The sequence below is a fragment of the Zalophus californianus genome, chromosome 11, assembly GCF_009762305.2.
Source record: "Zalophus californianus isolate mZalCal1 chromosome 11, mZalCal1.pri.v2, whole genome shotgun sequence".
In the NCBI taxonomy this organism is placed as follows: Eukaryota; Metazoa; Chordata; class Mammalia; order Carnivora; family Otariidae; genus Zalophus; species Zalophus californianus.
In genome coordinates, this window is record NC_045605.1 from 29,855,261 (window position 1) to 30,143,618 (window position 288,358).

General features: G+C 44.8%; 3 protein-coding genes and 1 long non-coding RNA gene across 8 annotated transcripts; 3 read left to right on the forward strand and 1 right to left on the reverse strand.

Moving 5' to 3' along the window:
* The first annotated feature begins 17,367 nt into the window (after positions 1 to 17,367).
* Positions 17,368 to 70,834, forward strand: LOC113914711 (beta-galactosidase-1-like protein 3). Of its 3 annotated transcripts, none has more exons than XM_027580167.2 (20): positions 17,368 to 17,561; positions 18,327 to 18,458; positions 18,599 to 18,814; positions 24,208 to 24,276; positions 24,829 to 24,924; positions 26,120 to 26,228; positions 29,924 to 30,016; positions 31,449 to 31,542; positions 32,493 to 32,557; positions 57,966 to 58,050; positions 59,584 to 59,721; positions 60,320 to 60,400; positions 61,054 to 61,160; positions 62,005 to 62,145; positions 62,467 to 62,538; positions 63,088 to 63,166; positions 63,603 to 63,690; positions 63,996 to 64,107; positions 70,224 to 70,340; positions 70,480 to 70,834. In XM_027580167.2, exons 1-20 carry the CDS (start codon positions 17,539 to 17,541, stop codon positions 70,543 to 70,545), a joined length of 1,983 nt encoding a protein of 660 aa, XP_027435968.1. In that variant the 5' UTR covers positions 17,368 to 17,538; the 3' UTR covers positions 70,546 to 70,834. The 3 variants fall into 3 exon arrangements, with proteins under 3 accessions (XP_027435968.1, XP_027435969.1, XP_027435970.1); XM_027580168.2 differs by having other exon boundaries at positions 61,057 to 61,160; XM_027580169.2 differs by having other exon boundaries at positions 31,461 to 31,542.
* A 19,926-nt stretch (positions 70,835 to 90,760) lies between these two features.
* Positions 90,761 to 145,825, forward strand: LOC113914557 (beta-galactosidase-1-like protein 2). 2 transcript variants are annotated; one of them, XM_027579893.2, is made up of 19 exons: positions 90,761 to 90,888; positions 104,157 to 104,354; positions 105,784 to 105,852; positions 106,404 to 106,499; positions 108,200 to 108,308; positions 119,750 to 119,842; positions 122,609 to 122,690; positions 128,269 to 128,339; positions 131,422 to 131,506; positions 133,070 to 133,207; positions 133,789 to 133,869; positions 134,286 to 134,392; positions 135,062 to 135,202; positions 138,551 to 138,622; positions 138,907 to 138,985; positions 141,174 to 141,261; positions 141,567 to 141,678; positions 142,108 to 142,224; positions 142,502 to 145,825. In XM_027579893.2, exons 1-19 carry the CDS (start codon positions 90,803 to 90,805, stop codon positions 142,586 to 142,588), a joined length of 1,911 nt encoding a protein of 636 aa, XP_027435694.1. In that variant the 5' UTR covers positions 90,761 to 90,802; the 3' UTR covers positions 142,589 to 145,825. The 2 variants fall into 2 exon arrangements, with proteins under 2 accessions (XP_027435694.1, XP_027435693.1); XM_027579892.2 differs by having other exon boundaries at positions 142,108 to 145,825.
* A 155-nt stretch (positions 145,826 to 145,980) lies between these two features.
* Positions 145,981 to 176,945, reverse strand: B3GAT1 (beta-1,3-glucuronyltransferase 1). Of its 2 annotated transcripts, none has more exons than XM_027579894.2 (7): positions 176,476 to 176,945; positions 155,436 to 155,531; positions 155,124 to 155,270; positions 151,303 to 151,811; positions 150,330 to 150,626; positions 149,471 to 149,571; positions 145,981 to 148,164 (listed from the first exon to the last, which is right to left on the reverse strand). In XM_027579894.2, the coding sequence occupies exons 2-6, from the start codon at positions 155,503 to 155,505 to the stop codon at positions 149,485 to 149,487; spliced, it is 1,110 nt and encodes a 369-aa protein (XP_027435695.1). In that variant the 5' UTR covers positions 155,506 to 155,531; positions 176,476 to 176,945; the 3' UTR covers positions 145,981 to 148,164; positions 149,471 to 149,484. The 2 variants fall into 2 exon arrangements, with proteins under 2 accessions (XP_027435695.1, XP_027435696.1); XM_027579895.2 differs by having other exon boundaries at positions 155,419 to 155,531; positions 176,476 to 176,617.
* LOC113914560 lies at positions 176,945 to 190,386 on the forward strand. The gene is made up of 3 exons (XR_003517481.2): positions 176,945 to 177,293; positions 186,230 to 186,372; positions 190,269 to 190,386. It is a non-coding gene; the product is annotated as an uncharacterized LOC113914560 (long non-coding RNA).
* The last annotated feature ends 97,972 nt before the right edge of the window (positions 190,387 to 288,358 follow it).

A 288,358-nucleotide genomic window follows, 5' to 3' on the forward strand; every position in this document is an offset into this window, starting at 1 on the left:
CTAAAATCCTAGCATAGACTGAACACTCTGCTTCTGTAACCTCAGCTGCTGAGCCCATCACTTTTGGGTTCTGCTTTAGGAATTCCAAGGAGTTGTATTTCACTATTTCTGGAAAATTCCTTGTAATTTCTTGGCATTCTGTTTTTACACATTTTGTTATAGCCTAAAACTCCTTCCACATTTATACATCTGAAGAATTTCTCACTTTTCAAAAGCCTGTTCAAGTGAACAAATCCTTTCCTGACTGAATGAATCCCTTTCTCCTCATAATGCCTTGTGTAGGGCTCTCTCCACTGTGGTGCTTAATACTGTCCAGAGACTTGAACTTTTCTTTATATGATTATCACCTCATCAAGGCTCAAACAACATGAGGGTAGGTAACATATCATTGGTCTTTGAGTCTAGCACAGTATCATCCAGGAGATACACACACGTATTTTTGAACAAATAAAAAATTTGATTATGTTGCACATACTTCTCTAATTCTAAATTTCAGGAAGTAAGGTGATTTCTTTGAAACATTATCTGTGTCCTCTGGTAAAAGGTAATCTTGTGGAGGACCTGTGCCAGATCTCATTTGTTACAGCTTCCTCACTGTCTTGTACAGTACCTAACACAACAACTAACAGTGGAAACGTAGCAAATAGGACTAAATTTAACCATGAGGAGAAGCATCTCAGAGAACTAAGTAAATTATCTGAAGTTGTGCATTTAGCCAGTTGAGGACCTGAGGTTAGAATTCTGGTTTTCACATTCTGGGGATGTACTTTTTCTTGTCTTTGCAAATATCCTTTCTTCAGTTCCTAGCTCTGTGCTGACCAGTTGATGTGCTTCTGCTCTGTCACCTAGAGGTATTCAGTTCTTTACGTATCCTCACAATAGCTTTTAGCATCAAAAGAGACTTTGTTTCTCTCTTTCTAGTCAACATAATTTCTCTCAGATCAAGTTGCTTGCTGGGGTTTATTTTTTGTAGTAGTCACATCAAAGAGGTTTGGTAACATCTCTGTACTTGCTCAGTATTTAGAAAAAGAAGCCACGGGGCGCCTGGGTAGCTCAGTTGTCAAGCGTCTGCCTTCGGCTCAGGTCATGATCTCAGGGTCCTGGGATCAAGCCTCACATCGGGCTCCCCGCTCGGCGGGAAGCCTGCTTCTCCCTCTCCCATTCCCCCTGCTTGTCTTCCCTCTCTCGCTGCCTCTCTCTCTGTCAAATAAATAAATAAAATCTTTAAGAAAAAGAAAAAGCAGCCACAACAAACTTGCAACACAATCTAGAGTCTTATATTGGATTTATTCTCACCATGGAGTCTGACTTCCACATGGTCGGGGCTGCTCTGCAGGTTCCCAGATTGCCTATGAAGAAAACAGTAGGGGATATAAATCTCCTTTGGTTTGTCTTTCCTTGTTTTCTCTGGATTTATTTAAACTAGGAGGTGGGGGAGTTAAGGGATGGGCAAGGGAGGGTCCCCTCCATCTTCACTTTCTGCCTTTCTTCAAGCCGGGAACCTTGTGCTTGGGCTCTCTTTGTCACAATCCCCAGGGCATTTTTTATTCTCTCCCACTCGAGTTTACCACCCACACACTTCCAGCGTCCCTTTGACTTGTTTTTTTTTTATTTTGTTATGTTATGTTAATCACCATACAGTACATCATTAGTTTTTGATGTAGTGTTCCATGATTCATTGTTTGCATATAACACCCAGTGCTCCATGCTTTGACTTGTCTCCCTCATCTGGCCCCACCTTACCTCACTGAAAACTGAGATCAGTTTTACTTGTATATATCCTCACCCTCTGATTTATTCTGCCTCTTGGCTGTAACATATGTCACTTTTTAAAAATATTTTTTTTATTTATTTGAGAGAGAGAGCGAGCATGAGCAAAGGGAGAGGCAGAAGGAGAATCTCAAGCAGACTCCCTGCTGAGGGCAGACCCAAATGCAGGGCTCAAACTCATGACCCTGAGATCATGATCTGGCCAAAACCAACAGTCGGATGCTTGACTGACTGAGTCACCCAGGCGGCCCTCACTCCTTTTTTTTTTTAAAACCAAAGAGAAATTTCTAGACCCCAATCCTACAGCTGTTCCACTTGAAAGTCCCCACTTGAAGGTGGAAAATCAAACTACTTTTTTTCATTTATCAGTCTTTTTAGGGTCTATAATTCAAGCCTTTCCTTAGACTGGAGTGATTTGTCTCTAGCTAAAATAGTTTTCCAATCTACCATAGGTTAAGACTCTTTCTTAGAGTGACTGAACAGGAAACTGCTCCATTGAGGACAGCCATCGGATATTTTCTTAACTTTGGGTGTCTCTTTCTTATATTATTGGGAAGCCAGTTTATAGGTCATTCTTAAAAAATACACACTCAGCTCTTCAGTGACAGCATCTGGTCCTGAAACCAGTTCTCATCTGGCCACAAACTCTTTTATGGGTTTCCCTGGGTTACACTTCCCACTCCTGATAATATGGATGCCAGTCCCATTTGTGGGGAGAGCTGCAGGTGTGTACTGGCTCCCACTGGGTTAAGTTTGGATTTTAAAGTGCACTAACTTCAGGTCACAGAAGTAGTTATGGAGACATGTGAACTCATGGTTCTTTGTTTTATAGATATTTTTATTAATTTCACCCTCCCTAGTAAAATTAAAGTGCACATTCATTTCAGTGTAGAGAGACTATTAGAAAACCCAAGACAACTTTGACAACTCAGTTCTAATGGTATTCCTATTAAGTCATGCATGTTTTTTCCTAGTGGAAGCATAGTTAGCTAGTTTCACAAAGACCAATGACTTGTCTTTTTATCTCAAAGGATGGCCAGTCCTGTGCTCTTGCTTCTTTCTTCCAAAACTCATTCCCAAGACTCCAGAGGCTTCCCTCCTTCTGAGCCTGTACTTCACACCTCGGGCTGGCATTTCTTTCATATTAGGAGGATCCAGCCCTTCTCCTGCAGTTGTCTAAATCATTTATCAGTCTTACACAATTCACAGCACTCACCATTTTACATACCCTCCCCAATGTGCATTACCCAACCACCTTGGAGTGGAGATTTAACACTAAAATGAGGAAGATTTGGCCACTGACATGAGAAGGTCATTTTCAGGACAAGGAGAGGAGCTGTGTGTGAGCTCCGAGAGCTGGTATAAATGGGATGAGGTCTTGGGGTCCTATCTCTGGTAAGGTATGCAGGGCCTTGCTTGTTCACAGGCTAGAATCATGTCAGTGACCTTTATTAGTGTCAGCCCAGGTCTCTGTGGAGACAGCTAGTGCATTTGTTGGTGGGGCCATTTTTATATGTCCTACTTCATGAACCATGATAGGGGGTGTTAAAAGGTAAACTGAGTCATATTAAAAAGTTTTTAAGTTTATTTGAGCAAATCTTCGAATTGGGCAGCATCTAGTCTTGCAGAGAGAAAGAAGCTCTGGGGGTTTAAGGAAATTATACTGCCAAAAGAGTGGGCTGCTTTATGCAAAGTTACTTTCCTCTAGGGGATGACAGGGGTGTATTAGCAGATTACCTCACTAGTGCTGATCAGGTGATTGACTACTTTAAAGTTCCATTCCTGGGAAAGCTGAAAGTATAATTCTCAGTTTGGTGACACGAGGCTTCACTTAGGTGACTCCATTGGGCCTGTTGTCTTGATATCTTTTAGTTTCAAAGAACAGGCAAATTTGCATTTTTCTTCCATTTCCTTATCAATTTGGGGTTATTTCCAAGAGGATTAGGGGAAACCACAGCCTTTGCTCTACCATTTAAACAATGGAAATTCTCCTTATTTTATTTCTTAATCCAATCTTTGCAATTGTTCTTTTCTTTTAGTATTTAGATCGACTTAAGTATTTGGTAAATTCTTGAGAAAGACAATGAGAAACATCTTTCTAAACAATTTCATTCATAAAAACGAGCATCTTTTTAGTGTTACCAGATAGGAGCATTTGGATATCAAAATTCACTGTTTACTGCATTAAGTTTTATTTTGAGTGACTACTTCGTTTAAGGAACTCAGATTCTAGAAGGGGACAGGATAAAAGGCAGATTTAGAACATGATTTCTGCCTTCAAAAGGCTTATGATTTAATAGGGAAATTATAAGACATTCAGCTACAATGTTAGTTCATGATTCATCCATGTTAGCGGGAGAAAGCATTTCAAACTGGAGGGATTTGAAAAGAAAGGACTCATGAGGGGGGCATAGATTCAAGATAAGTCTACAAATAGGTAGAATGTCTGAAGTGAATGGGGAAAGTGGATCCCAGCTGGAACAGGGGTGGGAAGAGAGTTGCAGCATGTGTTTGAGGAGGCTGCTTATTTTTCAGCTTATGGTGGTCTGGGGAGAGTATGGGTAGGAAAGTCCAATAAAGTTGGAAAGGTACATTGAGCTTGAATTTAGAGAGTCATACATGCCAAGTTAAGAAGTTTGAATTTTACTTGATCAGCAAAATACACAAGATGTTTTTAATCAAGAGAAATGTTGAGGGTGATGCATTTGAAGGAGAGTTTGAAGAATGGCTATGGGGAGGGACAGTAGACTAACCCAATCAGGAGGTGATGGTCATAATCAAATGCATAGTAATTTGAGTCTCAACATGACTGCAGGTGAGAATGGGCAGATGTGCGGGACAAGGGGGCTGGTGCTGAAAATGTCCAGCAATGTGACTGCCTTTGGGAGGTTCATAAGCTAAGAGGTCTTACACAGATCTAAGGGACTCACTGGATGTTATATTTTCTCTTTCATGGTTTCGCTCTTCTTTAAGGACATTTGGTGAAATTGTAGCATGATTAAATCGACATTTCTCACAAACACTCTTAATTTTGTTTTCTGAAAAAGTTCCCAAATGGGGTCTATAGTTAGCAAGGATGTGATGCTTACTGCAGAACACCAGAAAGCTCTGAGCTATTGTCTGGCATTTTCCAGTTACACACAGAAACAAAAAATAAAATGCTGGTCAATAACCTTTGATTGAAGAACATCTTCTGTGTGACTGGAGCCATACTAAGTGCTGGGGGCATACAGAAGACTAGAAGACAAACTTTACCCTCTGAGGGGCTCATTGTTCTAGGAGGGTGGACAGACACACCTGAGTATAACTATAATAGCTATTTAACATCCTTTTCTGCTAGTTCCTTCACATGTGATAATGTTTCCACTGATTAAATTTTCTCCTGGTTCTGCATCATACTTTCCCTGGTAATTTTTTAAAAGATTTATTTATTTATTTATTTGAGAGAGAGAGGGAGAGAGAGAGAGCATGAGCAGGGAGAGGGATGGAGAGAATCCTCAAGCCGACTCCCCACTGAGCCAGAGCCTGATGCAGGTGTTGATCCCAGGACCCTGAGATCATGACCTGAGCCGAAATCAAGAGTTGGCCACTCAATTGACTTAGCTAGCCTGGTGCCCCTCCCTGGTAATTTTTGATTGTATGATGGACATTGTAAATTTTATGTTGTTTGCTGGATTTGCTATAATTCTTTATGTATTTCATCCCAGAACGGGATGTCACTATGTCACTTGGAATTAATTTGATCATTTGAAGGATTGTTTATAAGCTTTGTTAGAAGGAATATATATTGCAATATCCTTATTAGGACTCTACTGGGTTCTCCACGCATGAGGAGATCGTCTTCCCACTCTGGCTGGTGAAATGTGAAACTTTCCTAAACCTGGGAAAGCCCTGAGGATTATTTTTCTGCTTATTCTTTTTTAGTAATTCTTTCCCTGGTCTTGGTAGTTTTCTCACATGCATGCCCAGTTCAGAACTCAGACAAAGATGCGTGGGAACCTCTCTGCAGATCTCTGGAGCTACCTGTGCAGATTTCTCTTGGGTACTTTGTTCTACAAAGTAGCTGTCTTTTTTTTTTAATTTTTTATTGTTATGTTAATCACCATATATTACATAATTTGTTTTGGTGTAGTGTTCCATGATTCATTGTTTGTTCATAACACCCAGTGCTCCATGCAGAATGTGCCCTCTTTAATACCCATCACCAGGCTAACCCATCCCCCTACCCTCCTCCCCTCTAGAAACCTCAGTTTGTTTTTCAGAGTCCATCATCTCTCCTAGTTCATCTCCCCCACTGATTTACTCCCCTTCCTTCTTCCTCTTCTGCTATCTTCTTCTTTTTATTTTTCTTAAGATATGTTGCGTTATTTGTTTCAGATCTGTGATTCAACAGTCTTACACAATTCACAGCGTTCACCGTAGCACATATCTTCCCCAATGTCTATACCCAGCCACCCCCTCCCTCCCACCCCCGACCACTCCAGCAACCCTCAGTTTGTTCCTGAGATTAAGAATTCCTCATATCAGTGAGGTCATATGATACATGTCTTCCTCTGTTTGACTTATTTCACTCAGCATAACACCCTCCAGTTCCATCCACGTCGTTGCAAATGGCAAGATCTCATTCATTTTGATGGCTGCATAATATTCCATTGTGTATATATATATATATATATATATACCACATCTTCTTTATCCATTCATCTGTCGATGGACATCTTGGCTCTTTCCACAGTTTGGCTATCGTGGACATTGCTGCTATAAACATTGGGGTGCACGTACCCCTTCGGGTCCCTACATTTGTATCTTTGTGGTAAATACCCAGTAGTGCAATTGCTGGATCGAATGGTAGCTCTAATTTCAACTGTTTGAGGAACCTCCATACTGTTTTCCAGAGGGGTTGCACCAGCGTGCATTCCCACCAACAGTGTAGGAGGGTTCCCTTTCTCCACATCCCCGCCAACATCTGTCGTTCCCTGACTTGTTAATTTTAGCCATTCTAACGGGTGTGAGGTGGTATCTCATTGAGGTTTTGATTTGGATTTCCCTGATGCCGAGCGATGTTGAGCAATTTTCATGTGCCTGTTGGCCATTTGGATGTCTTCTTTGGAAAAATGTCTGTTCATGTCTTCTGCCCATTTCTTGATTGGATTATTTGTTCTTTGGGTGTTGAGTTTGATAAGTTCTTTATAGATTTAGGATACTAGCCCTTTATCTGATATGTCATTTGCAAATATTTTCTCCAATTCTGTCGGTTGTCTTTTGGTTTTGTGAACTGTTTCTTTTGCTGTGCAAAAGCTTTTTATCTTGATGAAATCCCAATAGTTCATTTTTGCCCTGGCTTCCTGTGCATTTGGTAATGTTTCTAGGAAGAAGTTGCTGTGGCTGAGGTCAAAGAGGTTGCTACCTGTGTTCTCCTTTAGGATTTGGATAGACTCCTGTCTCACGTTTAGGTCTTTCAACCATTTGGAGTCTATTTTTGTGTGTGGTGTAAGGAAATGGTCCAGTTTCATTCTTCTGCATGTGGCTGTCCAATTTTCCCAACACCATTTGTTGAAGAGACTGTCTTTTTTCCATTGGACATTCTTTCCTGCTTTGTCAAAGATAAGTTGACCATAGAGTTGAGGGTCCATTTCTGGGCTCTCGATTCTGTTCCATTCATCTATGTGTCTGTTTTTGTGCCAGTACCATACTGTCTTGATGATGACAGCTTTGTAATAGAGCTGGAAGTCCGGAATTGTGATGCCGCCAGCTTTGCTTTTCTTTTTCAAGATTCCTCTGGCTATTCGGGGTCTCTTCTGGTTCCATACAAATTTTAGGATTATTTGTTCCATTTCTTTGAAAAAAGTGGATGGTATTTTGATGGGGATTGCATTGAATGTGTAGATTGCTCTAGGTAGCATTGACATCTTCACAATGTTGGTTCTCCCAATCCATGAGCATGGAATGTTTTTCCATTTCTTTGTGTCTTCTTCAATTTCTTTCCTGAGTATTTTATAGTTTTCTGAGTACAGATCCTTTGCCTCTTTGGTTAAATTTATTCCTAGGTATCTTATGGTTTTGGGTGCAATTGTGAATGGGATCGACTCCTTGATTTGTCCCTCTTCTGTCTTGTTGTTGGTGTATAGGAATGCCACTGATTTCTGTGCGTTGATTTTATAGCCTGCTACTTTACTGAATTCCTGTATGAGTTCTAGCAGTTTTGGGGTGGAGTCTTTTGGGTTTTCCACATAAAGTATCATATCATCTGCAAAGAGTGAGAGTTTGACTTCCTCTTTGCCGATTTGGATGCCTTTCATTTCTTTTTGTTGTCTGATTGCTGTGGCTAGGACTTCTAATAATATGTTGAATAGCAGTGGTGAGAGTGGACATCCCTGCTGCGTTCCTGACCTTAGGGGAAAAGCTCTCAGCTTTTCCCCATTGAGAATGATATTCACTGTAGGTTTTTTGTAGATGGCTTTTATGATATTGAGGTTTGTACCCTCTATCCCTATACTCTGAAGAGTTTTGATCAAGAAAGGATGCTGTACTTTGTCAAATGCTTTTTCTGCATCTATTGAGAGGATCATATGATTCTTGTTCTTTCTTTTGTTAATGTATTGTATCACGTTGATTGATTTGCGGATGTTGAACCAGCCTTGCAGCCCAGGGATAAATCCCACTTGGTCGTGGTGAATAATCCTTTTAATGTACTGTTGGATCCTATTGGCTAGTATTTTGGTGAGAATTTTTGCATCCATGTTCATCAAGGATATTGGTCTGTAATTCTCCTTTTTGATGGGATCTTTGTCTGGTTTTGGGATCAAGGTAATGCTGGCCTCATAAAATGAATTTGGAAGTTTTCCTTCCATTTCTATTTTTTGGAACAGTTTCAGGAGAATAGGTATAAATTCTTCTTTAAATGCCTGATAGAATTCCCCTGGGAAGCCATCTGGCCCTGGGCTTTTGTTTCTTGGGAGATTTTTGATGACTGCTTCAATTTCCTTAGTGGTTATAGGTCTGTTCAGGTTTTCTATTTCTTCCTGGTTCAGTTTTGGTAGTTGATACATCTCTAGGCATGTATTTCTTGCAGGTTATCTAATTTGCTGGCATAGAGCTGCTCGTAATATGTTCTTATAATTGTTTGTATTTCTTTGGTGTTGGTTGTGATCTCTCCTCTTTCATTCATGATTTTGTTGATTTGGGTCATTTCTCTTTTCTTTTGGATCAGTCTGGCCAGGGGTTCATCAATCTTGTTAATTCTTTCAAAGAACCAGCTCCTAGTTTTGTTGATCTGTTCCACTGTTCTTTTGGTTTCTATTTCATTGATTTCTGCTCTGATCTTTATTATTTCTCTTCTCCTCCTGGGTTTAGGCTTTATTTGCTCTTCTTTCTCCAGCTCCTTTAGGTGTAGGGTTAGATTTTGTATTTGAGACCTTTCTTGTTTCTTGAGAAAGGCTTGTATTGCTATATCCTTTCCTCTCAGGACTGCCTTTGCTGTATCCCAAAGATTTTGGACAGTTGTGTTTTCATTTTCATTGGTTTCCATGAATTTTTCAAATTCTTCTTTAATTTCCTGGTTGACCCATTCATTCTTTAGTAGGATGCTCTTTAGCCTCCATGTATTTGAGTTCCTTCCGACTTTCCTCTTGTGATTGAGTTCTAATTTCAAGGCATTGTGGTCTGAAAATATGCAGGGAATGATCCCAATCTTTTGGTACTGGTTGAGACCTGATTTGTGACCTAGGATGTCATCAATTCTGGAGAATGTTCCATGGGCACTAGAAAAGAATGTGTATTCCGTTTCTTTGGGATGGAATGTTCTGAATATGTCTGTGAGGTCCATTTGGTCCAGTGTGTCATTTAAAGTCTTTATTTCCTTGTTGATCTTTTGCTTAGATGATCTGTCCATTTCAGTCAGGGGGGTGTTAAAGTCCCCCACTATTATTGTATTGCTGTCAATGTGTTTCTTCGCTTTTGTTATTAATTGCCTTATATAATTGGCTGCTCCCATGTTCGGGGCATAGATATTTACAATTGTTAGATCTTCTTGTTGGATAGACCCTTTAAGTAGGATATAGTGTCCTTCCTCATCTCTTATTACAGTCTTTGTTTTAAAATCTAGTTTGTCTGATATAAGGATTGCCACCTCATCTTTCTTTTGGTGTCCATTAGCATGGTAAATGGTTTTCCACCCCCTCACTTTCAATCTGGGGGTGTCTTTGGGTCTAAAATGAGTCTCCTGCAAACAGCATATGGATGGGTCTTGTTTTTTAATCCAATCTGATAGCCTGTGTCTTTTGATTGGAGCATTGAGCCCATTTACATTCAGGGTTACTATTGAAATGTATGAATTTGGTGCCATTGTATTGCCTGTAAGGTGACTGTTATTGTATGTTGTCTGTGTTCCTTTCTGATCTTTGCTGCTTTTAGGCTCTCTCTTTGCTTAGAGGACCCCTTTCAATATTTCTTGGAGGGCTGGTTTCGTGTTTGCAAATTCCTTTAGTTTTTGTTTGTCCTGGAAGCTTTTTATCTCTCCTTCTATTTTCAATGACAGCCTAGCTGGATATAGTATTCTTGGCTGCATATTTTTCTCGTTTAGTGCTCTGAAGATATCTTGCCAGTCCTTTCTGGCCTGCCAGGTCTCTGTGGATAGGTCTGTTGCCAATCTAATATTTTTACCATTGTAGGTTACATATCTCTTCTCCCGAGCTGCTTTCAGGATTTTCTCTTTGTCTCTGAGACTCGTAAGTTTTACTATTAGATGTCGGGGTGTTGACCTATTTTTGATTTTGAGAGGGTTTCTCTGTGCCTCCTGGATTTTGATGCTTGTTTCCTTCCTCACATTAGGGAAGTTCTCTGCCATTATTTGCTCCAATATACCTTCTGCCCCTCTGTCTTTCTTCTTCTGGGATCCCAATTATTCTAATGTTGTTTCGTCTTATCGAATCACTTATCTCTCGAATTCTGCCCTCGTGATCCTGTAGTTGTTTCTCCCTCTTTTTCTCAGCCTCTTTATTTTCCATCATTTGGTCTTCTATATCACTGATTCTCTCTTCTGCCTCATTTATCCTAGCAGTTAGTGCCCCATTTTTGATTGCACCTAATCAATAACCTTTTTGATTTCGACTTGGTTAGATTTTAGTTCTTTTATTTCTCCAGAAAGGGTTTCTCTAATAACTTCCACGCTTTTTTCAAGCCCAGCTAGTATCTTTAAAGTCATGATTCTGAACTCTAGGTCCGACATCGTACTAATGTCCGTATTGAGTAGGTCCCTGGCTGACGGTACTATCTCTTGTTCTTTTTGCTGAGGTGATTTTTTTCGTCTTGTCATTTTGTCCAGAGGAGAATAGATGAATGAGAGAACAAAATGCTACAACGTCCCCAGCAAATATACTGTATACAAATCAGAAACGACCTGAAACCAGGGGAAAAGAAAGGGAAAGAAAGAAAAAAGAAAGAGAAAAAAAAAGAAAAAAGAAAAAAGATAAAAACAAAAACAGAACAATACAAAAAAAGCAGAATGTGATGAAATATGATCAGGCTAATGCATAGATCAGTGCCACACACTAGATTTTGGGCGTATTTTGGTCTGTTAGAAAAAAGTGCCTCCTAAAATTTTAAAGGAAGAAAGACATATATGTACAAAATAAGGGTCGATACAATGAAGGGATAGAAGATGCCTGTAAAGGTGAAAATTATAAAAGATTTTATAAAAGGACTTGATAAGATAAGAAGTTGTTTGAAAAAAGAAAGAAGATTAAAAAAAAAAAAGAAAAAAAGGGAGATAATGTGATCAGGCAGGAGACTAGAACAGAACCATACACTAGTGATTTAGGGTATATTTTGATCTGTTAGAAGAAACTGTATCTCAAAATTTTACAGAGAGAACAACTTATATATATATATATGCCAAAAATAAGGGTAACTACTATGAAGGGATAAAATATGACTCTAAAAATGAAAAATAAAAAATGTTTTTGTTTTTGTTTCTTAAAAAAGATTGATAAGATGTTGGTTGAAAAAGGGAAAAAGAAAAAGAAAATAAAACAGTTAACAAAAATTAACTTTGATGAACTAATGAATCATGGTAAAAAAAAGCCATGAATTCTATGTGCAGTATTCCCCTAGCGCTGGAGTTCTCCCGTTCTCCTTGATCGGTAAACTTGGTCTTGGCTTGCTGGCTGTTCGTGCTGATCTTCTGGGGGAGGGGCCTGTTGCTGTGGTTTCCAAATGTCTTTGCCGGAGGCTGAATTGCCCCGCCCTTGTTGGTCCGGGCTAAGCAAGCTGCTCGGGTTTGATCTCAGGAGCTTTTGTTTCCTGCAAGCTCTCCGTACAGCCTTGGAGGACCAGGGCAAAAATGGTGGCCTCCCAATCTCCACCCGGAGGAGCTAAGAAATCGGGGCCCCGCTCCTCAGTGCGCCCACAGAGAAAAGCAGTCACTCCCTTGTCCCTGGTCTCCGGCCGCTCTCCGTGCTCACCCAGCTTGTGACCGAGTGTTTGTATCTCTGGCACCCGACCCCGTGTGGAGTCTCCAAACCCAGCAGATCCCTGCGGTGTGTTCCCGCGCCGCTCCTCCCCGGGAAGGAAGGGGAGTCTCCCCGGATCTGCCACCTGTTGGGTCCCTGCTGCAGGAGCAGTGGCCCGACTGTGCCGTGGATCACAGTTTATGGCAACCCCGAGCTGAGAGCCCACGCCTCAGCTCCGTCTCTGCAGCTGGCTTCCCCGATCCGATACCTGGGAGCTCTGGCGCACTCAGGCTCCCCCGGTCTTTCTGTGACCCCAAGGGTCCTGAGACCACACTGTCCCGCGAGGGTTCCACCCCCGCTTAGCCACTGGAGCGACGTCCTTCAGCGGAGCCGACTTCTAAAAGGTCCGGTTTTGTGCTCCGTGGCTCTAGCACTTGCCAGAAGCGGCCGGCGGAGGCCCCTCCCCCGCCGTCTATCCTCCCGAATATTGCCTCGGATTCACTTCTCCGCACGTCCTACCTTCCAGTAAGTGGTCGCTTCTCTGTTCAGAGAGTTGTTGCTACTCTCCTCTTTGATCTCCTGTTGAGTTCGTAGGTGTTCAGAATGGTTTGATCCCTATTCAGCTGAATTCCTGAGACCAGACGAAATCTAGGTCTCCTACTCCTCCGCCATCTTGCTCCGCCCCTACAAAGTAGCTGTCTTGATACAATTTAGCTGACTTGGTCCTCCTGCATTTGGACCTCTATTTGGATGCCTCTCACTGGTGCTGTACCTCTGGAAGCTGCTTGCAAGTGCTAAGCTCATGCAGTCATAGGGCTTATCTTGTTGGCATCCCTTATCTCAAGAATCCCAGTCCTGTGCTGCCTTCTGTCCAATGTCTGAATAACATTGTTTTAAATATTTTTGTCTGGTCTGGTTTTCTAGCTGTTTAAGGAAAGACAGTAAATCTGTTGCATATTTTAAATGTTATATGTTACACCTTGGTTGGATCAAGTTCTCTAACTAGATTTTAAGATTATGGAAACTGCTCTAATTTTCATCTTATTTAAATGCCTAAATTTAATGAATGATAAATATGAGAAACTGAATAATATATAGTTTCCTATAGTAAGGATAATTAATTAAGAATGTTGGGTTAATTTATAAGAAATTTTCAGAAGTTGGAAAAAATATATAAATATGAGAACCAAGCAAGAAGCCTGAAGTTTTTTAGAATATTGAGTAATAACTGTTAAGTAAGGGTTGTATGATCAACATAATCAATATAGCATATATAATGTACTATACTATAATTTCTTAGCTATGATTTTGATGCTTTCACATAGCAATGTATTTTTACCCACAAAAACAAATACCATGATCCTTTATTATATTTAATTTTTTTCCTTGAAGGTATTAGAAGCAAGAGAGAGAACTATGTCCTAGATTCATTATGGTTATTTTGTCCTAATATTTTCCCACTAATACAAAGGCATTTGGCACATTTTCTATTACAGATTATTTTCATTTCTTATTTCTTAAGATCATTATAGCATTTTCTTCCTTCCATCTGACAACTTTCCTCCTGAATACAATCCAAATAAGGTAAAAATCTACTTTCTTTTCTACAACCAAATACATGAATTTCAATTTGGAGACATTACCAGATGATATGACCTGTTCTAACAGTTATGGCTTTAAATATTTTTATTATCCTTGTTTATATCTTAGTGTAAGTAGTTTTCAATTTCTATGTATAGGACAGTTCTTCCAAAATTGAAAGTGTGACAGATTGTGTACACATTTCTTTTAGGCTTAGGTTTTTGTATTAATACTCCAAATAAAATACCAAGTTGTCAGTTAGAATAGGGACTCCCTTTCCGTATCCAGTGACACCAAGGCAGGCACAATAGGAAGAGCTTCCAGCAACAGCAGGGGCCACTTTGGGGAGTCTCTCTCTTTTTGCAGTCCTGAGACACTCCTGTGTCCAAAGACATCAGGGTAGGCAGGGACATAATCACAGCAGGGGATAGAGGGAAAGATCCAAGAATTCCCAATTTGAACAACAGAGAGCAAATAGGCCAAATAATAATAATAATAATGATAATAATAATAATAATAATAAATCAGAAACTCAGGGACCTGTGGGAAAGTAACAAATAATAAAACACATCTAACATTTACATCATTGGAATCTGATAAGAAGAGGAGAAAGAAAGTTGGGTTGAAAGAATTTTTGAAGCAATAATGGTTATCCACTCCAAGGAACATACCCCACAGATTAAGGACTCAATCTCACATGACCATCCACTGCCTACCCCATTTGATGCTGGTCCCAGGATGTCACTTGTATTTCTGATTGGTTACAAATCAGTTTTTCAAAACTCTCTCCTCATGTTTGATATTTGCTAGAACTGCTCACAGAACTCTGGGAACACTTAGGTTTACCAGTTTATTATAATATTATTATACCAGTTATAATTTTGATGCAACTCAAAAGCAGCCAGGTGGAAGAGATGCATAGGGCCAGATATGAGAAAGGAGCATGGAGCTTCCACACCTTCTCTGGGCTTACCACCCTCCCAGCACCTCATCACGTGTCCATCAACATGGAAGCTCTCTGAACCGTTTCAGTTAGAGTTTTCATGGGGACTTCATTATATGGGCATGATTGATTAAATCACTGGCCATTGGTAATTAACTCAGTCTTTGGCCCCTCTCCCCTCCCCAGAGGTCAAAGCTGGGGTTGGGAGGGGAGCAGAAGCTGAAAGTTCCAACTCTCTAATCACATGATTATGTCCCCTGGTAACCAGTTCCTCATCTTGAGGGGCTTTCCAAAAGTTACCTCATTAACATAAATTCAGACATGCTTGAAAAAGGCTTGTTAGGAATAACAAAAAATGCTCTTCTGTTCTCTTTCACTCTGAAAATTCCAAATATTTTGGGAGCTGTGTAGCAGGAACTGGAAATGAAGACCAAATATATATTTCTCATTATATCACATAATATCACACACCTGCAAATTCTATATCTGGCAAAAGTATGTTTCAGGAAGAAAATTAGGATGGTAATGTTATAAAAAATGAAGACAGGATCCAAGTATTTGACAAAATTCAACACCATTCATAATAAAAACTCTCAGCAAATTAGGAATAGAGAAAACTACTTCAATGTGATAAACAATATATACACAAGCCCCACATCTAACATCATACTTAATGCTGAAAGACTGAATATTTTTTCTCTAAGTCTAGGAACAAAGTAAGGATGTCAGCTCTTACCACCTATTCAACATAGTACTAGAAATTCTAGCTGCCACAATTAGATAAGAAAAAGAAATAAAATACATACAGAAAGAAATAAAACTGTCTGTATTTGTAGATGACATGATTGCCTCTGTAGAAGATCCCAAAGAATTGGATTTTTAATTCCTAAAACAACCACCTAGAATGAATAAGTGAGTTTACCACGGTCACAGAATCCAACATCAATACAAGAAACCTAATGGCATTTCTAGATGCTAAGACTGAACATGCTGAAACTGAACTTAAAAATATAACACCATTTAAAATCACTCAAAAGAAATTGCAACACCGAGGTATAAACCTGACAAAACATGCATAGGATCTGTGTAAAAAAAAAAAAAATCACAAAATTCTGATTTAAAAAAGTGGAAGAAAACCAAAAGAAATGGAGACACATAGCATGTTCATGGATTTGAAGACTCAACATAGTAAAGATGTCAAATCTCCAGAATTGGATCAAAGGGCGATAGCAATTCCTATCCAAATTTTAGCATGGCTTTTTGTAGAAAGAGACAAGCTTATTCTACATTTTATATGGAAAGGCACAAGCCCTAGAATAGTTTTTAAAATCTTGGCAAAGAATAAATGTTTGTAGCTCTTAAAACCAAATTTACAAAACAGGGTATATTCAAAGAAGATAAATATCATTCTTCTGTGTAAGATGTGGAAAGACCCAAAAATCCATTGCTTCCAAGCTAAGACTGAGAAAAAAGATGGATAATCTACAGAGTTGCTGAAAAAAGTATACGTATAATAAGTGAGACAACAGGAGAAAACCCATCATATTTCCTGAAAACTGTAGTCCTAATTGCAACCTGATACCACAGGCTTTGTTCTTTCAAATGGGAGAGAAAAAGCAAAGACTTCGAAGAGAAAAATCAGAAGGCTTCTCTTCATTACAGGGACTTCAAATCCAGCAGGTTCCAAGCTGGGTACATCACTGTTCTCTGTTTAGTCAAACCTCTGCCACTTCCTGTGTTTCTCATCTCAGAAAATGTCACGACCATCTACCCCAGTCACTTAGGCTGAGACACGGTGTCATCCCAGACTCCTCTGTCTGTATCATCTGCCTCATCCAATCACTTAATCAAAAGCTACCAGTTCTACCTCCCCAAATTTTCTTAAATCAACTCCATCCTCTTGCTTAATATTACCACCATGAGAACAATTCCATCCCTTATCCTGGGATCACCACATATATTGGGATGACCTGTCTGTTTTCCATCCAGCCTACACCTTGCAGTCTCTCCTGATCTCCAGAAAATTACTATCTGACTTAGTTTCTGCTTGAAATCTCTGGAAAGAGGCGGACTGAAGCAGTTCATTGTCTCCACTGCCCTCCCTGGCCTGCCTCCTCCTGATCTGATCTCTCCAGCCCCATCTCCTGCTAGTTTGAAACCAAAGAATTCCACGCTGTACTTCTTGCATAACCTATGTAGATACTTCCAAACTGTTCCACTGATAGGAACAGCACTCCCTTCTCTGCTCTGATAACTCTCTTATTTTACAGACTCGGTTTGGTTAAACTATACTCCTCCAGGGTAGCCTGTGTCCCTCACCTGCACCTCTATCGCACCCTGTAGAACCTTTATTTTGGCATTTACCCATCGTTTTGGAACTATTCGTCTGTGTGCACACTGTATCCATTGGTTTGGACGCGCTGTCTTCAGCAGAGGGGCACTCACCACAGTCGCTGAGCCCGCGGAACACGCGTAGGCAAAGTTTTCCTTTTTTCCTCCCACTTATCGCTGCCTTTCCCTCCCAGTTGGCTGGTGACACACAGTATAGGAAAACCAAGGTCATGGCCATAGCTCAAGACCCTCCCACATTACTCGCACCAGCTGAAAGGCATCTGCGCACACAGGCAGTTCGGACACGCTGGGTCGGGTGTGGTGCCCGGCCTTCCCTGCCCCCCCAGAGCCCGAGACCTCCTTGGCACTGCTTGGCAGGCTCCCCCGCTCCGGTGCGCGGCGTCGGGGTCCGCGGAGAGGCGGCGGGGAGCAGCGCGGGACCTCGGCTCCCCCCGGCGGTGCGTGATGGGCACCCCGCGGCGCTTCAGGTGACCTTGCCCCGGCAGCGCAGCTCGCAGTTCCAGGCGCAGCGGTCCTTGCGCCCAGCCGGGCTGCTGGGTAGCCCCGAACGCGCTAATCCGGGGACCCTGCTAGAGCTCCCTCCCGGTTCTGTTAGTCAGCCGGCCATCTACAGGAGTTTATTTCGCTGGGCCCCGGGTCATTATGTGGAGCAAGGGCCCCTTTGGACTGGGACGTCGCCCTGGGTCCTCCTATCTGCCTGAGCTTCTCCTCATCGACTCGCCTTTCAAGCTTTCGGTCCTCATGCTCTTCTGTCCACACCTTAGATCCGCCCGAGCCCTGCTGAGAGTCTGTTCCATTATCCCAGAGAGAATAAAATCAGCGTGTGGATGGTGACAAAATGCCCCAGGGATCGGACACTGCAGCCTTTCTGAGAGCTCCCACCTCTCATTGAGCCCCTTAGCCCTCCTCCACCTTTTCCTAGGATCGCCTCTCCCCAGTTCCCACGGTTGCCCTGTCCTGTTCCTGGCTGTGGGCTTCGAGGACTGTCTATCTTCATCTTTCTGTCGGGACTGAGGTGGGCTGTGGGACAGCCGGGGTGGTGCAGGGGACCTCAGTGGATGCAGGTAAACCCGCAGTCTCCCTGCGCATTAGGCTAGCCTAGAAGACCTACCTTGATGTGAGTCTCCTCTGTGGCTCTTGCAACTAACCTGCCGCTAGAGCAGCATTTTAATCCTTACAGTTTGATGAGCCCAGTGCCTTCCCCTGGTCATTGCCCTTTTTTCTCTTTTCAGCCGGTGTCTCTCCTGGAAAAGAATCCTGTGCATCTGTTTCGTGCCACTTATCTTATCAGGTTTTGCTCCCCGAGTGAAAGATAAAGTGGGTCTTATATATGCAAATGCACAGCTACAGCCAGCCCCGTACAGGTTTGCCTGAGTGGGGGAGGGGGGTTCTCCTTTCTTGGAGAAGATAATAGCAGCAGGATGCTCAGAGAGTGTCCTGCCCAAGAACGTCCCTTTCCGCTAAGGCTATGGCGGCCTGGCCGATCTCTCTCTCTCTCTCTCAGCATGTTTAATTGGTCTCACCTGACCCCCCTCACACTGAAGGACCGATCTGTGGGACTTGAGACTGAAAGCAGAGTCGGAAGTAAGCCATACTTCACCCTGGGGGGTCACAAGTTCCTGATTTTCGGGGGCTCCATCCATTATTTTCGGGTGCCCAGGGAGTACTGGAGGGACCGCTTGCTGAAGCTGAAGGCCTGTGGCTTCAACACCCTTACCACGTGAGTGCTGGCCCTCTAGCCCTCTGTGACCTTCCTACCCTATTCCTAACCCCTGCATCCAGGCTCAGAGCCTCTGGACTTGGGACCCCCGCCTGAGGGTTTACCTTCTGAATAGTCATCTCTAGCATGTGCCTTATATGCTTCAGTGTCACACTTCACACTTAGTTTGCTGTGGTCAAAATCTTGGGTAGGGATTAATGAGAGAAAGACAGAAGGAGTAAGTGATTGCCACAAGAATCTCTCTAATGGGAGAGTCACTGGGTCCCTTAGGAGCTCTCAGTTTAATGACAAAGGCTCCAAGTATACTTAGAGATAAATAAATACATGGTGTTTTTTTTTAAAGATTTTATTTATTTGAGAGTGTGTGTGTGTGCGTGTGTGCACGCGGGCACACACAAGCTGTGGGTAGGAGCAGAGGGAGAAGCAGACTCCCTGCTGAACAGGGAGCCCGATTAGGGGCTCCATCTAATCCCAGGACCCTGGAATCAAGACACCCGGGAGCCTCAATACATGGTGTTTTAAAAACAATTTTTATTTATGTATATGGAGATGAGCTTGTAAAGGAATAATAGTATCAAAAGAAATGAATACGTCAAAGGAAATCCCAGTATCACTAAAGTGAAGTTTAATGGCATTAAGGGAATGAATACTGTAGCTTAATGATTAAGAGCATAGGGATGCAGGGTCAGACAGACCTGTCTTCAGTCCCAGCTCTGCCTCCAAGCATCATATCCTAGGGCCCTGGTGTCCTCGTCCATAAATGGGCAAAATAAAAATTGCTTCATAAATTTGTATTGATGATTAAATGAGATAAAACCTTTACCTTATTTATGTGAAAAGTGCCTATCACAATGCCTGGCACGTATATGTACTAAATTCTAATGGCAAAAAAAAGAAATGCAAACTTACTTTAGTCAATCATAAGAATTTAAATATAAATGTAACATGATTAAATATACATTTAACACGATAAATTTAGCGTGATCTTTAACATGATTAGGTGTATAGTGACAAAAGGTAACGTGTATTTAGGGTCTACTGATGGCTGGGCATTTTGTAATTATCTTCACAAAATCACTTAATCTTCACAACTAGCTGTCCTGTGAGATGGATAGTGTAATTCTCACTGTGCAGGGGGGTAAATGACAGAAGCATAGAGGGCTTAACTAGCTTGCTCAGGGTGAGTCTCCTCCCACCTTCTTCTCAGGGTGTGACCCTCCAGCTGTGAGTGAGGATGCTGCCCAGCTCACACACGGGCATAGGCTCCTGCCTGTGCACAGATGGCCAGTCAAATGAAAACCAGCCCAAAGCAAAAATCACATTTGAGTTAGGAGCAGTGGCGATTCCTTCATAACAAACCTATTTCCAAAAATGCCTTGAAGTTCAAAAAGGGAGTCGATAAAAGTAGGTTATAGGGTAAGCCTCAAGAAACCATTCCAAGGAAGGCAGCCCTGTAACAGGTGCACGTGAAAGAACATGAGGTTAACTTCATGGGAACGGTGTTTTTGGAATCGGAGAAAAAGGCTGGGGTGCCTGGGTGGCTCAGTCGTTCAGCATCTGCCTTCGGCTTGGGTCATGATCCCAGAGTCCTGGGATCAAGCCCTGGGTCCAGCTCCCTGCTCCACGGGAAGCTTGCTTCTCCCTCTCCCACTGCCCCTGCTTGTGTTCCCTCTCTAGTTGTCTCTCTCTGTGTGTCAAATAAATAAATAAATAAATAAATCTTACAAAAAAAAAAAAAAGGAGAAAAGGCAGGGGAGCCCACCCTTCATATAACAATGCTGCCATTGACAGAACACTGAGATCCCCATCTACATATATCAACACTATAAAGTATGACAACCAGTTTTAGTTATTCAGCGAACATGTATGTAGTATTTACACTTAGCCAGGCATGTTCTAAACCCTAGAAAATATTAATTCACATTGTCCATATATCAATACTAGATGGTGAGTAGGGTAATCACTATCTTATATAGGTGAGAAAACTCAGGCACTTGCTCCAAGACTCATAGCTAGTAGAGCTATGCTTTGAATTCAGACACCTGGTTCCAGCAGCTAAGCAACTCAACCGCCTTTCATAACTGTGGACTTCGAGACTGAGGATGACATTCAGAGCACTTTGCAACCCTGCTTGTAAAGTCTTGTAAAGTTAAGTCCCCTCTGCAGGGCATTTTATCATTTTATGAGACAGAACTCATTTTTCTGTTTCTTGGTGAGATGTTTATCACCAGCAATTAGAAGGATATGTTGTCTTCATGGTCAAGCTGTGGGATTTTATTAGTAACATCAGGAAAAAGTAAAGGCAGCCCCGAGAGGCTTAAACTTACAATATAGAAGGGGAAAGAGCAGAAAAAAATGTTAGCAAAACTCTATGGGGCATTTAAAGTAATGTAATGTTTTACATCTGTAACGATATTAATTATGTCAATTGAAAAAATAGTTGAGTTCCCTTGCCTTTCTGGGCAATTCTACATTGGTTGTTATGGATTATACTTACAATGCATTGATTATTTAAAAAACAAAGAACCACCAGATGTCCTGACCCACCTACACCACTGATAAGACCTAGCAGGACCATAGAAATGCAAAACCTGCACTGCAATCAGAAGAGACGCCCCTTTTCTCCAGAATGTCTCTCCACCGTCCTCTTGTGGCAAAGATAAGCACAGTACTCACTACAAAGGACAAACTGCTTCAAGGTCAGGCTGCATCCATTACTGCAGAGCCGATACTAAAGGTTGCATCCGAAGCTGGGAGGCAGTAAATTGATAATTGGCTCATCTAATATACAAAGAATTTAATCAAAATAATCATTGAGTTTTATTGAGAGCTTTTCTACATCTAATGAAAAAATTATATGGTTTTTCTTCACTCCTTTATTAAAGTAGTAAATTATAGTGACAATTTTTCTGATATTCAACCAATCCACAGCTCTGGGATAAATTCTATGTGGTTACGAGACATGCACATGTGAATATGCAAACACACATACACACATACAGATTGCTAGACTTGATTTATTAGTGTTTTATTTCAGATATATATATTTATGATTATAACTGAAATTGATTTAAAATTGTATTTCTGTCAGTATCTTGTCCAGTTTTGATCAGTCTTATAATAAACTTATCAAGTGACTATATATTTTTTCTCTTCTCTGAAACTATCTTGCAAAAGAATTCTCTTTACTCTGAATGTTTCTTAAAATTCACCTGTAAAATCTGTGACTACTATCTTTTGTGGTTGTGAGGTGAAGATTCAACTTTCTTGAATGGTTATTGTTTTTTCTTCTAGAGTATATACTATTTTTATTCTGTAGATCTTTTTTCCTTTTCTTTCTTCTTTTAGATCGACTAGGACTTTTAAAGATTCTCCTTTCTTTCTTGGAAGTTGTACATCATATTGTGTATTTAGGCCTTTTTCTTTTCTTGTCTAAATATTTAGTCTTTTCAAAGAACTAGCTTGTAGCTTTATTAATATTCTCTATATCTTTTTGTTTTCTAGTTGATAATTTCTGAGTGATGCATAATTTCCTCTCTTCTACCTTATTTGATTTAGTACCTTCTCCCTCTCCTCTCCTCTTCCCCTACTTGCTCCTCCCCCTCCTCCTCTACCTTCTCCTCCCCCTCCTCCCTATCCTCTACCTTCTCCTCCCCCTCCTCCCCCTCCTCCTCTACTTTCTCCTCCCCCTCCTCCTCTACCTTCTCCTCCCCCCTCCTCCTCTACCTTCTTCTTCCCCTCTCCTGCCCCTCCTCCTCTACCTTTCCCTCCCCCTCTCCTCCCCCTCCTCCTCCTCCTCCACTTCCTTCTTTTCTCCTTTTCTCCTGAGTTGAATATTTAGCTCATTTTCTTTCCAGGATTTTGCATTTTCTAATATATTTATTCAGGGATATGAGTTTACCTCTAATTATTGCTTTGGTTACATATCCCATAAATTTTGCTGTGTAATACTTTGTCATCCGGTCTCAAACATTTCAGCTATTTGGGAATATGCTTTCTGTTTTATTTATTTATTTTACTTTTCATATTTTTAAAGCATAATTTTCTAATGTAGTTGCCTTTATCTTGGGGTCATGGACTATGTGATGTAAGTTTTTGAGATCTGTTGAGATTTATTTTGTATTTTATGACTGTTGCATATGTTTTTAAGAGTATATGTGCTCTACGTTTGGCTACTGAGTTCTCTATGTATTTCTTAGATTCAGCCTTTCATTTGTGTTATTCAAACTTACATCCTTACAAGTTTTTGCTGTTATTTTCTTTGTTTCTTAGGGAAGTATTTTAACTCTTCCCACTATGACTATGGATTTATCCCTTTCTCTGGTTCAGTAAATTCCTCCTTGACTTGAAGTTATGGTTACAGAGCACATGAAGTCGTGATTACTGTATCTTCTTGATGGATCATTTCCTTTCTTCTTATTTGATGCCTTTCGACATCTATTTGTGAGGGATTTTTTTTTTTTTGCTTTAAATTCCATTTTACCTGCAATTTAAGATTGCTAGAATAATTTTGCCTCATCTATATCATTTTCCATCTTTTTGTTTTCAACTTTTCCCAGCAATATCCTTTAAAGTAAGTCACTTGTGAGCATCATTTAGCAATTTTTTTCATTCTGTTCTCTTAGTGCATAGCTATAAACTTTATCATGCATTTTTAAGTCTTGAGCAAACCAACTTTTCATTCCTCCTCACAACGAAAGATCTTTAAAAAAGTCGGTTCTACCACAATGCAACATATGGATTCTAAAAATCTACATTGTGCACAATTGTGTAATAAGAAGCTAACGAGGTATAATACAGAGCTAATGATAAAAATGAGGTTAGATGCACAACCCTCAAGAACTTTGTTGGTGACAAATACAAAAAAGATAGTCATCTAATAAAAATATCACCTAATAAAAATTTTACACATATCCCTTTGTCCCTATAGGCTCAGCCCTGTGGGGGGAGGTGCCTAGCATGGTCCTTCTTGCTAAATCTAAAACTGGCACTTTTCTTCATTGCATCTCCATTATCCTTGTAGGAAGTCCTCCTCTATTCTTATTTTGGTTAATTCTTAGCAAAAATTTCTTGGCATACGTAGGCATTTGAGGGTTTTATCCTTTTCGTTATAGGTTTAATGGGTATTACGTAGAATGGGGTGGTGAGTGGGATAATTTATGTATAAATTCAAGGAATCTAGAATCATAGGATTATTGGCAGCTTGGACCACAACTGGGGTAATATTGACAATAATCAATGTTCACATAATACATATTTAATTGCCATTAGAAACTCCAACTTATTCCAAAATAGAGCTATCCCAGGTGTTGGCATGGATTTGGGGCTCACCTAGGAATTTAGAGGAAAGAAATCTGAAGATGTTTATTGTACTTCCCCCTTCCCTATTACAGCTATGTTCCGTGGAACCTCCATGAGCCAGAAAGAGGCAAATTTGACTTCTCTGGGAACCTGGACCTGGAGTAAGTGCTCTTGCTGCTTCTATAGCCTGGCCTGGGGTGGGGAGGCAGAGAGGTGGCCCCTTGGGGTTGATCAGGAACCATGGGACCATCTCGGTTCTGCTTTGAGAACCAGAGAGAGGCGGGTCAGGAGCCTTGTTCTCAGGACCCACATGCTCTCCATGAACCTGTTACTCCTGGGGGTCTGGGTCTGCCTCCTCTGAGCCCAGACCTCTTCACTGCAGCCCAGAGATGCCTAATCCCCAGTGTCTGCCCTGCTTTGCAGTGTGGGCCAGCTGCCTGTGCTGGGACTGCGGTTGCCCCTCTATGGTCTCAAGGCTGTTGGGGTCAGGTTCACTGTTAGGACCCCCCCGTACCCTGTTTGATGCCCTTCCTCCTTATGCCCCCAGTGGGGCTGTGCAGAAGGTCCTGGGCTGGGAGCAGGTGAGAACCCAGCTCCCAGGGCCTGTGAAGGGAGGGAGGAGAGGAGCTGGGCAGCTCCACCACCTTGTGATGCTGGGCTTGTCCCCATCCTCCCCTCTGTGTCTTGAGAGCTGCTGACACTGACCTCCCTAGGGCCTTTGTGCTGATGGCTGAGGAGATCGGGTTGTGGGTGATTCTGCGTCCAGGCCCCTACATCTGCAGTGAGATTGACCTTGGAGGCTTGCCCAGGTGAGTGGGGCTGTGAGTCCAGAGTTGTGGTTGTAGTAAAGTTCATTTGTTGGCTTTACTAAACATAAAACTTCAGTCTAATAACAAATGAGCATATCCTCTGTGTCTTGCGCTGTTATTTGCCTTACATACATCGTCTCAGGCAGTGGTTGCAGTAATATGGTGAGGTGTAGGTGCTCTTGTAATCCCTATTTTATAGATGACACATCGTCCCGGTGCTCTGGGTGTGTGGCCAAGAGTGTGCAGGGGGAGAGGAAGCATCAGGATGATCATAGTCTTTTTTCCGCACTGAAGGGAGCTATGCCCAACTCTGGCCTGTGGTGAGAAGAATGGGAGGAAGCCTTAGACACTGAAGAATGGGCTTGTTCTAACCATGTCTGATTTTTCTCTTATTTTGTCAGTGGAAGACCAAATTCTCTGTACTAAGAACCTTCAGTCCCCCTCCTTTCCCTCTCATTTTTCTTTGCCTGATCTCTCATCTGTGATGCTTGCCCTCAATGCAAACAACTAAGGTTCAGGGTGAGAATTCAAGAATGCTCTTCTGGTACTGTCAGAAGCTGACAGGACTGCCCATTTAGTCCATGGCTCTGCTCCAGGCGAGCACTTTTACTTTCCTTTGTCAGGTAAAAGCATTACTTTTCTCCAAGATGAGCTTGTTCTCCCATCCCAGCTCAGGAGCAGAAAATACCTGACCTTGAAGAAGAGGGTGCCTTAGAGGAGAAGCAGTTCATGGTGCAGGTTAGCTGGATCCCTGCCCAGTATTTTACAGGTGATCTGGAGGTGTGCTTACTGGCTTATAAGCTCTTACTCTGTGCTGGAAGTCTCAGCTCTTACAGGAAATGCAACCTCTGCCCAAGGTGTATACACTGTGCTCAAGAAAAATGTTTTTAATGACCTGAACAAGAATAGAGGAGAGTATTCAACGAAAGGTTAAACTACCTCTCATTAAGATGTGGGAATACAAGTCTTGATAGTAAGTTGTAAAGTGTCATGTCGATGGAGTTGGTATCTTTTCTTCTAAATCTGTGAGAATGGTCCAAAAACCTGACATGGACACATCCCTTCAGGACCCCTGAGTGCTCCAGGACCATGGACATGAGCTCAAAGGATGTAAAACTGCAAAAGCCCCACCCCCGCTTACCCTCACCTCTACCCTCCCACCTCCGACACTGAGCTTGTCCCCTTTGGCCCCCAGCTGGTTGCTGCAAGACCCCAAGATGATATTGAGAACAACCTACAAGGGCTTTGTTGAAGCAGTTGATAAGTATTTTGACCACCTGATTTCCAGAGTTGTTCCTCTCCAGGTAAAGCAAATTTCCTGTTCCTTCTTTTATTTTTTTTTTAATATTTTATTTATTTATTTGAGAGAGAGACAGAGAGAGCACAAGCAGGGGGAGGGGCAGAGGGAGAGGGAGAAGCAGGCTCCCCACTGAGCAGGGAGCCCAATGTGGGACTCAATCCCAGGACCCTGGGATCATGACCTGAGCCAAAGGCAGATGCTTAACCAACTGAGCCACCCAGGCACCCCTCCGGTTCCTTCTTTCTTATCTTTGCTTTAGGAAATTGTTTTTCTGGCTTGTTCACAGAATAGGCCATGCCCAGTCTCTAAGAGAATTGAAGCCGACATTCTTGCAATTTTCAATTCTAGACCCTCGTCTTAAGTACAGCCTTTACCCCAAGGTTTCTGGAGAGACACACATCGTACAAGGGACTGACAAAGGGTGTTCATTTGTGGTTGTTCTGAATGTACTCGATATTCATTAAGCTCACTGACCTTCATACTGCTTATTTTTACTCTTAAATTATCTTTGTTGTTTTAAATAGTTAATACAGGCCCTTGGTGATAAACCTCAAAAGAATATAAAAGAGTTAATGGTGAAATAATTCTCCCCTCTTACCCTGAGCCAAAGCCATTCAATTTCCTTTTCAGAAGATAATCAATTTTGCCAGATTTTTGTGTGTCTTTCCAGAGATTTCCTACACATATAGAAGCAAGTTATTTATACATACACTTACACATGTGTATGTGTATTTATGCATACTTTTTAATTAAAAAATACACAATTCCCACTGACCTTTTTTTCACTTAAAAATATATTTTTGAAACCCATTCTTTTTAATGTCTGCATAGTATCCCACAATTTGTATATATTGTGATTCATTTAACTAGTACCTCATCACGGACATTTGATTTTTCCAGTTTATGCTATAATGCATAACTTGGCTCATATGTCATTTAGTACCTGTGTGAGGATATTTGCTATTGCTTACATTCCAGTTTGTTTTAGTTTCATAAATGCACAGAGCACAGACCCCATGCATTTTCCTGTCTTCATGGAGTCTCCAGATCTTATGCAAGGTACCCACAGCAACACAGACCAGTCTGTGATAAAAAAGAACGTATACCCTGCAGTCTACAAGGCAGCAATTATTTGGTCATTATGTTTGATTTTTAAAATACAACTCTTTTCCAAAGAAGAGGAGGCACATGGCTATTATTTAAATAAAAATAAATCTTATTTTGAGAGCATATATCTTGATAAAACTTGAGAGGGGATAAAAACCAATTATTAGGTAGTAGACCAATAGCTTATTATCGTAGACTCTTTTTTGGGGGGGAAATATGATGCAGATCTAGCCCTTTGTAACTAATTCTCAATTGTGAATTATGAGTTACTCTTAGAATAATTTTAAAGAAAAGAAACTGCGGATTAGGAATGGAAATAAAGGGAAAGACAGATTAGGAATTATGTCTCTGCAGTACAGCTTTAGGAGAGATGACCAATGCTGCGGGGAAGAAGACATCGTTGTTAGGATTAAACTCTGGGTCTCTTAGGCGGAATTGAGGTACATCTTTCATTAGAAGGGCTAAAAACCATATGTTTCTGGCTGCATTTCTGCCATATAGGGGGGACCAGATGCAGGAGCAAAAATCTCTGAGCCTTAAAACTAGAAAGACTTTGGATGTTTGGCTGGAAGTTCAGGCACAAGTACAAATGCCACATACCATTAGTACAGATGCTGCAAGCAAAGCAAATTTACAAACACCCCACTGAAATTATGAGGTAGGAAATCCTAGGAAACTTTTAAAAAGCAAGGAATTTTAAGTGCAAATGAAATTTAGAGGGCTTATCATTACTAAATTGTTAGTATTTTAAGGTTTTCTATTTGGTTATCTTGTTTTAATTATTACATTTAAGTAATTTTTATTTATTTATTTAAAGATTTTGTTTATTTTTATTTTATTTGAGAGAGAAAAATGAGAGATAGAGAGCACTAGAGGGAAGAGGGTCAGAGGGAGAAGCAGACTCCCTGCTGAGCAGGGAGCCCAATGCGGGGCTCGATCCCAGGACTCCAGGATCATGACCTGAGCCGAAGGCAGTCACTTAACCAATTGAGCCACCCAGGCGCCCCTACATTTAAGTAATTTTTAGAGTGTCTTCACTATTTCACATGGGACTTTCATCCTTCTAACCCTGTTTGTTTTGTAAGGTCAACTGTGAATTTATGACGCAGTTTTTAGAAATCTCACCCTCCAGGTTGGGGAGAAGATATGGTTCAATAATACAAAAATTTTTCTTAATTCATCAGTGTGGAATACTTATGTTCACTCAATGGGTAATTACTGAGCACCTGCTATGTGCCAGGTGCTGTGTAGGAGCTAAGCTTCCAATGGTGAGAAGGACAGACATGGTTCCTGCCCCATGGAGACAAATGACCACTTACAACATGAGGGATAGTTGCTGCAGTGGAAGAAGTGCGGGACAGCCCTCACAGGGTAGCATCAAGGGAGGAAGGGAGGCTCAGGGCATGGCTTTCCAGAAAAAGTAACTTAAACAGTGACCTGAGGCATGGGCAGGCATTAGCAATGGTCAGGAGGATCCAACATGGGTAAGGATCAGAGAGCAAGAGACAGAATGAGGAGTTTGAAGAGCTGGAAGTAGAAAGTAAGGTGGGAAAGAGGCAAAAGATGAGGCTGTAGAGGAAAACCCACCCCACATGCTCACTCTCTTCTGTTCCAACACAGGGGCATGCTCATTCTCTTCTGTCCCATTGTCCGAAAGGGAATACCTCTCTCTAAAATTGGCATTTACTCTATAGGCCATAGGAACCATGTGGGGGGTGGAGTGGTCAGGCTGTCAAGAGCTCACTCTGCCTTCAGTATGGAGAGGCTTCTGCACTACAGTGTGGAAGGACATTGAAAGATTAAGTTAAACAGTGAAAACTTATAATGTCAGTATAATTTCAACTAGGTTACTGTTGATGACAGGTGGCATGATGGCATTGGAAGAATTACCGTGGTGGTTTGAGGGGTGGAGTCGAAGTGAGAAAGCAAAGCAAAAAAACCAAACCAAACCAACCAAAGTGAGAAAGCAGAGAGAACTGAGTGTAGACAAGCAGTAACTCTTTTAAGAAACAGGGCTCTTAAAAAGGGAAGAGCAAGAGAACTGTGGGTGGGCTAATAGTCCTGGGTGCTCTCCCTCTCCGATGTGAGGGTTCCGAATACGTTTCCATGATGCTGGAGGTCAGTTGATTTGGAAGGAGAGGTTGAAAGTACAGAAGGTAGACGGAACAGGGCAGAGAGTAGGAAGCAGGGAGACTCCACGCACAAGTGGTGGCATTATCCTAAGGCAGGAGGGGGAAGGAACACCTCTTTCATTTGCTGGGGAAAGGGGCTAGAGTGGGCAATGAAGCTGGGGAGTTTGTAGGTTTGAGATTCATATTTAAGCAGATAATTAGTATGAGAAATAGAGGGAAAACTGTGGGAGTTGCTTATCTCCAAAGACTAGGGAAGGCAGGACTCTGTGCAACAGCTGAAGTGCCTGGAGGTGATTGACTCCAGGACCTGGGGGAAGAGAGGGAGCACCAAAGGAATATGAGGTAACTACTTGGATCAAAGCTTACCGCACCAGGTGTGTGATCTTAGCAGCAAACTCAGAGAATCCAGCCTTCTCCCACCCGTAGCTTCACATTTCCCCTTGATTTGCTTGTTTCTCAGTACCACAGGGGAGGCCCCGTCATTGCAGTGCAGGTGGAGAATGAATATGGTTCATTTGCCAAGGATAAAGATTACATGCCTTATGTTCAAAAGGTAAGAGACACTTGGTGTGTCCTCGTATTTACATGCTTCCTTCCTCACTCTGTCATTTTTACAGGCATGCATTTTCGAGGCCCTGCTGCATGGGTGACCCTGTGGTAGGTGCTGTGGGGGATGAGACTATGTGAGATCAAGTTCAGTGTCTCTGCGAATCTGCAGTGTTGTCAAGATGTACTCAGATAACTTTATTAAGAGATAAAACATGATGTGGAAAGATTATACCTTTCTCTTGCTATCTCTATGACCCATAATTCTCCTTAAACCTGGGGGCTGGTAAAGTTACATCCATAGTAAATAATGCTTCATGAACTTAATGACAACAGCTCTCGTCCTGTGGCTTTCTGACCTGTAGTGTCAACATTCTTTCTTCTGTTGCCTTTACTCCTCCATGGGGGGCGGGGCATGTCTCAGGCCAGGGAATAACTGCAGTCTTGCCTGGTTGCCTTTCTGATGGCTCAGGACTCTTCCCGTCCCTGATTTCCCACAGTGAAGAAGCTGATGAGTTTCGAGTGTAAACTGGACCTCCTCCCCAGGTTGCTAAGCAGAATGCAGGGTCACATGTTAGCTGTGCCCACACATAGACCCCTGGAAGGGACGACCCATAAGGCAGTGGGGAAGAGCTGCCTCCTGGGCAAGGAAGAGTGAGCCGGTGACAAGAGGGGGAGGAGGGCAGTGCTGGGCTCCCCGGACATCCTGGCTCCTGCCACACAGCTCTGGCCTCTGGGGCTGGACAGGCTCTGTGAGGGACTCCCCCCTCTAACTTTTCTCAGGGGCATCACATTAGACCCCCTCAAATCAGTCTCATTCAGCTAGCGTTGTTTTTCCTTGACTTTCAAAATTTACTACTTGCCTACCCCGCCAGGCCTGGACATGGCTTAGTGAATAGGTAAGACACACAGCTGGGGTCCTCTTGCCCTCTGGTCATCTGTCTGCTCCTCAGCCCTTAGTAAATGCAATCTGCAAATTAGATTCCTCCTCCTTCCCTGAAGCCATGACAGACTTTCTTGCTTCCTTTGAGTGTCCAGGTAGGACCCAAGTTTTATGAAGTTTATCTGTGATCCCCACAGCCTTGGCTTCTTCCCTTCAAGCACAAAGTGCTTCAAAACCTCTCTTTCTCTTGGATTTAGAGCCTCCCTCAAGTGCTTCCTCATAAAAGTCAGCCTTGGGGTTTTCCCCTTGAGACTGTGACCATGGATGTCAGAGCTCCTAACTCAGCTGCTCTTGTGGTTATCCCTGGGAACAACACAGGCTGGGACAGAGACCAAGTTTCCCCTAATTTACTGAATTGCAGATGGTCAGACTCTAAATTCAAACCTTTCTCTCTGGCTCACACATTGCCCAAGTGAGCCCAAGCTATATTTTTCCCTAATTTCCTTATATGTCCTTCTTCTCATGGGAGCAAGGGAAGTAGGTTCATTTTGTCCAGTTTTCTCAACAGGCCCTGCTGGAAAGAGGGATTGTGGAACTGCTCATGACCTCGGATGATACAGAAAATGTGCTAAAAGGCCACATAAAAGGAGGTACAAATTTAGACTTATTTTAAGGAAGAACTGAGCCTCTTCACCAGCCAATTTGAATCTTGAACCAAGTATATCTCAGATGTCTACATTGGAGTGGACTCCAGAAACTTGATACTGATGAGGACTCAAGGTCCAAGTGAAGAGCTCACACACCAACCCCATCTCTTTCCCTCAGTCATGTTGTCTTTAAACAGAGCTATAACTGAGATCTTCTGGTCTCAGTACACTTTTCCATCTTTCATAATTTTTCCGTGGGCTAAGAATCTGGATTGGTGCTGGGCATGGCTTAGAATCCCGGTCTTCTGCACCAATGTGGAGAGACACATGGAGAAACAGAAGATAGATGTGTGTCAGGAAGATGGCCTAGGCCAAGTTCTAGTCCTGGGATCTTATAGCCGGAAACTCACTGTGGACTCTGAGTAGAGTTCATCCTAGAGAGTGAAGTAACAGAACAGTTCAGACCAGAATCATAAGGTGATGATAGTGAGGGAAATGACCGTGGTATTATCAGCAGCCATTTGGGTCCAAGGGAGTATCTGTCAGGTAGTCCTTAGTTCAAGACCAGTTACTTCCATATATTGCTGTTTTCCCCTCCTTTTTGGTGGCTCTTCCCCTCACTATTATGGTACAGTGAGAAGTGTGCTGAACTTGGGTGAAGAGACTTGTATTCAGTTCCTAGGTCTAATCAAGTTGTATGATCTTGGCTTGTTCTACTTCTCTACACAAAATGTAGTTAATTTCAATTGCCCTTCTTATCTTGCATTGTCCTTGCAAGTGTCCAGTGATGTGAAGACTTATATGGCAGCCCTTTGTACTTTGCAAAGTGGAATATAAGTAGTGTCTCATTATCCTTACTAATTAGCACACTTTCCTTCTGTGTGCCGGGGCCTCCAACTATCCCCTGGTGGCACTGGCACAGTACCTCATGCAGCACCTGTCTCTTTCTATAGTTCTGGCCACCATCAATATGAACACATTTGAGAAGAGTGCTTTCAAGCAGCTTTCCCTCCTGCAGGTAAGGATGTCTTAGAGATGAAGAGTCTTTGCTCCTTTGCCTGCCCAATCCTCCCTAGCCTGTGCAGCTGGTGTTCAATGAGAACAGGCCTGGCAAGGTAACTCCTGCTTCCCTCCACCCCCCAGGGCCTCAACTAGGTTCCAAAGCAATTTGGGGAGTTTATGCCTTTTGTAATGGGGAATGAAGACGAAGTCCTGCTTCCATCACCACTGTTAGTGAAGCACCTCATGGAGATGACTAGAGGGAAGGTGAGGGGATTATGTGGGGTAAATCAAAGGGAGATGATGTTCTTTTTCCTCTGCAAGGACAGAGCTCAGAAGTTGTCTATATACATTGCTGAGAGAGGACTCATACCTAGCTTTGCTGGATTCAGCCTATTTTAGCCAGACTGCAAATTATGGAAGTGAATAACTGTTGTACATGAATTCATTAACAACCATGGATGGAGTAGTTCCTATTTCCTCAGTGGGTTGTCCCTTGTGATAGTTTCAAAGATGGACAAATTATGGTCCATGCCTTTGGGGATTATATCCTTTCTTCACAGAACAGCTAGACAGACTGAGCTCTTAAAGACCAAACTGATTATGGTTTCCTCTGCTTAACATACTTTCCTGGGTTTCCTTTGTGCCCAGGATATATCCAAAGCTGGTGCCATGGCTGGCGAGGCCTGGTAGGACCTGATGCAGTCTTCCATTCCAGGCTCAGCCCTCACTGCTCTTCTCCCTTAGGCGGGAAAGCCTTCTTCAGTACTGCAAAGTAAGAGGCGCACTGCTCACGTGGCCAGAGTGTCCCGCGGTGCTTCCTCTGCCTTACACCCTCCTACACAAGTTTTAATTAAAGAACAAATTAATCTTATTTCCTCTTCTCACTAATTTCTACACATCTTCTGACCTAGTAAATGGAAGGGACTCTGCCAGGGCTGGCTCCATGGCTTTCTATTTTTTTTTTTTTTTTTTTTTACCAACAGATTCCAAAAAGTTAACTTTGAGCAAAATCAAATGGTATTTGTCTTTATCTGACTTATTTCACTTAGCATAATACCCTCTAGGTCCATCCATTTGTTGCAAAGGGCAAGATTTCATTTATTCTTTTTATGGTTGAGTAATATTCCATTTTATATATATATATATAATATATATATAAATAATCCCTTCTTCCTTATCCATTCATTTATCATTGGACATTTGGGTTGCTTTCACATCTTAGCTATTATAAATAATGCGGCAATAAACATAGGAGTGCATGTATCTTTTCAAATTAGTGTTTTCATTTTCTTTAGGTAAATACCCAGTAGTGGAATCACTGAATCATATGGTACTCCTATTTTTAATTTTTTGGGGGAAACACCATACTGTTTTCCACAGTGGTTGCCCCAATTTACATTCTCCCTGACAGTGTACAGGGTTCCTTTTTTTCCATATCCTCATCAACACTTGTTATTTCTTGTCTTTTTTTTCTTTAAATTTTTTATTGTTATGTTAATCACCATACATTACATCATTAGTTTGTGATGTAGTGTTCCATGATTCATTGTTTGTGCATAACACCCAGTGCTCCACACAGAACGTGCCCTCTTTAATACCAATCACCAGGCTAACCCATCCCTAACCCCCCTCCCCTCTAGAACCCTCAGTTTGTTTTTCAGAGTCCATCGTCTCTCATGTTCGTCTCCCCCTCCGATTTACCCCCCTTCCATTCTTCCCTTTCTGCTATCTTCTTCTTCTTTTTTTTTCTTCACATATATTGCATTATTTGTTTCAGAGGTACAGATCTGTGATTCAACAGTCTTGCACAATTCACAGCACTCACCATAGCACATACCCTCCCCAATGTCTATCACCCAGCCACCCCATCCCTCCCACTGACCCCCACTCCAGCAACCCTCAGTTTGTTCCTGAGATTAAGAATTCCTCATATCAGTGAGGTCATGTGATACATGTCTTTCTCTGATTGACTTATTTCACTCAGCATAACACCCTCCAGTTCCATCCATGTCGTTGCAAATGGCAAGATCTCATTCCTTTTGATGGCTGCATAATATTCCATTGTGTATATATACCACATCTTCTTTATCCATTCATCTGTCGATAGACATCTTGGCTCTTTCCATAGTTTGGCTATTGTGGACATTGCTGCTATAAACATTGGGGTGCACGTACCCCTTTGGATCCCTACATTTGTATCTCTGGGGTAAATACCCAGTAGTGCAATTGCTGGGTCATACGGTAGCTCTATTTTCAACTTTTTGAGGAACTTCCATGCTGTTTTCCAGAGTGGCTGCCCCGGCTTGCATTCCCACCAACAGTGTGGGAGGGTTCCCCTTTCTCCACATCCCCGCCAACATCTGTCATTTCCTGACTCATTAATTTTAGCCATTCTGACTGGTGTGAGGTGGTATCTCATTGAGGTTTTGATTTGGATTTCCCTGATGCCGAGCAATGTTGAGCACTTTTTCATGTGTCTGTTGGCCATTTGGATGTCTTCTTTGGCAAAATGTCTGTTCATGTCGTCTGCCCATTTCTTGATTGGATTATTTGTTCTTTGGGTGTTGAGTTTGATAAGTTCTTTATAGATTTTGGATACTAGCCCTTTATCTGATATGTCATTTGCAAATATCTTCTCCCATTCTGTCAGTTGTCTTTTGGTTTTGTGGACTGTTGCTTTTGCTGTGCAAAAGCTTTTTATCTTGATGAAATCCCAATAGTTCATTTTTGCCCTTGCTTCCCTTGCGTCTAGGAAGAAGTTGCTGTGGCTGAGGTCAAAGAGGTTGCTGCCTGTGTTCTCCTTTAGGATTTTGATGGACTCCTGTTTCACATTGAGGTCTTTCACCCATTTTGAGTCCTTTTTTGTGTGTGGTGTAAGGAAATGGTCCAGTTTCATTCTTCTGCATGTGGCTGTCCAATTTTCCCAACACCATTTGTTGAAGAGACTTTTTTCCATTGGACATTCTTTCCTGCTTTGTTGAAGATTAGTTGACCATAGAGTTGAGGGTCCATTTCTGGGCTCTCTATTCTGTTCCATTGATCTATGTGTCTGTTTTTGTGCCAGTACCATACTGTCTTGATGATGACAGCTTTGTAATAGAGCTGGAAGTCTGGAATTGTGATGTTGCCAGCTTTGCTTTTCTTTTTCAACATTCCTCTGGCTATTCGGGGTCTTTTCTGGTTCCATACAAATTTTAGGATTATTTGTTCCATTTCTTTGAAAAAAGTGGATGGTATTTTGATGGGGATTGCATTGAATGTTTAGATTCCTCTAGGTAGCATTGACATCTTCACAGTATTTGTTCTTCCAATCCATGAGCATGGAACGTTTTTCCATTTCTTTGTGTCTTCCTCAATTTCTTTCATGAGTATTTTATAGTTTTCTGAGTACAGATCCTTTGCCTCTTTGGTTAGATTTATTCCTAGGTATCTTATGGTTTTGGGTGCAATTGTGAATGGGATCATCTCCTTAATTTCTCTCTCTTCTGTCTTGTTGTTGGTGTATAGGAATGCCACTGATTTCTGTGCATTGATTTCATATCCTGCCACTTTACTGAATTCCTGTATGAGTTCTAACAGTTTTGGGGTGGAGTCTTTTGGGTTTTTCACATAAAGTATCATATCATCTGCAAACAGTGAGAGTTTGACTTCTTCCTTGCCGATTTGGATGCCTTTGATTTCTTTTTGTTGTCTGATTGCTGTGGCTAGGACTTCTAATACTATGTTGAATAGCAGTGGTGATAGTGGACATCCCTGCCGCATTCCTGACCTTAGGGGGAAAGCTCTCAGTTTCTCCCCATTCAAAATGATATTCACTGTAGGTTTTTCCTAGATGGCTTTTATGATATTGAGGTATGTACCCTCTATCCCTATACTCTGAAGACTTTTGATCAAGAAAGGATGCTGTACTTTGTCAAATGCTTTTTCTGCATCTATGGAGAGGATCTTATGATTCTTGTTCTTTCTTTTGTTAATGTATTGTATCACGTTGATTGATTTGTGGATATTGAACCAACGTTGCAGCCCAGGGATAAATCCCACTTGATCGTGGTGAATAATCCTTTTAATGTACTGTTGGATCCTATTGGCTAGTAATTTGGTGAGAATTTTTGCATCCATGTTCATCAAGGATATTGGTCTGTAATTCTCCTTTTTGATGGGGTCTTTGGTTTGGGGATCAAGGTAATGGTGGCTTCATAAAATGAGTTTGGAAGTTTTCCTTCCATTTCTATTTTTTGGAACAGTTTCAGGAGAATAGGTATTCATTCTTCTTTAAAAGTTTGGTAGAATTTCCCTGTGAAGCCATCTGGCCCTGGGCTTTTGTTTGTTGGGAGATTTTGGATGACTGCTTCAATTTCCTTAGTGGTTATACATCTGTTCAGGTTTTCTATTTCTTCCTGGTTCAGTTTTGGTAGTTGATACATCTCTAGGAATGCATCCATTTCTTCCAGATTATCTAATTTGCTCATAGAGTTGCTCATAATCTGTTCTTATAATTGTTTGTATTTCCCTGGTGTTGGTTGTTATCTCTCCTCTTTCATTCATGATTTTGTTGATTTGGGTCATTCCTCTTTTCTTTTTGATAAGTCTGGCCAGGGGTTTATCAATCTTGTTAATTCTTTCAAAGAACCAGCTCCTAGTTTTGTTAGTCTGTTCTACTGTTCTTTTGGTTTCTATTTCATTGATTTCTGCTCTGATCTTTATGATTTCTCTTCTCCTGCTGGGTTTAAGCTTTATTTGCTGTTTTTTCTCTAGCTCCTTTAGGTGTAGGGTTAGGTTGTGTATTTGAGACCTTTCTTTTTTCTTGAGAAAGGCTTGTATTGCTATCTACTTTCCTCTTAGGACTGCCTTTGCTGTATCCCAAAGATTTTGAACAGTTGTGTTTTCATTTTCATTGGTTTCCATGAATTTTTTTAATTCTTCTTTAATTTCCTGGTTGACCCATTCATTCTTTAGTAGGATGCTCTTTAACCTCCATGTATTTGAGTTCTTTCTGACTTTCCTCTTGTGATTGAGTTCTAGTTTTAAAGCACTGTGGTCTGAACATATGCAGGGAATGATCCCAATCTTTTGGTACCGGTTGAGACCTGATTTGTGACCTAGGATGTGATCTGTTCTGAAGAATGTTCCATGGGCAGTAGAGAAGAATGTGTATTCCGTTGCTTTGGGATGGAATGTTCTGAATATGTCTGTGAAGTCCATTTGGTCCAGTGTGTCATTTAAAGACTTTATTTCCTTGTCATGGGTATCTATTTTTTAATGGCTGTAGTAAGTCTTTTTTGTTGTTGTTGTTGTTAGTTCTTTTTCTCTTGTCACTTTTAAAAAATTTTTAAATTATTATTATTTTTTTAATTTAAATTCACTTAGCCAACATATAGTACATCATTAGTTTCAGATGTAGTGTTCAATGATTCATTAGTTGCATATAACACCCAGTGCTCATCACATCACATGCCCTCCTTAATGCCCATCAGCCTGTTACGCCATCCCCCCACTCACCTGTCCTTCCACACCCTGAGGAAGTTTGTTTCCCAGAGTCAAGAGTCATGGTTTTTCTCCCTCTCTGATTTCTTCAGTTTCCCCCCTTCCCTTATGATCCTCTGCACTGTTTCTTATGTTCCACATATGAGTGAAACCATATGATAACTGTCTTTCTCTGATTGTCACTTTTTTAAAAAGCAGCTTTGTTGAAATATAATTTATACACCATTAAATTCACCCATTGTCAGTATACAATCCAAGATGTAGAGTTTTACAACCACTGCCATAATCTAAAGAGTTTCCCCACACTCATTTGTGGTAAATCCCCTGCCCCGTCTCCAGCCCTAGGCAAACACTGATCTGCTTTTCATCTCTATAAACTTGCTTTTTCTAGACATTTCATATAAATGGAATCATGCACTATCTTGTCTTTTGTATCTGGTTTCTTTCAGGCAGCTTGATGTTTTTGAGGTTCCTCTGTACTACAGCATGAATCAGCAGTTCATTCCTTTTGATAGCCGAGTAGATAATGTTCTTGTATCCTATGTCTAAAGTCATAGCCAAAGCCAAAGATCATGCAGTTTTTCTCTTATGTCCTTCTTTCGTACACTAATATGGTTAAACATGGGTTTTGAAAGTTGATCCAGGCTTGTATTCCTGGTATTAATTCTACTCGTTTGTGATGCATTATTGTTTTATATTCTGCTGGATTCAATTTCTTCATGTCTTATTGAGGAGTTTTACTTCCATGTTCATGAGGGATATTGGTCTTTGGTTTTCTTTTCTTATAATGTCTTTATTTTAGAATCAGGGTAACACTGGCCTCATAAAATGAGTTTGGAGGTATTTCCTCCTTTTCTATTTTCTGGAAGAGGTTGTATAGAATCCATAGCATTTCTTACTTAATGTTTGGTAAAATTCACCAATGAAACCATCTGGACCTGAAGTTTTCTTTTTAAAAAGACTTTTAACTAGAAGTTAATGTCTCTAATAGATGTAGCATAATTTAGATTATTTCTTGTTGAGCAAGTTTTGGTAGTTTGTGTCTTTTAAGGATTTATTCTATTCTATTTCATCTAAGTTTATGAATTCATGGGCACAGAGTTGTTTGTAATATTCTGTTGATATCCTTGTAATGTCTTTATTGTCAGTGGTGGTGGCCCTTCTTTCATTCCGATATTGGTAAGTTTGTGTCTTCTCTCTTTTTATCTCAGTCATTGTGACTAGAAGTTTAACAGTTTTATTGATCTTTTCAGAGAATTAGCTTTTGGCTTTTTTTTGCTTTATTTTCTTCCTGTTCTCTATTTCATTGATTTCTTCTCTGATCTTTAGCATTTTGTATTTTGCTTCCTTTGGACTGAATCGGCTCTACTTTTTCTAGGTTGTTTGTTTGTTTGGTGGAAGCTTAGATTACTGACTTGAGAATTTTTTCTTTTCTAATATGAGCATTTATGGCTACAAAATTTCCCTGAATGCACTGTTTGATATGCTGTATTTTCATTTTCAAAAATGTTTCAAAAAATGTTCAAAACATTTTAAAATTTCCCTTGAGAATTCATCTTTATTCTATGTATCAGAAGTATGTTGCTTAATTTTGGAATCCTTGGGGATTTTCCAGGTATTATTCTGTTGTTGATTTCTAGTTTAATACCATTAAAGTCCAAGAATATACTTTGCATGATTTCTCTTCTTTTACATTTGTTAAGTTTTGTTTTATGACTCATAAGATGGTCAGTTTGGTGAATGTTCCATGTACACTTGAGAAGATGTGTATTTTGTATTTGTTTTTAAATTTCCGTTAGCTTAAGTTGATTGTTGGTACTGTTCAGGTAATCTCTATTCTTACTGATTTTCTACTTACTTATTCTATCAATTATTAAGAGAAGAGTGTTGATATCTCTAAATATAATTGTGGATTTATTTATTTGTCCTTTCAGATCTATCCGCTTTTGTCTTTGTGTATTTTGAACCACTGTTTTTAGGTATGTGCACATTTAGAATTGTTGTATTTTCTTGGAGAATTCACCCCTTTATCATTATGTAATGAGCATCTTCCTTGTTTTGAAGTCTACTTTGACTGATATAAATAGAGCTATTCCAGCTTTCTTTTGGTTAGTGGTTTGCATGATGTATTTTTCTTTATCCTTTTACTTTTTACCTTTCTTTTTTTTAAGATTTTATTTATTTATTTGAGAGAGAGAGCATGAGCAGGGCAGAGGGGCAGAGGAAGAGGGAGAAGCAGGTTTCCCCCTGAGCAGGGAGCCAGACTCAGGGCTTGATCCCAGGACCCTAGGATCCTAACCTGAGCTGTTAACTGACTGAGCCACCGAGGTGCCCCAATTTTTACCTTTCTTTAAGTATTCATATTTAAAGTGGATTTCTTGTAGACCGCATATAATTATGTATTACTTTTTAAAATATTTAATCTGACAGTTTTTGTCTTTTAGCTGATGTAGTTAGATAATTCACATTTAAAGTGATTATTGATATAGTTGGATTAAAATCTAGCATCTTGCTAATTCTTTTCTATTTTTCCACTTGTTATGTTTCTTTTCTCTTCTTTTTTTCCCTTCTCTTGAATTAATTGAGCATTTTTTATGATTATATTTTATCTCCTCTATGGACTAATAACTTTTCTCAGGGTTTAAAGTTTTAGGTGTTGCCCAAGGATTTAAAATGTACATGTTAAATTAATCTGAAAGTACTTTCAAATACTGAACTGCTTCACATGTAGTATCTTATGCATATCTTATATGCGCTATCTTATAATAGTATATTCTTAAATTCTCATTTTAAAGATGCTATTCTATTGTGTTGGGTTATTTTGTTGTTTTGTTTTGTTTTGGTTTTCATGGTTTCTGATGATAAGTCTATATTAATTCTTGCCTGTGGCTTTTGTAGGTGATTTGTCTTTTTTTCTCTGACTGCCTTTAGAATTTTCTCATTGTCTTTGGTTTTCAGAAGCTTAAGTATAATATACTTGGGTGTGGTTTGTTTCTTAGAGTTTATCCTGCTTGATGTTCCACAGATTAGATCTATGGTTTGGTGTCTGTAATTAATTTTAGAAAATTCTCAGCCATTACTTATTCAAGAATTTCCTCTCTTCTCTCTCTCTTCTTCTGCAGGTCCAATTACATGTACATAAGATCATTTGATATTGTCTCACACTGCTTGGATGGTGGTTTTTTTTTTTTTTCCTACTCTTTTTCTCTTTATTTTTTAGTTTGGCTCATTTTTATTGACTTCTCTTTAAGTACACTGATTTAGTCCTCTCCTCCATTGAGTCTACTGGTGAGCTCAGTGAAAGACTTCTTTATTTCTATTACTGTGTTCTTGATTTCTAGTTTTTCATTCACTTCCTATAGCTTCCATCTGTCAACTAAAGTTATCCATCTGATTTTGCATGGTGTCCACCTCTTCTATTGCAACCTTTATCATATTAATCATAGTTATTTTAAATTCCATATTTAATTACAACATCTGTCTTATCTGAGACTGTTCTTGATTATTGCTTTATCTCTTTGAAATGTGTTTTTTTCCTTGCCATTTTGTAGGGCTCATAGTTTTGTTTTGTTTTTAAATGAAAACTGAACATCTTGTGTGGGACATAGATACTATCTTGGAGGTAAGCATGCCTTTCTTTCTGCTAGCCTTTTAATGGGGGGTTTGTGTCAACCTAGTCAGGAGTTGGGCTGAATTTGAGGTTTCTTGTTGCTAAAGTTATCCTCCTTGAACCACAGCCTTCAAATTCCTCTAGAATATCTCATGTCTAGTGTGAGGTCTAGTTTTTCAGAGGTATTTTCTCTATGTCTGGACTCCTCTTGGCTTCTGTTCTTCCTGCTTTGCACTGCACCCCAAGAGAGTCTGTCTTTCCCAGCTCTCCCATCTATATTATATGTCATTTATACTCTATACTGGTTAGCCTCATGGTGAGGGAGGAAATGCATTCCCTGATGTTATAATTAAGCCTCAGTCTTAGGCAAGCACTGTGTGCCTGGGTCTGAGGGGTAGGCCTTTCAAGGCTCCTGTTTCTTCGCTAGCTGTATTTCCAGGCCCAGCACAGGTTCTTGCTCCTCTCCCAATGGTAGTGTTTTGTTTTGTTGGTTTTTCCCTGCTCTGTTTCTCAGAAGCAGTAGGTTTCTATGAGCATCCTAAGGTGACAGCTTTTGTTGTTCCTGTCTCTGCAGATTAAGTCTTTTGTTCCCTAGAAGAGAGGAGTATGGGAGATTTGGCAGAGGCTGCCGCTTCCCTTCCCCAGCCAGTATTGGGAAGGAAGCCAAAGTACCTCAGGCCTGTTGGCTTAAACAGTATTTATCTTCTCACAGTTCTGGAGGCTAGAATCCGAGATTAAGGTGTCAAAAGGGTTTGTTTCTTCTGAGGCTTCTCTCCTCAGCTGACTTCTCTGGGCATCTTCACAAGGTTCTCCTTGTGTGTGTGTCTGTATCCTAATCTCTTCTTAAAAGGGTACTAGTGATATTGGATTAGGGTCCACCCTGATAATCTCATTTAAACTTAATTAACTGTTTAAATATCCTTTTCCCGAATATAGTCATATTCTGAGATACTGGGGCTTAGGACTTCCAGTATAAATGTGGGGAGGCCCCACAATTCAGCCCATAACTTTCCACCTTCACCCAAATTTAGGTCCTTCTTGCATGCAAAATATATTAACCCCAGGCCTGCAACCTCAAAGTCCAACTTTTTTTTTTTTTTATTCCAGCATCAACTCTGAGTCCAAAGTCTCATCTCATACAGGTAGAGATGAGACTCCGGGTATGATTCATCCTAGGCAAAATGCTTCTTTAGGTATGAACCTGTGAAACCAGGCAACAAGTTATCTGCTTCCAAAATACAATGTAGGATAGGCACAGGATAGACAATCTCATTCAAAAAGGGAGAAATTGGAAAGCAGAAAGGGGTCGTGGGTGGCAAGCAAGTCCAAAACCTTGTAGGGCAAATTCCATTAGATTTGAGGCCTCAGAATAATAATTAAACTTTATGGCTTAATAATAATTCCCTGTTCTCTATGTTTACCAGGGTGGGCTTCCCTTTCAGGCCCACCAGGTGACAGCTCCATAACCTCAGCCCTGGGCATTGGCTGTGACTCCTCTGGGACCTAGAAAAAGATGACACAGCCCCATCTGCTGGGCTTTTGTGTCTACAGTAGTAGTGGTAGCCTGCTGACTTCTCAATCACCTTCAGCGTCATTCCTCTTTTTTCTTGAAGGATAATGTATATTTGCAGCCTGATAGCTCTATTGGCCCATCCTGTAGAATCCCAGAAGTCCTACAGCTTTCCTTCATTTTGCCTCAGCTCTGTCCCCTTCTGTCCAAGTCAATAGCATTTCGGCTAGTATAAAATTTTTAAAAACCTACTGGCCTCCCGTACAATTCATGGGAACCCACGCCATTAGACGTGGGAACTTTCCTAGATAGCCCCACCTCTATTCCCGGCCTCTGTTGAGTTGGCTAAATGGATCCATAAGTCACCAACAACCTCTGTAGCAAATGATTGTCCACCCACATCTTTGATGTTCTCTAATTGCACCTTTTCAATTTTTACAATATAGGTAGGCTGAGAATTTTACAAATCTTCAAGTTCGGGTTCCTTTTTGCTTAACAATTCCTTCTTCAGTTTATCTCTTTCCTCTTATATTTCACTATAAGGAACAAGGAGAAACCAGACCATGACATCAACATTTTCTTAGGAATCTCCTCATCTAAATATTGAGGTTCATCAATTGCAAGTTCTGCTTTCCAAAATACTAGAACTCAATTCATCCAAGTTCTTTGCCATTTTATAACAAGGATTAACTTCCCCTTCCAGTTTCCGATAACATTTACTGATTTCCACCTGAGATCTCATCAGAAGCATCTTTAACATTCATATTTCTAACAGCAATCTGTTTATGATGACATTTATATTCTCTAAGATGATACAAGTTCTCTCTCCAGCTCTCCTATTCTTTTTCCAAGCTCTCACTAGAATTGCCTTTAATCCCATATTTCTATTAACAGTCCCTTCAAGGAAAGCTAGGCTTATTTTTAGCAAGCACTTCAAGGTTCATCCAGCCTTTCCCCATTACCCAGTTCCAAAGCTGCTTCCTTATCTTTAGGCATTTGTTAATTAATAAACAATCACCCCAGTACCCCCCCAAAATCTATATTAATTTCCTTGGGCTGCCGTAACAGAACACCACGGGCTGGGTACTTAAACAACAGTCATTTATCTTCTCACAATTTTAGAGGCTTAGACATCCAAGATTGAGGTGCCAGCAGGGTTGTTTTGATCTGAGATTCTTTTCTTGGCCTGTAGATGGCCTTCTTCCCCTCCTTATGTCTTCACATGGTCTATGCTTGTCTATATTCAAATTTCCTCTTTTTATAAGGACACCACTCATTTTGGAGGCCCTGTCGCCAAATACAGTCACATTCTGAGGTCCTGGGAATTAGGACCTCAATATATGATTTTTTTTTGGTTGGGGGGCACCCAGTTCACCTGTAATAGAAAGTTACTGAGGATTCTCCCTAGTCTTCCCACAGAACATGTGGTGGGATTTGTGGAGGTAAAATCTGCATAAAGGTGTAAGACCCAACCACAATCAGGCCCCTGGAGGATTCACATTTTCATGCTAGCCCAATATGTTTTCCTATGTTCTTTTTTTTTCTTCAAGATTTTATTTATTTATTTGACAGAGACAGAGATAGTGAGAGCAGGAACACAAGCAGCGGGACTGGGAGAGGGAGAAGCAGGCTTCCCCCCAAGAAGGGAGCCCAATGCGGGGCTCGATCCCAGGACCCTGGGGTCATGACCTGAGCCGAAGGCAGACGCCAACGATGAGCCACCCAGGCGCCCTTCCTATGTGTTCTTTCCCATATCTTTAAAAAGACAATGAGAAATAAATGAAGATAAGAGAATAACCCACTCTCATTATAAAACTATCATTTGTATCTGTTTAGGAGTCACTCATTTGGGGTGTTCAGTAGGTTCTTCTCCCTTCTTATTTTTCTAAGGTTTTTTTTTTTCTTAATTGAGGTACAATTGACGTATAGCATTATATTAGTTTTAGGTATATAACAGAATGATTTGATATTTTTATATATTGTCAAGTAATCACCACAATAAGCCTAGTAAACATCCATCACCATACTTAATAATATTTTTTCTTGTGATGAGAACTTTTAAGATCTACTCCCAGCAATGCTCAAATATGAACACAGTATTATTAACTATAGTCATGTTGTTGTGCATTACATCCCCATGACTTATTTGTTTTATAACTAGAAGTTTGTACCTTTGACTCCCTTCACCCATTTCACCCAACCCCCCATCTTCCCTTCTTCCCTCCATCGGGCAACCAGCAGTCTGTTCTGTTTCTCCAAGCTTTGGTTTTTGTTGTTGGTTTTTAACTTTTTTTTTTTTATGATTCAACATATAAGTGATATATTTGTCTTTCTCTGTCTGATTTATTTCACTTTTCATAATGTCCTCAGGTCCACCCATGTTGTCACAAATGGCAAGATTTCATTCTTCTTTATGGCTGAAATAGTTAGTTTCTCATATATATCACATCTTCTTTATCCATTTATCCATCAATGGACACTTGGTTTGTTTTTATACATTGGCTATTGTATAATGCTCTAATGAACATGGGGATGTGTATATCGTTTTGAGTTAGTGCTTTAATTTTTTTCAGATAAATACCCAGATGTGGAATTGCTGGATCATATTGTATTTCTATTATTAATGTTTTGAGGAACCTCTACTGTTTTCCGTAGTGGTTCCACAAATTTACATTCCCACCAACAGTGGATTCCTTTTTCTCTACATCTTCACCAACACTTGTTATTTCTTGTCTTTTTGATGAGTCATTCTTACAGTGAGATGATATATCACTGTGGTTTTGATACACATTTCCCTGAATTATTAGTGATGTTGAGCATCTTTTCATGTACTTGTTGGCTATCTATATTTCTTCTTTGAAAAATGTCTATTCAGATCTTCTGCCCATTTTTACATCAAGTTATTTGTTTTTTTGCTATTGAGCTATATGAGTTCTTTATGGATTTTAGATATTAACTCATTATCAGATATATTATTTTCAAATATTTTCTCACATTCAGTAGGTTGCCATTTCATTTTGTTGATGGTTTCCTTTGCTGAAGAGGAACTTTTTAGTTTGATGTAGTCTCAATTGTTTATTTTTGTGTTTGTTGCCTTTGCTTTTGATGTCAGATCCAAAAATCATTGCCAAGACCAACATCAAGGAGCTTACTGCCTATGTTTTCTTTTAGGAACTCTATGGTTTCAGGTCTTACATTCAAGTATTTAATTTATTTTGAATTAATCTTTATGTAAGGTATAAGATAGGTGTTCCACTTTCATTGTTTCACATTTGGCTGTCCCTGTTTTCCTAACACCATTTATTGAAGAGACTAAAGTTTCCCCATTTTATATTCTTTGGCTGTCCCTGTTTTCCTAACACCATTTATTGAAGAGACTAAAGTTTCCCCATTTTATATTCTTGGCTCCTTTGTTGTAAATTAATTGACCATATGTGTGTGAGTTTATTTCTGGGCTCTCAGTTCTGTTCTACATTGTTTGATCTGTGGATGTTAAACCATTCTTGCATTGCAGGGATAAATCCCACTTGTTGATGGTGAATGATTCTTTTAATGTATTGTTGAACTCAGTTTGCTAATATTTTATTGAAGATTTTTGCATATATGTTCATCAAGTGTATTGGCTTGATATTTTCTATTCTTGCAGTATGCTTGGTCTGGTTTTGGTATCAGGGTAATTCTGGCTTTGGAAAATGAGGTTAGAAATACTCCCTCCTTCTATTTTTTGGAAGAGTTTGGAAAGGATTAGCATTAGTTCTTCTTTAAATGTTTGGCAGAATTCACCAGTTAATCCATTTGGTCCTGGACCTTCACTTACTGGGATGTTTTTGATTCTCTAAAGTTTCATGATTCAGTCTTGGCAGGTTGTATGTTTCTAGAAATCTAAGTATTTCATCTTGGTTGTCCAATTTTTTAGCATATTCATTGCCTGTTCATTGCAGTCTCTTATTTTCCTTATATTAATGTGTATCAATTGTAATATGTCTTCTTTCATTTCTGATTTTATTTATGTGAATCCTCTATCTTTTTCTTGGTAAGTTTAGCCAACGGTTTGTTTATTTTGTTTATCTTCTCAAAAAACCAGCTCTTAGTTTCATTGATGTTTTCTATTGTGTTTTTAGTCCCTCATTTTTTTCTACTCTGATCTTTATTATTTCCTTTCTTCTATAAACTTTGGGCTTAATTTGTTCTTTTTTTAGTTCCTTGAGATATAAAGGTAGGTTGTTTATTTGAGATCTTTCTTGCTTTTTAATGTAGGCATTTATCACATGAACTTACCTTTTAGAACAGCTTTTGCTGCATCCTTTAGGTTTTGGTATGTAGTTCTATTTTCATTTGCCTCAAGATTTCTTGATTTCTCTTTTGATTTCCTTTTTGACCTATTGATTGTTCAGTAGCATGTTTAATCTTTTATATACTTCTGAATTTTCCAGTTTTCTTCTTGTAATTTATTTCTAGTTTTATACTATTATGTTTGGAAAAGAGCTTGATATGATTTAAATATTCTTATATTTGTTAAGACTTATTAAATAAATATTTACAAATGTTATATCCTCTTGTTGGATTGACCTCTTTACATTGCTCCCCTATATAATGACCTTCTTTATCCCTTATTACAGTGTTTGTCTTAAAGTCTATTTTGTGTGATATGAGTATAGCTTTTTCCCAGTTTTCTTTTGGTTTCCATTTACATGGAATATCTTTTCCATCTCTTGCTTTCAATCTATGTATGTCCTTACATGTGCAGTAAGTCTTTTGTAGGCAGCATATAGATGGGTCTTATTTTTTTTACCCATTCCACTATTCTATGTCTTTTGATTGGAGAATTTAGTTCATTTACTTTTATTTATTTTATTTATTTTTAATTTTTATTTATTTATTTATTTGAGAGAGAGAAAGGGAGGGAAAGAGAGAGCACAAGCAGGGGGAGCGGCAGGCAGAGGGAGAAGCAGGCTCCCCACTAAGCAAGGAGCCTGATGCGGGACTTGATCCCAGGACCCTGGTATCATGACCTAAGCCAAAGGCAGATGCTTAACTGACTGAGCCACTCAGGCAACCCTATTTTATTTTATTTTTTAAAGATTTTATGTATTTACTTGAGAGATTGAGAGAGAGCAAGAGCAGGGGGGAGGGGAGAGGGAGAGGGAGAAGCAGACTTCCCGCTGAGCGGGGAGCCTGATGGGGCACTCCATCCCAGGACCCTGGGATCATGACCTGAGCTGAAGGCAGATGCTTAACTGACTGAGCCATCTACATGCTCTTCCATTTACTTTTAAAGTAGTTATTGATAGTAATGCACTTATTGCCATTTTGTTCATTGTTTTCTGGCTGTTTTATAATTCCTTTGTTTCTTTCTTCTTTTCCTGCTCCCTTCTTTTGTGATTTGATGATTTTCTCTAAAGGTATGCTCAGATTCCCTTCTTTTTATCCTTCATATATCTACCATATGTTTGCTTTTTGATTACCATGAGGCTTGCATAGAACAACGTAAACTTATAACAGTCTATTTTAAGTTGATAACAACTTAGTTCAAACACATTCTAAAATTACATTTTTATTACCCTTCCCCATGTTTTGTGTTTTTGATGTCGGAATTTATTCCTTTTTATCTTCTGTAGCATTACTTTTTATATTAAGGCAAGTTTCAACTGTCGTTGATATTGCCATACCCGATTTCTTTGTTTAATCTATAAATAGTATATCATTTTTGTGTCATCATTTTACTTTTAATTTTACTGTAACTTTTTAAAATTTAATTTATTTAAATTCAATTAGCTAACATGTAGTACATCATTAGTTTCAGACGTAGTGTTCAATAATTCATCAGTTGCATATAAATATAACACCCAGTGCTTATCATATCACATGCCCTCCTTGATGACCACCACCCAGTTCCCCCATACCCCCACCCACCATCCCTCTAGCAACCCTCAGTTTTTTTCCTATAGTTAAGAGTCTCCCATGGTTTTTCTCCCTCTCTGATGACTTCCCATTCAGTTTTCCCTCCCTTCCCCTATGATCCTCTCTGCTGTTTCTTATATTCTACATACGAGTGAAACCATATGATAATTGTCTTTCTCTGATTGACTTATTTCACTTAGCATAACACCCTCCAGTTCCATCCATGCTGATGTAAATTATAAGTATTCATCCTTTCTGATGGCTCAGTAATATTCCATTGTATATATATATATATACACCACATCTTCTTTATCCATTCTTCTGTCAATGGACAATATTTATCATATTTTGCTATTTATTTCTTATATCCCAGATATTCTATTTAGGATTATTTTTCTTCAGATTGAAGTATATCCTTTAGAAATTTCTTTAGGGGCACCTGGGTGGCTCAGTTGGTTAAGCATCTCACTTTGGCTCAGGTCATGATCTCAGGGTCCTTGGATCAAGTCCTGCGTTGGGCTCCCCACTCAGTGGGGAGTCTGCTTCTCCCTCTCCTTCTGCCTCTCCCCGACTCATGCTCTCTCTCTCTCTCTCAAATAAATAAATAAAATCTTTTAATAAAATGGAAATTTTCTTTGTGATATCTGCCTATGGCATAGTCTATTTTTTTCCATTTCTTTTTTTTAATTTATTTTTTTATTAGCATATAATGTATTATTTGTTTCAGAGGTACAGGTCTGTGATTCATCAGTCTTACACAATTCACAGAGCTCACCATAGCACATAGCCTCCCCAGTGTCTATCACCCAGCCACCCCATCCTTCCCAACCCCCTCCACTCCAGCAACCCTCAGCTTGTTTCCTGAGATTAAGTCTCTTATGGTTTTTCTCCCTTTCTGGTTTCGTCTTGTTTCATTTTTCCCTCCCTTCCCCTATGATCCTCTGCCTTGTTTCTCAAATTCCACATATCAGTGAGTTCATATGATAATTGTCTCTCTATGATTGACTTATTTCACTTAGTGTAATACCCTCTAGTTGCATCCACGTTGTTGCAAATGGCAAGATTTCATTTTTCTGATGGCTGCATAATATTCCATTGTATACATATACCACATCTTTATTCATTCATCTGTTGTTGGACATCTAGGCTCTTTCCATAGTTTGGCTATTGTGGACATTGCTGCTATAAATATTGGGGTGCACGTGCCCCTTCAGATCACTACATTTGTATCTTTGTGGTAAATGCCCAGCAGTGCAACTGCTGGGTCTAGGGTAGTTCTATTTTCAACTTTCTGAGGAACCTCCATACTGTTTTCCAGAGTGGCTGCACCAGCTTGCATTCCCACCAACAGTGTAGGAGCCTCATCCTTGCCAACAACTGTCATTTCCTGACTTGTTAATTTTAGCCATTCTGACTGGTGTGAGGTGGTATCTCATTGAGGTGTTGATTTGGATTTCCCTGATGCCAAGTGATGTTGAACACTTTTTCATGTGTCTCTTGGCCATTTGGATGTCTTCTTTGCAGAAATGTCTGTTCACGTCTTCTGCCCATTTCTTGATTGGATTATTTATTCTTTGTGTGTTGAGTTACATAAGTTCTTAATAGATTTTGGATACTAGTCCTTTATCTGATATGTTATTTGCAAATATCTTCTCCCATTCTGTCGGTTGTCTTTTGGTTTTGTTGACTGTTTCCTTTGCTGTGCAAAAGCTTTTTATCTTGATGAAGTCCCAATAGTTCATTTTTGCCCTTGCTTCCCTTGCCTTTCACAATGTTTCTAGGAAAAAAATGCTGTGGCTGAGGTCGAAGAAGTTGCTGCCTGTCTTCTCCTCTAGGATTTTGATGAATTCCTGTCTCACATTTAGGTCTTTCATCCATTTTGAGTCTATTTTTGTGTGTGATGTAAGGAAATGGTCTATTTTTTTTAATACCTCAGTCTCTCTCTCTTTTTTTAAATTATTTTTATTTATTTATTTGACAGAGAGACCGCAAGAGAGGGAACACAAGCAGGGGGAGTGGGAGAGGGAGAAGCAGGCTTCCTGCTGAACAGAGAGCCTGACAGGGGGCTCGATCCCAGGACCCTGGGACCATGACCTGAACCGAAGGCAGACACTTAACCACTGAACCACCCAGGCGCTCCAATACTTCAGTCTTTCATTGGCTCTGGAATTCTCACTTGGTAGTTGCTTTCTTTCAGCACATAATCTGCTGAATTTATTGTTGCATTTAAAAAGTCCCTGTCAGGCTAACTCCTCTGAAGGTAATTTTTACTCTGTTGTCTGCTATAAAGAATTTTGTCTTTTGGGCACCTGGGTGGCTCAGTTGGTTGAGCCTCCAACTCTTGATTTTGGGTCAGGTCATAATCTCAGTGTTCTGGGATCAAGCCCCATGAGGTTGGGCTCTGTGTTCAGCAGGGAATCTGTGTGCCGATTTCTCTTCCTCTACCTTGGCCCCTCCCCCCATTTGCACACACATGCTCTTTCTCTCTAAAATAAATAAATAAATCTTAAAAAGAATTTTGTCCTTGTCTTTGGTGTTTTTTTCACTTAGACTGTAACTTGTTTATGTGTGAATATATTTATTTATTATTTTTTCCAATTTGTTGAAATTCTTGGACATGTGTATTCTCAGATAGTATCTCTTCAACTATTGCTCCTGCCCTATTGTCTCACTCCTTTCATTCTGAAATTCCAACTACAGTTATGGTAGACCTCATGTGTGCTTTATATCTGTTTTAGTTTGTGTATTTTTTCTTCTTATGTTTCCTTTTGGATACTTTCTTCTGATCTATCACATTCTAATATGTACTAATTCTCTTTTGAGCTATATTTAAGATCATCTGTTTTATCCAACATCTTTTTTTGTCCTGAATGAGAAGGTGGGTTCAAATAACATAGATCATCATTACTGAGATTGAAAGTTTTCTATTATATCTTTAGTATGTTTCTTGACTTGCTATTTGGTTTATTCTGTTCAGGGACACAAGTTTTGTATAGTGTAAAATTTTTCATCTGTCTTTCACGTGTCCTTTGTCCATTTTTCTCTAATCCTTCTACTTAAGTTCATGTCCATTTAATTTTGTTTACTTTTCACTACTTTTTTGTCCCTCGCAGTGTTTATTTACCTTTTAGCTTCTTCCAGTTTTGACTTAGTATTTTCTATTTTATCTCCTTTTTTGTTTTGTTTTGTTTTGTTTTACTCCACTGGTTATATTTTAGCTCCTTATGTTTTCTTATCCTGTCCTTTTTGAGTACTTTTAGTTTTGTCTAATGCCTCAATTTATAGAGGTAATTGTTTCATTGAGATTTTTAACTTCACACCAATATTTTTGGGCCACAATTTTGACCTACTCCATTGCAAGTTTTTGGTGTTTCTCCTCTCTAATTTTGTTTTTTCATTTCTCTTTTTTTAAATGGTAAATTTAAAATTAGTTTCTGTTCTTATTCCTTTTTTTTATTAATACTCTGTTTTGATTAGATGAGTTCTTATTGGCTCAAGTACTTAAGAGAAGTTCCTGTAAGTCTTTGAGTATAGGACTCCATTTCAGGGTAACAATATATCTTAATGGCCCATTGTATTCAGGGATGAATTCTTTTCTTTACCTACCTCCTTTTTCCCATTCCTGGCTCTCTCAGGGAGGCAGTTGAAATTGTAAGACTGATGTCAGATACCTCACAAGCAGACTTCTTTCTACTACATTTTTTATCTGTGATTCTACAATAGTTATTTTCTTTCAAGCTTCTGATATATTGTATTATGCAAAATGTACTCCTTTTACCAACTTGTGAACCTCATTCTGTAATTACAAATAAGACATTGTTGATGTACTATAGGGTATGCTTTCTACTTGGAAGAAATTTGTGCTGGTACTCTTTCCTAAAATCTTCAACAAAAAGCATTTTCTTTCTACATTTGTCCAACACTTGATAGAACTTCAGGGCTTTGGCACTCTTTCATTTTAATTTATGTTTTGAAGTTTCAGATGTCAATTAGATTCATGGAAGATGTTTGTGTTTCCATTTCTCATTCTTCATTATGATTTTGAGGATTTCCAAGAGAATGTCAAGTGCACCAATAGCACAGTGCTACTTTAATACCAGAAATCAATCTTCCCTCTTTAATACAAATGCTATTTATTTAATAAAAGTTTCCAGTGAAAAATAATAACTGCCAAAAAAGAAGAAAATGGAAGCCAGGGAATATATACTTAATTCAGGAAACAAATATCAAAAATGCTTATTAATATGCATAAAGATATGAATAAAATTATTTATGCATGAGATAAGAGTAAGATATTAAGAAAAATGGATATTCAGAGAACCAAAAGAAATCTTTGACATGAAAATCTAATATTTAAATTAAAAGTTAAATATGAGTTAGAGGTAAAGTTGAGGAAATTTCCTAGAAATACAGCAAGTCAACAGGATATAAAATATGAGACAACATAAATGTCTCATAAGATCAATTCAGAAGGCCCAACACCTCACTAATAGTTATGAAAAGAGGACAAAGAACACAGAGAAAAGGAAATCACAAAAAACTAATGTAAGAAAACTTCCTTTAACTGAAGGATATGTATCTCCAAATTGAAAATGCCCTTCAAATGGTCAACACAATAAATGATTTTTAAAAGGGGGGCACCTGGGTAGCTCAGTTGTTAAGTATCTGTCTTTGGCTCAGGTCATGATCCCAGGGTCCTGGGATCGAGCCCCACATCAGGCCCCCTGCTCAGTGGAGAGCCTGCTTCTCCCTCTCCCACTCCCCCTGCTTGTGTTCCCTCTCTCGCCATATCTCTCTCTGTCAAATAAATAAATAAAATCTTAAAAAAAAGACCCACATTGTAAAACTAATGTGGAATGAGGAAAACTGTAGGCTTACTATATACCAAGCAATGAGAATCAGGCTTTTAAAATATTGACATTGGATGACACAAAGCAATGAAATATATGTTTAAAATTCTGAGGATAAATGAATTTCAACTTAGAATTTTATACCAAGTCTAAATATGAAGAAACTGTACTGCAGAATAAAGATATTTAAGGGCTTAGGTTACTTATTTTCTATTCACCCTTTTTATGGAAATGTTTGGAGGGTGCGGAAATAAGGGATTAATTAAGATAGAAGAACACATAGGATCTAGAAAACATAGTATTCAACTCCAGGGATCAGCTAAGAAAAGGCCCTGGAGGACAGGTCTTCAGGCTTACAGTATGATCATTTTTGATCATGGCAGGATGCTGGAGGACTCCAGGAGTAAAACTGAGAATGCACAATATGAATGCCTGATATATTCCCCAAGAGAAGCCCACCATAATTTTCCATTGTAATATACATGGGACAGTAATTTCCCCTCCTGCTGTGGAGATGTCAACTTTTTAAAAAAGAACCTGCATTTTTCAGTAGCATTGAAAATGTCAGGCTAGAAGTGGAATGCAGGTATCAGACTGAAAGCCTATGGCATCTGACACCAATAATATGAATTTTAAAAGAGATGCCTATATTTTTAGGCAAGAGTTAGTTCAGAAGTTTTGAGAAATGGAATTGCTTTGATATGTTCTCCTCTAGTTTTAGGTAATAAGTCATTTACATTCCAGATGCAATATGGTGTAATGGTTAAGAGTGTGGAGTCTGGAGGGACACCTGGGTGGCTCAGTCAGTTAAGCGGTTGCTTTCAGCTCAGGTCATGATCCCAGGGTCCTGGGATTGAGTCCCGCATCTAGGTCCTTGCTCAGCAGGGAGCCTGCAGCTCCCCCTGCTTGTACTCTCGCTCACTCTCTCTCGCCTATGCTCTCTCTCTCTCTAGCAAATAAATAAATAAAATCTTTAAAAAAAAAAAGAGTGTGAAGTCTGGAGGTAGCCTGGCTGAGTTCAAATCCCAGTTCTAGCACTTCCTAGCTGAATGAACTTGGATGGGTTATCTGACCTCATTTTCTTTATTTGTAGAATAAAGACTCGTAATATCTACCTTACAATTTGTTACACAGAACAAAGTAAGTGAAGTACTTCAAACAGTACTCAGCACATGGTAAAAGTTTGATAATCATTAGTCATTTTAATATGATAATAATTGCTTTATATAAATAAAAGGTACAATCCATAAAGACATAACATTTATGAATTGTTACATATCAAATTGTTTATTAACAAATACAAAGTAAGAATTGTTAGAAATAAAAATAAATAAATAAAATAATTACAATGGATCAACACAGATAAGGTAGAATAAAATTTAAATAAAGATATGGAGAAAATGAATGAAATACTTAATAGGTAGTATAACTTAGTAGCTGATAGTTTGTCTTAGACCTGGATTTGAGTTGTAGCTCTGCCTTTACCAGCAGCGTGACCTCTGAGCCTCAGTTTTTTTCTTTTTTCAAATTTTTATTTAAATTCTAGTTAGTTAATATATAATGTAATATTGGTTTCAGGAGTAGAATTTAGTGATTCATCACTTACACATAATACCCAATGCTCATCGTAACAGGTGCCCTCCTTAATATCCATCACTTGTTTAGCCCATCCCCTACTCACTTTCCTTCCATCAACCCTCAGTTTGTTCTCTAACATTAAGAGTCTCTTATGATTTGATTCCCTCTCTCTCTCTTTTTCCCCTTCCCATATGTTCATCTGTTTTGTTTCTTAAATTCCATATATGACTGAAATCATATGGTATTTGTCTTTCTCTGACTTACTTATTTCGCTTAGCATAATACACTCTAGCTCCATCCACACTGTTGCAAATGGCAAGATTTCATTCTTTTTGATGGCTGAGTAGTATTCCATTGTATATATATCCCACACTTTCTTTATCCATTCATCAGTTGATGTACATTTGGGCTCTTTCCATAATTTGACTATAGTTGATCATTCTGCTAGAAATATCAGGGTGCATGTACCTCTTCAAACCTGTATTTTTTATCCTTTGGGTAAATACCTAGTAAAGCAATTGCTGGATCATAGGGTAATTCTATTTTTAACTTTTTGTGGAACCTCCTCCATACTGTTTTCCAGAGTGGCTGCACCAGTTTGCATTCCCACCAATAATGTAAGAGGTTCCCCTTTCTCCACATCTTCACCAACATTTGTTGTTTCCTGACTTGTTCATTTTAGCCATTCTGACAGGTGTGAGGTGATATCTCATTGTGGTTTTGATTTGTATTTCCCTGATGACAAGTGATGTGGGGCATTTTTTCATGTGTCTGTTGGCCATCTGGATGTCTTCTTTGGCAAAATGCCTATTCATGTCTCTGCCCATTTCTTAACTGGATTATTTGCTTTTTGGGTGTTGAGTTTGATAAGTTCTTTATAGATTTTGGATACTAACCCTTTATCAGATATTTGAAAATATCTTCTCCCATCCCGTAGGCTGCCTTTTAGTTTTGTTGGTTGTCTCCTTTTCTATGCAGAAGTTTTTATCTTGATGAAGTCCCAATAGTTCGTTTTTGCTTTTGTTTCCCTTGCCTCTGGCAACATGTCTAGTAAGAAGTTGCTACAGCCAAGGTCAAAGAGGTTGCTGCCTGTGTTCTCTAGGATTTTGATGGATTCCTGTCTCACATTTAGGTCTTTCAACTATTTTGAATTTATTTTTGTGTATGGTGTAAGACAGTGGTCTACTTTCATTCTTCTGCATGTCACTGTCCAGTTTTCCCAACACCATCTGTTGAAGGGACTGTCTTTTTTCCATTGGATATCCTTTCCTACTTTGTTGAAGATTAGTTGACCATACAGTTGTGGGTCCATTTCTGGGTTTTCACTTCTGTCCCCTTGATCTATGTGTCTGTTTTTATGCCAGCACCATACTGTCTTGATGACTACAGCTTTGTAATATAGCTTGAAGTCTGGAATGGTGATGCCTCCTGCTTTACTTTTCTTTTTCAGGATTGCTTTGGCTATTCAGGGTCATTTGTTGTTCCAAAAAATCTTAGGATTGTTTGTTCTAGCTCTGTGAAAATTGCTGATGGTATTTTGATAGGGATTGCATTGAATATATAGATTGTTTTGGGTAGTATAGATATTTTAACAATGTTTGTTCTTCCACTCCATGAGCATGGAATGTTTTTCCATTTCTTTGTGTTTTTTTCATTTTCTTTCATATGTGTTCTGTAGTTTTTAGAGTAGAAATCTTTTACCTCTTTGGTTAGGTTTATTCCTAGTTATCTTGTTGTTTTTGGTGCAATTATAAATGGGATTGATTCTTTAATATTTCTTTCTGCTGCTTCATTATTAGCAAATAGAAATGCAACAGATTTCTGTATGTTGATTACACCTTGTGATTTTGCTAAATTCATGTGTTAGTTCTAACAACTTTTTGGTGAAATCTTTTGGGTTTTCTGTGTAGATACCATGTCATCTGCAAATAGTGAAATTTCAACTTCTTCCTTGCTGATTTGGATGCCTTTTATTTCTTTTTGTTGTCTGATTGCTGAGGCTAGGACTTCCAGTACTATGTTAAATAGTAATAGTGAGAGTGGACATCCCTGTCTTATTCCTGATCATAGAGGAAAAGCTCTGTTTTTCCCCGTTGAGGATGATATTAGCTGTTGGTCTTTGGTATACGTGAACCTCAATATCTGTGTCAAGAATTGTAGTCAGGTCCTTGTTTATCCAAAGCCAATTGTTTTAAAACCAGCCTCACATATGACAAGGTTAGAATCATAGATGATGATATCCAGGTACAGCAGTGAGGCACATAAAGTATAAGGAGTATGGACAGCATGAATGTTTAGGAGAGGTGGAGGAACCAAAGCTATGGGTGATAGTAAAGGTATGATGGGTGATGGGAAAGGAGGGAGAACGAAGCACTGAATTTTGAAAAAGTGAACAGCATGAGTTTCTTAAATTCTCATCTGTTGTGTTTAGCTTTTCTGGTTTTCTTTTTACATTTTGTCAGACTTGGTATTTGATTTGGTTTCTTTCTAGAGCAATAAGCCCATTATGATCATGGAATTCTGGGTTGGCTGGTTTGACACATGGGGAGGTGAACATATGGTTGGTAATCCTGAGGGTAAGTGTTTTGCAGTGTTGAACCCTGAGTAGAGGTGGTCCTGAGTCATGGATCATTCACACATTTCTTTTCTAATTAATTAGCTCATTCAGCCATAACTATTCATTCAATACCTATATGTACAAGGACTTGGCTAGGTTTGAGTGTATACTGATGAATAAAAATGACCTGGTTTCTACCCCTAGGGAGCTTGTTATTTAGTAGAGTTGACAGAAAATTAAGAAGTAAATCAAGGGTTCCACATCTAACAAGTGCTTTGAAGCAAACAAACAGGTGCAGTGATAGAAAAGACAGGGATAGGCCTGCAGAGGTAAGGCAAGGTGGTCATGGAAAGGGTCTTGGAAAGGCAACATCTCTGAAGAAGGGGATGCATTTGCTAAAAGTCTTAATAATCTCTGGCAAATGCACAGGCCACTGCTCTGGTGTTGTCAACTAAGTGGTAGTCATTGTCAGGAAACAACATGCAATGATGGTTTAAAGCATGGATCCTGCAGCCAAAGAGGTCAGGATTTCAATCTCAGCTCTACTAGTCTGCATGACTAGCTGCATGATCCAAGACAGCTTTCCTTGTCTGCTAAGTCTCAGTGTCCTCATTGAAAACAGGAAGTATCATGTAACCTACCTCATAGGGTTGTTGTGAGGATTAAATGCAGGAAACAACTCAGAATAGTGCCTGGCAGATGTTGACTTAATAAAAGTATTTTGCTAGTAAATATATTCTGCTGTCAATATTATGAAAATAAGCTCACTTGTACCAGAAGTAAAGCAAACCAATGAAAAATACCAGGTAACTTAGGGAGAGCCTGCTTGGGCTGAAACAAAACAAAACCCACCACCAACAAACAAGTTTTTTGATCGCTTTTGTGTCAGGCACTATGGTATGTTTCTTACCTATATTCTTTAATCAGTCCTATGAGGTCGTAGGAATTAGGACTTTTCATTTAACAGATAAAGAAGCAGAGGCTCTGAGAGAAAAATAGACTGTCCAAGTTAATGCAGGTAGTAAAGAGCACAGCCAGAATTGAATCCCATATCTGACTACCTTTTAACAAACTCCCTATGATGGCCAGTGGAAAGTTGATCATACCTGTTAAAATCATGGTAAAAAAATAAGAGTTTCTCTGGCTGAAGATTGGGAACAGCTACTTGTGGACTGTTGCAGTGGTTTTATATTACCCTAGAAGGGAGTAATGAGATTATACTAATTAATTCTATAATTTCAAAAAATTTAATGAACATTAGATATTTAAGTAACATAAGGGTTCTTAGGCTATTATTTAATAGATATAACATGGAGCCAAATTATGTCCATACTCTGGGGAAAATAATTTCAAAATGGCTCTTGGTATTGATAATACTTGGTTTCCTGGGATAGTTTGGCCAATTCCACCTATTTTCTGGTTAGAATCTCAGTGGAGGTTGAAACACAAAACTGTTAAGTTGATCATGGGGTGGGGTTGAGAATAAGATTTCAGCAGAGACTTCTGTCTTAATTTTTAATTTTCCCTGTGTTCTTGTCTTCCTCCTTTACAGATGTTGCGGAAACTGTGTCCAAATTTATCACATCTGAGATCTCCTTCAATGTATATATGTTTCATGGTGGAACCAACTTTGGTTTCATGAATGGGGCCACATATTTTGGGATACACAGAGCTGTTGTCACTAGCTATGGCAAGTGCTTGCTGGTATGGTCACCTCCCAGCATAAGGCGTACTGGAGCTTTACAGAGGAGGCTCCAAAAGCATGTTCTGAGCATCACTGAATTCTTGACTTATAACCTATGCTGAGCATTCAGGATATTCCTATCTATTTTCCTTTCTTCTGTGATGTTCATAATGCCCCCAACAAACTGTCATTGCAGTAGATGGGGTGCCTCAGACCTAGAGCCCTGCTTCACTCATCATATATACTGACCCCTTGACTTGAACCTTCTAAGACACACAGAATACAAATGGTGGCTGCTGGCACTGATAGACATACCTAGGCAATCCAGATTGAGGGATGAAAAGGGTGTACATTAGAAAGTAAAACAGAAGGATGAGTCCAGTGCTTGGCAGCCTCAGATCCCCAGGACGGTTGTGGGGAGTGTTCCCAGAGTGGCATAACACTCCCCCCCACACACACAGCTGGGATGCACTGGTCCAGGGGTGGGGAAGATGTATCTTCTATCTCCCTCTGGTAGCCTTGGCCCATCTCATGCCAGCAGTGCTGAAACAGGGTCTGCTGTGGATGATTGCCTGGTCAGTGACAACACTCTTGTGTCTTGCAGACTATGATGCTGTGCTGACAGAGGCTGGGGATTACACAGAAAAATATTTCAAGCTTCGAAGACTCTTTAGATCTGTCTTAGGTACTCAGCAATCATTTTAATTTGAGGGATGGCTCTCCTCATGAAGTGGAAAGGTGGGGGGAGGGAAAGTTCCCCCATGGGCAAAAGCTTGGAGTCTTAAGGCCAAGTGCAACCTTAAGTTCAAATCCCAGTTTTCCTACTTAAAAGATGAGTGGCTTTGCTTGAGTGTTTCAAGCCTCTGAAGCATATTTCTTCACTGAAATATGAAGACAATGATATTCATCTCCTATAATGACTGTGAAGATTAAGTATGTTACTGTTTGTAGAGCTCTTAGTATGATGGCATGGTACCCTCACATACAATAGCAAAAGCCATCCTACTTAGTTTTATTTATTTAAATAAAATTAATAATATACTATGTGCTAGAAAGTGAACATTGTCAGAAGGCACAAGGCAGAGTTCTTGCTCCCTGAGAGCCCTCGGTCCATACGACCAACATTACTTTATAGCTATCCATGCATACAAAACGTGTTCCAATTTAGTTATTTACAGTTTCTTATCGCTCTTGGAGAAGTATACACATATGCCAGGATAGGACCCATTTCTCTTGTTGGCTCTGGGATATGAGAGTTCATGGGTAGGGATGGGGAAATTTAGAGAAGGCAGTAGTTATTTCAGGCACTTTTTGCCCCATGGCTTATTTTCATTTCAGCAGTGCCTCTGCCCCCTTTACCCAAGCTCACTCCCAAGGCTGAGTATCCTTCTGTGAAACCATCACTTTACTTGCCACTGTGGGATGTCCTACAGTACTTAAATGAGGTGAGTACTATCTGGCACTGAAATGGGGGCTTGGCTATTGGGGGCCATGGGGGAGAAGGCTTTAGGCCACAGAGTAGAGATTCCTTCAAGTACTTTTTATTGTGAAGGGTGAAAATAAATCTTTTAGATTTTGTCCAAATTTAGAACTATTGGGTAAGAACCACAAACTTTTTCTCTGGGTAGACTGTAAAGGGGTTTGAACTTGAAGAATGAGTAGGGGTGGGGGAAAGCAGGATATTAGAGGATCCTCTTTCCCTGCTCAGATGAACCATCTGGTAGATGCTCTTAGGTGGGACTGCATGATCCATATGGGAAAGACTGAGAGCCAGGAACCCATAAAACTGAGTTTCTGACTCTTCTTCACCATCAAATAGGCCAAATCACTGAACTTTTATATGTCCATATTCTCCCTTTAAAATTAGACTACCTGTTATATTTTGAAGAAAAGGTGAAATTGTTTGAAAAATGTTGACTTTTGAATTCATATTAACTTCACCTCTGCTATCACTGGGTTTTAGATAAATATAGTTATTGGCACATTGTAGATGCTAACTAAATGTTTGCTTTAGTGCATAATTCTTATTTGACTTCAGTTATGTTAAAATACAATTTATTCACTTCATTAATTCTCATGATTACAACAATTGTTCCCTCTACGATGCTCCTATTATCCCCTGAGTTTCCTGGTCAGTGGAGATGATGCAAATTATCATATAGCACTTGTTTTAGTATTTCTTATCCAAAAAACTGTTGGGGACCATTAGGAGGTACAACAAAAAATGACAAGGGCCTAAGGAAGAAGGATCCCAACTTCTCATCACCCTGGCTTATGTCTCTCTCATAGCCAGTTATATCTAATACACCAGTCAACATGGAGAACCTCCCTATAAACAGTGGGAATGGCCAGTCCTATGGATTCGTGCTTTATGAGACTTCCATCTGCTCTGGAGGTTCTCTCCATGCTAATGTTCAAGATACAGCACAGGTAGGTGTCAACAGGCTATCTATGAAGGTAAGCAGAACCTGACTGTGTTATTGGGGAGAGTAGTCACTGGTCAACTTTACTATTAGGTGATATTTTCAAGCACCTACTATTTGTGAGGCTTTGGGAATATAAAGTCAAACCAAAGAGACTTGTTTTTGGCTTTATCACAACTTAAGCCTATGAGGTCCTCCTGTTCAGCTTCTAGCCATCTGTGATCACCAAGGCTAGTCTCTTCCTTCAAAATGCTCTGCTTCCTAAACCAGAGCCTCTCTTCTTTCTTCAGGTGGGCCTGTAAGTCTGATGCTGGCTCTTCTTTTGCAGGTGTTTTTGAATGAGATAAGTATAGGACTTCTGGATGATCATACTAAGAAGCTGAATATTCCTAAAATCAAGGTACGTGATTCAAGAGTCTGGGTGCTTCCCTAGACCTCTGACTCAAATGCAAGCATAGCCTGGTCCTGAGGTAGACTACCTCCTTTCTCTGTCACTGCCCTTTGGTATTACTTCTCACTTGGGGTTCCATCAACAAGTACTTAGGGCTATAAGTGTAACTGCATCTCCCAGGGCCAGGTGTAGTAGAGTTGCAAAATACATGCTTCAGTGTAAATGGAACTTTAGGACCCATTAGGCCCTGAGTCAAACATCAGCCCCTGGTTGGGTTTCTGATCAAAGGCACATAGCTGAGTCTCTCTGCCTTTACTAAGGCAGACCAGCAAATGAAAGGGAAGATTGAGTTTGGAACAGGAACACAAATGGTCCTTATGAGAGAGGAGGACTGCTGCACTCTGGAGCCCCCTTTGCTCCCATTTGCTTGTCTTTCCTCTGGGACTCAGAGAAAGAATGGCTTCTAGTGTAAAAACTCTGCGAGGCCATGTAGTCTCTGTGAGCTGGTCTATCCCAAGCAGGAATGCCAACTTCCTTCTTTTTTCTTTTTTTTTTAAGAAATGTCAACTTCTAAGGATCCTGGTAGAGAATCAAGGACGAGTCAATTTTTCATGGAAAATTCAAGATCAGCGGAAAGGTAGGAAATAAGCTGTAATCTCTCTTTGTGGTTACTTGCATCCTAAGATTGGGGCAATGTGCAGTTGGGAGGAGAAAATGAGCCCCTTGAGCAGTGGGATACCTAAGTCTCAGGACCAGAGACTACCTCTCCTTTGTCCTGCCTTCTTCAGGTCTCCTGGGTAGGAAAGCAGAACAGTTAGATTGGGCCCTGGCTTATTGTAGAGCAGGGTCCAGTCTCCTACTGGGAATTTCAGAGAAAGTTCTGATACAAAGTGGGAAGCTTTCTTGGTAATATGGAACCATACAACAGGAAACTTTTGGTCATAGCGGGTCAGACAAGTGTTTGCCCTCCTGGCTGATTCCTTGTCACAGGCATATACAGTCAGCATTTCTTTATCCCAGACACTGGAGAATGTCCAGTCCCTGTCCATATTTTTTCCTACCCTTACCTGCAGGATTAACTGGATCAGTTACCATCAATAACGTTCCCCTGAAAGGTTTTGTTATCTATTCTCTGGAAATGACAATGAGCTTCTTTGAAAGGTATGTTCCTCCTTACACCCATTAAACACTTGGAAGGATCAGGGGGCTTACAGATGTCAAACTCTTCACTTTGCAGATGAAAAGCTAAGATTTGGAGAACTGAAATGATTTACCCAAGATTATAGAGTGCTTTGGGGTCAGGACTAGAACCCCAGAACAAGTCTCCTGACTCCTGATTTTAATGCTTCTAGTCTAATATATGTCCCTGGATCAGAATCCTAATCCTTGGGTGGGGAAATCTAGGTGTTGGCACTAGAGTGGAGAAGGGGTATTTTCTCTTCTTCAAGGCTCTGTTCTTCCTCCAGGCTCCGCTTTGCCCCTTGGAGGCCTGTCACAGAGAGCTATTTGGGCCCTGCCTTCTACCTTGGTACCTTGAAGGTTGACTCTTCACCCAAGGACACCTTCCTGAGTCTACTGGTAGGTGAGCTGCCCTCAGCTGTTCTGGTGTCCCAACCACTTCTTTTTTTTTTCTTCTTTAAATTTTTTATTGTTATGTAAATCATCATAAATTACATCATTAGTTTTTGATGTAGTGTTCCATGATTCATTGTTTGTGTATAACACCCAGTATTCCACGCAAAATGTGCCCTCTTTAATACCCATCACCAGGCTAACCCATCTCCCCAACCCCTCCCCTCTAGAACCCTCAATTTGTTTTTCAGAGTCCAACCACTTCTTCTTTTCAGAAGAGTTTTAAAGCAAAGCCATAGTGTTCCTGGCAGGAGTGTTTCCCCATTTTCCTTGTTTTTCTCTTCCTCATTTCTAATAAGACTTCCAACATTTCTGTCTTCCTAATGTATCATTATTTTAAAAATAATAAATCAAAACACAATGGAAAACCTGAAATAATAAGATAGAGCAAATGATGGAGTTCCTCTTTCCAACACACCCTCCATTCCAATTCCTTTTACTTTTCAGAACTAAACATTACCACACTACCTGTGTCACTGGACTGAAGTGGGACACTCCTTGCTCAGTTACAGACACACTACACCAAATAGGGTTGCCTCACAAGTCATTTATTTATACAAACAAGGAGATTGTGGGGAATAATTTTCAAAGTTCTGTCTCCCTGAAGATGGGAAAGCAGAGCCTTTTATTAGGGCTTGGGATGAATATTTAGAAGGGGATTTTAATGTAATCATGAGGCTGAGGTCACTTCTGGCACTTTCTGGTTCATCTGCACAGGTGTGGCCCTCAAATGTTTCTTTTTCTAGTCTAGCAGTCCATTAGTTCCTTTCTAAAAGGTAAAATCAACAGCTAGGCAGAAGCCTCTAGGAGTTTATTTCCTAAAAGATAACATTGACAGGCAGAAGCTTCTACTAGAAATTTCCTGAATTCAGGGGGTTAGGCTGGTGACACCAACAGTTTGTGGTATTTCATATATAACTTTGCCTAAACATATACACAATTACTTCTTACACTAATGGGTTCATTCCCTAAATTATATTCTGCAACTTGCTTTTTAAAAATACTATACCTCGTATAGCTTTTTATATATAAACACACATAGTGACATACATGCACATAATAAATGCACAGTTCAATAAATTTTCACAAAGTGAACACCATGTACTTCTTTTGAGATGAAAAAAATAAAATATTGTCAGCACCCCTCCCAATCACTGTCTCTCCTTGTTCCTAAAAGTGAACCATTATCTTGACTTCTAACACTCCAATTCAGTGCTTCCCCTTTTATTTACTTCATGTAAATTGAATTGTATAGCATCTTTTTTGTGTGGCTTCTTTTTTGCTAGATTCAACCATTAAGTGATGTTGTGGTGATTTATTCATTTTCAGTATTGTATGGGGTTCCATTTCATAAAATACCATACTTTATTTAACCATCCTACTGTTGATAGACATTTGTATTATTTCCAGTGTTTGGCTATTGTAAATATTAAGACTTCTTTTGTGTTTATGTTTGTGACTGAGACATCTTTGTCATGTTTTGGTACCATGTTTTAAGACCCCCATAAATGATTTGAGAAGTAGAGTCTGTGTAAGCCTGTTATTACTTCTTACATGTTTGGTAGATTTCACTTGTGAAGCCATTTAGGGTTGACTTTTTCTTTGTGGGAAAGTTTGTAAGTGTGGATTAAATTCCTTCAAGATTAAAGTACTAGTCAGACTTTGTTTCTTTAAAAGTTAATTTTAGGGGCGCCTGGGTGGCTCAGTCAGTTAAGAGTCTGCCTTCGGCTCAGGTCATGTTCCCAGGGTCCTGGGATCGAGCCCTGCCTTGGGCTCCCCGCTCAGCGGGGGTCAGCTTCTCTCTCTCCCTCTGCCCCTCCCCTGATTCGTACTCTCTCTCTCTCTCAAATAAATAAATAAAATCTTTAAAAAAAAGAGGTTAGTTTTAATAAAATTTATTTTTCTGGGAATTTTTCCATTTCCTTTTAATTTTCAATGTGTTATGTTTGAGTTGTTCATTTTTAATGTTTAGATCATCTGTAGTATTGTCTCATTTTGTCTTGATAAGTTTCATCAGAACATTACCAAATTATTAATCTTTCAAAGAATCAATGGTTGGCTGTGACTTTTACCATATCATCTAGTTTTTTTCTGTTTCATTTCTGCCATTTTCTTTATTATTATTATTCTTATTATTTTGTTCTTTTGTGAAATCCTGCACTATCTTTGCAAAGTTTGTATAGATCTGAAACTATTTTAAAATAAAAATATATTAAACATTTTAGTATGTTTCTAGTACATATTATTTTAATTGTTCAACTTTTTTTTTAAAGATTTTGTTTATTTATTTGAGAGAGAGAGAGAGAGCACAAGTCAGGAGGAGGTTCAGAGGAGAGGGAGAAGGAGAAGCAGACTCTGCTGATCAGGGAGCCCGACACAGGGCTCAATTCCAGGACCCCGAGATCATGACCTGAGCTGAAGGCAGATGCTTAACTGAATGAGCCACCCAGGTGCCCCACAACTTTTAAATACTAATCATTTCCCCTATCACGTAGTCCTATAATTTTGCATTTTAAAGTTTTTTATTCAAGTATAATTAACATTGTGTTATATTAGTTGTACAATTAGTTATATTAGGTGTACAATATAGTAATTCAGCAATTGTATACATTTCTTGGTGCTCATCAGTATGAGTACTCACAATCTCTTTTATCTATTTCACCCATCCCTCTACCCACTTCCCCTCTGTCAACCACTAGTTTGTTCTCTGTATGTAAGAGTCTGTTTTTCACTTGTCTCTTTTTTCATTTGTTCATTTGTTTTGTTTTGTTTCTTAAATTCCACATATGAGTGAAATCATATGGTATTTGTCTTTCTCTGTCTGACTTATTTCACGTAGCACTTAGGTCCCCTAGGTCCATCCATATTGTTGCAAATGGCAAGATTTCATTCTTTTTTGTGGTTGAGTAATATTCTATTGTGTGTGTATACACACACACACACACACACACACACACACACACACACACACACACCCCACATCTTCTTTATCCATTCATCTCTCCATGGACACTTGGGTTGCTTCCTTATTTACTAATATAAATAATGCTGTAATAAACATAGAGGTACATATATCTTTTTTTATCTATTTATATTTTTTACATTTTTAAAGTTTTATTGTTATGTTAATCACCATACATTACATCATTAGTTTTTGATGTAGTGTTCCATGATTGTTTGTGTATAACACCCAGTGCTCCATTCAATACCTGCCCTCCTTAATACCCATCACCAGACTAACACATCCCCTCACCCCCCTCCCCTCTAGAACCCTCAGTTTGTTTCTCAGAGTCCATAGTCTCTCATGGTTCTTCTCCCCCTCTGATTCCCCTGCTTCATTTTTCCCTTCCTGCTATCTTTTTCTTTTCTTTTCTTTTTTTAACATATAATGCATTATTTGTTTCGGAGGTACATATATCTTTTTGAATTAATGTTTTTGTTTTCTTTGGATATATACCCAGTAGTGGAATTATTGGATCATATGGTAATCCTACTTTAAATTTTTGAGGAACCTCCATACTGTTTTCCACAGTAGCTGTGCCAGTTTGCATTCCCACCAACAGCGCATGAGCGTTCCATTTTCTCCACATCCTTGCCAACACTTGCTATATCTTGTTTGTTCATTTGTTTGTTTATTTGATACTAGCCACTCTGAAGGTGTATTTTGTTTATTCTACTTTTTATCTTAGGAGTTATCTTCTTTCTTTTTGTAATTTCTTGAGATGGGTGCTTAGATAACTGACTTTTAGTCTTTATTCTTTTTAACATATGAATTTAGGTGATTTTTCATTTAAATATGAATTTGGTTGTACCCCATAAGTTTAAAACATTTATTGAGGTGAAATTTACATTAACATAAAATTAATCATTTTAAAGTGAACAATCCAGAGGCATTTGGTACATTTACAATGAATGCAATTCTTCCTTATATCTAGTTCCAAAACAGTTTTATAACTCTAACAGGAAACCCTGTACCCATTAAGCACTTACTTCCCATCTTCCCTTCTCCTCAGCGCCTGACAAACAATACTTTTCTTCCTGTGTCGATGGAATTGCCTATTCTGGATATATATTCCACGTTTTTATATGTTTTATTTTCATCACCAATCAATTCAAATATGTTACAAATTTCCTCATGATTTTTGCTTTGGCCTCTGCATTATTTAGAAGTGTACGTGTTTCTTATTTTCCAAATATTTGGATACTTATAAAGTAATTTTTTGTTATCAGTTTCTTGTTTGACTGCACTGTGGTCTGAGAACTTTAAAATATAGCACTTGTTTAGTCCAATATAGGATCAAAGTTTTAAAGATTATTATGTATACTTGAAAGAATAGGTATATTCTGCATATATTAGATCAATGTTCTATATATGTCAATGAGTTCAACTTTGTTAATTACCTTATTTTGAATGTTTTATGTCTTTATTGATTCCTGTTTGCTTTATCTATTAGCTATTGAAACATTGTTTGAAAATTTTCCATTACAGTTTTAAATCTTATTTCTCCTGTTATTTCATCAATTTTGCTTATATATTCTGAATCTATACTTTAGCTTTTCTGTATATCATTATCACCCAGGGTAGATTAAGAATTTTATTATCAGGAGATATTCCTCTTTATTTCTAATAGTACTTCTTGCCTTAATGTCAAATTTTTCTGATATTAATAGAACTATAGTAACTTCCTTTCGTTTAAGGTTTATCTATTTTATCTTTTTCTGTTATTCTTTTATTTTTACAATTCCTTTATATTTCAGAAGGTTTTCTTATAAATATCATATAACTGCTTTATTTAATGTCCAGCAATCTTTGTTTTTTAATTGGAGCATTTCAGAGGCTCCAATTTTATGTTAGAACCATTTTGTTATATCTCCTTTTGTCTTCCTGTCTTGTCTGCTTCTCATTCTTCTTTTCTCTGAGCTTAATTTTGAAAACTTTCTTTCCTATTATTCAGTTTACTAATTCTATATTTAGCTATATCTTTATTTAGTTTATCTAGTCTGCTATTCAAAACATCTGTTAAATTATTAATTTTAATTATTACATTTTTTAATTTTAGAGTTTTCATTCTATAACTTGACTTTTTATAGTTTCCATTTCTCTGTCAAAATTTTAGCTCTTGTCTTTGATCCCTATGAGCATGCTAATTTAATAGGCAATTCTTTTAAAGCCTGAGACTTATAAATCCATTATCTGCATCACCTGTGCATCTATTTTTATTGTCTGTTGTTCCTTGTAGTTTTTTTTATTATATTGTCTTTCCCACCCCATCTGCTTGATTTTTTTGAGTTCCAAAAATTATATATGAAAAATGCTAGAAATAACTTAAAGCCTAAGAGGATGTCAGAGAATTTACATCCATCTCTGGAGTTAAGTGCACTAGTAATCACCTTACTACAATTAAGAGGATGGAAATGATTTGAATCAAGGCTTCTATACAATGGCCAGACTAGTTCTAGTTCACTCTTCTCCTTGGGTATAGGCCCTCAGGATCACAGCCCAGAATGTAAATTATTTAATAAGGTTCCTTGGTATTCAATTTTTGTTCCCTAAGCTTGTGAGGCTATAAAATGTTCTGCTCAGCTTCTCAGCCATCTCTTCCTGAATAAGCAGATGCCTCTATTGGAAAAGCTGTCTCAGTGTCTTCTTGTCTCTCAGTTTTCTTTGCCTAGATCTTGGTCCTGTCACTCATCATTGTATTGCAAGCAGATTTTTTAAAAAAATGTATAGCTTTTATAATGGTTCTTAGCATTAGCATTCATCTTTATTACCTAATACTTATCTCTGGAAACAGAATAACTGCTTTTTAAAAAACCATAGCATTATATATCATGGGTCAGGAACAACAGTAGCATTAGCATTAAAGGTTTGGTTCATGTTTTTCTCTGTCATCCCTAGGCCAGCTACAGCTTAGTAGAGTTTCTAGAACATCCCATTCTAAACTCACTGCCACTTTCAGTGCCACAAAGCATTGAGTCTTGCCCTCACTCCCAAAAGTGCCTTAGGTTTTACCTTGCCAGTGTGAATCTGTTCCTATGTCTTAAGACTCCATTCCTTCCAGACCTGGAATTCTGGATTTGCATTCATCAATGGACGTAACCTTGGGCGATATTCAATTATTGGACCTCAGGAAACACTTTACCTTCCTGGTGCTTGGCTTCATCCAGAAGACAATGAGGTGAGTCACCCCTACCACTGCTTTTATGTTTCATAAATGTTGAGATCTGCCTTCATCCCGAGAATGCAATTCAGGGTCGTTCTCATCCTATACTGAATAGGCTTACACTTTCTTACTGTCAACCTTTTTTTCTCCCTAGATCATCCTGTTTGAGAAAAGGAAGAGTGGTTCATACATACAAACTACAAATGAACCCATGCTGTAAGACTGTGTTATGATACATTTCTAGGATTGTTAGATTTCATCTACAAGCATTTTTTTTAGTAGGAAGATTTATGTTGAGAATATCAGTGTTGCCTACAATAGCAAAAAATGTAAAAATAACCTAAAAAATAAAAAAGGAAATTGTTATGAATATTATAGTATATCCACATGATGTCTATTTTTAGGCTTTAAGAAATCTTCAAAATATTTAATGACTGATTTACCTAGTTAAATACTAACCCTTAGCATATTCTTATTCTCTAATCAAATGTGCCTTTAGGCAGATATGAATAAAATAATAACAAATTTTATTTCTGACTCTTCATATTCAGTTGGAAGGGAGAAGAGAGTCTCTGGCTTAAGAGAGAGTAAGGATTACTGCTCTCTCTAATGCCAGAGAAAGTACCGTATATGCTGATTGGCAAATTTCTGGTGTGTGTGTGTGTGTGTGTGTGTGTGTGTGTGTGTGTGTGTGTGTGTGTTTGTAAGAGGGAGGGAATACAAGGTGCCATGAAAAATGTCTTCAGACATTTCCCTACAGTCTGTGTGTCTCCAGGGTGACCTTATGGGTCATATCCAATCAGAGAAGGTATAGCAATTTGGTTGCTTGTTTCTGACAGGTATGACAGCAAAGCCTGGCATGGAGCACTCTGTGTCTTACTATTTCTCAGCTATCTGGATATAGTCAAGACTCTTCTTACTGATAGTGGACAAATATTAGTCAAACGAACTTCCTCAAATGACACCATTGGAAATGAATCACATTTTTATAATCAAATTATATCACATGACCTAAATTTGAACGATTGCACTATAACAAGATTTTATCACCTAGTTAGATATGGTGCCTAGGAGCTTCAACAAATTTAGCAAATAATCTGATGTCGAAAGGGAAGAAGGAAACTTCCTGCTTGGATGAGGACTAAGGAGTCAGATGATCTTTTCTCCCACTAGTCTGAATGTTTGGCTCACTGAAGGAGAATTTTATCATGCACCCATACAATTTCTACATAAAACTATATTCTCTGGGGCTATAACTCAAACCCATAAAATCTAGGGATAAACTATAGATCAAGGGAAAAAAACAGAAATAATAATCCTGAAGATCATATGTATGTATTATATTTCAGGTAATATATATGTTATTTTTAATCTTAGCAACCATGCAGCTTTTCCACTTTGTAGATAGAGAAACCAAGGTTCAAAGAGGTGTTTGAATACATGTCTCTCTGATTTGTATCTCTGCTTGTTATTATACCTCAGCTCCATACCTGTGTCATTTTTTTATGAATGCAAATATGAATGCAACAAAACTATCCAGAAGATGTAATGTTGTTTTCAGTGTACTTAGAGAAAAGGGCTCACAGCTTAAAACTCTTTACCCAACAACACTGTCCTTCAAGAAAAACAAAGCAAAAGAAAACAAAATATAGACCTTACAGACAAACAAGGGCCAAAAGATTTTATATCATCAAAAGATCCATGTGCTAAAGGGAATTCTGAGGCAGCCTTTCTTAACTGGGGTCCCATAACACCTTACAGAAAATGTTTTCAGTGATTAGTTTCTTATTGTAATATTATAGATGCATACTAGGAAAGTTATTTCATTACAGACCATGGATGCCTTAGGGCATTACAGCTTAAGTCTCTCAGTAAACCTCAGTGGAGAAAAGATATCCTAAAGAACATATGTCAGCCGAAAGAAAATGACCCCAGTAGTAAGATCTGAGATTCATGAAAAAATGCAAAACAAAGGAAGGATGTTGAAAAATATGCAAATACATGTGAACAAACATTATTTCAATAAAAAAATATATCAATGTCTAATTTGAGGGTAAAATCTGTATAAAATTCTAAGACTAGGAGAAAATATCTATAGAAAGGCCTGTAATAGCAAAAAAAAAAAAAGGGTGGGATCTAAGGTTTCTGTAATGCTCAAATATTAACTTTAGACTTTGTTGAATATGTATGTTAATAAATTTAGCTTAACTGTTTATTGTATATAATGCTTCTAACTTTCAAAAAAAACCACAACAAAACAAAGGGACAAATAGAATGAGGGGGAAAAAGGCAACTAGAAATTTAACCAGTAAAAGGTAAAAGGGAATAGACAATAAAGTAAAAAATAAGTACAAGTAGAAAACACATATTAAGATAGTAGAAATAAATAAAAATATATTAGAAACCACAGTAAATTTTGTAAATGTACTAAACCCTCAGATTAAAAGATAGAAGTTGTCAGACACAATAAAAAATGAAATACATAAGTTTTACAAGAGATACACCTTTAACATAGTACACAACATGATAGAAAGTTAAGATAAAAAACATACCATGCAGGACACCTGGGTGGCTCAGTCAGTTAAGCGTCTGCCTTTGGCTCAGGTCATGATCCCAGGATCTTGGGATCGAGTCCCCCATCAGGCTCCCTGCTCAACAGGGAGTCTGCTTCTCCCTCTGCCTGCCCAACCCCCTGCTTGTGCTCTCTCTGTCTCTCTTACTTGCTCTTACTCTCGCTCTCTCTTTCTCTGGCAAATAAATAATAAAATGTTTTAAAAAAAAATACCATGCATGAATTAGCAAAAAGAAAAATTAAAATGATCCCATTTTCAACTACATCAAAAAGAATAAAATACCAAGAATAAATTTAACTAAGGAAGTGAAAAACCTATACTTTGAAAACTATAAGACATTGATGAAAGAAATTAAAGACAACACAAATAAATGGAAAAATATACCATGCTCATGAATTGGAAGAAGTAATGTTGTCAGGTATCCATACTACACAAAACAATCTACAAATTCAATGTAATCAAAATACCAATAGCGTTTTTCACAGAACTAGAACAAAGAATCTTAAAATTTGTATGGAACCACAAAAGACCTCAACTAGCTGAAGCAATCTTGAGAAAGAAGAACAAAGAGAGATATATCACAATCCAAGATTTCAAACTATATTAAAGCTATAGTAATCCAGTATGGAACTGGTACAAAAATAGACACATAGATCAATAGAACAAAATAGAGGGCCAGGAGATAAACTCATGCCTATATGGTCAATTAGTTTACAACAAAGGTAACAAGAGCATAAAATGGGGAAAAAATAGTCTCTCTAATAAAGGTGTTGGAAACATTGGACAACTACAAGCAAAAGAATGAAACTGGACCACTTTCATATATATATATATGTAAACTTGAAATGGATTGACAACCTAAATGTCAGACCTGAAATCGTAAAACTCCTAAAAGAAAACATAGGTTGTAAAATCTTGGAAATTAGCCTTAGCAATATTTTTCTAGATATGTCTCCCTAGGTGGGGGAAATAAAAGCAAACATAAACAACTGGGACTAAACCAAACTAAAAACTCTTGCACAACAGAGGAAACCACCAAAAAATGAAAAAGCAACCTACTGAATGGGAGAAGGTATTTGCAAATGATACAGCTGATAAAGGAGTTAATTTCCAAGATATATAAAGAACTCATACAACTTAACACCAAAAAAACAAATGATCTGATTTAAAAATGGGCAGAGGACCATGAATAGACGTTTTTCCAAAGAAGACATAAAGATGGTCAACAGACACATGAAAAGATGCTCAATGTCACTAATCACAAGGGAAATGCAAATCAAAACCACAACGAGATGTCACTTTACACCAGTCAGAATGGTTAGTATCAAAAAAATAAGAAATAACAAGTGTCAGTGAGGATGTGGAGAAAAGGGAACACTTATGCATTGTTGGTGGGAAGGTAAATTTCTTGCAGCGCCTATGGGAATCAGTATGGAGGCTTCTTAAAAAATGTAAAATAGAAATACCATATGATCCAGTATTTTCACTACTTGGTATTTACCTGAAGAAAACAAAAACACTAATTCAAAAAAATATGTGCACCTTTGTGTTTATTGCAGCATTACTTATGATAGCCAAGATATAGAAGCAGTTCAAATATCCATGGAGAGATGAATGGATAAAGAAGTTCAGATATATATATATATATATATATATATATATATATATATATATCTCACACATAGAAAAAGTATCTATATATTGAAGTATTACTCAGCCATAAAAAGATTGAAATCTTGCCATTCATGACAACATGGATAGACCTAGAGGGTATTATGCTAAGTGAAATAAGTCAAAGAAAGACTAATACTGTATGATTTTTCACTTATATGTGGAATCTAAAAAAACAAATGCACAAACAGAAACAGACTCATAAATACAGAGAACAAACTGATTGTTGCCAGAGGGGAGGGGGGTGAGGGTATAGGGTGAGATAGGTAAAGGGGATTAAGAGGTACAAATTGGGGCTCCTAGGTGGCTCAGATGGTTAAGCATCTGCCTTCGGCTCAGGTCATGATCCGATCGAGCCCCACATTAGGCTCCTGGCTCAGCGGGGAGCCTGCTTTTCCCTCTCCCTCTGCCTCTCCCCCTGTTCATTCTCTCTCTCTCTCTCTCTGTATCTCAAATGAATAAATAAAATCTTTTTAAAAAAGGAGATACAAACTTCCAGTTACAAAATAAATCATAGGGATGAAATTACAGCATAGGGAATATAGTCAATAATATTGCAATAACTTTGTATGGTGATGAATGGTAGCTACATTTATTGTAGTGAGCATTTTGTAATGTATATAATTGTTGAATCACTGTGTTGTCCACCTGAAACTAATATAAAGTATGTCAATTATACCTCAATTAAAAATATAAATATATACATACCATGCAAATTCTTATAAAAAAAAGCTGGAGTGACCATATTAATATCAGGCAAGTAGACTGAATGATAATAGGTGTTACTAGATATAGAGAATTACTGATAGTGATAAAAGATTCAACTCATGAAAAGATATAACTATAGAGTTGTATGTTCCTAAACATTTAGCCTCAATATATAAAGCAAATATTTCTAGTTCTATATATAGAAAAAGACAAATAGAAGTACTTTACATTTCAGAAAAGTTTTTGAAATTGAGATATGGTTCATATATGAGAAAATCCACCCTTTTAAAATTTACAGTTCAGTAGTTTTTAGTGTAGCATATTCATAAAGTTGTTGTAACAATCTTCTAAATCCAGAACATTTTCATTACTCTGAAAAGAAATCTTGTATCCATTAACAGGCACTCCCCTGCACCCCTCCCCAGCTCCTGGCAACATTAATCTACTTTTCATCTCTATGTATTCACCTATTCTGAACATTTCATGTAGATGGAATCATACAATATGTGGCCCTTTATGACTGGCTTCTTTCACTTGGCATAATGTTTGTAAGATTCATTCATAAAGCATACATCAGCACTTCATTCCTCTTTAGGGATGAATTAAATTTTGTTATCTGGATACCACATTTTGTTTATCCATTCATCAATAAGTGCATATTTGAGTTCTTTTTACTTTTTGGCTTTTGTGAATAATGCTGCTATGAACATTCACGCTCAAGTTTATGTGTGAATGTATGTTTTCAGTTCTCTTGGGTATATACTTAGGAGTGGAATTGCTGGGACATATGATAATAACTCTATGTTTAATTTTTTGAGGAAACACCAAACTTTTCCTAAGTTGCTGCACCACTTTATGTTTCCACCAACAATGAATGAGGGTTCTAATTTGTCCACATCCTCACTAACACTTGCTTTAATCTTTTTATTATTTTTTACTACTATAGCCATCCTAGTGGGTGTGAAATGCTATCTCATTGTCGCTTTGATTTGCATTCCCCTAAACATGTATCCTTTTAAATACTGAATGTAAAAATGTAGCAATGGAGTAATGTAACTATACCTTGAGATAACAAAAATAATCTCTGAAATTTCATCTGCATTTTAGCTTTCATTTTCACAGGGTACTAGCATTCCTCAGCAAGTGTTATGTTAGGATAACTTTTCCTCTCAAAGCATATCAATGTGTTCCTTCTTCAGCAGGTTCAAGAAAATAAATCATTTGCTGTTTGTATGGCCTCCTATGTTGCTATTATTTTCTGTAAAGTATAGTATTAAGGCTTTCTTTTGCTAAAGCTTAAATTTTTTTTTTAAACATGCATTAGCTGCTATTCAATCTTTCTGACCATCTTGCATAAAGTAAAAGGACAAGAGTTTCAAAATACCTTGTGTGTCAAGGAATTTGTTTTTGGTTGAAAAATGCTTACTTTATACTATGCTGAAATTACTTTCTAAATATGGAGCTGAAAGGCATAAATGAAGCTACACATTTGTAATTCCTAAATCATTTATGGCTTTAGCCATGTTTGTCCTTTGCCAATGACAAATACATAGCACCTGTATTTCCTAATTTTTCATTTTATAAATATTTCTTAGTTTGCTGTGCTAGACTAAGAAATCATGGTAACAAAGTAAAGGAGAAGCATAGCTAAATTCATCATTAATTTATCATGCTGTCAAGCTTTAAGAAAATTTCTATTTGTTCCTAAATGTCCAGATATCTGATATACAAAATATGGATATTTCATATCACTAACTGATGCATAGCAAAATATAATTTGGGAAAAATGTTTTCAGTGACATGTATTGTAGAAGGACTTCACACCTGGGAACCATAAGTGGGTCAGGTTTCAAAAAATCTTTTGGCGAGGCGGAGCAAGATGGCGGAGGAGTAGGAGACCTAGATTTCATCTGGTCTCAGGAATTCAGCTGAATAGGGATCAAACCATTCTGAACACCTACGAACTCAACAGGAGATTGAAGAGGAGAGTAGCAACAACTCTCTGAACAGAGAAGCGACCACTTACTGGAAGGTAGGACGTGCGGAGAAGTGAATCCGAGGCGATATTTGGGAGGATAGACGGTGGAGGAGGGGCCTCTGTCGGCCGCTTGTGGCAAGTGATAGAGCCGCGGAGCACAAAATCGGACCTTTTAGAAGTCTGCTCCGCTGAGGGACGTCGCTCCAGTGGCTAAGCGGGGGGTGGAACCCTCGCGGGACAGTGTGGTCTCAGGACCCTCAGGGTCACAGAAAGACCGGGGGTGCCTGAGTGCGGCAGAGCTCCCAGGTATCGGAGCAGGGAAGCTGGCTGCAGAGACAGAGCCGAGGCGCGGGCTCTCAGCTTGGGGTTGCCATAAATTGTGATCCACAGCCCAGTCGGGCCACTGCTCCTCCAGCAGGGACCCAACAAGCGGCAGAGCCAGGGAGACTCCCCTTTCTCCCCCGGGAGGAGTGGCGCGGGAGTGCACCGCAGGGATCTGCTGGCTTTGGAGACTCCACACGGGGTCGGGTGCCAGAGATACAAACGCTCAGTCACAGGCTGGGTGAGTACAGAGTGCAGCCGGAGACCGGGGACACGGGACTGACTGCTTTTCTCTGGGGGTGCACTGAGGAGCGGGGCCCCAAGTTCTCAGCTCCTCTGGGTGGAGATTGGGAGGCCACCATTTTTGCCCTGGTCCTCCAAAGCTGTACCGAGAGCTTGCAGGGAACAAAAGCTCCTGAGATCAAACCCAAGCAGCTTGCTTAGCCCGGACCGACAAGGGCGGGGCAATTCAGCCTCCGGCAAAGACATTTGGAAACTACGGCAACAGGCCCCTCCCCCAGAAGATCAGCACGAACAGCCGGCAAGCCTGGACCAAGTTTACCGATCAAGAACGGGAGAACTCCAGCGCTAGGGGAATACTGCACATAGAATTCATGGCTTTTTTTTACCATGATTCATTAGTTCATCAAAGTTAATTTTTTTAACTCTTTTTTTTTAATTTTTCTTTTTCCCTTTTTCAACCAACATCTTATCAATCCCTTTTTTAAAAAAAACATTTTTTATTTTTCATTTTTAGAGTCATATTTTATCCCTTCATAGTAGTTACTCTTATTTTTGGCATATATATATAAGTTGTTCTCTCTTTAAAATTTTGAGATACAGTTTCTTCTAACAGATAAAAATATACCCTAAATCACTACTGTATGGCTTTGTTCTAGTCTCCTGCCTGACCACATTCTCTCCTTTTTTTCTTTTTTTTTTAAATCTTCTTCTTTCTTTTTTCAACAACTTATCTTATCAATTCCTTTTATAAAATCTTTTATAATTTTCATCTTTACAGTCATCTTCCATCCCTTCATTGTATCGACCATTATTTTGTACATATATGTCTTTCTTCCTTTAAAATTTTAGGAGGCAGTTTTTTCTAACAGAACAAAATACGCCCAAAATCTAGTGTGTGGCACTGATCTATGCACTAGCCTGATCATATGTGATCATATTCTGCTTTTTTTTGTATTGTTCTGTTTTTGTTTTTAATTTTTTTTTCTCTTTCTTTTTTCTTCCTTTCCCTTTCTTTTCCCCTGGTCTCAGATCGTTTCTGATTTGTATACAGTATATTTGCAGGGGACGTTGTAAACCTGTTACCATTTTGTTCTCTCACTCATCTATTCTCTGGACAAAATGACAAGATGAAAAAAATCACCTCAGCAAAAAGAACAAGAGGTAGTACCGTCAGCCAGGGACCTACTCAATACGGACATTAGTAAGATGTCGGACCTAGAGTTCAGAATCATGACTTTAAAGATACTAGCTGGGCTTGAAAAAAGCGTGGAAGTTATTAGAGAAACCATTTCTGGAGATATAAAAGAACTAAAATCTAACCAAGTCGAAATTAAAAAGGCTATTGATGAGGTGCAATCAAAAATGGGGCACTAACTGCTAGGATAAATGAGGCAGAAGAGAGAATCAGCGATCTAGAAGACCAAATGATGGAAAATAAAGAAACTGAGAAAAAGATAAACAACTACAGGATCACGAGGGCAGAATTCGAGAAATAAGTGATACGATAAGATGAAACAACATTAGAATAATTAGGATCCCAGAAGAAGAAAGAGAGAGAGAGACAGAAGGTATATTGGAGCAAATTATAGCAGAGAACTTCCCTAATGTGAGGAAGGAAACAGGCATCAAAATCCAGGAGGCACAGAAAACTCCTCTCAAAATCAATAATAATAGGTCAACACCCCGACATCTAATAGTAAAACTTACGAGTCTCAGAGACAAATGGAAAATCCTGAAAGCAGCTCGGGAGAAGAGATATCTAACCTACAATGGTAGAAACATTAGATTGGCAACAGACCTATCCACAGAGCCTTGGCAGGCCAGAAAGGACTGGCAAGATATCTTCAGAGCACTAAACGAGAAAAATATGCAGCCAAGAATACTATATCCAGCTAGGCTGTCATTAAAAATAGAAGGAGAGATCAAAATCTTCCAGAACAAACAAAAACTAAAGGAATTTGCAAACACGAAACCAGCCCTCCAAGAAATATTGAGAGGGGTCCTCTAAGCAAAGAGAGAGCCTAAAAGCAGCATAGATCAGAAAGGAACACAGACAACATAAAGTAACAGGCACCTTACAGGCAATACAATGGCACTAAATTCATACCTTTCAATAGTTACCCTGAATGTAAATGGGCTAAATGCCCCAATCAAAAGACACAGGCTATCAGACTGGATAAAAAAACAAGACCCATCGATATGCTGTCTGCAAGAGACTCATTTTAGGCCCAAAGACACCCCCAGATTGAAAGTGAGGGGGTGGAAAACCATTTACCATGCTAATGGACACCAAAAGAAAGCTGGGGTGGCAATCCTTATATCAGACAAATTAGATTTTAAATCAAAGACTGTAATAAGAGATGATGAAGGACACTATATCCTGCTTAAAGGGTCTATCCAACAAGAAGATCTAACAATTGTAAATATCTATGCCCCTAACATGGGAGCGGCCAATTATATAAGGCAATTAATAACAAAAGTGAAGAAACACATTGACAACAATACAATAATAGTGGGGGACTTTAACACCCCCCTGACTGAAATGGACAGATCATCGAAGCAAAAGATTAACAAGGAAATAAAGACTTTAAATGACACACTGAACCAAATGGACTTCACAGACATATTCAGAACATTCCATCCCAAAGCAACGGAATACACACACTTCTCTAGTGCCCATGGAACATTCTCCAGAATTGATCACATCCTAGGTCACAAATCAGGTCTCAACTGGTACCAAAAGATTGGGATCATTCCCTGCATGTTTTCAGACCACAATGCTTTGAAACTAGAACTCAATCACAAGAGGAAAGTCGGAAAGAACTCAAATACATGGAGGCTAAAGAGCATCCTACTAAAGAATGAATGGGTCAACCAGGAAATTAAAAGAAGAATTAAAAAAATTCATGGAAACCAATGAAAATGAAAACACAACTGTTCAAAATCTTTGGGATAGAGCAAAGGCAGTCCTGAGAGGAAAGTATATAGCAATACAAGCCTTTCTCAAGAAACAAGAAAGGTCTCAAATACACAACCTAACCCTACACCTAAATGAGCTGGAGAAAAAACAGCAAATAAAGCCTAAACCCAGCAGGAGAAGAGAAATCATAAAAATCAGAGCAGAAATCAATGAAATAGAAACCAAAAGAACAGTAGAACAGATCAACGAAACTAGGAGCCGGTTCTTTGAAAGAATTAACAAGATTGATAAACCCCTGGCCAGACTTATCAAAAAGAAAAGAGAAATGACCCAAATCAACAAAATCATGAATGAAAGAGGAGAGATCACAACCAACAACAAAGATACAAACAATAATAAGAACAGATTATGAGCAACTCTATGCCAGCAAATTAGATAACCTGGAAGAAATGGGTGCATTCCTAGAGATGTATCAACTACCAAAATTGAACCAGGAAGAAATAGAAAACCTGAAGAGACCTATAGCCACTAAGGAAATTGAAGCAGTCATCAAAAATCTCCCAAGAAACAAAAGCCCGTGGCCAGATGGCTTCCCAGGGGAATTCTATCAGACATTTAAAGAAGAATTAATACGTATTCTCCTGAAACTGTTCCAAAAAATAGAAATGGAAGGAAAACTTTCAAACTCATTTTATGAGGCCAGCATTACCTTGATCCCAAAACCAGACAAAGACCCCATCAAAAAGGAGAATTACAGACCAATATCCTTGATGAACATGGATGCAAAAATTCTCACCAAATTACTAGCCAATAGAATCCAACAGTACATTAAAAGGATTATTCACCACGATCAAGTGGGATTTATCCCTGGGCTGCAAGGATGGTTCAACATCCACAAATCAATCAACGTGATACAATACATTAACAAAAGAAACAACAATAATCATATGATCCTCTCAATAGATGCAGAAAAAGCCTTTGACAAAGTAGAGCACCCTTTCTTGATCAAAACTCTTCAGAGTATAGGGATAGAGGGTATATACCTCAATATCATAAAAGCCATCTATGAAAAACCTACATCGAATATCATTCTCAATGGGGAAAAGCTGAGAGCTTTTCCCCTAAGGTCAGGAACGCAGCAGGGATGTCCACTATCACCACTGCTATTCAACATAGTATTAGAAGTCCTAGCCACAGCAATCAGACAACATAAAGAAATCAAAGGCATCCAAATCGGCAAATCACTCTTTGCAGATGATATGATACTGTATGTGGAAAACCCAAAAGACTCCACCCCAAAACTGCTAGAACTCATACAGGAATTCAGTAAAGTTAGCAGGATATAAAACCAATGCACAGAAATCAGTGGCATTCCTGTACACCAACAACAAGACAGAAGAGAGACAAATGAAGGAGTCAATCCCTTTTCCAATTGCACCCAAAACCATAAGATACCTAGGAAGAAATTTAACCAAAGAGGCAAAGGATCTGTACTCAGAAAACTATAAAATTCTCATGAAAGAAATTGAAGAAGACACAAAAAATTGAAAAATGTTCCATGCTTATGGATTGGGAGAACCAACATTGTGAAGATGTCAATGCTACCTAGAGCAATCTACACATTCAATGCAATCCCCGTCAAAATACCATCCAGTTTTTTCAAAGAAATGGAACAAATAATCCTAAAATTTGTATGGAACCAGAAGAGACCCCGGATAGCCAGAGGAATATCGAAAAAGAAAAGCAAAGCTGGCGGCATCACAATTCCAGACTTCCAGCTCGATTACAAAGCTGTCATCATCAAGACAGTATGGTACTGGCACAAAAACAGACACATAGATCAATGGAACAGAATAGAGAGCCCAGAAATGGATCCTCAACTCTATGGTCAACTAATCTTTGATAAAGCAGGAAAGAATGTCCAATGGCAAAAAGACAGTCTCTTCAACAAATGGTGTTGGGAAAATTGGACAGCCACATGCAGAAGAATGAAACTGGACCATTTCCTTACACCACACACAAAAATAGACTCCAAATGGTTGAAAGACCTAAACGTGAGACAGGAGTCCATCAAAATCCTAAAGCAGAACACAGGTAGCAACCTCTTCAACTTCAGCCACAGCAACTTCTTCCTAGAAACATTGCCAAAGGCAAGGGAAGCCAGGGCAAAAATGAACTATTGGGATTTCATCAAGATAAAAAGCTTTTGCACAGCAAAAGAAACAGTCCACAAAACCAAAAGACAACCGACAGAATGGGAGAAAATATTTGCAGATGACATATCAGATAAAGGGCTAGTATCCAAAATCTATAAAGAACTTACCAAACTCAACACCCAAAGAACAAATAATCCAATCAAGAAATGGGCAGAAGACATGAACAGACATTTTTCCAAAGAAGACATCCAAATGGCCAACAGACACATGAAAAAGTGCTCAACATCGCTCGGCATCAGGGAAATCCAAATCAAAACCTCAATGAGATACCACCTCACACCAGTCAGAATGGCTAAAATTAACAAGTCAGGGAACGACAGATGTTGGCGGGGATGTGGAGAAAGGGGAACCCTCCTACACTGTTGGTGGGAATGCAAGCTCATGCAACAACTCTGGAAAACAGTATGGAGGTTCCTCAAACAGTTGAAAATAGAGCTACCATACCATCCAGCAATTGCACTACTAGGTATTTACCCCAAAGATACAAATGTAGGGATCCGAAGGGGTATGTGCACCCCGATGTTTATAGCAGCAATGTCCACAATGGCCTAACTATGGAAAGAGCCAGGATGCGCATCGACAGATGAATTGATAAAGAAGAGGTGGTATATATATACAATGGAATATTTTGTAGCCATCAAAAGGAATGAAATCTTGCCATTTGCCATGACGTGGATGGAACTGGAGGGTGTTAGGCTGAGTGAAATAAGTCAATCAGAAAAAGACATGTATCATATGACCTCACTGATATGAGGAATTCTTAATCTCAGGAAACAAACTGAGTGTTGCTGGAGTGGTGGGGGGTGGGAGGGATGGGGTGGCTGGGTGATAGACATTGGGGAGCGTATGTGCTATGGTGAGCACTGTGAATTTTGCAAGACCCTTGAGTCGCAAATCTGTACTTCTGCAACAAATAATGCAACACATGTTAAGAAAAAAGAAAAAGAAGAAGATAGCAGGAGGGGAGGAATGAAGGGGGGTATGTCAGAGGGGGAGACGAACCATGAGAGACGATGGATTGTGAAAAACAAACTGAGGGTTCTAGAGGGGAGGAGGGTGGGGGGATCGGTTAGCCTGGTGATGGGTATTCAAGGGGGCACGTTCTGCATGGAGCACTGGGTGTTATGCACAAACAATGAATCATGGAACACTACATCCAAAACTAATGATGTAATATATGGTGAGTAACATAAGAATAAAAAAAAAAAAATCTTTTGGCAGTTGGAAATGACTGAAAATAGCAAAATAGAGCAATTATTTTGAGACTTTATTTTTAGCCTCACTAGACTCAAATCTATAAGAAATTGTCTTCTTAAAATTTTATAAGTCTGTCCTTTTGAAGTTTGGTAGTGAGAACAAAGTGTACCTAATTTTTGTTTAATGATTTCATCCTTTTTTCACATGTTGTTCATTCTTTGTTCTATCTGGATTGAACATGGTTTATCATAGATGTAGCTGCATATCATGTTGTAGCTTTTCCTTCTCATGAAATTTCAAGGTGGCAAGAGTTCCCAAAGACGACTTTTTTCCAAGACTCACAGCTGCAATGAAATTATGTGATACAATTAAATTCAGCTTACAAAAAGTATGCTGTTTAATGTTATGAATGGTAGACATCAAACAGTTCTAAAGTAATAAAATTGTGATATAACAATATTGATAGCTCTTAATTATTATGTATATTTTTAAATTTTTAAGCTATATAAATATATGTCTATCATCTTTATTTTTTTAAGGTTTATTTATTTATTTTAGAGAGAGGGAGGAGAGAGATAGCGCATGTGGGGGGAGGGAAAAGGAAGAGGAAAAGAGGGAATGTTTAGCAGACTCCCTGCTGATTGCGGAGTCCAACATGAGGCTTTATCTCATAACCCTGAGATCATGACCTGAGCTGAAACCAAGAGTCAGATGCTTAACCGAATGAGCCACCCAGGCGCCCCTATCTTCTTTATTTTCTAAAGATCATCTATTTACATACATTTGTTGGCTCAGAGAAGATATCATATTCTTTCTTAGAACTTATAAAGCTAATGTACTCTCTTAATATTCTTACTGGCTATTAATGTATTTCTCCATATGCTTAAGAATTTGAAAGTTCTTAATAATTACTTCTGTACATTATGGACACACATATCCCAGAATATTATTAAGCCACTTGCAACAACATGGATGGACCTTGAGGGCATTATACTAAGTGAAATAAGTCAGGCAGAAAGACAAATACTATATGATCTCACTTATATGTGAAATCTAAAAACAAATACTGAACTCAGCTGCAGAGAACAGATTGGTAGTTGCCAGAGGCAGGGAATGGGTGGTGGGTGAAATGGGTGAAGAAGGTCAAAGGTACAAACATCCAGTTATAAAATAAATATGTCCTGGGGATATAATGTAGGGCATGTTGACTATAGCTAATAATACTGTTGTATATTTGAATGTTGCTAAAATAGTAAATCTTAAAGGTTCTCATCACAATAAAAACAAATTTGTAACTATACGTGGTGATGGATATTAACTAGCCTTACTGTGGTGATCGTTTCACAATATATACATATATTTAAGCATTATCTTATACATCTAAAATGAATATAATGTTATATGTCAATTATATCTGAATAAAAAATTATGAACATGCAAAAAATTACTTCTGTACATTATGGTAATAGTTTTCATAATAATCATTAATCATTATTTTGCTTAAACTTATCAATAAAATTTTAATGTTTTACTTCATGTCACATCTCAAATGTATACATACATTTGAAAGTTAATAATCAGATATTAACAACAAATTCAAACGATGCGTCCAGTTCTCATTTCTGACAATGTTGCACTGTCTGTATTTGAAATTAACCTAAGTGATCATTCTATCACAGAGAATACAGTGATACCTTAAATGATCCTATATATGCTGACTCGGTCACCCGCCCCTATCCACTTCACCTACTCAAGGATATTGCTCCAGAGATTCTGCAAGGGCTCTGCTACTTCACAGTTTTCACTCTCTTTTGATCATGATCACTCTCAGCATATGAGTATGTGGTAGTTTCTATCTAAAATAGAAATGAAGATAGAATACTACCCCTGACTCCGAGTTAAGAACCACCAGCTACTGTTCCAATTATTGATTCCCCTTTCACTCTTAGATTCTTCATCCTTTCTAAACCTATTCCAGTCAGCTTCCCTGACCCTAACCCCCACCTCCACCTAAGCTGCCTGCATCCTAGTCACCAAACCCCTCCATGTACTGAATCCACTGATTCATTATCAGCCTTTCCTTAACTTGACCTGTCAGCACCATGTAACAGGTCATTACTGCTTCCTCCATGGTAACTTCTCTCTCTTGGCGTTCAGGATGGCATCTTTTCTGAGGGTTCTTCCTGCCTCACTGGCTGCTCCTTCTAGTTCAACTTTGCTGGTATCTCCTCTTTTCTCAGTGTCAGGTGCCCCAGGGCTCATCCTTGGTCCTCTTTCTCTGCCTGCACTTACTTCACTGGTGATCTCACCCAGGCTCATGCCTTTAAATACCAACGATATATCAATGTCTCAATTTACATCTCCATGCCAGACCTCTCTCTTGAACTTCAGGCTTGTGCATTCAATAGCTTATGTGATATCTCTACTAGCACGTTCACAGCTATCTCAAACTCAACCAGCCCAAGTTGTGCTTCCGATATGTTGGAGTCATTCTTGAATCCTTATTTCTCTCACCCGACAAATGATCCTGGAATCACAACAATCCCCCAGTCTCTGCTTTCAAACTATTTCCAGAAATCCAACACTTCCCATCACCTCCTTCCTACCACCCTTGTGCGGGCCAGCATCATCTCTCACTGGGATTGCTGCCTCAAAGCGGGTCTCCTTTCTCCTGCTCTTGCCCACTTCTGGTGAGCCTCAACACAGCAGCCAGAGGAGTCTTTCAAAGCATAATTGATGTCCAAAGCCTGCAATGGCTCCCATTTCATTTGGAGTCAGAGTCCTCCTCTGAAAGGCATTCCATCATTAGGCCCCTGTACTTCTCTTACCTCACTGCTTGTAGTTCTCTCCCTCCCTTTCACTTCCCACGGGGACCTTGCAGTTCCCAGAACACCCTGTCATGCTCCTGCCTGAGAGCCTTTGCACTGTGGGTTCTCTCTGCTTGCATAGCCCTTCCTCCAGATATTTGCATGCATGGTTAACTCTCACCTCTTTCAGATCTTTGCTCATTAACATTGTTTCAGTAAGGCTTTGTCTGTGCACAACCCTCCCCCCAAGGCTCACAATCCCCTTCTTTTACCTACTTCCTTTTTGCAATGCAATTTATTACCTTTGGACATACTCTACAATTTACTTATTCATTTCTTAATTTTTGTTGTCTTTCTTCCTCAGCTAAAGTATAAATTTCAAAGGGAAGGACCCTCATCTGTTTTGTCCACTGATGGATTGTAAGCACCTAAAACAGTGTTCAGCACATAGTAGTCATTAAACATTTGTTGCTTACTTCTTAATGAATGAAATATTGAATTAGGTCTTTGGCTTTTCTGCCTTCCAAAGGCTGAGGCTGAAAAGTGATATTTTTGGACTACAAAGGCCAATGATGAAGTTCAGTGCATCCCTCCCCGATGGATACAGGTCCCTTCCAGTCCCAGGGACACATCTCTTGGAGTGAGAAGCCTTGACTACTTATCTCAACTTGATTCTGCTTTCTTTTTCTCTTTCCAAGGCCAAAATCACCTTCCTGGGACTTTCTATTTTCTTTTTGTCTACGGTTGAAATTGCCCTCATTTATTCCCAGAAATTCCCCCATGTTCTTAATTTCTTTGCTCAAGACTCTTTCACAACTTGACATCATAACAGGTCTTGTCATGTAACATGGAGCAAAAGAGCTGGAGAGGGTGGGTGGGGAGGGTGGGTCCGGGTGTCTGTCTATAAGGAGGAGGGTGAAGAAGAGCTGGTTGTATCATGGTCCAGGGGCCCAAGTAGCTGCTCTACAGAAGCCATATTTTGCATCTTGTTCTCATGACTTTAGGAAAGACTTCATCAATGTTTTTCTAAAATTCAGATACATTATACTTAAGGCATTAGCACAGTGCACTAAAAAATAAGACATGTTAATAAATGAGTAATTGATCTATAAACCTGTTTGTTACCTATTAAAAATAAAAATAAAACAGCCAATAAGTTTAGTTTGATATGATTATTTTTCTTGAGAGCCTTCATTGACTGATCCTGAATGACTGTAGCTTTTATTCCCCCCACCCCCCCGCCCCAGGGTTCTTTGTATACTATGTGGGAGAGGTGACTTCTCAAAGAAGGAACTGTGCTCTCTGGGTCTGTTGGAGCTCTAACTTAGAGTCGTGGGTTGAGGATGTCAACAGGATTTTATAAAAAAAAAAAAAAGTTTTGTATGTTTTCTAAACCAAAACCCTGACACCAGAAATGTAGCTTGTGAAGATTGATTCCTGAGCATCAGAGATTTGTTTCCATCCATGAGCCTTGCCAGACCGCATTTTTACATCTCCACCAGGCCAGTTTATTAAACTGTAGCTTCTGTTCCCAGATTTGAGTATTTCATTGTCTGCTTTGGGTTAAATTCATTACACTTTTTGGAAAGGAGTATTTTGAAGGAGTATCTTGCTAATATTTTAAAAACCAGAAGAAGTCTCGACTCCTCAGCAAAACACCTCTCAGATTAATGCTATCTTTGTAATGCTCTCGGTGGTATCATTAAAGCCAGATAAAGTGAAATTGTTCCTAAATTGTGGGTAGCTGTATCTACAGTTCTGAGCTTCCCAGAAAGTTAAGGGCTAATGAATTTTTTTAAAAGAGCTATTTATGTTTTCTTTCATAAATAAAAACAAGGGATACAAGGATGGGCTAAGAATTTCAGAGGTTTTATAGCTCATATTAACAGGTTTTTACTAATACCTGAAAAAAATATGGAGATGCTGGTATTGATTATTAACTTCAGGATACCCTGATGTGTAATAGATTGTACTACTGCCCAGCAATATCACAAGGAGTGAGGGGTGAGTGTTGGGTATGTGCCAGGAATAGGTCTCCAAAGGTAAAAAAGGGGCTAACATTTGACACTTTATCCATGTCTCATGGGCTAGCTTTTATCCCAATTATATGAGAATATTTTCATCATAGTCCAAAATACTATGAAGCAATTATATGTCTTTAAAAAAATGGACTGAGGGTTGCTGGAGTGGTGGGGGGTGGGAGGGATGGGGTGGTTGGGTGATAGACATTGGGGAGGGTATGTGCTATGGTGAGCACTGTGAATTGTGTGAGACTGTTGAATCACAGATCTTACCTCTGAAACAAATAATGCAACATATGTTTTAAAAAAGAAGAAGATAGTAGGAAGGGAAAAGTGAAGGGGGGGAATCGGAGGGGGAGATGAACCATGAGAGACTATGGACTCCAAGAAACAGAGGGTTCTAGAGGGGAGGAAGTGGAGGAATGGGTTAGCCTGGTGATGAGTATTAAAGAGGGCACATATTGCATGGAGCACTGGGTGTTATATGCAAACAATGAATCATGGAACACTACATCAAAAACTAATGATGTGATGTAAGGTGATTAGCATACATAATAAAATAAAATAAAAAAATTATAAAAAAATAAATGCTGCCTACTTATCAAAAAAAAAAGAAAAAAATGGGGAAAAGGTACTGATTTTGTAGAGCGTGAAAGAGGAGCTACTTCTCTCTCTAAATGTCTCCAGGAATGTTTCTGGCCCTGCTATCTGCCCACCCCCCCCCCCCAACTTGTTTGGTTGTTTTTTCCTCTCCTTGGTTTAACTTTTGCTCCATACTTACTATTTGCGTAATGCTTGTCAAAGGACCCTTCACACCAAACTCTGCATGTCTTTGTTCTGAGAAGTAAAATCTCATTTTGTTCTTATCAGCTTTACAAGTTCAAAACTATATACAAGTGTAGGAAGTGGTTTTGAAACATGCAACAGGGGATATTTTCTAGAAATTCGGATGCTCTGAAAAAACATTAGCCTTCCTAGAAAATGTTTCAGATTTTCTTTCAGTAAAATCTGAATTTTGTTCTTGGGATGAAGTGGGTGTGTGATTTTTAGAAAGCATAAGTTTGCTCAAATATTACACAATATCCTTTGTGGCATAATTCTGTACCCATAAGAATTGTATTCATCCTTTCATAAAATTTGGGGGTTTTATCTGGACTTTTTTTTAAAGATAGAAATTAAAGGCAAGAAATATTTTGGTGCTCCTTCCTCTGCACCTTACCACCCCCCATGCTATTCAAACGTGAACCATACTAAGTCATAAAATATGTCTAAAGGAAATTCTACAATGTTCTTCCTTTTCATATGATACTTCACTACTTCAAATTTTTTTTTCTTCAAAATCTGAATTGTTTTAAAACATCGTGTTGGCTTTGCAGGCGCCTTTAATACATGCTTGCTAATGTAGCGAGGTGGGGGGGTGTACTCTACGATGCGCAAGGACTGGGCGACATGGGCCCAGTATTTTTGCACTTGTTTGCATATCTCGTGAAGGAAAATAGCAACAGCCAGCTCCTCCCTGAGACTAGGGGCAGGTGGGCGGGGGAGACCCCTAGAGCCTCCCGGGAACCTTCCGGGAGCTGGAAACTGCTCCAGGAGGCAGCCCGCCCCTCCTCCGTTGCAGGCCCCGCCCCCGCCTTCGCTAGGCCCGCGGCGCGTGGGGCGGGCCGAAGGCCTCAGCCAATGAGCGCCTGCGGGCCGGGCGGGACGCGGGCCGGTTGCCCGGGCGACCAAAGTGCGGCCCCGCCCCCCGTCGCGAGCCCGCGAGCTGGGCAGTGCAGGTTACAGTGCTAGCTGCGGTCCCTGCACCGCGCGCAGTCGCGCGATGGGCAAGTGGAGCATCGGGCGAAAGCCGGGCCGCGCGCTCGGACTCCTGCTGCTGGTGATCTTGAGTTTCCTGGTGCTCTGCAGGTGAGAGATCCCCGCCCCGCACCTGCCGGACTCCAGACACCTCAGCCTTCCACACCCGCAGTTTGCGTCTCCCCTCTCACCTGAGGGAGGCAGTCCCGGGAATCCGCGTCCCGCGAATCCCCACCGGGAAGGGCTATCCGGCCTCTTCTTTGTTGGGTCTGGCGTCCTTCTCCACCACTAGGCACTCTGCTCCTGCCTCGAGATCCAGGATTCCGGGTGACACTAGGTGCTGTCCTCTGCGTCTGTGTAGAGCTTCCCCACTTTCTCGAAGCTGGTGATGCCCGGGCTCTGCTTTCTTCGTGGATACTCCCAGCTCTCTGCGAAGGCCAGCAGAGCTAGCCATCAGGTCTCTTTCAGATGTCCCAGATCACTGCTCCGCCCCTAGTCCTTGGGGAGCCCGCTTCTGCTGTTCTCTCAGGTCCCCACATTTCCTACCAAGCCTGCTGGGAGGCTTCTCTAGTCATCAGAAGCCAGAGCTCCAGGCTCACAGCTATGGTCGATCTCACCTGCCCAGCGCAGTCATGAGGTCGCTGTCCCTTGGGTCCTTCAAGATCCTCAACCCTGGATTTATTAGCCCCACTTCAGGACTGATATGTCTTCTCTCTCCACTTTCCCACGTTTGTCAGTCATCTGCTCACTCCTTCCCAACCCCCTTTTACAAAGTGTTATCTTTGACAAGTGGTTGTGTTTAGTGATAGAAGGACTTACCCACAGCCTGTGTGGGTGCCCTAGCCCAGAACTTTTGTAAAGTGTGTCTATTTATAGGATTCTACAGTCCTGACCATGTCTTTCAGGTCGATGGCTGGCACTTTCCATATTCAAAACCTCCAGTGTTGCTGGGAAAGCAGACCAGCAGTATCAAATACTTGGGCACTGAAAGTTAAGTTCGAAGCAGGTGATGTGGAGGCAAACACACCACCCCTTCAGCTTTATCTTTTGCTTCTTCCAATCCCTTTTGTTAGTTTCTCTGACTCTCCTCTGGGAGATAGGGAAGTTTTTGATGGAGATGAATATTTGAATGTTTTTGCTGCCACAGAACACATTCAGAAACTATTTCCACCTTTTTTTAAGACATTTGGCTTTGGAGTTGGTAAGGATGTCATAATACTGTTTGAGAGAAAGAAATGGTGCTCTTCTCACTCTGGGGCCCAGAAAACTTAAGAGGCATTTTGTTTCCCGAGTTGTTCCCAAGACTTTTTTCCATCTTGTCAGTGATCTCTAATCCATTCCTCTCTGAAGACTGATCCTGGCTCTTGTAGGATGCTCAGCCTTCCTCCTGACGCAAGGCTGATGCAAAGCCCAGAAGGATTACTCAAAGCAGAGGCAACAGAGCCTCCAGCATGCAGCAGGGTATCAAGGAGCCCACACCCCAGAGAGAAAGGCCAGAGGTGTGCAAGTAGCATGTGGTTTGCCCATTGTTGGAGGTCAAGGATATGGCAGTCCATGCAGAGGCATTGAGGGGCAGCTCTGAGGGGCTTGAGTTGGGCCAGGTAGTGAACCTTAATAGTCCACAGGGAAAGGTGTGGGAAGGAGGCTGGGTGTTTGTTGGTGTCTGGCAGGAAGGAAGATGGGGTGTCAGGTAGCTGACTGGCCGTGAAGAAGCCTGAGCTTCTCATAGGTGAGTTAACCATGTCCCTACCTGAGTTGGAGTGGCCATAGCAGGAGTCAGTCAGGGCCTGATGGAGGTGCCTGAGAATAGCTACAACCCAAGCCTGAGGAAATAGTTGAAATGCTTAGTAAAGTCATTGTTGTTCCTGATATCCCTCCTTTCTCAGCAGGTAAGACAGAGGCCAGAGAAGCTCTGACCCAAATTCAGGGCCATCTCTTAGGGTACTTCAGAATATGTGTGTTTTGGGCATTTTTTAATTTTATTACCCTCATGGTATTGGGCTTTTTGCCATGGGCTGGACACCAAGGATTATCTCTGGAGGGCAGAGGAGAATACATTCTTTGTTGCTTCCTCTTCTTGCCTTGCTCTGGCTTTGACTAGATATTAACTTTGTGGGAGGTGGGGACCCCTCCCAGCTGTTGCTGGGAATGTGGATATAGCCAGTGGAATATAGGGGAATTGGGAATGGGAATTGGCTACTCAACTGGCAGCTTTGTGGAGCTAAGCTGTCAGGATCAGCCTTTTCCTGTACCTCAGAAGGCAGGTATTTGGGTAGGGAGTGCCTGCCGGGCTCCAGCTTTTTTTTTTTCCCAAGAACTTTACCTTGGGCTGGTTCATGGTCAATCGTAGCTATTTGATTATTTCACATCCAAGAAATAGGAGGACCAAGATGACTTTTGAGGATGATTTCAACCTTTGATATTTTTTAGCTTGAACAATGGTCTGAAATTTACCTTTATTGTAGTATAATTGTCATGCAATAAGCTGTACATGTTTAGCTTGTACAGTTTGATAAATGTTGGTGTATATATCCATCTGTGAAAATACCGCCACAATTAAAAGAGTGAAAATATCCATCAGCCCTAGAAATTTCCTTGTGCCCTTGTGCATCTCTCTCTCCTGCCCTTCTCTGCTCCCCCACCCCTAATGACACTGATCTGTTGCTTTCTGCCACCATATATTGTATGCATTTTCTAGAGTTTTATGGAAGTGTAATCCTAAAGTATGTACTCTGTTTTGATTTGGCTTCTTTCACTCAGTATATTATTTGGAAATCTTTGATGCATATCAATGGGAACCATGTCTGAGTTAGTTGCCTTTCCTCCTCCCACTCCATGGTTGCAAGAATGCCTGCTTGATATGATCAAGGCATGGTTCCCACTCATGACTCTTTTCCTTAATATAAATGCATCACTGAGCAATAATACAATGAACTCTGCATCTCTTATACCTGATATATTAGCTGGCAAAAGTCAGGAGAGGAAATTGGCCAGGTAGGTGCCCTGCATCATGCCTTCTTAAAGGCAAGTTCATCTGTTTGCCCAGCTCTACCTCACTCAGTGCTCCTACACTGGCATTATCTGGATTCTAGACCCCAAACTCTGCGTGAAGGAAAGAAGAGGAGCCTATCAAAATCTTCTTTTTAGAGAAGGTGGATGACTTAGCAACATGACCTGGTCACCTTTGATCCAAATCATGGCCAGTTCTGCCTTCCAAGGATGTGTGGGCAAACTGTTCCTCCCTTCCTGGGCTTCTGTGAGGTCATTGATTTTATGAGCTTTGCCTGTTCTAGGACTCTACCCTGTGATGCCTGAGTCATATTCCCTGGAATGTTTGAACTCTTTGAACACTGTTCCTTTCATCTTCTAATAGTAAAGTTTTCAGCATCTGGGAAGTGTCTCTTTCAGCAGGTAGTCATTTCTCTGACACAAGTGGAGAAACATGGCTACCTGGGCAGTGGCTCAGTCAGAGAGAGAAAGAGAGAGAGAGAGAGGTAGGATGTCTGAACCACCCTGTTCTGGGAAGATAGAGCTGGCATTGGGATTCTTTCACTGCCATACTAGCCAACTGAAGGGGACCAGAGTGTCTTAGAGCAAGAGCATGGACATTATTACTGTATTTGTGATTAAAAGGATTGGGATGCCCAGGAGATTCAGGGGGAAAGCTACACAGTCTTGGCAGCAGAAGTATCAGAAGGTTGGCCAAAGAGTTCTCGGTACCTTGGGTCAAAGAAGTAGCAAGTGAAATAAAAGCACTTAATCTTTGATGAAATGACTCAGACTTCCATTATATCACCTTGAATGCTCTTCTAATGAAGATTCAGAAGATGCTGGAGTTTAGAGAGGTCTTTTCAGAACATTTAGCACCTGAAAAAGACTCTGGAGGCCAGCCCCATCTCTCTGGTCCCTCCCCCATCATCCAGCGCAGTTCTGCTGGTATAGGGATATTTGCTGCTTCCTCCCCACTCAGTTTTATTTCTTGCTTAAGTCTATTGCTCTGGATATTAAAGGCCATGTTGAAAAAGAGTTCCCATTGTGTGAGACTTCTCCTGGGAAAGAAGGGCAAGGGTATTTTTAGAGGCTAATGGTAATGAAGCAAATAACTCTTTACTGAGGTCTACTAGGTAGAGACTCTTATTTGATGATACTGCTTTCATAGTCACACACTCAGCAAGACAGAGAGTGGCATTTTTCCTTTCAAAAACATGTTTTCCTGCAAAATTTATTTTGTGAGTAGGTAATCTATGTAAATGATTAAATGTTCAAATAATATAAGGAGGAGAATAAAGCCCCCACTCCCAGCCCTTAGGCACCCCTCTCCGCCCCACCAGAGGTGATTACTAATAATAGTTTCTCCCAGGGATATTCTGTGCATATATAAGAAGGCAGCTATACGTATAACCCCGTTTGTCCATTAGGGATATAATTTATTCAAACAGTTCCCTGTTGATGGGCATCGATTGTTTGCAATCTTTTAGCTACTGCAAAGTTGCAGTGTATGTTAACTACACTGGAATTGAAATAATATAAAGTGAAAACAACAACAAAAAACCCCCCAAGTTTTGCAATGAATATCCATTGGGTATATTTCTGTCCCTAGAATTGCTGAGCATATGAAGTATTCATTTTAAATCCTGGTAGACTTTTTTTTTTTTTAAGATTTTTATTTATTTATTGGAGAGAGAGAGGTAGCTAGAGCCCACGAGTGGCGGGGGGGGGGGGGAGGGCAGAGGGCGAAGCAGACTCCTCGCCAAGCAGGGAGCCCAATGGAGGGCTTGATCCCAGGACCCTGGATCATGACCTGAGCTGAAGGCAGACACTTAACTGACTGAGCCACCCAGGTGCCCCTAATCCTGATAGACATTTAAAATAAGTAAGTAAAAATAAGTTAAAATAGTAAAATAGCACATTCTATTTCTGTTGGATCAATGTGAAGAAGATTCTGAGCTCTATAGTCTGAGCTCTATAGTCTGAAGGGGAAATTCTATTTCTTCCTCATTTGTATAGGTTCTTTGTATCTTTAAGAACTAGTCCATCTCTTATATATCTATGTACATAAGCCTCATGTGGTGGATTTTAAAAAATACTGAACATATTTATGTTTCCCCTGTTTCACAAATCATTTTATTCTGATTCCACAAGCATCTCTAAGAGCAGAGTCTTTTTTGTTATGTTAATCACCATACATTACATCATTAGTTGTTGATGTAGTGTTCCATGATTCATTTTTTTGCGTATAACACCCAGTGCTTCATGCAGAACGTGCCCTCCTTAATACTCATCACCAGGTTAACCCATTCCCCCACCCCCTTCCTCTCTAGAACCCTCAGTTTGTTTTTCAGAGTCCATAGTCTAAGAATAGAGTCTTTTGGGTTATCTAACAGAATTTTCACCCCTTTCTAGGTTGGGATATAACCCTTTTTTATTTGTGATGCCACAATGGAAATTTTCCCCCAAATGAAAAATTTCTGTCATATAACATCAGGTTACTTTTTATTATTAATATGTTGTTGATTACTATTGTTAATATGTAGTTGAGCAGTTTTGTTGCTTCACCAATGGGTCTCAAGGTTTTGGTCTAATAAGTGTTCATTAAACTTCCTACAGTATTTGGTAGATGTTGCCCTCTGAACCAGCAGCATGTCCCTGGATCATGTAGACAGCCACTTGGCCTGACTTGCTGGAGCCTGGGTGCTAGGCCATTTCCTGGCTTACCAAGAAGCCTTTTCAGAGGGAAGGACAGAGGTACTAAGTTGCAGTAGTGCCATTGACCTGAAAAATGCTACAAAATGACCTCGCATCTCTGCAAAATGAGTATACTAGCTTTTGGAATGGAAGGTTCAAGCCCTTTGGAAATATTTAATGCTGTTCGAGCAAAGCAGGAGCCTAAAGCATTGGGCCCAGGCCAAGGATCACATTCAGGAAAGTTGGATCAGCTACAAGGACAGAGTTCCATTTTGCTGGGGCTGAAGTTCTTGGGGTTCCAGGATTGATCCAAGAGCCGTTATTCTGGATTAGAGGCATTAAGGGCACTGGCCTGGGACAAAGAGTGGGCAGCTCCTTCCTTAGGCCCTCAAGTTCTCCTGCTGAGGGAGGAGTGTACAGCCTAAAGACTGGTAAGGCCAAAATATCCTCAAGTGTGCAGTTGAAAGGAATGGAATGCCCAAGGCAATGGGACCTCATGGGAACCTGTAACCATATCAGAGTCTTGGAGTGATGACTAGAAATTTGTATTTTAGATCCAAGTGAGGAGATTTCTATGCATGATGGTGTCTTTTGGGCAGTTTAACGTAACTGCCATCTAAATAATTGTCTCTGGCATGACCACTTGAATGAACAAAGAGGTGAGTGTTTTCTTGGTCTTTAATGTGGTGCACTGGACTCAGATGCAGGTGAACCTCTGTTTAGGGTAGCCCTAGTAGGATCACAGTGCATCTGGAAATTGGATTTGTAAGTTATCTCTCAAGTATACATTATGTATAGTGACAAAATAACCAATCCGTAGGGTCAGCGAAGATTTATGCTCTGTGAATTGTAAGACTGTTTCTGCAAATTCCTACCTTTTTACTGAGCTTGTCCCCACCCTTGGCCAGCGTAAAATTGCATGAGCATTGCCTGGTCTCTGCTGGGGGCCAATATACCTCAGAAGTTGATGATGCTGTCTCTGCCCCATCTGGTTGGGTGGATACTACGTTGTCTGAATCTGGTCAGATTGTGTGGTATGACAGAAGGCTGAAGGAGATGGCTGTGACTCCAAGTGTAGCCTCAGTCCTGCTATGGCCTCCATTACTGATCAATATTTGCAGGATTTACAGGTGACACAGGGATGACTTCTGGAATGGCAAGAGCCATTTCAGACCTGCCTTGATCTTTAGCACATTCTGTTCAAGGAGATCATTCAAGTAGGTGACTGGATCTGGCTCTTCTCCCATCTCACCTGGAAGACCATCTCTGAGAGCTGAGAATCAATTCAGGGGCCCATTTCACATGAAAGAGGTTGTAAGCTTGTCACCAGCTCATCTGCCTTTTTTCCATATTCAAGCATACTAACCCAGCACTTTTGACCATGTTCAGTGACATCCGGCCTGTGTGGAGCCTGCACTGTGTCCTTTGTCATCATGATCCACGACAGTGATAAAGTATAAGAAGGATTCGTTCCTCTGCCCTCATCATCCTCCCAGTCACTGCCTGATGGCAACTCCTGACCATAGGGAACTAAGGCCCCAAGTCCTCTGCCTATGGTTTCTGCTGTAACCTGTTGTTGCGTCCATGGCTTGCACAACCTAATATCACCTGCCAAAAGGGATGGTAGTGACCAGAATACAGAGGTCTTGTTACATGGTGTGAGGCCCTGTCAGAAATCGTGATACATGTGCCTTCTTCCAGGAACCTCACTATGGACTGTGGACAGAGTATGGCTCTGAGCAGAGCAAATTTGAGGACGGGTCAGGTTGGTGAGCAAGGCCTGCTCTTCCGTTTATTCTCAGACTGAAAATTTACTTAGCCTACAGTGAAGCAAAGATACAAAGGCAACAAAATTTCCAGGAAAAAGTAATATATGCTCCAGCTAGAGAGAAGGCAGATGCCCGGGTCTCAACAAAAAATGTTTCAACAAGGGGCGCCTGGCTGGCTGGTGGAACATGTGACTCTTGACCTTGGGGTTTTGAGTTAGAGTCTCACACTGGGCAGACATTACTTAAAAAAAAAAAAAAAAAAAAAAAAAGCTTTCCACAAAGCTTTCCAATTAAAGCTTTCGACAATCTAAAGAAAAAAAAGTTTCAACATGACTTGCTTGCTCACTGGGAAAAGCAACAGAAACGAGGGTTTCCTAAGGATTTGGTTATCACAGCTCCTAATTTAGAAGGGAAGTCTCTGACCTGGTGTAACCACAAAGTTTCCACTTTCTTTATTTTGTTATTACTGAGTTAATTACTCAGGAAGCATGGGGTTATTATTAATTTATGATCACTAGTACTAATGATATTATCAGTATTAACAACTATTTGCATAGTGCTTTCTCGTTTATGAAGCTCTAATGTGTATTATCTCATTTTCTCACGGTGAATTCCTTGGAGAAACCCCACATTTATCATCCTCATTTTCTCAGTGAATTCATCCTTTTCATTAATATATTAAAAACTCAGTTAGTAACCAAACAGAAGATTTTCAGAAAGAAAACAGTTGAATTCTCCAGAATTTAGAATTTGATATGAGCTAGCTTTTGTTATTTGCAGTGTTAGCTTCATGCTTCTTAATAAGCACTGAGAGGAAATATTTTTTAAAAAATCTAGAAAATAAGAGCACATAAAGACAGTAGCAAATAGAAGCTCTATCCAGGAAGAGATTATATATAATATATCAAAGGACAAGATACAGATTAGTGCTTCTCAAACTTTACCTTGGGGTCTGGTTGACATGCAGACTCAGGCCTGAGTTTCTGCATTTGTAGCAAACTCCAGATGAAGACACCCTGCAGGTGCAGACCACACCTGGAGACATAAACCCAGAAGGAGGTTTCCTAATGACTAGGTACCTGCTAGGGGACAGATTAGGGAGAGTGTGTTACCAGCAGGGAGTATGTTGGAACAAGGAGTCACAGGGTGTGCTTCCAACCGTGTCTACACCTCTTCACTGAGCGGATGGGGAGAGGGAGGCTCTCACAGCATTTGGGAGACACCTTAAACAAAAGTTAAGGTCCGTGATGTGAGCTTGGTGAGTTGGAGATTGTTCTTTTGAAGTTCTGGCCAGTGAATAAGGAGTGCTGCCCAGTGGAGTGATTGCTAAATTGTATTTTCACTGTCTTTAAAAATAATGAGATTTTGTGTGTGCATGTGTGTATTTTCACCACTGGACTATCAGTATACCCCTGTGTTAAAGAAGAGACTCTGTCCATCAGTTCTTCCTCATTCTAGCCTGGGGCGAGCCTGGAGGGTGGGGCACCCGAGGGAATGCCTGGGGGTGTCAGGTGGGGAGAGTATGTAAAGTCTAGTGAGTCCATGAGGCAAGAAGGCAGAATGTGTTCTTTGGAGCAGATGTGGTGAAAACTAAGGGAGACCAAACTCTCCTGTGCCTGCAGTATGAGAGACTTCAGACACAGCCAGAATACCAGGAGCTTGTGGCCAAAGGAAAGAGTGGGGGTGGGGAGGTGGGGGGGTTAGTGAGAAGAGCCAGACCAAGGAGGTGGCTAGGAGGCCCCGACAGTGGTCATGGGGGGCCTGAAGCCTCCTTTGAGTATCCCAGCCCTCATCCTTTAAGGCAGGGTTGGCAAAGTTTCCTGTAAAGGGCCACATAGCAAATGTGTTCAGCTTTGCAGTGTCTATTCCAGCAACGTCACTGTGCCCCAAAGTAGCCACAGTCAGGACTGAAAGGAGTGGGCATGGCACAGTGTCAGTAAAACTATTTATGGACATTGAAATGTGAAATGTGAAGTTGATATAATTTTTTTGCCCCCAAATCTTGTTTTTTGGCTTCTTTCCAACCACTTAAAAGTGTGAAAGACATTTGTAGCTTGCTGGCTGCACAAAGACAGGAGGCAGGGTGGCTTTGTCTCACACCTGGGGTTTGCTGGGTTGGTTTGACAGGATCCTGGTGGATAGAACTTTCACTGCAAAATTTTAGAAATAGTAATAAGATGGCACAAAATCTTGCATATAAAATATGATTAGACAATAAATTAAATGGTTAAGAATGGAAAAATTGGGATTATTCCATAATAAGGACATAAAAAAACCCCACTGAGGTTGTTCTTTCTAATATGCAAAGCATGCAAAAATAAACTTATTTCAAACAGTGACAAAATTCTTTTATAGCACATTACAGAGTATTCTGTTTATATCTGACGTTCATAGCAGTTAGGACAGGCATGCACCCCATTTCACAGAGGAAGAAACTCATGCCCACAGAGCTAGTGTCCCTGACCCAAGGTGGCCGTGCTACAAGAGAAGGGCCAGGAGTCATGTCCAGATCCTCCCCTTACAGATACTCTTCTTGTTTTTGCTTTCCCATATAGGTGGTCCTTTGGAAGGACTGTATTATTTTTATTTTTTAAGTAGGTGCCATGCCCAGTGTGGAACCCAACACGGGGCTTGAACTCATGACCCTGAGATCTTGATCTCAGGGCCTAACCGACTGAGCCACTCAGGTGCCTCTAGAACTGTATTCTGAAATATGCTTTCTAAGTCACTTGGAACATGGAACTTTTCTCTTTAGAGAAAGAAAACAATAATTAGGTCCCCAGGCTATCCAAAAATGACCATTTCAACTGTAATATAATACAACTGCAGTCCGCAGAGCACTAGGGGTTCTGGGTCCTGGGGGCTATGAGAAGTAGGAAGGAGGGGTCAAATTAATTTTTTTTGTCCATGAGTGGCCATCGACAAAATTTCCAAGCAGTCAGTGATGTCTGTGGCACTTCTGTCTTGACCTCCTGCTCTCCCATCTCTGGCCATCAGGGTCCCTGATTTGCCCCCAAGCCCTCCTGTAACACCTTCCAGGAGCTCAGCCTCACCCGGATCTGTGGAGGAGCTTGTAAAAACTACCAATCCCTGGGGTCCACCTCCACCGTCATTAATTGGTCGGGGTGGGGCCTGCGCATTCCTCAGTTTTAAGCTTCCCAGGTGATTCAGATAGGGGGCCAGCTTTGAGAACCACCGTGGTGGCTAAACCCAAACCTCCCTTCTAGTCATGTAGCCGACTTCAGCCAAGTGCTGGGAAAGCTGCTGATGAAGCAATTTCACACCGGTTTGGTCTCACGCGTCCTGCATCCCATTTGGTTACTAAGCCTGTTAAACCGAACTGGTCAATATGTTTGTCCTCCCAGCTCTGATCACAACTGCCCGAGGCCAGACTGTTGTTTCTGGTCTCGAGGAATATTTCTCAGTCTCTCTGTGCTGAAGAATCATTTTCCTTTTCTTCTTTAAAAGTTTTTTTCCCTCAATGTTACTTTATCAAAGACATTGAAAACGCTTTACTAGAAAAAGGAAATGAAGAGATCCACAAAGTACATGCCCCAGTCTTTTATGATGAGCTTCAACAGACATAAAATGACTCTCATTGCTCTAAAACTATCTCCGTTTCTGTACCAGTCGCGGACTAGCAGGAGGTTGGCAGCGGTGCGTGCCCTCGCCAGGCCCACGCTGTGGAGGGGCCCCGGGCTGCGGTGCGTGCTCACACAGCCTCCTCACCTGTCTGCTTGCCATTCCCTGAGTAGATATGCTTTCACTTTTTAATGCTTTTGCCCCTAGTTCCCTCTGCTTTCTTATATTCGCTGCCTTCAAACCCGTGAATATGTCATCTTCTGGACGAAGCTTTCTCTGACTCCACCTGGATGATATAGATAATTTCTTCATTTGACAATTACGTGTGTGTGTGTGTGTGTGTGTTTCAGCTACCGTCCTCTGCTGTTGCTAGGCCACACTACCTAATTTGTGGAGCCCGGTGCATAATGAAAATGTGGGGCCTCTGTCTAAAAAACATTGAGAATTTCAGGATGGAGATAGTGTGTCTGAAATCATGTGTACAGTGTGTGCTCTGATACATTTATATATTGTAATGTGATTGCCACTGTAACAATAATTTATCACATGACATAATTATAGTACAATATGGTCTATATTCATTATACTGTGGATTAGATCTCTATGGCTTATTTAACTACTTGTTGCAAGGGAGCCTTCTGAGCTTGGGGCCCTGGGTGGACTGCATGGATCACATGCCCCAGAGGCCAGCCCTGGACTTATCTTTGCGCTTGCCTTACAGCGGCACACATGACACCGACTTGTAATTATCTGAGTGTGCATGGAGGTGGAGAAGACTGTATGTGTCAGAATGCCTTATAGGGACCGTGGAGTCTGTGGCCCGGAGGAACTTTGGTAGGATGGGAGCCAGCTTCCTGAGGAGCATGCACACCTGTAGTGGATTTTCACTAAATGCCATTAAAAATTTTTCCACCAATAGCAGGGCTCCGGCTGCTTTACAGTGTAGGGTATGCACGTTTATGTTCCAAGCTGAAGCTCTTGGCACTGTAGGTGGAGGAGAAGCTGGTTGTCGTGTAGGAAAAGGACGCAGCAGGAGGACAGGGCTGTGGCGGTGATGGAGAGAGAGTGGAAGGGATGGCTGATCCCATAAGCATACTAGGAGAGTCAGCAACGGGATATGCGACATGCATGTGCCCTCTGCCCCCATGACCTCCACTCCTGGTCCCCATGGAGGCCAAAGCTCTGTGAAGGAGCTGCCCCTTTGAAGGACAGAATTGTTGAATCCAGAATCAAGATTGAAGCTCTTAGCCTAATTTTGGCTCCTGCATCTCTGTTTCTTCTAAGAGACGACAGTCTCCCATCAGTGTGTATCGATATGGATTGAGTGGAGCAGTTTGGGCCTTAAGCAGAGCATGTCTCTCAGTGGCACAGTTTTAGCTAGTGTTACAAAATCAATGGAAAGACCGATAGGCAGCAGTTCAGGGAGCTTTTTGATGCAGAAGAGCCCTCTGGGGCAATACGCCCTCTAGTGTCAGGAACTGTAATGAAAAGTGGGTGCAGAAAAGGCACCAACGGAAATTTGCTTTCCCCTCAGACACTCACTCACGCTGTTTTCTGTCTCCAAACTCCTAAATTTCTTGGCTCCCCCAGAGTCTCTTGCTGGGTTTCTCTCATGGCCTTTGGAGCCTGGGGAGGGAAGAGAGGGAAGGAATTCTAGTCATGGGGATCAGTTTGAGGGGACTCCCCAAGACCTACTTTTTTAGGGACTAGCACTTTCCAACAGCCCTCCCAGGTGGGGCTCTCTGTTGTGCTGGATTATCTCTTGAACTTGATCTTTAGATAATAATTAATACTTGGAATGTTGGTCAATTAACAGATGCTGTTTCTAACCCAGATACCTCCTTCTAGGTATTTGCATCTCAGGCCGGGCAGCTATGACCATGAGGCGCCTCAGAGGTACTATTTGAAATAGCTGCTTCTTTGATGCTTAGTCAAATGGCCTGGACAAGCTGGCCATTTGTAGGAACCTGCGTGTCACACCTGCCCTGGGCACCCCGCACGCCCCTGAGAATACCCTTTCCATGCTGTGTGCCCCCACCTCGTCTCTCTCCTGTTAGCACACAGCTTTCATGTTGACCTTTGTGTTTGTCTTGTTCCTGACTATGGCCTCAGCTTGCTCTTCCCCTGCAGTGGGATGCAGATGAGTATACTGAAGAAAGGCTCCTTCTAAGGTTTGGCTGAATCGGAGGGTGGGGAACTTTTTCTGAAGGCCTCAGAAGCAGGAGCTCTTAGAAAGGCAGAGGGCCTGCAGAGGAGGAGAAAAAGCCTCTCTCCTAAGACTTCTGTACCCCTGCTTACTGCTGAGGATGAGCCAAGCTTCTCGGCTGCCTTTTCTCTTTGCAGGTTGGATTGGTATAATCTGCTCCCTGCATGGCTTAAACAACGGCAGTCAGGGCTGCAGGCCAACGGCCAATACTTCATGCTGGAGGACTCCACTTTCTGGATCTTCGGGGGCTCCATGCACTATTTCCGTGTGCCTAAGGAATACTGGAGGGACCGTTTGCTGAAGATGAAAGCCTGTGGCTTGAATACCCTCACCACGTGAGTGCTGGCCCACCCCACCACCAAGCATTGGCATCTGTCGCATCTGTGTCCTGGGCTTCTTCAAGGCACCCCAGACTGTAGGTCTTCATTGTGTCAGGATTGGGGGAGCCCTGCCAGATCCTGAACGTGAGCTGTCCCTGAAGAGAATCTTTAGGCTGAGCTTTGTGGGGAAAAATATAGGAGGAGCCCACCCCTCTGCATAGGTCTGCCGGGTTCGACAGCCTCCTTCCCTCACCTGCACAGAACTCCCTGTTAGTGCGAATGAGAAGACAGGATGGATGTATAAGCTTTAGAGGAACAGAAAGAGCAATGGCATACAAAGGAATACAGTGAAGGAGGTGAGTGTAGGTGTAGGAGGTGATTAAATTATCCAATTTTTCTTTTTTTTAAACAAGCACTCCAGCCCCCAATTTATTCAGCAAATGAATGTGATCTTTTTCAAAATAGCTTCCTTGGGAAAGCTGTTTTCAGGCAAAAATATATGATTACAGATCAAGGATGTGGATTTTCTTGAGTGGTTCATGAGCTAGCTTTGAAGACAATTTCTAAAATGAATTACAGGAATGTTCTGGGCCATCACAGCATAGATGAAACAAATGTATATGGTTTTCCAGAAGGAGTACTTAAAAGGATCCATTTATTTGCATATGTAAATTCTGGTCCTGGGGATACATTCACACATCACAGGACTTCTGAAGCTTGTGGGAATATTGCAGGCTAAGCATTTTACCTTATAAAAGCTAGGTAATCTGTATTTTCTTCAACAGGGAACTCCTGAGTCTGAATTGGAAGCAAGCAAACCTCCTCCCCCTTTACCTGTGCACATTCTTTACAGTTGGAGAGGGCTCCACTGGAAGCCAGGGGTGGGTGGGAGTCCAGGAGAGGAGCGGCTGTGTTACCTCTACCTCTTGAGTTGGGCCCCTTAAAGAACTTATTTCCTTTCCTTATCTTCTAAAGAGAAGATATAAGGAAAGAATTCTTTGGAATTTTGATTCCTTCAGTAAAAATAGGACTGACCACTGAGGTTTCCTCTTATCTTACTTTTAACTTTTTCTTTTAAGAAGTTACTTTTTTTTTTCCTCTGATGAAGAAAAAGTGGGAGAGATGGGGAGGGAGGGAGGGAGGAAGTGGGGGGAGTGCATGCTCAAGCTCACCTGTGGTCACATCTCATGCTTCACCCAAAGCTTACTGGCCTTCTCTTCCTTCTCCTAAGGAGATGAGGTATTAGCCTCCCAGGGACTGGCCCTGGATTCTCTAAGGTCCCTAGGTCTCTTCACTTAGTTCTTGGTTCCAATCCTGACACCATTAAGACCTGTACCTAAGAAATACATCTTCAACCATCATAGTGGGTTTTGGGGTAAAGAAGGTAATCTAGAAGACAAAGTGGAATAAATGAAAAGCTCATTCCTGTAATTATCTATTACAGCTATGTTCCATGGAACCTCCATGAGCCAGAAAGAGGCAAATTTGACTTCTCTGGGAACCTGGACCTGGAGTAAGTGCTCTTGCTGCTTCTATGGCCTGGCCTGGGGTGGGGAGGCAGAGAGGTGGCCCCCTGGGGTTGATCAGGAACCATGGGACCATCTCAGTTCTGCTTTGAGAACCAGAGAGAGGCGGGTCAGGAGCCTTGTTCTCAGGACCCACATGCTCTCCATGAACCTGTTACTCCTGGGGGTCTGGGTCTGCCTCCTCTGAGCCCAGACCTCTTCACTGCAGCCCAGAGATGCCTAATCCCCAGTGTCTGCCCTGCTTTGCAGTGTGGGCCAGCCGCCTGTGCTGGGACCGGGGTTGCCCCTCTATGGTCGCAAGGCTGTTGGGGTCAGGTTCACTGTTAGGACCCCCCTGTACCCTGTTTGATGCCCTTCCTCCTTATGCCCCAGTGGGGCTGTGCAGAAGGTCCTGGGCTGGGAGCAGGTGAGAACCCAGCTCCCAGGGCCTGTGAAGGGAGGGAGGAGAGGAGCTGGGCAGCTCCACCACCTTGTGATGCTGGGCTTGTCCCCATCCTCCCCTCTGTGTCTTGAGAGCTGCTGACACTGACCTCCCTAGGGCCTTTGTGCTGATGGCTGCGGAGATCGGGTTGTGGGTGATTCTGCGTCCAGGCCCCTACATCTGCAGTGAGATTGACCTTGGGGGCTTGCCCAGGTGAGTGGGGCTGTGAGGGGCTTCAGCTGTGGCTTGAGCTGGACCTCTGTGCTTCTGCAAAACAGTAATCACAATTAGAGGTTTAATTTTGCTGCTAAAGTATATTCTTCATTCTGTACTGAAATTCCTTTTCAAAATAAGTGATGCCCAAAGGAGGCCATTTTAAATGATGTCACTTTATTTGATAAAGTATAAGAGAAACAAGTTATCGTTTTTGTTTTGTTTTATCTTCAAATCTCAGGCTTTAATGAATTATGGAGTAGAAATCTGGACGGTAATCACCTGGTACCACATTCATTCCTTGTCCTCATCATTACTGCCATTAATTTTCAACAAAAAGACTTTCTTTTAATAGGCATAATCTTTCCCATCTTCAGGGTGTTCCAGACGGTTAGATCCACTTTCTTCCTACCCGATGCCGCCCCAAGGGGGAAGAAGGCTGGTCCTGTTTGCCTTGTGGTCTTCTTCGGGAATGGCCTCTCCCCACAGCACAGCCACCAGGCCGGGCCTTGTTTTCTCTCCCGTCTCCAGAGCGACCCATCCCTTCCCTAAGGATCCCAAGCAGGCTCTATCTCCATCTCCTTCACTCTCTAGGATCACTTCTCTGTCTCTGTGCCCTTGACAAGGCTGTGCACACAGCCAGTGTGCCCTCCCCCTGCACCTAGGGATTAGAAATCTGTGTGTCAGCGATGTCCTCTGGCTCAGCCGGAGCTGCCAGGGGAAGGACAGGATTTAAGTGTTGGCTTAGAAGCAGCTGGAGCTCCAGCACTCAGCCCTCCTCCTGGGCGGCACTGTCCATTCAGGTCCTGGCACGTGGGCACACCCCAGGGAGGCCCAAACAAGCAGGGACCCAGTGTTGATGAGAAGCTAGACCCTTTTAGGTGAGATGGAGGGTGGAGGTATCTAGAGGAAGCTGCTCTCTCCTTAAACATTTTTACCTAACATAAATTGATAATTTTCTGACTCTGTTCAGGACTTGCAAATTAGGACAAGAAGCATCAGAGCCTTTATAAGAAAATATAAGTGTTTTCTCAGAATTTCAAGTGAGAAGGAAAAGTTCCTGACTCCAGCTCTGGAAGGAATGATCTGTGTACACCTGGGGAATATGATCACAATGGACAGGTTGTGGGAAGCATTCACCTTCTTGCTCATCAGCAACTCCCCTGAGCTGAGCTCTGAAGAGCTGAGGAGGCTGATGCTAATGAGCCCCCTGGGTCAGCCTAGAGAGAAGTGGGCAGAAGTGGGATTAGCCTCTCATGGCCTCTCTGTCGGGCCTGGTTTTCTGGGTGACACTGGAAGGTTGCATCTGGCCCCAGTGATTCCTTAACTGCTTTGGCTTCACCCCTTTGTAAGGAGATGTTAGAATAAATGCTTGAACACTGGGCTTCAGTTCAGTGAAAAGCTTTTCTCGCTCTGACTGGCAGCCAGACCTATAGCCACAAAGCTGGAAATAAAATCCCTAGCAATGCTGGTTGTCTTTTCGTAGGGAAGCAGTGCAGAGTGCAGGGCTGGAGCTGTAGCAGAGTTTGCCCCTGATCTGTTTGCACAATCTCCTGCTCCTGGCTGAGTGGAGGGAGTGGGGTGGGAATGGTCCCACTCTCCCCAAGACTCTGAAGCTGCTTCTTTTCTCCCCACCATCATCCTGCCCAGAACAAACCCACAAACAGTGCAACTAATTCCCACCCCCCCTTTTATTCAAGCTGGTTACTCCAAGACTCTGGCATGAGGCTGAGAACAACTTACAAGGGCTTCACCGAAGCAGTGGACCTTTATTTTGATCACCTGATGTCCAGGGTGGTGCCACTCCAGGTAAAAGCGAGGAGCCTCCTCTTTGATCTTCAACTGTCTTCCTACTGGGAGTAAATAGTCCTGGGGGACCTCTCAGACCAGGGGCTCACAGTTCCTTTCAACACAGGAATGCATTCTTCCCCACTGCCTGAGATCTATAATTGGAGGGGTTTGTAATAGTTGTCTTTTAAAAGATGTATTTCGGTGTTGTCTTGGGGGGTATAGTGCTGAAGGGACAGACAGGCACAAGGACATACGTTCATCCAAACGGTGTCAGAGCTGCCACGTGTGATGTGTTGGTAACTGAAAAACCCACAAACTGGTGTCCCAATAGCATACTAACCGGCTCAGTCCTACATGGAGAGGAGCGTAAATGGATGGGCCCTTACCTGTAAGACAGCAGGACTTTTTGTAGTTATAAAATTACAGCTGATGACTTTTCAAGGTACATCTTTTTGCTACCTACCAAAAAGGGGTTGTGTGTATGGTATACATTTTATCCAAAACATAGGTGATAAAAATGAATTTTGGGGAGAAAGTATGTTATCATTGCATGTAATATTTGGAAGCAATAAGAAGGCAGGAATGGGAATAATTAATCCAAGAGCTTATATAAAAATTAGAAGAGTTATGCTGAGAAATTAGTACATTTATAAAAAAATTAGTAAGTACATCTATAAAATTGCTCTTGAGTCAATGGTTTGGAATGTTCACAGCACACATAGATCAAAGGAATTACTTGACCATTTGTAGGGTAGGCAAATAAAACACAGGGTATTCAGTTAAATTTGAATTTCAGATAAACAAAGAATATGTTTTTTAGTATAAATATGTCCTAAATATTGCATGGGACATATCTGTGTTAAAACTATTCATAACTTATATAAAAATTTATTCATTGTAAATTCAAGTTTATTTTTTTCAGATTTTTTTATTATTATGTTCTGTTAATCACCATACATTACATCATTAGTTTTTGATGTAGTGTTCCATGATTCATTGTTTGCGTAAAACACCCAGTGCTTCATGCAGTACATGCCCTCTTTAATACCCATCACCAGGCTAACCCATTCCCCCACCCCTCCCTTCTAGAACCCTCAGTTTGTTTCTCAGAGTCCATAGTCTCTCATGGTTCGTATCCCCCTCTGATTCCCCCTCCTTCATTTTTCCCTACTATGTTCTTTTTTTTTAACATATAATGTATTATTTGTTTCAGAGGTACAGGTCTGTGATTCAACAGTCTTACACAATTCACAGCACTCACCATAGCACATACACTCCCCAATGTCTATCACCCAGCCACCCCATCCCTCCCACCACCCACTACAACAACAACCCTCAGTTTGTTTCCTGAGATTAAGAATTCCTCATATCAGTGAGGTCATCTGATACATGTCTTTCTCTGATTGACTTATTTCACTCAGCATAATAACCTCCAGTTCCATCCACGTCGTTGCAAATGGCAAGATTTCATTCCTTTTGATGACTGCATAATATTCCATTGTGTATATATACCACATCTTCTTTATCCATTCATCTGTCGATGGACATCCTGGCTCTTTCCATAGTTGGGCTATTGTGGACATTGCTGCTATAAACATCGGGGTGCACATACCCCTTCGGATCCCTACATTTGTATCTTTGTGGTAAATACCCAGTAGTGCAATTGCTGGATCGTGTTGAGCTCTATTTTCAACTTTCTGAGGAACCTCCATACTGTTTTCCAGAGTGGCTGCACCAGCTTGCATTCCCACCAACAGTGTAGGAGGGTTCCCCTTTCTCTGCATCCCTGCCAACATCTGTCGTTCCCTGACTTGTTCATTTTAGCTATTCTGACTGGTGTGAGGTGGTATCTCATTGAGGTTTTGATTTGGATTTCCCTGATGCCGAGCGATGTTGAGCACTTTTTCATGTGTCTGTTGGCCATTTGGAGGTCTTCTTTGGAAAAATGTCTGTTCCTGGCTTCTGCCCATTTCTTGATTGGATCATTTGTTCTTTGGGTGTTGAGTTTAAGAAGTTCTTTATACATTTTGAATACTAGCCCTTTATCTGATATATCATCTGCAAATATCTTCTCCCATTCTGTCGGTTGTCTTTTGGTTTTCTTGACTGTTTCTTTTGCTATGCAAAAGCTTTTTATCTTGATGAATTCCCAATAGTTCATTTTTGCCCTTGCTTCCCTTGCCTTTGGCGATATTTCTAGGAAGAAGTTGCTGCGGCTGAGGTCGAAGAGGTTGCTGCCTGTGTTCTCCTTTAGGATTTTGATGGACTCCTATCTCACATTGAGGTCTTTCACCCATTTTGAGTCCTTTTTTGTGTGTGGTGTAAGGAAATGATCCAGGTTCATTCTTCTGCATGTGGCTGTCCAATTTTCCCAACACCATTTGTTGAAGAGACTGTCTTTTTTCCATTGGACATTCTTTCCTACTTTGTCAAAGATTAGTTGACTATAGAGTTGAGGGTCCATTTCTGGGCTTTCTATTCTATTCCGTTGATCTATGAGTCTGTTTTTGTGCCAGTACCATACTGTCTTGATGATGACAGCTTTGTAATAGAGCTGGAAGTCCGGAATTGTGATGCCGCCAGCTTTGCTTTTCTTTTTCAACATTCCTCTGGCTATTCAGGGTCTTTTCTGGTTCCATACAAATTTTAGGATTATTTGTTCCATTTCCTTGAAAAAAGTGGATGGTATTTTGATGGAGATTGCATTGAATGTGTAGATTGCTCTAGGTAGCATTGACATCTTCACAGTATATGTTCTTCCAATCCATGAGCATGGAACATTCTTCCATTTCTTTGTGTCTTCCTCAATTTCTTTCATGAGTATTTTATAGTTTTCTGAGTACAGATCCTTTGTCTCTTTGGTTCGATTTATTCCTAGGTATCTTATGGTTTTGGGTGCAATTGTAAATGGGATCGACTCCCTAATTTCTCTTTCTTCTGTCTTGCTGTTGGTGTATAGGAATGCCACTGATTTCTGTGCATTGATTTTATATCCTGCCACTTTACTGAATTCTTGTATGAGTTCTAGCAGTTTTGGGGTGGAGTCTTTTGGGGTTTCCACATAAAGTATCATATCTTCTGCAAAGAGTGAGAGTTTGACTTCTTCCTTGCCAATTTGGATGCCTTTTATTTCTTTTTGCTGTCTGATTGCTGTGGCTAAGACTTCTAGTACTATGTTGAATAGCCATGGTGATAGTGGACATCCCTGCCGTGTTCCTGACCTTAGGGGAAAGCTCTCAGTTTTTCCCCATTGAGAATGATGTTCGCTGTAGGTTTTTCGTAGATGGCTTTTATGATATTGAGGTATGTACCCTCTATCCCTATACTCTGAAGAGTTTTGATCAAGAAAGGATGCTGTACTTTGTCAAATGCTTTTTCTGCATCTATTGAGAGGATCATATGGTTCTTGTTCTTTCTTTTATTAATGTATTGTATCACATTGATTGATTTGCAGATGTTGAACCAGCCTTGCAGCCCAGGGATAAATCCCACTTGCTCGTGGTGAAGAATCCTTTTAATGTACTGTTGGATCCTATTGGTTAGTATTTTGGTGAGAATTTTTGCATCCATGTTCATCAAGGATATTGGTCTGTAATTCTCCTTTTTGATGGGGTCTTTGTCTGGTTTGGGGATCAAGGTAATGGTGGCTTCATAAAACAAGTTCGGAAGTTTTCCTTCCATTTGTATTTTTTGGAACGGTTTCAGAAGGATAGGTATTAATTCTTCTTTAAATGTTTAGTAGAATTCCCCTGGGAAGCCATCTGGCTCTGGGCTTTTGTTTGTTGGGGGATTTTGGATGACTGCTTCAATTTCCTTAGTGGTTATACGTCTGTTCAGGTTTTCTATTTCTTCCTGGTTCAGTTTTGGTAGTTGATGCCTCTCTAGGAATGCATCCATTTCTTCCAGATTATCGAATTTGCTGGCATAGAGTTACTCATAATATGGTCTTATAATTGTTTGTATTTCTTTGGTGTTGGTTGTGATCTCTCCTCTTTCATTTGTGATTTTATTTATTTGGGTTATTTCTCTTTTCTTTTTGATAATCTGGCCAGCGGTTTATCAATCTTGTTAATTCTTTCAGAGAAGCAGCTCCTAGTTTCATTGATCTGTTCTACTGCTCTTTTGGTTTCTATTTCATTGATTTCTGCTCTGATCTTTATTATTTCTCTTCTCTTGCTGGGTTTAGGTTTTATTTGCTGTTCTTTCTCCAGCTCCTTTAGAGGTAGGGTTAAGTTGTGTATTTGAGACCTTTCTTGTTTCTTGAGAAAGGCTTGTATTGCTATCTACTTTCCTCTTAGGATGGCCTAGGCTGCATCCCAAAGATTTTGAACCATTGTGTTTTCATTTTCATTTGTTCCCATGAATTTTTTTAATTCTTCTTTAATTTCCTGGTTGACCCATTCATTCTTTAGTAGGATGCTCTTTAGCCTCCATGTATTTGAGTTCTTTCCGACTTTCCTCTTGTGATTGAGTTCTAGTTTCAAAGCATTGTGGTCTGAAAATATGCAGGGAATGATCCCAATCTTGTGGTACCAGTTGAGACATGATTTGTGACCTAGGATGTGATCAATTCTGGAGAATATTCCATGGGCAGTAGAGAAGAATGTGTATTCTGTTGCTTTGGGATGGAATGTTCTGAGTATATCTGTGAAGTCCATTTGGTCCAGTGTGTCATTTTAGGTCTTTTGTTCCTTGTGGATGTTTTGCTTAGATGATCTGTCCATTTCAGTCGGGGGTGTTAAAGTCCCCCACTATTATTGTATTGCTGTCGATGTGTTTCTTTGCTTTTGTTATTAATTGCCTTATATAATTGGCTGCTCCCATGTTAGGGGCATAGATATTTACAATTGTTAGATCTTCTTGTTGGATAGACCCTTTAAGCAGGATATAGTGTCCTTCCTCATCTCTTATTACAGTCTTTGATTTAAAATCTAATTTGTCTGATATAAGGATTGCCACCCCAGCTTTCTTTTGGTGTCCATTAGCATGGTTAATGGTTTTCCACCCCCTCACTTTCAATCTGGGGGTGTCTTTGGGTCTAAAATGAGTCTCTTGCAGACAGCATATCGATGGGTCTTGTTTTTTTATCCAGTCTGATAGCCTGTGTCTTTTGATTGGGGCATTTAGCCCATTTACATGCAGGGTAACTCTTGAAAGGTATGAATTTAGTGCCATTGTATTGCCTGTAAGGTGACTGTGACTGTATATTGTCTGTGTTCCTTTCTGGTCTATGTTACTTTTAGGCTCTCTCTTTGCTTAGAGGACTCCGTTCAATATTTCTTGTAGGGCTGGTTTTGTGTTTGCAAATTCCTTTAGTTTTTGTTTATCCTGGAAGCTTTTTATCTCTCCTATTTTCAATGACAGCCTAGCTGGATATAGTATTCTTGGCTGCATATTTTTCTCATTCAGTGCTCTGAGTATATCATGCCAGTCCCTTCTGGCCTGCCAGGTCTCTTTGGATAGGTCTGTTGCCAATATAATGTTTCTACCATTGTAGGTTACAGACCTCTTGTCCTGAGGTGCTTTCCGGATTTTCTCTTTGTCTCGGAGACTCGTAAGTTTTACTATTAGTTGTCAGGGTGTTGGCCTATTTTTATTGATTTTGAGGGGGGTTCTCTGTGCCTCCTGGATTTTGATGCCTGTTTCCTTCCCCAAATTAGGGTAGTTCTCTGCTGTAATTTGCTCCAATATACCTTCTGCCCCTCTATCTCTTTCTTCTTCTTCTGGGATCCCAATTATTCTAATATTATTTTGTCTAATGGCATCACTTATCTCTCAAATTCTGCCCTCGTGATCCAGTAGTTGTTTATCTCTCTTTTTCTCACATTCTTTATTTTCCATCATTTGGTCTTCTATATTACTAATTCTCTCTTCTACCTAATTTATCCTATTAGTTAGAGCCTCCATTTTTTATTGCACCTCATTAATAGCCTTTTTGATTTTGACTTGGTTAGATATTAGTTCTTTTATTTCTCCAGAAAGGGTTTCTCTAATATCTTCCATGCTTTTTTCAAGCCCAGCTAGTATCTTTAAAATCATCATTCTGAACTCTAGTTCCAACATATTGCTAATGTCCGTATTGATTAGGTCCCTGGCAGTCAGTACTACCTCTTGTTCTTTTTGTTGAGGTGATTTTTTCTGTCTTGTCATTTTGTCCAGAGGAGAATAGATGAATGAGAGAACAAAATGCTAACAGGGTAACAACATCCCCAGAAAGTATAGACTAAACAAATCAGAAGAGAGTTCCCAGAAAGTGGTCACTTTCCTGTTCAGAGAATTGCTTCTATTCTTTTCTTCGATCTCTTGAGTTCGTAGGTGTTCAGAATGGTTTGATCCTTATCTAGGTGAATTCCTGGGACCAGATGAAATTTAGGTCTCCTACTCCTCCGCCATCTTGCTCTTCCACCTCATAAATTCAAGTTTAACCGGCTATCTTGTATTTTTATTTCTTAAGCCTAGAAGCCCTAATCATGAAAGAAGTAAGAAGCCAGAAAATTATTAGCCTGGATTTTTGTAAGGAAGCTGGGATTACTGAGATAATTCAGCAGGTTGTAGTAGATTGGGTTCTGGAGGTAGAGGCAGGGTTGTAGGGAAGTTCATGCCAGGAATATGGCTCAGGAGCATTGTTAAATATTTAAAAAAAAATCTGGGTATAACATAATTATTTTGTTTTTTGTTGTGGCAAAATATACATAAAATTTACTAGTCTTACCATTTTCAATTGTAGAGTTCACTGGCCTTACATCTATTCACATCATTGTGTGAACATTGCCACCATCCATTTCCTGAACTTTTTCATCTTCCCAAACTGAAACTCTATATCTATTAAACATTAACTTCCTATCTCCCCTCTCCATAACCTCTGGCCACCACCATTCTACTTTCTGTTGCTATAAAATTGACCATTCTAGGTACTTCATATAAGTAGAATCATACAGTATTTGTCCTGTTATAACTGGCTTCTTTCACTTAGCATGTCTTCAAGGTTCATCCACATCGTAGCACGTGTAGCAGGTGTCAGCATTTCCTTCCTTTTTAAGACTGAATAATAATCCTTTGTATGTACCATATTTTGTTCATCTATTCATTCATCAATGGACACCTAGGTTGCTTCTGCCTGTTGTGAATAATGTTATTATGCTAGTTAATCTTACTAAAGGTTTGTCAATTTTGTTAATCTTTCCAAAGAACTAACTCTTGGTTTTGTTGCTTTTTCTCTATTTTTTTTATTATCTGTTTTTATCTCCGTTCTAATCTTTAATATATCCTTCCTTCTGCTACCTTTCAGTTTAGTTTGTTTCTTTTTTCTATTTCCCTAGGGTGACTAGTTAGGTGTTGACTTAAGACCTTTTTTCTTTTTTAATGTGTTTACAGGTATAAATTTCCCTTTTAGCACTGCTCTTGCTGCATCCCATAAGTTTATGTTGAATTTTTATTTTCAGTTGTCTCAAGATATTTCCTGATTTCCTTGCTATTTCTTCTTTGAATCATTAGTTGTTTTTAATAATGTGTTAATTTTCACATATTTCTGGAATTTGAAATGTGAATTTTTGTGTTCTTTCTGCTGTTGGTTTCTAGTTTCATTCTGTTGTGATTGGAAAAGGTACATTGTATGATTTCAGTCTTTAAAATTATTAAAATTTGTGTTGTGGCTTAACATATGATCTGTCCTGGAGAATATTCCATGTGTATAAATTTGAGAAAAATGTGTATTGTGTTATTGGATGAACTGTTCTATATATATTTGTTAGGTTCATTTGCTCTATAGTGTTTTTCAACTCTAAATCTAGATCTTTTCATTGGGGAGTTTAATCCATTTACATTTAAAGGAATTACTGATGGGGAAACATTTACTTTGGTCATTTTGTTATTTGTTTTCTCTATGTTTTATAGCTTTTTTCTCCCATATTTCCTCCATAACTATTTTCCTTTGTATTTAGTTACTTTTTATAGTGACAAGTTTTAATTCCCTTTTCATTTTTTTGTGTGTATATTCTATAAATATTTTCATTGTGGTTACCATGGAGATTACAAATACTGTCCTAAAGTTATGACATTCTATTTTATATTGGTGTCAACTAAACTTCAATCACACACAAAAACTACTCCTTTATAGCTTCACCTCCCTGTATGTTATTGATGTCACAAGTCAAATCTTTATATGTTGTGTCCTCGTTAATATAGATTAGTAATTATTTTCAGCATTTGTCTTTTGAGTCCTGTAAAAAAGAAGTAGATTTATAAATTAAAATTAGAACAATACTGGTTTTTATATTTTTTAAAAAGATTTTATTTATTTGACAGAGATATAGAGCCAGAGAGCACAAGTGGAGGGAATGGCCGAGGGAGAGGGAGAAGCAGGCTCCCCACTGAGCAGGGAGCCCAACGTGGGTCTTGATCCCAGGACCCTGGGATCACGACCTGAGCCAAAGGCAGACACTCAACCATCTGAGCCAGCCAGGCACCCCTACAATTTTCTTTTTTTTTAAAGTAATTCAAGAGGTAGTATTTAATGATTCATCACTTGCATATAACACCCAGTGCTCATTACATCAAGTGCCCTCCTTAATGCCCATCACCCAATTACCCCTTTCCCCCACCCACCTCCCCTCCAGCAACCCTGTTTGTTTTCCTAGAGTACAGCATCTCTTATGGTTTGCTTCCCTCTCAGTTTTCATCTTATTTTATTTTTACTTCCCTTTCCCTATGTTCATTTGTTTTGTTTCTTAAATTCCACATATCAGTGAGTCATATGGTATTTGTCTTTCTCTGACTGACTTATTTTGCTCAGCATAATACTAGTTATATCCACATTGTTGTGAATGGCAAGATTTCATTCTTTTTGACATTTACCTTTACTAGAGAACTTTGTATTTTCCTATGGCTTCAAGTCACTGTCTAGCATCTTTTCATTTTAACTTGAGGGACTCTATGTAGTATTTCTCATAAGTCAAGTCTAGTGGTATCAAACTCCCTCAACTTTTATTTGTCTGAGAATGTCTTAATTTCTCCCTCATTTTTTGAAGGACAGTTATCCTAGATGTAGAATTCTTGGTGGATAGTTTGTTTTTTTTCCTTCAGCACTTTGAATGTATCATCCTTCTGTCACTGCCCTGCAAATTCCTGGTGAGATAGCCACTGATGGTCTTATTGGGGATCATTCATACATATCAAGTTGCTTTTCTCTTGCTCCTGTCAAGAATCTCTTTTTGTCTTCAGCTCTGACAGTTTGATTGTAATGTGTCTTGGTTTGGGCTCTTGGTTAATGCTACTTGGAGTTCACTGAAGATTCTTGGATTTGTATATCCATGTCTCCTCAAATTTGAGAGGTTTCCAGCCATTAATTCTTCAAATAATCTCTCTGGCCCTTTGCTTTCTTCTTTTTGGGATTTCTGCAATGAGTGTATTTGTCTGCTTACTGATGTTGTGTATGTCCCTTAGGTTCTATTCACTTTTCCCCATTCTCTGTCTCTTTTTGCTCTACAGACTGAATAATTAAAATGACTTGTCTTCAAGTTATCCCATTCTTTCTTCTTTCTGTTTGAATCTACTGTTGAACTTCTATGGTGAATTTTTCTATTCAGATATTGTATTTTTCAGCTCCAGAAATCCTGTTTAGTTTTTTTATACTTTTTCTTTATTGATATTTTTCACTTTGCTGATATAGCCTCTTCCTGATTTCTTTGTCCATGTTTTCTTTAGCTCTTTGAGCATATATATATGGCAGTTTGTTTTAAAATCTTTGTCTAGTAAGTCCAGCATGTGTTCTTTAGAGACTGTTTCTAGAGATGTATTTTATCCTTTTGAATGAGCTGTGTTACCCTGTTTCTTTGCCTTGTGTTTGTTGTTGTTGTTGAAAATTGTATGTGCACCCCAATGTTTATAGTAGCAATGTCCACAATAGCCAAACTGTGGAAAGAGCCAAGATGTCTATTGACAGATGAATGGATAAAGAAGATGTGGTATATATACACAATGGAATATTATGCAGCCATCAAAAGGAATGAGATCTTGCCATTTGCAACAACGTGGATGGAACTGGAGGGTGTTGTGCTGAACGAAATAAGTCAATCAGAGAAAGACATGTATCATATGACCTCACTGATATGAGGAATTCTTAATCTCAGGAAACAAACTCAGGGTTGCTGGAGTGGTGGGGCGTGGGAGGGATGGGGCAGCTGGGTGATAGACACTGGGGAGGGTATGTGCTATGGTGAGTGCTGTGAATTGTGCAAGACTGTTGAATCACAGATCTGTACCTCTGAAGCAAATAATGCCATATATGTTAAGAAAAAAAAAAGATAGCAGGAGGGGAAGAATGAAGGGGAGTAAATCGGAGGGGGAGATAACCATGAGAGACGATGGACTCTGAAAAACAAACTGAGGGTTCTAGAGGGGAGGGGGTGGGGGGATGAGTTAGCCTGGTGATGGGTATTAAAGAGGGCACGTTGTGTGTGGAGCACTGGGTGTTATGCACAAACAATGAGTCATGGAACACTACATCAAAAACTAAGGATCTATGGTGATTAACATAACAATAAAAAATTTAAAGAAAAAAAAAGAAAATTGGGCATTTGAAACAACAGTCACCTCTCTCAGTGTTTGCAGACTGGTGGGGAACACCTTCATTATTTGGTGGGCTCCTAAGCATTAAAATCAGTATGGGGTGATGGCTTTAGATCTTCTCAGATGTTTTCTGGGCACGAATCTAGTCTGGCCTGTGTGTGCGCCACCTTTCTTTTCCTCCCAGCTTTCCCTGGCTGCTTTTACATGTCTTAATTTCCCAAAGAGTCTCACGCCAGCTTTATTTTGTGGCCTTAGATCTTCTATCATATTCCTCTGCCTATCATCCCTTGCACCCTGGCATACATGGGTCTGTAGACCCCCTGAAATTTTCATATGCTGTGCTCTTCATTGCCTTATGTAGCTTCCAACCTGAGGTCCAAGCTATGCCATTTCCTGTCTGAGCTCCAAGTCAGATAAGACTGAAACTAGTCTACTGGGCAGCCTACAGACAGCCCAGAATATTGCAAACAAGTTCCATTTTGCCTCTTCTGTCTTGAGGGAGGGAACTGGGAATTGGGTTGCTTTATTCTGACAATGCCATGCTATGCCGGGGAGGGGGGTAGGGCGAGAGTGAGCAAAGACACCATGAGATTTCTTATCATTTTAAACTATGTGTTTTCCTTGATTTGCTTAAACATTTAACTGGTTTCCAGAGCTTTTATAAAGTTATTTTTGTCAGTTTGTAATTGTTTATTTGATGTTTCCATAAGAGAGCAAGGACCTGGAGCTCCCTACCTACTCTCTGTCTTACTGACATCATTCTCAATTATATAACCAAATCTTTTCAGACTTTTGCTTTCAAATGGAATATTTTGCTGGTAATTGGTGATAAGTGTGGTGAAATTAGTACAGTGTCCACTATAAACTCAGCTTTTGTTTGTCTCTATCCCCAGTACAAGCACGGAGGCCCCATCATTGCTGTGCAGGTGGAGAATGAATATGGTTCCTATAACAGAGACCCTGCCTATATGCCTTACATCAAGAAAGTAAGAGTCAACTTGGTTTATTTCTTCATATTCCTTCCTCTGAAATGTAGTATGGGCTATGATGTGACATGTTGGCCTAATTCTTTTCTCATATTAATACCACATTTCCTAGCACCATTTATTAATTAGTGAATCCTTTCACCATACTTTTATTTCAGTGGGGTCACCACTTATTTACCCTTTATCGATTGAGTCTAATTGGGGGTTGCACTACACACATGTAATTGCAATGGCTGAGAATAAAGGGATGGGCTTCATTGAGTGTGATGATTAGTGAAGTCTCTCTGTAGAGTCTGCTTTCATTCTAGCATCTAAAGCAAGGGTTCCCAGCTTCATCTGAACATACACTTTAAAAATCCCTATGCCCAGGCCACATACCATACCAATCAAATAAGAATCGCTGGGGTGGTCCTCAGACATCTGATTTCAATATGTAAGTTAGTTTGAGAACCACTGATTGAATGTGTGGCAGATCAGCATATGGCAGGGCTAGATGACACTTAAAAAAACAGGCCTGTTTTTTTAGATCTGGTTTCTATCCTTTTGTAGCTAAGGCCTTGAGCAAATGCCTTTTAATTTTTCTAAACCTCCATTTTCTCTTCTTTAAAGTGGGACTAGTGAGAGAATTTGCCTCTCTGAATTGTGCATGTGTGTGAGATCACCTGGCTCAGGACTGTTCTAGGCATGTAGTAAGTAGTCAATAAATAAGACTTTGATAGATTATTGGCAGTGGTTTTAGGGTACTTAGAAGGACGGGCCATGGTGTGGGTTGAGGAAATGTTAAGTGGCCTCAGAGAGTCCACCTAATTAAAGCTGCTTTAGTTTTGGCCCTTGATGTCAGCATCTCTTTTGCTGTCATAGGCAGATTCATTTTCCATCTGGAAATCACTTAAGTTCCTGCACACAGGCAGACCAAGCTCAAGCACTCTAGCTTATAGGTTCTCATCTACTCTTGCCCCCTTCTTATCACCTGCAGAAAGCCCTGTGTAGGGAACAAGCCTGTATCTAGGAAGAGGCATTCCCAGGCATCCTGATAGTCAAGCCCAACTGCGGCCTGTTTAGACCATACCTCCAGCTCCATCTTTGCCTTTGAATTAGCTAGAAAGATTCCAGCCAGGGCTCCATGATAGGGGAGCTTCTCCCACTATAACTCCTTCCCTTGGACTGTCTCTCAAATGCTGGGGCTTCTCCAGCAGGTGTCTACTGAGTCCTGAGCTGTAGAGAAGGAGAGTTCTGCTAATAGGTGGGGAGGAGAGGGCAACCACTTCAAGGGGCTTCTCCAGCTCAGTCAACACTTCCTTGGTGTCTGGAGAAGGTATCCATATGTGAGACAGATGGACAAAGAGAAGCTGCAGCACCCACCCTCTGTCATCCTGATCTCTTGGGAGGATCCCCTCTTAAGCTGTCTTGCAGCTTCTCCTGGGTGTTGCGGACATAAGGACACCATCAGCACAGGATGACCTTGGGTAAATCACCTCACCTTTTGAGCCTTAGCTTCATCATGTGCTGAATGGAGACAGATTATAGACACAAGACCCGTAACTCTGCTTGGCAGATCACTGGTGCTCAGGCTATAGTAATTACCCCTAACAGTGTGCAGTCAATAAATTAATGCCTGTAAAAAGTCAAGTGTAATAGTACAGCTGTAAAAGAAGGTTACACCCTCCCAACCCCCGCGATCTTATATGCATAAGGTAGGAACTGAGGCAAAGCCTGTTACATATTGGCGAATGACTGGCTGGAGAGTTGCGAGGTGCTGGATCCAGGGCTTTTAATAAACATCTCACCTTGCTTAATGGATTGAACATCTGCAGTTCTGTTGTCTCTGAGAATTAGGGCCCCCTCTGCTCTTTCCTTACTGGCATCAGGCTTTAGACATGAACATTATGTACCCACTGGATTATCTCTCTGTCTCACCTATTTCGCAAAGAATTTGGTTGAAATAAGCAGTCTTGTCAAAATATCTGCAGGAAAAATTAGAGGAAAGTCCCCCTTGCCAGGGTTTCTGATCCTTTAGAGCCCACAGCCCCAGAGCAGACCTTCCAAGGTGGACAGACTCTGGATTCAGGTCCATACCATCTAATTTGCTCTGTATCCCTTAACCCTTTATTCAACCTCTCTGAGACTCTTCCTCTGTACAGTTATTAATTGTGAAGAGTGAATAGGAGAATCTATGTAAAGTGTTTAGCAGAAGGCCTAGCATGATTGTAAGTGGTTCATATATGGCAGCAGGAGTAGTAAAATGGTTATTGCCTCTCAGCATAGTGTGTAACTCCTTCCACTTCTTCATTTGATGACTTTCAAGGAGCTTTTCCTGTTCTACTGGGTACGTGCAATGTGTCATGGGCATGTGACTGTGTTGGACAGAGCCCTCCCTGGCCCAGTGTGGGGGAAGAGTGGGCTGCTTGCTTCTGGTGTAGGGGGAGCTGGAGGGTCAGGAGGGCCTGGCCTGCTCTTGGAAACCATGTAAGCCGACCTCTGAGTGGGGCCGTCTAAGAATAAGCGCACGCACTAGCCAGATCTGGCACCTCACCAGATCTGAGGCAGCCAAGGGATGCCAGAGTCTGACAGCCCTGCCCCTGCCACAGCTGGACTTCAGCTAATAGGAGCTTTGTTGACCATGTTGGGCACAGACAGGATAGGTTTCTGTCCACTTTTTGCAGAGAAGTAAATGCTTTATTTTGAATCTTTCCCTCTTTCTCTTGTAGCTGACACCTTCCCAGCTCTGAGGAACGACAGATTGACTTGTTTTCTTTTCCCCCACAGGCCTTGGAGGACCGAGGTATTGTGGAATTGCTTTTGACTTCAGACAACAAGGATGGCCTGCAAAAGGGAGTCATGGATGGAGGTGCCTGCCTGGAAGCTGTGCGGGTGCGGGGGGGTATGGGGGGAGGCGGCACCCTGGCCTCACTCTGCATGCATCCCTAAATGGCCTGGGCCGCAAGTGGAGTTTCCCTGATGTCTGGGCTTCTCCCATTTGCATGGCATTGGGCCCAAAGCTCTGGGCCTCAGAGGGTTGGAGGATCTGTGGCAGACGGATCTCTGGTCTCCCACTTGTGCTGAGCACTCACTCAGGACACTAATAGTGCTCTGCAGACTGCAACACAGGAATGGTGAGCTGGTCATCCTAGACGGAAGTTCTCTGAATGCCTGCAGAGAGGGCAGAGCAGATGAAGCATTATGGGGTGTCCTGTGAGGGTGGCTTACTCAAACGCTGCCACAATCATGGAGATGGCTGACCACCACCCAGGGGGCATGTAGCCCCTGTGGTGATGGCAGCTGGCTGGGCAGCAAGTGAACAGAAGATGACTGTGGCTGCCCTCCATCAGCGCCGTCTGTTTTCCTTACTCTGCGTCTCTTCCCGTTACTGTAGAGGCACTGGCCCAGCTTCACCCTTGTGCACCAAGCCCCTTGTCCCTCAGTTACTCAAGGGCATTGCTCCAGCAACTCCCGCTTCTGCCCTGGGTCGTCAGATTTTCCCTCTCTATTGGGTCATTCCCATCTGCATGTAAACATGTTATTTCTCTCTTGTAAAACAAATCTCTTGATTCAGTTCCCTTTCCAGAGGCTGCTGTGTTTCTCTGCTCCCCTTCAAGAGATCTCCCCATGTCCATGCTTAATGGCTGCCCCAGTCCATTTCCTCTCCATCTCTCTTAAACCATCGGGGTCACGTTACCACCCTCACCATTCCACTGTGCTGCTCTTTTCAGAGTTGCCAGTGACCTCCATGTTACAAATTTAAATGCTCGTCCTTGTCGCCTCTGACCTCTCAGATTTCGTCAGCAACCATCAGTCTCTTTCCTCCCTTGGTGTCTGAGACCCAGTTTCCTGTTTTTTTCTCTGACCTCACAGGCTGCTCCTACTTGGTATCTTCTGCTGGTCACTTCTCTGTTCCTGAGTTCTGATGTTTAAATTCTTTACTTCTCACTCCTTGGAATGAATGTTCCTCCTCTCTATACACTCACCACCCTGGTGATGTCATCCAGGTGCCTTTAGGTCTGACCTGTGTGTTGATGAATGTGAGATGCACGTCTCCATGAGCAACCTTCCTGAACTCCTGCCTCACGTGTGCATCTGCCTACTGGGCACAGCACCCCGGGAAGGCTGCCGGTCTCAGTGGAGCCCGTGGGGAACTGAACTTGTCTGTTTCCCTCCCAGAGCCTGTCCCACCTTCCGTCTTCTTTTTCTCAGTAAATTGCAATTCCATTTCCCCCAGTTGCCCAGCACCTAAACTTTGTAGGCACTTTCAGGCCTCTCCTTGTGTATGCCTGACACACAGCAAATCCTACAAATCTTTAGCTTTATCTTCAAATTTATCCAGATGCAAGTAAGTTTTACCCCATCTGCTATTACCATCATTCTCATGTGGGCTGTTGCAGCAGCACTGAACTGATCTCCTTTCTTCACTGCTGACTCCGACACCACTTTTTCTCAACATAGCAGCATTTGCAAATGTCATTTGGATTGCCTCAGGCCTCACCTTAACTCCAGGTACATCCTGCCTTCCTCACACTGAAGCACAAGTTATGAGAAAGGCCTCGAAGGGCCTCCTTTGACCTGTGACCTCTGTGACCTGGCTAGGTGTCTCCTGGCCCCCCTCCCCTGCCATCCTGTTCCACCCTCCTCCTGGCCTCCTATCTCTTTCTGGAACATACTGGACATCCCCAGCCTTCCTGCAAGACCTCTCCTCCCTCTTTTCTCCCAGGTCACCTCGAAGTGAGGCTTCCTCTGAGCATCCATTTGAAATGCAGCTCCTTCTGGAGCTCACCCAGCCCTTGAGCCCTGCTTTATTTTTGCCTTCTAACATTCTGGGTAGTTTCTTTGTTTCATTCACCTGTTTGACTGCAGCGGTAAGATCCACCAGGGCCTGGGTTCCGTCTTGTTTGGTGGTGCCCCTGTGCCTGGACACGGTTCATGCTCCGTAAGGATGATGGTCGTTGAAGGGCCTCCTATCAGCTGCCAGATACTTCCTAAGGGCTCCCACCACCTGCTTGCCTCTGTGGCAGCATGCCTGGCTTCCCGTTCCTTCTGCGTCGCCCTCCCCTCTACTAGAGTGAACAGATAGAGCCTTTCATCTCCGCGGCCCTAGGTCAGCGCCGGCTTGCGGGGGGCACTCGGGGGTGTCTCGTTGGATAAACGGGCAAGAGAAGGCCTTTTCCCCAGACCCACTGAGCTCCTCGAGGACCAGCCGCGATTCCCGCCGCTTCCACGCGACGGCAGTCTCCTTGTGGCTGCTTCCAAGGCCTCCGCCTCTCCATCGCTTCCGGTGGGGCCTGGGAGGGGCTATGGCCAGTGCCCGCAGGCAAGACCCTTTGGAGGCGGGTGCACAGGTTTAGCGCGTCAGCACCGCGCTGAGCAACGCCTCCGACGCAACGGAGGGAGTGGACGAGGCCGGCTGCCGGACTCCAGGCCCTCCTCCACGGCCCGCTCCGCCCCTCGCCACACCCCCGCCCCGCCCCGCCGTGCCCCTCTCCCCCGCCTTCGTCCCCGCTGCCCCGCCCCCTATCCCCTCCTCTCTGACCCCGCTTCCGCGCCGCCCCCGTGCCTCCCCTCCCGGTCCCCTGCACCCCAACCCTGGCCTCCGGAGCTCTGCCTGCTGTCGGAAGGACTTTTCTCCATTACTTAAAAACGTAATTAGAGTGAAGACATCCACAGGTGTAGAGTAAGATCACAGAAATGCTGCCTCCTCCTCCCCGTCCCCAGACGTGACCCTGGCCCGCGGCATCCCGGCGGCGTAGCTCCCCGGTGATTCTGACCGGCTTCGTGGGCCGGCCTTATCCGCGTCGAGATGCCCCCCTGCCCGCTGCGGTGCGGTACGAGCGGTATTCGGGGCGGTGTTGTTGAACTGACTCGCTTTCGCTGGGCTTAGTTTTCACGTTCAGTGTAACTATCCCGTTTCTTTTTCTTTTCTTTCAATTCTCTCTTCTCTCCCCTTTCTCTTTCATTGTTATTTTTTGTTTAAATTTGACTTGACACACATAGCTGACACACGTTACATTAGTTTGTGTCCCCCCTCTTCTCTTTTAAACAAACGCTTTACCAAAGATTTTCCAAACTCCTGTCACGTGTGTTTCAAGTACCTGTACATATCAGACTCTATGTCAAGTCCGATGGGTCTGAGACCCGACCGCCCCTGACCTGATGGAAGCCGGCTACCCGGCTTTACCGGAGGCTAAACTCTGGGTCTCCTGCCCAATTCCCCCCTTCTCTGCGCTGTGGCCAGATTTTCTAGCACCCACCGTCACCCTGAGGTACAAGGACATTCTGGTTCCTGATCCTTTTATATGTTCTTCCTGTTTTTTTTCCTTCCCATTTCTAGAAAATTACAGCATTTTCCCTTTATCCTGGGTATTCTGGTCTATCTTTGGTGTGGGATTTTTTTCCTTTTGTGGAACTTTTGGGCGTCATTTGAATTGAAACAGTTGGACATCCAGTCAGTGGATTTTTTTTTTTTTTTTTTGAAATGCTTTCCCTTCTTTTTTCTGATCTTTTGGTCACTCCTGTTATTTGTAGGTTGGAGTCTCATATCTATTCTCTAAGTTGCTTATATTTTTTATATATGTCTGCTCTTTAGTTCCACTTTCTGGTTGACTTCCTCAATTTGTCTTGTAATCCTCATATTTCCTGGGTCTTGTTTCCTTGAATATATTTATTTTCTCATGGCATAGTTTTTAAATGGACACAATCTTTCTTACTTTGCTCTGAGGATATTTTACTTTTACTTTTTTAATATTTACCAGTTCTGCTCAATCTTCCATGTGACGGGATTTTCTCAGTTGTCTGGCTCTGGACTGAGCAGTTTAAAGAGGAGGCACTAAACGGCCAGTTGGGAGCTGAGTGCCAGGAGGGGCTGGGGCAGGTGTGCTCCCTTATGGGGTGTTGGGGCTGGGGTGTGCTGTTTCCAGGAGGGAAGCCCAAATGTCAGTGTTTGGAGATACTCTCTTTAGCTCTATTAAGTGTTTCCAGAGACAAATCCTTTGGTCTGTTGCTGCAGATATCCTGGGAGCAGACAGGAGGAATGGGCAGGAATCCTTTGGCTGAGATGGCCCTTACTGACCAGCTGCAGATCTCTTAACTTCACACTCTGCTGCGCTGATCCCTCCCAGCCTGGAGACACTCAGCTTTCCTAGAGAATGTGGTCCTCCAGGGTGAGGCACCAGTGGGGAAGAGGCTTGAGGAGTGTATGAGGTATGGGATAGAAGTGTGTTCCCTGCTGCACAGTGCCTGGGACGTGAGACAAGGACTGGGGCTGGAGGTGGGGAGCCTGTTGAAGCTTCTTCCGCTCTCCTATGCTGTTTACTGACCCACTGCCCTTTGCAGCCTCCTGAGATTTTCTTGAAACTTCCTCTCTGCTTTGTCTCCTCTCTAGGTCTTGTTCTTTATGACCTTCCACCTTTGGATTCCTTTATTTTTATATTAGTGAGGGGTCAGGAAGGCTAGGAATAGATGCCATGTTTTTAGCCATGCTAATCCTGTTCACTTCTGAGATTTCTGCCTGCTAGGTTTCAGACGGGCATCCTATCTTCAAGGTTTCTCCTTTAGGTGAGGAGGGGTCTGGATGTAGGGTCTTATCCAGTGGCTTGCTAGAGGATGGTGACATCACAGGACAATGGGTCAGTGTCAGATGGGCCTGGGTTGCAGCACTACTCTGCTGCTCACCAGTTGTGTGACCTTGAGGCAAGTTATTTAACCTCCTGGAGCCTCATCTGTTGTTTGTTTTTAATCACTGGTAATTAGTGGCTTATGTCTACCAGGAGAGTGTCAGGGTGGCCAGCTTGGCAGGCTGGTCAGTCTTTGTCATGCATTCCCAGACCTGCCCGAGCTCAGGCCAAGCCCAGTGCATATGAGGCCTACTGTCCAAGCAGATAACAGGCAGGCAAGGAGCCTCAGAGCCAAGTTCTGCAGCTGGGGTAGGCCAAAAGGTCCGTGACCTTTTGGCCAAATGTAGCACATCTTTCTTGGGCATACCTTTCACTGATGCCATTTAAAATATAATTCTAAACTAAAAAAATGGACATATTATGGAATGAAATAGAAAATTAGCCCTCACTTAAGAAATAAAAGGGAAGTCTTCATTTAGATCATTACTTCGCACTAGATGCTTGAGGTGCAAAACAAAGATCAGACTCTGGGCTCCTATGAAAGAATAATTACCAGAGAGGTACACTCTGCTTGTAAAAATTACATTAATCAAGAACAGATGCCCAGTGAGTGATTGCCCTGTAAGCTCTGAGCTGAGTGGTGGTTTCTGAGAGGAACAAGATAAATCTCCTGACATCAGAGCAACTAAACTCTAATGTGAGGTGGGAAACAATGTCAAGATTAATTTATTTTGCTGGTAAATTGGGAAAGGTCTGGGTTAGTTCAGAAAGTCTCCCTGGCTTTTAAGACAATGCTTTGTTTCTCTTTCTCTTTTCCATTTACAGTGCTGGCCACCATCAACCTGCAGTCACAACATGAGCTGCAGTTATTAACCAACTTTCTCTTAAGTGTGCAGGTAAGTCTGGCCCAGGGGCAGCTGCCTGCTCTGCTTGGTGCAAGTGTAGAAAGTCCTAGAGTCAAATGGAGCCTCTGTTAGGAAGTGTGCAGTGCTGTGAGGTAGCTGCAGCTATGTCCAGGGCTCTAGGATGGGGAGAGGATGACTCTGGGCTCGCTCAGCCTATCACCTCCCAGCCATCCTTCTGCCTCTGCATCCTTCATCCTCTGCCTCTGCATCTCATCCTTCATCCTCTGCTTCAACCACAGAGGCTCAGGACTAGAATTCTGTGGACTCCATTAGCCCCAGATATGCTCATCTTGGGATTGAGAGGAGTAATGCTTTCCTGACCTGTACTGTGTGTCTGACTTTAACCCGTAAGACTCCTCTGGGCCTAGAAAGGTTATTGTCATCAGCATGATGGGAACCCTGGGCCATTCCAGGTCAGAGGAGAGAGGAGAGGAGTTTCCGAGTACAAATTCACATCCTTCAGGTTGATGGGAATTTACAGTTAAATCCTATTCTGATTGATTTCTTTTCTTTTGAGTTCACATGCCTCTCCTAAGGAGGCAGATGGTACCTGGCCACAGTAGTGGCAGCCCATTCACAGAGCTAGGGCTCCATCCCTCACCGTGTCTTACTGAAGGGTGTGAATGCCCCGGACTGTCACCACCTATTAGGTGTAGGCATTGATTCCCCGGGCCTAGTGGGGAGCTGTTGGAACATTAGCATCACCCGTGAGTAGATGCCTGCAGAGATGCTGGGGCTGTTCTCCATTCCACCTGTTCATTTCTTAGAGCAGAAGTAGGTCCAAAGGCACATCCATATGAAGTCACCAGGGGAGTGTGAAGCTGTGGAGGATGAGGGCCACCTGTGTGTATGATGTGGCTACTATCTGAGTTTAGAGGGACAAGCGGAATGCTCAGGGAAGGTGACCAGGAAGAAATGGGGCAGGATGGGACCTGACACCAGGCAGACTTTGTTAGGTTGAGTGGGGGAGAGACAGTGGGTCCCGGTGGGCCAAGGTCCAGCCCCTTTCTCCTTTCCTTCCTTCCTCCAGTGTTGACTGAGTGCCTGCTCTGTGTGTGGAATGTGGCTAGGCCCTTTTACCCTGTGGTGACGAAGATGGCAGGTCTTTGCCGTACGGGTTTGTGACCAACCTGGGGAGTAAACAAAAATAAACAATAGCCCAGCAACTAAATAGGATCGTACCTGAGTGCTGTCTAAGGCAGGTATAGGATATTGTGAGCTGTCTCTCTGCCCACTTGGTAGTGTGACCCCTCTGCTTCTCTTTCCTCTTCTGTGAAGTGGGGATAATGATAGTACCTGCTGAGGGGATTGTTTGAGGATCAAATGAAGAAATATTTGGAAAGCACCCAGGAAAGCAAGGCTTCGTGTTGGCTCCTTTAGGGTCATCCTTAGATAGGGGCCCCATGGCTGTATAACCAGGCCGCGTCATCCTGCTGACAGATGCACCGTTAATGGCCTTTCTGTCTGCAGTTCAGTTCAGTGATGTTTTCCTCAAGGAAGGGGACTTAGAACAGAGTCTGCTTTGAATGCTCAAACAGGACAGGCCCTGCTCTGCTCAACTTTGGGATGTCCAACAGCACTCTGCTGGGCCCTCATGTGCATGTCCAGTGATGATATCTGATAATTAACGTGGATGTTTCTTGAGCACTTCCCAAGTGCTAGACACCATGTGCTAAAGGCTTTACATGCATTATCTCATTTAATTCTCCCAGTAACCAGGTCAGCTGGATACCGTGGTTACTGTTATACAGTTAAGGAGACTGATTTGAGAACAAATAGAGCACCCAGTAAGTGGCAGGTGAGGAGGTACGGCACAGTCTGACTGAGGCAGAGCTCCAGCTCTTAACCACATTGTGCGGCGCAGTGACCTGGGCCATTGGTGGGCCTCCCCGTACCTTGGCCCTGGCACCCTTAAGTCAGGGAGCCCCTTCCTAGCCCTGGAGACTATTGACATGTGGCATATAGAATCTACTTCACACTTAGTGACTTAAACATGGCACAGTGTATCCCCTTCTTGGGAGGTAGACAGATGTAAAAAAAAAACAAAAAACCAAGCCACCAGTCTTGCTAAAAAAATTACTGTGACTACTTTGGCTTTTCGTCTGGCATGGTTGGTATCTTCTACTCAACAGATAATAAACCTATCCCATCACTCTGGACCAGATTTTGTTGCTCTGTATGTGTTGCCCTCTAAATGTAAGGCCATCACTAACAGAGAAAGTACTTGATGAATCCTCGAGGACGGCTCTCCGGTGTGGAACCTGAAACACCAGCATGTTAGTCCTTCTATCTCCCCCCGATGCTCTGGTGCTTCTGCAAACACGGCACAGTAGAACATGGTTCTCGGAATGGTTTCTGCATCCCTGGGGCAATCCCACACCAAAGTCAGCATTCTGAAGTAATATTAAAGACTTAACTGTTATCGAACATCTAGCCAAGGTATGAAGCCAGATACTGCGGCTGCAGGGCCTGCACTGGAAAAGCTGTGCTAAATAACTCCCTAATTTTCTTGTCCAGTTTTGTAAACTAATGTTTAAACTAGACCTCAAAGAGGGGCCCACTCTACAGCCCTCTGACTCTTCCAGCTAAAGGGAAACAGCAACTGAGGGGTCTGCATCCACGGGGTGCCCATCAGAAATGGAATTATCCTGATAGAACATTCTCCTTCCCTGAGAGAGGATAGGCAAAGCTTGGCTTGACCCAGAAAGCAAATCCACGTAGGAAAAGACTCCCAGAGCACATGCTGCATTCTGATGCAGACTGACTTTGAACACATCCCTGTGTTTTCTTGCTAGTTCCGTATGCAACATTAAAACTACGTTAAGGCATCAGGGTCTCCTGCATCAGCTTTGCTAGTTCATTCCACTTTCTACCTGCAGTGTGAGGCACATGTGGAGGATAAGCTGGTACAGGTGCATTTAGTCCTCACCTGCGCTCTGCTTTTGATGGCCTTTACAGCAAGGAGTGTGTGGCCAGGGAGGAGTTGGGAGGGTAGAAGGGCTGGGATATCCCTGAAAGAAGAACTCCTCTCTGCCTCTTTTGGCCAGCTAACTTCTCATTTTGTGGTGCCCAGAGGGTTCAGCCCAAGATGGTGATGGAGTACTGGACAGGGTGGTTTGACTCGTGGGGAGGCCCACACAACATCCTGGATTCTTCTGGTAAGTGCTTTGCAGTACCTACACCCAACATGTGTATTGACCTATGAAGTAAAAATCAGTTCCAAATAACGTGCTAATTGATGTAAATGAGCTGTAGGGTGCAAGGCTCCTGGGATTATCTGCATGTCAGAGTCAGCTCTTGATATTCCAGACTCATGTGTCTTGACATTTGAAGTGAATGGTAGGACTCTTAACACTGCTTTATTATGTTTTTATAATTAGATAGGCAAGGCACACCTATTGCAAACATCCAGCAAATACAGAAAATGTAGGAAGAAGAAATAAAAACCCCAGAGCCCGAAGAAAACACGTACAGTTGACTTTTGAACAAGGCAGCAGTTAGGGGTGCTGAACCCCCTGCACACTTGAACTTTTGACTCCCCCCAAACTTAACGATTAATAGTCTACTATTGGCCAGAAACCTACTGATAACATACAATTGATTAACACATATTCTGTATATTGTCTGTGTCATATACTGTATTATTACGATAAAACCAGGTAGAGAAAAGAATGTTATGAAGAAAATTGTAAGGAGGAGAAAATACTTTACAGCACTGCACTGTAAGAAATCATGTGTAAATGGAGCTGTGCAGCTCAAACCCGTGTCATTCGAGGGTCAGCTGTATATTGTGCAGGCAGTTCTGTGTCTCTGTCTGCAGCCCTGCACGCACGCAGAGATATGGATGCTCGTAGTCGTGACTGCTCTTTGTTACCTGCCTGTGCCCTGATTGACACAAATGAACAGCCTTCTATACTACTAGAGATTCCATCCCTGTTTTAAAGAATGCAAAGAACTCTGTTGTATTGGTGATTAAACCACAATTTATTTAGCCATTCTCTTACTGATGAACAGTTAGGATGTTTCCAGTGGTTTTTGTTAATTGAACACCATTGCAGTGAACATTCTTGAAAATCCAGTTTTGCAAATCTGGCATATTATTTCCCTAGGATAAGTTCCTAGGAATAGAATTGCTACATTAATTCAATTTTGATATATATGTACTAAACTCTCTGGGAAGATTATAACAATTCTTACTATTATTAAATGAGAAGACTTACTTTCCACAGATTCATCAACACTGAGTATTAAAATAATTTTTAATATTTGTCAATCTGATTGCCAATATATATGTATGTGTGTATACTTTATATTTCTCCTTTGATGTTATCTTTTCACGTCTTTGGCTAATTCTCTAATAGAGGTGGGATTAGGGAGGTGGTCAGAAATTACATCTCCGACTAGGAGTCCAGTCTTTTGCATCTTACCAAGTGTGAGTAAGGGTTGAGAACAGTGGAGGTGGAGGCTGTCATTGGAGACTTGGCCATGATGGAACCAACAGCTGGAAGACTGCAGCTCAGGGGCTGTGGTGCTGGCCCTTTCGTCTTCACACCCCTCATCTTCTGTGATTGCGGTTCTAGTGGAAGCTGAAGGGCAGAGCTATAGAGTTGAATTTGATGGGGTTGGAGAGGGGTCAGGAAAGCTGAGAGGCCAACAAGTTTGTGACTTGTCCCAAACTCTTGACTCGCTCTGCACATCCCCTTTCTCCCTTCCTCCTGCAGAAGTTCTAAAAACAGTGTCTGCCATCCTCGATGCTGGCTCCTCCATCAACCTCTACATGTTCCATGGAGGTACCAACTTTGGCTTCATAAATGGAGCCATGCATTTTCATGAATATAAATCTGATGTCACCAGCTACGGCAAGTATTCCCCAACACTGACCCTCCCTGGAACACTCCACATTAGCATGTCTGGGGCTTTTTATGCAGAGTCCTTTAGGGGCAGTGTCTGGCACCTTTAATGCATTTGGTTCTAGAGTGCCTGGGGAAGGGATGGTTTTGCCTGGATTATTACTTTTAAACTTCTAGAGCAGTAGGAGACTGAAGCCCACTCACATGCCTGTGAGCCTTTGGAAGTCATTGGAGGAAGTGAGAGGTATAGCCAGGATGGGGGAAGGTCCTTTGATGAGGGCAGCCTCTTCTCCCTGCTCAGGCCCTTGAGATGTGTGACTCCTGCACCCTTTAGGTTGAGAGTCCCCTGAAGGTAGGCAAGATGCAGGAAATTGAGGGTCATGCCATGGCCATGGCACCTTTGGTGGTACTTTATAGTATTTAGTATTTATTGTATTCTGACTGATGGCTTATACCAGAAGTGTTCTGCCTCCCAAATTGCTGGGATGAGGACCTTGATGCCATGCCCCAGCTTCTCCCTTCTCTTTTTGCTGCTGTGGACACTGTCCTGTGATACAGGTGACCAGTGACAGCATCCTGGTGTCTTGCAGACTATGATGCTGTGCTGACAGAGGCTGGGGATTACACAGCCAAGTACTTCAAGCTCCGAGGTTTCTTTGGCTCTATCTCAGGTACCTGACAGACAGCAGACTCAAGCACCAACTTGGGCCCTTGCTTTTGCTCTGAGACCCCTGAAGAATTACTTCTTTACTACCCCATCTCAACCCCAGTTGACCTATGTACAAGAATGTCCCTAGCCAAGGACAGGCAAGTTTGGGAGACTGTTTTCATCATGGTTTGTGTGTCATCAGCTTTGCCTTTCTATGGGCATTAAGACTCCTGAAGATATGAGAAAGTAAAATCCCCTGCACGCCCCCCTCCCCCATGTTGCCTTCCTAGCAGGGCCAGGCAGTCTAAGAATGTTTCCCTCTTGGCTCTAGGATAAAGGAGCACATTGGGCCGTGGACAGGAGCCAGGGGCTGGGGAGGCTGGAGGTGGCAGTGACTTTTTGGGTCCTCTTGGGTTGGCCCTGTTGTCTGTGTTGCAGGTGTCCCTCTTCCTCCCCAACCTGACCTCCTTCCCAAGACTGCGTATAAGCCCTTGAGACCGAATTTATACCTGTCACTGTGGGACGCCCTGCAGTACATGGAGGAGGTGAGTGCCTTGGGGCAGGGAAGCTGGGGCAGTCACTAGGTGGGCCAGTGGGGCTGTGGAGGGAGAAAAACCAACTCTGATAGCTTTGAGGTCCACTCCTTGACTTTAGAGCTCAGAGGAAAGAGCATAAACTTGTGCTAGAGTATGAACTGGGAAGGAACAAAAGGAATTTGAGGAAAACCTGGGTAACACAGTAGGTAGTCTCTCTCTCCAGCCTTGGTGGACAGGGAGGAGGGTGAATAGGCACGTGAATGGGATGTATCCCCCCTCTGAGAAGAGGGTGCCCCCCTGGAGCTGACCCAGTGGGGTGCCGTGATGCAGAAATGATGGTGGATTGAGAGACTACAGGTCTGGTACATCTCTGGGCTTCATTCCATTGTTATCACACATCTGCCCTCCCTGTGACCCTGGACAGCCTAGGGCTAATGAGATGAGAAGTCAAAATCAGAATTTTGGAGCTTGAAGAGCCAATCGGCCGGATTGGCTCCCTATGTTTGTATAGTGAGAAGTCAAACTAGAAGAAAAGTTTAGAGGGCCTCTTCCCCCAAATCCCCAGTCCCAGGTGGGGATCTGTCTGCTGTCTTGCACTCCCCCGGAAGGCTCAAGATGAGGTTGCTGCCCCCTTTCTCCTCTTCCTAGCCTGTATCTCCCCTACTCTTCTCTGTACAGCCAGTCAATTCTGAAAAACCAGTCAATATGGAGAACCTGCCAATAAACAATGGAAATGGACAGTCCTTTGGGTACACTCTGTACGAGACTACCATTGCTTCATCGGGCATCCTCAGTGGTCTTGTGCGTGACCGGGGACAGGTAGGGGCGATTTCTCTTTTTTTAAAAAAAAAAATTTATTTAAATTCAAATTAATTAACGTATACTATATTATTAGTTTCAGAGGTAGACTTTAGTGATTCATTAGCTGCATATAACACCCAGTACTCACTACATCAGGTGCCCTCCTTTATGCCCATCGCCAAGTTATCCCTCCCCCACCCCCACCCCCCACCTCCCCTCCAACAGCCCTCAGTTTGTTTCCTAGAGTTCAGCATCTCTTATGGTTTGTCTCCCTCTCTGGTTTCATCTTACTTTATTTTTCTTTCCCTTCCCTTCCCTCATGTTCATGTTTTGTTTCTTAAATTCCACATATGAGTGAAATCATGTGGTATTTGTCTTACTCTAACTTGTTTCGCTTAGCATAATACACTCCAGCTCTATCCATGTCATTGCAAATGGCAAGATTTCATTCTTTTTGACAGCTGAGTAATATTCCACTGTACATATATACCACATCTTTATCCACTCATCTGCTGTTGGACATCTGGGCTCTTTTCATAGGTTATTGTGGACATTGCTGCTACAAACATTGGGGTGCATGTGCCCCTTCAGATCACTACATTTGTATCTTTGGAGAAATACCTAGTAGTGCAATTGCGGGGTCATTGGGTAGCTCTATTTTTACCTTTTTGAAGACCCTCCATACTGTTTTCCAGAGTGGCTGCACCAGTTTGCATTCCCACCAACAGTGCAGGAGGGTTCCCCTTTCTCTGCATCCTCACCAACATCTGTTGTTTCCTGACTTGTTAATTTTAGCCATTCTGACTGGTGTGAGGTGGTGTCTCATTGTGGTTTTGATCTGTATTTCCCTGATGTTGAGCATTTTTTCATGAGTCTGTTGGCCATTTGTATGTCTTCTTTGGAGAAACGTCTGTTCATGTCTTCTGCCCATTTCCTGACCAGATTTTTTTGTTTTTTCGGTGTTGAATTTGCGAAGTTCTTTATAGATTTTGGATACTAGCCCTTTATCTGAGAAGACATTTGCAAATATCTTCTCCCATTTCATAGTTGCCTTTTAGTTTTGTTTGCTGTGCAAGAGCTTTTTATTTTGATGAAGTCCCAATAGTTCATTTTTGCTTTTGTTTCTTTTGCTCTTGGGGAATGTGTCTAGCAAGAAGTTGCTGTGGCCAAGGTCAAGAGGTTGCTGCCTGCATTCACCTCTAGGATTTTGATGGATTCCTGTCTTACATTAGGTCTTTTATCCATTTTGAGTTTATTTTTGTGTATGGTGTAAGAAAGTGGTCCTGTTTCGTTCTTCTGCATGTGGTTGTCGAATTTTCCCAACCCCATTTATTGAAGAACTGTCTTTTTTTTCCATTGAATATTCTTTCCTGCTTTGTTGAGGATTAGTTGGCCTTAGAGTTGAGAGTCCATTTCTGGGTTCTCTATTTTGTTCCGTTGATCTGTGTGTCTGTTTTTGTGCCAGTACCATACTGTCTTGATGATTACAGCTTTGTAATAGAGCTGGAAGTCTGGAATTGTGATGTCACCAGCTTTGGTTTTCTTTTTCAACATTACTTTGGTTATTTGGGGTCTTTTCTGGTTCCATACAAATTTTAGGAGTCTTTGTTCCAGCTCTGTGAAAAATGTTGATGGTGTTTTGATAGGAATTATATTGCTTTGGGTGGCATATACATTTTAGCAATATTTGTTCTTCCAAGCCATGAGCATGGAATGTTTTTACTTTTTTGTGTGTCTTCATCAGTTTCTTTCATAAGTGTTCTGTAGTTTTGAGAGTATAGATCCTTCATCTCTTTGGTTAGGTTTATTCCTAGATATCTTATTGTTTTTGGTGTAATTGTAAATGGGATCAATTCTTTGATTTCTCTTTCCTGTTCTTCATTGTTAATATATAGAAATGCAACTGACTTCTGTGCATTTATTTTATATCCTGTCACTTTGCTGAATTCCTGTATCAGTTCTAGCAATTTAGGGTGGAGTCTTTTGGGTTCTTTACATAGAATATCATGTCATCTGTGAAGAGTGAAAGTTTGACTTCTTTCCCGATTTGGATGCCTTTTATTTCTTTTTGTTGTCTGATTGCTGAGGCTAGGACTTCCGGTACTATGTTGAATAATAGTGGTGATAGTGGACATCCCTGTCATGTTCCTAACTTTGGAGAAAAGCTCTCAGGTTTTCCCCATTGAGGATGATATTCACTGTGGGTTTTTCGTAGATGGCTTTTATGATATGCGGTATGTTCCCTCTATCCCTACACTGTGGAGAGTTTTAATCAAGAAAGGATGCTTTATTTTGTCAAATGCTTTTTTCTGCATCAGTTGAGAGGATCATATGATTGTTGTCCTTTCTTTTATTAATGCCGTGTATCACATTGATTGATTTGCGGATGTTGAACCAACCTTGCAGCACAGGAATAAATCCCACTTGGTCGTGGTGAATAATCCTTTGAATGTACTCTTGGATCCTATTAGCTAGTATCTTGGTGAGAATTTTTTTATCCATGTTCATCAGGGATATTGGTCTGTAATTTTCCTTTTTTGTGGGATCTTTGTCTGGTTTTGGAAACAAGGTAATGCTGGCCTCATAGAATTGAGTCTGGAAGTTTTCCTTCCATTTCTATTTTTGGAACAGTTTCAGAAGAATAGGTATTAGTTCTTCTTTAAATGTTTGGTAGAATTCCACTGGGAAGTCATCCGGCCCTGGACTCTTGTTTGTTGGGAGATTTTTGATTACTGGTTATGGGTCTGTTCAGGTTTTCTATTTCTTCCTGTTTCAGTTTTGGTAGTTTATATGTTTCTAGGAATGCATCCATTTCTTCCAGATTGCTTAATTTGTTGGCATATAATTGCTCATAATATGTCTTAGAATTGTGTGTATTTCTTCAGTGTTGGTTGTGATCTTTTCTCTTTCATTCATGATATTATTTATTTGTGTCCTTTCTCTTTTATTTTTGATAAATCTGGCTAGGGGCTTATTGATCTTACTGATTCTTTCAACAAACCAGCTCCTATTTTCCTTGATCTGTTCTACTATTTTTTTGATTTCTATACTATTGATTTGTGCTCTAATCTTGGGGCATCTTATTTCCTGTGACCCTGTGGTCATCAAGTCCTACCATATGCATCTGACTCTCTCTCCTCAGTGCTCACATATCTGCCTGTTACCAGTGTGTAGAAATGGCCCATCACCATCAGTTCTGCTGTCCTTTTCAGCTACAATCATGGGCATTCATTTTTCCTCTATGCCTGGCTAACCCCCATTTTCACTGCACACACATAATGTTACCCCTTTCTTTGCTTATGAGAGATCCCTCTTATGCCTCCCTCCTGTCAACCCATGGATGCTTTCTGTCTGTTCATTTGGCAGGTATTTGTGAACACAGTGTCTGTAGGATTCTTGGACTATGAAAGGAAGAAGATTGTTATTCCCTTGATCCAGGTTTGTTATCCTGGGGAGCTGGGTGATGGCTAGCACCAAGCTGCTTCCCGAGCAGGTTTGATGGGAGTCAAAGAGGAAGACCTGGAAGACAGGAGGCTTCTTAACCACAGAGCTGCTGATGGAAAGAGGGGCAAAACATTGCTATCTGATCAGTGGGTACTCTTTTACCCCTATTCTCAGAGTTCAGGGAAGAACTGGGGTTCCACAAAGAAACTCTGAGGTGCAGCTGTGATCTTATGGCTGGGGAATCAGGTGGTCATCATCAACCACTATGTTCCTGGCAGGGTTACACCAGGCTGAGGATCTTGGTGGAGAATCGCGGGCGAGTCAACTACGGGGATAACATTGATGACCAGCGCAAAGGTGGGTCATAGCATGTGCTGAGAGAAGAGCTTCTAGTGCTCAGCAATGCCTGGCTATTTTTTCTTCAAACCAGTGCACCAGCTGGTCATGGAGGCTGACTGTAGTGAGGTGGAGTCATGGTGGCCCATTGGAGGGAATTGGGTTGTGGAAACCCATTGAAGGGAGGTGGGTTATGGAGGCCCATTGGAGAGAGGTGGATTGCAGAGGTCCATTGTGGGGAGCTAACTCATGGAAGCCTATTGAAGAGAGGTGGAAGTGGGCCTTCCTGAAAGGCCCATGTGGGTTCTGACCTCTTTCTTATGCATGTTGTCCACATGGCCATGGTGAACACACAGGGAACACTGAGCCAGCCTCTCCAGATCTCCCTGCGTTGTAGTCTGCTTTAGTAGGGGACTGTCTGCTGGCGCTGGGCTGGGGGTGGTGAGGCTTAAGGAAGGGGATTCCCAGGAAGCCAAAATGGGCATAGGACGCCTGCCTTCTTGGGTCTCCACACTGAAGTTTTCTTTTCTTTTCGAGTTTTTATTTATTTATTTATTTATTTATTTATTTATTTATTTATTTATTATTTAGATTTTATTAATATATTTATTTAGAGGGGGAGAGAGAAAGAGAGCATGTACACATGTGAGTAGGGGGAGGGGCAGAAAGGGAGGGAAAGGGAGAGAATCTTGAGCAGACTATGCACTGAGCATGGAGCCCGACAGAGGGCTTGATCTCACAACCCTGAGATTATGACATGAGCCGAAACCAAGAGTTAGACACGTAACTGACTGAGCCACCCAGGTGCCCCAGCATTTCTTTTCTTGATCCACTGTGGAAACCCATTGATGATCTCATTTGTGTGGGGAGGAGGAGGTAGTACATGCAGTAAACAAAATGCTCTTGATGGAATGCTCCCCTAGGAATATCTCACCAACTCATTTTATTTTTCCTGGCCTTCTAAAACTTCTCTGCTTAAATTTGCCTCTTCCTTTTCATCTATCAAAATGTTGGTGGTTTCATGTAAGTTGTAAGAATTCAGACAAATAAATCCTACTATGGTAAGGGATACTGGTGGCCTCCCAACTCTCTCATGGGTGTTTGCCTTTGTAATGAGGAAATTTGTGCATTCCTTCCTTTCCTGCCTGGGAAACGCTGTGGCCCAGCCATTGGGGGTTTCTTGGGTCTTGGGGTTTGGCCCTCTCCAGATAGGCCTCATGGTAGCTTCTAGTACTGTCCAGGCTTATCTTCCTTTTCCCCTAAAGAATCCCCCAGTGTTCCTCTTTGGATATTGGCTTCTTCCCCTAGGAGCTCCATCTGCAGGCCCATCTTCACTTCCTTTGCTCTCTTGTGGGCAGGAAGGGATTGCCAGGCTCACCCCATTCTCAGTCTTTGCCTCCCCAGGTTCCTGAGTAAGATGTGCCCTGGACTCTCACTGTGGAGTAATTATCCCCTAGAACAGTTCAGTGTTTATAAGTCAAAGACCTCCCCGCCCCAACCTGTACCTGTAATTTAAGAGTCTGTAGGCTCTATGAAACCTGTTTGCACTTCCCAGCCTATTCAGATTCCCTCTCTAGCAATTCAGCAGCTCCATGATTGTGAGGACCATGGGAGCTGCTCCAGGACTAACATTGCTGGCCCCTTCCCCAAGGACTAGCTAATCACTATGCAAGTGTGTGTGGGTCCTCAGACTTGGATACCCAAGTCATATTGCCATCTGTTCACAATTTAAATACTTAACATATCTTCAGTCCTAGGTCATGTAGAAGATTTCTGGCTGAGTTATTAGGTCTGTTTAGTCTGGGACCCTACTGAATCTGATCTTGAAGCTAAGTTAGAACTGCTGTGACCTCTTGATTATCTGCCCTTTGGGACTCATTTTGGTCCCCAAATGGAGCTTACCCTTCAGAGAAAAGCCAGAGATTGTTCTCACCCAATGACATTCTCAGTTCCCATTATCCTCAGTTGTATTCTTCTGTGCAAATCCTAGGGAGGTCCTGGCCAACACTGCTGTTACTCATTCTTTTCTCCTTTGGGATTTCTAGAGAAGGTTTTATGCCATATGAAGAGCTCTGTAGGGAGTATATACTTCTGGAGGAATCCTCACTGGAACTTTTCAGAAATTCTCCATGTATGTGCAGGGCCTTAGCTGGGTCAGCTCTGCCCCTGCCTTTGGCCTCATTCATGTTTCCTTGGCTTCTTCCCACAGGTTTAATTGGAAATATCTATCTGAATGATTCTCCCCTGAAAAAATTCAGAATCTACAGCCTGGATATGAAAAAGAGCTTCTTTCAGAGGTGAGTCCCCACCGCATAAAGTGTGTGAACCCATGGATAAGGTACAGTAAGAGGCAGGAAGGCCCAGAAAACTGCTCTGCCCTAGCCCCTCCCACTCAAGTGTAAACAGACCCAGAACCCAGAGCAACTTGCCCAAGGTAGGGGCAGTACCAGCACTAGAGACTAGGGAATTTCCATGGTACCCTGGTTAACAGGTGGGGGTGGGTGAGGGTATTTGGAATGCCTTTGTAGTTAGATTCGGAACAGGGTCCAAATCTGAGTAAGTGCCCCCCTTTCTTTCTTGTCTTCCATTCTTCTGTTCATAGGTTCAGCATCGACAAATGGAGCCCTATCCCTGAAGTACCTACGTTCCCTGCTTTCTTTTTGGGTGCCTTGTCTATTTCCCTTCCCCCTTTTGACACCTTCATGAAGCTGGAGGTTTGTAGTCCCCTCCCTGCCTGGGCTCTCCAGCCTTCCCTCAGAGAGCTCTGAGCCCAAGACCTGTACCTGTCCTTGCTGGAGCCCTCTATACCACTTGTACCCAGAGATTCTCTGTTTTGCCCTCTCTGAAGGGCCCCTGGGGCCTCCCTGGGGTGGAGGAGTGGATTCAGATCAGAAGAACCACCTGGTGGTACTTCTCAGGGTCCAGGTCTGCTCTTGGGTACCTTGCTGGGGAGCTCAGAGCTAGTGGATTCAGGAGATAGAACACCCTTGTGTTAACCTCATGGCTGTTGAAATATTCATTCATACTGGTATCTTGGAAGCTGAGAGAAGCACTCATGGCATGTGTCTGTCTCTGTCTTCCTATGTGACTTTATATTTGGTGGCTTTCATGGTCAACTAATCCTTTTCCCACTCTGCTTAAAGGGCTGGGAGAAGGGGGTTGTATTCATCAATGGCCAAAACCTTGGACGCTACTGGAACATTGGACCCCAGGAGACCCTATACCTCCCAGGTGCCTGGTTGGACCAAGGCATCAACCAGGTGGGAGCATTTGCAGCTTCTTCCCTTGACCCAGCCCTCCCTGGTATCACAATGTTTTCCTGGGAGCGGGGTTCAGGTAACAGTCTATTTAGGCTCATTACGGTAGGAGATGGGTCAGAAGGTTTAGCCAGCCCCTTCTGCATTCCTCCTTGGTGATGATGAATTGTGGGTCCCTGTTCCTTCCAGTGTGGCTCTCAATCCCTTCCCCTAAGGCACCCTCATCTGGCTCCAAGACAAACCTTTACTGCTGTCATACACCAGCCCTTCTTTCCCCCAGGTTATTGTTTTCGAGGAGAAGATGGCAGGCCCTGTGATACAGTTCACTGAAACACCCCACCTAGGCAGGAGCCAGTATCTTGATTGAGCAGCACCACCCCGCGCCCCCTGGTGGCGAGAAGCAGGAGAGCACCACAGTCCCCCGTCAGCTGACCGGAGCCTGGTGCTCTGCTCCTTCACACCCTCCCATGCAGGAGAGTTTCCTTAAGTAGCATCCTCAGGCAGCCATGTGGCTACAGCAAGGCCCACTCGTTCAGTTCAAGACCCTAAACTTGGAAGAACTGAAGAAGAAAAGTGGGATAGGAGGGTGGGACCCCCTCCTTACCTAAGTGGCTTTAAAAAATTTTTTTATTGTTATGTTAATCACCATACATTACATCATTAGTTTTTGATGTCCTAAGTGGCTTCTTGACTGGGCTTTGTTGCTGGCACCTTTCCTACTTCCCTTTAACTTCTGGGAGAAGACAGAGGGATGTCCCTCTAGGGTAGGAATGTCTAATCAGATGTCCACGTGATGATGCCTGGGGCCCTCAGTTGGGCATAACTTCTAGACACAGGTTTGCTCCTATGATGTTCTCACCTGTGCTCAACCATGCCCCTCCTGGCCCCTTTTCATCTGAAATAGGAGGTTTGTCACCATTTGTAGAGGATAGGGAAGCGGGTAGGTGTCTCACCTGAATCATCTTTTTTCTTCTCAACCCTCCCCAAGCCTTCTCTGGGATTCTGGAAGAAACTATGAGAGACACACACATTTTCTCCTTCTCATTTTCCACTCTAATTGCATCTGACAGGATGACAAGCCAAGCTTAGGAGAAACAGAAATACTCAGCCACTTACTTTCCTGAATTAGAGAGTATTTCCAGTTTTACTCAATGAGAAGAAGCATCAGCTGAGGAGGGAATGCAGGCCCTAGTAAGAACCACACCCTGATCTGAAGGCCCAGCTCTGGGGGCACGGGCAAGTAGTCTCCCTGGAATGTTGGTGTAGCCACGGGGCCCACAGGCCTAGTCCAGATCTTGCATCCAGCTCAGTCTCTCTCCCTCAACTCCCTGTAACTAAGCAGCAGGGAGGAGAAGCAGCCTTCCTTTGCAATTGTCTGTCCAAATTTGAGGCGCTTGTTCTAGGGATTGAATCCACTGGGTTAGCTCTGGTTCACTGTCCTGAATTGCAATAAAGCAACAGAGTTGAATCAAACCCTTTTTGGTGATACTTTTCTTCTGATTCAGATCAGAAGAACCACCTGGTGGTATTTCTCAGGGTCCAGGTCTGCTCTTTGGTACCTTGCTGGGGAGCTCAGAGCTAGTGGATTCAGGAGATGTGCTTCTGTTTATCACAAGCAAAGGTATTGTGGGGTCAGGTACCCACTTAGCCCATCCAGCACTCAGAGTCTAGACAGACTTTACCCGGTTAGTAGGTGCTCCAGCCCCTGGCTCCTTACCACCTCCCTCCTGACCTTCATTCTGCCTGAAATGTCATCGTGAATCGGCAGTGCCCTTGGGGAGGAGAAGTCATATACAGATCCATTCTGGTGCTGGTGGGCAGGTGCTGAGGTTCTGCTGGACAGCCAAGAGCTCTCCATGTGAGGTAGCGGGTGAGTTTTCCTCACACATAACATCTGGATTGTACTGCCACAAACTATTTTCAATAGTAATCAAAGTTAGATAGCCAACACCTCCTCGGGACGGTACAGGAGCCCATAAAGACCTTTGCGGAATAGCAGGCCATGAGGCTCCCAGCAGCCCCATGGCTCCCATCTTGGGCTTGCCTAAGGAAGGGGGCATTTGTGGTGTGTAGCCATTGGGCCCACGAGCCGAGCCTGGGTCAAGGACAGACAGTTAGTTACAAGGGGCTGGGCCCAAGGGTCCACAGGGGCAGAGAAATGGAGCTTATGAAAGTGAATTTCATGGACAAGGGGTGGGGAGCCAGATACGGGTAAAGTCCTCAGTCTTGCTCAAACTCATCTGCTGTTCCTGAATTGCCTTGCAATGGAAAGCACACAGCTAACACTCGGATGAGACCAGGGCTTGGGCATGGCCAGCACTGGAGAGTGTGTCATTGCACCTTACTTTACACCTGAGCGGAATTTTACAAAGGTGTATGTAAAAGTTGGCTTCTGTTGGAAAATGTGATAGGGAACTGGAGTTTGAAATGAATCTTACGGTGATCCTTTTGTAAAGTGAGGAATCCCCTTGAATTGCTTTTATCCAAATCTGTGCAGGGCTGCTTTGGTCCTCTTGCACCAACTCACTGTTCTTGACCTTCTTATCTGCCAGCTGACCCTGCAGCTTCTCTCTGTCAAAGCCCCTTGGCAGAGCTCATCTTCCAGAGTTTATTCATGGTTTGTCCAGACCTTCCTGCTGGATGGCCTCATCACAGAGTCTTTAGAAGACTCCTCATAACCCTTAACCTCTAAATGCTGAAGGTCTTCAGGCCTGCTCCTTGGGGCTTTTCTTCTGTCCACACTCACTGTTGGGGGGCCTCACTGACTTGGGGGGTTTGTAAATAGCCTCAACATTCATGCTCTCTGATGTTTTTCTCCATCCAAGCTCCAGGCCCACTCACTGTCCACTCACCTTCTCTCCTGCGTGTGACACCACACTCTGATGACTGCCCCCGCGATCCCTCCTGCACTCCACCCCGCAGCAGGAAATGGCAATTCTATTCTGTGTCTTAGATTTGTTTTGGCTCCTCTCTTTCGTATTGCATAGCCACTCCATCAGGTGATTCTCCTGGCTGTACCTCAAAACACGTCCAGAACCTGACCGCTTCTCTCTGCCCCAAGGTTTGCTCTTCTGACTCACTGTCCTCTCCTGCCTGGATCATGGCAGGAGCGGCCTCACCTAGCCTATCCTGCCCTCTGTTTATCATCAGCACAGGAAGGGGAGTGATTTCTTTACAGGCCGGTTAGATCGTGTTGGTCCTTTGCTCCAAACCCTCCAATGGTTGCAATTCCCTTTTCCCTTGGGGGAGAAGCCGAAAGCTTTGCCCTGGTTTCCAGGGCCAACGTATTCTGCACCCTCCACCAACTGCGGTCCATTCCCCCCTCCCACCCTACCCCTTCCCATCTTGCCAGTCACTTGCAGGCACACTGGCCTTTTTGCTGCTCTTTAAACATGCTAAGTACTCTCTGCATGGGAGCAAGTTCTTTTCTGGAAAGCTCTGACCCAGGTAACTGCTGCACTGCTCTGTCCCCTTATCAGGGAGGCTCTTCTGACGGCCCTAGAGTAGGGATCAGCTCCTCCTCAGCTCCACTCTGACACCTCCATCCAGCCTCATACTTCTCCTTAGACCAGATCACATCTGAAATACTGTAGATTTGCCTAGTGTCCGTGTGTCTCGTTTCCCAAGGAGGGAAGCTCCATGAAGCCAAGTGCTTTGGTTTTTCACTGCTCTGTCCTCGCTCCTACAATCATGCCTGCCAAATAACTACTTGTTGGATGGTTAAAACAGTATATGAGAATAAGGCAGGGCTACGGAGGGTTAGGGCTGTTAAAAACCATGTTTGACTTTTAATTTTGGAAACAAATTAAATACAGTTAAATTAAAACCGACCAGATGGTGCAGCTGCATGGGCTCTGTTCTCCGGGCTCTGAGCCCCCAGCCTCACTCCTTTGCGGTGGGGGGCAGTAACAGACTGGGTCTGGGAAACAACTTGTAGTCATGGACCCAACTCTGACTTGGAAAAAACCCATTCCCAACAAAGATGAAAGCTGCAGTCCACCAGGGTTATAATTATAAATAAATACACATGCAGCTAAGAGAGGCTATTAGGTGAAAACAACGGAAATAGCATCCGCCAAAAAAAACAAAAACAAAAACAGAGAGGGAGGATATCCCATTTTGTTGTTCATTATCAATTTCCTGAAAAATGAGCCCTGGGTTTTTGGCTAAGAAGGTAGCCTAAGACCAGCCAGGCTGACCTGAGCATTCAGGGCTGGTTTTGGTGAGTGAGGCAGTGCCGTGCCTGGGCATAAATTCACTCATTTGGGGGGTGCCCTGTGCACACCTCCTCGCTCCCCTCCCACGCCACCCCACTTGGTTCTGAGGGGTTGATTCCAGAGCCACCATCGAAAGTGTAAGAGGCTAGGGAACGTCCTGCAAGGTGGCTCAGGGTTCTCAGGGATGCGATCCCGTGGGGTGGTTTCACAAATGCTGTGGGAAGTTAAATCCATTTCAAAATTGGCAGCCAATGCTATTTTTTGAATGTTAGGTTGCTGGACTGAATCCTACCCACCCACCCACCCAGGAATGGGTTCTCAGCGGTCCTCAGACTGGTCCTGTGAGTTTAAACGGAGTGGGGGCTGTTAGCGTTAAAAAATAAACACCTCTTCAGTAGGCTCAGGCCTTTCCTTTTCCTCCACTTGGGAGGGAAATTGTGCTTCCAACTTTCAGGAGCATGAGTGAGAGAATCAGAAGAGGGCTGTCCCTGTCAGTGGCCTGTCCTGGTGCAGGGGGCAGTACATGCACACTGTTCTTTCTCTGTGGGGGCGGGGGGGGGAGAGGGGACAAGCAGCAGGCTTGTTCCTCGTGCTCCCAACTCAGGGACAAGGGAGGTTTTCATTCCCATTTTGTGTTTAAAATAGAATGATTTCCAAAGTAGTGTGTGCTCAGGTCTCTTTTCCCCTCAGGGTCCAAATGATCTCTGCCCCTTTTCCACAAATTCCTCTGTTAACCCAAAGCCCCATCGCCCCCAACCAGGGGCAGAAAGGAGTATGGAACTGCCCCTGCCTCCCTCCTCTTTCCACCTTGCCACCCAGGCTCACTTCAGCCCCTGAGGTCTGTGGTTCTCAAGAGCTCTGGAAAGAGGGCTCCTGGCCTCCCCAGTCCCGGCCCAGGCAAAGGGCCCTGGGGCCCAGTGGGCAGGGGGGAGGCAGTGTGTAGACTGGGGCCTGCATGGTCTTAGTCCAGGTCAGTCCATGACCTGTGCTGGCTCGAGGGCCCACCTCCTTCTCTGTGCTGGAAGGAGCAGGCTTGAGGGATGTGTGGCCAGAGTAAGGGGCTCCACTCCTACCACAGCCTGGGGTATGGGGGAGCCTGATGGCAGGCCCAGGCTCCCCTCATGCAGGGTGGTTGCCTGTTGGGATCAAAGACAGCCTTATGCTCTGGAAATAGGAACCAGAGGAAAGCCAGAGAGGTATGTCTACTTGAGAACAGCTCTCTGAGGAGGGGAGGGGGTGTTCCTGATGCCTGGGCAGGGGGCTGCTCTCCGGTCTTCAGAATTCCCTGGCCGGATGGCCTGTGTGGTCACGCTGGGCCCCAGGAGCAGGGAGCCAGGGAAGGCCACACTGCACTGGACAGCCGGGGTCTTTTCACCCCTCTCCCAGCCTGGCGTCACTCCAGGGCTTCGGTGCCCACTGCGTCTGCTCCCGCAGGCCCTGTCAGCGCGGGAAGCTCTGGGGAGGCATGCTGGGGCACTGGCTCGCTGACTGGCATGGCTCGACTAGCAGGGGGGCCCCTGGTCGTGCTGGATGGGAGAGAACAACAGGTCTGGGATTTCTGTGCTTTAGGTTCTCCGTCCTTTGTCCTGGCATCAAGCTGGGCTCTCTCTGAAGCCCTTAGAATAGAAAGGAGGGTGATGGTGATTCCTTAGGAGTTTGCCTCGGAGGGACCATCAGCCACGGGAAGAGGATGGAAGGCCAGGAACGGGGTCTGAGAAGGAGGCTCCTGTGAAGGGGAAAGGAGGAACATGGGTGAGGCAAGACGAGGGGCGGCAGGGAGGGGCAGCCGGTCCGGCCAAATGGCCCAGTCCTGAGCCCCCTTTGGAGTCCACCCAGGAGCTCCGCAGAGCCCAACCCCTGGGTCCTCTGTGGGTCTCTCACTGAGAGGCGGCTGGGCTCTTCCAGTGACCACTGGAAGTGAGGAGGCAGGCAACGGGGCTGTGTACTGGTGCATTTTCAGCAGCACGGGTCAAGCTGATTTTTTGGTTCAGGGCACAAAGCAGGCCGACTGACACCCTGTGGTCTCCTGTGGGCAGGGCAGTGGCAGACATGACAGGTACACTGAAGCTCAACTCTGAGGCCAGAGGACAGATGTGTATTCCACCGTCTGAGCTCCCACCTCTGTGATGACATTATAGAAAAGCCCACGGACGATTCCCGACTTGGAAAATCAGCTGGCACAATTCACTTCATTTAGCTTTTCTGAACACCATTCCTTTACCTCTAAAATGTAGATAGGTCCTGTGGCCTACTTCAATAGAAAGTTTTATTTATCTATCTACCTATCTATCTATTTATTTATTTATTGTTATGTTAATCACCATACAGTACATCATTAATTTTTGATGTAGTGTTCCAAACAGTGAATCATGGAACACTACAAAAGTTTTAAAGAATCAATTAAAAATAGCAACACTTATATAAGACTCTTTGTGTACCAAAGATTGTTCCTGGTGCCCCCAACAGCCCATTTTACAGATCAAGAAACTGAGACCTAGAGGAAGAAAGTCAAGTCAGAGGGTGAAAAGTGGTAGGCCTGGAGGCTGAGCTAAGCTGTGGGGTCCGTGCCTTCACCCCTGCACTACATGGTTACTACTAAGAGACACATGGATGTGCTCGATGAGGGAGAAGCAGTGAGTGAGGGGTCCCTGTCACAGCAGCATGGCGAAGACCACAGGGGAAGACAGAACCTAGGAGAAAGAGTGCACATGGCAATGCCTTGCAACAGGACCAGTGTCATGGCCAAGATAATAGTAATGACAGGAGGTTGTCATGAGGCCATGTCTAGAAGGTGAGGCCTTCAAAGTTGCTGGTGGCAGAAGGACCCAGCTGTGTGGGGGAAGTTGGCTCCCGTTAACTTGCAGGTGGTACACTGGGATGGGGACTTCAGCTATGCCCTTTCCGCTCTTGTCCCCCTTTGTCCTGACCTCCCACAATTAAAAACCAAGACGAAAAGCCTCAGCAGATTTATTCTGCATCCAAACTTGATGTGCCCTTGCCTCGTGTGTGGTTTACCTTCATCCCTGCCATACCTGTATCCTGGAGCTCAGATCTCCACAGTGGGGTCAGTGAAGCCTTTCTTCCCCTCATTCACCAGCACTGGCTTCTCCGTCCGTGTGTGCCAGACCAGGATCTGTGTGTCCAGAGACATGAAACAACATGGAGCAGGCCCCCCTGACCTCAGCCTGCCACCTCCCTGTTCACTCCCATGCTCCGCAAGTACTTTTCCTGCCCCTCCTTTTCTGTCCTTGTTCCATCAAGATTTTCTCCATTGTTCTTTATTTTTACCTACCCCCCCATTCTTGCTGTTTATACATAAATGATGCATTCAAAATATCTGTTGGAAACAAAAAATATGTAGCTACAGAAGACAGACAAGTCAGTTCCAAGATCTCTTCTTCCTTTTCGTCTTCCCCTGTCTTCATAGGTCTCTCTAGAGAGGGAGAAATTTTCAGGAGGCTTTGGCTCAGCCAAGTGATAGTTCAGGCCCTAGCTGGAGAAATCCAAACAGGAAGTAGTGTGTGTGTGTCTGCGTGCATGCGTGCATGCATGCGTGTGTGCCCATGGGTGTGTGCATGCACCCAGGCAAGCACGTGTTTGTACATATGTGAACACACGTCTGGCAGGGCAGTCGTGGAGCCTAGCTCTTTTGAGGTTTGGGAGGGAAGGCAACCCTTGGCCCTGCTCACTGACCACCACCCTATTTCCCTGCTTGACTTTCGTGTGATGGCCTCTGACAGGATAAACTACCTTCCTGAGGAAGGCATGGTTCTAGGCTGGTCCTTTGCAGGGCTGTTTTGAGGTCTTTATTTCCTTCCCTCTGATCTGTAGGAGGGTTTGGATGGGCTGGAAAAAGCTTGCATTATAGCTGTCAGTTCTGGGAGGGTTTACCTTGGTGCAGTTGGCTGCCTTGGGCTCCAGGTCATTGAGGGTAACAAGTTCTCGGAGGAGGCTGCTTTCCTGGTAGCCTCCTTTCACGCCACGCAGCTTGAAGTAGGCCTGGCTACGCTGTAGAATGAGCCTCAGGTTGACAGCAAATCCAGCCATGTCTATTGCAAATGGTCGGTGCGGGTCGAACACTGTCTTCCAGCCGACCACCTTCCCTGCCCCGTTGACCCGTGGGGCCTCGTACCGAAGGCCACCAACGAAGGCAACGGGCCACACAGACACCCTCCTGGTGCTGCGCATCTACAAGAGGGGATCCAGAATCAGGACACGTGGGACTGTTGATAGGGAATGGAGCCTGGCCCCAGAGAAGGGGAAATTGATGAGCTCTATGCAGACAGGCCATCTGAAGCCATACCAGGGGATCCAGCCCAGCCCTGTCTCCAGATGTATGCTCCATGGTGGGCATCTACAGGGTAACCTGCCTCACTGTGGACAAGGCCTGACCTCTCACCCAGCTGACATGCTGCTTCTCCACAAGACTGGGCAGCCCAGCTTTCTCTCCTGCAAAACCTCCATCTTCCTAATTTAGAGTAAAATGACTCCTTCCCCTGCTCCAGCCTCCCATGACTCACAAACCCCAAGGACAAACTGTTCCACATAGAATGACCCCACTCGAGGCCTTCACTGAGACAATGCCTCTAAGGCGAAGACTTTGGTCTAAGAGCTCCACCACCCACTTTCTTCCCTTTAACCAACGGTGACTGCTGAAACTTGGCAGCGAGTTTTTTCCATCCCTTTTCTGGTTCCCTGTACTCTACACTGACCCCAGTTGGCACCCGCCGCCCCCACCCCAACCCTATGGTTTCTCTAGGTGTCCATTCCAAGGGATCCCTCCGCAGGAGTCCCGGGGCCCCACACCAGAGGCCCTGCGCCGGCATCCTCCCGCCCCTTCCCCGCCTTCTGCCTGGTCCCACACCTCCTCAAAGAGCTCCAGACTGTAGGTGTTGTCGTCGTCGGCGAAGTACACCACGCCGGGTTGGCTGGAGTTGCGCGGGAAAGTCTCGCGCAGCCAGCGCAGGGCCAGGTTGCGCTGCATGGTGCCCCGCGGGATGCGCGGGTCGCGGGCGTCGCCGCGCAGCTTGTAGTTGCGGGGCGTCTCCACGTGCAGATGCGTGTAGTTGAGGCCGGTGTCGCGCAGCAGGCGCGCGGTGAGCGGCGTCCGGCGCGGCGCGTCCTCCACCACCAGCCAGTGCAGGTTGGGCACGTGCAGCAGCGTGTTGGCCATGCGCGTCAGCTCGGCCTTCTGCACCGGGCGGCTGTAGGTGGGCGTCACCACGTGGATGGTGGGCAGCGTGTCCGACCACGGCGGGGGCCGCGTGTACACGTACTCCGTGCGCACCACCTCCACGATGTCGCGGTCCGACATGCAGTACTCCCTGGGGTCGGCGCCCGGGGGCGCATCGCGCCGGGGGTCGCTGCCGTCATCTGTGGGGTTGGGAGACACACGGTGTGGGGAGGGGCCGCGCAGGCCCCGGCTCTGGCCTCAGGTACTGGGCCGGAGGCCGCCCACCCCGCTAAGACGAACCTCTCCTCTGCTCCTGCAGGATTGTCATGGGAAACCCGCCTGGGGCTCTAACTTTTAAGCTAACCGAGAAAGCTGCATCTCTGGAATGCTCTCGGGCCTTTTCCTAGTTCTGACTCCCGAAATGACACAGAAATAACCTCTTCCGCCTTCTCACATTTGACAGCTCTGTAGCTATTTGAGTGTGGCTGGCCAAGTTCCAAGGCTGCCTTCTCACTTCCTAAATGTGTTGGGTTTTATATGACAAAGTGTCCTGACGCTTCCCACCCTAGTGCCCTCCCCATCTGGCCAGGGCTGCCTGCACTTGCCACCCCCACGCCCCCCGCCCAGGATTGGGCTTGCCTAGCACATGGCACTGCCACCTGTACTGGTGTAGATGCCACAGTGCCCAAGCACAGTGTTAGCGCTTTCCTAGACACAGCACACTGTGGACCCCATGCGTCTGAGATTGGCTCAGTCCGATTTTTCACAAATTTCTACTTAAGTGGGGCCTCTCCCTTCCTGGTCTTACGAATCTTGGTGCAGAATTTCATACTTATCACGTTTTCTTCCAGGGTTATGCCTATAGTTGTCAAGATAATTTTGAATCCTGAACCCGTTGTTTGTACTTTTAGATGTTCTTAAATTTTAGCCTACACAAGAAGACAGAGTGGAAACCTGTTTTAGCTCTTCTGTTGCTTCGATGTCAATCTCCTGATCTGTACTTTTGGACTCATTCAGCCATCTGGGAGACTAACTCGACCACTGACCCCAACTGTGCTAACATCCAGCTAATGTTTATGCATTACTCCCCAAGACACCATGAGGGACAGTGTGTGGAACATTGCAGAGTTCTGGCCTCTGGTGGAACACTCACAGTCCTGGGGAACCCATTCCTTCCCGATGGCAACCTGTTTCAGTTGGGGCAGCTCTAACCAAGCTTTTTCTAGATCCTGGACATTTTTCTCATTACTAATGCTAGTAGTTCTGTCAAGAGGAGAAATCAGCGCCATTGGTATTCTTGTTTTTAATGAGCTCCTCCTCTCCCAAGTTATGTCTTTCTGTTTGAACAACTCTGTGGCCCTCACTGCTCTTAAGCATCTCAGCAGGAGGTGGTATGGGTCAGAGGACATACCCAGGAATGTGAATGCCTGGGCTCAGACCCTGTCCGGTTCTATCACTTACTATTGCCCTTGGGCAGGTCACTTAGCTTCTGGCGCCTCAATGTTAGCAACTGCAATATGGAGCCAATAATAGAATTAACTTTATTGAGTTACTATATGGATTGAGTCAATATATGTAAAGGACTCAGAACACTGCTAGGGAAGACAGTTGCCAGCCCTACATCTGCATGGCTTCATGCAGCCGGAGAAGAGCATTCTCACCATTGGGTAGAAGTATGGTTCCAGGGAGGATGCTGGGAATCAGTCATTCTGTCACCTCCCTTCCTTCCCATCGCTGTTCTTAGCAGATGAGGTGTGTGTGTGGTGTTCATATGAGACGTGCCGCTGGGCTCTGGGAGGAGGTACAGATGAACCCAGAAGAAGACCGGCTCTGGGCTCTTGGGGAGTTCACATAGGCCAACGGCACAGTAAGACACACAGCGATAGTGAGGAGCCTGAGCCAGGGAGGGAGACACACTGCCCCCGGGGGTGTGAATGCTCAGCCTCTGTTGATCAAAGGCGACTTCTTGGAGGGGTTTTGGGGTCAAACACACATAACAAAGTTGAGGAAAGAGAGGTGGATGATGGGGATTCTGACCAAGATATATATAAGGGTTTATTTATCCTGCAGTCAGTGAAACTGAGGCCTGGGAAGAAAGATTCAGAGCCATCTTCCTCACCTTTCTTCCATTCAAGTCCTCCCAAACAGGCGGGTCTGGGCCCTGGGAACGTTCTCCATGCCTTCTGACCTGGCCACAGCGTGAGCTTAGCTCTTTGTGCTGGCTTCAGGGCTTCTGCAACCTTTGAGTCACAAAGGCCTCCTGGCCACCCTGACATGATTTCACTGCAGCTTTCCTTCAGCCCCTCTTGGCATACTCTGAGGAGACAGAACGCCAGCTCCCCATCCTCAGGCACTAGCATTAGTGCTTAGCTAAACATTCTGACACCTCTGACCTTAGAGCTCTGCCAAGAATGGAATCTACGTGATATTATGTCACTTGGTATATGGTAGCTTTAACCCTTCTGGCATGATGTAGTTGTAGGATAACAATTCCAAAAGCAAGAGCACCAAAGAGAGAAGTTGGAGGATAAATGTCAGAAGAGACTCTAAGTGCCCAGCATTGGGCAGTGGGAATTCCTTGATCTTCAGCCTGGAAAATCTTCCTCATGGAAGCTTCAGGAACTACTGGGGCTGAGCAGGACCCACTGCATAACTGTGGAGCAGCCTGCCTTCTGACTATGATTTTTGGCTACTGCCGGCATCCAAATCACTCGGGGTTACGAGCTACACGTGGATTTGCAGGCCCTACTCCAGACCCATCCTCTCTTTCTCTGGGATGGGCCTGGGTGCTTTTGTATTTTATCCTGTAATACGATGCACGTTTCAATAGGAGAATTGCTGCCTTAGAGTGCTGAGTCTGTACGTGAATGGAGTACATTGGAGGGCAGAAGAGTGTGAGATGAGAGACCAAAGAATGAGGGGGCAGGCCAGACAGGGGGCACATGGAAGTGGCCAGGGTATGGGGAGCCCCGTGTGAGAAGGAAAGGCAGCCTGGTGGAGGGAAAAAATCTCTGGACTCAGAGCCAGGAGAACCTGGCTCCAGCCTGTTCATCCACGAGTGCTTCGTGGGACTTTTTCTCTAGCTGGGCCTATTTTCACTAGGTAGGACTGACTAGGTTAGGGTTGTCTAAACAGGAAAAAGGAGCAAACACTATGCTCTCCCTGAACGGTTTTAGAACACAGGCCAGAAACCCCGTCCATCGCATCCTTCACTACCCACAGCTTAGAGCAAACAATCCTTACACATCCTGAGACTGGATGCAGTGTCGTGCATGTGTGTCTCTGCACTGTGTTTTTGCATGTGTGTCTCTGTGCATACATGCGTGTGGCGCCATTCATCAGATTCCCGAAAGGACCAAGACCTCCACAAAGGTAAGGTCACTGGCCTGGACCATTCTATGGCTCCTCTCAGCTGCCTCATACATGAAACCATGAACTCCATCAGTGTTGGCTGTGGTCATTCTTATGACAGAAGCCTGGCTGGGGCTGGGGCCAGAGGTTGGGGGGCTCACCCTTGTGCGTGGTGAGCAGAGGCGTGATGGTGCTCTGGTGCCACACGGTGACTAGCAGTGTCCAGGGCAGTACGATGAGGACGATCGCAAGGATGTCCCGTCTCTTCGGCATCTCCAAGGCTGGCTGGGCCCACAGCTCCTCGTTACCTGAGCGGTGGCAAGGTCAGGAGAAGGGTGGCCCCAGGGGCGACGGCAGCAGACAGTGGCGAGCACAGGGGAGAAAAGAACAGGAATGGGCCGGGCAGGCCAGGCACAGGGAGAGCAGAGAAGCCGAATGTTGGCTAGCAGATCTTACCAGCACTCACAACCCACCCATTGCGGAAGCAGGTTTGCAGAGTCTGGCCAGACCGGAGACCGAGAAGGGGTGGCTGTCCAAGGGCATGATCAGGAACCCTGTGAAGTGGACACCTGCAAGAGAGAGCAGAGCAGGATGGCCAGAGACCTGGGGCCTTGCTGTGGGGCTCACAGCATCGGGGTTTTCACAGTAGAGCCTGGACTGCCATCTCTCTGAGGACTGCTCCGGCTTCCCTGCCTGAATGAAACGAGCCTCTGTCCCCCACAGGCATGGGGACATGGCACTGCCCAGTTCCATGATTCAGCAGGGCACAGAAGTTAAGGGCACGACCTTCAGACACATGTGTCTTGTTTTAAACCCCAACTCTGCCACCAACAAGCCACATGCCCTTTTTACCAAGTCACGGCTGCTCTCCATGCCTCTCTGTTTTCTCATCTGTGAAATGGGGTATGATCACTACCTACTTCACAAGGTTGTGAGAATTAAATCAGTTCATACCAACAAAGGCCGCAGCATGGTGCCTGGCATGTATGTATGTGTGTGTATCTCAAGACATGTTGGCTAGTTGTCCACATGTATCCAGGTGGTTTCTTTCATAGCTGAGATAAAGGGGTGAACACTGGGGTGAGGGCCAACAAGACATGTTTTGGGGGATAGGCCCGGGGAGGAAATGCATCAAGTGCCTTCCCTTTGTCAATGTCTGTCGGGAATTTTTATGAAATTTACACGGCTTGGACATGAAGAGGTGTCCCTGTGGGGGCTGCCATATGCTGAGGAGACAGCACTCACAGTGGCAACAACAGGGGCTCCAGGAGAGATACCCCTTCTGTGAGGAGTGTGAGCCCGCTAGAATTTCTCCTCAGTTCTGCAGAGGGCGTGTCAGCAGCATCCTTCTCTGGGCCTTGCTGTCTTGTGCCCTCGTGACCACCATGGAAATAGTCACATCCTGTTCTCTGCCTCCCTTTCCCTTCTGCGCTGAGCCCTGTGTAAGATGCGGGATCCGGGTAGCCCCTGGCTGGTCCTGGCATGCTCACCACCTCTGGTGGCCAGCACTGCGCAGTGACATGCCTGAGAGTCCAGCTGCCCCGTCCAGCCCAAGGAGCACATGCTCTTCACCTCTGGCAGTGTCAAGAGCCAAGGTCAAGAACTTCTGTCCACCCCCCCACCGACCCCCCCAGCTTGGGAAACAGTGTGTTTTCCTCTCCTTGTCTGGTCCTCTCTCCAAATAGTTTTGTCACCTTGTGCAAGAGCCAGGTGTGTCTTCTAGTAAAGCGCACCATGGTTCCCAGGGTCGGCCAGCATGTCCCAGCCAGCCACCTACCCAGCAGAGACCTGCTCGGCCTCCACCATCTCCTTGTAGGCAGGTGGTAAACAGGCTGCCCCGCTTTCCTCAGGGAAATGGAAGGTCCAACAGGCTGCAATGTTACAGGCAGGGGCAAACGATGTGGACACAGAGCAGGGAGAATAAGTCTACAAACTCCTCTTTTATGCCCCCCTTCCCCCAGGTGACAGAACCCAGTGTCCTGCCCCAGGAGCCCTGTCTGGTTCTTGTGTGCTCAGTATGATAAAGTGGAGTGACCTCTCGCCACCCCCATCCCCACCCCGATCCCCCCACTCCAAGGCCACTGACAAGGCTACAAAGGGCTGAGTCAAGGCCTTGGTTTGGCTGGGTGATCTTAGGCCACATTTGATGGAGGACAGGGGAGCTTCTAGGAGGCCTGGCTGTGAGATCTCTTTTGGATTCTTAGTGACTCAAAAAAGGAGCTTTTCCAAATGTCCTTCATCTTGGGGAGGGTTAATTCCAGGGTGGAGAAAGCACCGGAGAGGCAAGCTCCAGGCCAATTTGCTACATGCACATCCAGCCTGCTCACTCTGCACGTGCCTGCTTTTACACCTTTTTCCTCTGGGCGGCCTCTTATCCCAAGCCTCCTACCTCTGGCACCTGCTCAGCCTCCCACTTGTCTGCTTGGACTGTCATTAGTAAAAACAAGCTGTGAGGCAGCACTTGGTGATGTTCAGAAATGACGCTCAACTCTTCACAGTCAATCCTCATGACGCCTCTGGCCACAGGTGCCATTGTAACCCCATTTCATGAGGAAGTCATTGAGGCCAGAGAGGATCAGGGCTTGTCCAAAGCAGCAATCAGGTCACGGTGGAGCCAGACAGAAGTCCTGACCCTTTGGCTGTATGCGGTCAGCAGGAGCATGGGAAGAGAGGTTCCAGGTCCCAGAGCCTTGAACCTGGCTCAGGTGCAGAGTGAGCACAGGTCTACATAGACCGAGGCCTAGCACTGCTTCAGAGCCAACCCTCTTCATGAAAGCTGCCTCCACTGTGGGGTCCCAGCACCTCCCTGAAGGTGGGAGCAGGAAGCGGGTTCTGGGGGAGGAATGATGTAGGCAAGGGTGCAAGGGAGCTCTGGAGAGAGAGTTCTGAGCCCATCTAGTCTTTTTGGTCAAAACATCTATGAAAGGAAAGGGAGGAGGGAATAAAGGAGAAAGCTCTAAAAATAAACTTAGCAATAAACCCAGTTGTGCATTAATTACTCTGGAAGCCATTACAGCTTGAAAACCCCATAACTTTAATGGAGGCTATTATAAACATAGTAGCAAAATCATGGAGCTAATTACCAGGCAGTTTTTAAGCAGCACAGAGAGAGCCCCCAGCCTTGGAGAAAGCTGGCTGGCCAGCAGGGGGCAGGTTTGTGGGGAATGGGACCTGGGGCAGGGGAGGGTCCTGGGAGCTGCAACCCCCTCCCCACCCCCAGACCCGGGCTCGTGTGTAAGATGGGAGGGCAAGGATGACCACCCGGCCACAGCCTGCTGTTCTGCTGCACCTTGGAGGGGAGGCAGTGGCTTGCCTGTGGCTGCAGGCTCAGGCCCCAGAATTACTCCGGGCCCTCACTGGCTAGGGCAGAAGGATCAACACAAAGATGGAGCAGGGGATTGGCCACACCATGAGGCCAACAGAGGGGAGGCGGCCAGGTCGGGAAGAATGGGATGTTTGAGGAAGCGGTGAGGGGTGGCTGACAGGAAAGTGCAGGGGCCCGCTGGCGCCATGACTCCCCACCTGAACCTCGTCACTCTTGTCTGTGACCAGCCTCCGCTGTCAGTTGTTCCCCAGTAAGTGCAGACATGAGGAGGCCCTTCCAACCCCCTGGTGCTCCAAGAAGCCTCCACAGGACACAGACAAAGGCTGTGCTGTGGGTGGAGGGTGTGGGCCAAAGGAGGGGGGACAGTCATTTGGCGACAGGAGCAGGGCACTGGGCAGCTGTGACAGGGAGACAGGGCAGCAGTGGCCTGGACAGTGTTCTGGGTGGTGGACAGTGTCCCCCTTCACTGGGGGACCAGGTCCCATTGCTTGCTCTCCTTGGCCTCCACCTTCATCTTAAAATACAGAGTCTGGGTTGGGAGAGTGCTAATGAATTTTCAGTTCTGCCATTTTAAGCAACCTGAGGTTGAGACATTTAGGCCTCTGTGACGATGAAGAAATGTCCTGTGTGAGAAAAGTGGGGTCAGGTGGGCATCCAAGGCAGGAAGCCAAACTAACAACTTTGCATGGAACTTAGTCATGATTTAAGGACCAATTAGCTATGGAGACTGGCCATGTCTGCGAAGACCTATTTATAGGAATTTGCCTCTGGGTTTAAGGGTGTCATGGTCTGTGTGTGAGAACCAGGGGGCATCCTGAAGGAAGTGCCCAAGAATGGGGCAGAGACAGTCAGGCCGGACAAGAGATGCTGGGCCTGGGGAGGCAGAGCTGGATGCCAGACTGGCTTCAAGGCTGGATGATTCCAAATGCATGGAAAGGCTTCCTCCCGAGCCTACAGGTGTTCCAACGAAAACCTCATCAATGCCCCTGGTCCCTGAAGAGGAGGGTTATTTAATTACATTCAACAAATATTAACTCAGCATCTGTAGTGGGCAGGCACTGTGTTAGGTTCTATGGGCAATGCAGCAGCATGGGAGAGGGAGGCAAGGGCTTCCTTCCAGCATCTCGCAGCCCAGAGGGAGAGAGGGACTTTACACAGGTGTCTGTGAGGCCCCCACATCATCACTCAGGATGATGTGTGATGAGTACTCTTGTTGTAGAGAGGGTGTGTGTGTGTGTGTGTGTGTGTGTGTGTGTGTGTGTGTGTGTGTGTGTGTGATGGAGGTTAGTTACTAACAAGCTCAGAAACCATACAAGCCACTTGTCTCTGGAGGATGATAAAGCCATGTTACCTAATAAGTTTGGGAACAGTAGTTGGCTCCTCAAAGGAATCCATTAAAGTGAAGAGTCCTTCAAAATGCACACATATGATACATGTTTCAACTTAAGTAACTTTTAAAGAGCCAAGAGCTCAATAGGTGATGTTTTTCCAGGACTGCACCATATGTGGTCATTTTCCCCAAATCCAAACCACTCAGAACTGGCTAGCTTGTAGCACTTCTGCTGTTTTGACACAGGGCCTTTCCTAGGGCCGACAGACAGCTGAGGCGAGTTCCCTGTGGCCTTGCCGACATCATCCACATCCCAGTGCACTGCCTGTGGCCTCCAGGGCTGATTTCTTCAAAGTGCTCCAGGACCTGAAGGACATCTGGTGAGCAAATCAAGTGCTGCATCCTTTAAGATTTTTTATATTTCCCACCCATCTTCACCTAATTTGGAGAACTTTTTCCCTAGACTCATCTTAGGGAGTCTTTTGAGAGTATTCAACTTAGTTTTCATAGAGACAACACATTTCTTTCTTTCCAGCTTATGTTTCATGGTTCCTATAATAGCCCATAATGGTGATAGCAAGCATGACCATTGAAGCAGGCTGGGAGCAAACACTCTGGCCTCTCCGTGCATGCGGCTCAGCTGGTACAAGCGGGAGTGGGCCGCCAGAGGGGAGGTCCGGCATCAGGCTTGCACAGGCAGCTGGTAGTATGCTTTACAGATGGGGTGGAGAACATCAGTCATGTGCTCAGTCAGTCGAGGAAAGGTTGGTTAAGAGAGCTTCTGCTTGTACATGGGAAGGGGAAAAGCTGTCCTCTGTCATCTGGGAGCCTGAGACCCCTGGGGCTGATGAGGCAGATGCTGAAGCCTCTTCAGGCAGAAGCATAAGCAGCTGCAGTGGTTCGGGCCCAGAAGGAGGGGGTGGGTGAGTGAAGAGAGCTGGGGCAGCCAGCATGGCTAGGGAAGGCATCAGGCCTTTGAGCATGGGAGCAGGGATGTGGCAATAGCAGGCAGAAAGAGGGGAAATTTTAAAAGAAGAGAGTGGGAGGGATGCTGGTCAAGGCTCCAGCTTTACCCTTTAGCCCCAGACAGCGCCCCTCTCAAAGAGAGGCACAGATTTGTCCCAGAGACCCGCAGGAGCCCCTAATGGGATCAAGGGATTAGTATTGATTCTGCTGCCACTGCTCAGGAAAAGCCCACTGCCAGAGCTAATCAGCGCCTGGGCCAGTCAATCCATACTTCATTAACCCAGCCCCAGTCTTCGGCCACCTGGCCCCCCCACCCTCCATCCCCCCAACCTGGCCCTGGCTTCCAGCCACCGGCTCTTGCTGGGATGGCAGCAACAGGCACGGGCCGCTCTCTGCCCACCATTCCCCAGGACACTCATGGGGGAGAGTGTCCAAGGAGCTGCACTGCCCGGGCTTCCTGTTCCTCCTTGTCCTCCCCTGCCCCCATGGCCTCAGAAGAAGTGAAGAGAGGTCCTGTGGGACACCTGGCTGGGGCTGTAAGCCTTTCCTGTAACAGCGCAATGCTGGGCCAATAGGATTCATCTTCCTTTGATCTTCACAACAGCCCTGCGAGGCAGGTAGGAAAACCATACCCCCATTTTATCTTCAAGGGAACTGAGACTTAGATGGGCTGTGTGACTGGCCCAGGGCTCAGAGTCGGCCACTGGCAGAGAGCATGCTCAGGCCTTTGGACTCCGAATCAGCGTGCCCCCCATGCCCATCCTGCTTCCCTCGCTGCAGACCTGGTACTTGCTTCCTGCCTCCCCCACCCGGCACTTCTGCCCCAGGCACACGGCTTCCTGAGCTGGCTGGGGCCCACCACTGGCCTGCCCTCCTGGTGGTCAGGCCGAGGGCCCCGGGGAGGGGCTCTCTCACCATTTCTTCACGGTGGGGTGCTGAGGAGAGGAAGACCCGAGCCCTGGGGAGGTCTGCCTCCTGCCTTGGGGCCTGGCCACTGCTGGCTTTCTCTCCTGGGTACTTCTGATAGGAAGGATGACATGGATTCCTGATCTTCCACCATCTTGTTCCTTTCTAGCTAGGAAAACTCATCCAAGGGCTTGGGCTGAAAGAAGTGTTCCTTCAGTTCGGGCTTGGCATAAAGCATACTCTTAGGCTTTGGTTTTCTTCCAGCCCAACAGTGACAGAAAATGCAACTCATGGTTTGTTTGTTTTAGGTAGCTCCTTTGTCTTTTTTCTTTTTGGTTTTTCTGAAATAGGCTTTAGATTCAATTTGGATTTTGATTCAGTAAGAAATGAAAACTGGGGTTTGGTTTCATGTGGTACTCTGCAAGGCAAAGTCCATTCTGGTTCACTGCAGGAATTTAAACAGAACAAGAGATGGGCCCCAGCTGGTTTCACTGAAGTTCCTTGAATCATGTAGCTTGTGGGTTTCAGGCAGACAGGCAGCCACTCATTCCAGAGCCTCCAGGCAGGAGGCCCTTAGAGAAAAAATCCAATGTTTCATTTTGTGGGGACATCGGTCGCTACTCTCAGTTGGGGCTTGCAGAGGCTGGGGCCCAAGCACACAGATGACCACAGCTCGGGAGGGCGCAGGAGCCAGGGAGACAGCAAGTTGAAGGACACAGGCTGGATGGAGGGTTGTGAAGAGCTGGGCAGCGGCCCACCAGGCCCACGGGGCAGCCCCGTGCAGGGCTAGCATGCAGCGGGTCGTGAGGGCTGACTGCGGAGGGCTGGGTGGGCAAGACGGTCAGCAGTGACATGCTGATCTCCAGCAGGACAGTGGAGAGTCCCAGTGAGGGCACATGGCCACTCAGCCCTTGCCTGCATGCCGGGGGAAAACAGTGAGGGTCACGCCTAGCTGTGGAGTTTACAGACGGGGGAGCAGTCCCTGCAAAGAGCCGTGCAGCCCCGTTTCTGGCACGGCCTTAGGCATTCGGCTGGGGCCTTGGGGCCAGGGGAGGACTCTGGGCCTGTAAAGTGCCACCGCCCTCACCTCCTTTGCCTTTGTCCTTGCTATCTGTCCACCTTCACCCCAGGCCCATTCTGGCAGCCATGCCGACTTTTCGAAAGGAAGGTCACTGCTCCTGAGAGGAGTGCCTTCGTTTTCTGCTGCTATCCATCAAGCTATCAAACACTTAGCCACTTAAAATGACACTCGTCTATTCTCTTCAGTTTCTGCCGCCCAGGAGCCCAGGCATGGCCCAGGGGCTCACAAGGTGCAGTGTACTGGCTGAGCTGCACTCTCCCCTGGAGGGCTCACCGGGGAGGAACCTGCTTCCAAGCTCAGGCTGTTGGCAGAGTCCTCTGCCTTTCAAGCATAGGACCGCGGGCCGCTCTTCCCACTGGCTATTGTCTGGGGGCTGCTCTCAGCTCCTAGAGGCTGCTCGAAGTTTCTTGCCGCATAGGTTTCTCCAGTATAGCTACTTACTCCATCAAGCCAGCAAGGGGAGGATCTAGAGCAAGTCTGCTAACAAGACAGAGTCCTATATAACATAATTATGGGAGCGATAGTCCATCACCTCTGCCACGTTCTACTGGTGAGAGGCTGGTCACAGGTGCCATACACACCAAAGGGGAGGAAGCTATCCAAAGGCATGAACAGCAGAGTCAGGAGTCATGGGGAGACACCTTAGAGTTTGTCCCCCCAAACAAGGAGGCCAGGTCCCCTCCTGACCCTCAGCTCCTGTCTGGCCCCCACAGCTGCTGAAGGTGACAGCAGGGTCTAACCACAGTCACGGCCTTCTGTTCCCTCCCTTCATCTTCGTCTGTTCTCCTCTGCCCCGAAAAGTGGCACACAGGTGGACAGTGAAGTAGTGGAGGGCCTGTGCCCTGGAGCCCGAGAGCCCTGGGCACAATACTAGAGCCCCTCCTCCTCGGCTGTGTGACTTAGGCAAAGTAACTTCTCTGGGCCTTGGTTTTCCCACCTGTAAAATGGGAATAAAAATAGTGCTTCCCTCACTGGGAAGGGTGATTAGGCAAAATCAGTATAAACTATCTGACACATGATTGGTATCAGTAAGAGCACCTGTTACGACTGCCAACCTTGCAGCCCTGGAAAGGGCCTGAGATGGGTCTGCTTGGCCTTGCTTCCCTCCAACTCCCTCCAGTTGCTGGAGCTGAACTCCTAGCTGCTGGAAGGCAGGGTGGAAGCCACAGAGCCTGAAAGCCCCGATCACTCCCGGAGGAGGAGGAAGCGAGGATGGGTGACTGGGCTAGACAGAAGGGATGCCTCCCTGTCTCGAGGGCTGACCTTGGCCTTCTACAGTGTGAGGCCATTGATAAGTACCTTTAATTTCTCCAGCCTCAGGTTCCTCATCTCCAGCCGTTTTGCCTCTTTTATTGTCTGGCATATCCCACTATGACCTTAAATACAACATGACTAAGGTTTGAGTATCATCTTTTCTCCTAGACTAGCTTCCCACCCCTCCCTTCCGTCATTCAACTTCAGCCTGTCCCAGGAATGCCCCAGATCCCTCCCCCTTTTTGCATCAGCTGGGCCTCAGCACCTTTGGCCTGGCCTGCCCCTAGGCCTTGGCCTGCATCCCTCTGATGCAGGGCCGGGTCATCTCTCTCCTTCCCCAGCCACCCACTGTGATCTTTCTTCAGATTCTAGCTCACTGCCTGGCCCCTCCCGCCTTACGGATTTGCTCCCACTCAAAACCTTTCGTATCTCCTGCTAACTGCAACTTACTTAGCGTGGCATTCAAGGCTCTTTACCATGTAGCCCAGTCCACTGCTCTAACTGCACCCTCTTCTGTTTCCTATCTACCTCCTGCCCATGGCAGTCTCTGATCTCTACCATCCAGAGCCTTCTCTTCTCCCTGTGGCACTTGGGAAAGCTCTGGAAGCAGGTAGACCTGCTTGGTTTATTTAGATGGTAACTGCCCATTCCTACCTAGGGCCGGCATCTGGGCCAGCCTCAGGGGCAGAGGTCTCTTTAGAGTCAAGATGTCCTAAGACCAAGCCAGGCCCGGCCCTCGCAAACTAGCATCCCATTTCCTTCCATGTGCAATCCTGCTTCTTCACCTTGACCTCTGACCCCTGTTGTCCCTCTTTGCCAGACCTCTGCCATCACCCTACATGGTGGGAGAGGGTGGTATATAACCGCACCTGCTGGCTGTCACAGGTCCTTGCCCTGTGGAAACCTGAGTATGAGTTTGGGGTGTGTGGCCCTCTTGCCTCTAACTCACCACCCTCTCTACACTGTCTGATTGGGAAAGGTGACTGAAGCACCCTGCTTCACATCCCCCTGGCTGTAGAATTTGTCATTTCACTCAGGAGAACGGCCAGGCTGAGTCCTCCATTCTAACAAGTCCCAAGGCTATGCCGGCAAACTCCAGAGCCCCCCCCTTCAGAGCGATTCCACAGGGCAGCAGCTCACTGCACACACATGTGCACGCAGTTCTGTGTTCACGGCCAGCACCCCATCTGAACGAGTACACGCGTGTTCACTGGCACATGCAAGCACGCCCCTGGCTGGGTTTGGTTATTGCCTCTGAGCCCTGTTGGAGAATCCCATGATTGGGTCTCTGTTCAGATGAAGGATTACCTCATGTGCCCTTGGCCTCCAATGGCCTCAGGTCCTAGAACACAGATCTGGACAGGCCAATTCGCTTTCTCTGTGGTGCCGTGGGCAGTGGGCAGCCTCCCCTAGAAACTACTGAGAGCGCAACTCATACTCAATAGTGATTTGCAACTTCCCAAATGATTTCATATTGGTCATCTCATTTAATCAATAAACCCTTGTAATTCCAAAGCTTTATTGATGCTTTGCAGATGAAGAAATTGAGGCACAAGGGGGTTGAGTGTCTAGGTATCCTGGGTCCAGTCAGACAGTGGCCCAGCCTTACGCCTGCCTGAGACCTGCTCTCTGGGTGGCAGTGGCCCTTTCAGGGGTCCTGGAAGTGTGGTCCTTCTCTCTCCTGGTCCATGCTCCCTGCAGGCTGCCTCTCGGGGGCACTCTCCCACCTCTGTGCTGGCCTGGGTGGAAACTAGGGCTCCTCCTCCTGGCCTTGGAGCCCATACTGGGCATCTGTGCTTAAGTCACCCCCCTTGGCCCTGTCCATGAGTGGGTGTGGCCATATATTATCCAAACCAGGGCCCTCCAGACTGTGCTGAGGTAAGGAAAGCAACAGGAGTCAATGCATCAGCCATAGGCATGGTCAGGGGCTGGTCTGGGCACAGGGGACAGTGGCCCCCGTAACTGGAGCCCACTGTCACCCAGTATGTGGCACCCAGTTATGGGAATGAATGTCAAGGTAGACCGAGTGCTTCTCCCCTCTGCCTACTTCCAAAACCGGTCTTCAATCATGCAAAGGCTGCCCAAAGCACAAATCAACACATTTGGTTTGTGTTGTGAGCAAATCCAGAACAGCTCCTCTGCCCTCTGCATTATGAGCTCTGGGAGCACTGGGGTTCTCACTGCTGCTAGGAACACCTCCCCATATCCTCTGCCCGCCCTGGCCTCGCCTCAACCCCTTGGAGACAGGGGAGCAGAACTGGCAATGTGTATTACCCTAGCACAGGTCAAGGCCACACCAGGATACTGTCCTGCCTTGGATTCCATGTATGGCTTTAGCAAAATGCTCTTGAGCCTTTCAGCTAGCTTGCTGCAATACTTGCTCTGGGAGAGGTCGGGGGCAGCTCAGGACGCAAGGTGGGGCCTTGCCTTCAAGTGGCACACACCCACGGTGTCAAGCCGCTAGGGGCACCTAGCTGGCTGAGCGGGAGTGAGGGGAGTAGAGTGGAGGGCTCAGCAGATTCTGATACAAGACGAACAGCAGGGGCTAGCGGGGCAGGGCAAGCAAATCGACAGCTGCTAGTGCAACAGTGTTGTTAAGAGACACGCAGGCTACTGTGCGACCCTCCTTTTTGCCAGGCTACCTAGCAAGAGCAGTGTGGGGAGCCTGCTACCCGCTGAGGCTGAGGTCAGGGCACACTCCAGAACCCAGAAAGACTGCAGTACCCTAGCGTCCTGGGCTCTGGTTGCCGGGAGGGCACAGCCCTCATCTCATGGGCCCTTGACTATAGAGGAAGCCCAGGGAGAATGAGACTAGCCCAATGCTGGGCTAGTGGGAGCCAAGCACTGGTCGCAATGAGGGTCCATAGCATGGAGCTGGGAACAGGTCATGACTGACTTGGCACCCACTAGATTCCCTGCAGACTGGTGGGCAGGGCACGTGACCAGGGCCTGGGGACCGGAACCAAGCAGGCCAGGTGATCCTGTGGGTGTGGCCCAGGGACTGAGGGTCCATGGCGAGGGTGGGCAGGGATAGCCAAGCAGAGCCTCTCAGACTGTGGGTGAGGCTGGGATTCAGACATCTTGTGGAGAGGGTGTGAGTAGCCAGAGCTAATCTGTCCCCATAGTACTGTCCTTCCCGACCTCATATTGTCCAGGCCACTCTCTGCCTCAGTTTCCCTTAGTGCTGATATCTGTGCAGTTCTGGGTGAGGGTGCTGACTAGGTGAGGCCATCCTGAGCCCTATGCCCTCAAGCCTGCCCTTCCTGCTTTGAAGCCTTTCCTGGCCATGCTCTTCCCCAGGCCTGAGCACTCAGTGTCCGTGAAGCCAAGGTCCAGCCCCGGAACCTTCTGTGTGCTTGTTGGTTTTTATGTTTGTCTCCAGCTCCTGGGCCATGGGTTCCTCTGGGGGCACCAGGCCTTACTTACCTCTGGAACCCATGAAAGGGTCCAGGCCCTGACACAAAGCAGAAGTTGCACCGATATCCCTGTGACTCAGTTTTCTTATCTGTAACTCTTACTGGGCTATTTTTGGATCAAATGAGGGAATCCATGGAAAACATCTAGCATGGGGCCTGCAAATAATGAGTACTAAAAATGTTAGATAATGTAAAGTAAAATAGTAATTACAACCACCACCACCACCACCTTGTTTTAAGATTCAGCTGAATCGGGGTGCCTGGGTGGCTCAGTCATTAAGCGTCTGCCTTCAGCTCAGGTCATGATCCCAGGGTCCTGGGATCGAGTCCCGCATCGGGCTCCTTGCCCAGCGGGGAGCCTGCTTCTCCCTCTGCCTGCCACTCCCCCTGCTCATGCTCTCTCTCTCTGACAAGTAAGTAAATAAAATTAAAAAAAAAAAAAAAGATTCAGCTGAATCCAAGTGTCTGAAAGAGAAAGGGAGAGAGAGGGAGCATCTCAGTTCCTTCCTTCCAGGTCAGCACAGACCAGCCTCTGGGGCAGCTTTTCTAGCAGATTCCTTCCTCCAAGGATGAGGCTGTGTTGAGACTGGACCCCACAGAAAGCAGGCACATCAGCATGCAGCAGGGTAATAAAAAGAGGTGCCTGTGTGCCGGAGCCTGGAGAAGGCATACTCGCCACAGCGGGGAGGCCAGGCCTAGGAAACCTGGTACTCTGGCCCTCGCTCCCCAGCCCTGCTCTGACCTCCAGGCTGGGCTGACCCCTCTCACGGGCACTTCGGAGTTTAGCAAGCTCTTTCACGTACAGTTGCCCACCACTGCCTCTCAGCATAGCTCCCTCGGGAAGGCACTGCTTTCCTCGTTCCTCTTTTACAGATTGAGAAGCTGAAAGGCTGTGCTATGGGTAGACAGCCGGGCCTGCCCTGGTGTTGGGACACTCAGCCCATGTCTCTGCCCAACCCTCTGAGACACGCACTCAGGGAAGGACTGTGTATTTCAGAAGGTCTGGTGCCCCCCTTCTCTTCCTGCCTCCAGAGTTGTAAGAACACCGAGACTCTTGCAGCCTTGGGGCTGAGAGTTGGGCATCAGCAGAAGGCTAGTGTCGCTGACCCCTGGGCCCTGTCATTCCCCGCCCTTTCTCTCCTGGAAGCAGGCCAGGTTCCTGGAAAGCTTCATCTCCCCCCTTGGAGGCTGTCCAACTTTCTCTCTTATTTCTGCCTTATCCCTTAGATCCCTCCTGGCATCAGCTCACCCTATTGTCTGGATGAGGAAGAGTTAAGGGAAGATGTTGAAGGGGGGTGTGTGTGTTGCGGGGAGAGTCCAGCCTCAGCTGGCCTGGAAGTCTAGAGTAGGCAGTGTGTGCTCTCCCTGTGACCAGGCAGGCATGAATGTGATGAATAGAGGATCCCTAAATCTCAGTCCCCCAGACGGTAGATTACGCTGACACTATCTCTGTTTTACAGGCTGTGTATTCTACAGCTAGCAACACGGTGGCTACAGATCATGAAGAAGGAGCCTACACAATGCAAAGGCCTGTGCTAAGGAAGGCTTGCCACAGACACAGGGGCTCTCTGGGGTCACCGAGGGCCCCTGCCCCTGGGGAACAGCTCTGGGAGTATGGGGCTGATTCTTCCTAAGGGTTCTGAGAAGGTGGCAGGTAGGGAGGGGTCTGGGCCAGGATGCTGGCATCACTTCACCGGCAGGTGTCTCTGCCTGGAATGTTTTTCTCCTCACTGTTCCTAAATGTGCTGAGCTCCTGCTTGACCTTCAAGGACTGGGCCAGGTACACTTCTAGGGAATGCCACACATGGGCTGGGCACTGGGGATGCTCAGTCAGCACTGGGCAGTGAAGGGAGCAACCAGAGGTCCAAAAGAGAACACCATTCTCTTCAAATAACATGGGGCTCCCTCCTCTCTGCTCCTAAGATGCCTGTCATGTAGGTGAACTCGGAGCACAGAGGTCTCTGCTGGGCCCTTATATTGAGACACCCCCTGAATGGCAAGGAGGGTCAACTGGGGAGAACCACCATTATCAAGCACTTTTTGCTCCACTGCCTGGCACCAAAGAACCTGTCCACTGGCTGACCAGATAAACACTCGGCAGCGTACACATACACTGGAATATTATTCGGCCTGAGAAAGGAAGGAAGTCCTGAGTGATGCTGTAATATGGATGAGCCCTGAGGACACCATGCTAAGTGGAAGGGGCGAGTCACAAAAGGACCAATACTGTATGATACCATTTACATGAGGTATCTAAAGTAGTCAAACTCAGAAACAGAAGGTAGGAGAGTGGTCACCCGGGGCCGAGGAAAGGAGAAGTGGAGAGCTGTTGTTTAATGAATATACTTTCCAATTTGCAAGATGAAAAAGTTGTGGAGATAGACCGTTGCATGACAATATGAATGTACTTGATACCACTGAACACTGAGAAACGTTAAGATGGTAAATTTTATGTTATGTGTGTTTTGTTTTGTTTTACTGCACACACCAAAAAGAACTGGTTGTCCAGAAGGTCTGGTTAGATCTGCCAACAATGACACATCCCTTAGGGCCTCCACACTAGGCAGGGTGAGGGATGGAGGGTCAGAGGGCTTTCCTGGCAACAGGGATGCAGTGGGCGGGCCCCTGGCAATAGAAATTGCCAGGCAAAGCACTCACTATTGCATGTTCTGAGTGATTATCATGATTAACTGTAATGATTCGTTCTCTCCTCATAAACATCCTAGTATTATCCCCATTTTAGAGATGAGAAATCTGAGGCACAGAAAGGATAAGTAAGTGGGGCTCCTGGGCGCACCTACCTGCTGGCTGTCATGGGGGAGTGTTGCCGTGAGGAAACGTGCACAGAGCACCCTGCAGAGGTTCCAGATGTACTGCTAGGAATGAGCAAGATGTGGTGGAGGAATGTGTGCACACATGAATGCATACACACACTCACACACGCACACACACACGCATATGGCAGCCTGCTGTGTCGCCTCGTCATAGGGGCTGGAGAGGGACAGAGCCAGAGAAGCTGGGACATTTGTTTCCAGAGAGAGATTTATGAGTGGGAGAAGTTAGTATCGACAAGTGATGAGTTAGGCTAGTAATACTTCAGCTTAAGTTCAGAAGCTCTGATGGAAAAAGAAAATAACATGCCCAGAGGTTGTATGTCAACTTAAGCAGGCTGGGGCATGAACAACCTGCTGCCCAGGAGCGGGGATCCCGGAGCCCTGGGTTGGGGAGGGGGGTGCCGGCCAGCCACTCCTTTGGAACACGGGGTTGTCCTTCCTGGTCTGTGCTCTGTGCATGAAGGGGATAGAGGAGAAGAGAGCACGAGGTACTGAGTGGGAAAAATACATATACGCCCAGGATGGCCACAGGGAAGAAGTGTCTCCTCGAGGGCCCTCGTGTGGCCTGCTCACCCTGGCTGCATTATTCTATTAACTACACCTCCCTTAACTACGCCTTCCGGGGGACAGGGCGCTAACATCTCTAGGAGTCAGCACCTACCTATCTTAGGGCATTAGGATGCCGGTGATGGGGGAGGTGAGCTGAGAAGGATACCCGGATTTCCTCAGGCTTCATAAGACATCCCCTAGGAAACCCCCAATCAGCCAATAGGGACCCAGAGGGCTTCAGGTCTGGGCTGAGCTGGAGCCAGATAGCCCCAGAACCTCAGTGTCAAGCTATGGAGGGCCCCTGAGAGCTCACTCAGCCTGATGATTTCCAGGCTGAACTTATTCTTTTGGTCAGAGTGTACATGGACATACAGTAGCAGGGTAATGATTCACTGATTTAATTAAAGTTTTCTATGTATTTTTAATGTGTTGCCAGTGGCCTGAAGGATCTGACCTTCCCTGGGGTCCCGTCAGAGATAGTTTAGGTTGGTCCTCTTGGGCCAGTTGTCAGAGGAGGGGAGAGAAGACTTGTTCCATCCTGGATGAAAGGGGCCCTGGGGTCTCAAGTGTCAGCGTCTTACCCCACGCCTGGGTGAGGCAACTCCTGCTTCCATGCGGTGCAGGGCAGGCAGCCTGACAGAGCGGGAGAAGCAGGGCACTGGGAGACTTAGGTCACAGTCTAGGACAAGGCACTACAGCACGGTGTGACTTGAGATAAGCCTAGAACCTCTCCGTGCATTGGTTTTCTTATCTATAAAAAGAAGGAAGCAACCCAGAGTCACAGAATCCCAAATTCTGCACAAAGCCTTATAGGCTGGAGAGTCTTCAGTGTTCATTGAACAGTTTGCGGCTACAGATGGCACGTTCTTGCTTCTCAGACCCATTTCCTTCACCAAGGCAAGTGGTATAATTCAGGTGGGACAATGTTCACATGGTTCCTGCTCCTCATATTTTAGATGAGGAAGATGAGGGTCTACAAGATTGTCACAGTGAGCTGCTGATGCAGCTGTGACTAGTCACTGGGTCAGCCAGCTGATGGCGGCATCCTGCCCAGCCAAGGGCCCTTCTCCCTCTTCCTGCTGCTGAGCTCAGGGCAGCAGGCTCCTGGCTTGCTTTCCCTTAGGACCAGGGAGGGGGTGAGCCTAGGCAAGAGCCCCTCAAGTCTGCTGCCTCCCCACTCAACAAGATGCTGGAGGTAGCTGGGACCTCATTTGCCCCTTTTATGTTGAACTAATGGAGGCTTAGGAAATGCTTTTTGGTGAGAGTAGTTCCAATAAAAAGAGAATTTAAGTTGTATCCACTTCCAAAAATGTCAGCCCCTGTTTATCCAGAAGTATAGTGGGCAAAGGAAGACATTCCTCTTCTCATTGCATCTCACCAGGGGAGAGGTGCAGGGGTTATTACCTGGCACATTCCCATCACAGGTGAGGAAACTGAGGTTCAGGGAGCAATCACATGCTGATGACTGACAGCCCCAGCTCCTGGCATCATGCCCAGTATAAAGTATGTTGTTCACTAAGTGTTTATTAAGTGAGTTGTTAAATAAATGAATAATAGAAATTGCCAGGCAAAGCGCTCACTATTGCATGTTCTGAGTGATTATCATGATTAACTGTAATGATTCGTTCTCTCCTCATAAACATCCTAGTATTATCCCCATTTTAGAGATGAGAAATCTGAGGCACAGAAAGGATAAGTAATGTCCCAAGGCCACACAGTTATTAAGGAGCAAAGCCATATTTGAGTTTAGCCAGTCAGGCTCCAGAGTGCATGCTCTTAGCCACTTGCTAAACCATCCATGTCAAGTCCAGAATGGCACCTTCAGTAGAACTTCCTGTGATGCTGGGAATGTTCTGTATCTGTGCTGTCCAATATGGTGGCCACTAGCTGCATGTGGCTACTGAGCTCTCGAAATGTGGCCGGTGTGAGTGGGACACTGCCCACCATGGGAAGAAAAGCAGCCCACCCCACATCTAGTGTTGGGCTATGGAGGTTTCTGGATGATGGTCAAATGAATAGCCCAGGGTCTTGAGCCTAAAGAGACTCATGGCTTCAGAGGCCAGATTGCACAACTGCCTCATAAGGAAAGAAGCAAGATGGAGAGAAGTGAAGGAGGGAGAAGGGATGAGCTCGGCCACACACAGCCAGTCAGGGAGGACTGGCCGAACCAGGCCCCCAACCTCAGGGCTGGTCCTATAGTTCCACTCCAAATAACCAAGGACATACTATCTAATCTCTGCTACTTCCAGCCTTCTCCCCTTCATAAAGAGATAATAACAGCTCACAGTTCGCACATACAAGAAGAAAGACGCCCTGACCATGGCTCTAATACTTTGTGAGATACACAGCCCCGTGGGCAAGGTTTATCCCTGAATCCAGTCAACTCTTGGTGATCCAGATTGAAACTCTCCACTTTTGGGCTTATTGGTGGCAAAGCCCTAATCCCTGCCAGGCACTTGGCTGGGAGGCTGCCTGCCCTGCTGTCAGCTGGTGTGCGCAGGGAGCGCAGACTCATTTTAATATTGGCTGGAACTGAACCTCATTAGAAAAGTAAATTTGCTGTAGCTGCAAAAAAAAAAAAGAAAAAAAAAAAAAGCAACCCATATAACCCTTCCAAAAGCTAAATAAAAACTACAGATTTTGGATTACTTGATGCCTATCACTGGCCCAGAGCCTGGAACACAGTAGGTGCTCAGTCAACGTCTGTGGAAGTGAAAGGAATTTTGAGTGATGTCTGTCCACCTTGCCATCTTTCAGCGTGGATATTAAGAGGTCACAGAGCTAGTTCTTGTAAGTTGCATAAATTGTTTTGGGGAGTCACTGGCTGATGAACTGGAACAATTACACTGACCACTAATTAGACATGGAAACACTGTAGTTGCTGTTGTTCCAAGGAGACATGAGAGTGTCCTTGCAACAGAGGCACATCACAGGTGGGCCTGGGGAAGGCCCAGAGTCTGGAGGAGTGGCAAAGCAGATGGGGTGGAGGGCGTGGGAGATGGCGAGACTGTAACCATCCCGGTGTAATTGGTTCCAGGGTTGGCCAGAGAATTGCTACTCCAAATTCTAGGGCCATCCAGATCCTGGAAGAATGTGGGGGAGGGTATATAAAATAAGTACATAAATTAACATTCATCGGACACTTCACCTAAAAACAGCCTGGTGAGATGAGGCTTCCTTAGTTTAGGTCTTTAGGAAACCAAGGCTTAGAGGGCTCAGTTTTTCCCAAAGTCCACTCGACTGGTCATGGAGGGTCCCCCAGGCCTGGCTGAGAACCTGTGTTCTGCACTGCACTACTTCCATGCCCCCCAGTGCTCTTCAGCAGGGTCTCCAGAGGTCTTGTCTGGAGGCCTGGGGATTCCTGAAAGAGGTTTTGCTTTTCCTTCTCCCCAGAGCCAGTCTCTCCAGAGTCCACACCCTTCCCCACCCCACTGCATCCCAGGCCCAGGAGGGGTAGTAGAGCAGGGTCAGGGAGATGGGGGAAGCCCTCAGCACTGGGGGATAAACTTGGGCCAGAAGGTCTTCCTGAAGACCCCTGATCCAACAGCCAGCCCTCTGCCTTCAGGCATCCCTCTGAACCATCCCCTGCATTTATCAGAGGCATGGAAAGGGCCTGCCTGTCTGATTGCTCCCCTGAGGACCTGCGCCCCCCTGCCCTGGTGGATGACTGCTGATACTGTGGAGCTTGGGAGGGCCGTGGACTGGCCCCAACAGCACCGCTGGGCAAGCCAGACCTCTGCCTCTGGGCCCCCCGCCCCATCGCTCTGTGAGCGTGCCTCTGTGTCTTTGTCTGTTGTTCAGGCTGACTCCACTGCCTGCCTCAGACTCCCGGATTCCTTCTCTTCCTGAGCCCTGCCTCCCTCACCAGTGTCAGCAGACAGCTCTCAGGCATCTCTACGCCTGCTCATTCCTCTTTCCTAGCCAAACTGAACCAACGCGCTCCCCTATCCTTTAGCCTGACTCCCAATCAGCTCATCCTCCTGCACTTCTCACACTTGCAAAGCTCCTGCCCTGCCTCCTCACCCTGTGCTTCACAAAAAGAAGTACAGTCCACCTGTTCCCCTCACCCCTCGAAAACTATTGTGGGTGAATCCAGGTCTATCCAGATGCCTGAGGCAGGGAACTGAGCTAACTCCCCCCACCCCCAATCTTCCTCTGGAGCCCCTGGTCTCTGCTGCAGGCTCCAATCCTGTCACTGGAGCTGTCCCACCTCAGTGATTTACCTGCCCCATGCTTCAGGTGGGCCAGTTAGGGCCTGCTCATCCAGAAACCTATATGCATATATTCAATCCAGCACATATGAACTTCCAACATGCCTGAAAATAGAGTGATTTTCAAGCATCTAAGACCAGGTAGAGAAATGGGCACAGCAAGCCACTTGGTTCCTGTGCTGAATGGGGGACAAATTCATTAACCCTCCCTGTTCCATTAACCCTGGCAAGCTTTCTTGTTCCCACCTAAAGGGGCAGAGAGCAATGGCATGCAACTCCAGAACCCTTGGGTATGCTGGGCATGGACTTGGCAGAGCGGGCAGTTTCTTAGAGAGTCTCATGGGAAGGGTCTTCATTCCATATGAAAGAAGGGGGAACTTGTTTGGCCCAGTAAGCCAATAATGGTGACCATTTAAGCAAGTTCTGGGAGGAAATGTCTCAGTCTCTGTGGTGGCTATTGGCAGAGGTAGGGAGACATGAGGCACAGAAGACAAATCTTAGAAAACCCTAGAGCACCAGTCCTGCGAAGCCACACGCCCCCACAACCCCAGTAACTTAAGAAGCTGTGTGCCTCCCATTTCCACACAAACACATAATAACTTCACAGAGCTATGCACTAAGACATTCACACCCAATCCTTTTACAGTGCATGTCACGGAACTGAACCGGGTCCCAGTGGGTCCTCCATCCAGACTGGTACCCATGCAGATAGAGCTGCCCCACCAGCCCAGGGCTAGCAACTGTCAACAGAGGTCCCCTTCAGAGTCCTGTGAACTGGAAACCCCTGGAAACCCCAGCTTCTATAAGAATTCATCCAAGTAGTTCGTGGCTGACAGTAGGCCTGGCTGGGTGGAGGCAGGGGAAAGGGAGGCTAGTCAAGACTGTTTGTTTATGTATTCATATATGTGTGGGGGAGGGGCTGTCTCTTGACCTTAGCTGCCTGGTACCGCGCTGCCACCTCCTTTCTCTGGCACTGTTAGGTCCTGCGGCTTCCTCCTTTCTTCTATCCTGCCTCACCTCTCAGCTTCCTTTTCTGAAGTTGTATGCTCTGACTTCGAAGGAATCAGCACCTCAGATGCACAGGGGTGGGTGGTGAACTTGGTCATCATGTCTCCTTCCTGGCTACCCTGACGGGCCCAAGGGCCCTTTGCCACCCTTGCCACCTCACAGCCCCTCAGGCTCCCCAGTAGAGTGGTAGAGGCTGGGTCCCCTGACGAGAGTTAACTTGCCAGTGCCTGCAGCTTCAGAGCAACTGGGAACGACTGCTGGGGAGCAGGGGTGCGGCGGGTGTGCTGGCCCCTGACTCCTCCGGGCGACCAGGAACCACCTGCTGAGGTGGAAAGGGGCCCAAGCCCTAGAGCCTGGGCCAGTTGTTGAATGCTGCCGAAAACCAGCTCTCCCCTTGAGGCCGGCCGGAGGAGGGCAGGCATCGCCCGGGTTTTGTTTCGCAGCCCCTCGGCGGCAGCGCCTCCCAGCCCCGGCCCGGTTCCCGGCCCCTTTCCAGCTGCCCCCGCTGCGCGCGCGCGCGCACACACACACACACACACTCGCACCCGGGAGGACAAGGCGTGGGTACCGATGGGGACGCATAAAGGGACTCTGTGCGCCGCGGCGGCGCGCGGGGGGCGCGGGGGCACTGACCTGCGGCGGCGAGTCCGGATCGTCCCCGGAGCGGTCCATGGCGGGCGGCGGCCCCTACGCGCCTGCCCCGGCGCCCCTCGGCTGCTGCCCTGGGCCGCGCGCACCTCCCTCCCCGGGGGCTCTCGGGCTCCGGGCCCCCGGGGGCCACTTCATAGCCGCGGGGTCCGCGCGCCCGCCCGCCGCCTCGGCTCGGCTCCTTCTGGGCTCAGGGAGGCGGCAGCCGGAGACTGGGAGCGCGCGGGAGGACGCAGGCAGGGAGACAGGGGGCGGGGGAGTAGGGGAGGGGGAGGCACAGGGGATGGGGTGGGGGAAGCGAGGGGGACAGGCCCGGGGGGCGGCGAGGGGGAGGCGCGGGGCGGCCGGAGCCGAGCCGACCCGGCCGGTGCGGAGTCCCGTCGGCGGCAGCGGATGCGCCGGTGCAGCCGCGGCTCTGACAGCGCCTGCCGCCCCGCCCCCACCCCTTGCTCCCCGCCCCCACTCCCCCCGCCCCCGCCCCCGAGCGCGCGCTAGCTGCCGGCGGGACCCGCGCTGCTAATGGGCGGTACCAACCTCGCCAGCTGAGGCGGGGGGCACGGGGAGGAGGTGGCGAGCCCCCCCTAGGGATTGGTATCGCTCCCCCGCCCCCTACACACAAACCCTCCCCAGCCTAGGCGGCTCCGGTTTGAGGCGCTGGAGCAGGGGCTGCGGGCTGGGGCCGAGCCACGCCGGTCTCGGCTCTCTAGAGTTAAAGCTCGCCCGGCCCGTTGCCTGCACCCCCATCCCACCCCGCCTCCATCCTGGCTGTTCCTGGCGCCCAGCTTGGCAGCCTTTCTCAAAGGGTGATTGTTTCCGGGCTGGGCAGTTGGGGGGCGGTTCTCTGGGACCGGGAGGCAGAGCTGGGGAGCGGGGAGGGTGCGGCTCCTTCCTTGGCTTCAGGCACCCAGGAGTGGGAGATACTGGTGGGGGTAGGTGGTACCTGCCGGGCGGGGTAGGGGCTGCCTATGTGGGGTAGAGATGGGGGTCCTCGGGCACCGGCCAACAGGACGGCCCCACCTGTCGGCACTGCTGCCTTGTCAAAGGGCATGTCCAGCTGCTGAGTGTTAGCCTCCACTCCCCCTCCCACAGTGCCCTGGACATTCCAAAGAGAAAGCAGGGAGGCAATGCGTGGGGTAGAGAGGGAGCTGGGAAGGAACAGGAAGGAGCAGAAATGGAGAGAAGGGGGCTAGTGGGCTATCCAGTAATTTCCCAGGGCTCCTTGGGCAAAGAAGCCCCTGCATGTTTCCTGCCTGTGTGTGCTGGATGGGCTGAGGGTGTGTGTGGCCAGGGAGTGCTTGTGTAGGCACATGTGTGTGCATGCATTGTGGGGTACAGATATAGGCATGGCAGGTAGCTAGCTATGGAGACACTTCCAAACGCTCTTGTGTCAAGTTGCAGAGACTTAGAGGCTATCGTCATGCATGTTTTAAGGATTTGTACCCCCAGGCTTGTCCTCTTTCTGGACACCTGTAGTCAGAGCCACCCCGTGTTCTCTTCACAGCCCCAGGAGAGGCCAGCTCCTGTAGCTGGCGTTCTGGTCTTAGCAGGGCCAGAGGATGTCAGTATTTTTTAGAAGCTCAAACTCTCCCACAAGGTCTGATGCCTTCTTTCTTCCACCAACTCTAGACCCACTGTCAGGCATTGCAGAATCCAAGTGGTATCACCAGGCACTGTTTTTCTATGTACCCTGAGCTGATGCTGAGAAGCACGGGACCCCTTCCCCTACCACCTTCCCTACCCTGGTCACTACCCAGCAGGCCCTGCCCTGCTCCTTCCCTGAATATGTATGGTGAGTGGAGGATGGGGGTAGGGGCAGAGGCTTCAGAATCAGCTACTTCGGTTAAGATCTTGAGATGAGGAAGGGGCCTCATCATCCATTACCATCTCACAGATATTTGAAAAAATAATTACTGCCTCTGGGGACAGCTGTTCCATCCTCTCATTCCCTCTTCCTTTCCTGTGTTTAACAGCCCTCCTTGCCAGCAAGGAAGTTCTTCCAAATCTGACCTGAGTACCTTCTGCTACAGTGCAGGATCATTTCCTCATTCTCTTAATGAAGCATGAATTATAGCAATCCCTACTCTGTTTTTTCCTTCCCCTTTGGAGTAACCCTTACTCCTTAGACTCTGCTAAGAGAAACCTTTCAGAGACCATGTTTTCCTTGTCTCCACATTCTGCTTCCCCACCACACCAACTGGAGCAGGAAAGGGCAGATAGAGCACAGAGGAGAGATGTGACCATGAGTTTGCATGGAGTACAAACTGCCTGTCTCCCCAGTTAAACTTGCTGGTCCTGGATATACAATCACCAAATGGTAGGACAGAAATGCCCTTGTAGAGTTGCTAGTTCTAGTCCCTCGTTTTACAAACAAAGGAACTGAAACCCACAGAAGATGTCAGCATCAGCAATGTGTGCACTATGTGCGTGAGGATATGCCAGGCATTACACCCATTTCGCCATCAATTCCCCCAGGACAGGGCACAGCCTCCTTGTGGTAAGCTCAGGCAATGAAGAGCTTCAGGCTGATTGTGAAGACACTACCTGGGTGACTGGGTGGTCAGTCTTTCACAGCCACTCTTTTCAGTAATAAAACTAGGTGTTAGACTAAATGGTCACCAGTCCTGTCTGGTCCTGACAGGCTGTGGCCAGGTGGACACTTTCCGCAGGTGTTCTCCGGTACTGTCCCTTTCACTAAGGGGAAGCTAACCAGATGGAACAGGATGCGTGACAAACTTCACCCTCACTATTCTTATAAGAACAATAGTGATAATAAAACCCCTTTCTAGGGACCTGTCTTGTAATTTTGCACCAGGCTCTGTTTACGGAATTTTTTAATATTAATTTTTAGAGCCAACTTAAAACAATAATGTGGGATTAAAATTAGCATGATAAACCTCAGTGAAGAGAGAACAGCCTGCCATTAGTTTCGGTGGGAAGTTTTGGCAACACCCCAAGTGCGTGAAACATAAATACACAAACAGCTATATAGATACAAAATGTGCACAAAGAGGCAGGTACACATGCAGACACACACAACTCTCCTACTCCTGGGAGTGCCTTTATGCATGCATGCATGCAGATGTGTATACCTGAACACCCAAACACATAGACATGTATGTGCACACACATACACCAGTCTCCACAAGGTGGTTGGGGCCATAATGATTGCCTTCTACCTTCTTCTCTGTTTTCCTTCATGGTCTCCTTCCCGTCCACATCTGGATTTAGTGCATCCCACGATTTAGCCCTTGCCCCAAACATCTGGAGTAGTCCCTGAATCTCCCTGCATGATTGATCTTCCCCTTCCCCCTCTTCCCTGCCAGGAGTAAGTGAGCTCCTCTGCTCAGAGGCCCCCAAAGCCTACCATCAAAATGTTCAGTATGCAGAGCCTGGGTCTGTCCTCTGGGACAAGCCGTTATGTGTTTATTGTGTAGTTAAACAGGATGGGAGCCCTGTCCCTGCTCTGGTCTTGGCCCAGCTCCTGCAATCTGACTCCCAGAAGGATTGCATAAAACCATCATCTGCAATGCAAAACCCAAAAAACATCTGGGAGGGTCTGTAGGTTTTCTTGAAATCACCTGTGCCCTAATTTAATATGAATAACAATTAGTTTACTCTTATCAGTTAATTGTTCCCCTTGTGGGTTCCCTCTGCCTCTGCTGGCCTCTCTTTCAGCAGGAGCTTTGGCCGTCTCCTGATTTGTAATGGTATTTCCTTTTCTGACCACCCTTCCTCCTCAGCTAACCAACCACCCCAGAGAGGTAACAGAAGGCACCTGAGCTGCTCTCTGCCTATTTGGGATCCAGTGCTGGGCTTTGCTGTCTAATTGTTAGGGCCCCCATTTCTAGGGAGCCATCCCCCACCTCAGAGTCTATAGCAGTGGTTTGGCTGATGTGAGTGTACTGGTCCAGGAAGACTCCCTACCCACCCACCACACGCTGCATGTGCTCACCCATTATTGCAGCCTCTCCCTCACCACAGTGGTGGGAGTTGAGAGGATAGTGCAGTCAGGGTGAATTCCCCAGGGCCCTGAAGTGTCTGGCAGGCACACATGGCTTGTTCCTGCAGTGGCTCTTGCTGGATGTGTGTGCATGTGTTGTTTTGGGTGGTTGAGCTCATGGCCCAGAGAAAGGAGAGGAAACCTTTAAGCTCTTCTTCATCAGGAGGTCTCTGGTCAGAACTTTGGATTTTGAATATTCCCGTTTCCCCATAACAAATTGGAAATGGTCCTTTGGCCTCCAGGACTCTCAGCCTTCCCACCCTGCTCCCTCCCTTCCTCTCCAGCAGGGCCAGGATTCTTCCTGAGCTGTAGTGAGAAGGCTGACCTTGCTCTTCTCAAATCCCTGCATCCTTGGGGAGGATGCAGTTGCATGGCTTTAGACTCCCAAAGTGATCTCAGTTTTTTAAATTCCAGTATAGTTAGCATACAGTTTTATATTAGTTTCAGGTATACAATTTAGTGATTCAACAATTCTATTCATTACTCAGTGCTCATCAGGATAAGTGTACTCTTTTTTTTTTAAGATTTTATCTATTCATTTGAGACAGAGAGAGAGAGAGAGAGAGAGAGAGAGAATGAACAAGGGGGAGAAGCAGAGGGAGAGGGAGAAGCAGACTCCCTGATGAGCTCGATCCCAGGACCCAGAGATCATGACCTGACCCAAAGGCAGACACTTAAACATCTGAGCCACCCAGGCGCCCCTGGATAAGTGTACTCTTAATCCCCTTCACCTACTTCACCTATTCGTGCTCCACCTCCCCTCTGGTAACCATCTGTTTGTTCTTTATAGTTAAGAGACTGTTTCTTGGTTTATCTCTTTTTTCTTTTTTGGTTGGTTTTCTTAAATTCCACATATCAGTGAAATCATGGTATTTGTCTCTCTCTGACTATTTCACTTACCATTATACTTCTCTAGAGCCATCCATGTTGTTGCAAGATTTCATTCTTTTTACAGCTGAGTAATATTCCATTGAATATATATGCCACATATTTATCCATTCATCTATCGATGGACACTTGGACTGCTTCCATAATTTGGCTATTGTAAATGATGCTGCTGTAATGTAGGGGTACATATGTCCTTTTGAATTAGTGTTTTTGTATTCTTTGGGTAAATACCTACTAGTGCAAATACTGGATGGTAGGGTAGTTCTATTTTTTAACTTTTTGAGGAACCTCCTCCATACTGTTTTCCAGAGTGGCTACATCAGTTTGCATTCCCACCAACAGTGCACAAGGGTTCCTTTTTCTCCACATCCTCACCAACACAAAGTGGTTGTAGTTTTGTTTTGCTTTGTTTTTCCTGTGGCTGAGGGAGGCATGAGAGACTATGGAAGCAGAGCCCTGTGACTTGGAGGTGCATCTTTCTGAGGCAAACTTGGGAACAGTCTCTGTCCTCTTGGGGCAGTACAAACCACCCCAGGTTGCCCCTTGACCTCTCCAACTACTCTCTAACTATTCTCCAGAATCCATTTCTCCCAAGTCCCTTTAGAACTCTTTATGACCCAAGCCTGGGTCAGGCACAGTGAGACCTAGGGGCTCCCTCAGTTCCTCCAAGAGCCTGCTCTGGCCCTGCTGCCCTCATCCTGCAGCCTGTCCTGACTGAGGCACCTCAGGAAGTAAGCTGCTTTCCTCTCAGTGCATCACACCTTCTCTGGGCTTCTCTGGAGGTTCTTATTCACGCATGGATGCTTTCGTTTGTTCAGCAGATATTCTGAGTCTATTATAAGCTCCTCTATGCTACACTCTGAGCTAGGCACTAGGATAGAGCAGTAATAGTGGATGTGGCAGTAAATAACAGCAATGAGAAAAGTTAACTTCCACTAGGCCCTTTATATGTACCAGGTAATGTTTGAATTCTTCATGTGCATTAACAAATTTCATGACATTTGTTTATGAGGCACTGTTAACGATAAGGTTCTATCATAAATTCCATTTTATAGGTCAGGAATCCAGGGCATAGTATTTAGGTAATTTAATCAAGGTCACATGTTTAGTGAATGACAAAGTTGGCATTTGATGCAGGCAGTCTAATTCTAGAACTCATGCTGTTCATCATCCCAGTATAGCTCAGGAGCTTATATGGTAGGGGTATAATAGACAAGCAAACACACTGAATAAACACAGATGTTGAATGAGTTATAAGAAGGAAATCACAGGGCAAAGAGGGAGAATCCTGGGAGGGGCTTTTTACATGGGAGGATCAGGGAAAGCCTCTGTCAGGAGGTCAGAGTTGAGCTGTAACTTGCAGGATGGTAGGGCCAGTTGCATGCAGAGCTGGAGATCTGGGGCTCAGTCCTAGAGAACAGCAATAGGCAAAGTTAGGAGGCAGGAAAAGGCTCAGTGTGTTTGAGAAACAAAAACAAGGCAAGTGAGGCTGGAGTGTGGAGAGCAAGCACAGAACAATGTGAAGTGAGAAGAACATTCCCTTTCAGAGTTTGAGGATTCATGTGCGTGACTGACCTCCTGCACAAGTGTCTTCTAGAGAGGAGCTGTTCAATAAATATGATGGATGTAGTTGCTTAATTTCTTGCCTAGACTCCCCTCCACAGCCAGGGTAATGGGCAGACATCTTAGACCTCCAGTGTTAGCAGAGCTTCTGCAGAAGTGGCTTCCTCCTCCTGAGCCGCTCTCACCTTCTTTTGGAATTTGGAAGACAAAGAAGGTCTAAGATTCTTCCCTTATGGGTGCTTTGATTTCATTCAATCGTTCATTCAACTCAGTTTCTGGGAGGCTGCTCTGTGCCAGGACCTCTACTAGGTGCTGAAAAATAGGGAAATGAAAGATTTGGCTCCTGCTTTCAGTCTGGCAGTCCTCTCAAGCCTGGGGTTTCAGTGTTTCAATTTGCCATCTGCTTTGCCCATGTGCCCTACCACTGGATTCTTCTGAAAGAAAGAAGAGGAATGGGTTGCCTGGACAACAGGCTGAGACCTGGGCAAGGATGCTGCCCAAGACAAAATGTAGGAGGGGAGGAGAGGGGAGGCACTGGGCAATGACCTCCAAACTTTTTCTTATTGCCCAAGATGCTTGGTATCATGACTTCTTTTGGGTAGGAGAGGAAGAATAAGAGGCTGTAACCGTTGCAGGTAAAATTCAGACTTAAAGTAGTGATTTCTGATCAGGCATATTCTGAAAGAAAAGTTTGGTGTTAAAAGGTCTGAGAAATCATTTTTTTGTGCTTAGTGTATCAGAAGCAGACCTCTCTCCTTCCTCTCTGGATTCCTTAGGCCTGTGAATTTCTTTTCTTTTTCTCTTCTCTTCTTTTCCTTTCTTTTCTTCTTTCTTTCTTTCTCCACCCCTCTCTCTGTTCCTTTTTTTCCCTGGAGCCATGAGAATGGCAGAGTTGAGGAGGGGATACTCAGAATCAGTGCACATTGATGCTCTTTACCCAAACTTCGTGTGGACTGATCTATGTGTTATGGAAGACAGGAAAAGAGAGAATTCACACTAAACACTCTCTGACAGCCTCATTGATCATGGGAAGCCAAAGGGACTGAGGAATACATCCGTTCTGGTTTTGTCAAACAAGCAAAGAATCTGTCAGGATTTCTGGGCAGCAAGGAAAAGGTATGGATATAAGAGTGGAAAGTGTGCTGAATGTTGAGGGTCAAGCTTTTCCTCAGACTTTGGGAAGAAATGATGGAGGCAAGGCCACTTGAAAGCCTGGACACTACTCAGAAGCAGGCTGTTCAGTGAGATCCCAAAGATGGCAGTCTTGAACCTCCTGCTCAGATGATTAGCCTTCAGGACACTGTGGCTGCTCACCAGGTCGCCCACCCACAGATGCCTGCACCCAGGCCTGTAACTGGGAAAACTGCCTTTCATTCGATGTCTACTTCCTGGCTGCGTGCATTCAGGGTCTTTGTAGGGGAGCTGGTGATCTGTCCTCGCATAGCCTACTGATGGATAAAGGGTGAGAAAGGAGTCAGGGAGAGCTCTAATAGGGCCCTCTGGGTTAGAGCACACATCTGATAGTTATAATTCTCCAGCTCCGTTTTCTGCAAATGGATGGTCATTTTGGGCTTTCTGGTCTCTAATCCTTCATTCAGCAAAGCAAACACCCTAAATCCTCAATAATGTAGGTTTTACTGTCTCATATATACATATCTATGTTTCAGCACCGAGGCCAGCGCCACTCATGAGCGGCATATGTTCTTGCATCTGGACATAAGCAATATTAGGACTCTGGAAGCCCAACTTGGGCTTGGCAGGAGGGCATCACGTTGTGGAAGCCAGGCTGACATCCACATAAAACGCTGTTTCCAGGCCCTGTAGCTGTGTTTCTTTGAAAAAGACAGAATCTTCTTTAAAATGACAGCTAGAAAAGGCATAGAATAGAAACAACATATTTGGGGACTGATTGGAAAAGGTTAACAGGGCCCATGTTTCAAATGAGGGGGCTGACCTAGATCAAGGACGGCAAATCAATTTTATTTTGCATGCCAATTTCAGTGACTTGGTTGTGAATGTATGAAGTGTTCTGAAACTACATCTATGGTAAGCAGGACAGAGTGCCATGACCCATTAGTGATTTTGCCTTGAGTGGGTGGTAGGATATAGGGATAGCCATTTCTGCTAACTAAGTGATATCTAAAATCCTTTTGACTTCTAGGATTATATGTCTTTAAAAATCAGTTTCCATGTGTTCTCTTCTTTCAGTTTTTCCTTTAAAAAAAAATCCACTCATTTGTTCACCCATTCAACTAACATTGACTGAGCACCTGCTAGATGCTTGTTTCCATTCCAGGCAGTACATTTTACTTACCTTCAATGAGCTTGCAGTCTAATAGGGAAAAGGGACAACTAAGGAGATACAGCAGAGTGGGTAAAGACAATATTCTATGGAATTAATGACATGTTTTTGGTGTAGTGACGGTATGATGATGTCCAGGCACAGTGGGTCCCCCGAGTCAAATTACATTCCTTTCAACACCCTGGTGGCCCAACTGGCAGAATCTGAAAGCAGGCTTCCCATGACTTAACTCTGAGGTTGAGAAAAGAGGTCTCCCAAACTGTGGGTCATCAGCTTGCTGGTAAACCCACCTTGTTACGTGACATTAGCCTATTGATGTAGCTAGGGCAATTCCAGAGTACTCTCCTAGGCCTAGCCTAGCTACGGTCACCCACAGAACACCTAGTAGAACTCCACAGTTGCTATACAAGAAGCCTCAGCATATCTCCAATTTGAAACCACTTTTAAAGCTCCTAAATTTTGGGGGGAGGAGGATACTGAAATGTCTTTATTACGGATTATGGGGGAGGCTGGGAGTGTCTTGGGAGTGAAAGAAATTAGGAAGACCACCAGAGATGCTGGGATAGGCCATTTCTAATGAAATTTTCCTTGTTCTCTGGTAAACTGTTATCATTTTTTTGAGTTTCAGAAGATTTATTTGCAATAAATCAGGCCTAAGAAAACTTAAGCAATGGGAGAGTGGACATCATAGCTTTACAACTAGGCACACTGAGGCCATGCATGGTCAGTAGTCCTCCTGCATACTCAGACCCCCAGCAAGCCTGCAGAACCAGGACATTATAATGTGAACCTCATTTATACCTGACATTATAATGGTCAGGGGCCCTCCTGAGACTGAAAGCTAAAACCTAATCCAGTCATCTCAGTGGTGAATGGTGAATCTGTCTGCCTTTCTTGAAGATCCCACAATTAAACAGGCAGAGAAATGTATTTCATAAAATATGTATATTATTTGCTTTGTATAAAAGCATTTTAATCTCTCTTAGCTCGTAGCCAAGATGAGCAATGGAAGGAACAATCTTTCACTGTACATTACAATCAGGCCCTGGCTAGCAGTATCTTCTGGGGTGAATGCCTAATCATCATTATTGTCATCATTATCATCACCACCATCCCTACTATTTATTAGGTAAGTGTATAGTTTCACATGAGTTCCATGGAACTTCAGACTGTGACTTATTTATTAAATCAGCTCTTTTACCTAGCAGTGTTTGGTACACGCTAGATGTCTAGTGAATATCAGATATTATAAATGTTTATTAAAAATGAGTGAATGAATAAATGAGGTTTCACATAAATTATGTTGTTTGTTCCTAAGTATAATCCCATGAGGTGGGTAGGGTAGGTCTCATTACCCTCCAATTATGTATAAGGAAACTGAGGCACAGATGGGTGCCTTGTCTTTACCTGGCCCTGTCTTGGGATCTGACCTCATAGAGGTAATTGTCCCGCTGTGCTCAAGTTTTTTTCCTTGGGTAGAATCTGATCACTAATCTCCCTCTGGCCCTGGCTGGGAGCCTCTGTTGGGGGAAGAAGGCAGCCTATTTGATTCCTGTGTTCTATCAGACTAACCTCACTCCTATGGATAATGGCTCACTGTCAGCCATAGAGCCCGAGGAGCAAATTCTTCATTATTGGATGGAGCTGACATGCAAGAACAATTGGACTAAATTGATTGTATTTTCCAAATCATCACCCAGCTTCTAATTCTAATTCTATCTATGAGATGGACTAATTTGAACAAGAATTAGCTTCTAAATTAGGAATCCAAGCCCTTGACCAGGAAGGTCTAGTTTTCTATTGGACTCTAGACCTGTCCGTGTAACTTAATCTAGATGTTGGAATGGGGTGGAAGTGACAGCAAGGCATTCTGAGGCAGGGCCTTAGAGGCCTTGTAGATCTTTGCTGCTGCAGCTTCTTCTCCTCTCCTTCTCCTTCTCCTCCTTCTTCTTCTCCTTTTTACCTTTACCATGGCTGCGAGATGAGTTGCTGCCCCCTTGACCTGGCCCTGGAATAACTACATGTGGAACCCCAGCACTTGCAGACCTATAGCTCGAAGCTGAGTTCTCCCTGTTGGCCTGCTCATCTGTGAGAACAAATGACTTGTTTTAAGCCACTGAGGTTTTGTGGGTCTCTTTTCACTATGTAGAATTATTATAGCAATAGCTAACTGATGCTCTTGGGGCAATATATCACTCAGTACACCTTTAACTTTTGTGTACAAAAGAATCACTGAGGTTCCTGTGAAAACAGACTCATAGGACCCTAGGAGATTCTGATTTACTAATTTGGGAGGGGGCCCAGGAATCTGCCTTTTCAGTTGGTGCTTCATGGTTCTGCGACAGGCTATTTGCCTCATACACATTGAGTGGGAAGGGTTTGTCTCAGTTCACCAGCAGTGGGGGTGAGGGCTAGGAGTGTGGGAGTGCATTTTCAGGACTAGGACTGCTGGCTCTCAGACTCCAGATATCTTCTCTTCTAGCCCAGCTATGGCAGGGGGTATGTGTGTGCGTGTGTGTGGTGGGGGGATTATAGCAAGTACATTAGTATTGCCACCCGGGACCCTACTCTGTGTGCTATGAATGCTGTAGTTCTAATCTAGCAAATTATTCCAGGAACTTGGTTAATGCTGTGCTCTGAACTGCTCACAGCTGCAGCTTCTTGAAGAGAGCTGCCCTTCCCCCACCACACACGCGCACACACACGCACATGCAAGATGGCACTTTTCTTTCTGCAAAGATCAAATTGGCCTCCTTGTAGCAGGCTCAAAGCAGCTGTTTATTTGTTGTTTTCATGTTTTCAACTGTTGTGATGAGGTTTGCTTCCTTCTCCTTTAACTGAATTACGTGTCATTTAGCTCTTGAGCTCAAGCTGCAGACTGAGCTGGATTCTTCTGCATGTGGGGCTTCAAATTCCTTCTCTGACACAACCATCAGGCACTGGGGCTCTATAGCCCCTCACACACACAAAAAAGACCAGAGGCACAAGTGGTTCCTTTGGTCAAGCTTGATGTTCTCCCTCATCTTAACTCCCTGGGAGTGTAGCTCTGGATCAAGGACCAGGTAGAAAGTGAGGGTGACCCAGAGGAGTGTATTCTCCCTCCTGTACTTGTCCTGATGCCCACATTCCATGAGCATTCAGGAATGCAGAAACCCAGATCTCATTTACCTTTGTTCACAGGTCCTTTGGGTGCATTTCACTGGTGCATGTTAGCTGCATTGAGTACAAGGGAAAGAGAATGGTAACAAATTTGCTTGCAAGAGAGCCTGTGAGCACACTGAGGTTACTAGAGGGAGTGGATGGACCAAATGTTTTTCAGAAACTTCCTTTTATCTCTTGGGACCCAAGTTCTATCAACACTGACCTTGAAGAAGCCAGAGAAGCTCACCATTAGCCAAATGTCACTTCCATTTTCCTGCTATTGAGCCCTGGCCTCCACCCCTACCATTTAGTCCTGCTCTTGTCTCCAAGCAAGAGATACCTAACCCATCTCCATCATGCTGTAGTGTCCAGAGGAATCGTTATTACCTTTATAAGTGATTGGCTTGCTGTGTGACTTCTAGCACTCACTTCCCTCCTTGGGGCTTGAGTCTTTTTAACCTTGAAAGGGGATAGTTGGTCTAGATGAGCTGGGTCTAAGAATCTTCTTAATTCTAAATGTCTTTGACGGCATGTATGTCTATGTCTAAACTAAGTACTTCTTAGTAATTCTGCAGCGAATTAGTCTGGTATAGTCAGTTTAGCACCACAGTGATAAAGAACCTTGATCCTCAAGTAAAGGAGGCATGGTGATGGGCTTGACAATATCCAAAAGGAACTTGGCAGACTCTAGAACCGAGGTCTCCTAGACCTGAAGCTTTTACTTGAGAGCAAGTACATCTGGGGATGGTGAGGTCAAGAGATGGGGCAGTGCAGGGCAGTGCAGGACAGCAAATACAGCAGGTGTTAACCACAGAGAAGCCAGCCAGATGGCTGACAAAGGCAATGCAAAGTTGAGGTAGGCTAAAAGCCTGGCAGGTAGGGAGCTTGGCACAGAGGAGCCCAGGAGAAAGTCAGGCTATCAGACACTGATACAGTAAGGTCTGATGGCTATAGAAAGGGACCTCCTGTATGGACTGAAGTTTCTAGTCTGTACAAAGGTTGGGGTAAATACTAGGAGTACTGACTCTAGAGGAAAGCAACTGCTGAGCAGCGAACAGACAGGAATGTACCTAGGAGTCTGAGGCTTGAACTGCTGCTTAGCATAAAATATGCAGGGCCCACAAGTACTAATACATCCCTACCCAAGCCTGCTTGTTGGGTGTAAGTATATTTAGCTGAGGGACACACTCCAAGTGAGGGGAGGACCAAGCTCGCCTTCCCTTTCCTGGATGTCTATCAGGGTAGGGTCATACTCCTCCCTGCCCTCCCTTGCACCTGGCATATCAGTAGGGACAGTGGAGTGCCCAGCTAGAAGCCAGGAGCCTGGAGGGCTTATAAACTAATGATGGCTCTGTTCTGGAGGACTCACTGTTCCTCAGCCCCTCCCAAGTAAATTGCAGCTCTTCACAGCAGGATTAACTGATGCTTTTAATAACAATGCAAGAAGATTATATATTTTTTTCTTCCCAATTAAGCCTCTATAAAGAAAAACACTAACAACAGAGTTCTGAGCAAAGGAATGCTATTTCTTAGAATCAGCAAGCCAGTGTTCTTTCCTTCCAGTAGGAAGGGAAGGAGATCTGCCCCCAGGAAGGCTCGCCCTTCTGCTTCCATGTGTCAGATCGACCTTTCAAGGAAGCACTTTCTTTTTAATCAACAGATGAGGAAACCAAATGTCAGAGAGGCTAAAGCACTTGCTCAAGGGCACATAGCTATGGCAGGAGGATGATAATGCCCAAGTCTTTCTGGTCCAAGCTGTCTGGTTGTGTGGGGAAAACGTTACCTGACATCCTGGTCCTTTCATGCCACCTCCTTCTACAAGGATGTCCCCTCACAGGGCTGCCCACAATACCGACTTTAGCCAGGCTCTGCTCTATTCCCCAGGTCCACTGAGGATACCAGACCTGGAACAAGAGCCAGAAAGATTCTTAGAGATCATCCAGTCCAGTGGTGTACATACTTGGTTCTTCCAAACAAAACTGTATGAAATGCTCCACTATTTAAAACAGGTAAAAGATGCCCTCCAACAGACGAACGGATAAAGAAGATGTGGTCCATGTATACAAGGGGATGTTACTCAGCCACCAGAAAGGATGCATACCCACCATTTACAATGACGTGGATGGGACTGGAGGGGATGATGCTAAGTGAAATAAGTCAAGCAGAGAAAGACAATTATCATATGGTTTCACTCATGTGTGGAACATAAGGAATAGAGTAGAGGACCACAGGGGAAGGGAGGGAAAACTGAATGGGAAGAAATCAGAGAGGGAGACAAACCATGAGAGACTCTGGACTCCAGGAACCAAACTGAGGGTTACAGAAGGGAGGGGGGTAGGGGCATGGGGTAACCGGGTGATGGGTATTAAGGAGGGCACGTGTGGTGATGAGCACTGGGTGTTATATGCAACTAATGAACTGTTGAACACTACAATAAAAACTTATGATGTACTATATGTTGGCTAACTGAACATAATAATAATAAAAAAAGAAATACTACATATATATATATATACCATCCCCAAAAAAGTTAGCTGTTAACAGTAATTTCCAAATAATAATAAAAAAAGAAATACTATATATATACCCTTCCAAAAAAAGTTAGCTGTTAACATCTTTCTCATCATAAACCTTCCATGATTTCCCAACCTTATAGAATTAAAAGTTCAAATTGTTAAAAAAAAAAAGTAACAGAATTGAAAAAGTTAAAAAAAAAAACAGTTAAAAAAGTTGTTGTTTCTGCTTCAGGGAGGTGAAGCCATGTGAGCTGGGGCAGTGAGACGGGGTGGGGTGGGTGCAGGGCTTGGAGAACCTCCACGGTGTTCCAAGTACCTCAGGGGAGCTCCAGATGTTGGAAACCTTCGACTGACCCAATACACCCATTTTCTAAATTTGGAAACTGAGGCTCCAGGTGATCTGCCCAACATCACAGAGTGTCTGAGAGCTCCGAATAGAACCCAGGTTTCTCTGTCCTTCAATGGGTCAAATTAATATGTCTGGCCAACTGAGATAGGATCTGAGGAAATTTCTTCTCTCTGCAGGGAAATTTCTTCTCCCTGGGCATTGGGAAGGGGAAACTATAGGCCTTCATGACCTCTCCTTCAGAGTCGCCTGGGAGCCAGAATCAGTTGTCAGTGCATTAACCTGCAAAGTACTTTATTAGTTTTGCTTAGGATGGGTTCGTCACATCCCAACCCAAAGCATAATGAAGTTAATTCACCCCTTCCTCCAAGAAGCTTCTTTTTCTGGTAGTTCTGGGTACTGGGTTTTATAACTATTGGCTTCTAATGATTATATTCACTTCAGTAATTAGAACTCCTTAAATGGGTCACCATATGCTATTTAATTTTTATCTTAATTTTCTAGATTTTTGGCTTAGAAAATATGGTCGCTATAGGTAGAACTCAAAATTTAGGGGTCTCTTGGCAAAAGCAGGCCCTCTGGTCCCATTGTGGGGTGGTATTTCTGGGTTGGGGGATGTTTCACCGCCAAAGTGCCCACTTTCCTGGCAGTCCCTCTCCTTCCTAGTGTCCATAAGCTTCCCTCATGCCCACTGCCCCTGCTTCCCGAAGTTAACTGTTAGGCAGCTCTAGGTCCTCAGTGCATGGACTTTTGGTGGAATTCAGGTCTGTTTAAATTTGTCTTTTGCTGAGTGCCTATTATGAGCCATGCACTGGAGACACAAATATGAATAAGATGTGGTCTGCCCTGGAGAAGCTTACACTCCCGGGAATGAGATTAGATAAACAGTATGATGTGGTAGGTTCTGGGCACTGCAAACTGAGCCTTGAAGGGAAATGAGGAGTCCTAGGGGAGAGGGACTGGGAGAAGGCATTCCACACATGGGTAGCTGCAGATGCCCAGTGACCCGAGGGACATGTCATCTACATTAATTTTTCTCAGAGAGTCAGGGAGTGTATCTGAATCCTCTGATCCTATTTTCTTGGAAAATAACATCACAGTGAAGGAAAACCACTGTAGGAGAGTCCCGTGGTTCTAGCCCAGAGGCGGCTGTCCAGCTGTGAGAGCAAAGCCAAGCCAGAAAATAGCTCATCTTCTGACTGCCCAGCGATGGAGAACACCCCTGGGGAAGGTTAACACGGCAACATCATCATTAGCTTCAGCAGGCAGAAGGCTCCTCTCAGAGATGCAGGCTGCCTGCTGGATGTGTCTAATGATGGGAATTGAGCACTAATTACCATGAAGCGACCCTGCATGCAGCCACACATCAACTGCATGCTCTGTGGGGTCATTAGAGAGGTGCGCTTCTCCATTCTTTAAAAACCAGAGTCTTACCTTACCTTTTCAAGGCACTTTTTGTTAAAAAACATTCACATCTGTCTACTGATCTCCTGTCTGCTGTGTGCATCATCATTCCCATTTCACTGGTGAGGAAGGAAAGCTTGAGCAGAGGATCCAATTTACATTGTTAAGATGGGGGGAGCTGGTATGTGAAATGTTTATGACCACATTTCTTTCTAATTTATCTCTGCTTCTGGGTTGATAAAGAGGAAAGGACGAAAGTAACATTTATTGATTACATCTCCTGTGTAAGGCACTTTACCAATGCTAACTCATTTAATGAATAATACCCATTTTATAGGTGAAGAGACAGAGGCTCAAAGAAGTTAAACAATATACCCAATGCTGTACAGCTGCTGAGTGGTTAGCTTGGATTTGGCTTCAGATCCAACTTCACTGTATCATTACTCTTCCTATAATGTCCCCAGATACTTCTAGCCCTGTAACAGGGCTGTGTTCCTTATCAATTGGTCCTTATCCATTCCTGATTCAGGCACTATGAATACTGTGGATTCAGGCACTGTTAGCTCACTTAGGTCTGTACAATAGAGCTTTGCAGAGGAGTCAGCTATTTTATCCATTTATTTTAGTCAGGGCTATACTTGGTGGGCCTCTGCAAAGCCTTGTCTGGGTTGATGGGTGTTTCAGAATTAGAACTCACCTCTGCAGCAGTGAGGACCCAGGGAATGGGTCCTTCCCCTCGAAGTCACTAGAAGTCACTGGGGATCTGACTGTACACTTTGTAGGAGTATGAAGGCTTACCCTGAAGACTTTGAGCCCACTACAGTGTCCATGGCACTCAGCACTTTCTGCCTACTGCTGTCCTGCAGTAATAAGCTGTCCCCTGTGCCTGCTCCTCTCAGAACCTCCCAAGCCCTGTCACTTTGGCTGTGGCCCCCATGCTGGTCCCATTTCATTGGTCATGGAGGAAGGGAGACTGACCAGATCACTGTTATCCAGTCTTGACCCTCTGACTCCTATCCCCATGCCCTGCCTCAGCATGGGGGCAAACACCCTAGGAATCCAGTTCAGTGCCTTTTTTATTGTAAAGGTCACAGATAATAATGCCATAGTTAAACTGTGTTTTGTATAATTGGGGTTAGGGACCAATGAACGGGATCTTCCAAATTTTTCTAATCAATAAACAAATGTAGGTACAATAGTTTGCAAGTTGGCTGGTAGAAGCTCAGAGAAGAAAAAGAATTTCAACACTATCTAATCCAACCTATTCACTTCACAGATGCAAAAACCAAGCCCAGAGAGGGGAACTGATGTCCTGGTTATGCAGCTGGTAAGCAGCAGAACTAAGAATGGGATTCATGTTTACGAGTGCTTTTTAAAAAATTTCTTTTTGTAATTATGCCATGATATTGCTACTTTCTGCATCCTATTTCTTATCTTACTTTGGCCCAAATTACCAAATTATTTCAGATCAAAATGTTCATTTGGGCTCTAAATTAGCTATCGATCCTGCCTAAAAGAGCTGTCGTTACGGATCTCATACCGATAGCTCTTTCAGAGAGCCCTCCACACCAGGATGGGCATAGCTCTGCCCTGTGCCCTCTGCCAGGAGGCCTGGGTGCTTCCTAAAGTCGTGGCACACGCCATGGCCTGCCCTCATGCCCCACCCAAACAAATAAGAAAGGCAAGTGGGAAGCCTGGACATCATAAATATATTAATTCTTCCCTTATTAACTCATAGGTTTCATTTTTCCTCAAACTCCGAGTTTTTTCATGGGGCGAGGAAGACTTGACAAAATAATTTTTAAGTTCATTTGAAAAAATATGCAGGTGAAAATAGCTAAGAATTATGACAGAGAAGTTGAATGAGGGGGTTTGTTTTACCATATATTAGCACATATTATAAATCATCACTAACTAAGACTGTGTAGTAGTTAAGGAAGAGGAGAGAGATTTAGAGCACAGGATAACCCAGGTAAGGGCCCTGAATAGAATATAGGAGGTATGGCATCTCAGTATGAGAAGAGGTGAGTGATTGAACACTGTTGAAAAAAATGGCTTGTTCTTTGGGAAAAGTAAGCAGCTAAGAATTTCACTTTATACTGTATATCAAAAGAGATCTATGTTAAGAGGAGAAAATCAAGCCATATTGAAATTAGAAGAAACTTTAAGTCTGTGCTTGCCTCTAAATGAAAAAGGGAATTCTAGGCATAAAAGTGATGAAGTAAATAACAGTGGATTTGATTACATTTTAAAAACTCTATGCATCAAAAGTATTTGGCAATGAAAAGGCAAATGTAATGGAAAAAGTTAAAGCTATCAAAAACAAAGAATAAATGATCTGAAGAGCTCATGCCTATATTAGTAAGAAAAATACTAAGACCCTTGTAAGAAGATGGGCAAAAATCATACATGGAAGGGTCAAAATAACAATGCCTAAGAAACATTTTAAAAATGTTAACTCTTCCTAGGAGTCAAATAAATGCACACTGACATAAATGAGATACTGTTTTCACCAACTGTATTTACAGAGATTTAAAAGGTAGACTTTGGATGTGCTGCAACGAGTCGAGGACATACTAGCATCATTCTCTTATGCCGGCTGCCGAAATAATCTGCCTTTACCTGAGATAGTGTGGACACACGTATTAAAAGCCTTTATATATGTCCAAACAATCTGAGTAAATACTTCTCCTTTGTGTTTGAGATTCACCCACAAGGATGTTCATCCCAGTGTTGTTTAGTACAATAGCAACCCAAATGTTCATTTCTTCTTTAAATCATTTATTCAATAAATTTCAAGATCGGTAAGGTTCTAAGTACTATAGTTGATGTTGGGGACATGTTGGTGAATAGAAAGGACATGGCTCCTGTACTTTGTGAACTTACCATTTAGTGGGGGAGGCAAGAAGCAAATGAGACAATTGAGACTGTTCATCATCACAAGAAAAAACACCGTAACATGTGAAGAGATGGATGTTGTGTAAACTTACCTTGGCGATAATTTCACAATATACCCATGCACCAAATCACTAGGTGATACACCTAAAACTGGCACAATTTATATGTCAATTATATCTCAATAAAACTGTAAGAAAAAAAAGAAAAACGGAATTGTTTAACAATTATGGTATAATTATAGTATGTCCTTATGACAAAATATTATGTTACCATTAAATATAAAGAATGACATCCACCCATCCAACAAATATTTATTAAATACCTAATATGTATTAAGAACTATACGACGCATAAATTATCAAAACAGACACATTTCTTGCCGTCATGACCCTCACATAACAAGGCAATTCTCATAAGAAGTCAGGACTGAAATAGCCCACAAGAGAGACCTTTACCTGAGGTGAGAGTGGTCAGAGAAGTCTTCCTGGAAGAAAGACCATCTGAGCTGGGATTCCAAGAATGAGCCAGTCAAGAGATTTGCAGACAATTGTGTTACAAAGAGACGTTGGGAAGTGCTTAAGAAAATGGATACACAACTGTACATATAACGTGACATTGGCGGTATAAAATCTGTAAAAACATACTAGGAGGAAATTTACTAAACTGTTAGCCGTGGCTGGTGGGATTATATTTGACCTTCATATCCTGCATTATTCCTCTCTTTGGAAGTCAGGCTGCAGAGTTTTAAACGCTGCCTACTCCTCCCAGGTTCCCCCGAGTAAGTGCTGGTGAGTCCTCAGGCTTGGCCACCGGCGGTGGCTGGCTGCCATTGCACCAAGGACAAGAGGGGTCGTCTGGGCTCCCAGGGCTTCAAGAGAAATGGTGTGTCTTGTGAAGAAAGTGCCCAGAGCAATAAGGGAAGAAGGGAGCTCTTACCACCCACAGAGAGAAAGTGGAAAATTGTATTTTCAAGATAAATTGTGTTCAGGAGAACTTGATGTTTCCATTTTGCTTTTGATAGAAAAACCTCTTTCTGTATAACGAGCAGCAAATGCTCCACATGGTGTGAGTGATGTTGGAGGGAAGGGCGCTTGTCCTCTGAGTGGCAAGGGGCACACCCCCAAGGGTGGGCTGAGCAGGCCTTGGAGACTGTGGTTGGCCTGCCTCCTGTGCGCCTATCCCAGTTTGCCAGACATCACAGCACCGTATCTCTAGGATCTTCTGCTTCTGAATGGGCAAAACGCTCCTCTCCTCAAGCCACTCCCTTGGATTTCACATTTCACCCCTGCCACGTCCATTAACAAGCTCCTGATTCGGTGGTCATGGGTTCCAGATGTCCTGCTATCTGCTCCTTGTCGACCTTATCCTCTATGTGGAATGAGCTCCCCTTTCTCTAGTTGTCCAAGCAAAGCCTGCTTGTTTTGTAAGATCCTGTTAAAAACTTCGCTCTCTGTATAGTCTTTCCTGACCACCCCAATTCAAATGGGCATTTTTCTCTAACTTGTCTGGCATTTACTGTCAGAGACACTCATTTGACATTTATCACATTCTGCCCCTTATTGCCCGTTATTTGTTACTGTGCTTGCCACTCCCCTCTCCAATGTGTAATGCTGTTCTCTTTACTTAGAAGGTGATCATTCTCTTTCCCAGCTGCAGAACTCCTACTGAACGGCTCCCAGGCCCAGCTCAAAAGTCACCATCACCCTGGGCTTCCTCTCTGTTTCTTTGTGAATCAGAATTCATTTTTATCCAACAGAATGCATTCCTCATAAGGCTAGAAAGTGTGTCTGACTTATCCTAGCATTTCCGGAGGTGCCCCCCTGAGTGCTGGGGCCTCACAGGTGATGAAATTAAATGCTGAGTCAGTGCGTGAATGAATGGAAATGAGTGAGTGCTTTTTGAGGACTGTTTTCAGTGTGTTAAAGGTTATGGGTTGGCCGTGGTCTGCTTTTGTTTCTATTGCGCAGGAAGTCCTATGCACATAACAGGTGCTTAATGAATACGAAATGTTTATTAATTGCGATATATATATATATATATATATATATATATCAATAACTTTAGTGTTGACGTCAATACTACCATCCCTGACGGAAGTCTGTCAGAATGAGGTAGGTGTTTGATCCCTTTCCCTCTCATGAAGGAGGACTTCCTTCTGAAGCTGCTCCTGATCATAGAGGAAGACACTTGCAGTCCTCAAAGAGGACAGCCAGACTGAAATCCAACCCTTGTCTGCATCTGGGGGAGGGTCCTCTGACGAGGGTCCAACTGCTGTCCCCAGGCGAGGTGCTCTTACAAAGCTCCCCCACGGGAAATATGACTTCCACGGAGGTCCATCATGCCCTGTGAGGGCCTCGGGTGGCTGGACAGAACTGGGATTGGGGTCAAAATGCCTGAACAATCCTAGGAGGCATAGCACTGGTTAACTGGCCGGAAATCCCCACTTACTACTCTGACTTGCCCGTTAAGACAGGGGTCTGAGCTCTGGGCCTGCTATCAACCTAATTGGCTTATTCAGACACTTTTCAGAGCCATCAGTTCTTCCCTCCCTTCTCCTGCGGAGCATCTTAGTGAGAGGAGGTGTCTGTGCCCCACAGCAGTTTTATGAAGCATCTCCGCAAAGAGAAAAGAAAAATAAAACAAAACCCCCAAAACTCTAGCTCAGCAGAGTCATGCTATCCGGCTGGCTGTATTTATCCTGAGAGTTTCTGTCCCTTGTTTTTATCCCCCCCTGAGGTAGAGATGTTCTTTTGGTCCCAGCAGCTCTGAGAGAGAAGCGTGGCACAGAGATAATTATTTTTTGAAGTTGCTGAGGCATCATAGCCATTGGAGAGCTCCGCCTCTGTGAGAGAGCAGATCCTGCAGGGAGAGAGTCTCCCAGGCTTTCCCCTCCATCCTCGATGTGAGGGGCCTTGGCTGGGTGCCAGGTCACAGGCACAGGTCCCAGCCCCCCAGGCCACTGTTGAGACCCCAGCCAGCCCTGGCTCTAAGAAGAGCCCCGATGCCATGGGTTTGGGTCATGTTGTTCTGGCAGAAATCTTTGTCGGTGACTGACTGAGTTGTAGAAGGACCCGGGGGTAGATCCAGGGCCACTCAGAGAAGGAGGTAGGGGTTAGGGGTGAGGAGAGAGCTGGCAACAGCCTTCACCACTGATGGGAACACACAGAAGAGCGACAGATGGCAATGCTTCAGACTCCTTAAGGAAGCAAAGCCAGGTGTGGTGGGAATAGAAATTTGGTTTCTCAACCCACGCATTTCCTCCTTCTTTCAAATCTACCCTTGTGGAGGAAGAAATGGATGGCATAATGTCCATTTGGGGTCAGGTAAAATTCTGGGAAGTGCAGACAGAACACAGATCCCCATTCCTTTTTGGTTATGCCAGACTGACTCCTGAGCCAGGTTTATGGTAAGGGGGGTGACGCTCCCCCACCCCTTCTAGGCACCTGGCTAGAAAGCCCACCCCAGGGTGAACAGAAGTCTGCAGGTTGTATCATACTTCTGAGGTGGTGCTAACTCTTCTGGATCCGTTGGGCTGGGGCACGCCTCTCTTTATTCCTGGGCCCATCCCCTCCCCACGGGCTTTCAGAGTCACACAGATCTGAGTGAGAGCATGGGCTTGCCCCTTATTTCCTGGGCCACTCATTTAAACCTCCTTGAGCTTCTGTTTCCTTGCCTATGAAATGAGAGTAGTTTGAGAGTCTAGTCAGGTAATTTGGGTGAAGCCCCTTGCAATCTCTGTCCCTTGTGGTCATTCTTCCCAGAGGGGTGCAGAGTGTCCTCCTAGAGCACTGAGGTCACTGCTGGGTGCCCTCACCCCTGTGCCCCACTGGTTCTGGGGAAGCCAGTGTGGCATTTGGAGTGGCTTTTCTATCTCCTACATTTGGAACTATCTCTGTGATTTGGGGAGGACACAGAACACAGAACCGCACCTTTGGTGACTGGGGCTAGATGGGTTCTGGGCTGTGAGGCCCGATAAGGAACAGTGTCTCCATAGTCACACCCCAGCCAGGGTCAGGGGACTTCCCAGATGCATTTGGATTGGGAGGTCCAGACTCTGCAGTCCCAGGAATTTAAAGTTTTGACTCTATGAGAGCCAGTGCTCTGGGTAACAGTAGCTTCTTAAATCACCCAGAGGTAAGAAAGCCTCCATCTAATCTCTGCATTTTCCCTGAGGCTTTTGTGGCTCTTTGCTGAAGCACCAAAGCTGCATTAGTGAGCACCAAAGCTGCTTTACAATGGTCAGTGACTTTGGAGGTCTGCTCTCTGCTGGAGCCTCCTATTTTGGGAATTGTGGGTGGAAGGGGCATATTGGAAGCTTTAGGAAAAACTCCTGATGAGACTGTATATGCTTCCGGCCTCTACACTCCAATCATCAGATGAGACAGCTCATATTCATGACCTGAGAACTAACTGAAAGATGCACAGTGTTGTGGGTGGGTCCTAACAGTGATGGCCTTTCTGTCCTCATAAACCTGGGTGAACCTCAAGATCCAGCTTGTCAGGCCCAGTGAGGAAATATTTAGCCCTCACAATCCAGAAATGAGTGATCGCCTACCGGCTTCGCCTCTGGCTGGTTTCGGGCAGAGTGGCCCTCCCATGCCTGCCAGCAACCCTCCCAGCTTTCGTGGTTTGCCACAGGGATTACTCTGGTTTCTCTTTCTAGGTGGGAAGTAGCAGCAGTGATGGTGGATTCATCTGCCCTGAAGATGAATTTAAAGAAAGAATGAGAAAGAGATAGAGAGAAAGAAAGAGACCCTGTAGGCAGGCCCCATCACAATCCATAAAAGGGAAAAAGACCTAGGGTCTGAGCACAGGTGATAAAGTTGCCCAGAGAGAGGGCAGGTACCAGCCCTGCTCTTGTCACTGCTGATCTTCTCACTCCTGGGCAGAGAATGACCCCATCATTAAAAGGATCATTTCTGTGGTAGTGCATCACCTGGAGGGATCACCTCTGCAGAGCTGATGGGTGGGCTGTCCCCCAGCGGTGGGGCTGGTTTTGTCCTTTGCGGGGAGCCTGTGTCAGCTGGAACTCGCAGCACACAGCGATTCTTGGTTTGCTTGTTACTCCCCTGACAGACCTCCCTTTGGCTCCCTTTTTCTTCCTGTCTGCTGGGGTGGGGGCCCTGGAGGACCTCTCCTTACTGCCTTTCTTTTTTTCCACGCATATTCCCACAGAGGATTCATCCCCTTCCCTGCAATTTCAGACTTCTTTCCTTAGCACAAAGCCTGAGGTGCAGAGTATGCCCACGAGGTGTCAGTGAGGTGTGAACTCTCCCCTCAAACTGAAGGCAGACACAGACTCTTCCTTCTCTCCCAAGTTCCAGGCTGGCCTGTACCTGCAACTCATCACATTCAAAATAAAACCCTTTATCTTCCATTGGTTTCTGGCATCTCCCTTCCCCTGATGACTTCTCAAGCCCCAGAGTCATCAGTGAACCCCACTGCCCCTCACCCATGTCCATCCAGTCTCTGTGACCTGTTGACTTTTCCTTCTTGCTTTCTGCCCACCTCCTTCCTGCCAGATCCACAGTCCTGACTCAGGCCCTCTGGCCACACATCCGGGCCCCGGGCAATAATCTCTGCCTGGGCTCCCTGCAGACTGCAGGCAGATTAATCGTCCCAAGGCTCTGCTTTGATGATATCACTTTTATAGACACATAAAAAGAAGCATTTAGGCAGTCAGTCATGTTAAATCTTAACCATCTTTACAGATTTTTTTTAGTGCAGCCCATCAAAACTGTCACCAGCCCTGAAGGTCCCACATTTGCTGTGTCCATGATAGTGTCTCCTATGGTAGGAGAGAGCAGGTACCTGGAGATGCAGGGCACCAGGCTGGCATGGCGGAAGACGTTCTCTCCCGGGTCTGATCTCACACGGCCGCTGCTGGCTCTGACTTACATCTAGGTCCATTTCTTCCTGGGTACCACCTGGAGCCTGCTTATTTTACTCAAGAGGGGTAAGTAATCACTCCCTCTGGACACCATCAGCACTTGTCTGCAAGAGGCAATATATCACAGCAGTTAAAAATCTGTCAGGTATTAATCTTTCAGCTGCTCGAGGGGGGAGGCCTGGAGGTCCTAGGGAGGTGCTAGAGTGGGCAGAGGGGAAAGGCTTCAGCTGCAGCTATAATCAGCCAGTATGGGAGCAAATATGTCACTCAGTGGTAGGGAATAGAAGAAAATGGGAAACAGGACCCATTGTCTTGACTTGTGGGGTTGGGCAGTGGGTGATTGTTTTCTGTTAAAGTTGATACTGCTACCACAGACAGTAATAATCAAAAAGACACTACTTCTGAAGAAATAAAGGCACTGGGAATAAAAACAACATGGTGGGTTCTGGAGCCAGACTTCCCGAGTTCAAAATCTAGCTCCCACACTTACTGGCTGTGTGACTTCGGCCCAGTCACTTACCCTCTCTGGACCTCAGTTTTCTTGTTTGTAAATGGGTATAAAATGGTATCTAGTACATGGAGCTGGTTTGAATAAGTGCCTTAGGACCTGAAAAGTGCTTAGATAGTGCTTGGGTACAGTGAATGTTCCAGACTGATGAGTGGTTAGTGGTATGGTGGTGTTGTGGGCATACTGATGTTGGAGTAGATGGTTTGGGTTAGAATGCTAACCAGCTGAACCTCTGGTTTGCCTTGTAAACTTGCCTCCTGCGCTTTGCTGGCACAAGTCTGCTGTCCTAGGCAGGGGGTCTGTAGGTTATCCTCCTGACATACCACATCTGTGCCTTGCCTGTGCACACGGCATGCCTCTCCTTCTACCCACTGGAGTGCCTTGACAAGTCCTGATTATCCAGCAAAACCAACCTCATCTCCATTCCCCTCAGGAAGCCTTTCTCTGACTGCTTCAGCTCACCGTGGCCTCTGCCTCCTCTGGGCCCCAAGGACTTACTCTTCCAACTGTCTACTTGGCACTCCTTACGTGGCTCCCAGAGTTGTTTATGTATCCATGTTCGTGGGACTTGTTTTCCCAACAACTTTGTCTATGTACTTACTCTTCAGTACACAGGTTCTATTTAAATTCTGCCTCGACCTAAGTGTGCATGATCCTAAGTACTCCAGGAATTGTCTAACTAGGGCTAATTCACTCCCGAAGCCTTGTGCTTGCTGCCTGGTGGCCGGTGGGGACTATGGGACTAAGAATGCACTGGTCCATGTGGGGCATTGACCACAAGCTTGATATTGGCTCTGCCTTTTTCTCTTACTGGTGCCCCCCAAAGCAATCTATGGTAGGATCAGAATGAGCAGAGTCCAGCAGGCTCTTCTGCCCCTCACCCTCCTGAGATAGGGAAGAAGAAGGCTCCCTGAGTAGTCCATGTAGTGGGGGAAATGTGAACAGTTGATTTGGATGACAGCCTTCCTTGGCTGTCCAGGGGCAAGACACTGCAGAAGCACATGTATCTCCAGGTATGGACTTAGCCTCAGGGCTTCCAAAGGCAATGGCAGACCAATCTGGAGCATCCTTACCTCTGAGGGGTCATTGAGAGGTGGCCAGTTCTGCCGTGCACTGCACCCTCAGTCCATGCAACCAGCTTGCTTTCTATGCCATTAAATAATTAAGTTGGTACTACAAAAAAGCTTTAGTATTAGGAAAAGGCCTCAATTAATTGCTTTCATTTTAGCTGTGTATTGCATCTCCAAGAGGAGATAAGAAAGAGGAATGTAGGTTTTGAAGCCAAGAGGAGAGATGCCCTCCTAAAAGGTGACAAATGTCCCTCTCATCCATTTGGGTCTACTCAATTACACAAGCGCAGGGGGTGGCAGCCACTACCAGTCCCAGGCTCTGGCTGTCTTCCATGGCTCCTGATGAGCTGGGGCAAGAGGTGTGGGGATCCAGCTTCTTGCTGTTGGGTGGCCATGTGACCGATGACCTCTGATTGGCTGACCCAGTTCTGTGACAGACGGCAGCAATATTGGGTTGCTTTATGGTACTCCTGCTGGAAAAACCTTCTGAGTCATCACACACCTTCTTTCTGGGCCTTGTGAAAGAGGCCAGCTATTTATTGCAGGTGGCTGTCAAGGCTGAGGACATGCATGGTATCTTGTGATGTTATCACATATACGAGATGATGAGGTGAGGAATAACCTCATGATATTTTATACTTGCCTGAATTAGTGCCTGCCTCACTATGTTGTTATTATTTGGTTATGTATCAATCTCCCCCACTAGATGTCCTATTCTGTGAGGGCAGAGACCTTCCTTCATCTCTGTTTCCTGCCTGGAGCACAAAGCCCAGGGTCCTCTCCCACCAGATGGGCTGGTCCATGGATTATGATGTGGACGATGCCTCCTGGAGTTGTGTGATCCAGTGGCCCTGACAGTACGTGCTTAAGAGATTATTTTGAATGAATAATGAGATTCCACGGATGTTTATTGAGTGTTCATTGAGTTTTGGGGACAATTGTGTGCCCTGGGGTTATGGTTAGACCAAGAGAGACAAAACCTCCTTCATTGAGCTCATTAATGAGGGAAGATGACTGTAAACAAGTGAGAAAGGGAAATCTATAGCATCGTGAAATGATAAGGGTGAAGAAGAACAATAAACAGTGGGCTAACAAACTCCAGGGCGGCAGTGAGGAGGGAGGGAGTGTCAATGTTAAAAAGAGTGGTGAGGGAAGTCCTCACTGAGAAGGTGATATTGAGGCAAAAACTTGAAGGAGAGGGTATTACCATGTGCATGTGTGAGAGAAGGATTTCTATGCAGAGGCCCCGAGGTGAGTGCAGACCTGGCATGCTTAAGGAATCCCGAGGAGGCTCATGTGGCTGGAACCAAGTGAGCAAGAGAGAGTAGTAGATGTTGACACCGAAGAGGTAACTGGGGACCTGATTGGGCAGGCATTGTCAGAGCATTAGCTTTTTTTTTTTTTTTTTTTTTAATAGGAGGCCACTGGCTAGCTTTGAGCCTCCAGAGCCACATAATGGTAGGTAACAGTGGCCCCCAATGATGCCCACATTCTAATTCCTGGGCCCTGAGGTTGTGTGCAGTTGACCAAACTAAGGATCTTGAGATAGGGAGATAATTTCAGATTATCTGGGTGGGCCCAGTGTGAGCATAAAGATCCTTGTAAGAGGAGGCAGGAGAGTCAGAGAGAGGAGATGCGATGACAGAAGCGGGTCCGAGAGTCACAGAGAGATACGAAGATGAAGGATGGAGCCAGCAGTCAAGAAATGAGGGCACCTCTAGAAATTGGAGAAGGCAAGGAAACAGATTCTCCCATAATGCCTCCAGAAGGGAACACAGCTCCACTGACCTGCTTTGGACTCCTGGCCTCCTGAATATTTGTTATAAGATAAGAAATGTTATGTGGCTTTAAACTACTAAGTTTGTGAAGATTCGGTCCCGCAGCAACAGGAAGCAAATACAGAGGTCAGGAAAGGCGTTCCATAACTTGTGGGCAATCCTCTGAATGATTCGGGTGTGTGATACCATCGGACAGAACAGAGCTGGAGGTTAGGAAGCCTGGACCCCTCACCACTTAGAGGTGGGTGATGGAGAGGGTGAGGTCACCAGGTGAATGGAAAATGATAAAAAAACACATTGTGTTCTGGTGAGTGACCCAGGGTCAGGAGTCCAGCAGGAGGGGACAGGTAAGCAAAGCAGACATGACTGGAACATCTGGAGGGAATCACCTCTCCCCTCTGTGAAAGTGGAAGTCTCTGGGGAAGTCTCTTCCCCTGCCAGAAAGAGCACCTTCATAGGGATTTTGCCCAGGCCAGTCATTTGAAGTCTTTGCATTTCCCGGACCAGCCCTGGTGACAATACAGAAGGCGACCCAAGAGCTGGGCAGGTATTCGCTACTGGAGGCAAGACACAGGGTGGACGAACCTCTAACAGGACATTCTGCACTGACCTTAGAGGATGGAAGGCTTTTCCCCTAGGGAGGGTGGAAGGAGGCAGGCAGCTCCTCAGGCTTTCTCTGGCCTTTTGGGCATGATGAGGGCTCAGAGGAGGGCCAAAGCTAGAAAGTTGTGGCCACTGCTCAAATTCAGACTGGACTGTTCAACTTGAAGAACTGGTTCTCCTCATTGCCTCCTCCACACATCCACGAGGCCTGGACTTCCATTCAACCTCTAATGACTTCTTTAATGCAGGCCATATGCTCTTTTCCACTATCCAGCAGTGTTTCTTCCCCCTAACAGGGTTTTAAATTTTCCCTCCTTCTAGAAACCTTCCAAATTTGGTCGGGGAATCCTGGTGGGCATGTCTTCCTATAACCATCCACTTTCAGTACATTTTTTCTCTATGTGGCTCTGATATTAAATGTGCCACTATCAAGTTACTCTAGTCCATGGTGGGCTGACTCCCTATGCCCTACCGAATTTTTTTTTCAAATAAATGAACTTTACAGTATCTTAAATAGGACTATGGCATGAACATATCCCTAGAAAACATATCCATCCATCCATCCATCCATCCACCCATCTATTCAATACTTACTGAGCCCCTACTGTTATGCTTCGATCTGTTCTCAGCACCAGGGATATAGTTGTGAATAATGCAGGTATATAGCTCCTGTCAAGGGGGTTGCAACCCAGCACTTCTGACCCAGTGGTATGAATCAACATTTAATTAAATCTTTTGGACATTGATTACCTCAGAGATGGACAATGTCAAGGCTGGAAAGGACCTGAAAGATCATCTAGTAAAACCCTTTCACAAATGAGGAATCTGAGGCCAGAAAAGAAATGCAGGTGGCCAGAGGTCCCTAAGCTGGTCAGTGGCTCAAACAGACCTGAACCCAAGTCTCTGTCCAGTGTTTCCCACTGCATGGTGCAGTAAAACCTCATGCTGTGATTTTCCAGGCTTAGACTTGGTGTCCGTGAGTGGATGATTTACAAGGCCGATGTGGCACACTGTAGTCACAGTTGGAACAGGGAATATAGTGACATTTCAGATGATTGAAATCCAGGATGAGAAAGGACACTTTAAAAATGGAAAGTCTTCAGGTCTGTGTGATGCATGGTAATGTCTCAGGGAGGGATGCTACCAGGACATCCCTAGAAAGACTTGGCCCTGCAGATGTTCACCTGGATTGGATTTGAACCCCGAATCCAGGCTCCCCAGTAGGGTGAACAACCCCTTACTCCCTGTGCTAACCCTGCCAGGCTGCACTCATGTTGCCTGCAATTGCACCTTGAGTCCCTTCTGGGTCCTCCATGCTATTCCCTCCTCAGGGTCTGCAATTCAGACATTAGCTTTGCTGGGAAAACTGTTGAATTGTGGCTGGCTGGACCCACTACATTTATATCATTTTTTATTCATTTCTTCTTGATTTTTTTCACAATGCTTCCTGACCTTGCTTCTTTTTCATGTCATGGTATACACAGAAAATAATATTTGAATGGTGCACTGGAGCAACGGAGGGCATTTTGTGCTATCTATATGGCACATGGTGAAAATATACATTACATTCTTTTAATATTAAAATTGATGAGAAATTTAAAAAATATACAATTCTAAGAGTATGTTAAGTATAAATTTTTATAAGAATTCTAGATATCCATGAAAATTTTTAAATGAGAAAGTTGAACCGGTTTCCATGAATGTAACTTTTTTTATAAATCAGTTTTGGTGCTTAAAATAGCTACAATGCAATTTATGCCTCAGACTTAGTGATAATTTGTTCAAATTCTTGATAGGCACCATTGACTGGAAACTTTGTTCGCACAAGTAGGCGATAAAAGTTTTAATACCGTTTTTTTACAACCACTCAAAAATTTACAACGTTTGAAATTATATTTAAAGGCTCAAACTGTTCTTCCTTTTCTTTCACTGACAAAAGTAATGTTGGAATTTCTTGCAATAATTTAAATAGATATCTTATTGGGCTTTTTCATACCAAGTATTTCGAAATAATGACTATGTGTGCACTGTTAGAAAAGCCAGTTTGTCCACTGCTGAAGGGCACATCAGCTGCAAATGGTATGTGGGCATATACATACGGGCTCTTCGCCTGCTGAGCCTCCCATGCCCCCACCACAACAGGCTGCACCTTGGCTGCATGTGGTGCCCTTGGCCCTTTTGTCGACCAGGAGCAGGGGCTCGGGAGCAGATGTGCGTGGGACCTAGCATCTCCTCGGACATACTCAGAGCATCACGATGTGTAGTGTGTGCCCCAGGTCCTGTGAGTGCTGGAGCCGCTCTTTTGAGAATCTCCTCTGCACTGCTTGGGACTGCAAGGGCCAACCTGGTCCTCTGTCCTCAAGGCTGGTGCTCACAGGCTCATGGTGCATGAACCTGTCTTGGCCCCACTGGCTAGGAAGCTCTGCTCAGCATATTGCTTCCAGAGGCAGTTCTACATCGTCTCCACGTTACTTAACCCTCTAGCGCTTCCTCCATCTGTCTCATTTTAAGCAGATGACATTTTTTTCTTATTTTACTGAGAAGGTTGAAATTATTCAGTGGAAATTCCCATTTCCCTTCTTTTGTATTTCAAATTCTCCATTCCCCATCTCTGTCTGTTTCTGGTCTCCTATTTTATTTTCCAAATATTTGGTCACTGCCCAGCTTATGCTGGACACGCTGTTAGGTGATGGGGGTGTGTAGTGTGGATGAAGAAGAACAAGACAGATCTCCTACACCTGGAGACTGCTGGGCCTGGCAGGAGGTGAGCAGGGACTCAGCTGACCCTCCCCAGGTAGGCCCTCTCTCCCCTGCATCTTCCACATCTCTCTCTCTTCCTGGCTGTGTCTCAGACACACTCCCGAGCCCCTCTTCTTTACAAAATCTCTGCAACATACCCTTACACCTGGTTGCTGTTCCCTCTCACTAACTGCCTGGTTTATCTGATGCTGGTGTTCCCTCTGGCCCTCCCATCCCATTTGGTCTTCAACTTCACAGCCTCTGGGGCCTGTTTTCTTCAAGGTCACCAAAGACTGAAAAGCTGGATCAGTGGCATTTCCTCAGCCCTCCCCTCCCTCAGCCAGTCTGCGTGATCAGACAATGATGATCGCCTTTTACTCTGGCAGCTCTTCTCCCTGCCTCCTCTCTCTGTGACACCACATTCTCTTGCTCCCTTTTACCCCCCGGGGGTTCCTTCTTATCACTACTGGAAAAGCCTGTCTGGAGAATGAAAAGTGGTGGGAGAGTGCCACTAAGCCCGAGTACAAAAGCCAGGGAACCACGTCTTCTATGTCCTTAGATTCAAGGGCTTCTGTTTATTTACCTTTAAATCTTTGGATTTTCCCCTTTGGTTTTTATCTCTTGACATTATGGGTAGGGAACATCCTCAGTAGCAGAAATGTGCTTTGTGGGGCGCCTGGGTGGCTCAGTTGGTTGAGCGACTGCCTTCGGCTCAGGTCATGATCCTGGAGTCCCAGGATCGAGTCCCACATCGGGCTCCCCGCTCAGTGGGGAGTCTGCTTCTCCCTCTGGCCCTCTCTCCTCTCATGCTCTCACTCTCTCTCTCTCTCTCTCAAATAAACAAATATCTTAAAAAAAAAAAAAAAGAAATGTGCTTTGTGTTTTTTAAAGAAACGGTAGGGAACAGGTGAGTGACCAGACACTGTTTTCCAGATCAGTTATTTGGATGAAATGCAAATTTCCAGAAGAGCCAGGCTGCCTGGGCTGTCCCTCCAGTCTCCTAGGCAGAGAAGCCACACCAATCTGTCCAGCATCCAAAGGCTCCAGCATCTCTCTTGGAAGGTCTGTTCTCTACATTATCAGGACCAGCAGAGTCCTTTCCTCTTCTGCTGTATAAATGAGGATCTCTCCCAAAAGTTTGTGTAGAGTCTCTGTCTTCTGCCCCTTTTTCTCTGACAACTCACCTATTCCAATGACACAAGCCTTCTCTTCTCTGCAGTTGAAGTCCAAATTCATAACACTGTAGTCATTGTCTTGCCTAGGTTTTCCCTGAAAGCAGGGCCTGAGAAAAGGTCTTGGATGCAGACCATTTGTTTGGATAGTGATACCAAGGAACCAGGGTGAGAGGCTGGGACAAGTGAAACAGGCAAGGAGGAGAGCTTTTCCAAGGGCAAGTTGCTGAGCTAGCCATCACTTCCATACCAGTGGTTGGACCAGCATAGTTGTCATGCTGGACTGTTCTAGATCTCTTGATGGTAAGTGGAGACTGGAGCTCGGTGATTCTGAGATTTGGCTTTTTTCCAGCACATCTGAATTCTATGATGCTTAATCCCATCACAAAGAGTTTAGCTCCTGTACAACCTTAGGGTTGTCAAACCTTAATCTCCCCGAAGGTGGAGGCTCTCTGCTTGTCCTCTGTCTAGCTTTGTCCAAAACACCTGGGAACCTAATAAATGCTGTTCAATGAGATCCTTAGGTCAAGAACCCAGAAGGCCTTATCTCAGCCATCGGATGTGACTTCCGCAGGAAAAAAATTGACAGTAATGATGGTAATCCACACCTTTCAATGACAATGGTGAGAGTGGTGGTAATCCATGTCTATATAATTACAATGACCATGGTGATGGCAATTCATGTCTTTATAATGATTATTAATATAGATGATATTCTTGAGGCACCTGGGTGGCTCAGTTGGTTAAGCATCTGACTTGATTTTGGCTTAGGTCATGATCTCAGGGTCATGAGAGCAAGCCATGCATTGGGCTCTGCACTGAGCATGGAGCCTGCTTAAGATTCTCTGTCTCCCTCTCCCTCTGCCACTCCCCGCTGCTCATGCACTCTCTCTAAAGTGTATATATATATATATATATATATATATATATATATACACAATATTCTTTACTTCTCCAAACCATCATGGGGATAAGGCAAAGGGCACATCTAATTATCCTGACTTTACAGATGAGGGAGTTGAACCTCTGGGAAACTAAAGTGACCTGCCCAAGATCCCCTTTCCAGTCGTCAAATCCAGATCTTCTGTCTCTTACTTTGGATCATCTAGGAATAGGCAGGAGGGGGAGAAGTGGTGGTGAGGTGGTGGTGGGTGGGGTGACTCTTGCTAAGGGCCAGCAGAAACCCAGATGGGATGAGACCACAGCACAAATTTTCGTGTCTTTCCACACAAATGCTCTGTGTGGAAAGACAAATGCTGTGACATTTGCAGAGGAGAGGGAGGTGGGCCAAGCCCTTGATAGATATCAGCTGTAAAGCTGTGGCACTGACAGGTGTGCTTTTGGTCTGTGCATTGGTGGAGAAAGAGGAAAGGAGGGGCCATCCCAGCAAAGTGCAGACTGTGCAGCCCTCTCAGAAGAGGTCCGTACTGGATTAGAGACTATGCTGCCAAACACAGGACCATATGAGAGCTTCTGATAAATATAAAAACGTATTTTACATTGAGGAAGAGCTGGAGGCCAACACCAAAACCACAGTGTGTCTTTATAGCTGCTGTATGTAACCCTATAGAATCGACTCCTACTTATTTCTCATTATAGAGTGTGGGCTTGAGCATTCTCAGTAAATGCTTTTGCTGTCTTCCTTAGGTCCTGAGTAAACAAGCCCTCTAGAATTTATTTTACATAGCTATCTGAGCTGTAGACTTTACCTGATTTTGAGAAAATGGCCAGGGGAAAACCATACTGGGGATTTTGTGAGAACTGTGTTTGAAGAAGGGGAAGGGACAAGAGACATGCTCACCAGTGTGATGCTGGGGACCATTACACACACATAGTCATTACAGGCTTTTGTTCATATAAAAGTTTAATCTGAGACTCCTCTACGAATTCCCTTGGGGTCATTCAGATTGGAGAGAGATGACCTTCTGATATCCAGCAGGTGAGAGGAAGATAAGCTCTGTATCATCAGAGAGCAAAGTTCCAAGAGGCCATTTTTTGAAAGATACATTTGTCCAGTAACATATTTATGATCAATAAGGATTTCACAGTGTTTATCCAGGGGAATAAAACATTAATGATCCTTTGGTTATTTGAACGCTGATTTCCTTTCTCTACTGACCTGAAGTACTCTCTTATTTGAAGTGGGGGCTAATATCTTCATCAAAGGGCTCAGAGAGGGAAAATCAGAGAGCAGTCCCCAGAATTCTGTACATTCGATGTTAACTTGTTTCAGGCCGGTGTTCACATGGTATTCTTTCCTATGCGCCTCATTTAACCCTATAACAACTCTGGGGGAGCAATAATGTGCAGGCCTGGCCCAGATGCCAGAAGCAGAAATGCCAGTGTAGTGCTGGGGGTGTCCATGCCCTCAAACTCAGCCCTTCCCTTGTAAGGTCTCACTGTTCTTGAGCTCTGATTGTTTCCCCCAACAATTTAGTGGGATCCTTTGAACTCTACACAGGAGAGCCCTCGAAGTGCTGGTAGACCACTACCATCTCCTCTGAGAGGCTTGGTGAAAGCAAACACTGTTCCTCTTGTCAGACAGACCTGGGCTATTGCCCGCTTTCTTCACTGATGTACTGTAAATTGGAGCAAGTTGCTTAATTTCTCTGATCCTTGGTTCTGTCATCTGTAAGATAGGGATGGTGACAGTGCCACCTTGACATGGTTGCTGTGTGGACTACGTGGAGCAAGGTGTGGGCTCGCGTGGGCCAGTGACTGCCACATCACAAGAGCCCTGCAATTACTTAATTTGAATGTGTTATTGATATGAAAGGCATATTTGCCCCCAGATTTCAGCACCTCTGCTGTAGGAATGCATCACAGCTTCTCACGGTGGCTTCAGCGATGTGAGTTACGACACTGTACTCGTTGCTGGCACGTGTACAGAGGTTAAAAGCTTCAGCCTTCAAACTTGCAGACTGGTGTCAGTGGCCTAGAAAACCACCCAGGGGACAATATGGATGGTTTTCTAACCCACAGGGACCAAATTGTTGGGCAAGGTGAATCAGGCTTTTGTTAGCAACTTTTCCAAAGCAAGAGTCAAAGTTGGTTAGTCTACATGATTGCAAAACCTGTTTAAGAGCTCCCACATCTTTTTTTAGTTCTTATATAGTTTCCTTTAAAAATGTTGCACCAGCCAATCTTGTGATGGCACAGATGGTCTCATGGGGAAAATCCTGAACATCACCAGCTCTGAATTAAAAGTGATTCAGGAGAGTTAGATTCTGAATGGGAAGCAGTTTTAAGAATATTTTACTCAATTTATCTGCTATTTTTCTTTCTATATATGTAAAAGAGTAACATATAATAAAAGACATAGCCAAAATAAGCCTAACAAGCTCTTTGAACAAATATAAAACAAAAATTATATCATAAGAATGCATTGTGTCCAGATTTAATTGGCAGTCCCTTCTTTCTTAAGAAATAGTACATAAAATGTATTATATGGTGACTAACATAACATAATAAAGTAAAAAAGAAATAGTACATATAATTAAAAAAATACAATTGTTAATGTGTTACATTCAGTGAAATATAGTGTTTAGGTCGACCACAAATAAATAATTCTCATATGACATGGTCACGTAAGTTGTATTTCCTCTTCTTTGGATGAGCTAGTTTGATTGACAATGTTTCTTTGTGATGGGTAATTTTTTGTGTCAACTTGGTTAGGCTGTGGTGTCCAGTTGTTTAGTCAAATGTTAGTCTAGATATTGCTGTGAAAGTATTTTGTAGATTTACTAAACATTTACAATCGATTATTTTCCATAATGTGCGAGCAGGAGGGGCTGATCCAATCAGTCAAAGGCTTTGAGTCCCCAACACTGAGTTTTCCCGAGGAAGAAGTAATTTTGCTTCCAAACTATAGCATCAACTCTTCCCTGAATTTCCAACATGCTGGCTTGTTCTATTGATTTTGGACTTGCTGGCCCCTAAAATCACATGAGCCAATTCCTTAAAAGTAATCTCTGTTTCTTCCCTATTGGTTCTCTTTCTCTGGAGAACCCAGACTAATACAATCTTTTAACATGTATTGGATAGATTTGAACAGTATGACTAATGTGGAACAGAAGAGGGGGGTAGACTTTTGGAGTTATATGTAGAGAAAACTTTTCTTGATGCAGACTATTTTTGCACCAGCTTGTTGCGTGGCAGGTTTACTTTACTTGGTGACTCCCGTTGTAAACCCCACACCTCCTCACCACCATGTACAGACCCTTATATCCATCCCAAATAATTTCTATTTCATTGACTGTGCCCTTTGCTTCAGGCATCCTTTATAACTCAGTGGACCATCATGTGGTGCTACCCTCACATCTGCAGACCCTAAAAGTCCTGGAGGCGGTGACTTCTGCCAGTGCAGGTGTGGTGGTGCTGATGTCCTTGTCACCATCAGGCATGGAATGGCCATCTCGCTGCAGCTCAGGGTCTCCAGAGTCAATTGTTCTGGGCTCAGGCTGCACATGGGCAGAAGTGAATGAGCTGTATTAATAGTTTCCCTAGCATAATCCATCATCCCCTCAACAATGCATTTCTGACAGTTAATTAGAATCCACACAGTGGAATAACGAACATCGTGCTTAGAATTACAATCTATTGCTAAACAACAGATCAGACAGCCTGTTGTCTTGTGTCACCCTGGATGTCTTAGTGTTCAGCTTCCGATGCCTGGTTAGCACTCTTTAGCCAGTAATTCTGCCAAATGGTTTCAGATGGCTGAATCACATTGAGGGGGTGGGACCTGTACCTGTCCATGGGCAGGAGTCCAAGGAGGGAGAGGAGGAAAGCTGCCGGTGCCTAAGGCAGCAAAGGATTCTTTCCCCTGGGCCTTGTCTCCTGAGCCTGATGATAGGGATACAGGAAGTCTGAGCAACAAAATGTGAGTTACGAGGGGACTCAGGGATATTCAGTTCAATCCTTTCTTCATTCAGAAGCTTCCTGGGGATGTAGATGTAGCCTCCGAACTCCCAACCTACTGTGCTTTCTTCTGCTCCCCTACCCAATTCAGGGGTGTTGCTGCTTTTTGGGCTCAGGCAGCTCTCACCAACGTCTTAGCTGGCTAAGGGAGGATGCCAGGGTCCTCATTACAGTAGTCAGCTGCTTGGCCAATTGAGAGTCTTCCCGTCTGGCTGACCCCACTGTCTCTGGCCCCACTGAGGAGGCAGCTACCCCTGCCACCCGGCTCTACCTGGTGAAGTTTGATTCTTGTCCTGTTGCCACCTTATGGGTGGCCTTTCCCACACCAGAGACCAAGGGAAGTGTGCTTGTGGGGCCGGGACCCTGAGGGTCCAGATCTGGGAGACTCATTGTCATTCAACAACTTGGTGTCAGTGGCCCCCAAAAGAAGTGTTCTGTGTTCTGCCATAGTCCTGTTTGGGGGTATGCTGAGGTCCCTGCAGTGGTTCCCAGGGTGCCCCTGAGGTTAGAACCCATCTCCACAGTGTTGGGTGATCCTGGCTTTAGCTATGGAACTAGACCTGTGCACTTAGGGGTCTCTGAGATTCAGTTTCCTTATCTGTACAACAATGGGCATAAAACAAGTATTTATTTCTTAAATTCTAAAAAGAAGGAATAATGTAATCAGGTAAAGTATTCAATAAATATGTGGTCTGTGTGTGTGAGAGAGAAAAGGAGAGAGAGAGAGAAAGAAAGTTCACTTTCGTGATCACTCACATTTATTCTTGGTTCCCCCAACATGGGCAGGAAGCTGCATCCTTGGGAGAGATGGCACCTTCCCTTCATGCCTTGAGGGTGGGGGTGGGTGGACATATCTTTAGATCACTTCTGACTTAACAGAGCACTTTGCTGGCCTAAGGACATGAAATGTCAGAATCAGTTTAAGAATAGGTTAGAGACAACCAGAATTCACTTTATTCTAGCCCTTCAGACTTGGAGGTGTGGTCGTGTGCCGATAAGTGTTTCTCACCTGGCAGGGGGAAAAAAAAAGCCTTAGTGTGTGCTGGTTTCAGTAGAGTAAATACTCTTGCCATGGCTGATTGTGAGCTTCCAGTGTGGTCACTCATCTTGGAGTTGGAAGAAATGAGCACAATTGGCTCTCATGAGTGGGTCTGAGTGGGCTCCGCCACCACTGGGGAGGTGTAGATACGTTATAAGTGGGGTTTAGGCTGCTTGGTGGTTGAGTACCCCCTTATGAGCCACCTGTCATCCCACCCTGAGCTGTCAGGCTGTGCCGAAGGTGGGGATACCTGTTCTCCCAGCTGTTTCCTAAGTGCCTTGCTCCAGGGCTGGAACCCGCGGTAGCACTGGTTGGTTCAGGGGCCCCATGCCGCAGCCCCCGGATCTCTGAGCTCCTGCATGGAATAGCTGTCCTGGTATCCCCTGCTGGGTGGCATTTGCCACCTTTGTAACTGCATTCCCCACCCTCCCACCCTTTTCTGGTCCATAGCCAGGCGTGTTGTAGGCGTTTTATGAATGTCTGTTCAATGACAGGCGTTTTCAGTCACGAGTCACCCGTGGGCACAGGCGAGGAAAATTAAAGAACCTTTGAAGCTTCCCTTTACCCGAGCCCTGGAAAAACCTATAAGGGCCTTTGTCTTTCCCGTCAGCGCTCTGGGCTCTCACTCAGGGGCTTACTTGTTCCTCTTCTGTATTTAGCAGTGACAGACAACCCAGTCCCTCTGTGCTTGTGGCAGACTGGCTCTAAAGTGATTCTGCTCCGCCCCACACCCCACTACTGGGGGCTGGGTTCACAGCTCCTTCCAAATCCTCTAGACTAGTGCCTGACCCAGAGAAGCCTGCCGAGTGGACAGGGCTCCACTCCCCAGCTCCTGGCTCCGGAGGCAGGAGGAAGACACACTTGAATGACTCAGAGTTGCAATGCCTTGCTATGGCTTTATGAATAAATTGGGTGCCTTGCAGAAAGATCACTGTATCTCTGATGCAAATCCCCACAAGACAAGAAATATAGATTCCTTTGTTGTAATCACAGCAGCATCTTGATCTGCCTGCGGTGATTAAAGTGTAACCAAACTGTCATTTACTTCCATTCCAGGCCATTTCCAAATTGTGTTGTGTAAAGACATCTTGATACAGAAATATCCCCTGCAGCTCAGGCCCTGTTGGGAGGGACTGTGTTCTGAAAACTCAGGCTTCTGCTGGGGGATGAGCTCCGATTTGGCCACGTAGGGTGCCTGTGCCCCTGCCACCCCTGCCTCCTCGTCTTGGCCTCTCTCACTGCGGAGACTGTTCCTGTTCTACACTTTGGGAGCCTCTTCCATCCTCCCATCTACTGATGGAGAAGCTCAAACTGCATCTTAGAGAGGATGAACCCCTTGCCACATCCCCTTAATGAAGGCCCGGAAAAGAACTGTTTTGGGAAGGTTCCACCCATCCATTCCCTTTGGGGGGCAATGCCCTTTGCCCTTGATGGCTTCTCCAATGAAGACGGCTTCTACTGGAGGTCTGCAGAACTCTCCTAAGCAACACAGGGCTTACCTAAGCCAGAGGGAGAAAGGCAGGAGGCCTCATGTTAGCAGACGTGTTTGGGGGCATGAGCTGGGAGGAGGCCAAAGGAGCAGCCAAGGGGCAACCAGGGATTTAATCCAGCCAAATTGGCGGGGCTGGCCCCTGTGAGCTTGCTGTCACTGCCATGGCAGCCAAGCAGCCTGAGTCATCTGCGTTCCCTGTAGCAGTTCATCCAAAAGCTTGAGAGCCCATCTGTAGAGTGGCTTTCTGGCCAGCACCGTGCCTGCAGGGGAACTGGGAGGGGGCCCTGTTAACAGGTGGTAAGGCTGATTCAACATAATCAGTGGAGAACCCCCAAGAACACCTTTCCATCCTTTTGGCCCTGGGAGGAGAAAGAAACATGGATATGGTCTATAGGTTGGAAAAATGCATTGGCCCCTGGGAGACAAAGGGGGTGGGGGCAGAGGAGGGGGTTATCAGCTTCTGTTGTCCACCTGCAAATGAAAGAGGTTGCCTTAGGTTATATAAGGTCCTTACAAATCTGTGATCCTTGAAGATTCCAAAATAGGAAGCAAGGAAAAAGGGTGCTGAGTGGTCCATCAGTTCCAGCCTTCAGCATAACTCCTTCACCTCATATCAGGAATTTTCTTTACATCTTTGATGAGTTCAAGCTCTACTTGTCCTGTGTGCTCCATTTATTTATATGGTCCCTCCTTTTTCAGTATCCATTTATATAGGATATATATACAGGAAATGTATCTGTTGTTTCAGAGGAGAAATTATGTACTTGCTGTGGTGTGTGTGTGTGTGTGTGTGTGTGTGTGTGCAAATGGTGTGAGCTCTCGAACTGTTGGGATGAACAGAGCAGGAGAGGAGAGTCTGGTTGCCCAGGACTAGGAAACCTGGAGGTCCCATTCTAGAACTGCTACCTATAGTCCAGGACTGAAGGGACGGTCTTGGGGAAAATTCTGAGCATATTAATTGTGAAGCTGCAGAAACCTCCTTTCTTTCAAACTGCCTACTCTCAGGACCTACTAACAAGACATGGAAGCTCACGGCAAGAGCAAGCCAGCATGAAGAAGGTCTAGGCAATGGCCTAGCACAGTTGAGATAGACAGCAGAGATCACCAGCTGAGGTCATCTTGGCAAGAGAAAGTCAAGTCCTTGGGCTGTGTTTTCTGCAAGGCTAAGGACTCCTCGAGGGGCTGTATCTTCTTTCCATGGGACCAGCACGGGGCCCTGCACAAATGCTGGCTCAGTGCAAAGAGGTCAAACCACAGGTCAGACAAATAGCCAGTTGAAACCCAAACTGTCCCCCCAAACCTATTCCTCTTTATCTTGGTGCATGGCCCTGCTCAATGCCTGTTCCCCGAGGGCACATATCACCACTGTCCCCCCCACCCCACCCCATCAAGCTCCAGTGATGAGCTTGATTTTACTGCCCTCCAGCCCACACTCTTTTCTCCAGCCCTGGTATCACCACTCTGGCTCCACCATCATTTCTCACCTGTCTGTAGAAGCAGCCTCCTGACTGACCCCTGAGCTCTTGTTAAGCTTGTGAATCTATGCCCATTATCCCTCCACTCTAATCCTTCAAGGACTTCCCACTGCCTGCAGGGTAAAGTCCCATGCAACTTTCTGGGTCTTCATGATCTGAACTCCACTTACTGTTCCAATGTCATTCGCCTCTGCCCCGCTCCCCAGGCTTCCAAACAAACAAAACTTCCCCTAAAGCACTGCACTCTCTCTTCCTTGGATGTTTGCATCTCCTGTTCCCTCTGCCTGTAATCCTCTTATCCCCTTGCCTTGGCCAACTCCTTGACTTGCAAGCTTGGCTTAGCCATGAACTTCTGTGGATACCTACACGGCAGTCCCAGCTGGCTCCTGAAGGACCCTCTAAATATCTCAGATGACCTCTTAATGCACCTGTCTCTTCATAGGCCTGGGAGCCTCTTGAGGTCAAGAACCATGGCTGGTCCTGGTGCCTCACACAGTGCCTGGTCCAGAGTCAATCCTCAAATGCTATACTGTATTTTCTTGGATCTAAGGAAATTCTTTAGGGTGAAACATGCCATCTGCTTGCATTGTAGGAGGATATGGACATTAAATGTCTGCCCAATTATTTTTGACTATGCATTTATCTAAGCTACTGTGTGCTTCTTCAGGAAGGACTGGGATTAATGTTTGGGTCTGCCTTCATTGCATTTGGAATGGAAACGTTCTTCACCATGGGAGCTGTGTTGACAGTTCTGCAGAGCCTCACAATGGCCACTGCGTTCCTTGGGGCATGTTTGATGTAGACCCCTGGAGCACTTTAGGATTGCCAATGTAATTTCAAGAATATTGAAAAATACTGCGATTTCTTCTGCTTTTGCTATTTGATTGAACTCAGTTTTCTTTTTCTTTTTTTTTCTATATTGACTTATGTATTGCTGGAAGTGAAACAGCCTGTCTCAAAAATGAATCTAACACTTTTGACAGATGCTGTTCTGCTCCTGAGTGGTCCCTCAAGACGTGTTCTGTAGTCCATCCCCTCCCAGGTTTGAGGATGCTGCAGTCTATGCTGGAAGCTGGGCAGCTTCAGGTGCCTGTCATTACACCACAGGTAAATGAATGGCAGTCTCCAGGATGCATGATTACTTTTCCTTCCAGTGTTCTTGTCATGGGGTTGTCTTTCTGAAGAGACTTTTGGTGAAAATTACTGATTCACATAAAAGAGAAAACCCTACTTATGTGATACTACCAAAGGAAATAACCAATTGAAACTTCTGTCGGATAGATACTTTGTATTATTTCTATACTTCCTACAAATGCGCAAAAAACCAGACTTACTTCTCTGCTTGCTCTCTAGCAAGTTTCTCTGGATCTTAATTGTAAGACACATTTGATTTCATAAATGTTTATCAGTGAAACTTAGTCTGATGTAACCTGAGAGGGGAGGGTCATGGTAAATGAAGCCGACATGACCCTGACTCTTTTTACTAAGGCTTGGTAGTGTCTACTAGACCCCTGAATGGTTATTTAATTGTCTCTGTGAGTGTTGTGTTTCCTCTCACGTCCACATCGCCCACATCCCCACATAGACAAGGGACTCCTCAGGGCTGGGGTGGTGACTTCCCCCTATACTCTAGCTCCTATTCGGCTGTGTTCCCAGACGTTTCTGGTAAGAGCGGGTGTCCCCAGCCCAGACGCAGAGGATGAACATTCCCCATCTAAGGAAAGGCTTCCGTTGTCTTTATTGTGAAGAGAGGCACCGCAGGGTCTGGTTTTCCTAGCCTGGTGGTCCATCCGTTCCAGCCTTCAGCGTAACTCCTTCACCTCATATAAGCAATTTTCTTTACATCTTTGATGAGTTCAAGCTCTACTGGTCCTGTGTGCTCCATTTATTTATATGGTCCCTCCTTTTTCAGTATCCATTTATATAGGCTACAGGGGCTTTGGAAGACAACGCCAGCAGGCGGGAAGCGGGGGGGATAGAGCGCCCTTCTGCTGGGGTCTGCGGGGGAAGGGCAGTCTATCCTTGGGGGCCGTGGTGCCCGCGTCACATCCTATAAGCCTCTTCTCTCCCCCAGCAGGGTCGTGGGTGGAGCCCGTGCCTCATTCTAGCTAAGTCCTCCCCCTGGGTCTCTTCTTCCGCCCTCTAGCCTGTTTTCCGGGCGTCCCTGGACATGGAGGAGGCCTCAGCGAGTGGTAAGATCCACGAAGAGACGGTGACCTCAGGGAATAACAATTATTCAGCTTTGAAAAACCAAAACCACTGCGTCAGTGAGACAGAACACCTGGGTTTCCCGTGGCTTCTTTCCTCCTAAGGCCTCCGTGGCTGTGCCTTCACACCGTCCTTGCTGCCAAAGGACACAGAGAGGGAGGTAGGCTGTAATGACAACTACAGGACCATCCATTTTGAATCATTATTTGCAAACTGCAAAGCACTCTTATTCAGTATATCACAATCCCTTCTCACATTAACACTGTCACATTCATTGTAGTCCACTTTTTACAGACACGGGCAGTGTGGGTTTATTCATTCACTTATTTATGTATTTATTCATCCACTCAAGAAGCATTCGCCGAATATATAATACATACATATCTCTGAGCTACGTTGTGTAAGGAATGCTCTCTGAGAGCCCATAATCCAATGGGCAAAATACAATATAGTAATATAAAATATGAAAATGTGAAATGTAAAAATAATAAAAGAAGCATAGAGGTAAAAATTGCTGTGGGATCACACGTGAAAGGGGCAATTAAATCTGACAGGGATTTCGAGGATTATTTACGGGGAAGGGCAAGTGGTCTGCTGTGGTTGGTACATAGGGGACAGAGAGGGCTGGCTGGGGCAATGAGGCTAACATTTCTTTTGGGAACTGACAGATGGTGAAGGTTTTGAAATGCCAGGCTAGGAAAATTGTACTTTGAGAGCAATGGGGATACTTGGAAGACATTTGAGCAGGGAGTGAGGGTCATGACCCTTTCTGGCCGGAATGGGAGAAACAAGGACTCCAAAGGGGGCCCCAAGGTGCGAGGTGACCATTGCCTGAGGCCCCTCAGGGGTTAGCCAGTAGTGGGTGAGTACTGAAACCCCAAATCCTTGTTTCTTTCACTGCCTTTTCTTGGAAAATGTCCCATATTATGAGTAAGGAATGGAAGCAGGGAGAAGTGGGGGACTGCATGTCAGTCACCCTGGGGTCAACACCAGTGAGGGGTGGCCAGCTTGCTACTGGGCCCATGACTTGTTCACTCTTTTGTTTTTAGTGCCCTGCCCAGTGCTGACAAGCAGCAAAGTGTGCAGCAGAGAGGAATAGGGATCGCCCCAGGGCCTCCTTATTCAGGAGGTTGCTTTGCCCTGGATGTGACAGCTCAGCCAAGGGTTCTCCAGGTCTCCCCCTTAGAACACACTTTTACGGAGGGCCTGGAGCATGGCAGCTAAAACAAAGGACTTTCCTCTTGCTCCTGGCCCCTCCTCACAGTCTGGGCCAGGGCATGAAGTGGGCAAAGTCCAGCAGGGCTGGCCCCTGTGCAGGTCCCATAAGCAGGGAGGAAGGAGATAGCAGTCAGCTGAAGGAAGGGACCCCTGCAAGAGCTTAGCTCCGGAGTGCTCACCCTGCAGAGAGCTGATATTGTCATCTTTGTCAGATCTGAATTCTCAGAGGTGACAGCTTTGACTTCAGATCTGCTTCTTTAATTGAGTCTTTGTCACTCCATTGATGGTAATTTACACATCCAATAACTATAGCTAGTGTGGACTGAGGCGTGGGTGATGGGACTGGAGCCCGGCTGCAGATGCCAAAACCTTGTGCGAGAGCCATCTCCATACAGCTGGGGCCCTAAACTGGGGTTTCTGGATGCCCTGCTGCCTGAGGCTCAGGTTGGGGAGCCCCAGGGTTCTTTTATCATTTACCAAACATCTTCTGAGCTCCAAGTCAGCTAAGGATGGTGGGGATATAACAGTCCATAATAAATGGCCCTTGTTTTCTAAGAGTTTCTAGTCTGATGAGAGAAATAACTAGACGTTGAGACTGCATGTGAGGTCCTCATAGAGTGCTTCTGTGCTTTGGGATCAGGGAGCCAAACAACCCCCTTTGATTCATCTATATCCAACTTAATTCAACCACCAGTGCTGAGCACCTGTTTCTGGTAAACACACTGTGGAGTGATGGGCTGGATGTGGGGAAGCAGAGACTGCAAAGACTATGGCGCTATGTATCAACAGGGCTAGCTGCTCTTTCGTCCTTTGTCCCTCTCTCCCTCTCCCTCTCTTTCGCTCTCTGTGCCTCCCACCCCCTCCCTCACCTTTCCCCCTCCCTCCCTCCCTCTCCTGGCTCTCTCTTTCTCTCTCTCTCCCTCTCTTTCGATTTCTCCTCTCATCCTTTTTCATTCAGTCAAGCAACAAATATTGGTGGTGCTCTCACTGTGCCCAGACTCCCTGTTTCAGATCTGGGTAAGAATGGTGAGCTCAAACTGATTCCATCTTGTCCTCATGGAATTTACCCAAGTGTGTGGGAGACACAACCATTAATCAAATAAGTACCCAAGTGTGTAATTAGGAACTGTGCTGAGAAGGGTACAGGGAGCTGTAAGAGTGACTCATGGGCTGGTCTCACTGATGGGCCCCAGGGACCTGGTGGGCACATGCCCCAGCAACTGTGGAACACTCAAGACCTTTTATTCTTTATTGTGGGTAAATGAATGTTACATTATGTATTCATATGCCATATATACCTATATATTATAATACTGTATTATGTAATACACATTATATTATGTATACATATATATGTATGTTTTAAATTTCAATCTGTAGAGTATGATTTCTGGCAATAAGAATGAGTCTGTTTAGAAAGCTGAACATTGACAGAAAATGTAAATTGACTCTCAAAGATTTAAAATATTAAAAGAGACTAGGGAAATACTAGAAGAAAATGCGAGTGAATGTATAATCTTTGGCCGGATAAGGCCTTTCAAAAACATGAAGGAAACAATTCATAATTCTGGTCACCCAAAACTTTAGAGCTTTAGCAAACCACCGAGGAAGCTGAGTGACAAGTAAAAAACCAGTGGGCTCCTGCTTCACAAGGTGGCAGGCTGCTGGCTGAGCCTTGCCGGCAGGGGTGGGGCAGGTGAACTGCACGCAGGGTACTGCCTGCCTTCTGCACCAGTTGGTAAAGAACTGCTTCCCTTAACCTTCGAGTGACATGTGCCTTGTCTCTGGCTCCCTTCGGACCAGTCCCCCTACAACATCCAGGAATTTGCAGATTAATGCTTCTAGGATCCTGCTCCGATGCAACAGCTGCTTTTTGCCCTAATTGGTTGATGCCCATCCTACACAATTGTCAAAATATTTTGAATTTTATATTATTTACATAATATTACTGAATGCTTATTATGTCCTAGGTACTGTCTTATCTATGTTAGACTCTCTAATTCATATAATCCTCACAACAACTTTGGGAAGGGGATATTAATACTATGCCAGGCTGCAGATAAACAGAGATATGGAGAGGGCAACTACCCGGGTGCCCAGGGTTAGATAGTTTGAGAAAAGTGGAGTGAGGTTGAATGTAGGCAGTCTGGCTTTGGATCTGATATATATATATATTTTTTTAGAAAAGCCTGAATGAACTAAGACACCAAGTTAATAAGTCAAAAATAAAGAACAGCTAAAATTACAGAAAAATTTCATAAATACAGTGAAAATGCTAAAGCAGAGATATTGTCCCCAGTCTTTTGTTTTTACATTTTTATTATTGATGTATAGTTGACCTACAATGTTATATTAGTTTCAGGTACACAACATAGTGATTTGACAACTCTACACATTATGCAGTATGGAGCCAATACTCTTAGCCATGGAGCATCACTGCCTTTTCCAAATCAGCAAGAACAAGGAGGAGAACAACCCAATAGAAGAATGGGTGAAAGGTTTAAACAGGTAATTTGAACATACACAGACACAGAAGAGATACATTTGCACAATAAACATATGCCAAGGTTTTCATCTCCACTAAAAATTAGATAAATACAAATAGCAGCAATTATGAGATATTTTTCTATTATCATATTGGGAAAAAAATTTAGAGTTGGACAAAGCCCAATGTTAGAAATGTTGTGAAGACTTGGACAGTCTTTTTAGTAGGGGCTGTTGTGATGTTTTGGGGGTAATTTGGTAATATGCATCAAATTCATATGTTTACCCTTTGAAACAAATCTACTTTTAGGTTTACTATAAGTACAGAATTACCACATTGCAGAAAGGTATGTACTCAAAGATATTCATAAAAGTATTATCTATTATCACAAAACATTGGAAATAACCAGAATGCCCACCAATAGTGAGTTAATAGAACAAACAATGGCAAATTCTTATAATAAAACATTGTCACCCTCAGAAATCGTGATCAAACCAAAAATGCCTGAATGACATTTTGCACGAAATAAGAGCACAGAACAGTGTGTATAGTAGGAGACCACCTGTAGAAAATTAGATGCATGTGAGTGCATGTACATGCAAGGGGATGACCTGGAGGGAATATCACTGAAGAGTAAATGGTGGGTGTCTCCAGGTGTGGCAGATCTTTTTCTCTCCTGTTTTGGGGGCAAAATCTATATTGTTTGAATTTTTAATTAAAGCAGTAAATATAATTAAATAAAAGAACTATCAGTAAGATATTGGCTACAGCTTCTGGTTGAGACTTCCGGAAAGCATTGTGCTTCCTTTAGAAAAAGTTTTTCAAATTACAAGTTAAAATTCATTACTCATTCTAAAATCAGTGTGTAGGTTACAGACAGCATTTAAAAGTGAAACAAAAACAAACATACAAAGCTGAGTGTTAATTTGTGAAATAATAAAAATGTAGTAAGTGTGTTGTGCTTTGTGAGGTAAAATGTTCTCTAGGGTCAAACACACTGCTTTGGGGTATGCTAAAAATATGCTTCTGGTCAGCCAGATTCCCGGGATACAGACACTGAGGAGGTTCTTCTGCCTCCAACTATCTGGAGCAAAGAAAATAAAGGGCCCAAAGAGAAGAGGGCTGGCTTTTTTTCCCTGGTCCATGGAACCCAAAGTTGTCTTTCTCCTTCTTTTTACCCAAAGCACTAAATGTACTATGGGTTTGTTGAAAGTATGTTTCTTACTAGCCACGTCAGGTATTATGGAGACACAGTTTTTCCAAACAGAGCCAATAGCTCGCCGAGGGCAGGGCTGCTTATATCGCAGAACTGTATGTTTTTATCTCGATCTTGCAGTGTGAGAACCCCAGCGTTGGCAAGATGCAGGGCCACGTTGTGAGGTTTGTGTAGAGAATAATTTTAAGGTTTCTTCTTGATCACATAAAGCATTATGTTAGTAATGAGCCCAAAAGAAGCCTATAGGTAGAAAGACTGTGCACAGCAATAATAATACCGATACTATTCATAAAATATTTTATAATCCAAATGCAAATGTAACCTAATAACAACAAGTCATTGCAAAGGGTTATATTAATCATGTTTTTTTTTTTTTTTTCTTTTCTGTATTTTATGATGCTTTGACAACTTGGAGCCTTGTGACTAGGGGAGGGAAGGCCCTAATAACTAATTCCTAGAGTTAGCAAACAACTTCCCTGAGTGCAAGTCTTTGATATTCAAACCAACAAATCCAGAGCCTATACTCCTACCTGCCTGCTATTTATGATCAGGCTCCTGCAGTCTGAGGTACTATCCCCTGCCCTAAATCTCCCCAGGGCCAGGTACTGGACAACTAGTAACCACCTCTATAACCCAGAACCTGCCCAAATCCTCAAACTATCCAATCCCCAGCCTGCTCAGCTGCACACCCGGCTTCACCCATGACTTCCCCCAACAACCACAGTAAAGGCTTTGTTCATGTTGTTTTCCTCTTGCTCCTTCTGATTGCTGACAGATCCTGTTGCTTCCCTGTAGCCTTCTGTGGTATGGCATCTTCCTTTCTCTTGGGAACTGTAAGTAACAAACTATCTTTTCAGTGGCAACAATTTCCTGATTTGTTGGCCTTACCATGCGTGATTATAACAACCAGGGAAAACTTTCAAACAAGTGTCAATCGATGCGGAGTAACGTAGGCAGTCAAAATTCCCAGATTATTCAGAATTATTCATAGGCTCAAGCCATTTGAAGATTTACATCCCCACTTTGCTAATAGATTTTATACTGTGCAAAACTTATTCTATGAGCAGAGGAGCGCCTTGGAAGGTGAATGGCATTTAAACTCCATCAGAATGAAATCCAGAGATTCGCACAGCTGTGATCTTAAGGATTCTTGTAAGAGTTAGCTCAAGAGATCTAGATTGAGATGATTTTCAGTGCAGAACATTTGCAAGAGCATTCATTGGTGGCCCCGAGAGCAAGGTGGGAATCAATTCTGTGATGTGTCAACAATGGGAACAATGTGTTTCAGACCTTTTCTCAAAGATCTTTTGCTGCAAGTGTTAGGCTGCCTTGCCCTTCCAGATTACGGAGATTTTATGCCTGGAGCAAGGTTGTGAATGAGCAGGGTCTCTCTCTCTTTCACGGAAAAGCTTCTCATCATCCTTGCAAAAGAATGGCGTAAAAGCTTTCAGGCCAGTTCACACCAGGGAGATTGTATGTTGGAAGCATTCATGCTGTTAGAACAACTTGACAACAGGAAATTGTCAACTGATTTCTTAAACTCCTGGGAGCTTACCAGTGGAGTCAGGGATCATTCCTTCTGGATTTGAAAACTGTACCACTTTACTTATGAAAGAGAAATGTTTTAAGAGAACAAGAGGGAAGCATCTAAATATCAAATTGAACAAGGTTGGCTCAGAGCTTTTCCACATGTCTGGGGTATAATCCTAGAAGCTCCTGGTAGGGGACAATGGTGGAGGCCAGAAGTGCACTGTGAGGCACTTTGGTTTCCCAACCTTGCTGTCAGTCCTGCTGGACCTGCTTGGGTAGGAGGGGAGGTTGGGGTGGATGGCGAGAGACGTTGCAGTAGAAGACACTGTATATGCCTATGTCTAGAAATAGCATTTTCATAGGCCCTGATTTCCTGGATTTGGGGAGAAAGAGCCATTTCTCACCAATATCTTGATGACGGATGAAATAAGGAGCTTATAGTGGAAGAATGCATGTCCCCACAATAGTAGGACTTCATTCTCTGTGAACTGTCGTTGCTCACATATGCTTGGGGCTTATCAGTATCAAGTTCCTCACATTCATTTCCTCTTTAATCCTCATAACAACTGTGTGATATTATTGTTACATTTATGGCTATGGAGCCTGAGACTCAAAGGGTTAAAGGTCTTGCCTGAAGTAACAGACAGTGAGCCTCAGGTATGGGTTTAAGCCACACTCTTGCTCGTACTAACTCAATCCACACTGCACCAGTGGGATCTGTATCAGGCCAAAATTCACCATGTGTCTGTTCCAGAAGGTAGGAAGAGGGTTGGCTTTTCTTTTCTCTTTCTCTCTCTCTCTTTTTTTAAAGATTTTATTTATTTATGAGAGAGAGAGAGAACACATGAGCGAGGGGAGGGGCAGAGGGAGAGGGAGAAGCAGACTCCCCACTGAGCAGGGAGCTCAACACGGGGAGAAATCTCAGAACCCTGACATCATGACCTAAGCCAAAGGCAGATGCTTAACCTACTGAGCCACCCAGGTGCTCCGAGGGTCAGCTTTTCTGAAGCCATTCCTCTCCAATCATGCTTTCCTTACCCCAGAGGCAACCGTTACTGGCCACTCCACATGCTGAAGAGGCTCACTGTGGCTTGCAGTCATCACCCGGGGCATTTTTCAGGGAGTCAAGCCGCTGTTGTCTTTGGAGTCTGTGTGACTTGTGAAGAGCACAAAGCAGTTTCTTAACCACAAAGAAAACCTTCCTTTTCTTCACTCTAAAGTGCAGGCTGGTGAGGTGGTGGTTGTGGTGGTGGGGGTGGGGGTTGTGCTTGGCCACAAGAGGCCTGTGGCTTTGAGGCCCTTTGGGCTTGCTGACCCCTCAGAGGGATAATGTTATATTTGTGTAGAAGGTAAGGAGCTCCTACTATGAATCTGTACTTGATCCTTTTTGGGGAACCCTTGCTTTTCCTTCATTATACAGTCTGCACCAACTTGATGTTCCTTTGCTGTGCACCGCACTCTAATTCCCAGGTAGGGCCTGATGCAGGAATGCAGTCTGCAGGAGGATTTGGGGAAGGTGGGGCAGAGGGCCGCAGAGACCCAGCACGGGATGGACTGGAGTCACGTGCTTTCCAACTTTACTTACCTTCCCTGAGACTCAGTTTCTTCATTCGCATCTCAAAGGATTGTTGTAAAACTTAAAAGAGATTAAATAGGTAAAGCCTTTCATGTTAGGCTCTCAATAAATCCTACTTATTACCACATTCCATTCCTTATCCCTCCCTGCCTCCCCCTTTCTTTCTTTCTTTCTTTCTTTCTTTCTTTCTTTCTTTCTTTCTTTCTTTCTTTCTTTCTTTCTTTCTTTCTTTCTTTCTTTCTTTCTTTCTTTCTTTCTTTCTTTCTTTCTTCTTTCTTTCTTTCTTTCTTTCTTTCTTTCTTTCTTTCTTTCTTTCTTTCTTTCTTTCTTTCTTTCTTTCTCTCTCTCTCTCTCTCTCTCTCTCTCTCTCTCTCTTTCTTTCTTTCTTTCTTTCTTTCTTTCTTTCTTTCTTTCTTTCTTTCTTTCTTTCTTTCTTTCTCTTTCTTTCTTTCTTTCTTTCTTCCTTCCTTCCTTCCTTCCTTCCTTCCTTCCTTCCTTCCTTCCTTCCTTCCTTCCTTCCTTTCTTTCTTCCACTCTCATTTCTATTTTCCTTCCCCTCTCTAAGGCTCACTATTTTCCTTCCCCTCTCTAAGGTTCACTCTCTAAGGCTCAGCTTCCAGAACCAGATGCTGTCTGGTGGCTTAGGGCAAGATGAGAAAATGCTGACCCCCTTGGGCCGTACAAATGTGGCAGAAGCCTTGAGCACAGCTCCCTGATCTCTGGAGGCAAGATCAAGGCACAATTGCATTCCTGCTTTCTAATGGTACATGCAGGGTGGAAAAATGGAGATTGAAGGGCAAGACAGAAAGAGGGCTATTTGATTGTTCTCTCTTTCCTCCTCTAGATAAAAGTGAAATTCCTGTACTGGAGAACAAAAATACTCCCTCACAAAAAGAAGACAGTTAAAATTTACTTCTGCTGCACTGTAATAAAGGGGAAAATAACCCTCAACATCAGGAAATGACTACATGCTTTCCCCCTTTATATTTGAAACCAGAGGTCCTTACTGCTTCTGGCTTATTCATCCCAAGCATTAATTTTCTATCATGAACAAAATTAATGAGTTTAGCTAATTTCTGGTGCTCGTAAAGTTGTGCTTTTCATCACCAAAGTTAACAGCCCTGAAGACACTTCCTTTTGGCAGGGTTCCCACAGAGCTGGGACTGACTGATGCCACCCTCTGGGGCTCAGGGCAGACCTGCACCCCATCCTGATCCTCAGACACCAGATGCCTCCTTCTTCTCCCTTAAACCCACAATCTCCCCCATTTATTAGTCTTCCAGCTTAAAACTTAGCTCTCCCAGGAGCATTCCCTGACTGACCCTGAGCATTATGACCACACTATGATGTCATATTCTTTTAACACTTACACAGAGTTTGTGACAGATGTAAGTCTGATGGGGGAGACAGCCAGTCTGATGGGCCCATGCTGGGGAACCATCGACCAAAACTCCTCACCCAGGGTAAGGTCAGGAAGGTTTTCAAAAAGATGTGCTACTGAAGTGTGTAGCGGGACACATGGCTATGGAAGTAGGGACTCCTCTGGGTCTGCTTTGTGTCTCTTCCTATAGTGCAGCTCTGTAGACCAAGGGTTGGCCATTCGCAGTCCACTGGCCAAATCCAGCCCATTGCCGTTTTGGTAAATAAAATTTTATTGGAATACAGCCATGGTCATTCATTTATATGCTGCCTATGGCCGCTCCTCGTTATGACCGCCCCACTGAGCAGCTGCAGCAGAGATGGTAAGCCTACACAAGATATTTGCTGTCTGGCTCTTTATGGAATAAGTTTGCCCACCCAGCTCCAAGCTTGTTCTGCTGTTTGCAGTAAACCTTCCTGATGCTTGATCTCAACCAAAATATTCCTGTCCCCTGTACTGGGGAATTGAGTCTCATTGTAGCTAAAGTTAAAGTGTTAAGGATTAATACAGTTATAAAATGTGAACACATGGGTTTGGTTGTTCAAACCTGTGTTTGGATCCCAGGTCAGGCTAGTCACTAATGACTGTATAATAATAATAATAGTAAATGCAGAAATGGTTTCTGTTTGCTCAGCAACTATTATATGATAGGTCTTGGGTTGGGCTTTCAAAATACATTATTTCATTTAAGTTCTCACAAAAAAATCTTGAATGTAGGTATTTTTTATCCCCATTTTACAGATGCTGAAACTAAGGGTCAGAATAAGTGGTGAGCTTAAGAATCATGTCCACCTTCTAGGAAAAGAAGAGGATATACAAAACCAATAGCTTAAACAAAATTGAATGTTTCCCCCACCCTCTTCCCACAATAGAAATCTGGAGATAAGCAAACATGGTAGATGATGTGGAAACTTCACCTATGGTTATGTTCTGCATTCTTATCCCATTATTTTCCAGTTTTCAGTTCTCATGGACCAAAACTCTGCTGGAATGCCACTCATCATGTTTATATTCTAGTTAGGAATGATGAAAAAAAGAGAAAAAAGCAAAAAAGGCATTTCCCTTCAAAGAAGACACAAAATCTTCTGTTTGCAGCTCTTGGTCAGATTTTAGTCACATGGCCATAACTACCTGCAAGGGACATGTAGGTTTTTCGCTGGCACACTACTGCCCTGAATAAAATAGGGATATGGTCTAGGAGAGGAGTAGAAGACTATTGGAAATGCTATTAGAAATATCTATTCCTTCTGCCATGTTGCCTCCCCAACTTCTGTGGACATAGCTCTTCCTACACAGAGAACCCACGCCTCTATTCCTAAGTCATTCCCACCCCCAAATCTTGTCCAGTTACTACATCTGGCTTAAAGGTCCAGAGCCTTTTAATATTGTGCTCTGGGCAGCCCTCTCCATCAGTCCCAGATGTGACTTTGTATAGCCTGGTGACCCATAAACTAAATGTCAGGCTACTTGTTCCTAGGCTACCCAATACATCAGTGTGGAGAAAGAGAAAACAACCACAATTAAAAGCAAACCAGCCTTCCATTCAGGAAAGGGGGAAAGAGTTGTAGAGATGACTGGTCCACAGGGATGGTTAAATTCTTCTGGGCAGGGATGGTAGGGCTTGCTGCTTGGACAGTGGGCTGAGTGGCTTCCTTGCCCAGCAGGTGTGGCTGCTGCTCTCCAGCTCGTGGGAGTGGCTTCTTGGATAGTGTGGTCTCTGGCTCTGCTTCAGAGAGGGTCCTCCCTCTTGATCATCCTCCTGCCTCCTTGGAATGGGGCATGGGAGAGCTGGTCCTTCCTAGAGATGCACAGTTTTAACACCTTGCAGTGTGGGGGGCAGGACCAGGGAAGGGAACTCTTTTAGGACTTTTGTAGTCTCAGGTTGTTGTACACTGGGCTTGAGGTTGTTTTAGAAATGTTTTCTCAAGACCCAGATTGGTTTCTGGTCTATTTGCTTCTGAGCATTGTAATGTGCAAATAACTGTAACCACATTTCTTAGCGTCTAGATACCATTTTTTAAGCTGAACTATTCATGTTTTACTCCCTGGCCTCTGTAGCTTGGTCCATCCTCTTAGCTTGTAAATTAATGATGACCATAGACCCTCATCTTCCGCAGAGAACTCTTAATAAAAGGGCTTGAAAAAGGCTTGGGGTCATAGTTTTATCTACCATTAGAATTCCCACTTCACAGCCCCCCTTTCACCACTTCCCTTCAGGGTATAGCAGCATTCCGCTATTTTTTAGCTTCGTGAAAACTCTTACTCAACTTATACAGGGCGCGCACGGACAATGCAGCATTCCCTTCCCACTCTGCTCAGATACCAGCAAGCTCTAGCGGAAGTACACCTCCCTCTTGCAGGACTTTGTTGAAAGTGACAAGAGTGAGTCAAACCACACCAGCATCACTTTATTTCTCCCACTTCCCTTGCCCTAACTTCAGCAGGCATGCGGTCTAACTTCCCATGGAGTGGCAGCAGGCAGCCTTGACCAAACGCTTTCCCACTGCTTACAAGGGTTGCCCGCTTTCCGGGGAGTGGCTTCACTCTCCATGTGTGCCTGATTGCCTTCCCAGAACTCATGGTTCATTCTACATTCGGGTTCTATTACAGGTAGCACCCCTTGTCTGATAGCAAACTATCAGTGGGAAATGGCATCTGGCTCTTAATAGAGCTCTAAACTTGTGGTTTAAAAACCCAAGGGTTTAACTGGTATAGTGCTTGGGCTCGTTCTAAGATTAAGCAGTAGAGGCAGCATGGACCAGGGCTCCCTGACTCCCAATATAGTGTGGCTCTGTATGGTATTGCCAAAGCAAACTCGACTGAACTTCAGTTTCTCTAGCTATAAAAGAGGCATAATCATTCTACTGCTTCATGGGGCTGTTTTGAGAATGAAATGAGATATGGTATAAAGTGTTGTGAATATTTGACATTATCATTAATGTGTTTTCCCTTCCGGGAAACTGATTTGCATTTTAAGCAGAACTTTCAATGTCCAGTCACAAAGGAATAAGGTTAATGGGGAAAATTTCAGGCACCACACAGGCCAGGATTAGAAATGTTGTAGGACATAAGCAGCAACTTCCATCCCCTTTCCCGTCATCCTTTATAATTTCCTCCTTCTTATTTCCTTCCCATCCAAAATCCTTTCTTCAGCCTCTGCCTTTTCTCCCCACCATGACTCTGAGCAGGTAGATAGCCTGGTATGTTAGGAGGTCTCTATCTGAAGCACCATTTTTGATTATGAGCCAGAAGGTCAGGAAGGAATCAACAGTCCCTATGTCCCTGGGATTAGGAGGCTTTTCTTGTGGAAGCTGGCACAAAGGATGTGGGTACTCCCTCCTCTCCAGCTGCCCCCCGCCCCCGCCCAGGGGAGCGCTATAGCTGACCAGAGCTGCCTCTGCATTCCACAGAACAGATAGTGCCGGGGTGCCTGACCACATACATCCTCTCTGCCTGAGCCCTGGCTAGCTGGCAGGCTGCAGGGAGGACCCAAACGTGCCATATGGGGGGGACATTGTGAGGATGTCATTAGCAGGTTTGGAAGGTTGAAATTCTGGTTGTGGGAAAGAAGGAAGCTGGGAGTCGTGTGGGTTGGGGGTGGCCTATAGATGCAGCTAAGTGGGAGGAAAACCCCCCCATCGCCCTGGGCATCTCCTATCTAGTTGGGATCTGTCCTCAGGGGGGATGGTGTAGGAGCCTTTCATTATAGCAAGGAACCTCCTGCCTAGACCTGGGAAAGCATTTCCTCGGTATGGGAATTAAAACCAACCTATATACTAAGCGCTATTTAGGAAGAACATAGTGCCATTTTCTATATAAATTAGTTCTTTTTCCTAGTGATTATAAAATAAAGTGCCAAAGGTACAAAGAAGAAAATAAAATTCACTGAATCCTATCACTGAGAGATAGCCACTGTTGCCATTGCTGCCTGTGGACTTTCTGACCTTTCTCCACGGATACGTATACAGAGGGAGAAGTAAATCATTTGGTGGTCATGGAGTCATACTCTTTACAGTGCAAACCTGCTTTCCTCCCTCCTTAGTTTTTTTGTTGGGGATGTCTGTCTTTGTCAGCTAATAGACCCATGTGGATCTTTAGCTCTAGAATCTTCTACTTTTATAAACAGAGTTAGTTTGCAGGGGGAGTAGAGTTGTTAAGCTGTGTGGGGTAGCCTGAGCTTTGATTGGAAGGGCTTTCCTAGGGCTTCCTTTGTCTGACTGTGAGGCATCCTGAGGGCTCCTGGCCCCACACCTGTGAATGTCCTATTAGGTAAATGAGCACAGGCCTGGCCCCTACTGAAAGGGTTGGGGGGTTGGCGGGAGCAGGGTTGATGTTGTTCACCCATCCAAGCACATACCTGTTGATGGGGCTGAGGAAGTGTTTGTGAAACAGCATTGTGGGAGCTCTGGGACAGCACCCTGAGCAAGTCTCTGCAATGGCTCTGGCATGCAGTTAACGGCAGCCACCTGCATTTCATGGGGCCAAAGCCTATGGACATCGGGCTGGAAGCCAGAAGTCTGATTCTTTTTTTCCTTTGGCATTCACTGCCCCAGTGCATCCTGATGTCTTGGACCACATACCTAATCAATCAAAAATTCACCCTCTTATTGCCAAAGTAATTTAGCTAAAATGCAGACTGAACATGGTCACTTCCTTGCTTAAAAGCTTTCAATAGTTCCCCAACACCTAACCAAAGTTCTTATTCTGAAGAGAGGCTTGTGAAACCCTTGTAGCCTGGCTCCAAGACCTCCTGCAACCCATAGCCCCCAGGGAACCATCTGCTGCCAAGAAGGACTTCCCAAAACTGGACTGCTTCTCACCTTCATGCTTTTCTTCTGCTTAGGATGCCCTCTCAGCCTCTTCTGGTCAACTCCTAGCCATACTTGAAGACTTGGCTCAAGCACCCCCCTCCAGGGAGCCTTTTCAGCCCATTTCTTCCCCCTTCACCCCAGCCACAAAGCCCTGCGTGCAAATCTCTGAAGAATGCCTGCACCCACCCTGAAACTGCATGCAGCTGGGTGTGTGTGTCGGACTCCCATGAGGTCTGGGTCCCTTGATTTTTGTGTCTCTGGACTTGGCAGTGTGCTGTATATGGAATTGGTACCCAGTGCATTTCTGTTGAATCAGGGATCAATGGGATCATCATTTTCTCTAACCTTTGGCTTGGAGGTTGAGTCAATGTGCTCATGGAGGAGAGTTGGGGGAACGGGGACAAGTCCAGTGACCAAGGAGTGCTGGGTCTGGGTGTACTTGTCTGCCACTTGCCAGATGGTGGTTTCTTCCAGGTCAGCAGCTTTGGAGCCCTGGGAAGTCAAGACCATTGTGAAGCCTGGCTGCACTTCGCAGTGGTTGGTGCACTGCCTAAAGCTCTACCACATAGTCCAGAGATTCAAACTCCAGCTTTGGCTTCCTGTGTAGCTGGTGTATGTGAACTTGGGTGAATCACTTTGCTTTCCTGGGGCTTGGGTTTCCCATATCTAAAATTAGCTGTGAAATGATTGGACCTTGATAGTGGCACAAAAACTTCCTTGCTGTTTATGGACCAGACCTAATATTGATTGTACCACTTAGTTTAGGAGTTTTTGCCCCTGCTCAAAGGCAAATGCCTCAATTTGTTAAAGTGATAGAACATGTCCTACACAGTCAAGGAAAAACCATGTTCCTTTGCCATTCTCCCAGTTTTGATATTCTGTGTCTCTGAGCTCACTCTGCTTGGAGAATTGCCTAAAAAGCAGAGGCTTGGGGAAAGGAGAGAAGAAAGAAGTAAGGAAGGTAATTCCTCTGCTCCACTAAACTTTGGAGGAACCAGGGCCTTTAAGTCACAAGCAAGGGCCTCCCTCAAAGGCCCATAAGGAAAGCCAAAGTGACGATTTCACAAGCCAAGGCAAGGCTCCTTTGCTTTCTCTGTAACAGGCCCTTACCTGGGGGGATCATAGCTAGGAAGCAGGCTCCATACCTCAGAACCTTGTCCCCTCACCTTCCCCCTGCCTTTCCTACCCTCCTCCTCCACAGCCAAAGATGCTGGGTTAAGGGATGAAGCCTCCTTGGTGGGCCTTCACACGGGGGGTTTCTAGCCCTCTTCAGGACATTTATAGCCGCGAGATTTCTGGAATCTCTTGTCAATATTTCACAAAGTCTAATAAAAATGGAGCTTAGATCTGTGTTAAGGCTGCAAAGGTTAACTGAAATGCCAAAGACTTTAATTCTGGCTTGAATTGTAGCAACTTGGTATGCTTATTTCATACCTAATGGCAACCCTAATGAGCACTTATAACATCCATTGAGTTGTTTAAAAAAAAAAAAAAGGAAGACAAAGCAATAAAGATAATCCGGTAAACAATTCTTTGCAAAATCAGGCAGATGTAATAAAAAATAAAGGGTCTGGAATAATTGGGAGGAAAGACCTGGAAGCCACAGGCTCATCCGTCATCTGAGAAGTGAGGAACCTGCACATAGGACGGGTCACCCCAGGCCGATGGGGTGGGTGGGACCTCCACCTTTGTGGTTTTTCCTTGACTGTGTAGGACATGTTCTATTGCTTGAACACATTGAGGCATTTGCTTTTTGGGGTACAAAGACTCCACTGAGCAGTGCAATCAATGTTGGGTCTGACTCTTGGGCAGTAAGGATATTTTTATGCCATTACCAAGGTCCAGTCACTTCCCAGGTTGATGAAAAATGCCCCAGTGCCTTTTTGGGGAGTGTGCGCTAATGAAAACATCATTTTGTAAGGGTGTTCCATTCTGTTAATGCCCTGAGCTCTCTCTGCAAAGGTTCCAGAGTGTGGTTTTCACAAGTTTGGTGTGAGGGCAGGACTGGTAGCCTGAACCCTGCTAAGGATGAAGCAAACAAACAAAAAAAAAGCCTGCTACCAAATGTATGAATGTCCCACACTGGCAGTAGGAGCTGACTGGAGGAAAGTGTATTCTATCCACTTACGAAACCACCTCCTGTATGATGGGGTCTGTGCTGAGTGGTGAGGGTGTAGAGATAAACCAGGATGCCAGGTACCATTGGGCACTGCAAAGATATGTGCACAACTAAAATCATAACGGGTACAGGGTGCCTGGATGGCTCAGTTGGTTAAGCATCATCTGCCTTTGGCTCAAGTGGTGATCCCAGGGTCCTGCCTCAGGCTCCCTGCTCAGCTCTGCCCTCCCTCCCATGTTCTCTCCCTCTTTCTCTCTCTCTCCCAAATAAATTAAGAAAATTAAAAAAAATAAAATAAAATCATAACAGGCACACAGTAAAGACTCAGAAAACATTTTTGGATAAGTAAAGAAGTAAAGACAATGAGTGTTGTATTTGCTGTGTAGACAGCACTATTAGCATGTTCCGGAAGGTGCTATCATTGCTCATTTGAGAATCAGAGAAGATCCAGGAAATTGTGAATTAAAAAACTCAGTGGGTAGTGAACCTGAGAAGGCACTCCAGGCTGAGGGCACAGCCTGGGCAGAGACACAGTTTTGGGAGGGTGTGGGATGTGTGGTCTGTTGTATCAGGCTCAGAGTCCATGTGTGTGAAGCAGCTGGGGGCAGATGTGGAGGAGGAATGAAGGCTGGGGCTGCACTGTAGCAGGCACTGACTGCCAGGGAAGGATGTTCTATCTCTACTGCAAGGGACCTGGAGTCCCTAGAGAGGCCCCCTCAGATCTCTGCCTAACTCTGTTTGGTGTTAAGTTTGAGGACAGAGGGGACTGGATTGTCCAGGCTCCATGTTCTCTGGCCTCTGAGTCCCTCCCATGCCTGCCCATGTATAATCTTAGGAGAATCAATCAGGGAAAAAATGTGACTTGGGTCCTGGCTGGGAGCCCCCTCCTCAGCCTCAGAGAGGGAGGAATCTCTGGGTGTGAGGATATTAAAGTGCCAACAACCCACCCTCAGCTTGGCTCTGTTAGCTTGGGTCAGGGAAGTCAGCCGGAAGGTTCTTCTCAGGGGCCAGGTTAGAGTGAGCTGCAGAAGCATGGAGGCTGTGCTTGCCAGCTGGGAAATGACAACAAGACAGAAGCCTCCTCAGCTGAAAGGAAGGAGGGGACTAGTGTTTGTTGAATGCCTACTTGCAACCAGGGACTAGGCTGAGCAGTTTAAGTAGGCTATTTTATTTTAATGTTTGTAACAAACTGTGTGGTTTGCTCTTGTTTTACAGATATGGCAACTGAGGCTCAGAGTGTTGAAGCATCTTGTCCTGAATCATGTTGTTAATAAGTAAAGATGCAGGGATTTGAACCTAGTTACCTACCTGAAGGTTCAGTGTACTTCCTGCTCTGTTCTCCTCCCCTCCTTACTGACCATATTGGCCTGAGATCTGAATGGGGTCCCACTTTGAACCATGTGTAACCTTGGGAGATTTGCCCAGGGCATGAGGAGCACTCTGCCCCTTCTTTCTTGCCCCCACCTCCACAGCTGGATCCCTTTAAGAAGATGGCTACTTCTCAGGTCGTCTACAAGTTGAGGTCACTGCTATTCCTTTCTTTTCCCTCTTATCCACCACACCGACAGTGCAATACCCCCTTGACCTGTTTGAAGTTTGCTTATACTTTGCTCAGCCCTGGTGAGTGGCTGTTGGTGGAATTTAAGTGCACAGAGGACCCCAGGACTAAAGGGGCACAGAGGAAAGAGATTCACAAGTCTGACGTTGGGATTTGGTGGCTTCATCTTCTTTGTAGATTCAGCTTTGGAACAAGATCTTGATGTTCTCTGGACTCCCTGATGAGCTGTTCCTCCTGCTGAGGTGGAATTCTTCCCCCCAGTGCCTAATGGGGGTGGGGGGGTTTGCACAGAGGCTTCCAGGGAACAGAATAGCAGCTGGAATGGTGCCACAGAGTGATTATCCAAATGGTGACCCGAAGCTGGGCGAGGAGGCGAGGCTGTAGGTGCCTCCACCCTGCTGGTGGCTCCTTGCTGAGATAAGCACAGTCTGCAGCCCCTCAGCTGCCCATGGAGGCAGTTTAATGCATTCCCATGATTGCAGAGGGCTTCCTTGCCAAAGAGATGTTATTCCCCATGAGCCTGAGGTCTCTCAGTGCCTTAGTGCTCAGGGAATTATAGCCAGCAATTTCCATCTCAGTTCACTGGAGAAGGAAGCAGTGGGCACCTCAGTACCATTAACTCTGTGCTGTGATTAAATGCATCCCAATGAAACTCTTCCCTGCGGGACAGCTGCCAAGGGCTGGAATCACATAGTAATTTATTCCTGTGGTTAAGTATCTGCCCTCATTAGAACTCAAGCTTACTGAGAAGGGGCCACTAGGAGCTATTTGCTCTCAGTAATATACTTAGTGAGGATGAAGATACCTTGTGCTTATTAGGTGACCATGAGCTGGGAGGGAAAGGTATGGAGGACAGGGCAAAGGTGAAGTAGGGAAGCCCACAGTTAGCAATGCATCCCCATAGGAGGATGCAGCAAGAGAGAGCATCCTGAAGGCAGAGACTGGTGTATGCTGGCATCAGTACCAACTAACCAACTGCAGTGGCATCTTGGGTGTCTTTTAGCTACTTTGGACCTCAGCTTCCTCATCTATAAATAGTGGATTTTGAATATTTACAGATTTTATCAGTTCTGACATTATGAAACCTGGTAGCCTTTAGAGAAAAGATATGGTGTCTTCATTATTTTATCATATTTGATCTTTGATCTTTTTTGGTTGGGAGAGACTATAGATAGAGAACAAGCTCAGTGAAAAAGCTGAAAGGCTAGTGGAAAAGTAAATTAAATTGATCCTCTGTGATTCCAGGAACCCAGGAAGACTTTTATTTCAGTGTTTTGATTGTGTATGTCTCCTCTGAGAGTAGAGATGAACAATGTGCACTTTTAAGAGATTATGCCCAAGGACGACATTGGCAAGAGGGGTAAAGAACTGTCCAGCAGGGAAAGCTCCTGAAACCACGAGGGAGAATTCCATTTCTGTTCTTACATTGTGCTTCACAATGTGCTAGATGCCAAAGAGGGAGACCAGAGAACACTGACCTTGTCCTTAAGGAGCTTACACTCAGGAAAGGACATTAGGCACAAACACTGGAACATCTAATACTTGGCTCTCAAAAAAAGAAACTCAGTAGTGGAGGGGTTCAGAGAACAGAGAGGAAAGTGAGCTGTAAAGACCTGAGGCACGTTGGGATTTGCAGTGGGCTTTAACCACGATTGGATACAATTTAGTGGCATATTGGGGGAATTTCAAGCAGAAGGGATGGCATGGGCAAAAAGAGGTTTGTAATCTTTGCAAAGAGGAGGGGAGGGAGTGGTGAGGAGGAAGGACAGGGAGGAGGAAAAAAATGAGAATAGTGGAAGGAGGGGGAGGGAGAAAAAGAAATCAATATGGAAGGAGACTCTGAATACAAGCCAGTGTGCAGGCCCATGTGCTTCTCAGGCACCACTCCAAGCTGTGGGCTTGGACTTTAGTCTGTGAGGAGAGCAGAATATGGGGAAGAGAAAGACACAGAGAGGAGAAAAGAGGAAGGCATTTCACATTGAAAGGGGGGAAAGCCCCTAATGAAGCAAGTGTTCCCAAGAGGGCCCTGACCCCTCCTGCACTTAGGAGAAAGTACCCCCACAAACAGCGATGAGTCCAAGATTTAGGAGCCTGAGCCATTAGGAGCCACTGAAAATGTGCTAAGCCTCCCTTTCCCTCTTTCCTGCTGAATCCATCCTCCCTGGGCTGCCTTCCTTAGCTGTTGGATCATTTTTCCCTTGGTGTAAACTTCATGGTCCATGACTTGAAGATTGGAAGTTGGACAAAGGGTCTATTTGCCCTGCTATTGGGGTGTCAGCTGCCTCCATGAGAATGTCTACTCTTTGGGGAGATATAAGAGCACCTGCACTGCTGCATCCCCTCTCCAGCACCCAAGGACATAAGGCTGCCCTCCTGCTCTCTCCTTCCCCTCTGTGGGGAAGTTCCTTGGAGCCCACCTGTTTCAGCATTCTTATTGCCTAAGCTCCCATGCCAGCAGCATCTTTACTCAAAGATTAACTATTTAATTTTTCACTCAATTGTTTAGACTTGGCTTGTTTTCTTATTTCTTAGCCCCTTTAAATGGGCAAGCATCTATACCTGGACACTTGCCTTCTTTCACCCTTACACTGGTCTGAGAGGAGGGTTTTGTGTTAGAATGAGATTTTGTTTAATATCCCCCACAGCAAAATACATTAGGCTATTTCTGTGGTGGAGTTTCCCTTCCCCACAATGATCTCCTTATTCCCCTCCCACCTAGAAATTGAGGGAAGAAATGGGGTGGGAGATAGAGCTTTTAGAAAGATACTCTTCAGATAAGACAAAGGCCTTTTATAGCAAGCAATGGCTATTGGAATTGTTTCCTTTTGTTATTTATTGCTGGGGCTTTCACATAGGAGTTCATCCCACGCTGTCAAGTCTTTAGTGTATCAAGTAACAGTTGGGACCAACTCCCTCCTGCTGAAATGCAAGAATAATAATCTTTCATAGTGAGACAGATTTAGGTTACATTCTGTGAGAAATTCCAAAGTGTCAAGAATTGATTTCCTTTGGTGCACTTTATTGGGGAGAGGGGCTCCCCAAAGGCCCCAGGTGGAGAAGGATGGTTGATCCATCTAGAATACATTAAAACGAGTACAGGTTGAAGGTACTGGTGGCCTGGACAAAGTGACCCCTAAATCTCTGATTTTATGACATTTCCATCTCTGGCTGAATACAAGTTATCACCCCTCCCGCCATGCTGCCCTGGAGAGCTGGGGACTGTTTTCCCCTTTCTGAAAGAGAGGGGAAACATCCATTATGAAAACCAATTGATACAATTTGAACCTGCATGCAATTAAAAACTAAATTAAGCAGGTTCATAAAATCTAACCTCCTGGTTTAACAAGCTTGATTCTGGAAGTGGCTTCTCAGACTCTGGCTGAAGGGTGGTGGTGGGGAGTGGGGCAGGGGGAAATTCACAGGTATCAGGAGAGAAAGTCCTGTTATTCTCCACCACTTCTGTCCAAATGGGTTTTGTGGCCATCTGACCCAGGGTTGCCAAGTCCCCTGCAGTGTGGGTGTAGGGGGGAGGCACTGCAGGTCACACAGGTCACTGTGGGCTCACCTGATGGATGCCCCATCTCTGAAGTCTGTGCCTGGTTGGGAGAGGTGCTGGGCCATACCTACAGCAGACCTAACAGTGGTGTTCACAGCCAAGTGCTGGTGTTCCTGCTCCACTTCCCATCCTTCATCACTGCCCACTGTTGACCGGGTACCACAGCAGGAGAGGATGACACACACATTGCAGTTATAGGCTGTGATCTTTCTTGTTTCATCTGTGCATCCGGGGAAAAAAAATGCAAAAATCGAGAAATCCTACCTTGACTCTAGACAGTTGAATGGAATTGAGGGACAGGCAACATCAGAAGGTATATATTTTCAGTTACATATACATACCTCATTTCAAAAAGATTTGATGAGGCTGGTAGAATGGAACTTAGAGAAGACAGCCTCCATCTGTGAGGAGAGTTATCATTTCAGTGTTTATGACCAAGCAAATCGTAAGCGATGGAAGAAGAGATGGGAGGAACTGGCAATCCTGCCTCTTTAATTAGGGTAAAAGGAAACCAGCCCCGAGGAAGTTGATGAAAATCTGGCTGAGTTAGGAGATAAGCACTGCAGCATGGACAAGCCAAAGGAAATGTAGGCCAATAAAGATCCAAGACAAATTTATAAAGGACGGCTCTTGCATTCCTGTAAATAGACATTTGGTTAATTTACCGCAAAGGGCAAAAGTTGAAAATTGGTATGATTTTTATCTAAATGTACTTATATGTTTATGTTCTTTTAAATAATTCTTTAAACTATATGTCTGATATTAGTGTAACTTTCTTTAATTGTATTTAATTAAGTTAGCTGCCTCAATTTAGTTTTGGAAATAGCATACATCTGAAATAGTATCCTTTCACATTTTTGCTTGGTTGTAAGGTAATGTGCTTTTATATGGCAACTGTATTCCAGTAGAAGGGCATGCGCCAGCTCTTCTGGGATGCTTGAACTAGGGCATCTTGACTATTGGAAGCCTCACATGCAGTTCACATTATGAAGTGACAACCCAGATGTTAACGTTAAACAGCTAGCATTGAATGCGTCCTCATGAAATGCAGTGCCTCACCTGCTGCAGCCCGTGGCTGGCTCTCTACTCCGTCCCGTTATCCTTTCTTTCTGTTTTGGGACTATGCAGTCCTGTGTTTCAGGGTAGCTGACCTAACCCACGGGGCAAGTCAGTCATGGTCACATTTCCCTAGTAAGTCGTTGGCTAACAAAAGGGTAAGAACCTGGGACACAATCTTGGCCAATTAGATAAAAGGGGAGGTGAGGTTGAGAAGCACCTGAGAAAGATTCCTTGAAAAGAGACATAAGGCAGAGTGTGTCTCTTCTTCCTCTGTGTCCTGCTCTGTTGTTATGCCAGGACAGTGGCAGCTGTGACCAGGGGCCGGGGGGACACCCCAATGAAGATGGATTCAACACAATGAGGGTGCCAGAGTGAAAAGTTGGAAAGAACCGAGGTTCTTAATGACATTGTTGAGTCATTCACTTAAAAGCCCTGGAATTTTTCTCCCTATAACTATTTGTTTTGTGGGCTAATAAATTGCCTTATTTGGGGTGGGCTTGTTATTTGGAATATTTTGTACCCATAGGTAGTCATGCATCTATTTCTTAAGCCAACAATCTTATAAAGTAAGTATTACTATCATATTCATATTGTCGTCGCAGAGCAGAGTGGCGCAGTGAAAGCGTGCTGGGCCCGTATTCATTTTTGTCGGTGAGTAAATTGACTTGGCTTAGAATGGCCAAGTCGCTTGCCCACGGCCACACAGACAGGAAGTGCCGGAGGTGAGCTCATGTCACTCCAGAGCCATTGCTCCTGACTGTTAAATTAACCAATAAACCTGCTCTGGTCACTTATCTAAGGGGGCCTCTTGAATGCTAGCTGGACAAACTGGAGCCTACTAGAGGTGGGTGTCATCATATGGTGGTCAGACACTGTCCTCCTGTCTTCCTCTGGTCAGATAGTAACTGTAGCAGCAACAGCATATTTTATTGCAAAGAGTGACAATTTATATCTTTCATTTCATCACACCCTCTATTAGTGGGCAGTCAGACTCTAAAAATCAGTCCCACACTGACTCAGCCCCCCCCCCCAGAGATACATTTGACAATCGGAACTATGTCCAAACTACAGGCTGAACAAGGGCAGTGACTTTCCAGAGAGCCTGTGGGTGTTTATTCAGTTATTTATTTTGAGAGTCAGCCAAATTTCTTTCTGCCCCTGGTTTGGCGAATCCCTGCCCCTTTGCCTTGGTTTGGGGGAGGTGTGAGCTGATGACATGGTCCCGCTTGTTCGCCTAGCCTCCAGGTGGCCTCAGCTCCTAAAGTGGACCACATGATCACACTGGTGGTTCGATCCCATCTGGACCCAGCTGTGATCGGGACACAGCTGGTTTATGGGTCACTTTGTCAAAATGTTCCAATCTCCAGTGTCCCCTTCCCTGCAGCCAGGAGAACATTGCTATGGAAAGTGCCAGGGGCATCCAGTGGGCATTGGCAGTTTCCAGGACTTGGGAATAGAACCAAGGGGCGGAGACACAGCAAAGAGGGGAACAGAAGGCAGAGAGAACAGACAGATGGAGAGGAACGTTTGAGAAGGACAGTCAGGGAAGGAGAAAGACTAGCTCAACGATAATAATGACAGTAATAATAATAACAGTAGCTTCATATATGTATTTTCAGTGTTTTCAGAGCACTAATTGGAAGGTCACAAAACCCTATGATGTGTGCTGAGTCAATATAATAATGAACATGTGAGAGCAATGACCATAGCTCCAGTGCTTTTGAGTCATTATTTTGTGCCATCACTATACTAGTTACTTATATCATCACATTTGATCCTTATAACAACCTGTGAAGTTCCCCCAATTGTTCCCCTTTTGCAGATGAGGAAATTGAGGCCCAGAGGGGTTAAGCGAGTTTTGCGAGGTCATATACAGCTAGTAGGCATGAGAACCTGGGATAGAACACCGGTCTACTGGCTCCAAATCTAATGAGCTCCCAGCTAGCCCTGAGAGATGGCCCAGGACCTGAGCCCCTTGGCTGGGCATCAGGATAAATTTGCCTCTCACACCCAGAAGCTGGTAGAAATACCAGGGAGTTGCACCTTTCATTAGGAGACAGAGAGATGAGTCCCCTACCAGGACTGGCTTGTGGAGCCGTTTATTAACTTTCAGGGCATTTTGCTGATGGTGCAATTTGCAGAGCTGTTAGTAGCAGTGAAACACTGGTGAGTGTCAAGATGCACAGGAAGATGAGGAGCGAGGAGGCTGCCAGCCATTCCAGTTGCCCTTTGCTGGGATTAATGAAGCCTGTGTGCTTTCCTGATGTTGGCAGTTCCCAGAAATGTCAGGTGCCACCTGGACTGTCTTGTGAGCTTGTCAAACTCCCGTCTGCTCTCCTCCCTTTCTGCCAACACCAGTCACTGGGGGAAACACTGGCACATCCTTAAGCCTCCCCTTTCCTTCCATGCTTGAGTTTGGGGCTCTGCTGGTCATTCAGACACACGTTTTGTAATTCTGGACCCAACTCTGAATTCAGTTCCTGGACTGAATACCATGCTTTCATGGCCCATGTTACTTTGTACAGTAATTGTGGAGAACAGCTCAACTCCATAATGAGGACAAATTTTATTCTAGCAACTGAATCTCAGTTAAAGTCACCACAAGCTATTTATTGATGTTTTTAGAAGAGAAACCTGAAAGAACATGCACCAACAGAGACAGCTTGAGCTGAACCACTAAGCCTCGCGCATCCTGGCTCTTATGGGTGTGGGTTTGAAGAAAGATTGAGCTGAGGGACCTGTCTTTCCTAGGCACAGGGTGGCGAAGCCACCAGAGGAGCTGAGGGAAGGAAGCAGAAGCTGAGGGAGACTTTCTCCATTCTCAGCTCCAGGAGGGCAGGTCTGGTGCGTCCATTCTGCTGTATTTGAGCACTTTTCATGGATCAGTTGGTCTTCTCAGTTTGGGGGAAAAAGCAGCATTTGGGATACAGGACCTGATATCCAAGAGCTCCTTCTGGTGGCAGAGGTGACCACGTAAATAAATTCATTTCAGGAGGAAAAGGCTGTGGCAGAGACGCGAGGAGAATGTTTTGCCAGGAAAGAGAGGAGTGTCTGCCAACGCCTTCCCAGAGGGTGCTGCTTGGGTGGACAGGCTTGGGAGTGGGATTCTCCCTGTGGAGGGGTGGGGAAGGGGCAGCATGATATACTGGGAAGAAGACAGTTTAAATCTGGTTCTGATAGTTCCTTACTGTGAGAACTTGGGCATGCTAATTAATTGTCTAAGCCTTAATCTTCTCATCTGTGAAATAAGGATAATGATGCCCATTTTACGTAACTGTGGTCAGGACAGAAAATGAATGAGGATTAATCTACATGAGGTTATTTCTGTGGATGTTGGTTTCTCCTTTAAATTCCTGGGGCTTGGAATTTTCAGAGAAGATCAGGCCATATTTGGAAAAGGCTACAGAATGTTTCTGTCTGGAAAGGGTGTGTACTGAGAAGGGTCAAGGACTTTGGATCTGGGATAGTTATTCCTGCCATCTTCCCCAGATCAGACTCTGCCTCTCACCAATGCACTTGCAAAGGGTGTTAAATTCTGTGTTTGACGGGTATGTATGCAGGATCTTAAAACTGAAGTTATATCAGAAAAATTAAGATTCTGCAGATACGGCAAAGTGCAGAAACTAAAAATACTCCAGGAAGGCAAATACACAAAGTTTATCACATAACACAGTAGCAGGTTCCAGGGGCCCTGGCTTCCTGGACTTAAAGTGTTTTGTGAATCAGGCAGAAGCCAGACACCAGGTGACTCTTGGACCCCATTCCATGAGTAGGTAAGCAGGTCTGAGTGGGGCCCAGGAATCTGCATTCACACAGGAGTGCCTGGCTGATTCTGTTGCATAGGATCTCTGTGCCTGGGCAAGTGCCACCTGGAATACACCACCCACTGTGATCAAGCCACCTCTCCCCAGTCAAGTCCCTGCACCAAAGTCTAGAAGCAAAATGGAGAAATAAAGTGCCGGAGAAAGCCTGGTCCTGAGGCCATCTGGTGGAGTGCTCTGGCCTTGGGGACTCTGGGGTATTTAGCTGGTGGAACATCTCTGGGGCTGGTCTGGAGTCTGCTGCCTTGTGGGCAACCATCCACAGCAAATGTCTAAAGCACCCTTCCCCAAAGGACCAGCTCTCAGGTGAGGAGTGGTGCCCATACAAGGCAGGATGCAGGGGACCCTGGAAGCTCTTACTTCCAGAAAGTCTCCCCCTCAGGCCTGACGTTCTAACTTACATAGGTAAAAATCCCTCAAGTCCCTGCTAATACGCAGATGCGTTGTCCCAAGGGAGGAGCCCACAGATCTGTTAGCACACAGTGGGCTTCTCTGAAGAGAAGTGAATTGGCTGTTGAAACCATAGACCAGGACACTGAGGGAGTGACAAATTGATTCAGCCTGAATTAGGAAGAAATTTGTCCAGATGGGCATGGGAGTTAAATTAAGTTGATGAATTCAACCCACTATTTATTCAGGTCTGAAATTGGTTCTGTGGAAAGACAGTCGCTCTTCCTACTCACAGCACCCAATTAATGGTAACGCTAAGAGAATGAAATACAGAATAGGGCCACTCTGAGGAGGATAGTTAAAGATGAGGATGAGACACCTGGGTAAGGTCTTGAAGGATGGGCGGGATTTCCACCAGCAGAGGTGAGGCGTGCCTGTACGTGTGTGTGTGCATGCGTGTGTGCGTGTGTTTGTGTGTGAGGTGTATTTCTAGGAGAAGTGGTGCCCCAAGGAAGTTCAATTTGACTGAAGAATTCATACAGGAGGGGCTATGGTCAGAGTGTTACCTGGAAGTCTGCATTTCTGGGGGTCCATTGAGGGTTTCCAAACAGGAGACTGGCACATGCTTTGAAAAGCCGGTCTGGTGGTGTAAGGTTGCAGCAGGTTGATGAGGGTACACAGAGAACAGTCATGGGGCTCTTACTGCTGCCCAGCCACAGTGAAGGCTTGCACCCATAGGTGGCCTTTGGTATAGAAATACTCTTAGATAGCGCTTGCTGAGTGCATACTGCATGCAGGAATTTTACGTTAGTAACTAATTTTATCGATTGGCAGGTAAGGTGAAGGTGATTCTATCGTTCACCCTTTCAGCGAATATGCATCAAGGGCTCCTATGATACCCTTCTTGTGGGAGATGCACAATCTCTGTTCTTCAGAGACCTTATCTGCTAGTACATATTTTTGCTGCTCCTTTTTCAGAGGAGAAAGCTGAGATGCAGAGAAACCCAGCACCTTGCCCAAAACTCACCAGCTAGCAAGTGGCAGAGTGTGGATTCAAACCCAAGTCTTGCTGGTGACAAATGACATAGGAACATCTGCTGACATTTCCTGATCACTAACAAGAGGCTTTATATGGGTTATCATTTATACACGATATTGTTGATCTTCATAAAGCCCCTATGAGGGAGCTATTGATTATTAACCCATTTTTTGAAGAAGAAAATGAGATAACAGAGAGACAAAGTTGTCCAAGTCACACAGCGAGAGGAAGAGCCCAAACTGGGTGTTAGTATCCAGGTGATCCGATGTACAGGCCTTACTCCTAAGCATCACAACATCCAAAGCTTGATCTCTTCCTCCCTCTCTTCCTTTCCCCTCTCCTTCCAGTCCTCCTTCCAAAAAGAATTTAGTGTGGTTGTAGCCACTCTTTGCCCAGTGTGTGTGGGTGGCTGGTGCGGATTTGCACTGCAAGTGTCAAGGTGCTGGGTCAGCTACGTATTCCCTGCCTCTAGCCTCCCTGGATCCGTTGTGGCTCCTCGTCCTCAAGTCTCCCTCCACCCTGTCCTCTCTGGCTTCCTGGTCAGGGGTGGAGTCCACCTCATGCAGTGAAAGCCTGAGCCCATCCTGTTGCTCTCAAAAGGTTGTTCCAAAACTGAGCTCCTGGTTTTTGGCTGCAGGTCTGCCCCTCTCGCAACCTTCCCCCTCTAGGAAATGGCTACTCCATCCTCCCAGTTGCTCTCACCAAAACTGCAGAAGCTATCCTTGCCTCCTTTCCCTCTCAAGTCACATCAAAGAATCCTGTCAGTGTGACCTTTAAAAGACTTCCAGAACCCAAGTTTTACCCACCCGCTGCTGTAAGCCCGGTCTCAACCTCTACAAGCTTCTCTCCTAGATGTTTCCTAAACATTTCCTGGCTGCTACCTTTGCCCCTCACCATCTCTCCTGCAGCCAGAGGGATCTTTTAAAGAATACAGCAGATGCCATGTCTCTGCTCAAAATGCTCCAGTGGCTTCCCTGTCACTGGGAGTTAAGATCCTGCAGTAGCCCTCAGGGCCCCCACAGCCTCAGAGCTTGTCTCTTGCCCTCTGCCCCTTGCTCACTCTATTCCAGCCATATGGCCTTTTTATTTTCCTTGAACATGCTGAGCATGCTTCTGCCCCAGGGCCTTTGTACTTGGTGTCCCTTCTGCCTGGAAAACTCTTCCCCTGTTTCTGCATGGCTGATCCTTCATTTGCTTTAGGTCTATGCCAGTCAGGATGGGCTGCAGTACCAAACACCCCCATTTCTCAGTTACTTAAAGGTAATGAGGTTATTTCTCCCTTACACAACATGTCCTTTTCAGGCCAGCTAGAGTTTCTGCTCCATGAAATTTTGTCCTGGCAGCCAGGCTGACCAGGACACCCTCTGGGACACTATAGACAGCAGAAGGGAACTAGGCAATAACAGCTGACCCTGGCCATTTCATTGGCCAGCGTATGTTACACAGCCACCCCTAATGTCACCTGGGTGGGGAAGAGCAATCCTGCCCCCTGCCAAGGTGGAGCGAGAACGGGGAGATTTGTGAGCAGTCTTTGTTATGTGCCATCGCTCCTTGGCCCAAGGAATTTTCTTTCTCCTTTTCTCCTATGGTGTTCTCTGGAACACTCACCACTTTCCAAAATTCAGTATTTAGTTGACTGCCTCTCCCTGATCAGAACGTGATTTCTATGAGGGTAGGGTCTTTGTCTATTTTGTTTACTATATGTCTCGGTGCCTAGAACCATGAGCACCAGATAGCAGATGCTGAATAAATATTTATTGAATATATGTTATAGAAGGGATTGTGTCTCCTCAAAATTTGTATGTTGAAACCCTAATACCCCATGTGACTACATTTGGAGATAGGACTTTTAGGGAGGTAATTAAAGTTAAATGAGGTCATAAGGGTGCGGCCCTGATCCAATAGGACTGGTGTCCTTAGAAGAGGAAAAGACACCAGCAATCTCTCATTCTCCACACACATAATGAGGAAAGGTCACGTGAGGACATAACACAAAAATGGCCAGCTGTGAGCCAGGAGAGACCTCACTGAGAAATGACCCTGACAGCACCTCGAGCTTGGTCTTCCAGCCTCCAGAACTGTGAGAAATAATTTTTGCTGTTTAAATCACCCAGTTTGTTGTATTTTGTTATGGCGGCTCAAGCTGACTAAGATAGTAAACAGATAAAAGAATGAAAGAGCCGCCAAGTGGTCTCCTGTGCTCGGCTACCCCACCAAGGCATCCTGGGGAGGGTTTGGAGAGGGCCTGTAAGCTGAGCCCTGCCTCCCAATGTTAGGGAAGGGGCAGCTGGTGCAGAGGCTCAGGTGAAGGTGAGCTTGGACAAGGAACGGAAGGAAGACCGAGTGGCCGTTGTGTGGTGTGGTGGGCAAGGGGACAATGGTGAGCAGATGCCAGGCCATTAGGGCCTCCCACCAGGAGAGGCTGGATTTTATTGGGAAGTTTGGATTTTATTGGGAAGCTACTGGTCCCATGTTTTTAGTTTTAAAAAAGTTGCTTTGGTGCATGTGTGGAGAATAGGTTTAAGAGGACAAATCTGTAAGGTCCTTGAGTTCAGGGGCAGGATGACAGATGCATTCCAACTCCCGGCCCTTTGCATGGGCCTGGCACTGAGTAGGCGCACACGTGTGTGTGTGTGTGTGTGTGTGTGTGTGTGTGTGTGTGTGTGTGTGTGTGTGAATTAACTGAAATGAACTGGGGGCTGAGTGGTGTCTGCTTTTGCTCTCCATACTTCTGATGGCAGAGAGCTCTTCTCTGCCAGGGCTCTACACTTTATCTCATTTTTGCCGGGTCTTGTAGAAAGTCGGTTTATTCCATCCTCTGCATTTAGCTAGGAGGGAGCTAGGTTATCTGGGGAGGGGGTCACAGTCCTAGGCAGAGTGAGGGCTCACGGTGTCAGCTCCCAGGGAAGATACAATGGCCATAGGTTCTCAGCACTCACAGATCTGTGCCACATGCCTGAACCACATCTTCTGTGCACACGATGAGAACTCTGATGAAGCTGTGTCCTGGCTGAAGCTAGTGTTGGGCTGGCTGGTGTGCCAGGGCCCTGACTAAAGACCACTCATCTCTGGCCAAGCAGAAGCTTGGGCGCCTTGCTAGTGCTGCCTCCCAGGCTCATCCTCCAGCAGCTGGGTGCCTGCCAGTGGTAGAGGAGGGGAGAAGCAACGGCGATACTCTGCCCTGTCTCTGCTTCCTGGATTAGGTCCTGAGCCCTGGTTGTTTAAAGCCACCATGGACTCCAATCCAAGACCAGTTGTGTTCAAGTCTCCCTCACTGGGAGGCTTGGGGGCCTCTGGAGATCTGTACACCCCCTGGGGCCTGGCGTCGGCCAGCTGAGGCCAGACCCCAAGCCAGACCCCCAGCCAGACCCGATTCTGTTATTGCTGTCATCTGACTGCCATCTGGGACCCAGTTGTCCCTTCACAGCTGGCTCTGAGCCCCCCACAGATCATCTCTGTAGCTCACCCCAGGCAGGAGATATGGAAAAATAGCAGGCCCACAGGGACATGTTTTCTGAGTAACCCAAGGCTGCGTGGGGGCTCCGCAGGAGTCTCACCTCGTTCCCTGACCAGTGAGCCCAGCCAGCACAGGAGAGTCCATGGGTATCTCTGCTGTGTTCCTTCCTGTGCAGTGTGGGTGTTTGCGGTTGTGTGACAGTGTGCACGACTGTGTGTGTGTCCATGTATCTGCTCGCACAAATACACATATATCTACTCATTCAGAAAGTGCTTATTGAAGACCTACTATGTGCCAGGCATTGCTGGGCACCAGGGGACAGACCAGATGCTTCTTTTGCTCTTAAGGCCCTTTCAGTCCAGTAGGGGAGACACATGTGAACTGAGCAACATAAAATTATGTGTAAGTGTATGAATGTCAGGCATGGGTTCTCATGTATTGTGAATGTGCACTCGTGAAGGGGTATCTGTATGCCTGGGAGAGAACTCACGATAGCTTGTGTACAGATTACGCGATACCAGCACAGGCGGGCACCTTGTCTCGGTGAGAGGGCTATGGAAGGGGAAAGTCAGACATGCACATCTGAGCAAGTAGGAAGAGAGTAGTGTCTGAGGGTGTCCCAGTAATTACTGATAGCTCACAAGAGACAGAGATATCCACTGGGCTCCCAGGTCAACCTAAAGAGCCAAAGATCAGGTGTGTGGCCTGGTGAGAGAGCATGGGGCCTGGGAGTCACCATCAATTTGTCCCTGACCAGGCTATTCATGTCCTCCTCTGGACATAGTTTTCTCATTTGTAAAACCAAGATCACAGACTAAATAGTGCCTAAAGTGTCATTCAGCCTCGATGTTCCATGAGCCTAGATATGATCCCTGCTCTTAGGGAGTATATACTATAGACAGGGGTCAGAGAGATACCTAAATATACACCCAGACACCTGTCCCCCCCGACACACACACATGCACACACATATGCACATGTGGTGGTCGTGCCCACGTCCAAGTTTGGGTCAAGAGACTCCCAGACCAATTAAAGCAGTCAGGAGGTCCCTTGGAGGACTTAAATGAAAATTAGGAAGGTCAGTTGTGGTGGGGAAGAGAGGGGAAGCAGCACAGGAGAGGAAATAGGGGGATGACAGTGGGTGCAGTGGAGAGCAGACTGCGAGCTGGTCAGGGGGCCTGCATAGGGCAGGAGCTTCCCTCTTCTGTCCTGATTGCAGAATAAAGGTGTACTTGTTGGCTCCAGGTGCTGGAGAAAAGTACCACAGCAGAGTGGCTGAACCCACAGAAATGTATGCTCTCACCCTCTTCTTATGACATCAGCAATATGGGATTATAGGGCCCACCCTAATGACCTCATTTACCTTAATTACTTCTTGAAGACCCTATCTCCAAATACAGTCACATTCTGAGACACTGGGGATTGGGACTTCAACATATGAATTTTGGGAGACACAATTTAGCCCATAACAGGAGGGGTGGCAGAAACTTCTCTCAACAGGACAAGACACAGTAGGAACAGCCAGACATGGACATCGATTGTGTTTCTTCCAAAGTAGGGATGTAGAGTGCGGTGGGGGAAAGGCCCAGGTGGCCCCAGTAGAAGACCCTGGTCAAGGACAAGTCACTGAATCTTCTGGAGTCTCCATAAAATGAGGCTGAGCTAATAAAGTTTCGAGTGCTATGTAAAAGATGAGGATAGTAACAGGAATAACAGGAGTGCTTTACTGAGTGCCGAGCGTGTGCCAGGCTGCACTAAGGGTTTTTCCTGCGTCACAGGGTGGATTTGTGTTTTCCTCATTCTTATGTGTAGCCTGGTAACATGAGGCTAACGTAATGGGGGTGGGGATGCAACTCCAGGCCGAGAAGGAGCCCAACATTCTTTTAACATACTAATCTGTACCCCATAAGTAAAGCACGGAGAACCAAAGCTGTTCACCCAAAGTCACCTAGCTAGTGCCACCGCTGATGAGTTATGTGTTTCTCTGGATTCCATGTGGGCTGCCTTGGCATTTATGTTAGAGATGTCTGTGAGATGCATTTATTCTCTAGTTGTTAGATCATTTTGCTTTTCCAAGCAGATGGAAGACAGTGCAGAGAGGACCTTGATTTGTGCCAATCTGGGGGGCTGGGAGAGAATGTAGCAATGGTGGTTTGTTTTGGTCCCAATGCGTTTGTGCAGGAACACATCCTCAATGGTATAGATGATGGGGTCGACATTATGTTCAGGTTGAGAGGACAGTTTTCTGGAGCCCTGGAAATGTACCACCCAGGGACTCACCTTTCCACAAATGACAATGCATACTGGACATAACAATGTCCCTAACTTTAGCCTCACATTCCTGTTCTGCCGTGGAGCACAGGGGTGTGAGCCCACACCCTGCCCAGGGTGGGAGAAGCTGTGCATTGTGTGACTTGCCAGTGCATTGCTCAGCTCTGTCCCTTATTCCCCCACAGACCGGGAAGCCTCCAGCTAACCTTCTCTAGCCCAGTAGGGCTGTTGCCTTCCTGCCTATAAATATGAAAAGCTGATTTTTCCAGTAGAGTAAGGCTTTAATGTAGAGCTGTTTTAAGCTCCCCGCACAGCATGTCTTAACAGCTTGTTGCATGAAATCACTCACTTGAGTGGCTTTCAATCCAGGCCAAGTCTGTGCTACCCAAACCAATTCCTTTTCCCATGCCTCTTAGCCATCTGCCTCCCCACTCCCAAACCCAGCGTCTCATGGGAGTGAGCCAGGCTCTGGGTTTGACTCACTCCGGTAGGGGATGGAGGGAGCTGGGTGGGGTCGGGTGGGGGGCAGACGCACCCTAGGACAGACGGGGAGATCACTGCCTGATGAAAGCCAGACCCTGGAAGCAAATCATAGACTTATAGCCGGGCAGATTTTCAGCAGGTCATCTTCTCAGCACTGCGTGATGGTTAAAAGAGTAGATTTTAAACCCAAGCACACCTGCGTTCCAATCTTGGCTGTGTTGCTAATTAAATGTATAACCCTATGCAAATTACTTTCCCTGTCTGTGGCCTCATTTTTTTCATATTTGTAAAATAGGGGTAATAATAGTACCTACCTTAGGGGGTTATCATGAGGATTAAATGGACAGCACATGCACAGGGCCCCAAGAATGGTGTCTGACACATAATACACGCAGGGACATGGTAAGTCTTGTTTGGCATCTGCTTGTTTGTGTGTGTGGCTTGAAGACAATATCTGCGGAGCACAGTGGGGCTCATTCCAGGTAACCAGGTGTGAAAGGCAGGTTTAGTCCCTTGTTCTTGCCTCCATCTAACTGCTAAGGTGTTCCTTCCCCCTTTCCCCCCAGTTCTGTTTTTTTTTTTTTTTTTTTTTTAAATCCCATGTTGGTTCTCTGTTTCTGCCAATTAGACCACCCAACCACTTCTGTGTAGCAGCCCCATGGTCCATCTTGTTCTCTGGCTCCAGTTGGTGCTAGTGTGCTTGGGGCGCCATTATGACCTGCTTGGAATGCTGACCCTACTTTCATCCTGAAACCCTAAGACCAGCTCCCAGTATTCTTTTCAGACTGAAAAACACCCTCCTCCCCTGCTGTCCCCCAGGACTCTCCTCAAAGAAAACAACTTTAGGGAAAAATGAAGCTGTTTTAAATATAAATGGCTGGGGCACAGTAGGACCTTATTAAAATACAGAGAGATTAACAAGGTCTCATTCCCCTCAATTATTAACAATGTACTTGTTCTTCAGAAAAGTACCCATGAAAATTTAAAACAGATGAAAATGGTTGTTCACTTAAAACTGCTCAGTTAATCTGTGAGTAATGTTTTATTCAGTGCATTAAATGAACATGCGAGGTTGGACACCTGCTGGTCCCTCACCCCAGGGCACCAATAGGCACATCGATGGAGAGAGACACAGAAGGCAAAGGACAGCTGAAGGCCAAAGGGGGAGGGATCTTCTCTTCAATTTATTGTCCAGCCCCACATTAATGGGTGTCCAGGAAGTTGCAGGCCAGGGTTCTGATGGCCAGCACAGTGCCAGGAGAGCGGGCTTCCTGGATGGGGAGCAGAGGGGCACCCACATGGCGAGGAGATGGAAGTCTGGCCCCTGCTGTTCATGTGACCGCTGGTATCCTCCTCACACAACAGGACCACCCTCATGTTCACCATAGCTCACTCTTGACATCCTCGTTACTGTGAGAGAGAGAGTAAGGAGTGTTCATTCCAGGCTGGAGCAGTGCAGAAAAAGAGGACAGTGGTCAGCTGCTTTGGACTTTTGGAGGGAAAAGGGCTGGACACAAGAAGGGTCGGGCTGCATGGCCCGATGGCCCCTGTGTCCTGGGGGGAAACACTGGCTGGGGATGAGTGGGGTGGCTATACTTTTTGGTGCTTGATGCTTGGTTGTCCTCTTTCCCCCACTTGGCCTGAACCTGGCTACCATAGGCAGTAAACAAATATCCTTTGAATGAATTAATAAATGAATAAATAAATGAACAATGAAGGTAGGGCACATGCACATGCCTTCCCAGTGACTCCCACAGGGGCCTCAGCCTCCCCGCCTTGGAGGGAATGAGGTGTGACTCTGGGACCTGGCAGTCCCAGAAGACTGAACAGCTACCTCTGTGGGCCCCACGGGCTCCCCTCCTTGGAGAGGGAGCAGCTCTGGCTGGTCCCGGGACCTGGCCTCCTGGACATCATGGACTCCGGCTCCACCATCCATTGGCTTCAGCAGTGTCTATTGGACTCCCACAGTGGAGGCAGCTTTGAACAAAGAAGACAGCTCTGTTTTCTGCAAGGCAGCATTCTCCTAAGCCTGTGTCATTTTTCTCCAAATATCCTTGGAAACTGAGCTGAAGGATGAATGTGGAAGGCCAGGTGTGGGGAGCCCAGACGGGGCTTGGGGAGGTGTTGGCTCACTGAGCAGTCTGTGTCAGCTGGGGAACCCAGTCTCTGCAGCTCAGCATCAGACTGTGTGCACATGAGTGTGCTGCTGAGTGGTGTTGGGATGGGCGGTGAGGATGTCATGGCCAGGGCATCTCTTTCAGTGGCTCTCAGTGAGGCCGTAACTCTGAGAGGAGGAAGAGGATGAGGGAGAGGACAGACTCCTTGATGGGCATGCTATCCTAAGGAAGGTGTGCCGTTAGGGTCCTGCGGATTTTATTTAGAGGCACAGCTCTCTACAGTTGGCAGAAACAGTAAAGCTTATAGAGGCCTACTCAGTCATTCATGCATTCAGTGATACTTGCCATAGATGAGCTCACATATTGGTGGGAAAGACACACAATGACAGGTGAACCAAAGGATATAATCTTAGTAAGTGATAAGATTTAGGTGGAAAAATTAAAGCAGAGTAGGAATCAAGAGTTCCTGCTGAGACAGCCTCACAGAGATGACATTTGTGTTGAAAGCTAGATAAAGTGAGCAAATAGCACGTGGGCCACATATGTGCCCAGAGGGAAGAAAGAGGAGCAGGTTCATGGGCCTAAGGAGGAGCTCTTCAGGGTATTTGAGAGAAGTACAGAGGCCCCTGGGTTTGATGCTAGGGCTGAAGTCACAGAAGGAGGAAGCCCAGCTCAGAAAAGGCTTGGGGGAGGGCTTGGACTTTCTTCTGAGTGTGCAGGAAAGCCACTGAGTGATTTTGAGCACTTGATAAAAGTGACCTTACTTATGTTTTGAAAAAGACAAAACAAAACAAACCATGACACTCTATGGAGACTGGACTGTAGAAGTCCAAAAGCAGACACAGGTGCAGTGGTGACTTAATGCTACAGCCTCAAGCCCTGTTGTGAGAAATGGCTGGGTCAGGACAAGCGGAGCTACAGACTGCAGGTTGGTATAAGGCATGGGAAAACTAGTAGTCAAAGAGGTTGCCGAGGTTTGTTTTTCCCTAAAGTAACTCCACGAATAAAATTGCCATTTACTGAAATGACAAAGACTCTATGTTTAGTGCTCGTGTTTTCTCCCAGGAGGAGATACGTAGGTGTGGAGTTCAGGAGAGCAGATGGGCTGGATACATATGTTCAGGGTTATTAATGTGTACTTTACGTAGTAAAATTCACCCTTTCAGGTGTATAGGTATATGAATTCTGCCAGATGTATACAGTCTTATAACCACCACCATCAATCATGATAGAGAAGACGAACCAATCAAGATATAGAATATTTCCATCAATCCAAAATGCTCTCTCATGTCCCTTTATAGACATTTCCCCACCATAGCCCCTGAAAATTAATTTCTATGTCCCTATAGTTTTACCTTTTCCAGAACGTCACACAAGTGGAATCAGATAGATGAAATCATGCGGCATGTTCATTTTTGTGTGTAGCTTCTGTCCTTTAGCACAATGCATTTGAAATTAAGCCATGTCATGTGCATCAATAGCTCATTCCTTTTTATTGCTGAGTAGTGTTTCACTGTAGGGCTATCCCTCAATTTGCTTTTCCATTCACCTGTAGATGTACATTTGAGAATTTTCCCCACCTATTTGGCCATTATAAATAAAGGCTGAAATAGAGTCACACAGTACACATGTCTTTGTTTCTGTTGAGTAGATAACCAGAGTGGGATTTCTGGGCCACAAGGTAAGTGTGTGTTTCACTTTATGAGAAATTGACAACATGCTTCCATAGTGGTCCCATGACTTTGCATTCTCAACAGAGTGTATCAGAGTTCCCGCTGCTCTGCATCCTTACCAGCACTTGGCAGGCCAGACTAAGCAATGTTAGCCATTCTAATAGGTGTGCAGGGCTACCTGTTTGTACTGAGAGGCATCCCCCACATATGCACAGTCACGGGAATACATATACTCCGTAGGGAGCCAGTATGCACAGCAAAGAGAAGAGGTCCGAGCAGAGGAGAGCGGGAGGGGCAGCCGGTTAGGGAGAAGGAAATTAAGGAGCATGGTCCACGGCTAAACTACAGAAGTATTTTAAAAAGAGGGAGTGATATGCTGGCCGAGTGTTGTTGAATAGCTGCAGAAGATTAAAACTGAAACTCGATCATTGGATTTGGAAAGACAGTGGTTGTTGACCTTGATAAGAGCGGTTTTAGGGTTGTGATGTGGTGAAACCCGTGTGAGGCTGAGTGGGGAGGCGATGGACTTGAACGAGAGGATTAGGCTCCTCATGCTCAAGGACAAGGTGGCGGAGTCTGTGGGCTGCTTCTCCAGTTTTCCCCTTTATTCTTATTAATAGAAATTTAATTTTATTTGGGATGGCAGTATGCATAACTTGAAAAGACTACTGGAAAACTCTCTGGAAAAACTACACTATAGATGTGCTAGTGATGCCTATTCAGTGGACATCCAAGAAAACTCCTTCAAAGGGGAGGAGGCATAGTTGGTAAGTACCCACTTCACCTTCACCGTCCTCCTTCCTGTCTGCAGCCCCAGCTGCCACTCTGGAATCTCTAGTGAGGCTGACCTTGAGGGTGGAAGCTGGCACCAAGAAAGGCAGAGAAGAAAGACAGAAGTAATTTAGATCCAGGTACTTCTATGGAGCTGCCAGATTAGCTCAGTCTGCCGCCTCCAGATTGCTTCTCCTTGAACCCGGATGTGTTAAGCTGATACATTTACTTCAGTTCGCAGTTGAACATATTTCCTAAATGATATAGATGGTAAGCCTCAGAATGAATACATCAATTTTCTCTAATTAATCTATAAATTTGATTCCCAAATGAATAGCAAAATAATTTGTTTTGGAATTAGATAAAGTGATGTTAAAATTCACATAGAAAAAGAAAAAAAATAGCTCAAAAAATTCCAAAACAGAGGTGCATCAGGGGAGATGAGTTGCTATAGTTATATTTTAAAGCTATAATAAATAAAACAGTGTGGTACTAGTGCATGAATAGTTAATCCAATCAATGAAACAGAAGGTAGAATCCAAAAATAGAACCAGATACATAAGGAAATTTAGAGTAATGTGAAGAGGCTTCCTCAGATATTCTTAAATTTGTGGGAAAGGAGGTGGACCATTCAACAGCATTGGAATAATAAAGTAGACCCAGAGAAAATTGCTGTTGAATCCAAAAGTGGGATATTAGTAGGCATCTTAAATTAGAGTATATTCCAAATGGGTCAAAAATTTAAAGGTGAACAAAAAATGATCTGTATAGTAACTAGAAAAATGAAAACATGGAAGAATTGTTTATAGTCTCAGAGTGGGAAAGTCCTTTCTAACTATGACAGGAAAGAAAAATATACCAAGAAATAAAACTCTGGTAAGCTGGACTACATAAGACAATTTAAAAAATTCTACATGGCAAAACCTACCATAAGTAAAGCCAAACAACAAATAATAAACTGGAGGAAATGTTTGCGACTCTGACCTCAGACTAAGGTCAATTTCTCTCAAATATAATGAGCTCCCACAAAATAAGACCAAAAACTCAAAAGAAAAATGGGCAGAGCCTATGAAGTAGCAATTCACAGAAAAGGAAATGCAAATAGCTCTTAAATGAGAATAGATGTTTATCTTTACTGAATTTAAGAGAAATGCAGACTAACACTTCCCTGAGATCCCACTTTCTGCTAGTGGATAGCTGAAGAGCAGAGGTTAGAAGACCCTCTGCTGTCAAGGGCTTGTGCCGACGGGAGTCCTCACCTTTGCTGTGGAGAGTTGAGCTGGGTGGAACCATGTGAGGAGCTTTACCAGAAGCTCTCCCTCACATATGAACATCACTCTGCGGTGTGCCCACCACATTTGCACAGATTGATTACTTATTTGATCCCACATGCTGAGAGACGAGAGATTACATCTTTCTTTTCCAGATGAGGAGATGAAGGTCCAGGGAACTGGAGGCAGTTTTCAGGTGACAAGCCAGAAATGAACTCAGGCCTTGTTACGCACAAACAAGTGCTCCCCCCACCCCTCAGCCCATCTTCCTCTCCCCCTCCTTCTCTGCCTTCCTTCCTTCTTTCCTGCTTCCCTTCTGCAAATAAGTACTGAGAGCCTGATCTTCACACAGGGAAGTATGAATTAGCCCCTGCCCTCAGGCTTGTAAGTGGTTTCACATGCATCTGAAACCTGAGGGACCAGGCCAGTGAAGACAGTGGGTGCCTCTGACCAGGGGTGCGGAGAAGATTGCAGAGGTCTTTGCAACTGCTCTTTCTCTGGACATCTGAGACCCAGGCTGCCTCCCCACCTACCAAAGGGAAAAACTGTGCAGAGAAACAGACCCATGAACAGATGGGTCCAGAAAGCCCTGGAACCTGAGGAGTTCAGTCCAGGTAAAAGCTTGATACTGAGACCACGGTCTTAGTCCTGGTCTGCTGTTACTGAGATGTTAGAGGCCCACTCTGGCCCCCGGTGTTCTGGGGGGAGGCTCTTCTCCAAAGAAGAGTGAGGCTGAATAAATTGTGAAGAGACAGTAGGGCTTGACAACCGGCGAACAAAGAACCTCTTATTGGAAGTGGAGGGTGAAAGGACAGGGAATGGGAAACCTGAGACCTGCCAGGCCTGCATAGAAGCCAGAAATGGACACATCTGTCACTCCAGGGTGAGAGGAGGCTGGCCAGAGAAGGTGGGAGATGGGAAAACTCACGGGCAGGGTGTGTGTGTGTGTGTGTGTGTGTGTGTGTGTGTGTGTGGTGTGTATGGGATATGTGTGGTGTATGGTGTGTGTGGGGGTGGTGTGTGGGTTGTATATGTGTGGTGTGTGCGGTATGTGTGGTGTGTGCGGTATGTGGGGTGTGTGTGTGTGGGGGGGCGTGCGCCTATAAGTGAGTTTGGTCAGGGTGAGTATGAGGGAATGGGTAAAAGATGGATTTCGCTCTTGAGGAACTCACAGTCTGGTTTGAAAGGCCAGACATTTGCACAGTTAATTATCAGCCAAGGCAGCAAACAGTAAGCCCCAAAGCCCTGTAAGGCTGGGAGGGGTAGTGGGGGACCCTTGCATCATTGTCTTAACTCCCCATGAGGGAGGCCACCCAAGCTGTAGACCTCTCAAGGGCCAAGAATTACACTTGACCAGAGACATTTCTGCATCCTACAGCTGGGATCCTACCTGGAGTCTCCCCAGACTGGAGCTCAGGATGGCTGGGGTTGCCGGCGCCCCTCAGCCCACCAGCCTGTAGCCTGTGCGGGGCTTTTCCTGCCCTCACCTCAGATCCCCTCACCACCCACTGGGCCTGTTGCTTCTGTCTGGTGTGAGGATTCTGCAGATGCCCCAGCATTGTCCCAGTGTTGTGTGGCTCATATCTTTTTTTTTTTTTTTTTTTTGAGTGGCTTGTATGTTGCACAGCACACATGCTCAGGTGCTTTGCTACCACCTGCTAATCATCTCCCTGTGGGCTTGTCACCTCTCCCTGCTTTCTTATATACTCCCTCCTGGGCACCTGATGGTTCCCTGTAAATACTTCCCAGATGACCAGCCAGAGGTGAGGTAAGAGACCCCAAGACCTGTAGTGTGGTGGAGCTCAGCCTCAGAGTGAAAGGGACCCTGTTAGTGGTTCAGAGCAAGCTACCCCTGACACGGACATCCATTCACATCCTCTGCCCCTGTCTGGTCATGCCTGGTCGGTGCCTGAACACTTGAGTGACAGATTTCTCAGTTTCCAGGGGAAGCAGATTCTAATTTCAATGTGAGAACGTGCCTCCTTTCAATGAGTCGATATCTGTCTTCCTGAATCTACCAACAGTTGGCTCTTGTTCTGTATTCTGGAGTCTCACAGAGAAAAAAAAAACAACACAACAAAAAAAACACCACTACTCCCCCTCCCAAGGCATCTAGTGGAGGAACTTTCAAAGCAAGAAACGCTCAGTCCTCAGGGCTGACTCCAGTTTCCTTTCTCAACTGACAGCAGGGCCCACACCCTGTCTGTTCTGAACCCATCTCTGTCCAAGAGCTTTCTCTCACCCCAACAAGTGGAATCACACCAGCCCCACACCCCAATCTGCTTCTTCCCTTGGAAGTAACTGGCAGTGGGGACAGGGGACATCTGCAGGTGGCTGGGAAGACTTTGGTGTTTCAGGGCCTACACAGGAAGATTTTTGGCTCACTTAGCCCTCTGACTGATGAACAGACATGAATCTCATTCTGCAGGTTCTCTGAGAAACGAGCATTCTCAGGAAAGCAGTCGTTGACAACGAGGCAAGCCAGGAGCCTGTGCCAAGCATATGGTGCCTCCTCCATCCCTTCTGGCATCACACCCCTCTGGCGGCTGGAAAGAGATTGGCCCCCGGTCCTGCTGTCTGCAGCCTGCCCACTTCCATCTTCCAAGGAACCCAGTGCCCCAGAGGCAGGAGGAGTGAGCAGGGACTCAAGGGCACAAGGAAGGACAAGGAAAGCTCTTCTCTGCTCTACCCTTTCAGGATGAGGTCCAGGCTGCCTCTCTACACGTGGGTACTGGGAAGAAAGGGAGCATGTTGGCCAAGTGCATGGGGATGCTCAGCAGGAAGGGAGCTCCAAGATGGTAAGATGCTGCCAGAAGTCCTTGTCATCTTCCCACACAAGCCCCCCTTTCTCCTCCGAGCTGCCAGCCAGCCCCCTGCCTACCCTCTCCTCATTCCCACCCTCACATGTTCCCCCCTCCACCTCTCTGTAGACCAGAAAAGATGTTGCAGGGCTGGATGCATATTCATATCAGAATGAATGCCATAGTAACTCAAAGGCAATGGAAACAGTTTCATGACAGAGGCTCTAGGAAGCACACCATCCTGAGATTGTGTTTGAGCCTCAGGGATGGAGGGCCCACTGAGCCTCACCAGGCAGGAACCTGGTGAGACATGCTTGGCTGGGTGCTCCAACTAGGGTAAAACTGAAGGCATTAGAACTAACAATATTAGCAGATTTGGAGTCTTTCACTCCATTCTTGCTTCTGAATTATTGTGTGCTCTTGGAAAATGTCCCCTGTTCTCTGAGGTGGAGGCAGGGAGGGTAGTAGAACTTAGATGTAAGATGGACAGTGTTTTGCATCTCTAAGGGGGATGCCAGGAACCTTAGGTGGTGTGAACTTCAATGCTGGCTTTGGCATTTGAGTCAGGCATCCTGCTTGGTATTCGCTAGTGAACAGAAACCTGGCTTAGGAGTCTAGAGACCTGGGCTTCCGACCTGACTTGCCTCTGAAGTCAGACAGCTTGGGTTTGCACCTGCTGCTGTGGACTTCCCATATGGCCTCTATTAATCCCTGTGAGCCATCAGTGAAATGCAGGATAATAGCCCCCATCTTAGGAGGCGGGACAGGGCACAAGGGAGAGGGGATCTAATCAAGACCCCACCATTTACTAGTGGTGTGACTTTGGGCAAATATCTTCATCTCCTTGTGGTTTGGTGTCTGTTCTTAAACACAGAGATAATGGAAGGACCTACCCCACTGAGCAGTTGTTAGGATAAATGAGATAATACAAGTAAAGGGCTTAGGACAGCACCAGGTCTATTGGAGGTGTTTGATCAATGTTAGCCATGAAAAGTAACTTCAAGGGCTGTGTGAGGGTTCAGTGCACATAAGAAGCATCCAGTGATTAATAGTTGTTATTAGTAGCAGTACTAGTGTAGCTCTACAAAGTGGGGGAGAAGCCTCTGGGCCTTCAGTTCCCCATCTATAACATGGGAACAGTATCTCCCTCCCCTCCCTTTATCTCAAGCACAAGTTAAATGTATATCCACCCATAAATGTGCACATGCTTTTGGGGAACACAATCCCAGAAATACAAGACATTTCCACGAATATACATCTGCCCTCTACACAAATTAACAGTGAGTCTCTCAAACATATTTAAATAAGAATTTTTATTCTGCCTCCACCAGGGGAACGCGAAAAAGAAGGGAGAGTGAGACAGTTCTCATCATGCTAAGAGCTCCTCACCATCTGGAATGAATCAAGCATTAATTAAGAACAAGGAAGGAACGGCTGGAGGGAGAGCTAGGGTCCAAGTGGAGAATACCCGTGAGGCTTCTGTGCTTTGGGAACGCCTGGACCATGAAGTCCTCTTCTCCCCCAGAAATCCTCTGTCCACAAAGCAGAGAGGCTCCTGGGGTGATGGGGCCTGTCAGTGTCCTGCGATGCCCCCAAAGCTGTCCTTGGCAACTTCACTGAGCAGCCATCTGATGCTCCTGCTCTTGGAGCAGCAGTATCAGAAGCATTTGGGGGCTTGTTAAACATGCATATTCTCTTGCCCCTTTGTTAGACCTGCTGAGGAAGAAACTCCTGGGGTGGGACCAGCAAGCCTTCCAGAACATTCTGATGCACCACTGAAGTTTGAGAACTCTTGGCCTATACCAAGAAATGCTCATGAAAATCTTCAGAATTGTAAAATGGGACAACACTACCATCTGGTCTCCAGTGTACAGAAAGCTTGAGTTTTGGTGTTTTGGGTAAATAATACCTATCCTGAGAGTCACTGTAAGGATTAGAAGTGACACATATGACATACTTGGCACATGGTGGCTTCTTTTAAATAGAAAACAGATGAGGAATCCCTCCTCCATGCCTATCTTTTCACTCCGTTTTGCCCCCAGTATTTGATTAAGGCTGTGGACTGAACGTTTGTGTCCCCCACATTCACACATTGCAGTCCTAACCCCCAAGATGATGGTATTTGAAGGTGATGGGGTCATGAGGGTGGGGCCCCATGATGGAATTAGTGCCTTCTAGAAGGAGACATGAGGGATGACCTCCATCTCTGCCATGTGAGGACACAGCAAGGAGAAGGCTGTCTGCAAACCTCACTGACCCCTGACCAGGCAGCCTGATCTCAGACCTGCAGCCTCCAGAACAGTGAGAAATACACATCTATTGTTTAAACCACCCAGTCTGTGGTATTCTGTTGTAGTAGCCCTAAGCTAAGACAATTAATATATAAATAAAATTAATTGGAAACATTTTTAGCACTTGTCATCTGCAGCTCTCTCCAATGGGACGGTCCTCCCTCACTTACTTCACTAGACACTGAGCACAGTGATAAGCCAGGGAGGTGTAGAGAACATACCTTAAAAAATAAAAATTTAGAACAACTTTTAAGGCATTACAACTTTCCTGCTCCATTTCATTTCCATATCCTAATACAGATGTGTCCAGAAACACCTCACAGCTCTCTGAAATCCACCTTCTATGTTTCTTCCAATTTGACCAGCCAATCCCTACTCTGAAAAACTCAAACCAAAGCGAACAAACAAACAAAAATGAGTCGCACACACCACACAGAAGTAAATGCCCATCCTTGCTCAGGATCAGTGCAGGGTATATACAGCCCCCCCCGCCCCACGCCAAGCTTTGGGGTAGTGGTCTGGCCTGGGTCTGTGATACTGGAGTGCAGGGCTCAGAGGGGTTGCTCCCTCTTCTTCTACAAAGAACAAAGCCCTCTAGGTTGTTTGCTGCCCTGATGTGGGACAGTGAGGGCTGGAGGGGTTCACTTAGCTGTAGACCCCTGCCCTGCACAGGAGCCCGAGGACTGTGAGAAGAGCCGAGGGCATTTACATTCCTGCTTTTAGCTTCACATTGGGTGCAAAATACCAAGTGGACAAAAGACTATCAATATATGCCAAGCTGTGAGGGAAGGTGCGGCTCACTTAGCTGCCTCGACATCGATTTTCACCTGCTTTTGTTGACGAAGCTGCATTCGTAAGTAGTGATAAATCCATTAGACAGACATGACACTCCTTTATTCAGTGTCTACAGTGGCCAGGCATGGACCCTGGATGTGGGGCTGATGCGATAAGGCTTTGTCTGGCGCAGGTGAACCTCAGTGAGCTGATGGGTAGACAAGTGGACAGAGCTTGCCCGAGACTGGCTGGTGAGTGGCGGAGGAGAAGGACCTCATGTTGCACTTACCTGCGTGGGGGCAGGTAGGTCTTGATTTGTATCTCACTTCTACTTCACTTTGGGACCTTGGGCAGGCCATTCAAGCTTTCTGAGATTCTGTCCTCACCTGTCTTTGAGGCTTAAGGACTAAGGAATGCAGAGCAGACTGTCTTTTGCACTACCCCCCACCCCACAGCCACCCTGGGAGGTTGGCAGGATAGCAAGCCCTCCCCTTTTTATAGACGGGGATTCATATTTAGGCTTAACCAAAGCAGCAGAGCCAAGACCAGAACGCAAGGACACAGACTTTCTCATTCCAGTTCCAGGGTTGAGCCCTCATAGCATGCTGCCTTTCTGCTCCTTGTGTTGTGAAAATAATATTGCCATTTTGTCATTAGTTGAAACAGGGAGTTGGCTGACAAGCTCGAGCCACAGAGAATGCAGAAGGAGAGTTTGGGGTTGGCCAGAGACACGTACGCAGTGCACAGAATTCCACATCCCTGGAGAGGGGTGTAGAGGTTAGGGGGCTCATTGACACAGTGACCACCAACTCAGCCAGATCTCCAGTGAGGTGATGCTGGGTTTTCAATGAGGAAAGTATGACAGGGTGACGGGACCCCTACATGGCTGGGAAGAGGGCCCAGGGACTCAGGGCTGGCCCCGGATCAGAATGACAGAACAGCAGTGAGAAAGCTCCTATGTGTAGGTGCCAGGCACTGTGGACACCTCCATCATCCTAGTGATACCTCACCTCTCTATATGAGAACCTGAGCTCAGGGGTGTCAGGAGGCAGCTAGAGTCCACAGAGCTGTCCAGGGCGGAGCTGGAGTTGGGGCTCAGCACTCTTCACTCCCTGCTCCAGGGCAGAGGGAACAGGAGGCTGGAGTGAGTGGGCCCAAGACCCAGGCCAGGCAGGTGATTCTATGCTTGCTCCAGAGAGCTGAGCAGGCTGGCACCCTGCTGCCTTCAGGGCTCAGAAGTGAGGGCAGGAGCTGGGTAGGAGTGAGGGATCATCACTGGACCAGTCAGCGAGGCTCCAGGAAGGCTCAGAACCTGGGAAAGCCTGGTTGCTCTGTGGGGACATGCCTCCAGGAAGCCCATGGCCCTGAATGCTCCATGTTCCTGAACCACATGGGGGCGTATACTGCCATGACACGAATATGAACTTTCTCTGCCTTTTCTCCTCAGTTAGAGTTAGGTTAGCACTTGGGGACAGAGATTGCCTTATCTCTCCCCTGTCTCTGCCCAGCATGAGCCTCCGCTTAAATGCTGATGGCTGACTTCCTCATCTCAAGGGCATTTTAGCCCCGACTCTAATAAGAACTGCGAATAGGAACTTGATACAAGGATGAAAACAGTAGCAGGGAGAATATCACCATCTCGTGACTTATTATGGACCATTCTCTCTAGACTTTTCACAAACTCTTAGTGACGATGATAGCCTAGCTGTGATGTCACCTATGTCTAGTTCCCCTCCCCTTCCTGAGCTATAGGAGAGCAAATTCCAGCCTCCTTGCAGATAGGTAGGGCCTCATGACTAGCTCTGACCGAAAAGATGTCAGTGGAAGTGAGATGTGTCTTTCTGGGCTGCAGTTTTGCCCAGTCTGTGGCTCTCCTGGCCACAGCACCTGGGGAGCTTATGTGGCAAAGGCAGGACTGCTCTCACCTGATAGAGCATGGATTGCTGAGCCACTGCATGGGGGACAGCTGCCCTGATTGCTGCTCGACTCACAGTGGCTCTGGTATAAGTGAGAAACACACATTTGTTTCAGTAAGCCTCTGAGAATTTGGAGTCATTCGTAATGGCAGCATTACTTAGCCCATCCTGACCAAGATGATATATAGGCTGCTGATTTCAAAGCAAAGAAAATGGAGACTTGGTGAGGTTAGGGGACTTGTCCAAGGTCATAGAGCTCACAGCCAGGCCATTTTTGATACAGAATAGCTGGGCTAGCTGGTGAGTATCTGACAAGCCCTCCAGGGTCCCCTAGGCCTTCAAGCCCCTCTGTTCAATCACAGAATATGTGCCAGGTGGGGAACTCCTCAGCCCACCCTGAACCCTCTGAGTCCACAGAGGTCCTTGTGGACAGAAGATGTTGTAGAAGCTAGTGGTCCTACCTGTATACCAGGGGAAGGCCTGGTAAGAGTGTGCCAATGCCCCCGTCTCCCATGTACCCAGAAACTAGGCCGAGGTTTACCTGGCCAGGTCCTAATTGGCACATGGTAATTATGCCCTGAGAAGCCCGCCTGCTAATTGCTTTTGCTATTTCTGGACTCTGCCCCCTCCTGATCTGTCCTCCTGCAAGAGACAGAAATAACCTGACACTTGGAGGGTAATTATCGGGGAACACTTCCACCATCAGCAGACACTCTGCAGCAAGATTCAGGTCCCTGACTCAGCATGTGGGTTCCAGCCCAGGAACCATGGGGAAGTGCCTAACCACAGCTGGGGGAGCCCCCTGTCTCCCCTTTTCTCCTATAGTGAGTTTGACTCACTGAAGCCCACTCTTTCTCTGTTCTGTTGGTCTCGCTTACACTTCATCCTCCTTCACCATGTCCCCAACTTACGGGGAGTGGCCCACAAAGACAGTTTCTGGGTCTAGGCTCCTCAAGCTACTGGCCCCCAGCTGTGTCTCTCTTCTTTCTAAGAGTCCCCACTAGCTATGCAGAGGCAATAGGAAAAGCCAATACAATGTGGTTCTACTGTTAGGAATGAATAGATGATTGTGATCATGCCCAGACAGTGAGTACTTGGTGTTCAGAGAAAGGTGAGAGCCTTATGACTGTTTTTTGAACACAAACAGGAGCTCAGCTCAGAGACGAACAAGTAAAGCAAAGCCAGTGTCTGGGCCTGTCTGGGGACTGTCCCTGCCTTCAGGCAATCTAGTGGGGGCCCAATTGTTATTCTAGTCTTTCCCCAAGTCTGATGAATCTTGAGGCAAAAGTCTGAGGCCAGGTAAGAACCGAGAACATGAAAGTTTAACTCCAGCATGTGTCCTCGGAAATAAATATCATCTGTTTGTCTCTTAGCCTCCATCTGGATCAGAGAGCTCACCGGGAAGACATTAGTGCATGGCCAGCCCCGCACTGATTTAAACGGACCAGATAAAGCCAGTCTGTTGTTTAAAGCTGAGGGTCCTCTTCTCCTCTGGTGGGTCATTTTGCCCTTTGGAAATGGCAGGTACTTCCTCGCAAACCTGCTTAAATCAGGCCATCTGTGGGGACCAGAGTTGGGAGGGGATTGGAAGTTTTTCTTCCTAGGAAGACAGTAATTGCAATTTTGTCACCAGTGATGACATGTGGTAAGCAATTAATTCTGGGGGACTCCCTGCCTGTCACCATGCATGAGTCCTACCCTGAGCAGCCCCCTTTCTTAGAAGGCTCACATCCTCCCTTTCAGAAGATGAGCTAATTTATTGTACACTTAGTTCCCTGGGGGAAGTGGAAGGTCTTGGAGCTGATGGGTAAGCATCCCGAGGGTCCCGGTTCGGTGACATTGCCATGTGTGGCTAGAAGAGAGGCAGAGAGAATGCTAGCAAGGGCTAACACCTGAAGAGAGACAAGTGTGCTTCCAAATGTAGAGTAATTACAACACCCCTGTGGGGGAAGGGGTTATTGTTATTATTCCCATCATAGAGATGGGGAAAGTGAAGAGAGATTAATCAGCTGCCCCAAGGGCATACAGCCCCAAATGGCAGAGCAGGATTCAAATCTAGCCAGTCCTAACCAGGCACTGCATGGCCCTCCCCCAGGTACCACAAAGAGCAACTGGGAGGGAGCATATTGGGATCAGGCAGCCCAGTTCAAAGCCAGCATCACCATCACCATCTGTGCATCCTTGGGCAAGTTATTTCTCTGTTAAGCCTCAGTTTTCTTATCTGTGAAGCAAGGACAGTGGTACCTAATTCAAAAGATTGTTGCGAGGGTTAAATGACAGAACACCATGCTACCTCCTGCCTCCTCGGGTTCCTGCTCCCCAGGGCCCGTGCCTGTCTCTCACCTGTGAGTGGTGTGGTGAGGCGTCATGGTTATTTTCCCAGTTTCCCACTGGGTAACTGCTGCATGCTCAGTTGTTGTCTAGAGCAGTGCTGACTTCTAAGGCTGAAGGACAAAGTTGAGAACTGAACACCCTGGAGATTTGGAACTCAAATTTGTTATTACATTCTTGGCAGCCATCACGGTGCTCATGTCGGCAACTTGGTCTCCTGCTCAAGACCTTGAGTTCTGAGTGTTCACGGGCTCAGTTGCCCTTCGGCAGGGGTTGCCAGGGCAGGCTAGGCAGGGACGTGATGTGGCTCTCTGTATCAGCAGTGGTCCGCACCCCATTGGAGAGAGCAAGTAGTCCAGACAGATGCTGGAAAATGCTTTATGTGTTGGGTTCAAGGAAGATTTATTGAAATCATTATGAGTTTTTCATTGAAAAATCATTATGATTTTTTCAAGCTCATATTAAAGTAAGTTATGAGCCTTTGAAAAAATAGCCCAGGGCTGAATGAGGAGCAAGGCATGGGACACAGCTTGGGACCCAGCCCTGCCTGGGGGTGCACCATGGTTACTGTGCATTAGCCACTCTACCTCTCTGGGCCTCAGTTTCTCCAGTTGCACAGCCAGAAGCTTGACTCCTAGTGCTGGGCTTTAGGCTTCCTTCCGGCTCTTCTCTTCCATGATTTTTGTGATCTATAATCTCAGCTAAGGCTTAAGGCCCAGTAAGCACCCCAGGGCCCTGAGTTGAGTCAGGGCACCTTCTAAGGGCTGCCTTATGCCCCAGAAGAGGCTGGTGGAAACGGCTGGCCTTTCCAGGCATGGAGAGCAGGTCCCAGGGTTTCTTCTGACAGATGCTGCCCAGAGCAGAGCAGACTTTGCTGCTCCAAACCTGACTGCATCCTATCCCTGCCTCTTGGGACTTCCTCAGGGTCCTGATTTGAGAGGAGGCAAGCTGAGAGATGGCCCACGGGCACCTCTTCAAAAAGTTATTTGATGTCCGCATCCTGCTGCCTATCTCTCTGGCATCGCCCGTTGCTAGAATCTGTCACAGCCAAAGCAACTCGTTCTGCTGAGAGCGCGCGGAAATTCTCTCCAGAGCCAGGATGCAATTGGAGAGTGAAGGGAAAGTGGGATTTTGAAGAAAAGCCATTCTGGTTAAAGGCTGCCTTTGTGAGGCTTTTGGGAACTTTGACTTCTTTGGCCTTACAGAACTCGGGGTGTAGATGGCACCAGTCTCTCACCTGTGGGGGCACAAGGATTGGAGGTTTTGTCCAGCTTTTGGTTTAATTGGGAAGATTGAGATGAGAAGGAGGGTGGCAAAATCAGGCCAGTGGGATGTGGTCCTGCGTCTGCGGGTCTGTAGCACTTTCCATCCTTAGTCCACATCCATTTCCACCCCAGGGAGAGGGGCACAGGAAAATGGTTAAGAACACGGGCTTTTCATTCAGACAGACCTGGACTCAGAGCCTGTCTCTCCTTTTCATATGCTGTGTGATTTGGAGCAAGTCACTTACCCTCTCTGGGCCTCAGTTCCCTCAACTGGGAGATGGGATAAGATTATCTCCTTATAGGCTTGTGAGGATAGATGAGATGAGGTATGTAAACTGCTAGTATAGGGCCTGGGCATAGGGCACATCCCACAGATGCGAGCTGTTGTTACCCACCCGCCCGTGGGTATCTGGGCCTGCTGTCCACTGCCAAGTAACCACATCGGTGATTCACGCTCACCTAGTTATATAAATCTATTCTTTATACTCATTTTCCTGCCCATTTTTAATTTTTCCATTTATTTCCTATTTTTCCATTGATTTTTATAACTTTTTGTCTAGTTAATTTTCCTCAGTTAATATATCTATTTGCCAAAATCTAGCTCTCAATTATCTATCTATCTATCTATCTATCTATCTATCTATCTATCTATCTATCATCTCTATCAATCCATCTACAATCATATTAAAAATTGGCTCATCTGTAGAAGGACACACATGTTTTAGAGAGAGCCATCTGTCCTGCCCACATGCAGATGAAACCTCATTTTCCAAGGAGCATATTAATGGCACGAAGGCTAAGAAGCCAGCAATGGGCCACCCCTCTGGTCCTTGCCTTCATGCCGAGCATCCCTGCAGACCTCTTCCATCCTGCTTATTTCAGTTTTTCCATTTTCTTTACTGTGGAGTTGATTTTCCCATTAGGGTACCTGTTTGGCCTCTTTCCCATCTGTCTAAGATGCTGACTTGGTTCTGTTCTCATCAACACTATTGTGCACACATGTCCACTTCTACTTTGCTGTCACTGCAGGGCCTAGGCTGAGGACAGGGACAAGGAGACAGCTCCCCCCTTGCAGTGGGAGAAGCAAGGGTAGGGGGACAGTGTTGCGAGAAGCAGTGTTTGGCGGGGTACTCACTGGATGCGGAACCTGGACCAGCTTCACCTCTCTGAGACTCAGTTTCCTTATCTGTGATACAAAGAGATTGGACTAAGTCTTCTCTACAATGTAGGATTCAGTTTTCAGTCTCCATAAGTAGGTGATGTCTAGGTTAATACCAGGAAGGAGCAGAATGTGGTGACATGAAACTGGTGTACATATATGCACACAGACACACTCATATATGAATACATAAACTCACAGGCATGCTCACACACTCACACACATGTAGATACACTCACACACATACATTAACACTCACACATATGTACCTGAATGTGTACACACACATAATCACTCAGCGTATGCACAGTCACTCACATCCAGATCAGAGCCAAGAGTTTTATGCTTTTTTTTGTGTGGACATATGGCATTTACTGACGTATAAAAAGAAAACTAGAGTGAGGGAAATAGGCATCACTCTAAAGAGCGCAGACACTGATGAAGGAATCTGGGTTGATGGGAAAGGACATCATAAGGGCTGTCACCATGGCAGAGTTCATAAGTGAGGAGAAGAAATGTGACACTTCCTATTTGGGGTTCCATTGTGTGCACACCCTCATGCACACCTGCTTCCATGATCCTAGTTATAGGTACTAGTGGAGTGGGCACACGCATCTGTGTGTGCGTGTGTGGTGTGTGCATCCAGCCCTGGCCCCATGTTCCTGGTGCTACCCAGTAGGTAGAGCTGATGTCCTCTGCCCCTCCACCTGTGAGCCACCACAGTGCCCTGTCCCAGGGGTTTCTCACGTACTGACTCACATGCACACCGGCTCTGGCTGCCTGAGAAGGCCACCACAGTTTCCCCAGGGAGGAAGGTGCTCAGGGCCAGGATGTCTAGCCTGCCTACCAGGCTTTCCACTACCTGATAATCAGGCTGATTTCAATCTTGGAGCCCAGAGTTTTGGAAACCTAAACATAATGGACATTTTTCCCCCAAGATGGGACTCAGGAGCTGTCTACCTGTTGAGAACTGCCCTGAGCTCTTCATGTAGAATTAGCAGTCGGGTAATGGGTGTAGAGATTTTCATCCCACACCCCAACTGCCAACCTTGCAATGTACTCAGCCAAGGAGGACAGCCAACCTGCCCTTATAGGACCATGGCATGAGTGGCCCCTGTAATACCTCATTGCTCCCCATTCTTGCTCCATCTGCTCCCTGATGCTCCTGGGGGCTGAGCCTGCTTGGAAATGCTTGCAATTGAAGTTGAGAAACAATTCTGTTTCTTCTTTCAGAAAAATCCTTTCTTTAGAGAAATCCAATCCCCTGCACCTCAGCAGGCAAGGGCAGGACAGCTGTCTTTGCAAAAAGGGGAGAGATGTGCTTGGTAATGGGTTATAGTGAAGGTGTTGGGCAAGGAAGGGTAGGCCACCCCTACTTGGTACTGGGCAACAGAAGCTTTGTTCTGAGGGCCACTTGGGAAAGAGTTTGACGTTTTGACACTGTCACTTACCTGTGTAACCTTGGACAGATCACTTAAGCTCAGTGAATACAGGGTCCTCATCTAGAAAAGGAGGCTGCAGTGAGAACTAGCTGAGCTAAAGAATGAGGCAGGCTCTTGGAGACTTAGTGCTGTGCAGGATCAGGCAGCAAAATTCATGCGAGTTATTACAGTGCATAGGGAGGCAAGCAGGGGCTAGCTCACCCAGGAGATAGTTTCTCAGGGGGCAAGTGTGGAGCAAGTGAGTTTGCAGCCTCCCAGGATGAACAAGGAGACCCTGAACTCCTGCGAGGAAATGTGTTAGCAGGAAAGGATGTGGGGAGCATGAATTTTGAAGAGCTTTTCATAAGGCCAGGGATACTTTAAGTGCTCTGTAAGTGAGGACTGTTTTCATTTGCTTCATTATAGGTTGGACCTTTAGCTAGATACTTCCTATATGCTCCTCATTCCTTCCCCTAGTGTCCCACACAGTGAATATTATCACTCACCTTTGCAGGTGATGACCTTGAGTCTCAAAGAAGTGGGGAAACTGGATCAAAGTCAGACAGCTAGTATGGTGGAGCTGGGATTAAGAACTGGGTCAACTGGCTGGCTGTAGGGTTCCTGATCTCTGAAGACTTTGGAAGGGCCTGGCTGCTTCTGTCTCCCTCCTTCCAACCTGAGCAATGACCATGGCTTTATTTGATAGGAGCACATTGGAAGGAAATAGGAAAGCCAGTGTTTGTTGGCAAGTGGGGTTGGAGGGAGAGCCCTCTGTACCTCCCCTCCCCCCACCTCCCCAACAGCAGATGGAGATTGTGATGGATGAAGCTGGGGAAAAGACAGATTGGTTTTTGGGCCTGATGGATAAAGTGTCTTATGCTTCCTGAAGTTGTCAGACTGAAGAAATGCAACCATTGTCAAAAGCTGTAGGATTTCTCCCTGGAACCATTGCCCCTTTGGGAGGGTTGACAAGTGGTTCTCTGGTTTATTGTTCAAGGGAGAGAAGCAACCTGTCTGCCACTGCCCATTTTGGGATGTTCTGGCTCTGAGGTAGAGGAGACATTCCTTGCTAGGACCTCAGTGGAGGCCAGCTTAGCAGGAGAGAGGCTTCCTGTGTCGCCTGACCAAGCGCCTCCTCAGGAACCTGCCCATAGTGATTCCTGCTGACCCTACTACCCCTCTGTCTGGCTCTTAAGGCCCCCCAAATGAGGACCGCTCTCCCTTCTGGACACTGTCCCCTACTCTTCTCCCAGAATATCTTCACCCTGCTCCACCCCACCTACTTGTCCCGAGCCCAGGAAAGGTTAATTGTATAGTGGTCACTAGCATGGGCTTTGGAATTCAATGTGGGCTCCAACCTGAGCTTGCCCACTTACTAGCTGTGTGGTTGTTAGCAAGTCATGTACTTCCTTAAATCTTAGTTTCTTAACTATGAAATGGGTATTAATACCTATTTCCTAGGGTTGTATGGGGACTAAATGAGATGCTGTGTGAAGAAGGTCTTAGCTCAATGTCCAACACATAATAATTGGTGGTTAAAAGTGTTCTCTTTTGCCTCAAATCCTGCTTTCCCATTACTGAATCAGTTCCCTCCTATTTTCCCAGACCTAGCTCAGGTCTCACTTCTTTGAAACCTATCCTGACTAAAATAGCTCAGATTGGACTCCTTTGCTTTCCTTGAGAACCCTATAAAATGTGGGTCTTTTTTTTTTATACATTAATCCAATTAATACATAGTTCTTGAGCACCAACCATGTGCCATATTTTTTCCTAAGAAGTTCTTCCTAAGAAAGAATGCAGGTCATTTCCACTGGGGCTGGGGTCATACCTTTCATGCCTGTTTGCACCAAGCACCTAAGACAGTACTGGGCACCAAGGAGTGGCTCAGTAAATACTTTTGATTGCTGAGAGGGTGGTTGGTAGGGATCAATGACCTGCAAATACTGAATGGCCTTATATCAGGAGCTATGGGATGAGCACAAAGAAATAAGAGCCATTGTGCTTAACTTTAGGTGCCTGAAAAATAGGTGAGCTCACCAGGAGATGTCAGATAGCATAGAAGGTGCTCAATAAATCATATCCTGGATCTGTGTTTCCAAAGGGTCTGAGAAATCTTCTACCCCAAACTTCCTTCCTAAGCAAGACCCCTTCACTAACATCCTTCTTTGAGCTTTGCCATCACTTTGGACTAATCTGGAGGCAGGGGGCTCATTACTTACAAAGAAGCTTATTTGTTTCCATGTACTTTAAATGGTAGGAGTTCTTACAAGTCCAACTCAGAAGTACCAGTTGGTCCTTCGGAAAAACGTCTGAAGAATCAAATTTCTCTTCTTCATAGCAAGTCTTCATATGCTTCAAGACCACTGGATTCCTCCCCCCTGGAATCATGCCAAACTTAGCTTTCCCTTCCCCAGCATCACAGTGAGAGACAGCTGACAAGGGGCTAGGTGTCTGGTTGTATCTGACCAGCGCAGGGGACACAGGGGACAGTGTGGTGTGGTTGTCACTGTACCTCAGACATCGTGTTCTAAAAATGCAATCTGGGTTGTCATCATCTTTTTTTTTTTTTTAAGCACTGACTTGGACATGTGTAAAACAAGGTATGAATATATGCAGATAGATACATTTTGCAAAAAGTACACAAATGAGGGCTTGTGTAGAAGAATTATGATTAACAGAGTAGAAAGTTTAATATGTAGCCAGCTTTTTGGAAGATGTAAAGTATTTGCATTGATATAGTTCAAAGGCATCTAAGTAAAATGCTTCTTTTAAATTATTTTTTATTGTGGCAAAATATACATTACATAAAATTTACCGCTGTAACCATTTTAAGTGTAAAACTCGGTGCCATGGAGTACATTCACACTGTGTGAAAGTGTCACCATCATCTATCTCCATAACGTTTTCATCATCTCAAACTGAAACCCTGTACCCATCAAACACTAACTCCCATTCCTGCCTCCCTATAGCCTCTGGCAACCACCTTTCTATTTTTTTGTGTGTCTATGAATCTGGCTATCCCAGGTACCTCGTATAAGTGGAATCATACATCTTTGTCCTTTTGTAACTGGCTTATTTCACTTGACATTATGTCCTTGAGGTTCATCCATGTTGTAGCAGGTGTCAGAATTTCCTTCCCTTTTTTAAGGCTGAATAATATCCCATTGTATGCATATACCACATTTTGTTTATCCAGTCATCCTCTGAGTGACAGTTTGAGTTGCTTTGATCTCTTGGCTATTGTGAACCCTGCTGCTATGAACATGGGTGTTCAAATTTCTGTTCAAGTCCCTGCTTTCTACTGTTTTGAGTATATACCTAGGGATATACTAGGGAATTGCTAGATCAAATGATATTTCTATGTTTAATTTTTGAGGAACTATGATATTTTCCATAGCAGTTGCACCATTTTATACTTCTCCTAGCAGTGCACAGGGATACGAATTTCTTCACATTCTCACCAACTTTTATTAGGTCCTCTTTTTTGATAACATTCAACCTAATGAAGGTAAAGTGGTATCTCACTGAGGTTTTGGTTTGCATTTCCCTAATGACTAGTGATGTTCAGAATCTTTTCGTGTGCTTATTGGTCATTTGTATGTCTTCTTTGGAGAAATGTCTGCTCAAGTCGTTTGCCCATTTTTGAGTTTGGGTGTTATTTGTTGAGTAAAATACTCATAGGTTTGCAGCTGGAGAGGAATTTTGACTTAGGATGAATGATACTTGAGTCTCACCCGTATCTGATTAGATACTTAGATAAGACTTTGGACTTTGGACTTGATGCTGGAATGAGTTAAGACTTCGAGGGATGTTGGGATGGAATGTATGTTTTTTTTTTATGTGAGAAGAACATAAATCTTAGGGTGGCAGAGATAGAATATTATGATCTGAATTGTATCCTCCAAAATCACATATTGGAGCCCAGCCCCCAACCCCACAATTTGGAGATGAGGTAATTAGGTTTAGATGAGGTCATGAGGGTGGGGTCCACCTGATATGATTAGCACCCTTATACAAAAAGACCAGGGAGCTTGCTGACCTTCTACATGCCTTGTGAGAGGACACAGTGAGAAGACAGCAAGAAGACTCTTCCTGGAATCTGACCATGCTGGGCACCCTGACCTCAGACTTCTAGACTTCAAAACCATGGGAACTAAATGTCTGCTCTTTAAGTCACCCAGTCTATAGTATTTTGATGTAGCAGTCTGAGTTAAGACATATGGTGGCCATAAATTCTGGAAACATGGATATGTGTTTGCTCTATTTGACCATGTAAGTGACCAATTACTATTACTTCTTGCACTTGGCAGGCTAGCGAGAGGTTGCTCCAAATATATCCAACAGGACGGAGTGCTACTCATGACAGAGGTAAGGGGGGGCTGGACGATAATTTCCCAGACTAGATTGCATGAGGTAGCTGGATGGAAAAGCCTGGATGCCCACCAGATCTAAAGCCCTTTGACAATTTCTTCTGGGGTCTGCTGAAGGCACAGGTTTACTTTTGAAAATCAGAGAAACAAATCCAATGAGGTAATGCCTCACATATGCAAATATTAGTGGAGATGTTGCATTCATGTACTGTGCTCACTGCAATTTTGCACTGCACACTGCACTCTACTTGCTAATGAAAGATAATACAAAACACATCTAATGTCATTGACTTGATCATGTGCTGTAATGCAATACAAGAAACAATTTTGTACCTATAGTCACCTATGCTTCCAAAATTTATGGCTATTCTGTAGTTTAAGTTTCTGTCCCTTGAAACTAGAGTTCCTAAATGTCAATCTGAGTGCAGATCAGAAGTGGAACTTCATGTATGAGACAAATATTTTGATAGCAATAATGTGTCCAAAAGGAGTTTTGTCTTAATCTGCCTCTGGGGTTGCTCTAGTACCGCCTCATCTCCAGTCTTTGGGGAGTAAGTATAGCCTATCTTTTACCTAGAAAAATAGTATTTATTACTTACTTATCCTGATACTCTGTGGGCACTGATTACTTCAAAAGTTTCAACTTCAACCAGGATGCAGAAGCAAGGCAATGGAAAGCCCACAAGGCCTAGAGCATGTTTCTCCAGCCTCAGAGAGGGCAGTCCTGGACAAGACTGAGACCCTTCCCTGTGGAGTGTGGGGAGAGGCCCTCCATCCACAGCAACACACCAGTGGCTGTTGTGTGTTGGAGCTGTCCAGCCCTTGCTGTGTGGAGCCCTCATCCCTGCTGGCTGGTCCCTTTGGGTCTTTAAATGTGAACACATGGTCTCCTCAGTCTGAGTGTCCTTAGTCAGAGCTCTGAGAAAAAGAGTACCGTGGCATGGTGTTCAGGAAAGTTTCCTAGAGGTGGAGTTGGAGGGTCTTTAGAGAAGTCAGGGATTCAGGTCTGCAGAAGAGCAGTGAGGCCAAGAGAAGTGAGAGCCAAGGCAGAAAGTGGATGAGAGGGAAAGCGATGCCTGGGCTGGGCAGTGGAGGCGATGAATGGGGGATGTCTCAGGGAAGTTGGAGGGAGTAGACCCTGATTACCCCGATGCCTGGGAGAACCACATGGGAGATGATTGAGTGTTTGGACAGGAGCACAATCAGGAAAGGGGGACTCTCCTGCTTGACTTGTTTTGGAGTCCTGTGGCCTCTACCTCCCAGAGTGTACCACTGGGGTGAGACAGCAGGATCATGCACTAGGAGAATGAGTTTTAGAGTCATTTCTGAAAAACCTTCATTCCAACCCCAGACTCATTATTTATTGATCTGAGACTCTGGATGACGACCCTCAGGGTCTTCAAACCTCAGTGTCTTCATCTGTAAAAGGGAGACTAATAACACCTTCTATACCAGAGTTTGGTGAGGGCCAATTGAGAGAAAATACACCCGCCTGTTCCCCCACCCTCTCCCCTCCCTGCCCTCCCCTCCACTTTTTCTCCTCCCCTTCCCCTCCAGCTATGGTATCATTTTTGACATACTGGCTCTCCCCAACCTCCCAGGTAAAGGTCAGACTTCACTTCATATATCTGTATCTCTGCCCGTTTTTCCTTTCTCTCTCATGGAAATCCTTCAAGGTTAGCTCCAATGACAGCCCCAACTACTCTACTTGCTGGGGAGAAAATCTCCATAGCAACAAGTTTGGCGGCTCTGCTCTTCCTTCCTTCTTCCCCCAGGCTAGAAGCTCAGGCCCCCGGTATCCAGCCACCTGAGCAGTCCTTTGCTTCTAGGGAACAGAGCAATTCCTCTGACCACAGCTTCCATGAGACCTGTAGGATCATTTACCTCAGAGTGGTTCAGCAAAATAAACCAAGTAACTTAGATTTCACCGCAACATGCCATCAGAAATGAGTATACTGTCTTTCTTTGTGAACTGAGGAGGTTAAAAGAGGGAGAACAGCTAGCTCCATTCAGTAGCTGGGCAGAAGGGAAGTGACACCGTTTGTGTGGGGCTGTGCATGAGACCTGATTCTCTGCCTGAAGCGCTGTGCCTCCTCTAAGGAAAAGGGGAAGATGCCACAGGAGAAAAGGATGGTGACCAACAAGAGAGACACCTCTCTATTCTGGGCCAAATTTAAGCCAGTTTTAAATAATGCAATTGGCTTTGGAGGCACTGGAATCCCCAGGGGGGATTCATAATGGATGAGCCCTGCCTCCTGATCTCTCCTCCTTTCCCAGGGCTGCAGAGGAGCAGGCTCTGCAGAGGGAGAGAGAGCGAGCCTGTTTTGTCCTGTCCTCACCCTCACACCTGGGGCTGGTGGGAGGTGGGCTTGGGGAAGTACTCAGTGTCAGTGTCTGGAGGGGCGCAGAAGAGTGGGGGCTCCTCTACCAGGTTTGCTGGTGTGGCTTGGGCTGCTTCTTAGAAGAAGCTGGCTCTGGGATTCTCCTCCCTTTCTATCCCCAAATATGGACCAGAACCTATGGGCCATTCTTGCCTCCTGCCTCTCCCTCACCCACGCCTGTGAATCAGCAAGTCCTACAGATTCTGCAGCTCTAACCTCAGGTTTACCCATGTGTTCCTGTCCCCACTGCCACTGCCTTGGCTTGGGTCTTCACTATTCCTCCTAGGACTGATCCCACAGCCTCCAACAATCTCCCCTCCAAGCCAACCCCGCCCCACACACTTCACCAGAATGACCCAGTGGAGACCCAGGCTGATCCTGCAGGGTCCTGCTTAAAGTCCTTCTGTGGTCCCATCCCTTGTTGGACCAGGTCCATCCTCCTTGGCTGGTGCTTACCGCCCTCCCCTTGCCCTCTGGGGAACAGGCAGTGCCCATTCACATCTCCTTGGTGCTGTAGGTCTCTTCCTCCTGCCCCTCTGCTGGGTCCTACTTACCTCCCAGGGCCTCCTCAAGTTGTCCCTTTGTAGGTGTTTGGTGGCTGGCCTCTTTTGTCTCATGCTTCCCTTGCAGATATTTCTGACAGCTTTGTGTGAATCATCTGTTTACATGCCCAACTCTCCCTCTGAACATCAGCCTTTCACAGCTGGGGCTGTGACTTATCACTGTCTCCTTAGAGCCAGCTCAGTGCTAGCTCAGTGCCTGGCACTGAGAGGCCTTCGTAGTCTGATGGATAAATGAGTAAACGAATGAACAAACCCTTAGTGAATGAACATATGGATGGAGAAAGGAAGGAGTCAGGAGAAAGGTGGGCAGGCAGGAACAAATGGCAGACCAGGTTGATGGCGTGCAACTGGAAGAGAGTGTGTGCAGTGCTGAGCCTGGGCTGCAGGGCAGATGCAGCACAGCCAGCCCCAGGCAGTTCCAGGGATTGCTCCAACCTGGGTAATGTGGACTTCCTCTCCCACCCCTCAACTCCTCCTAGCCCTAATCCCAACAGGGCTGCGGACATAACCCCAGTTGAGTGTAGGAAGAAGCCTATGCTGTCCTCGTGCCTCTCAGGGTATCGGCACTGTTGGGCAGGGGCAGAAAGTCAGGGGCACCTGCTGGCACTGGTGCGGCAGGGCTGAGGAGACCATCCCCTGGGCATGGCCAGTCCACTGCTGGGGCTAATTGATGACTGAGGAGCAGGACAATGAGATGATGATCTTCAGGGATGGCCTCTGTCAGGGACTCTGACCCTCCTTTCAGCCTGGCTCTCCGTGACACCTTGGGGTGAAAGGGGCTTTGGTTCTTGATGCTCAGAGTTATAATGATAACTGTTACGGGGAACACAGGGTTTTACATGTCATCTGGCTTCACATCTGATTCCTAAGACCCAGTGCTGCTCTGCTCATGGTGAAGTGGCATTCCAGACATGCAAAAGGCCGATCCTGAGACCAGAACCAGAGGGGGAGGATTGGTGGCCACAAGGAAGGGGGTGCACATGTCTGGGCCAAGGTCAACAGGAAGCCTGACGGGGTTCTGGGAGCACCTACTATAAGGCCACAATGTACCAAAGCAGAATCCCTGGTTCAGGAGGTGCACTCAGTGTCCTGGGGAGGGGCTGGGCTATGCCTACCATGTCTCTCTGTTTGGGCTGTGAATCCTGGATCTGTGAGGTCTGATGCAGGGATCTGGGGCTCAGGTCACAGCTGGAGTGCTAGGGGTGCCCAGAGGCCAAGTCAGCCCCACGAACTCTGTCTCCAACCTCTTCCAGCAAGGTGGGGGTCTGGGCTCAAGTATTTTTTCAGTGTCCGTCAGGTGGCAACAAGAACCTGAGGGACCATGATGAGCCAAAGCCTTGCTCAGTGATGCTCTCTGAAAGGGACACTGAACACACCACACCCACAGGACATAGGATGGCTTCTGGTGCCAGCATCATGGCAAGTGAGGACAAGAGCCAGCTTCCTCCCATACAGACCTGCAGAACAGATGATCACATGCACATATGCTTTAATGGTATAGGTGAAGACACAAAAAGAATGGAAATCCCCAGTCCAGTGGCAAGGCACTCAAAACCAACACTACAGGAATGTAAGCACTGCAGTGACCACATGTGTGCCTGTGTGTGCAGAGGTGTGTGCATGTGTGTATGCTTGTGTGTACTTCCATTTGCATGTGTACACATGCTCTCTTGCACATGTGTGCCTGTGTATGTGTCTGCACATGTGCACATGCACAAAGGCTGTGTATGTGGTATGCACTTGCGTGTGAGTGCACACATGTGTATATGTGCACATGTGTGGAAGGCTCTGGGCTCTAACCACAGAGGGATAGGAGAGCAGGACTTGAGCCTACACAAGGCAAGATATCCTCACAAGGAAGCACTGTCATTGAAGGGGAGAGTAGGAAGTCTGCTATAGGGAGCAGAGGAGAACAGATCTAACTGTGATTCAGGTGGAAAAATGTTCTGTGTGAAACTATACCCTGAGTCTCTGCCATGTGTTGATTTAGAGTCGGAATTGACAGTCCCTGTGTGGGCTGGGATCCCCAAGCTGAGCAATGAACATAAAAATTGATCCCATGTCTGTGATACTCCAAGGTGCCAGGAGGAAGCTAACAAAAAACTTAGGTCATGTAGGATTTCCATTGAGAAAAAAGCCCTTGCTGATTATGAATTCACAATAAAAATGTCAAACATATTTCTAAGCATTCTTTTATGAGCTATACAGCTCAAGAAACAGGAAGCCTGGAACCCCAAGCACCAAAGGCAATACAACACTATGTAAGAGTCTATAAAAATTATTAGAGATAGAAACCATAAAAACCATCAAGGTGGAACAAGACATTATGATAAAAGAACAAGAAGGCTTGAAAAATGAACTTCTCAAAATTAACATAGTGTTAAAATTACAATCTGCTAGGCAAACCGAAGAGCTGACTGAATGCAGTGGAGACAGTGATGAGTGGAGTGGAAGACAAGTTAGAGAACATCAGCCTGAGTGCCACACTGCAGATGAGAGGTGACAAATATCACAGAAAAGTTAAGAGACATGGAGGGTAGAATTAGAAAGTCTCATACTCACCTAATAGCAGACAGTGAAGGGAATGGGGAGAGGTAGTACTCAGTGAGACCATGGCTGAGAAATTAACAGAACTGATGAAAGATATGAATGTTCAGGTTCAGGAAATATAAACACAGCAATCAAAGAAATATTATAATATGGGCTGAGTCTACTTACTCATTTGGCAATTTTGATCACCGCCCAGGCACTGAACATTCTATGTGCATGGACATGGAGCCCAGATATAATGCTGAGAGAGGTTCTGGGATTTTCTAGGCATCCTGTGGAGGGTGAGCAGCATGGCTCAGCTCACAGTCAGGTCCTTCTGTCCCACCCCACTGGTCTGCTGTGTTCACTTTGCCCTCCCTTCTCTCCCAAAGAGAAGGACAAAGCCAGTCTCGGGGTGAGGATGCACTGTGCTCTCTGGTACCTGCTCCCAAGGGACATTCCTTCCCTTTTTTTGAGGCCTTCCCTGTTTCTAGCAAATGCCTAGCTCACAACTAGCCCAGAACTTTGGGGACCCCCTTTCCTGTGCTGTGTAGGGTTCTGCCTGCTCTTGTCTGCCAGGGCCTCTTCTAGGCTTCAAGACCCAGACCCTGGGCCTGGCTTTCCATAAGTAGACTTTCCTGGAAACGCTTGCTTGTACTCTGAGCACTGAACAAGGAAGGCTTTGTGCATGCAAGGCTGCCCCATAAAACACTACACATCCAGTTAAATGTATATTTCAGGTAACAACATACTTTTTAAATATCAGTATGTCCTTATCACTACAGGGCATCCTGGATTTTTGTTTTTCTTCTAATCTGGCAGCCCCCTGTGCTCCATCACAAAGGGCAAAGTCAGGACAGAATCTGGCAGGGTGGGTGGTCCAGCTCCCAGTAGTGGGTCTGTGGGCAGAGGTCCTACCCAGACAGTGTAGAAGGTTGCATGTTGCCATTGAACCCTAATAGAACGGGGTCTTGGCAGTGTGTTCCCTTTTTACTGCTCTAGTCTCATCTCTGGATGCTTCACTGTCCCCCTGCTGCCCCACAAACTGCTCGCTTCTCACCCAGCAAACTCGCAGCCTGAGAAGATGTGGAGTACCAGCCTGGGCTCTTGACCTGGGGCTCTGTGACTTCGTGCTGGCCTCCCTTCTCTGAATGGCTCTTTATTTGTCTATAGAAGCTTCTTTACAGTCCATGCTTCCTCACAGGGAGGCAGGCAAAGCCCAAGGGACAGGCTCTCACGGCAAAATTTCTTCTTGCAAAGAGCAGAAGTTCCATCCATCAATCCTGGTGACAGCTCTGAAGAGTGGACACGGCTCCCACATCGGTCAGCTGCCCATTTTTCAAGAAGAGGAAGAGGGAAGCTTTGCCAGGTGAGATAAGGGAATGTTTCCTTAAATGGCCTCACTCGTGCATTACCTGTGTGGCCAGGACAGGAGAGAATCCATCGTGGGAAGCCGTGCCCTCCTGGGCAGGGCATTGCTCTCTCCACAGGGCCCTGAGTGGCCTGTGAATCTCTCAGCTGGAGACAGGAAGATGCAGGGCAATGGGAGGAGGTGAAAGCGTCAGATCCCAGAAGAGATGGGAGAAGGAGAGAGAGAAGGCATCTGGGGCATGCCCCAGCATCTGGTCAGAGGCAGCAGTGGGACAGGGCGCTAGGGGTTCAGGTTAGGAAGGAAGCAGGCATGATCTGTATTTAATTGCTTTTATGAACGCTCACACTGTGGTGGCCACCATCACGTGTCAACTCATTTAATCCTCATAAAAACTCTAAAAGGGATTTATTATTAGAATGACATATAATTTATTGTCCAAAATGAGACTCTTTGGAAGAGACAGGAGGTGCGACTGATATGTTGGGACACCTGATGTCCTCCACCGATGGTCCAATGCAAACTGAGTCATGAAGTCACCTATGGAAAACTGGGGCTCAGAGATCTTAATACATTTTGCCCAAGATTCAGCAGCAAATCCAATGGTAAATTCCAGACCTCCAAAGGTGACGTTTGAGGAGTTCTTATTCCCTTCCACACCTGGTCTATGACCCCAGCAGATAGGTTTCAGAAACACCATGCTCCACTCCACCAGGGAAGTACATAAGCAGGCAGTGAGCTCTTAGCAGGCCAGCTCAGGTGCAGTGGTCCCAGTTCCAAGTGCCTGAGCCCTTCACTCACTGGTGGGCTAGCCTTGCTCATGTTCTGGGTCAAACCTGACTCTGTGACAACATGCAGCTCCCACCCAGCTGTGGATTGCTGGGCCAGTCTTGTCAGATATCAGGGAAGTTCTGGACCAACCCAATCTGTCTACAATATCTTTCTTTTTCCAGCATGTGGCCTCTCTTTTCTCTAGGAATGTGGCTTCCTGAGCAAAAGGATAGGTTTCCTTTTATCGGGGCTCCCCCACCCCCCACAACACATACTACATATATGTGTGCACATATTTAAGGATATGTGTGCACGCGTGTGCATACACACACACACACACACACTTTCTTGGGCTATTTTCTAACTGGCTTTATTGTAGACAAAGTAATATTTTCCTAACCGGTTTTATTGCAGACAAATTAGTCCCAGACACTGTTACAGGCTTTGAGGATACAGTACTTTAAATAGATTTTTTAAAGCCCATAACCTCAAATCTGACATTTTACTGGGGGACTTGGGCAATGATCAAATAACAAAAAAATAAGTTTTAAACTATCAGGAATTTATAGGTGTTCTGAAGACACCTAAACCACGGGGAAGGAAGAAGTGGGTTCAGAAACATTACATCCCTGAAGAGGGCAGACTAGCAGATAAGGGACCTGGGGGCCAGGGCGCACAGGACTAATGGCTCAAGGACATGTTAATGCTCAGTGACATGTAAATCAACTGGTTTAGCAGGTGGATGTACTGCTTGAGAATGGGTAACAGCACAAAAACACTTAAAGAAAAAATGAATTTTGTGAACAGTTGTGGGAAACTCCCGGGAGGTGAGGAGGAGCCCTATATGAGGCTGTCAGAAAGGCCAGGGTCCCCAGGGAACTGGTTCTCTGGCCTGACCCCCTCCACCTGGCCCACACAGTCTCTGCATTCCCAGCATCCTTGCTCTGGCTGGCTTCCTGTTTGTAGGCAGCCACACCTCCCTCCCTTTACCTCCTGAGTTGATAATCTATATTTGCCATCTTCACTTTTGAGTCACTTACTCCTCAGATCCTTGCAATCTGGGCATGACAAGATTGCCCTCTGAAGCAAACAACCTTTCTCTCTCCCCTCTTTGCTTCTGGAAAAGACCTTGTGTAAAAGCAGCCAGGCAGTACCCTTCTGTGAACTCCTCTCCAGAGATGGCACTGGTCCACCTTCTACCCATGTCCCACTGGACAGGGGCCTTCCTAAAGAAGGACCATGCTTTGAGCATAGTGTCTCCCCACAATACCCAGTGGCCAGGATGGGGACTAACCTCACAGGTTGTCATGAAGACGGAATGAGACAGCACAGTGCCTGGCACACAGTAAATGTTCCTTAAATATTAGCTACCATTGTTATTTGTTATTATTAAGTACAGGGTAAGCACCTGATATTTTTGTGAATATTTTATAAAAGTTCTTCTGATTTAATCCTCACAAATACCTTTAAGTGTGCATATTATTGTATTATTCCATTTTTATAAATAAGAAAGCTGAAGATCAGAGAGGTTGAGTGAATGTCATAGGTCACATAGCAATTATGAGGAGTTGAGATTCCATGCCAGGCCTGTGTTGCCTGGTGCATGCTCCTTCTTTCTGGGCACAGTGTCCAATAGGAGGAGTGGGGAATGGAGAGCTTTCTGTCATCTTCTTGGATAGAGACCCCAGTGTCTCCCTTCTCTCTTCTGTTGGTTGTTGGTTTCTCTTCCAGGAAGGTGGGGAAGGGGTGCTGCAGGAGGCTGCATTGCATAGTGAGTTACGAAATTATGCCTTGCAGTCAGAGCATAGTTGGATGCAATGAAATAGAGTTTGTATTGGAATCTATTATGGTCCCAACATAAATTAATTATAACCCTTCTGCTGGAGGGAAGCTCCATATATAATTAATGTTTGCTGGAGGGAGGCGGAGGGAACCAGGAAGTGTAAAGGAGTTGCCCTCTTCAAGAGGGGCCCAGCAAGGGTGGGGTTAAAATGATTCTCTTTGTTGGGGTTCAGGTTGTCAGAGACCCTAACAGTCAGTCCTCATGTTAGGAGGGTGGGGTTAAAATGATTCTCTTTGTTGGGGTTCAGGTTGCCAGAGACCCTAACAGTCAGTCCTCATGTTAGCTCTAGTA

What these genes read in the sequence shown, in the direction of transcription:
- LOC113914711 (XM_027580167.2), top strand. Translation starts at nt 17,539, where the DNA reads ATGGGCACCCCGCGGCGCTTCAG. An exon ending in GGCTTCAACACCCTTACCAC is followed by an intron (nt 18,815 to 24,207) that starts GTGAGTGCTGGC and finishes TCCCTATTACAG; the next exon opens with CTATGTTCCGTGGAACCTCC. An exon ending in AAAAGGCCACATAAAAGGAG is followed by an intron (nt 31,543 to 32,492) that starts GTACAAATTTAG and finishes CTCTTTCTATAG; the next exon opens with TTCTGGCCACCATCAATATG.
- B3GAT1 (XM_027579894.2), bottom strand. Translation starts at nt 155,505, where the DNA reads ATGCCCTTGGACAGCCACCCCTTCTCGGTCTCCGGTCTGGCCAGACTC. An exon ending in TCTGCTCACCACGCACAAGG is followed by an intron (nt 151,812 to 155,123) that starts GTGAGCCCCCCA and finishes CCAACCCCACAG; the next exon opens with ATGACGGCAGCGACCCCCGG. An exon ending in AGGCAGCCAACTGCACCAAG is followed by an intron (nt 149,572 to 150,329) that starts GTAAACCCTCCC and finishes CTGGACACACAG; the next exon opens with ATCCTGGTCTGGCACACACG.
- LOC113914557 (XM_027579892.2), top strand. Translation starts at nt 90,803, where the DNA reads ATGGGCAAGTGGAGCATCGGGCGAAAGCCGGGCCGCGCGCTCGGACTC. An exon ending in TTGTGCGTGACCGGGGACAG is followed by an intron (nt 135,203 to 138,550) that starts GTAGGGGCGATT and finishes TTCATTTGGCAG; the next exon opens with GTATTTGTGAACACAGTGTC. An exon ending in AAAAAGAGCTTCTTTCAGAG is followed by an intron (nt 141,262 to 141,566) that starts GTGAGTCCCCAC and finishes TTCTGTTCATAG; the next exon opens with GTTCAGCATCGACAAATGGA.